The sequence below is a fragment of the Calonectris borealis genome, chromosome 11 (assembly GCF_964195595.1).
Source record: "Calonectris borealis chromosome 11, bCalBor7.hap1.2, whole genome shotgun sequence".
In the NCBI taxonomy this organism is placed as follows: Eukaryota; Metazoa; Chordata; class Aves; order Procellariiformes; family Procellariidae; genus Calonectris; species Calonectris borealis.
The window spans coordinates 6,604,158-6,892,515 of NC_134322.1; the positions used below are offsets into that span (position 1 = coordinate 6,604,158).

The window sequence follows — 288,358 nt, forward strand, 5'->3', positions numbered from 1 at the left end:
ATCTATAAATAATTCAATGCAGATGGATTCATGGAAAATACCAGCAGGCAGATTTTCAGAGAGAGAGAAAGAGAGGAATGCTCTAAGGTTAGATGGTGAGGAAAACAGAAAGGGGGAAGCGGCAAGAAACTGCAAGAAGTATTAAGAAGAATAGACACAAACAAGAAGGTAACTAATGAGGGGTAACTGAAAATAAAGGTAACTTGGGAAGACAACCCAATCTCTTCAAAAAGTTCATATTCTTTAGTTATGAGCATGGATGCTTCCTGCCACCAAGGAAAAGAAGACGTTTGCTATGTGTCTTGGGAGGGTACCAGAGAGTTGCATTTAATCATGCCTCATACTGATGTGTTACCTTTCCTAACTTTGCCCTTTGGGGACACATGGCAGTTGCCGATAATGTTAAGATGATTATTTAACAACATATCCCTCCATTTAATAATTGTTTTATGTGACAACCCAAACTCAGGTACGCAGCCAAGCTCCTCTCTGAGTGCAGCCCTGCCGCACACAGGAGTGCAGTCCTCTGTTACGACCTTGTTCACAGAAGCCTGTGAGCTCTGAAACCTGTGTGGTTCATGTGGATGGATGATACACTGACAGATGCCTGGAAAATAAGCTCTATCAGTTGGTAAAACTTGTTATTCAATGTTCTGCCTCATCCTAGGAAAATGCCCTTTGCGTTATAATATAACTCTTACTATTGACCTTTTTGGGGGGTGGGGGACAATGACTAGCACTTTGTTGGGAGATGTCCATATGAATGCAATTAGCCAAATCTAGATTCATACAATCTGTAAATATTTCTGTACCTGCTGCTCTCGGAACAAATGACTTTTTCACTATTTGAACCACGGCATGGTGGAACTCATTCTCGTTCTTAAAATTTCAGAGATCTGGGCATCCTCTCCAACAACAGAGCTTGTATATGTGCTATCAGTTCTGGATCATGTGTTTGTAATCATGAGATTTTTAAATTACCCTTAACCTGGAGAAGAAAAAGCTGTCAGTATTGGTATATGAATGAGTATTTCACAACGTTCAGTGTGAATTTGAAGACAAGAAAGTTCTCTAATGGTCACATTCCATTAGTATGGGAGTGAAGACCAAAGGTTTTTAAGGACCAAACAATTACCCTTCCCCCATTTCTGTCCTCTATTGCCTGTCCCCCCACTTACAACTCCCACTATTGTTCCCAGAGTTCCTCAACCCATTTATTTTCTCTCCACTGCTTATCTACCTGAAGCAACGTCAATACACGGCTACTGCAAGTCGCAAGGAACATAAACATACTCAGGAACTCTGAGAATGCAGAGAAGTAAACTCATGTCAGAGAAAAATGAACATGGAGAAAATCTTGTCCCATAGTTAGGAGGAGCTGGTGAGGAAATGAGTGGTGGGAAGGAAGGAGGACATTTGCAGAAGGAATGGAGCAGGTTTGCTTGATTGCAAACAACCATTTCAAAGCCACCAATTTTGCTGACGTTGCACAAGAAAAGTGCAAGGCTTCCTTGAGGTATTGCTTTTGCAATAAAAGCCAGTTAGGAACTTAGCTGGAATCACTGAAGCCAGCATAAAGCAAAAAACCATGGAATATGGAATACCTCCATGCACCGTATACGACATACAAGGCCTGTTTGTGCAGGAAAGGGATTGTATTTTTGCGATGTATTTTGGCTCCTTAATCTGTGCATAACCAAAAGGCAATGGATACTGAAGTGGAAGGCAGAAGAGCTGTACACCAGGTCAGCGAAGACAGCTGAATCGGTCTCTCCTTCTCAAGACTGCTTTTGGAAAAGGTGCTGCAGTAGTGAGCTATCTTCTGTGAACACAAGGCATCAGGAGAGGGAGACGGGAAGGTTTCCAGGGAAGAGAACCACCCACCCAGAGGTGGAAAGAAAGGTTTACTTTGGACCTGTAAACATTTGATAAACAAAAGTAGAAGCACAGGGAGAAATCATCTTCTTGCTATTCTGCTGCTTTGCCACACGCTGGGGGAACAGCACATTGTTCTCCAGCTGAACAATGCCCCGTTCCCACCACATGCAATGGGAAAAGAATGCGAGCTTTACTTTGTTTTATTATCAACTCTGTGCAGTGCGGAGATAACTGCACAGAGTGGTTGGTCCCTGAAAAGCAAAGACAAATTTTGATCAAAATTGGATTACGGGGCATTTCATTTCTACTTAAGAATGGTTCTGAACTGATTTCCCATTTACTCGATATGCAAAAAATTAACAAAATAAAAATTGTCGAGACTGAATAATGCTGCTGAAAAGAAAAATAAAGCCCAAAAAATTGCCGAAAAAGAATTGGACTGAAACAGCTCCAAGTCAGATTAGCTTTAAATCTGCTTAAGAATGATGAAGGCTCTTGCAACCAAAGGCAAGTTATTTCATTAGGCTGATTCTGCATATTTAATTCTCAGTCTGCCAACTTAATGCAATATTTTTTGGTTATCAGGGGCAGTTTTTTCTTGATGTATAATAATGACATTGCATTTGGTTTAAAAGTAGATGTCCACAATCAAGGCAATCACAGACTATTAAGTGCTCAGTCAAGTCCCAATCAAACGGCGTTCAAATGGGTTAAAGGGAGACGGTCAGAGCTGCCAATCCCAAAATACAACCCAGCCCTTCAGCCTATCCTGCGGCCAAAGGAATAGTACTCTTTTGACTTTAGCAGACTGTGATGGAAAATATTTCTGTCCAAAACAAAATTGGCCTGTAATCTGGGTAAGCTATTCAGAGCAAACAGTGGCAAATTTAGCCTTTTCTCCTGTTTGCAAATCATCCATGTACGGACTTTGTTTTTTTAATGCCTTTGCATGTATTTGTCTGACAAATCCTATATATAGAAATAGTTCAGCAGCCTGGCGACATTGATTATGTCTTGTATTATCTACGATAGATTGTGGTATACGACTGGTCCTCTAGGTTACGATGTAATTTAGCCATAGAGCAAATATGCTAAAATACCAGTGTAAAATGTACTAAATCAGATCCTTATGAATTTTAAAGCCTAAGTCTGAAGCTCTTCCTCAATCTGTTTACTAAATTAGTGCGGCTGCTCCCAAATTAAAGTGCTGTGCCCCACAAGCAAGAAGATCAGACTTATGAGCCATCTTAATCCTACTTGCACTTGTAAATCGTAGCTGATTCAGCTGTAAACTGAAAGCAGCTTTTGGGACCACAGTATTAACATTTCCAAAAGTTTCCTGCCGTCGTCAACCTTCTAGCCTTCAGAATAGTCCTGCATGCCAGGCTGTGGGTCCCGAGCTGAGCGAAGTGTCTGTCCAAGCCTATTGGGATGCAACAGAAATATCCCCTTTATTTTAAAACGTTTGTTTAAACAACACATGTTTATAATGTGTGTGTGTTTGTGAGGGGATCTAATTGAAAATAAGGTTATAATACTTAAAAGAGGAAAATCTACATTTTTGCCAAACACTGTAGAAATCCTGCATGTTAAGGTCAGATACGGAAGCAAATTCCATTTAAAGGCTTGAGAGCTCAGCCTGATGGCACAGAAACCTTTGACAACGTTTGCTACCCTGAGCCTAATTCGTTCAAACATTGCCACTCAGGGACCTCAGGTTTCACCTCTCCGATGTACATCTGGCTTACGGATCAATCGAAAACCTCATCTCCCATTCACCCGAGCGCCTGTTTATACCCACACCAGATCACTCCCCTTTCTGTGGGTGCCAAAAGGGCAGAGCCAGGGCTGTACACACCTCCCAGGACCGGACCAGAGAGAGAGGACAGGAGGCTACCCTGTACATATCCATACATTCATTATGTCCTGCATGGACATCCAGGCAAGAGAATAGTTGTTCTATAATTACAAAGAAACTATTTATTACCTGCGAAATATCTAATCCTCGAGTATGTGTCAGGGAAAGGAGAGTATTGCATGGGTCATGTTTACGCCTCTTGTCTTGATGTTTGGTTGTATTTCTCCCCAGGAAGAAAACTTTTCTTGCTGATGTGCCAGTCTCTTGGAAAAAAAAAAAAAAAAAAGAAAAGAAAAAAATTCCCCTTCTGCCGACATTCCCTTCCGAGTCTGGGAACCTCTATTGTCTTTTCTCTAGTAATAAATGATAATAATTAAAGGCAAATACACAATAATTAGTCACACTAGGTTTATCCATCTGGCATACCTGTATCTCATCACTGTGTCTTTGAAACAGATGACAAGCACCATATTGCACAACATCCTGCTAATGGGTCTGAGCAGGGAAAAAGAAGGTAAAAGGGTTACCACAAAAAAAAAAAAAAAAAAGAAAAAAAAAAAAGAAAAAGTAAAAGAAAAAAAAAAGGTCAGCAACAGGGACTAACAACATTATACAGCACTAAAAAAATAGTGGTGGCTGACTGTCAAGTTATAAACCACTTACTGGCAGATGTGCTTTCACGTGGGGGTTAGGAAAACATGGAAATATGCAGCACTCTGCTTAAACTACCTCCTGCTTAAAATACCTGTACCTGACGTACCTAGTGTTGAAATAAGGTTCATTTCCTGGAAGATTTTAGCTGAGTATGAAGACGTATGGGGAAAACGAGTTATTTTAAGAACTTTGCCTGGCTACCTGAAAAGTTTGGGTTTCGTTCCCAGGATAACATGTTATGGACCAAGTAATCAGCTATTTTGGTCCCTCTTCCCTAGGGTGATTGATGCACACCAGGAGTCTCTCCATCTCTATCAGGGCTGCCTGAGAGAAGGCAGAATAAAATTAATACAGCAAAGAATTTTCAACAAATATTTACTCCTTTAAAAAATGATCATACAAGGCTGGCATTTGATTTCTGGGAATTTGTGAGAAGCAGAGATTTACTTGTATAAATAATCACAGAGAGCCAATTTCGGTCACATGTATTCAGATTTCGATTAAACCTCCACAAGTGCTTCAACTCTCTTTCAAACAGACAGCAGAAACTTGCATGCACTGAGAGCTGATTTTCTGGTTGTAACGATTTTCTGGTTGCAGTGCAGTCGTGCCCAAGACAACAGCCATGGAGCTGGGCCCAGTTATGTTACCAAGATGCATAAAAACAAAAAAAGCAAACAAAGGCAGTGCCTGACCAAAAGCCTCTACAACCCTGATATAAGACGAGCATCAAGTGATTTTGTGCTTCCCTAGGTCTAACCTGCCTGAGCCTTGCATAGCTGAAAGCTATCAGTTGGCAGTCTCTAAAGCCATAAAATGTTTAAAAAATAAAAGTAATAATAATTTTTTAAAATCATCTATAATATATTATGAAGTAAAAAAATAAACCATTGGTTATTTATACTCAGTACTTATCCAGGCTTCAAGGCAAAATCATGCTCCAGAAACATCAAACTGATCCTCAAACTGCTCTGTTACCTGCGCTCGGTGAAGATTTGTATCTGGCTGGGGTTTAGTGAATGTCTCAACTCAGTCTTTGCAATGAAGGTACCTGTTGTGTAGGTGTCACTGAGCTCAAACTCGTCACAAGTCATAGGGTGGCTGATGTGAACCCGCCAGCTGAAATTCCTTTGTCGGACATCCCGATCTCAGGCAGAGAATAACGATGAACTTGGCCAAGCTTACCTGCGCTCAAGCAATGCATCCAGGCATTTGGAGAAAGGTTAACGGCAAATTTGTTCATTTTCATGCAGTACTTCCAGCACATTAGGAACTCTGACCATACAGGAAGATAAAGAAAATAATGGGAAATTTATTTTGAGTGAAGAGAAGTTTTACAGGTGATGCTTTCCTAGCATCTCCTCCTGAACTCTGTACCTGACCATGTTAACATAAGGAATGCATCATGAACTTTGTTGGAAGAACAGGTTTTTTTCCTTATACACCTGGAGCTTATCTTGCACAAGAGTTTCCAGCCCAGAAGCAATTGCATTTCAGCCCAGCTAAGCCCACTGGTGTACATCACACACAATACACTACGATGCTCTAGCAATTAGTCTGCAAATGAATTGTGTCTCTCTCAGTCTGGTAAGCACCATGAGACTCTGGGATATGGAGCTTGTATAAAAACAGAGCAAAAGACTGGACTTCGTTATTAATTCTTCTTAGGTAAATTAACTGGGAACAGCTTTTCAAAATACTTCCTGTACATATTTTCTATACAAAGAGACCTTCTCTTGTTTGTTTCTCTCTTCCTCTGGACAGTCCCTAGTGATGATTTTCACAGCTCTTATGGAAGCAGCTCATTGTTCTGCAGAGACTTAATTAAAGTGTACTTCCATGTGAAATTAGGCTATTGTATTTATTTAATCTTTATGGTAATTGCTGTACAAGGGCTGTGACTGTCTGCATCCTACTCCACACACCCACATCTCTCCCCACTCCACCCCACGGTCACCACTCCCCGAAGGAAATGGCTAGTCATTCTGCCCTGGTTGAACTCCTCATCTACTCCAGTGATGCATTTGAACTTTAACCCACGGACAGCAATATTTGTTCGCCATGCCAGCATCTTTCATGGATGAAAAGCATGCTGGAACAGCTCTGGAGAGAGAAATATGCGTGGCTTGTGGTTTTCTTCTCCCAAGCATTAGGTGATACTGTATTGAGTTCCTTACAGAGCTCATGTGGTATTTCACACTTTCTGTGCCAGTCCGTAGGTCTTTCCTAGGCTGGTTTTTGTCTTGAGACTGAGTGCTCTATTGCCGTGGGAAAGTTTTTTCTTAAAATTAAAAATTAAAAGTCTATGAGCTCCCGCTGAATCGCCTGCAATGTTAAAGCTATCATTTCCATGAAAGCACAATTGCCAGGTATCATTTATGTCCAAATATTATCCAAGCAAAGCGTAAAATAAAGCTTGATTATTCTTGGAGGGGAGAAAGAATGGCTGCAATTTGTTTTCAGAACATTTCCACAATGAGATGAGTCTGTTTCTCAAAGAGATGTTAGTAAATCGAAAACAACATCAGGTTTCATTGACTCCACTGTGCCTGGAAATGGCTGAGTAGAGTTGCAGTGAGGAATAAAAATCAAATAAATGTAATTAAAGCCTCCAAATGGTCTGATGCCAATGTGATTGGCATTTATTATTTCGCCCTCAAAGAATGAGTTCCCAAAAACAGTCTGTCCTGAGCTGCACCAGCAGACAGGCGATCTGCCCCTCTTGAGACCATACCTAAAGTTCAAGGCTGACTCAAGAGAGCCCAGTCACACCGCAGGAAGAGGAAAGTTGAGGTTTCTGGCCCATTGCTGTAAGGATGGAATTGCATTTTCTGTCATACTGTAACATCCTGTTTAAATTAATGTTGCTGCAATCCTCTCACACAGAGGGGCTTCATATTTAACCTAATTTTTCAGATTGGTTGATTAAAACACAAGAGTCCAGCAGTTCATAAATCAGTTGTCTGAAGCACAGATTATAATCCAAGGCCTTTCCAGAAGTTATCTTGTCTGTTTTCTGCCAGGTCTGTATTTTATGCAATTGATAACCTACACTTTCTTTCCAGATGAACTGATTATTCTCTTTCATACTGTCCCACAGGGCTCTGTGCTGGCCCTTGTGCTTGTGAAACTCTGAATTGGCTTCCTCTTCTAAATCAGCATGAGGAGTGAATTATTATTGCAACATCATATCACTATCGCTCAGATTTACTTTGATTTATCTGCAGGCTGATCCCAATAGCCCAGCTCTGCTTTCTTGCGGGGTGGATGTGTTGATGCAGCTATTGTTTCAAATCTGGTGGTAGACAGACCATAGCTGTGCTCTTTCTTTGCAGTTTGCCTTTCTGGATGATGGGCTGCGTAGCTCCATACTGACATAAGGGACATGTCCACCACTTTGGAAGAAGATATGAGAAATCCTCACTAGGCAAAAATGGAAGAATTCATCCCCACTGCAAAAGCTGTAACCTAATCCTTTGGGCATGGAGAACAGCTTCAACTCGAGATTTTATAGCCATTCAAAACCTTTTTAGTGTTAACTCTGACCATTCCTCTTCTCCACATAACTATCTGATGGCTGTATATATCTCACTAAAGTCTGACTCTGGCAAAATCTTCCAGCAAAATTAACTTTGCTGACACGCTAATACCTGATTTAGTATTTCTTGTTCTGTTTCATTTTTTGTTGCAACCACAACAAGGTAAGAAAGGATGTTGCAAAACTTCTGAAGAGGCATAACGTTCAAAGGACAACATCTAGAAGCTCTAGGTGGAGTTTGAGGACAACCTTTTTACATGCTACATTTGCACACCAACAGAGATGTATTCCAGTCTGAGAAGGCTTCCCATCTTAGGGAAATACAAGATTTAGTATGTACCTGGAATAAACAGAGATGTTAGAAAAATGAGTAATCTGCTCTTTTGCTTGTTTTTTCCCTGGACTAGGCTCTGTTTCCAGGTAGAAGATAATTTCAGGGATTGTTTGTGTGACTTCAATTTGACTTGGTTTTGCTCAATAGCTGTAACCTCAGCTATCTGCAATCTGTTCTTACACATTCCTTCTTGTGCAGGTCTAGGAAACTAGGGCATGAGCTCAGCATCTCAAATAAGCTTCCACTTCCACCTGCAACCCCTCCTGAGTATATCTCCTTAGACCCCCACCCCATTTTGGATTTCTTCATTTGTACAATGCTTCCTCTCCTCAGAGAATGGCTGTTTTATTGAGCTTATTTTTGGACTCCAAAAGGGCTGTCAGAAGAGGAGAGATGACAGCTCCCTTTGATGCAGACCTGATAATATGACTGCACTTGCTGCTGTATTGTACCTGCAGTAGTGTAGGCAATGCATCTGAGGTGACATGTGATCTTCCATGACTAGCTCTTATGATCCTTACTAGCTTTTTTATATGGTTTAATATAGACCCTTTGTGCGTTCAGGCAGTGCTACACCAAGGACTGATCTCAGAGTACGGCAGTGTTTTAAACTGGCCAGTGTTATCCTTCAGCCCCTGAAAAATGCATGGGGCCACACCTTACAGGGCCTAAAGAAAAGAAACAGGAGAAAACAAAACAAAAAGCCCAGCGACTACAAGAACGGGCAGAAACTTCAGCTCCATTATCACTCCCCTTCATCTGCTCAAAAACCCTCGCTGCAGGGGTTGTCATGGTGATGCAGGTTTGACCTCTCACTTTTTACTCTTCCAGGAGCTAAAAAGGTAAAAATGAGCCATTCTGTCTTGAATAAAAATCAACCTCCCTCTGTCAAAGAACGCCGAATCCCTTTTTCCCTTTGTCAAACCTGAATGTTTCCATAGGCGACACAGAAATTAATAAATAACCAGTACCGGGCACTGAGGAGCATCCGTGGGTTCAGCAGGATGTGGCAGTGGCCATGGTGGATGGGGCTCGGCAGGAGCGGTCCATGCCCAAGTTTCCTAGAAGTCACAAGGCACCACGTCCCGCATTTCCCCTTCTCCGACTCCGGCTGTCTCTGCGGCCAGCTCCTTGCTCGGCCGGTTTTGCGTGGGGTTTGTGATTGTGGCAGCTCTAGGGCAGAAAAATCAAACTATTGATTGAACTGTGTAGCAGCCTCATAAGGCATTATTAGCAGCCTGCTATAAGCAAGACCAGAAAGGGTAAAGTCATTTATTTTTATTAATATTCTTGAGAGCTGGGCTTTAGCAAACCTGCTGTTTGGCCAGGTTGGCAGCAAAGTGATGGCATCGTCTCCTTGTCCCTGGATGAACCTGGTAACGCACATGGAGGTGCTTGCGTTCGTATGAGGGGGTGGCCTAATTTATCGGGATAGAGACCTTGTCTGGACTATGAGCCGAAGTAATCTCCTTCTGTCGATTACTTTTGAATCTAAGTCCTCTGCTTTGATAACCAAATCCTTCCCTACTTGCTCGTTCCCCCCCCTCCAGTCTCTCCTCCCACCACTTTCACACAGTGCCAGCGTAGCGTGACATGTGAAACCAGCCTGACTTCAAATCAAATATTCAGGTTAACGACAAGCTGGCCTTGAATGAAACATCTGAAGAACCTCAATGCTTAGTACAGCTCCATCAAACCTCTTCCTGCAAGAAAGTCTCCCCCAGTTCTAGCTTAAGAGAATTTATCTGACAGAATCGAAAAAAACTAAGGCGTATATATAAATAGACACACACACACACACACATATATATATATTTTTGTATGTGTGTTTATATATGCCTTGTATATATATAAAGCGCCAGCCTTAAAATCCTACTAAACTGCAACTGAAGTCTGGAGTCATATAAAGTTCAAATGTTTCCCATGATTTTGGTATTAAAGTTTCTGAGAACCAGTGTTTCTGGACCTGTGTACCACTGCAGAAGGTCCTCACAGCACCAGACAACAGGACTTCAGTTCATCTCCAAACACCGTTACCCTCGGACCAGGGATCATCTCTCTAGAGACCCTTCATTCACGCATCCCTGCTTCTACTTTTCTCTCCTTACAGATGAGTCTTTAGTGAAACAGATTCAACAGATGGGGTCTGGTGGTCCTTCCCTCCACCCCGTATGCACTCACCAACCCCCAGACACACTCTGGTGCCTGGGCCATCACCCTCAAAGGTTTCGTACGTGAACCCCTGAGCTTTTTCAGTAGAATGAAGGCACTGCTGCCTCCCATGTGCATCAGAAGCATGGCTGTGCTGAACATCAAATTGCTTCGGGCCCAAGACCCAATTGCTCAGTCCCAGCCATGGAACCACACTGACCTTCTAGACCTTCAGTTTTGCTCCTTTGCAAATCAGCAATACTCATTGAGGCACTAGATGCTGCTACTTGACTGCCATCTCAATTAGTAACCTCTAGTTTTTTGAGAGCTGAAGAATATGGGCAAACCCCTGCCATGACCTACCTTTCTCCTTCACCAACCTCCTGGTGCATGCAGATCTTCCTCTCCCCATCACACACAGCAGCAGCCTGGGATGTCCTCGCCATAGGTCTCGCGTTGCACCCTCTTGCTCATTTCTGGACATAACTGCAGATTTTCCCTTCGAAGCCAAAACATCCTCCAACTCCAGCAGTGACCGTTACTACGAAAGTCACCATGACCTCTTAATTCATTCAGCAGAGTCACGTCATGAAGAGACACAGTAGATTGCTTCTTGATCTCAGCTAGTAGGCCACTGTTGCCCTGAGTTATGAAGACAGATGGCATTAGTGCCAATACTTGAAGAGTTATCTTGTGGAAGGGCATTCCACAGGTTAATTATACCTGTAAAGCTTTCTCCTTTACAACATTAGAGCCCAGTGAGTCTGGTTTGCCTCTGTAAAAGATGGTTGTCATATTACATGCAAGCCACTTCTCTAGCACAGACAGGCATTTTCTAAGATTAAGCTTTACAGGGGGAAAAAAATTATGTCAGACGTACCCCTTTGTCTTAATTTCGGCTATACGAGAAGCAAATCCAGCTCTATTTAGACTTACTTTGGGGATTGGGGGTGAGAGGGATTGAAGTATATAGTGCCCTAATCCCATTGTTTTCATATTGTAATGCTCTGGAAATAAAATAGCGGAGGGATGTTAGGAAGGTACTAACTTCTGTATATTTATGATCCTAGGTTCAGCCCTGAAATGCAAATTAAAATGAACTTCCCCCCCACCACCACTTTCTCTCTCTCTCTGTTATCCTGCATTTTGCACAGTCTGAAAGATGTAAGTCATTACATAAATGATTGCCAGTGGAATGCTATAGCTGCAATGTAAACTATGAAGACTAAATCCATTAAAAAAAAAAAATACATCCCCCAGAGAAAAGTTCTGCTTTTCACATTTAAATGTACTAGTTATCAGCTATTCCTGTTCACAGGGCATTAAAATACATGCTGTTTCCTAAGCCCTGATGCAGCTTTAACTGGACTCAAGCTTGGAGCTAAAATAGAACATATTTTACAAAGTGGTGTAATGTAAAACTGTCGTCTAAACATCTCTCTCCTCCTTACTAGGTCTCTCTAGGGCTTTCTCCAGAGAATCCTGCTTCTTCTTTATAGCGTCATCATTTATGACTTTGTTTATTAGTGGAATGAACTTGTCAGTAATTGTCTTCCCACCAGCCAACCCTTGTCCCAGCTCCCTACATGCTCATCTCTCCAGCTTGGGTCGGACACAATGGGGAGTGCTCCTGCCAAAGTCATTTCAACATCAGCCGTTCAGCGTGCTGCAGGGCGAGGAGGTCACTCCTGGAGCCTCGCCGGCGGCCTCCCGAGCCCAGAGCTCGCTGCCGGGACCAGGGAACAGCGACCAGGGTCGCGGTGGTCGTGTCCACTGGTTCTGCTCTCCAGAAGCGGCACTGCCGAGATGGAAGGAAACTTGGCAAGCAGGTTACCGTGCAGGCAGGGTGCCCTGCAGACACAGGCAGAGACCCGACCCAGCCGTGGGGCTGGAGGAGGTGTCTGATGGCATTCCCAGGACAGACGGACGCCGTGTGGCTTTGCAGAGCAAACTCCTGCAGGTTTGCTGGGCTGGGCTGTAAGGCGCTGCCACAATGCTGGAAGCAGCTTTAATGCCAAAAAACCCTGAGATATTAGGGTGGTTCTCAAATGCAAAGAGTCACCTTCTGATTCCACCACTCTAATTCACCAGTTTAACCCATACACTGCCTGGACATGTCCAGCAGATGCTCCGTCCTTCAAAAAGGACAAAGTTTATTTCCTCCTGATATTTTGCTTTTGACTCACAGCTTCTGGTTTCAAAGCTGCGAGGATCCTCAAGTCTGACTTTGAGTTCTGCCAGAGATTTCCTTCTGTGATTTTTAGGTAAACCTCTTAAGATCTGGCCAGCTGGGGAAATCAGTGGCTAATAAACTCTTGCATAAAGTTGCAGCGGATTAGCTACTCAGCACAGCGCCCCGTGAATCTGCTCCTCTCCTCCGAGGGGATTCGCTGTGCGAACGACTCGCTGCGGGTTAAGAAGTTGCTGCATGTCAGCTGATCCATGGTAACTGTCTGTCCATGGCAAATGTGAGATAATTTAAGGGAGTTTAATCCTTTTTCTTTGCCAGTCCACATGATGAGTTCGTGCAGGGTGGTTAGTACACAGTAAATTCACACCGTAATTTACTGTGTACTAATTTCCCCAAGCTTTTAATTTCACACTGTCTCAGTTTCCTCATCTGTAAAAGAGAGATAATAAATACTTTCCTTTCTGGCAGGAGTGCTCGAGATCCTTCAACAGTAAACATAAAAGCAACCATTTAAAAATAGTTACTTACAGAAACTTAATTTTCGGTGTAAGCAGTTATTTGTGCCTGATCTTATACTACAGCAGCGATGGGAAGCAAATAAAATCTGCAAAGTAAATAAGCCTACTAATGTGAAAAATGACTAGGATGCTGACCATAATAATATTTATATGCAACTGCAATTGCAAACATTTTTAAAGCCTTCTGTTTCAATCCACCTGTGATTCCTTTTAAAGGGAATGAAACGAAAATGATGTATTTGCAATAAAGACGCACTAGACTGTTTTCTTTAAAAAGAAACAACATGTGTCAGGAAGGCCTAAACTTTGTATTTCTTGAGAGGCCCTAAACTTTTTTTTTGACCAAGCGATGCATGATCAGACCCAGAAAACAGTGTGGTTTTTATTTCAGATTTTTCTAGACTGTAATAGCCCAAGGGTACACGCTATAAACTGGAGGAGTTGGAGGAGACCCGTTTTTAAGAGGAACATGGTTAGGTTTCTGTTTCTGATTGGAATGTTTGTTTTAAACTTTTCTTTTAGGGGAACATTTCAAAACTAGTCACAGTTTCAATGATGGCTATATTTACATTGTAATCCCAGTCCCTGAGAATTGTCTTATTCTTTCTGGTACAGCTGAGACATCAAGAAAGGAAAATTTGCCATTAAAAATTATTCTTCATGCTGAAATTATGAGTATAGTATTAAAACCTGAAGACTGTTGAGGTCAGGAAGCAAAAGGAAAATCAGGAACTTTTTTCATTAGCATCCATATACTGGAAATTCTGATTAACATATAAAAAGGAAATATTTGAAACTTGTGCATATGGATATAAGACTCTTTTTTTCCCTCAGCTGCTGAAGAAACTTTTAGAGCTGCTCCTGCTCTACTAACAAAGCAGTTTAAAAAGCAGTTTAAATTGAAAAGCTTTCCATTCCTTCCTTTTTTTTTTAATTCTTCAGGTATTTCTAAGTGATATTTCACATAGGCGAAGAACAGTTAATTTCAATCATCGGTTGCCTCCTTGAGCGTGTTACACCGCGCTGCAAGTCAGCTTCGCTCTGTACCGTGGTACTTAACTGCCCTCCACTGGATGCGAAAGGCAAAGGCAGGGTTTCTTTCCAACTCTAAAAATCACCGTAAAAATAAAAAGAAAGTATGAACTTGGGGTGTATTTTGCTTATTTTATCTGTTCTCTTGCGTCTCCCCAACAGAGTCCCTGAGGTTAGCATGACTGGACTTAATAATTCTGAGAAAATACAACTGCCAAGGAAATAATTTTCACTGTCTCTTGGCCAAGCGACTGTAATAATGACTATCCTTTAGCCACAGTCTTTAAATCCAATAATTCTTAATAGCAATATGAAGAGAAAGAAAGAGGGAAAGAAGAGAAGGAAAACTATGTTTTTAGGATAAGTAGCATGGTTTAATCCAGTTTCAGACAAGTTAGGATCCTTAGAGCATGGGCTCTTACACTAGAAAGCACACAGGAATCTCACACAGGCTAATTTCTTAAAAACTCACTGATTTTAAAAAAAAAATTAAAAAGAAAATTCTCTAAGTGTTGACTGCAATAGCCCTAGCAGCAGCAGAAAATAGGCTGGCTCCAGCCAAGGATCTTGTCCATCTGCCCGACATTTTGATGCCTCAGCTGACTTGAATTAGGAGAGAATAACTTGGAAGATTTTTCAGTCCATCCAGCCCCAAGTTAACAGAGACCTCTGAAGCAGTGACTTATATTGCTTAAGCCCATGCAGGGAGCTCCTGGTTATGCTCTTGATGGCTTTATTAGAAACACAGTGGTGGATCTGTGCGATATAAAAACCATCCAGGGGAGAGCTGCCACACCTGACCTCCTTTTGCAAGTAACAGAAATATTTGGGTGCGGGGGGGGGGGGGGAAGGCTGAGAGCGCTTCACCGTTCCTCGTACCTCACGTCACCGTGCCCTTTCCCCCCAAAGACGCACGCCTCCCATGCAACACATGTTGGAGTGAACTTTTGCTCCTCGGAAAATGGGACGACACACTTTCCCATGCAGGCGGATGAGGATGTTTCCCTCCGATTCCTGAGGCTCGGAGCTGAAGGCTGCCGTGTTCGATAAGGTTTAAGATCTCCGGTGCCTTGAGACTTAGCTTTTCGCTTCTGGTGAGGCCCTTGACGGCTGAGACGCATGGCTCTCGTTTGACTGTCGCTCTCCATCACACTCAGGGAAAACAGGGCTGGAAAGTTGGGTAGAAATATCTTTCACTGCCTTCCCTTCTGCAGGAGCCTGACTTCTGCTTTTCCAGTTTTCTGCAAACGCCGCAGCCCTTGTGTGGACAAAACCCTACCAACTTAGAGGTTTAGCTTCAGCCTGGCTAAAGACTGCAGGATTTGACCTCTGGAAGCTCGTGCTAAGTCCTTGCAGTTCTGATTTTGAGTTTAAGCTTTGGCCTGGAATAACAATGACGGTGAGGGAAGCAATAGGTTATGAGCTGGGTGAAATGATACCTGCTTCTTGCCAGAAAGACTAACTGTATTCAAGCCACTTCTGTCCTCGTTTTCCTTTAAATAAATATATAAAGATGTTCAAACTTCTCATCTGAGCTGCAATAATGAAAATAATGTGCACATTAATTTGTACGGGGGTCAGTGAGTCTCCCCAGCTCAACGGTTTTCAAACAGAGTGCGTAGTAAGCCCATAAAACATTTATTTTTCATAATTTATGAAGCATTACATATTGTGAGTCCACAATGCCAGCTGACGTAATATGCAATAAATTTGAAATAACAAAACATTTCTCATGTATTTTCCTCCTGATGTGACAATGTGGGACATAAATTTAAAAGAAAGTTGCCTTAGAAGACAAAAGCAAGGCAAAAGAAAAGAATGCTCTTAAATCAATAAATACTTATATTCCACTAATCATTTATTGAGCCATTCCCCCACTCATGGCTGCGGCTCTCATCTTTTTGAAGCCTCTTGCTACCCCTGCTTCAAAGCCGGAACGAAAGGCTGCTAGGGTGGGTCACTCGCCCCCCTCCCCGAGTCGCGGGGCTGGCAGCGGCAACGATGCCGGCAGCTGCCGGTGCGAGAGCCCTGCCTGCTGCCTGCCCTCCCCAGCCGGCCGAGAGCCGCACAGTGTGGGCTGCCGGCAGAGCTGCTCGCGGTCCTGCGCTGGGAAAAACCTACCCAGTAATGACAGGCGGTGGGGCAAAACATCAATACCGTGTAAAGGTAATTTTCCTTCGTAACTATTATCATTCCCATATTCCCAGGAAGAGTAGCAGTGACAGTCTTTGCACTTTTGAAGATAACTTTCTGGTGCTAATTTAGTAGGCATGCAAATATGTAATTGCAGGATTATAATACAGAGCACAGAGCATTGCGGAAAACACTAAAAACTCACCTACATGGCTATGAAAGCCAGCTGATAAATTTTCATATTACAGAAAACTCCTTACGGGCGAAGGTTGAGACTCTCAGCATCTGTAAAATTGCCAAGTGACTTCTACCAAGCAGCGAGGACCCAGTGCTCAGCATTATTTGGTTTCATTTGGTCTTGTTTTGTTCAATTCAGTGCACCAAAGCAACGTCTACTTCAAGAAAACGCTGCAATCCAAGGAAGGGAAAAAATATGGAAGTTATCTGAATGCATGATGCAGAACAGGAGTGAAGGGCAGAACAGGGTAAAGCAGTTCAGGGTTTTTGTCTAGTGTCAGTACACTGGTTGCCCTGTAGTTTATAAATAAACACAAAAATATTTATAGATAGTGGAAAGAGTGCTGTGCAATGAAAAAACTACCTTTCTTTTTAATCTCAGTTTTTGTATTTATGGGGCTTGATTAAACTTTACACCAGAAGCCCAAATGGGAGGCAAAAAGAAAAGAAAATCCCTATGAACAATTCCCATCAGGAATGATGTGAAGTTCAGTGTGCTGGAAGTCAGCGTTCCCAGGGCAGGCCCAGCGCGTCCAGCGCAGCTGTGCGTGCAGGGACATCTACCGGCAGAACAGCCGGAGCTGGCCCTTCCCCTTGCTGAGCGCATAGAAGTCTGGCTTTGCACAAAACCCCATCGGTTTCAGCGACAGCAGAAGGTTTTGGCTGGATCTAGTAAGAGGAATGTGTATGGAAAAGGGAGAAAAAGACACTGGCTTGTCCCAAGGGTAAAATTAAGCTTCTACACAACACATCCCGGGTGGGGTGTCCTTAGGTGAGCTACCCTGGCTGCAAAACCATTCCAGGCGTGCGAGGACTATTGCCTCTGGAGGCAATGGTGGGGGATGCTGGGCACATTATGAATCTCTGCGTTTCCAACACTATTCCTGCACCCCTCTCCTGCCTATTTGGCCCTGTGCGTGGAGGAAGCAAACCTCAGGTATGGACCCAGCCTCACCACAAAGTTCTCCTGCATTAGCCTTGGGTACAGCAATGAGATGTAGCTGTTCTTCCCTCCTTCTCCCCCAGCAGTAGATACCTCAGGCAACCAGACGAAAGCTTGTTAGAAGTAAAAGGCTCCTTGCCTCCTCTCTGCCCTTTAATAAAACCACAGGAGACAAGACATATTTAATCCCTACTGGAAAGATATGTACACCAAACTGATTAGATAGAGCAGGAACCAGCCTGACCCTAACATTTGAAACATTGTCTACCCTTCTTAAGGGAGGATGAGGATCACAAGCCAGGCAGTCTTACTGTGAAAAGCGACTCAGAAGTGTTTGTTTTTCTCATCTCCAAATCAAGACAAATTTCTCAACTCCTTGTATAGAACCTTGTAGGTTCTATAACTCATAAATGGAAATAAGTAAGTGTCTTTCCCCCCACCCCCACCCGTGTCTTCTTCTCCACATACTGTTTTCTGCCTTCAGGGTATCTGTTCTATACTTCCAAAAAATCCATCTGGTTATTTTACTGTAACACACTTACCAGAACTGTAAGATCATAGAAAAAACTTTTGAAAAGGACCTCTGGAGGTTTCTAGGCCAACCTCCCGCTTCTTGAAGCTGCATTGACATCAACACCAGATCAGATTGCGCATGGTTTTGTGTAGATGATCCCTGAAAGTCACCAAGGAGAGAAATCCCAGCACTTCCCTGAATGACATGTCCTAGTGTTGTACTGCACTCCAGGTAAAGAAGTTTAGTTCTAGTCTTAAATGTAAGACATGAAAGTAGCCTTAAAGTGAAACAGTCATCCTTAGCAGCAAAACATGGTACAGCAACAGACTTGGAGGAATGGTCTGGCAGGTCTTTTATATCTTACTATACTCCTATCTAATGATACATGTTGGACACTGTCTCAACCAGGACAGACATTGCTCCACAGACTAATCTTCAGTGCATTTTAATGCACAGATCCTCAAAGGCTTCCTTTGTGAGCAGTGCTTTGGTAATTGAATTTCTACTTGAAGACATGTAAAAATAAATTATGATCATTTGAAAGTCAACTCTGATTTTATATGACACATATGAGACAAATCCCTTCCTAACCTGTCCATTTTGTCAACTAGAGATGCTACTTAAGTTAAAAACAGCTGGCAGAGCTGGGGTAAAATAGGTTAGACCTGCCTCAGAAGAGGCTGTATCTGCCCTGAGCAGTGACTAACCAGGGCTTTCTGTTTGAATAGTCAAGTTGCTGGGAGAACAGAAATAGGACTAAGCAGCAATATTCAAAGTCCAGTTTGACCTGGATTTCAAAACCATCCATTGGATCACTTACATTTGAGCTTCAGTTCAAACCATCTTTTCTTCCAGCACTCCCCCACAGAAAGGCCACAACTGGGTTAAATCCAGACTTCTAGCACTGCTCCACCAAGCAATGGGGGAGTAAAAAGGTTGAGAGGGGATGACAGATCAGGCAGCAGAGTTGGGAAGCAAGGGAACGTAGTGATGTTTTGATGGGTACGTTGACAATGAGATATAGTCCTAATCGGGACTCCTATAAATACCATGGTCATATGCTGTCTTTAAGTCCCATTTCAGTGTCATCCACCCTAAATATACTCGCCTTCCCTTTGATTACACAGGGGTTTCAGCATTTTTGCAGGCTCTTCCCAAAGGCAGCTGCTGAAATCCAGGCAAGTGATTCTTTAGAAGTAAAGCACCTCCGAAGTCTTTCACTCAGCCGACATTATGAAGATCAGAAAATGTACATATGAACTTATTCCTTACAGTTCTATACTTCATTTAAAACATTTTACCTGCTTTTATTTTTTCCTTTCTTTTTTTTCTCCAGCATTACACAATATCTGAAAGATAAAAGAGGGAAATCGTTTTGTTACTTTAAATACTTATCTCAAGCTCTCATTTTGACTACATCAAATACATGAAGTGTGCTAAAAAATGCACAAGGGAAAAAATCCCAAGGATATAGCGAAGAGATTGTGAGAAGAAAAAACAGAAAACAACAACAGCAGATCATAGAAGAAGTAGTGTCTAAAAAATGAGAAACAACAAAAAAAAGCACAGAGCTATAGCATGGTAGAAGAAAAAATAAATATACCACATAATTTATTGCAGGGAGAGCTCTGAAGAAAATGTCTTGTGAAATAAATGTAATGCTCATGAGGACAAGAGATCTCATTCATATCCAATCTGTCTTGTGTAAAGAACTAGGCAATAATGTTCAAGTAAGTGAGTCACTGCAAGATCTCCCAGTTCGGCTGAAGATTGCTCAATAGAAATAATAACAAGCCACAGAAAAAAGACAGTGTAAGTACAGGTGGGAAAGGAATACAAACTCAGAGCAATAAGTACATACAAAATACCGAGATTGCTGTACAAAGTAAAGGCATGGTATGTGTCTTTCTCTATCTTACAGACTACTTTTCCTTCCGTGCCTCTTTGTGACAGTGAAGATCTGCTGGATTGCCCAGGCTGACAGCCTCCCTCTGTCTGCGCTCGAGATGGCACAGATGTAGACAAGCTGGAGCAAGGGTGACTTATTTATGGATCCGGAGTCAGGGCTTTCTCAGTGAAGGACCTTCGACTCCATAATCTGTTCCTCATAGCGAGCCATGAAGGTCCAAGTCCCAAGAAATGTCAGGTGCCCTTTGATGCCACCACCAACCTGCTGGCGGAGGAGCAGAGGATCTGATGCCAAGCAGATGAAGGGGGTGGTAGCTCAGTACTCAGGTGCTTGGGTAAATGAGAATGATATATATTTGCCATTCAGTAACTACATCTAACTTGGGGGATAATCTTTAGTGTGTGTCCACATGGTCTTCCATAGGCAGGCTGAGGGAGTTTGAAGTTGTGGCCAAACAAGGCTGGGGCAACCCTTGCAGTGCAAAGGGCTGTTAGCCACGTTAGGAGAGCTTTCCATCTGGACCGACGCATCCTTGGGAAAGACTAGCTTGGGCAGTGCAAGAACAGCATCGCCCAGAACCGAGACTGTCCAAGCATAGCGTGCTTGCACAGGGACCTGGGGTTGCCTACCAAAGACGGTGCAGACCTGCCCTTGGCGAGAACCAAGAGCACGGTAACACCCTCCGCTTGCAAACCGGCACTAAGGGCCCGGCGGCGGGGCCGGGTTCAGCCTGCCTACACGCTGGGGCTCTCGCACAGTGCCTGCAGACGTTGTCTGGCCACCTTGTGCAGTCAGAGGAGAAAAACAGACATCTTCAATGAGTGATTCACCGCTCTCGAAAATCTGAGCCTTGTGGGAGCATTTCGAAATACACAAGTCCGTTTCCTCCCAAGATGCAGCAAAACTTGCTTTTGTTTTTTTTTTTTCCTTAACCGCTTCTCTCCTTGCAGGTCCCTCAAAAATATGTGAAGGTAAAAAAGAAGGAGGAATTGAATATTTTTGGTGTAAAGCTGCTCCGGCCATAGGTTTCCAGCTTTGGCAAGGGTGAGGTGGGAAAGGAGAGGGGATTAACAGGATAGCAGAAAGATCTGCTGATGACTGCATCTGAACAGAGCTCTTTCCAGTCCAGGATTACAGGTCTAGAGCAGGAATCTCCTTGTGACTGCTGTTTTTAGCTGCTACAAATGTTAGCAGGCTAAAATGCAGTAAGAAGACTGTTTTGTCTGTTCTTGCTTCCTCCTCTTCCTCATTGCTGGAGGTGAGGCAGCAAGGAGACAGCGGCAGAAGTAATGTGAAAACCAGCTGTGGGGAGAGGGCAGGGAGGATGGGACAGGATCGAGAGGGACAGGCCACCAGCCTGCAGCTATCTGACATCTGCGGGGAAACCATCCTCAGCCTTGGCAAAGCAAAAATACTGCTGAAGTATGTCTCCCAGCTCTGGCTGCTGGGTGGTCCAGCACGTCTAGGAGCTCCCAGTAGGAGACCGAGTTGTAAACTTAAAGACTAAGAATTTCTGATAACCCAAATTGTTTTGAGAGAAAAAGGCTATCGAGTCACATTTGAAAAAAAAATGCCCTCTTGTCTACAGAGCTCTACATTTTTCTGTCTAAATTTGGAGTTTTAGCTACTGTGATTTTTTCAGGCTATGAGGTGTGGGTGGGTATTTTTGTACAGGATAATGTATATCTAAAATGATACAGATTGTTGCTAGAGCCAGAAAGATGTTACGATGTCAGAATTGTGAGGAGGACAAAACATGCATTTTAAAGACTAAGAAATAGAGAACAGCAGCAACACCTAAGTGACCTGACCAAGGTTAGAGCGTGAGTCAGTCATGGAGGCTGCAAGTCACAGCGCCTGTGCCTTGAGTTTCACTAGCTGCAAAATACCTCACCAAAAAGGATCCCGGGGAAAAAAAAAAAGAAAAAGCAACAAGTGTTCCCTTTTCCTGAACAACATCTATTGCAGCAGTTCAAACTGCTACCATGGAAAATTTTACCATGGTCTATAGGTGCAAACAGTACAGTGGATGATAAAAAACAGGCAAAGAAAATGTTGGCTGTAAGTGTGACTGTATCTGTTTTAATCGCTGGGATGCTCTTTAGTGGGACTCCCATGGCCAGCTGAAGGAGTCAGCTTGGGCTGTGCCTGCACGGTGGCACAGGCTGCTGTGGCCAGGGTGAGTATAGCAAGTTAATGTGGTGATGGCAATTAAATTTCCACATTGCAGTGTATTGTTAACTGAAATGACTTAAGTTTGTAGCTAGGCACCACTTTGAGGTGTTGAAGTGTTCAAGGTCAGGTTGGATGGGGCAACCTGATCTAGTGGAAGCTGTCCCTGCCCATGGCAGGCGGGTTGGACTAGATGATCTTTAAGGTCCTTTCCAACCCAAAGCATTCTGTGATTCTGTGAAATGGGCACACCAATGTCTCTGAAGCACTTGCTAGCAAGGGAATGCATTTACAGCTGTGCATCCACATACACAAAACTACCTAAGCACTGGATTTTTTAAATGCAATTAATGGATCATTTTTCATTTCATAACTCTGTAAGATCTCCCATCCCATTCTTCAGCCATTACAAAGGTTTCCCTGGCAGGGGATACATTGCTGTGCTCTGTAAACTTTGGCTGGTCTTATTCTTTCAGACTCTCAGTATTAAGGGACATACCTTCAGTTGATATAAATTGTAACATCTCAGCTGAAGTCAATGGAACTGTGAAAGCCTACGCGATAATTAAGGAATTACCTCAAGACATTAAACTTATCAGCCTGACTCCTGAAATCATGGAATTAAATGAGAGAGAAAATAAGCATTTGTGAGGTCTTGTTATAAAAGAGGTGTTTCTGACTTGTACTCATACAAAAAAACCTAAGACCACCTTACACAAGTGACGTGAACATGGACTGAAGAACCAAAAACCACAGCAGAAAATGAAAAAAAAGATAGCATTCATTTTTAACATCCTGAATTTTTCAGACTGACTTCATGCTTTTAGAGAGCTCTGTGATGACAATACAAACAGTAGCTCATTTCTCAATCAAATTCCACCCACATCAGTGTGTCACACTTGTGCCTGATGAGCAGGAAAGGGGTGGTGATGGGGTGTTATATACCCAGGGGCATGCAGACATACAAAAACACAGGTACTGCAAACTCCTTTTCGAGCTTTCTTGTCTCTGCTCTTGCCCTAGATATAGGGCTGGACCGGCAGAAAAGCAGGTTACCAAGTTCTTTGTACCAATACCACAATCTTTTAAAACTTCAGAGGCAAAGATTTATACACTTGCATATTTATTTATACTTTCTGATATGTCTCTGAAATAAATCCAGTAACTGTGATGATTTCTGTCTTGACAGTAGGTAAACTGAGGCTGACTGACCTGATCTGCCCCCAGCCACCCACTGCGACCGCTGGGACTGAGCTCCGAGACCCTCTCCCCTTGCACAGCCACCCCACTGCTCTTTTTCAGGACATAATTATCACATCAGCAACGATAAGAAGGTTTTATTTGACTGAGAGACTGCTGTAAGTGCCCAGCTTGCAGGTTACGTCTCACCTGCAGGAACTTAGAGGCTATATGGACATTTGATTCCGTGATTCCTTTAAAGTGATACAAAATGCTGCTTTGAAGCTCCCCCCTTCACATCCGATGAGTGCACAGTGAGTGGAATTATACTCAGCATGTCACACTCCAGCAGACAGAGGAGGTTTGTAAAAGCTGATAAGCCTCGTTAGGGTTTGCAACTTTGTATGAACTTCAGTGATAAATACTGCATTTGTGAAATGCCAAATACTGCTGGAATGTTGGCGTGAGCACGACAGAGATTACAGCTAATGTGGGAGGGCGTAGGTACACTGTGCAGTAAATTACAGTCATCATATGCATCCACTTTCCGTGAAAAATGTTGGGGTTTGAGCCAGCAGTATTTCCTATAGCACAGTACACAGGGATCTAATAGAGCTAATGACTTGGATTTAAATTAATGAAGCAAGAATGATGTGACGAGGACCCTGCATGACTACGGAGGGAAGTGATTGTCAATATTTGTTCATGACTCTTACTCACGCTTTACCTGCTCTGGTGAGGATGTGTGTTTACGGACACACCCAGCCAAGGGCTAATGACTGGAGAGACTCCTTTTCCCATGATTTTAACAAAGAGATGACAACCCCAGTCACTACTGAGCTTTCAAATTGTCTTCCTTTCTTTTTTTGCTAGTTGATCAAAAGGAATTTCAGAATGATGTCCTGCATGCAGATGAAAGCAAAGTTTGATGTTGTGAAGTGCTAAACTTCTCCGCTTTGACCTGCATGGTTGAGATGAAGGAGAATTTTGTCTTTAGTAATTAACATGACAAATAACTGTGAATGGGAACTTGCTGTTCTGAATGACAGCGTTGTCTTCTGCTTCAGGGTGAGAAACCCAGGGCCAGGATCCTGTGGATCTATCCCTTGCTTCGGTCTGACTTTTCACAGGTTCGAAAATCTCTGTCTCTCACCTGATGGAGAGGAGAACGGAGGTTGGTCTCGTGCAAGAGCAGAGCACCTTTGAATGCATCCTTGCTACATCCTGTAAGATATCACGGGGGGGAAGAGTTGGTTGCCCAGAAAAAGAATAATCACCGGTGGCTAGATTAAAGGTATTTCATGAGCACTGCCTTTCATGCTGACAGTTCTGCTATAATCATTCCCAGCATACTACTCTGCCTCTGTCGGTATTCATCTGTTGCCAATTGCCTTGTAGTTACTTTGTGAGCGTGTTAGTTGGGGACTCTTCTTTTGTTCTTTGTTTTTACAGCCCTCAAACACAAGGGATCCTATGACTGGCATCCTGCATGCTTTGAGACACCTAATAAATAATTGTTAGCATTCAAATACCCAAACTATGCTTTGCAGTAACGGGAAGACTGCATAGCAAGAAGGTAACTGATATTAGTTAATTGCTATTGAGTGGCTTTCATGCAATAGACCACAGAGGTTTTGCTTTGTTTTCTTGTGGGCTGGTTCTTTTTTTTTTTTAATTACAGAATGGAAATGCATTTAATCACCAACTTGATACTAGATGGCTCCAGCAGATAGTCCTAAAACTTACCAAGCCATAGAAATAGACTGAATTGGGTTAAACTGTGTTATCAGTGCATAGGGGGACTTGTTGCATTCTGTGCAAGGCATTTGTATCTTCAGACATATAATTTTGGCTTTGCTCACCAGATCAGCGTTATCTACAGGAGATACTCCACATGAATGCAGCAATCCCCACCTCGTTCCTCTTTCTTTCTGCTGGCTCGTGCCTGGTGGAAAGCAAGCAGCTCCTGAAATCCTGCCCCGAGTTGCTGCTAGCAGCAGCATCTGTATGGCTGTGTAGGACAAGAGTGGAATCCTTCTCCTTGCCCTTCCCCAATTAAAACCTCATCACCAGTACCAAGATAACAATGCAATAGAAAAATGCAATAGAAAAACACTGAAAGCTGTTCTCGTTGGTAACCGACATGACCTCCGAGCTCAAAAAACCCAGCACCCTGTTCTTCTTCCGCTATTCCCCTATAGCCTCACCCACGGTGCCCATCAAACAATCAGTCACAAACCCCATCTGTCAACACGGGGTCTGCAGTTCATGGAATCTGCCCGACCGTGGTGTTGTATTACTGAGACTCTCTGTAAACAGAGGTATTTTGAATGACTTGCCGTCTCTTACAAATTGCAGAGGGAGAACGAAGGCTACAGGACTGAGTGACATAATTGTAAGACAAAAATGACAAAGGCTCTTCTTTCACTTACCCTGGCAGTCTTGGAACTAAGCTGGACTTTCACACGCAGTGCCAGGGCAGATCAAAGCTGCCTTGTGAAGTTTTTTTTCTTGCTTATTTGCTAGGCATCCTTGATGCTAAGCAAATTTATGTCAGGGTTGCTTTATGCGTCACAGTCCTGTATACTGTGATCTCCAAGTATTCCCCCTCCGATGGAAGTTACCAATCTTGAAATTTAGTGTGAAGCCTGACAAAATACAAACTCTTAACATTGTATTTTGTGGTTTGGTTTTGGTTTGTTTTGGTTTTACATCATCTCACTTACATGTCCTCCACCCCTTTCTTCATCCTACTCTTTAAACAAAATTAACAGTACCTTGAGGTCCACATGTCTGAAGATCTTGGAGAAAATCTCCCCTTTCACTTTCAGTCTAGCCAGTCATGTTCACTTGAAGTAGCTCTTCTGTATCTCAGTCCTGTCCCTGGGAAGCAAAGGTCACTGTTAAACTAAGTGTCCAGATGCCAGAATAAAGGGACCACATTTGTTTAATGGAGTATGGAGTCCAGAGAGATATTTGGGATCTACTGATACTTCCAATGGGTCATATGTTCCATGTATTTGTTATGTTTTCCATCTAAACAACATAGAGTCTAGCTAGATGCCACGGTGATGGGAGGCTGATAGCTGTGTGTAACAAATAATACAAGAAAGCAGAACACAGTAACATTACCAAGAAATTACATTGACTTCAAGGGTGCTTTTTGTGTCCCCCACGTGTAATGCCATAACAACTTTTTTTGCTCACATGAAAAAGATACGAGACTTTTGTAAAGTAGAAATCAGCACCACCAAGGGCTTAGTTATATAATGAAACATTCTCGAAGCCCTCACATTAGCTCACTGATGCTTAGTGGAAAAGGCATTACTTAGCAACAGTTACTAACAAATCACAGGAAAAATAATAGAGATTATATGCTACGTCACACTACAGAGTCAAAATTGGTAGCAGGATATGCTTGCCCTTTTATTTCATGCGGAAAAATCTATTGTTTACAGGTGTGAGGGTGTAAGGGATGAATTTTGGGGGAAAAATGGGCCCGTTGATCTTTCATTAAAAAGTAACCTTTAAAAGAAGCCCAAAGGTAGAGTGAGACATATTAATCTGGCCAGAGATAGCAGTCTACAGCGCAGGCATGAGAAAAATGACCTCTGTTTTTTTTTTTTTCCCCTCAAAGAAATTGCTTCTCATATGTCATTCATTCTCAAGTGCTTCATTAGCTGGATGAATCCAGTTTTTAAGCGCTGACCAAGAGTCCTGGCTTGAGTTCCCCAACACTAATGTCCTGCGTGCGACTCGGGTGAGTTACTCACATCAAGGTGTCCAGCAGTATCTTGAGCACCAAGCTTTGGTGGATGTTGCCTCTGTATTTGGTTTCCATTCTAGTTCTGCGCATTAGAGTGGCAAAAACTCCTAGAAACTGCAGTAGAAAAGACCGCATCGGTATTTAAGAGACAGAGTTATTAGAACCAGCCCCATATTGCAAATGCAGCTAGCAAAGAGAGAGCTGGGTTTTATTCCGAATTATGCTTTGTTAACAAGTTGTTAACTAAGTTCTCACTCCGGAATATTTAGAGCCAGCTAAATAATATGTGTCAAATCATTGATCTGACAAGTTTCACAACTTTTTTTTTTCTACTTTAAATTTCAAATATCTATTCAAAAAATAGCATGTTCAGTTTTTTTACTCAGTTTTAATTACTGGCGACAGCAGGGGAGGGAGAAAGAACAAAGCTGAATGTACAGATCCCAGAGAGAGTTTGCCATCTCTGACCATTAGGGGAAAAGAGAAAAAAAAACAGCATCTTTTCACTTGGAAACTGAGCCCACTTAGCGTGGAGGTCCTGGGAAGATAGGACTTATGGAATCCTGCCAGCAGAGGAGTCCTCCTTTGCTGTCCCTTTGCTGATCACACCTGTAACTGGCTGCTGTGGTGGAAAACCTTGTACAACAGGATTATTAGACTGAGGCAGAAGCTCTGCAAGGGTGCAATGTTTGTTGGGCTGGGCATAATATGGCTGGTACTGGGGACAAAGGGAAAAGCTGCAGCATAGAGCTCTGCTCTTTATACAGAAAACTGTTCAGAGACAGGTGGCTTAAATGTACAGGATTGTGATTTTGAGGGATGAGACTGACTTTTGCATGTGTGTGTATATATACAGACACATATGCACACATCTATCAAGATTTGTGTTAAAAAGTAATTAAAGTGTTTCTGATTTCCCCATGCAATACTCAAGCAGTCAGCTGTAGCTCAGAGCTGGCACGTACAAACAGATTCCCCCCATCTCCCCCATTTCTACTCATCTTACTCATCAGCCCCAGACTCTGATGATGATGTTAAAAGCCACGTCCGTGAGACTGCACTTAAAACTGTGCTTTGGGAGTCCTCCCGTATCAAAGAGGGAGTCACAGGATTTCTATATGGAGCTGAGAAATAAAGGTGTATTTTCTAAGTGAAATACCTTAATCCAGCTTGCTTAATACACCTGAAAACCCCAAGGTAGGCAGAGACCTTTAGCAGGTCCAGTTATAGTGAAGTTTAGGTAAGGCCATAACCTGCTATTAGTAAAGACTTGTGCTCTGTGACAATCTTCTTTCCCTCTTTCGGAGATCTCAGACCGAACAGGGCTGCTGTGAATACGATGCTGCTCAGTGCATGTTCAAGTAGCACAACTGGATTCCTACCAGCTCCCTAGTAATTACCAGGTATACACGAAAGAGCCAATCAAGCACCCAAAAGGACAGGCTGCCCTCTGCTCCCCCCCGGGTGCAGCTGGCTCCTTATTTCAAGCACAATCTTAAATTACAAGGAAAAAGGATTTGCTGCAGAAGCAATGTTGTTTGGTATCAAAAAAGATTCCTCCTTCCTTCTGCCACCTCCCCCCATCTGCTTTTCATGTTTTATACAAAACTTGCTGCTCTGAACACTCCTGGATTTTCTCCCCTTCTAATAATAAAGAAGCGAATCTGATGTCTCCCACTGATGGCTTTCTAACCTTCAAAAGCATGTGTTTATCATGAGTTTCAGCTATCCAAAATAGTTTTGACCTGAGGTTACAATGCAGGCTCAGACTGCTTCGAAGCGGGTTAAATGGATGATAAGCAAACATTTCATTACAGACCCTCAGTTGTTGTAAGGATGTGCAAATCCCTGAGAAAGATTTTCAGCATATCCTCCAGAGCAGCGTGGTGCTTTGGACCTGGGAGGTTCACTCAATCAGAGCCCTGCTGTCACTTTGCAAATATCTCTGCCGACTGTGCCCTGCATCATCACTTTGCGAGGCCCTGGGCGAGCCGCCGGACTGGGGAGCGATTCCTCCCACCTGATGGACTGTGAGGGCTGAGATTTTTAAGTCTCAATTGAAAACACTCACCTTTTTGCTGCCCTGCCCCTTCTCTGGTTTCTGCCCGAGCGGAGGAACGTGGAGAGGTGCTGATGGAGAGCTGGGTGGCCCTGGGGGAGATCAGTTCTCCTCCCAGCCCCAGCCCACTGCATCACGAGTGGCTCCGAGCCACATGCATCCAGCAGTCAGCAGTTTCAAAGCTCCTACCAGCTACACCCTAAAATTAGTTTAAGCGGCACGTGCCAAATCCACCGATTTATTGCTGGGCTACCTGTGTCTTGAGGGCAAATGGTCCAGTGTGGACTAGCACACAGCCTTGCCCCACGGAGGTATGGGGCAAATAGGCACTGCTGTAAAAGCAATGTTCGTTTTGCATCTTGCTTACAAAAAAAAGACAAGAGATGACAGTCCTAGTGGCTAAATACACCCCCGTGCCAGATAGGCACATATACAAAGCAGCAGGTACTCTCTCGGTCTCTCTCAGCTCAGTGTCTCCTTCCTAATTTAATCCAAACAGCAGCAGCGCTTTATGGACCACCGCTCGCACTAATCCCGAGCAGGATGCCCAAACCCAGCTGTCCAGCCAAGGACCATGCCCCATTTTCTTCATTCCCACTTCTCTTCTACACCCAACCCAACAGAAATGTTCTCAGGGCGAGGGCCTGAGCTAATTAATGATAGAGAAAGGTGAAATCTGAGAATTTACAGTTAAGTCTGAGATGGGCACCTCCCGTGACTCTGATTCCAGCAGCGCAGGGGATGGATGAGTGCAGACCGCCGTGTGCTGGGTCCATGTGCTTGCTGAGACATCCGCTGCATCCCATCTCCAGTCAAGTCGGGAGGTGGGTGCTGGCCCAATGCAGCATCAATGCAGTTGTGCGGGTTCGGCTGCACTGGGCAGCTCGGTGTTCAGGCAGACACATAGATAGACTGGGTCTTTCCTTCCCTTGGCGATGTTAAAGTTGCTGCCTGAAAATGTTAACATCCCCACTGGAATGGAGAGAACAGCGTGAAGATTTTCTTTCCTTCTCCAAGTCAGCTGGCAATTTAAGGACTTTTAGCTTTAGCTTCCAGGTTCGTTATTCAGCCCGTGGATAGTTGTTCTAAGACAAGTCTCAGATAAATGCATGAAGAATATTTCACTGCTGTCAGCGAAGTTTCCCAAATCCCTAATTCCAGCCTAACTGCACCAAGGCGAGCAGTACCTCTGTTCTGCAACTGCATGAATGACATGCTGATACAGCTGTGTCATCTTGCTTCGTTTTATCTGTCCTCCACAATTACTGGCCTCCACAATTATTCTTCTTCATCCCAAATCATTCCTGGTGTAGGGCTATACATAGCAGTGTCGAGTACAGCCCTTTATTTCTGTGGTACCACTGGAATTAGCATGGATTTACCTATTTTTCACAAGAAAAGTGTGCAGGAATACGTCTAATTATGCTTTGCTAAGTATGAAATGTCCTTCTATTTAGCAGATGCTTGGGCCCTACTTTGACCTAACACTGAGTGTTTCAAGTAAACTGCCAGCAGCCCCGTCAAACTGTTGTGGGTAATTTGGAGTATGAAATGTGTTAAATTATTCAAAGAGCTGAATAAGCATAAACAGGCAGTACAACAGGAGAGATATGCATACCCAGCGATGCTGGTGTGACATTTAATACATCATATTAGCACTCCTGTTAGTACAAAGAGCTGGATGCCTAGCACAGCAGCCTGCAAATTCACAGGCAGAACACAATGTAACTGCATTTTGCCCCCCACATAGCCTTCCTCCAACTGTTTCCCTTTGCAAAGCTAGATACGGCTTGCCTATAACCAAAGGTGAAAGTTGGGAAGCAAAATTTGATTCCTCCCTGAAATGCAAAGTGCGTGAGGTCAGTCTCACCCACCTTTGCTTCACGCTGGCATCAATCATCCTGCTGATAGCAACCGTCTGATTGAGAGCAGTGGTGTAAAGCAAATCAGAATCTGGCTCAAAACCGTCTGATACTGGAAAGTGGACCCCGAGACAGACAGACTCTGCTTAGTAATAGAGCTAACGCGGCAGAGAACACACGCAGGATCGTAACACATGTCTAGTTCAGAAATACATATAAGCACCCGTGTCCTAGTAAAAGCTGACACTAATTCAAGACAAAACCCTGCATTTTACCTACTGTGGAAACAGTCCATTATTTCTCATCCTTCAAAACAAAGAGCGTTTTCAGGTTATGGAGTATTTCTGAGTTCTCAAGGGATTACACTTCAGGGGATGAATGAGACGCTTCTGTAGTCAGGGTTTCGTGATGGTGAGCAGCAAGGGGGAGGTGATACTCTCTACTTTGAAAGCTTTTTCCCATTCTGAGGAAAAAAAAAAAAACAACAACCTGTACTGTGGAGAAGTTTGGGACTGGCAACCCAATCTTTATTGCTTGGTTTGTCAATGAAAATAAAAATAAAACTTAAAAAAAAAAATCCATACAGCCAACTCATAACAAATAAATGGAATGATCCCTCCTGAGAGCAGATGGAAGCCCTAGCGATGGAGTTAAAGTAGCCTGGACAAAGCACTCATGGATGTGAAAATACTGTCAGCAGCATGCCTGGATCAGCAAGGGATGGACTAGCTGACCTAAAAGGCTTTTCCTTGTCTTTTTATTTTTCTCCCTTTTCTTTTTCTCTCTTTTTTTTTTCCTCCCTACAGTTTTAAGCAAGGGGGTGTGGGGAGGCAGGATTACTTTGTGCTGGGGCGAAGTCTGATTTTAAATGGTTCTGAAGCTAGTTTGCTGGCTGCTATATTCCCTTATCTTAGAGTCACTATTTTCTTTCTGTAGTTTTGTCCTGTTTCATTTAGCTAAAAAAGTTATTTTCTTTTAACATTCTCTTAGAAGGCTAGAAGAGACATTGGTACATTTTGCCCATTTCTTTGGGACAAATACATTGCAGTGTGTCTCTTGGCTCTCCTTTTGCTTGCTTCTGAACTCCATTTAGCGATAACATGGGATTGATGAGGCTAACTCCATGAAAAATGTTTACTGGCTTTGTTATCACGAGTGCGTAATGATAGCATAAGGACCAAAAAGTAGATAGCTCAGTTTTCAAATGGTGAATGGGAACTTGTAATATAGGCACTTGGAAAATCTCCATTTGAATTTGCAATCGGAGACAATTTTTGTTCCTTTTGGAGTGAACCATAGAAAAAATATTAAATGTCAACTTGCCAAAAACATAACCTCTGCCTATAAACACAATGCAGACAGAGAAACATTGTGCAGGGAAATGTCAATTCAAATTTAAATCTTAATACAAATTTGGGTTTTGCAAATATTTTAAGACATACATTTTCCCAGGGAAATAGCCAACTTGTATCAATTATTTAAGAGTGTTTGTGGGAAGCCGGCTTAAATTCATAACAAGAATATCAGTTCAAGAAATGTGAATCTAAACATCAAGTCCATTTAGTCAGGGAACAAAAACAAACCACGTGACTTCTCGATCCAAATTAAACCAGATAGGCAACATCCAGAACCGCCTACAGAAATTATGTGATAACCGTTTGAAATTAGGAGTTGATACAAAGAACTTTTTGCCTTCTCATATATGTCTCAAAAACAGAAAGGGAAAAAAGCCTCTATTCTCCATTTCCCCTGCTGCTTACACCAGTCTTTCTGATTTAGGGACGATCACTTCTCTGAGCCAGCTCCTCTTCCTCATAAGGCAGCTGGCAAGAGGGAAATGTAGGCTTTGTCTATATTTGTGTGTGTGTTTGGATTAGAAATGTGCTTTTATCTCCCAGCCACCCCCACAGTCTGCACTGTGGTGCACGTTACACATGGTCAGATAAAAATAACAAAACTTGTGCCCAAACTGTTAACAGAAATTCATTTTATGGGACCATAGTAGAGGAAGACAAAAGCAAATCCTTCCCCAAATATCCACAGCATAGAAATCGGGCCCACAGCATCAACTACTGCCCTCCGTGGGGTAGCTCATAAGGTGCTGCACTGCTTGTCGATACAGATGCGGTCATGCTGTAGGCAAAGAAGTCTAGGGAAAGACTGGGAAAGGCAGGGAGACCATTGAGGACAAGCTGCCATAGCTTGGAAGCCAACATGAACTCAAAGGTTCGTCCACTTCCCAGCGATAAAAATAAATCCTATTAACTTCCATCACAATTGAATTCCTGTTCAACTCTGCCACAGTAGCCAACTCCTATTAGGGAGAGGGCACATCAAGAGTGTACGCTTGATCTCTACTCCAAACTTTACACGGCATCGGTAGACACGCTCAGGTAGCGAGAGTCTCAACAGGCTTGTGAGATTCTGGAAATTAGTTCAAAAAGATTGGAGAACACCTATGAATCTAGCTGGCTGCACACAGAAGCTGAGTCCCTTTTCCTTGCTGACTTTGCATGCAACAAATACGTTGTATAAAATGCAGTGGATTTATTAAAAAATAAATAAGTGCAGATTAGTTCCTTTTAAACTTTTAAAACTACCAGCTAAACCAGACCAACTAATGAAAGCTAAAGCTGACAAACTTGCAAAACTTCTTTAACAGAGAAAAGTAGCTTTAATGATCACTGCTATGGTTTAAAGCAGAAGAATTGGGAGGATGAGAGATTGTTTTGAAGTGCCTTTATCCTCCAAGGAATGTGACTAGTGCTACATTTTTTTTACTGATGCTCATTCTCACAAGACCAACTATTTTGTAAGTCACCTGGAACTGGTTTCAAATGTTAAATATTACAATATTTGTCTTATTGGGTCTGGCCTCACTGCAGCTCCATCTTAGTTCTCCTTAGTGGGTTCTACAGGTCTGCAGGACTTTGTTTTGGGCTGGGTTTTTTCTTTTTTTTTGGGGGGATGAGGCGGTGTTATTTATTAAACAAGTTCTTAGTTTGTCTTGCAAAGAACTCCCCAATGCAAAAGACCCACCCATTTTTTTTTTTCTCATCAAACTATTTGTGGCATTTTTAGGCATGCTACATGAAATAAGAGCACAAAGAAGTCCCACAGCTGAAAAAAAATCATTAACTTTCTCTTTTCTTCCTGCTTTACTTGTGCAGTAGATTTTGCACAGTTAGTTTCTCCGCAATAGCCAAGCTGCACTTATGTTTTCTTTAATTTACCGATAGTTGATCTCAGTAATGCCTATATACCCACTTCATCTTGACTAGAAGAGTGCAAGAAGAGCCAAAGCTGGACAAAAATTATTGAAAGCTTTCATAACAGCTTATATTCAGCAAGTTTCAAAGAGGGCTCATTTTGCACTTTTCTTGTATTTAACGAAGACAATTTCAAAGTTGAATTGTCCTCAAGCACTTTCGGTTTTGTTTTCTTCTTCTCACTCTCCTTTCTTGCTCCCCATCAGTGAATGGTTACAATAGCAGTAGGAAGCCAAAATACTCAATCATTGTGCCCTTTCAATGGAGTGTAATGATACTGAGGGCTGCATGCAGTATTAGGCAATACAGTGTAAATAAACCTCTCCTTTTATATAATAACCTAGATTTTATGGGTTATTCCTGGGAAAACTGTACACGTCTGTGCAAGTTTTCCATAGGAGCATACAGAGTTGTTATCATTTGGCAGAACTTTCTCATTTTAGTCCTAGAACTGTCATCGTCAAACAAATCCTGTGTTTCTTATGGACTGAGAAGTAGTACGAATCCATACTGAAAGCTCTCCAGGGGCTTTACAAGGTTTTTGTGTCTGTAACAGCACATCTATCTAATCTGCAATGGTCTGCTCACCTAACAACACTAACTGGTAGAGATAAGCACGGTTTTCCAGTTTCTTACCTGCAGGGCAGTGGTTAGGCTGTTTATAGGCAAGATGACCTCAGGTTGTTGCCAACTTTATCCTCTTATTCTGGATGCTCGCATAAATGTCTGAAGTTGTACACGTCATATTAGCAGCCACTTGAAATGCCGGCCGTGCTATCCATTCGCCTCCTTCACAGGGGCGGGGTGGAAAGCAATGGGAATGTATTCAGTGCTTTCAGCAAGTGCTAGGGGGAATGAAAAGAATAAGGTGAGCAGTAACTTCATTAACAGATTTTAGTGCACAAGTTCAGTTTGCTCTTCAGAATCAAGAATAGGAAATCTGAGTCCATGAGTATCATGCAGAAAAGGACAGAGTCCAGCTCAACTGAAGGATTTCCTGATCATTTTAAAGGTATTTCATATGGTCTACTTAAATTATTTAAGAGTTTTCATCAAAGCAAATAAACTACCATACCTGATGTGTGGGGTCTCCAGATTCTTCACTGTTCCTTTGCCCATCAGTCCCATCTGCCATGGTAGTGTGGCTGGCTCAGATCGCTTCTACACCCAATGAAAAATTGCTGGATGTGGACATGGAAAAAATACACTATCGGGATAATCAGGGTAAACTGGGACCTCTGAATCCAGCAGCTGGAGGACTCTGCATTGCTGTTAAGCCCAGGGCACAGTTATATTTTTCTCAGTAAGAATCTGGCCTGGGTCACACCAAGCTCTGATGGCATTTCAGCAGCATCACACCAGAAATGGGTGAACATGAGGTGACACAGTCTCGTGCCTGGGCGCGAGGAAGAGTGGATCTGACCGTCAGGTACAGGTTTTGTGGTTTTGACTCCAGACACTTCGATGAACCCCTGCTCCATTAATAAATGAAAGTTCATCTACAACAAAACATACCATGAAATCAGCTTAGTATACCGAGCCTCTGCTTTGCTAATCTAAATAAATAAATAAATAAATAAGCAAATAAAGCTTGTGTTTAGTTTGGAAAAGTAACAGCAGGCAGGTGAATATGGCATGTGCTTGACTTTTTTCCCATTCCTTCTCTATCACATGATGAAGGCTCTCCGTACTAGTAAAGGAAGGTATTGTAAATTAAATATCCAAATTTTCCACCATGCCAGCAATTGTTTTAAGCCTGCTTCTTGTGCCTTTTGTCTCTCTTACAAATCTTGAAGGGAATAGGATTCATCAGTACACAAATGGCCTTTATTTCTGGCTGTTAAAAACCTGATGATGAGCAACATTTCCAAGGAAGAAAAAGCAGTCAATTTCCGAAGCATGTGCAGAGTTAATGTCTGCAGTAATTGCGACTAAGTACGGTAGAGCAGAGATGCGCTGCCAGCTGGAGCCAGGGATTAAAAAGGAAACATCTGTGCTGAGATTATAGGAACAGAGGAAGCTGTGGGAAGGAAGGAAGTGAGAATGCCCATGTAGGTCCACCTACCTCATTTGAACTTCTCCTTTTCCCCATGGTTTTGTTTTCCTCTAGCTAAATTCTATGTATTTACCATCCTGAGTGTAAAGAAAAGCCTGTCTGATTTCTCTGCTGATTGACCTTTCCCTTGGACTAACCTCATGACCACACGTTACCAAAATGAATCCTAAGCAGTGGGATTCAGGCACATGCTTAAAATTGAGCAGGCTTTTAAGTGATTTGCTGAGTAAGGATACCTTTGAGTGTAATGACTTGAGATGAAACTTTGGGCCTCAACCAACAAACTACTTACAGTGAGTCTAACTTTAGGCAGACAAGAAATTTCCTTATTCTCAATGGGACTATATGCAAACTTAAATTTACACGTGTTTAATTATTCAGTTAGACTGGGAGGCTAAACAAACAGGAAGACTGCAGTCCAATAACATAGTATTGCCCATTATATCAGAACCTGAACGCATTATTATAGACATTGAATACAGACTGTATTCTTTATTCTGCATTCAATAAAACATGCTGAATCTAATGAAAATTGTATATTTTTCAAGTATCAGAATCCTAAAATCTGTCCTGCCTTTAGGAATTTGTTTCCCTTCATTCCTACAGAAATAATGAAAGAAACCTACAGGAGATGCATTCTAATAAAATAATAAAACCTGTGGTGGCTAAGTAACATATTAAGGAACATAAGACACACATAAAACAACTTTAAAAACATAGCTAGCAAAAAATGCATATACACACACACACACAGACATTTAGCTAGTCAGCTTAAATTCTAATGAAACATCGTGTGTTGCTTTTATCCCTCCCAGTCTCCCAGTACTGAAGATTTACAAGTTTGTGTTAGATTTGCAGAAATTGCCTGTTGTACAGGACAGGTCAAAAAGAGATTAGAGAGCTCTTTGCATTTGCAATTTTTTTTTTCTTCTACTCCAATTGCCTTTGAACTCCTGTTCCTCAGGAGCTCTGGTGAGGTGAAAATGCAGGGATGAAGGAATTGAAGGTGGGGAGAAGGAGGGAGGAGAGGAGAAAGAAAAGCTAGAAGGGAATTACTCCTTTCAAAAATAAATCAATCAATAGAAAAAGCACAGAAGTATTACTTTAAAAAAAAAAATTCCCAGAGCCAGCAGACACACTCCATTTCTACTAATCGGATTGTGATGTGTTTGCCTTTAATATGTGCAGCCAGCCCCTATGCCCTGCCTTGCGCACATGTCATGTCCTTTTAACATCAGCAGCCACTGGCCTGATTCTCAGTCCTTGATAACATGTTCCCAAGTAGTATCGTGTAACGAGGGGGAAAGGAGGGGGAGAGGTGGGGGAGAGTAGCCAACGCCGGCAACAAGCGATCAGTGGCTTTGTTGAAATGCTACAGACAATTCTCTTCTAATCTCCGACCCTTTCATTTGATTTCAATTCTTTGTTTCTTGTTGATATGTCAAAGAGAGGCTACATCGGCCATAAAACAAAAGGATGGATTTAAAGCAGGATTTTTCCTTAATCCTCTCTTCTCCTTTCTCTTTCGCCCTGCTTTCGGCAGATTTTCAATATCATTAGTTTCTCTGAATGTGCGCAGTTTTCTGTTCTTGTTTAGAAAGGGAAGAGCTGTCAGACACCACAAAAACTTTAATGGGTTCAATCCAGAGAATTCTGAAATGCTGCAATAACATTGATTGAATCCTAAAAGAAGATGGTGAAGCTAGGGAAGACCGCCATCAGCAAGGAGAGGACACCTGCTTGCTCCGTCCTCTCTCAGGCCAAGTTCCCATTTGCTACTACACTTTTGGACTAAGTATTTTATCTATTTATTTTAAACAGTTTTTTAAAATAACTTGCAAGGATCCCCTTTGCCTACCCAGGAGGACAATGCATTCTCCATAGAGGAACCCCCTGTGTTACGTGGCTGCCAGGAAAATCCGAAGAAATTTTGAGCTGCACCTCCATAATATTTTCCTTTCTCTTCATGCACTACCTCTGTAAAAGGCACCATATAAAGTTTTAGATGCAAGAAGTATTTTGCCCGATACTTGAGGAAACAGGTTAGCCATTTAACTCTGCTGCTTGTTAGGGCAATTATCCAAACAGAACATTTAAAAGAAAGGATTTTGAAAATGACTCGTTTACAACATCGTTAAAAATTAAATACACTTGAATAATATCTACCTTCTTTTTAAGAATGTAGATGTTTCTGCACAGGTTAAATGTCAAATTAAAACCTAAACTGACTTCTTGAGTGGCATATGAGCAGAAATCAGACAAGACCCAGACACGGAGCAGACTATGCACTTATTCTGGAGCCACATCTGAACGCCTGATCATTTTGCCTGATTTTTTCCATTTGATTTGTAGAAAGAGAGCAGTGAAGTTTGACTGGGATACATCAGACCACAAATTACACTGGACTTTGAGGTCTCACTGGCTGACTCTCTGGGGTTTATCTGAATTAAGTGCACATTGGGTTTGCTCAATGGAACCTTCTCCTAAATGTAGTTTCTTACGGGGTTCCTGGTGTGTCCATATTGGTGTGAATAAGAGATACCTTCTGGTTCAGTGAAGATACAAGTTTGCCTGCAAAGTTACTCAGTCAACATCTCCAACGTTTACTTTCTGCTTTAAAATGAATGTGAGGACTTGCTGGACTTTCATATGACAGAACCATTGAACTCACCTATAGCGGCTTTTCTTGAAATCTGAGATCCCAAGTGATGTTTTGCTTAGAGAGCAGTCCTTGAATATCCTGAAAAAACAGTTAGCAAAAGCACAATTTCATCCAACGGGGACCAAAAGAGAGATCAGATTCACAAATCCAAACTAGAAAAGTGAGCCTATGGCCTTCCTTATTTAAGTCATAACAGGTACCAAAGTCTATATATTCTGTCTCCTTAAAAAAGTCTTCATGGCACTTTTCTTTGTAACACAGGTGGTGGTGGTGGTGTGGGGTGGTAACATGTATAGGGACTAGCCTACCTTTTCTGTTTTGGGTCCTCAAGGATCCCAGATAACTAGCTAGGTGTCAGGTACCTGTCTTTAGCATGTCTCATGGTGTTGCTGGTTAAAGACAATGCTGCAGAAGCAGCAGCTTTAAAGTTGTGTGAAGAGACATCCTATGGCTGCCCCTATAAATATGGGTCCAGCATTTTAGCCTGCACAGCTTTTATCACTTTACACAGCCGAACCATCTGGTTTTTTTAAACTGCTCTGACCATCTCTGTGGGCAAGACAAGGTAATCCAAAGCTTGCAACTAATGACAGACACTACCGAGAATAGAAGTGCACCAGCATGGACCATTTCAAAGAAAACCCACAAATGTAAACTTATAAATAACCTTGGGAGGGGGGAAATACGCTAGCACATGGGAGCTGAGCACTCAACTCCCTTTCCTCAAGGAAATACTAATAGCGATAAAAATATCAAACCACTGGGAACTACTGAAGAAAAAAAAAAAAATCAAAATCCTTAAAACAGTAAGGATCCAGGCTGATGCAGCTTGAAACATCAAGTAGGTCCACCTTTGACCTGCGTTTGATTGGCGGATGTGCACATCTTGAACTCTTAAACCTCTCCTGTATCCTAATTGCGTGGCACTCAGTGCTGTACAAGTTCTGCTACAGCGGGTTTAAGCGGCATTGGCACAAGCTGCTGATAATCACCGTACCTGCAAGCTGAGCCTTTGCCGTGCCATGCACCAGTCAGAAGTGCAGCTACCAGCGTGCTACTGCGAGCAAAGTCCTGTAATGTAGCAGCTTGGCAAGGGAATAGTTTCCTTTTTATCTCTTATTAAAGGGGATCAGGTGTTTGCCCATGAGAACTGCGCTCTAAGCTACATGATTTTTTTTTTTTTTTCCCCTGGAATATGCCCATAAACTAGATATGTGTCTGTTTAAATAAGCATAAAATTATGAGTATCCTGCAGCAAAATGAGACAGCAGCGTTCAGGAATAATGTTGATGAAAAAGCCCATTCTTTTCCCCTTCCATGACTTTGGTGGCGAACTTTGAGCCTATGGAGAGTTTTCAAGGACACAGAAGAAGGGTCCCTACAGTTAGCAAAGCCTTTTTAGAATAACCTTTTCGATGTATTTGATCGGAAAATAGCAGTATAAATGATGCGATTTGTATTTACGTGCACATACAACCTCCCCAGTATGCTGGCAGCTTGCTGTGTTAAGGAGCAGCACCTCTCCCCAGGTTTTTGACAGTACATCCTCTGCTTTTCCAGATGACAGAGGGGACTTTGCTATTCCCTGAGTCAAGACCGAATAGCGTTATTAGTTGCACTGGCTGCAGGATTCTCCTCTTCTCGAGTCTTCTTATTTTAAAGCCTTTCATTTCCCGAGACAGCTGCAAGGTGTCCCTTCAAGGATTTTGCTTTTTTGATTTATACTTTTATACACTCGCATCTCAATTGAGATATCCCAGCCTCATTCCATTTCTGACCTCGCACTATCAAACCGGACTGACCCTCCATCTCTCAGGGCTGGGCTGGATTCCAACCCAGGTTATGGAAGCGCCGGGGCAGAGCTGCAAAGCAACCCATCAACCGAATCCCAAGGAGACACTTCACGGAAAGTCGCTGCCGGCCACGCGAGCCCTCTCAACTCTCCACCCTTTGAACTTCTGACTCCGCTCTTGTTTTTAACCGAGGGTTCGCTTTGTTTTTCTGAGAAAATCCTGTCCGCGCCGAGCACGGCGACCCCGCAGATGGCATGGAAGTGCATGACACGGGACTGAGATCTGCAGAGAGTACTGAAAGTTTTCATCATTGTTTGAAAAAACCCAGCAATTTCGGCTAGGAGCGAGCTTGTTGGCAGCGAGTCGGAGTTCCTGAGGGCCAGGCACCTGCTTCTGGTCATTGTTCTCCCTCTACCACACCTGTAAGCGTGAGGATATCCAGGTATTCGATACCCTCCAACCTCAGCCAAGAAAATCCAGTCCGCAGCAAGGCAACACCCAGGAGTTGACAATTTTGTGTCATGAATCTGCAAGTGAAACGCCCAAATGAAATAAATACCTTCTCATTACATCATCACTCTTTTTTTAACTTTAAAAGAAAGGGGGGGAAAAAAAAGATAAGAAAAAGAGATGCTTTACTGTAATAGCCTTACTGTCAGACTGGAACTGGAAAAATGCAGCTACCATGTAAACTTCCTACCAAAAATCCTTTCACTGTCAGAAAGCTCCTGTTCTGCTCTGCACAAGATACTTCTCTCAAATGAACACCTTTAAAAAAAAATCAGTGGAGAGAGAAAAGCAACTCTTATTGAGAAGAAACTGAGGTAATTTGAGCCAGTATAGGCTGGATTAATTTCTAGCTTGGAAGCCAGTTAAATAAACCGCTAAACAGTCCTTAGTACTTGCTTAAATAATAAAGGAAAAAAGAATAGAGGTTTTAAAGCTGGAGGTCTATAAAATCTCTATTCCTGTCCTATTCAAGAGTCACCCTTAGCCGCTGCTGATGAGAGCAAAATTGGGAGCAAATAATACTACATCCTCCTTCCTCAATAATGCCTTTAAAACATATAAGTGCCCGTTGAATTAGCCTATTTATAAGACTTCTTTTTTCCCCCAACTGTAAACTCCTAATGACTCTCCGTTACACAATGCAATTCAATATGACTCAAGCTTCCAGGGGTCTTGATCCCCTCTAGATAGTGTACCACAAAAGTGATTTATAAACTACAGTCTGAGAAAGTCACAGAGACTGAAGTGATTTGAGAAAATAGTTCAGGCTTGTAAGTGAATACAAGTGCTATGAATTCCAATGACAGAATAATACCCCCTCCCCAAATCTTTTCGCAGCCTCATTTCATACAAGAGAGAGAAAGGTAGCGTTGAAGGAAAGGGGGGGGGGAATAAAAAAGCCCAAAGGGGGATAAGAACATTGAGAGCTGTATGGTGAGGGCTAATCAGTCATACACCAAAGTAGGCTTTTTTTTTTTAAGTATGAAAAAGTGTAATGAGAGCCTGTTTGCATTGCAGATCATATCTGTGAAACTGAGCAATTTTGAATGGAGCACTCTGGCTGAAGGAGGAAGGGAAAGAGGTAATAAAAGCAGAGACCACTGATAAGCTGAACTCAGATATCAGGTGTATCATTGGAGGAGAAAAATACATATTTGTCATCCTTCCTTCCCCCCTAAACAAGTGGGCAGTAAATCTAGATTCTTGTATTTTCTTTCCTTGAGAAGGACTCTATATCTCAAAAGTTATTGTGGATCAAATGGGGGGGAGGAGGAAGAAAGAATCCCAAAGCACACAGTTCCTTGTTGCAACACAGATTTTCCTATCCAAATTTCAAAAAGGGGCTGTTATTTTGGAGTCTGTTCCCTTCCCCCTCCCCTTATTGCCTCTCCCTGTCTTTCATACTGAGGCGTTTGGTCTAAAGACAGCCAGGGAGCTAAATATATATTAATTAGAACTCTTGAGGCTGCCATCAATGAGATACAATTATCCCAAACTGTTGCTATTACAGGCTCTGATAGCTTCATTTAAATTCCTGAATAAAACATGAAATATCTTTAATGAGAAATGAATATAGTTGTCAGGAGGGAGTAGTTGTGATATTGTTACTAGTTGAGATATAGAAGACGAAGACATAATATGAATACCTTCGACTTTATATAAAAATGATGGCTGTTAGCAAAAGACAGATCCTCCTTCAGAGACTTCATTTAGGCTGCATATCAAAACCCATATAAAATAGCAAGATATCTCTTGCAAGGAAACTCCGCTATCCAAAAGGCAGCTGGGACTACCGTCTCGGTGCAAACCGTATCTGTTACAAGGTGTAACGCTGGCATAAAATACTCCTTGCCATTAGGGTGAACGTAAACAAATCATGTGAAGCACAGGGAAATATTCCTGTTGTCTTGTTACTCAATGGCTGACCAGGGCATTCAGTGTGGAAAACTCCCTCCCACACTCAACTGCACACTCCCTTGTTTTTCTTTCTTTCTTTTTTTTATTATTTTTAAGACAAATGCCAATGAAGGAGCAGAGACACAGTTCTCTCTCCCTTTCAAGGCAACTGAAAGACACAAGGCCAGGCCAGCAAAGAACAGTTCTTTAAATCACACTGTCAGGGAACGGGAGCTGCAGCACCTCTTCATTCCTCTGCAGCTGCTTAATGGACTGCACTAGTCTTGCTAAAAATTCACCCTTGAGCTGCAGCGGAGGTCTCCTCACCTGCTGTTATTTTACTGAATTTACAATGACTCCCCCCTTCTTTCCGTACAACTCATTTTTTTGTCCCTCTTTTGCTTAATGTGAGCTCTTCCACATGTTTTAGGCTTCTTTTCATCCAGAAGTGTTTCCGAAGCAGCTCACAGAGAAGGGGCAGCCCTGACCCCACCATGGTCCATGAGTCCCATGCCTTCCTGGTCCCATCAGCAGATACATGCCAGATGACAAAGCTCTCCACTCCAGCATCACCGCTGAAAAGCGGCTGATTCTGGGGTGGAGCATGGCAGCTATTTAACAGCATGTACCGTCACTTATACTTCAGTGTAGGTCGCAAAGTGAAGATGATTATCATACTAATTGAAAGGGCATGGGAAACATTAAGGAGGCAGAACATAATTATCCAAACTGGAAATTGCCAGGTCGTTCCCATTCTTGTGGGATCCTCTAGTGACCACAGAGAATGGTCAGGACCTCAATTTAAAGTCTCAGCACAAGTTTGCATCAAGCATTTTTACATTAAATCAATTAATATGTATGTCCTGAATATTATTTTTGAGATACTTGGAGTGTAGCGGCTCAGTTCCTTCCACAAGCATTGGTTTGCCTATATTCTCTAGATACAGAGACAGAAAATTATCTCAGGGATACAATTCAATTTCTCTTAATCAACACTTCTTTGCTTCATCGACTAAAGCATGTTTAATCCATTTAGGGTTAGTTGTCAAGGAATACACACTCTAATTAATATTTTCCTGAAGATGTTTATACATGACAGTATAATAAATTAAACAAAGAAAGCGAAGGAGTGAAGAGTTCCTAAGCGCCTCTGCCAGACTGGACCAGAAGAGATACCTCCGTGGATTCTGTTTCTCTTCCACCCGACCATCCAGGGAGATGTCAGCTTCAAGACCTTATAAGAGGTAAAGGAAATTCATATATCTAATGTGTCTTCTATTCTTGGCAGCTCACGGTGCTGTCTAAGGATGCTGCAGTTATGGCAATGAATTGCTGGGTCTCAAAACTTGCCCTTCCAGAAATGGATCAAAACTTACTGGCAGGTTCCTAAGATGAGAGAAGAGTTGTCTAATGTACATAAAGCTTATTCTGTCCTGGCGTTTGCCATATTTGTGAGCTTGAAGGCTCACAAGTTAAAATAGATGTATTCTCACCCTAGGATGTGAAATCGGTTACAATTCAACCCTAACCCTCCAAAACCAGCCGCAAAAAACCTTGGAAGTAGAGATGTGCAGTCACAGGACCAAGAGTACAATACAACCTCAACCACAATATAACCAAGAGTAAAATACAAATACCTGAATGTCAACCTAAATATTTATGCCACAATCACATGCCTTAGATTTATATGAATGATAACCATTCCTGGGATCAGAAGCCAACTTTAAGGTGAAATATTGCAGCCCAAAAGCAAAGAGGTTGTATTAACAAGTGAGTCCTTTTCTTTTATAGCAATTTTGGGATCCCCTTGACGTAGTCAAACTTGCTAAAGCAAACACTCACCCCTCACTGCATAAGTCATCCTTAAGGAACAGAATTAAAGACCTCGGAGCTTGACACCACGAACGCCAAGTGCAATTTACAGCCCTAGAATCAATGGAACCAGAGTGATATCCAATTATACTCATTTTATTTATGTCGTTTATTTCCTCCAAAAATTAACTTTATGTTCCTAAAAAATGCTGGATTAATAGCCCTAGTAACTGAACCCATCCATCAACACAAAATATACAACACAAACAGTGACTCCGCAGATATTTTTTTTTTCCTCTCTACCATTTGTTTTAACACAGGACTCAGAGAGAGCACGTCTGGAGAGTGACAAGATTCTCCAGAGACCTGTTCAATATTTTTACCCTTTTCTGAGACGACGTCTTCGGCATCAGCCGGCTATGACCAGCTGCGGTGGGGATATTTCTGATGGGAGCAGGCGTTTTTTCCACTAGGCAGTTGACAGCAATGACTTTTTGACTGGCCCCTTCCAGTCGCTCAAATCTTAAGCTGTAGTTAAAGGGCAAAAAAAGGAAGAAAAAAAATATAGTATTACCCAAAAGATGGATGTTTACTTCAAAAATCACAAGTTGTTTTCTCCCTTCACTAGTTGGACTCAAACTCTCCCTGTTTTTCCTCATTCCAGTTGCTCCCCCCAGAAGGATAGCCTCACAGCACTGCTGTGTTTAAACCCTGGCAGGTTTGGGGTATATTCCTATTTTACCCTGGCAAGGCAGGAAAGTTTTTTGGGAGAAAGCTGCAACCATGCACATGAGAAAAAAAAGAGTAGCCAGGGCAGCTGGGCTGGGCTGTGGCACTGAGAGCTCAAGGGAGGTAATGGAAAATAAAAGCTAAGATGAGCTAACTGGACAGTATCGTATCTGAGAGCTTACCATTGGGCTTGGTAGAAATTATTAATTCACGTGTGTCATTTGTACCAAAATCTTGCCTCCAGACATCCTCCAAACTCAAACTTCCCCTCCTTCTTTTACTCCCCTTGCAACTTTTCCCAAATTTGCCCCTTGCTCCTGGGGCGCGCGGGCACCAGAGGGAGAGGGCAGAGCAGCCGGCTTGTGCTCAGATAAGACACCCACCTTTGGCCTCATCTCAGCAAGATGTTGCTTTTCTTCCATTGTTCTCTTAATTTTTAAAATAAAAGCCCTTCTGACTGAAGGTACCTGTTTGGTACTACATCCCAAGAAACCTAACAACAAAGCACTTAGAATTACTTATTGTTATGGCTTGGGGACAAGATTACATCTCTAAGTTTATAAAGCAGCGGCAACATTTGCCACTAAATACAAATGATTTTAATAATCAGCATTATATTTGCTTCTTTCAGCAGGGTGCCTTGTCATTACTTTAACGATAATAATACCCGCTTTTCATTTGCTAAATGTTATTATGATTATTATTCAGAAGCTTTACTATAATTAACTAACTGAGCCTCACAACACCCCTGTGAGTCAGGTAAAAAAAGAATTACGACTCCCTCATTTTTTACCTGGAATCGCAGCCATGGGGAACCTAGGTATTGTAACAGAGAGGAGGCTTGGATTAAAACCAGCAGTTCTTGCCTCAAAATCCCATACACAAACACACCTTGAATTGTCTGCCTCCAGTTCACCATCTAGCGCTGTTGCCAATTCAAATGCACCAAAATGACATTTTGGAGAGTCAAGACAAAAAAAAAAAAAAGAGAAGGAAGAAAAGAGACGTGGCAATCCCTAACAACGCCGAGCCACCTTGCTCTCTGCAGTTTAACAACCTCCTTTGGCAGCTCCTGCTCCCGGCTGGTGTCGGTTCCTGAATTCTGAGTGTTCATGTTCAGTGCGTGCATCACACACATCTGTATCTATACAGGCGACAGCTTCTGTCTATAATAGCCACCTGTGAGACCAGGGGAGAGGCATTAAAAATTAAAGAACTGCAGAGTAGATTGGAAGCCAATCTTGGGTTTATAGACAGGGAAGCATTTGACAGGTGGTCTCTGCGAAAGAAGTGGCCTTAGAGACACATTTCTCTTGATTTTATTTTTTAATTAACTTTTATTCTCAGTATTATCATGTCCTCCCCCCACACACTTCCTTTCCTCCTCTTTTCCAGCCTGGAACGCTGTTTAACACACCAGACTCTCACCACAGTGCAATTATAGGTACCTTCAGCATTGCAGTCCAGCAGGGACGTTTTAAAGCTCTTTTCTTCCATCTACAACCTAATGCTAGCCATCCACCCAACAAGCCCATAGACCTTGACGTATACACATAGTCAAACTGCAGTGCTTATTGTCAAATTAAGGCAAGTGGGTTATCCTGTAACTTACTATATTGACGTGTCCAGCAAAACCTGTAATTACGGGGGCCGCTCAGTGATGAGCAGCAATCCAAGCCCTGGGTCAAGCATGCGCCTGTTAAGCTCTTCCACATGTGCCATTGAGGCCCTTCCTGTTTGGGTTTCACGTACCGGTTTTACACCTCTCGCCTCACATAAAACCAGATGACCTTAGAGAGACCAGGAGGGCCATCTCCATCACTGTCTACGGCACAGACTTCACCTCCTGCCATAAAAACGCTTCCTCACCTTCCCTCCCGCTCACCCCTCGCATTCCCACTTTCAAGTTAATTGGAATAACACATCTGCAGCCAAACAACAGAAACCAGTGCATCCCCTCCAGGCCCCCCCTGCCCGCTTCCCGTCCCCCCCGGCTTTGCTTCATTGACTCCTCCAAACCCACCGCATTTAGACAGGAGCACTTAACCTTCTGCAGAATATCTTTATGCTCCATTTTCCTTTCCATTAGGAAGGAGATGAAAGCAAGCAGAGGATGCTTTTGTACAGCTGCTGTTGCTGCCAGCAGATGTGCTCTCCCAAGTCTATATGTGTTTTAAGCACAGACTTGAATACTTCTGTGTGTGAGGGGGTTTGGTGTGGAAGGGATGTATGGAGGAAGCTTAAGCAATGCTGAGTTTAAGGCAAATGCAATGGTTTACACCCAAATCAGAGTAATTTCTACTTGTGCTGGCCTTCACGTTCTTACCGGAGACTCTGCTAACCAAACCTGCTCCACTTGCAGTACTTTGAGTCTGATTTTCCAATTTTTGTGTAAACGTAACAAGGCAAGACTCAAACTGGGACTAACTGCAGGCCTTTACCACCTGAGGAAAAGATCCCTTATGAACCTGCTAAACTTTGTCATGGTACTCACTGCTTTACTCCCAGATTGAAAAACACTTCCTTTTTTTTTTTTTCTAAGAAGGATTCATTCATGACAACAATGGGAAAATACATATATTTTGAAATCCACTTTCTACATACATAATAATAATTTTTAAAAAGGTAAAAACAATAACTAGAAGCTTCTATGTGGAGAGCAGAAGATACTGCCCATGCCACGGATGAGCACCAGGAGTTTGTCTGTTCATGTGTATTCCTTGAAGACCACGTTGCATCCCACTGATAGTCAGTGCTGAGTCAAAGCTTGGGAAGCTCCAAGCGCAGGAAAACTGGCTCTAATAAAAGCCGTCTAGATTGTGTCCTCCCAGGAGGCACTTCACCCACCACAAAGATGCAGGCACATCTGGGGCAGGCAGCAGCTAAGCACAAGTATAATAGAGAGGGAAGAGTCTTTTCTGCAGCTGAACTGCCGGATGTATTTTAGGTAGGAAGATCCTGTTTGGAAGCCGTTCAGTCCCGTGTCTACTCTTGCTTATATGCCGTGCTTTAAAGCATGCCTGGTCATGACCTCTGTTTTCCATCTCAGCTTGGAGGAAGGAAGATGGTGTCAGGATGGGTTGGTTCAGGGCCTAAGTTTCCCCAGTTCAGCACCTCGCTCTGCACAGACTTTGTGTACGGCTTGGGGCAAGTCACTTAAACTCAACTTCCCATCCGTAAACTCAGAGTATTATTGCAAGTGCAAGTGCTGCCAGGGCAGGGAAGAACCTGAAAGGGGCCGAGTCCCCACAGTAGCAGCAAACACCACCATTTATGATGGGTTGGGAGGAAAAAAGTGCCGCGTTCCCTGGTACCCAACCCAAATCACTTCAAGATGGTGTTAATGAAGCCATAGCATCCAGGCTTTGCAAAGGGCACATTCTGGTTAAATATTTCCAGTTAAATATTTCAGGGGGGCACTGCTCTGCGCGGGGGGACCTCTGTGAGCAGGGCAGTCAGAGGGGACCCGTCTCTGCCCGAGGCTCAGTCCACGAGCAAACCGCTTTGGTGGTTTGCCCAGCTATAACCACAACAACGATCACTCTTCCCTCCTTAGTGCCATCAGGACCAAATCAAAGCTACATGAATCTCTGTCTTTCTGTCCCTTCCCTTATTGCACCAGAGGCTCAGAGAGGCTGGCTCCGGCTTACCAGTCTCATTGGATTATCTTGATAAACCACCCGGTTACCTATAATTCAACAGACTGTAAAAATCCTTGTGGCTATTGCACAATAAGGAAAATAAATAATAATATGCCTTAACAAGCATCAGTCGAAATACCCAGGATTTGATGAACCCGGCGATAAACAGCAGATTTACTTTCCCGGGAACGCAGACAAACTAATCAGATTTAGTTGGCAGCTATGAAAACACAACCGATGGGAGGCTCAGCGCCGGCTCGCGCAATCCCCCCTGTCCCTGCTAACGCAGAGGGGCATGAAAGGAAAAGACATTAAAAAGATATCATATCCTCGTGTCCCCACGCTGGATGCAATGCCCTGGCACGCTGACAGCTGGCTGGCAGCTTTCCATCCCTGGGAAGGGGGATACTGGTCCGCGCAGCCCAGACAGCAGTTTAACCCCAAGGTCAGAGGCCAGTCAGGCGTTATCTACCGACTGGGCGCATTTCCTCCGCATCTGTGGCTTCAATATTCCCGAAAAGACACTGACAGGAGGATGAGAGCTAATGGGAGCTCCTCTGGTATTTAGAAATTTAAAGGCCCGCATTCATTTTTAATGACCTTGGAAACTCACTTTAAAAAAAGAATAAATACCTAAACAAAAACAAACAGTCAAAAGCAACGTACATTGTCTGAAGAAAAGAAAAATGCTTTTAAGCCTTCTTGCCTGATTTTTTGAGACTTCTAGCTATTGGACAAGGAGAGGATTGCTGTGTGCTTTGTTAACTAAAGTGTAATTTTCAGGATAACATTCTGACTATGAGATGAATTGTGCAGTTGTGCCTTGGATGTACACTATTAAACTTTTATTGCACAGGATGGAAATAATTCCTACCTTAGTAAGGTAAAAACCATCATTATCTCCTGCCTGTTCTTCAGCACAGGTAGAGTTTGACAGACCCTTGTCAGTCTGCATGAGACGTAGGGCTAGCTTTTGAGCTAAGCACTTATTTGGTGCATCCCTGAGATGTTTTAAAGCCACTCTTGGTTCCCAACTGTCTCGGAGGTGCCAATGCTGTATAAATTGGAGCAGCCCTAAATCTGGTCGCATTTATGTCCCCTGCAAAACCAGCAGGGAGCTGCTCCAATATCTCACAGCCAGGCAGGCAGACGGGGTCTTTGATTATGTCCCATCTGCCAGATAGCAGGATGGAGAGGGTAGAGATGTCAGTAGAGCCCTCCTTCACTGCCAGCGATGCTCTGCCGGTGGGTGCCCCAGGTAACCAACCCTCCCACCGGGATGGCTGCTTTGCTTCGGCAAGGGCTACCAAGCAGCCGTTGCCGCTACAGACCACGGGGCCAAGGTCTGTCATAGGAGATAAAATAAAGCCAGGTGCAATTACCCTGGTGTAGCTGAGCTCCTTTTATTGATTACGCTACAGCATTAATTCTAGAGTAATGCAGCCGAGGATGGAGCCAAGACGACTGTCTCCAGCATAGGAGGCTCCAACCTTTTTAGGTGTACTGCAATTTGATCTTTTTTCTTTTGTTATCTTTTGCTTAAGATGATGAAATGCAAACATTAGCAATCCAAACACTAACTGATTGGGCACTATTAATGGACCAAAGAGTTTTTCCCATGTGCTTAGCTAATTATCATACAGACCTCACCAAAAAATAGCGACCAGGAGACACGTCATAAGGACTTTTTTGCCAGTTCTTATGAGTCACTGATATTTACTGACTCCTTCCCACCCATATCACAAAACCATTCCTACGATTAACATCTTTACTGGCATCCTCTGTGGAGGGGTAGCCAACACCAACATAGCCTCTGCATTTTAAAGGTGACAGAGATAGATGAGGTCATTTTCCCATCCCTCATGTCATTTCCCTCCCCATCTACAAGGGTGGTCCTTAGGAGAATATCCTAATGGGGGGGTTGTCTAGACTACCCTTTAATTGACTTTAGTGACAGGACTTCCTCCATTTCTCCAGGGAGATCATTCCACCACCCGACAGACCTCGCTGCCAGGAAATGCTTCCTGGTATTCACCCTGCCTCCTCCTTCGTCAGTGTCATCCCAGGAGCTGGGCTCAGATAATGTCGTGTACAACCAGAGCCGTGCATCCCATCCATCTCACCAATGTACTTGCACATGGACCTCACTTCCACCAGTCCTGTTAACTTCCACTTGTCAAATTGTAAACTTTTTTTCCTTTCAAAGCCCTTGGTGGACATAATTATTTTCATTTACTCCCTTGCCTGCACATTAACTTGAGTAGTTTAAGGAACAGAGTTTTGATAGCGGTGGCAGGGCGAATACAACCTTTTGGGAAGCCACAAAAAGCAATTAATCATGTTTTTAATTTACTACAGGGACAAAAAATGCTTATGTGTTTTCTTCAACAAATTCAAAATTCAGAATCTAGAAGAATGAGTTTTCCAAATGATTGCTTCAAAAGAAATCAGTTTAGATTCCTTAGTCGGGGTAATCACATAAATAGTGAACAACAGGTTAATAAGGTAGTAACAGATATATTAATAATGAGTAAATCAATTGTTATGGACTGTTCAATACTGTGCTTATTAGCCAGGTTTATATTCATCTACGCTGCTAGAACTGATGCGTTTTAAATAATCTATAACATGTTATTCATTACTTGAGTATTCTTCTCTATTAATAATTTACTAGCACTCTATAAACTATTTATAATTGCATTCTTCATATAAAAATATGATCTTTGATCCAAAAGTGAATGATAACTTGAGACAGTCTCCACTGGTCTAAACTGGTGACACACGGGAAACCACCATGGAGCTGCTAAAGCACCATCCACAGTCCCTATAATTTACTGCAACTGATCTTGTGGCTCTTGGGAAACCTGATAGGCAACATGAATTGATTTGCAATTTTGCAAAACTTGGTAGCAAAAGATGCTTAGAGCACGACTAACACTCTCATTGTGTTTGAAAATCCCTTTTCATCTGCTAATTTGGAACCACATTAGAAACACAGGCTAAGAGGGGATTACCTAGACTATCATTATGCAGGTATTATTATTATTATTATTATAGAATTGTGACTTCTTTTCATCTTACCAGTTCCGTCCAGGCACAGAAACAAGCCCTGCTCTGCTTCGAGCACAAGTCGTACTGAAAATGGCTGAAGAGATGCTGAGAAGAAATGGAGTAATAAGATTTCTTCAGACACCAAAAGTCAATGGTACTCTGGCTCCCTCAAACTGGAATTGCCACAGCTGTACTCTTCCAAAGATCCACCAAGTCCTGGAAAAAGGGATGTCAAAGCTTTGGAAAAAAGTAATCCATTAAGTGCCGCAGGGGAAAGAAAGAATCTGGTTTATTGGTCAGCCAAGGAATGACTAGATGGCGTTAGGAGAGGTGGTTTTGGTAAAACCAAAAATAATGGCATCAATGTTCAAAGCACTGATAAAAACTTGTGGAAAAGTTTAATCTAGTTTTGGTACCTGTATTTAAGAACAAAAACCTTACTGAGACAAGTGCAGAGAAGGGTATAAATATGTGACAGGAATGCAATGCCTCCCTCATGAAGAGGTTAAGGGACTTTGCCTTATTTAAACAGCTAAAGATTAAAAGAGGTTATGATGACACTTCTTAAATAAATTCAGGGTTCAGGATGGTGCGGCCAGGGGAACAGTAAAGAAAGAGATTATTTAAGTTGAAGGACACTATTGGAACTAGATCAGTTTATTATAGATCGACCATGAATAATCCTACCATGAAAATTAATATACAAGTATTGATTATTTGAGTATTGAAACTGTTACGGTTTTCTAAAATCAAGCAGCTACAGGAAGGAATCTGAACTGGAATTTGATAAGCCTTTGAAAGGGATTGTATTGCCAAGGAGACATGAATCCTGCATGCCAGTATATCCCCAAAGGGTTGAAAGGAGACTGGATTGCTCTTTATTTGCATTGTATTTATCTTATGCATCAGGTTTCTGTGGTTACTTCTGGAGAGCAAGAAGGATTTATCCCCCCCTCACCCTTTTTGTCTTCTGGCAGGCTTATGGGGTTTGTCTGGGTTCAGTTTTGGCCTTTCTTTGAAGTATTGCTCATCGGCCATCATGAGGAACAGGGTGTAGAAAGATGCAGTGATATACTTACAGATCCACACGTCCCCAGCTTAGATGGAGACTGGAACTGATGGATGAACTCTTGGGAGAGGAATAAAGTTTGCTGAATATACCTAGATAACATAAACATGCTTTATTTCTTTAGATAACTCAATAGTACAATATATGAGTGATGGGGCAAAATAGAAAATGGAAAGAAAATTCTTCTGGGTATTTGTACTACCTAGATTTAATTTTGAACTCAATCCCCACATGCTTGCTAGATGGTCTGTCTTAGTTTGTGTCTGAATGACCTTTGGAGGCTTGAATATCCTGGACCCTGCTGAATCAAGTTTGGGGCTGCAATTCTCCCTCTCTGGAGGAAAAATAACTTCAGAAAGAGCTGGAACAGAAGAAGGATTTGTTATGGCTTGTAGATTGGGTGATTTATCCAATTTGGAAACAGTGACAAAAATGCTATCTCCTGTTTCCCCAGAATAAGTCTGAATGGTGGAGAAAATTAGCCAACTTTTTTCAATAAAGTTTTTTTTTTTTCCTTAATTATTATTATTGCTAGCTCAGCCCCATCATTTGACTACACTTAGGAAATCAACTTTTTTTTACCCCTGCAAAGTACTTTCTAACAATACTTATTAATTTTGCTGGAGGAGTGGCCCAAGTAACTGGAGTGTTCTCCTGTTCTGTCCTCCCACGCACAACTCAATCTTCCTCCGTGCTCGCTGAGGAACAGCAGCCTCCTCTTTCGTGCGTCTGTGCTATAAGTGGAAAGAGAATTTGACTTAAAGGGACACTGACAACTGGTTTAAAATCTTGAGTTAATTTGTTGTCAAAGTAATTTTTTAATATAATTTGGGGGTTTCTTTCAAGTGATGAGAGAGCGAGGGATCTGTTAAATGAAGGAGAATTAATTATTCCCAGCCATTACTGAAAATACAAACACAACCAGGTTGTGTTAGAGCAAATGAAATTGATTTTAAATAAAAGTGAACCTGACCATTCGCGTTTCGTCGCCTCCTCCGTGGCGCTGACAGCAGCCCTTCTCCGAGGCAGGCTGGCTTCTCCCGACTTCATCGCTCGTTCGACAGAATTAGGTATTAATCTGGCCACATTTAGAGAAAGCTGAAAGATAACCCTCTTTGCTCAGACCGTCTCAACTGATTAAGTCATGTTTCCCAACTGATTGGGAAGATATATGAGGGTGACAAGCTTTTGTCTTGCAGAGATCTTCACGTTTGAAGTCTGTAAATTCTCAGATCTCTCTTACCACCCTTGTTTCTCCCTTTAAGTAGACACAAACTTAAACACCAAATCTGAAATTTAGGAGCTGAACAGGAAGCTCCAACTTTTCTTTTCCCAAAAGCCTTTCTAAAATATTTTTGGCATCTCTTTCTTAACCTGTCACTTGACATTATTCCTTTCCTGCTAAAAGATATTAGGGTACAAGTTTTGTTGTTGTTTGCTTTTAATAAAAAACATACTATTAGATCTATTTGCATAGAAAACCAACACAGCAGTAAAGACAGGGTAGGGGGTTGCTAAATGCTGATGAGAGCTGAGGCATATTAACCAGGTATAAATGTGCTGCTCCACTCTCTGGCTTTGAAATGGTTGCTAAAAGGCTTCAAACCATTTCTCTCACGGCCTATAACGTACACAGAGTGGTGCAGAGGAACGTAATTAACTCCACCTCGGCTCTTCCCTGCCTCCGTAGCTGCATTAGGAAGGATTGTGTGAGACTGATTCAGAGTTATTCTGTTAACAGCAAAAAAAAGATGATGAACTGAAACCTCTCCTGGCACATGTTTCCAGCCCCAGGGTGTCTCTTCAGACCACCCAGAGACAAAACTCCTGTGCCGGGGGATGCTGTGGTCATGGCTGCAAAGTGGCCGACGGAGCAGCTGGGGAAGTGGAGGGGTGTGAGCCAGCAGCGGGGTGGGATGCGTGGGGTATATGGGACAAACCCCCAGCCCAGTAACCCTAGTAACACATTAGCCATCTCTCCCTAGCCTCCTCCTGCCTAAAAATATTTAGGAGAGAACACAGAATGGTCAAGAGATGTTATCCATGGCCACTGAAAGAGCAGGCAGAGCAATTTAGAAGAACCCATTAGGGGTTCTTAGAAGCATCCCATTAGGGGATGGCCTCATTTGAGCTCATGGCATATTGCTGGCATAACACCAAATTCGGTGGCCATCACGTTGAAACAGTTAAAAGACTTCTTGGAACCTGCATCAAGGCCAGGCTTGCCCCGTAGACAGAAGTGACAGCTAAGCTACCCACGTATGACACTACTCACAAACAGAAACAATCAGCCTTGATGGAGTATTTCACAAAACGGTCTCCATCAGGCGCCAGCAGCTTTTTAAATATTAACCAGCAAGACCTGCTGGCTGCCTCTCTGGGATTACCGTCTCTGACACTGGTGATCCCAGTGTGTCAGCATAATTTAGCAGCCAAACCCTGGCTCCCAGTGAGCGGCTTGCAGATGTGGATTTTAATTAAAAATATTTAATTTTCAGCTCCAAGTTCCATGTGCTCTACCTGGCATTACTGTCTCTGGTGCTCATCACACAGTCCGCTGCAATGCTGCTCCGAGGAAACCTCAAACAGCTCCTCTGCTTATGGCAGCTCCACCAAATGGCCCCGTTGAGTCCTGTTTTGTGTTCAGTCGTAACAACCAAAATAGAAAGCTACAAAAAAACCCCAAAACAGAATCATTTGTGGCTCAGAACCTAACTTATACCAGAGCAATTCACTCGGAGGTTGGCAATATGGAAAATGTACCTTTCTAGCCCCACCAAGACGCATCCCTGGAGAACCTGTTTATTTTTTTTCATCCACAGGAGACTGAAAACTCTGGTTGCTCAAATCTAGGGGGAAAAAAAGTTAAGTTTAAATTAGCACCTCAGGGTTGTAGAATACACTGTTTGACAACTAGCTCCAGAGCCCAGCTGATACTGTGGCCCCTTCGCTTGAGATGAGGAGATGTTGCATTCCCAGAGCTCCTGCAGCCTCAAGCTGGACCTTACATGGTCCAGTGGGACCTTACATAGATCTTTCACTGTGCTATTTTCCTTGCAAAAAAAGTTAAGACAGTTCTTCAGTGAAAAGTTGCTGTTTCACTTTTTACTCATCACCACTTAATTTACCCTGTTTCAGTTTATTTAGTGTATCTTTATATAAAATTTTTACTAATAGGTTTCTACACCTGCAGACATATACTTAGTGAATCCCTAATCAAACCTGGTTGGAATAACCTTTAATGCAGGTCTTACTCATAAAAAAAGTTCTACCTTTGTCCTCTGATTGCACACTGCAAACAGCATACACAACATTCTTCCAGAGACAGACACCACTTTTGAATTTAGCAGAGAATTTGATAATGGTTGATAAATATCTGAAAAGATATTTTGAGATTACCATTTAGGTCCCAGGTTTTTAGGCAGTGTGGAAGAAGTTCATTTTCCTTATTTGGCAAAATGGAGCAGAAATCAAGAAAAGAACCCAAGGACCAATAGGTTTCACTCTACTAAATATCCAAATCATTCAATTTTGAGGTGTTGCTAATTATTATGAATAGCTGAAAATTTTGATTATGGAAAATATTTTGAAATTTTATTGGGCTTTTTATGTCCTGTTCTGTTTCCAATGAGGAGATTCATACCTCTTCATTGCTTTTGGGAGGAGAAAGGAGTCCTACATCCTCTAAAGAAACTCCTGTTAAAGGGCATGTACAACTCAGTGACTGCAGTGCCAGTGAGAACCCGTCCACAGAGGAAGACTTTGTGAACTGTTTGGAGGAAGGACAGTACATGGTTGTACAGCACCTGATGCAAGGGAGGCATGACATATGACCCATATCACAAATGGAAAAATAAACATCAACAAGACAGATTGAAGAACACATCAGAAACAGTAAAAATAAAGTTAAAAATAATCACTGATAACATTTAGCCTGGAGTGCTTTTTGCTTTGTTATTCTATATTGACAACCCCACCTAGAAATTGGCCTCTAAGACTTTTTGACTTGTAGACAACCCAGTTTGCTCTACAGACCCCAGTGTATCCATTGTCACCCGTGGGAGAGCCCCAGGGCCTTTGCTATGCTGCATCTTTGGGGATGGATCAAATGGCTCTCAGACGAGAACAAAACCAGACATTTTCCAACCAAATACCTCTCAGGTCACTGAGCAATGCTCTGGTGGCTCTGCCTCGCCAGCGAATGCCCATGCTGAGGCACATCAGTAAGTAGCTTTGCCTGAGGAACCTTCCCCCTCTAGGATTTCTGTGCTGATGGCAGGAGGAGATGCGTGACCCTGCCTCGGCCAGCACCATGCATGGTCCAGCGAGCTGGCTGAAACCACTCACACAGGCTGGGTGTGTGCTGAGATCCCAACCTGCGAACTGGGGCATTCACAGCTTGCACATAGGCTTTGATCCACCAGCACTGCTAGTGAGGAAGGTAGAGAGGGCAGAGGTGGAGCTGGCTGGGGGAGAGCAAATGAGGAAGGGCAGAAGCCCCTCTAACTGCCACAGCTCCACAGTCATTGCTGATGATCATTGCTATCAGCTGCTGCAGAGCAGGGACACAGGAGGACCCCGACTGAAGGAGTTTCAAACTGGACTTTGGGTGAATTGCATCAGGCTGTTGCTGCACTGAAGTCCCAGAAAACCCAGAGCCCCCGTGCCAAATGCTATAAAGCCAAAACAAAGCCTAGTCCCCAATTATAACAACTTACAGCCTTGGGATATATAATTATTAATTCAGATGAGGCTTTATGTCAAGAGCTACTGCTTTACAAGACAATGCCTCAGATGATTGCCACAGCAAGGACTTTTGGGGAATCTCTCAAGATCATCTGCTGAGTGCTGCCATAGGATCCAGAGCACAGCTGCTTCATCACTCTGTTCCTGGCTTTCATGTCGTAGGATAGTAAAATAATATCTCGTAGTTGTTTCTACTCCACAGAAATAAGCTGTATTACCTCTACAGGGGGACAAATCTCTTCTACAGCTAAATCACGCTGCATGAATACGTGTGGAGTGACTCCTAGAGCTCCTCAGGAAAGAGCAGCCAGGTTTTACAGGGCACCAAACCCTCGTCCCCAGCCATCTCACCTGACAGACTGGGCAGTGGAAATCGTACCATGCCCGTGCTCCGCACTGCGGGATCCCAGGCAGACCCTCTAATAACCACTGCTGGCTTTTCTTTCCTGGTGTCCTGGAGAATCCACCAACAATGACTGATGGATTGGACACTTTGAACATCGGGCAGCTTTCCCATCCGTTCTAAGCAGCTCCGGGACATGAACTGCCCGAGTCCCTCAACAGGAACTCTCCAGGCTGATTTTCGAAGCTTTTTGAAGCAGTGAAAGAGAAGTATACTGAGGTGCCAGATGCTGAAAAACATCTCAGAGCAAGAACATTCCCTTTCCCCTTCATCTCTTGCCTGCCCCACCACAGCCAGTGGTTTCAACATCTCTCCTTCCTCACCACCCATGGTATGAGTAGCAGACCATGTACCCAGCAAACCCAGAAAGGAACAGCTCCAAATCTTTGTCCAAAGTCAGGCAGTTTCTCCTTTCTCAGTCAGAAACAGCATGACTTTAATATCGCAATGATGTTCTGCATTAACTTGTTCTCCAAACAAGGACCAGTTTGTCATTAGACAGAAATGGAAAAGGGTCAACCTTTCCTGCCCCTTCTACACATAACAATTCCTCCTTTCAGGGGGGAATGGCTTGAAAGATCCAGAAGTCGTCTGTTTTCCACAAAAAGAGACACCTCCAGAACCAGACTCCTCCTCTCCCTTTTTTAGGCTATGAACAAGTCCTTGGTGTTTTGGCCAGGCCACTTCTCCAGTACAGCTTCTGTCATTTGGAAAAGAAAAAAAGAAAAGAAAAAAAAAAAGGGGGGGGGGGGAATCGGCTTTTTTAGAAAGTTCTGCAAATATTTTATGTCCCTTCTTTCTTTTTTCTTTCTTTTTTTTTTTTTTTTATTTTTTTCCCCTTCTTACATTCACACAAGCAAAACAACAAGAGGGTCCTCTGATGAATGTGTCGGATCGCCATGGTTACGGTTCAGAGATGCGGCAAAAAGCAATTATGGTGGGACATAGTGGAGGGAAAAAAAAAAAAAAGAAGAGAGAAATGCACCTCTTTGTCAGAATTTCAGAACAGCTGTAATAACAATTCTGCACCCCAACTAGCGCAAAGTAACTGAAATATTGTGGCATGTTAAATGCCAACGCATTAAATACTGGGATTTCAATGTCACATTATTTAAAAAGACAGGAAGCATTAATTTCCAGCTGCACTTTCAGCTTGTTAAGTCATCTAGGGGGAATAGGGAAAAAGGAGCAAGTCCGTGGCACGGGGCCTCACATTTTGAGGTGTGAAATAAAACACTGTTCAGCGAGGCAGTGGAATGCACTTGTAACAGATTTAATCTGACAGCAGCTGCGGTTTCCTATTTAAGCTTTGTGTGATTTATTTTTCCCCTTGGTGTTGGAGCTCCTGAAAGAGACGGCGACGCTCTCCTGACCTTTCCCAATCTGAGGATCTCAAAGCGTTTTACCCCTTGCATTCGTTTTCACAGCCTGCGATGGGCGAGGGAGGTGGGTCGTCACTCTTCTCACACATAGGTGAGACTGGCTCAGGTCTGATCTTCTTAGCCCAAGGGTCACAGATGGGATGTCTTGGTTTGGGCCTCTGCAAGGACTGAGAGAAGCAGGAAATTCTCATTTTACATGTTGTTATTTTAAGATTATATTGAAAATAAAAGCTGCATATCACAGGCTGGGATTATCTGTAAAGCGCATGTATGTGCGTAACATTTTTTGCTAGCCACAGACAAAGAAAGTAAGATTCACCTCTGCTCTTTCTTATTTATATTTAATCTTGAGGGTTTCTATCATCGGTCTTAGATCTATTTTTGGTGACAACAGCAACATAAAGTATCTCCCTTCCTCCTCATACCTGTTGCATACTGCAGCCCCCAGCTGTGTTCTTGTCTTCCAGGCGATGAATCATACCAGGGACGAGATCCTGTTGAATTTTAACCCACAGAAAGAGGTAGAAAGTGAGAAATGACTGAAATGGATCTGTCTCTCATCCTGTTCACCAAGTGGTTCTGCAAATTGGAGTGCCGAAGGCCAGAGGTAGCGGAAACTGTGAAAGGTATAAACGGCGATGTGCATGGTACACCTTGGTTCCAACAAAAAAGAAGGATGGGCAGAGCAATACAGTGATGAATAGACAAAACAGCCCAAACAGAACAAAGATTAACCACTTCACAGATTATTTACCTCTTTTCTGCACGCTTCCCTCCAGTTATGTTTCCTGTCTCTCCATGGAAAAGAGCTCTCAGATTACACATCCCAGTTCCAGCTTTCCTCCATCTGGTCACAAGAGCAAGCTCCTCCATCCATCCAACATTGACTCACTGATGGACTGGGATAAAAATCAGGTTTCCCGATCGTAGTAATGGCCCACTGTTCCTCTCTTCTTTTCTCTATATTATTCCCAGCAAAATCAAAGCTCCAGGCTGCTTCCTCAAGCAAAAGAAATCTGAGAAAACCTGTGTATGAAAAGAAGACGTAAATTTGAAAAAAAATGAAGTATTGCCAAGTCTTGTGGTTATATCAGAAGTCTTATGATATTTTGATTTTTTAAAAACTTTTTTAGCACTGGCTTCTAAAAGCAAGAAACAGTATGAACATCTTAGTATGAGAACAGTGGAGAAATCATGAAAAATAGAAAGAAGGGACTGCTAAAGGTTCAGCAGTGAGAGGGAGCCTAAAAAAAGCCCCACAGAGCTTTAAATTCTTTTGCTTTTTTAAAGCAATCCAGGATTTAGACAAGCCTGTTGCAACTTCTGAACACTGGGGATACGCCATGTTAGATTATGTATTTGAGAACGACTGAGTAGTGGGGTTTTAGAAAAATTTGTCATAGGAGAAAAGCTCTGTGGAGTGAAACCATAATCTAATGTTGCAGGTTGTGCCTTTATTGACAACGACAGCAGAAGTTTCAAGAGCTAAACCAAACCCCCAAATGAACTCTTCCCTAAATCCAACGGATGAATGCACAGGGAGGTTGTGGTGTCTCAGAGTACTCTGCCAATGCACCTTCAAGGCTTGTATTCTCTCAGCACTGGAAATGTAAATCTGAAAAGAAACAATAAAATTTCCCTCCAGTTTACATTTGTATAGCAAAAAAACATCAAAAGACAGCCTCAGTTTTCCTAGGCAACTTGATGAAATGTGGTGTAGAAACCCATTACAACATTTTCCTGTATGGCTATATATTGAAAATTGGAAAGATAAATAAAATGCCATTGGAGACTGTTTTCCAATTAAATTAAATTTTGGCCCAGAGCAGCTTCTTTTGATAAACTCTCAGAGGAATTATCAGCAACCCACACCTGAGGGAGGTGGGTTTAACCTTTCCTTGATAATTCATACCTTTGGAGATTTGATTTCCACTCCATTTTCTCCCATCTTCGAAGCAGTTCCCAAATTAGAGGTAACCAGCCTAATCCGTTGGGCAGCCTGGAGGACTCACCCAGCCTGGGGCTTCACCGAGGGCATGGTACCTTGTCAGTAAACAGCAGAGTCGAAGTCAACTGCCGAGGTACTAAGCCAGAAGGGTGGCAAGGTGGGCGAAAGAAGCTCAGCTTCCAAGCGAGGCTCAAGCTGGGTGAAAGCAGAGGGTGTTTGCAAAATGTATCAAGTGATCAGAAGAAAGGTTGAAAGCATAAGCTGTTTCAGAAGTTTCAAAATCCATCTCTCCTTCCAAAACAGGTAAGAGATACCAAAGACTGGAAACCTCACAAGTGAGCAATTTAGGAAGTTCTAGTTTTGAACATGGTTGTGCTTCAGCGCAGCCCCTGAACCAACCATGGAGGGCTCCAAGAGGAAAGGATCATTAAGCTGAATGAAAGCCAAGTTGCAGCAGCAGACCCAGCCCTGCAGGGTGCTGAACTACCCCAAATCAACAGGATCTAGAAGCACACAGAGCCATTTCTAATCAAACGCCTGGTGTCCAAATGGGTAACTCCCTAGAGATGGAGTCTGGAGATGGAAAGCAGATCAGAACAACCAAAAATGCCACAACCCTCTGCAGCAGCGAGTACCATTGTCAAGGCAACCTTTGTGCTATCTGCAGTTGGCATTTATATGAGAGAGAGATAAAAGAAGGAATTTTAAAACAAAGGTTTCATTGCAGATTGCTATTTTCTCATTGCTTTATTATTTGCTCTTTGCACATGCCAGATAAGTGGACTTGCGAATAGCCTTAATTAGAAATGCAGATTACACTGGGCCAGAATACAGTGGACACTGTTTCACTCCAGCAATCCTGCTGGGAATACACATGGCCAATTTGCTAAGAAACAAACTGAAAGTCAAAGTTAGCTTCATTTTTAGGCTATACAGTGCATGCGGTTGCTGTGCCCAGTTCATAAATCCAGCAGCTGTGAATAATTTCTCATTCTTAAAGCGTTTAATGGAAGAAAAGAACTACGTTTCCAGTAGAAAGGCCCATTAAGAGAGATGTGCAGCTTCTGGTAGTGGTTTTATCCCCTGAGGTAGGATCAGACATGATCGGTGCTGAACTGGAGAGCTGCAACCAGAAAATCAGTGTGCTGTCTCAGACCTGACAACGGGCTTGAATACCTGAAAGCTTGTCTCCCTGCCCACAATTGAGATTAGTTTGTCAAAGAAAAGATATTAGCTTTCTCAACACCGCTTGGCTTACTTGGTTTACTAACACTCCTCCTATGAGTGGGACTTTTCCCTCTGAGCATGACAATATGCATAAGCATGATTATACACAAGCAGGGCTGCAAGTTGTTGGAAGAAATGGCCATTTTAATTCCTACTGGCTATTTGAAGTTTTGCAGGGGAGTTCTTTGAGATTGGCTCGTAGCTTCTTTTGATTTTAGCAATGCTTAAAATCCTCCTCGTACTACTCAAGAGATGCGCCTCTTTCCCCAGCTGCTGCTTTACAATCATTATCAAGTTCTGACGCAAGCAAAAATGGACAAAAGGGATGAAAATAAGATGTTTCACTCCGGCGTACGCACATCATTATACAGGGCACTCACCTGCAGAATAAAAATTGCTCCAGTCAAAGCGAGGTCCACATGCTTCCAGGCAGAAGCTGTTCGCTGTTGCACTCCCATGCATCATGTGGCAGAGCTGCAAGATGGGACCACAACAGAGTGGAGTCCCAGCTAAATCTGAAGACTGGATCTGGGTAAAAAAGCCCTAACAAAGAGGGTGTAGAAATGGTATGTCTAAAAGAAAAGGTTGCTTGGAATGACTGGCTACGGATGCGGATTTTGGGGATATTTTTGCTTTTGTTAAGTGTTTATTAGTTGTTGTGGCTTTGTTGTGTTCACTGAAGAAAGGTAAACATTTCCTTAAAGACAAAGATAAAAAGTTTGCAACGGGTTTCAAATAAATCATTGAACATTTCAAGCTGAAAGGAGCTATGGATGCACATCCAAAAAGTCTGCAAAGGTTGCTGTGAAGATTAAGCCCAGGCTCACATTTATACAGGAATCCTCATCTCCACTGGTAATGTTTTATGTTTTATGGGTCCATAAATGGAAAAAAGATCAGCAATCTGCTCAAAAGGATGGCATCATGGTTACAGCACTGGACTGACTGTATAGGAGACCACAACTCGATCACTAGACATGTTACAGCCCTCTTGTGTGACCACGGGCAAGTCATCAGACCCAGTTCAGGAGGAGTTAACCCTCCTACATACATCCCGCTCCTCAGATGTTGCAGCCTACACTGAGCCCCCACGGCAGAAGTGCAGATAACGGCTCGATGCTTTCAGGTAAGGCTGAAATTCAGATGAGAACTGGTGTCCTGAGTTTATCTAATTTGCACCTGAGTTGATAGAATTTTGCAGGCACAAATCAGAGCACAATTCTTAGATTTTTTAAATGCAGTGGACTAAATTTCAGCCCTAAACCTGGTCAATCACACCTTGTAAATGCTTCATTTTAAGCAACATCTGTGAGAAGAACTGGCAGGTACACAGAGAACGAGAAGGGCATTAGCAAATCATTTCAGAAAAAGGAAAGGTACAAACCTTTCAGAGTAGAAAGGAATGCTGCTCAAGAGAGCTCGATGGTCCAGAGTGGTCTTCATGCTCTAAAATATATCTCCTTCCGTAAGGTTTTGAAGGAGGTTTCTGACTTTGAAACTTCCCTCATTTATTTACTTACTACACTTTTTGTCCAGGAAGGTCTGTTGAGAGGATGCATTTGCTCCAGAGGGATATGGAAAGGAAAGAACAGACCACGAGAAGGGAATGAACAGACACGTTATTGAAATTCCGACCTTTCTGACAGCTCCAGGCTTCCCGTCAGCATCGTGTCAGGGCCATGACTATGGCGTTTCAGCCTGTGCATTGCCTGCAGCAGAGTGTAGCAATTTCTTTATAATCAGTGGATTTTTTGTTTTCGTTGCACCATGATGGCTCCTAAGCAGAGATTTTTAGGGATGGGTGCAAGCAGAGGATGAAAACCTCAACTGAGGTGAACTGGGAGCGGCTCAATTCAGGTTAAATGGAATTGGGCTCATTTATAACAACTACATTTCTGTCCAAAATCCACAAACGACTGAACTACTCCTCTCTGTTAATGCAAAAATTAAAGGATTAAACATTGTTTCCCTTCAAGTCAATGATAAAACTCTCTTTGGCAATAGTGGGAGTAAAATACCATTAAAAGTTTCTAATACTGATTCTAAGAAAAGGTTTGGGTGGGAAGGATAATGGTTGAGAATTTTTTTTTTTTGATATCTTAGTTTACTTATTATCAGAACTATTGCACTGCTACAAAATATTTTCCAAAGTCTTGCAATGAAACATAGCTGGAGATTTAAATAAAACATACAAAATGTGATTAAACATTTTAACTGACAGTTTGCCACTTGGAAATGGCAAAAAGGTCTTGGCATTTCAGAGCAATGTATAAATTGTATTTGTGTCACAGTACTTAATATTAGGTTATGAACTGATTTGCTCCTCACACGTAACTGGCTGGACACCTGGCAAATTTAGGACTAAAAGAGAAAAAAAACTAGAAACATTACTGGCAAAATTATGTGATATTAAGTCAAGTCCTGTAAGTATAAAGACACAGATAACTTCTAGCACCATGTACCTGTATGTCACCGCTGCATTACTAGGAGGTTCTTAAAAGAAATTATTTATTGAGTAGCGAGATATGAGATTTCTTGGTAATGTTTGTTCTCCATTAAATTTCACAAAGTATTAGACCTAAGTAAGTTTTAAACAATGTTTAAACAATGTTTTGCAGATATTTGAATTCACTTGAATTGCTTCAGTGGTGCTGATGCTCTTTGGTGTTTTGTAGGGTCAATGTTACAGGGAAAGAATTTTATGTGAAAGAAATTTAAGATACTTGGAAAATACGAGCAGCCACAAGTGAACATCGGTATCAGAAACATGACTTGAAAAATATGCTCACCCAGTCAAGAAGCCAAAAAGCTCCACAGGTAAGAGTCCACTGGAAATGATGTGAAATGCAAGTGGAACTGGCTATGAACTTCTAAAGAACTTCATTACCTCAGAGTCCAGGACCATGACCCTTCTCTTGGGCTGCTAGAGACAATCCACCAGGACCAAGATCTCCATGTAGCATCATTCAGCATTTTCAAATGTTCATTTGAAAAAGTTCTGGACAATATTTTCCAAGCTTTACGAACAGAAAATGTAGAAGAAAAAATGTAAATTATATTCTAAGAACTATTCATTTCTATGGACCATGCCAGCAAAACTTCATCATTCTCTCTCTCTAGAGTGTAACACAACCTTTGCCCTGGCTGATGCTCAATAATTCTCTTGTTCTTCTACCTGTGAGCATCCAGACCCATTTCCTTTCAAGGAGCTGTTCTGGTCTGTGAAGTCTACCTCTGCCACCACCCTCTGCTCCCAACATGACCTCGTAGTGAGGCCCAGCAAAGTACTCAAGTGTATACAACTAAGGAAGGCAGATGACACCCAGCCATGGAGAAACTCTCTAATCCCAAGGGACTGCTGGATTTCTCGCAGCAAGAGATGCAAAACTCTTCCATCTCTCAGCTACCAGAAACATTAATTCCCTTGCACTAGAAAATCATCCATTAGCTTCTATAAATAAGAATTAGCCAGCACCAAACAATCAAATCCCATTCTTGGGATTAACCCATTCTTTGGTATTAACCCATGCTTTAAAAATCACATTATTTTGGACATCTTCCTGTCTCTAACCTTTCATTTTCTTCTATTCTGTGATTTCAGTGTTTTAATATTTCAGGAAGCAACACACAGTAAATAAGAGGCAAATGGGGTTTTTTAGCAAGACAAAAAACAAACAGACATTTTTCCCCAGGTCTTCTCTGTAAAGTAGGAAAGTGAGTTTATAATAATGAAACATTTCTATTTTAGTGGTGTTTTTGTCACTTTTCCAAAACTCCAATGCCTAATATAAGGCGCATGGCCATGGATTGCCAAAAGCATTAAAGTTTCACTTCTAAAAACTGGCATTAAACTTCAAAGCAGCTTTCATTAAACTTCGGGCAGCTTTCTCAAATTTTCAGTTTAATCTATAACTGTAGGATTAAGAAGGTCAACTTGGTCCCTAATAAATTTGGTCCCTAAATGTTAGGACCATAACAAGCATCCAGTTCTGTTTTCGGAAAGGTGGCCTCACTTGGGTGAGTGTTCATCAGTGTGTACATACAAGCCGGTAATTCAAATATTCATGGACTTGCTCTTGTGGTTGAAGTAGGAGAAATAGCCCTTAAAAAGTAAAGGCAAGTGAATCCCCCCCACAAAACAAAAAACAAACCCCAAACACACAAGATTCAAACTCCAGGCTCTGTAAAGGAGCAGAAAATATTTTTCTTACCGTTTCCTACGAGGCCAGATGTGAACGTGTTTCGCGTAAGGGGTATTGGGTGACCACCTTCCTTGAATATCTTGGACTTGCAAAATTGGGGCAAATAAATGGGCTGAATCGATTTTGGCAGCTACTTGGGACTCTGGTTCTCTAAAGTTTTCCATCCCCAGCTCTGACCTTTTCAGAGGTTTCCATCATTTGGAAAGGACAGCTAAAGCAAGTGCTGCAACGCTGTGGTTTGTAGTCCAGAATGTTGGTGATGTTTTAATGCAACTTTGGTGGCAGCGGTGGTCGGGGAGGGAACCGTTGCAGCCCTCCAAAGGTAAGTCACCCCCACTCACAGGTCCTTTGATCCCCCAGCTCCAAAGGACGCAAATTCATCTCTCAGCAGTATTGCTTGAGACAAAGTTTTGCCCCATGAAGTCAGTTACTGGATTTCCAGACAACAGACTCCCACCATGGGGTCAGCTGCTCTCAGCGCTGGTATTTTACCTTGTGGAGGATGGAAAACACACTAGCAGAGAGTTTGTTTTGGCCCCACAATACAGGGCCGGTTGTGCTCTGCATCCAGCAGAAGATTGTTGTTCCAACAATGGAAAACGGAAGGGGGGAAGAGATGAACTCAGAGCACGCAGTGCACCAAAGCCAAAACACACATTGCAGACATTTCTGCTACAGTAGGATACGCAGGTTAAGCCAAGTCAATGCTCTGCAAGTCTAAAAACTCACACTCCGGCAAGCACCAGCCCTCAGCAGACCCTGACAGAGCAAAGGCATATTACTCTGGCAAAGCAACCAGTAGAGGGGAAGCTTGAGGTTTTTAATAAGTTGCTCCTAAGAAGACTTAATATTACATCTCCTCCTCTGATGCATTCTCTTCCTACAGCCTAGCTCTCTCAGGAGGTTGCACGGAGTTAAGTCGTTTGGCTGCGAGACAAAGGAAGAGGGTAAAGAGCAACTGAGGGAGCAAAAGATGGAAGAGGTGGGAAGGCAACGCAGCTGCAAAGGAGAGCGCTCTCCCAGCTATGCGAGGGAGCTGCTGAGGGCAAAGACGGGAGGGAGAGAGATCACGCAGGAGAAGCCACTGGCATAAGCAGGTTGTCCTCCCCTGACTCTGCTGACATCGATTACAATGCGAGGATGTCTGGAGCGAGTCCCTCCGGATAACACAGGCATTCAGATTCACTCGTGGCAAAACCAGAGGAGCTACTCGATTGCGGCTTACCCAGCCTTGTCAGTGCGAGGAAAATATAGCAGTGTGTAGCCCCGGCTCATCGCAGGGAGACGTAAACGGCCAGAGGCTGCGGCCAGTGCTGGCTCAGCCGCGGGCAGCGGGAGGTTTGCCAAAGCATCCTCACCGAGCAGCACACCCACACCAAGAGGCGGCATTTGCACACCCAGGTACACACCTGAAGCCCTGAACCAGCAGTACGCTTTGACTGGGTGTCCTGGCCTCTCCCTTCCCTAGCTGAAGCTCGAGAGAGATCATTAAAGCAGAACAGGGTTTTATCCTTCTTCGACTTCTGGGCAAAGGGTGTGAGCTGAGCTGTGGAGGTATAAACTTCATCCCAAACCCTGAGGACAGGCCTGTATGTGTGCTTTAGCACTGCACATACCCTGCATTTTACACACACCTCTTTCTTTGCTTTTGCTCCCTCTCCCTTTCCCCCTCCCTCCCCTTTCCTCCAGCTGAAATCAGCTCTCCTTCTACCCCACTCTTTTCTTCGGGCTGTGATCACTCCTCTTTATCCACTGGCTTTGTCCTCCATGCTCTCCCCAAGCCCGATGCAACATCCCAGTGTCAGCTCAGTTCAAATAAAAAGCATTCATATATACCATTTGGAATTGGACGCAAACTCAAGCTTGGGAATTTTGCATATCCTCCACGTATTCAGCTTGTTCAAACAGCAGTAGATATTTCTGAATCTTCTACACAGGCGTGCACACGCGCTCCTGCTGCTCCCATCCCTCCAGGCATTCCCCAAAAGCCATCTAAAAATTATTGTAAAGGCAACACCACATTATGTCTTCTAAAAAATAAAATAAAATAGTCAAACCCTGGTGTATCTCCAGAGCGGGAAGCGTCAGATCTCAGCTGGTAAATAAGATGTTACTGTGAAGCTTGTAAAGCCAACGTTATTTCTCCTTTGTAAAGGCTCTACCTGCATAACATGAAGGGGGCTCAGTGACAGACACATTAAAACACCATTAAACTGTGAAATAGAACACAGTGTGAAAATAGATTTAACCTTCACAGCATATTGATCTCTACCCCGCGCCGTGCCTAAGTTCTTGGACAACTGTTTTATAATAGGTTTTACTTATTTTCCTGTTGCTATTCTGACTTCCTCAGAGGAGGGTGTTATTTCTAAAAGCTCCTGACAGCTAAGGGAAAAGTGGGCTTGTTTCTTAGTCATCGCTCAGTGCTCGAGCGTTGCTGCTGCCAGCTGCTCCATAAACAGAAATCAGTTTTGTGCGAGTGAAGGATGGGTCTGGGCAGCAGTGATTGCGGTGGGATGGGAGGAGGAGGAAGGGGAAGCGGAAAGGGAAGAGGAGACGGGCTGTTTGCAAGGACTCTGCTGAACAAAACTATGCAGGATGCAGGCAACCAGGCTGAACCTGAAATGCCTTCTGAAAGGGACAGCGCCAAGATTTATTTAAGCGTGCAGGGACGTGGACTGTGTTTGCGAAGATAGGTAAAATAATTGTGCACACATCTGCATATTCAGACGGGAAATCCTTCTGATGAATTGACTGCTACGGGTCACACCGTTGCCAACCAGTTCTTGTACTTTCACTGTGAGATAGGGACTTCTCACAGCGATGAGTTATGCCGTAGGACCTTTGACCCTCCGTCACCTCCTCTCTGACCATTCATCCATCTCCCGGAGCCTTATGCTAAGAGTTCAAACCCTTCCAAATAGCCAGGTATTTTTCTTTTTCACATCAGTTCAACAAAAATGTTCCACCCGCCTCTACACTGGGATTTCCTTTCTGACTACCCCAAAATAAACCCAGCCGGAACACGGGACAGATAATGTCCAGCCACGTCCTGTAGCCATGAACGAGGGTTTTGTAACACCCATGCATGAACTAGATACATTTTTGGGGGTGTGGAGAGGTTATTTTTATGGAAATATTTCTGATGCCTTCCCCACCGTGGTCATCTGGCAAATCCTGGCCTGGCTGGAGATCTCTAAACACACGTGAAGGGGAGGCTGAGCCCGTCCGTCAGCTATCCCCAACATGCTGCATAGAAATCAAACCTCTAAACCGGCTGCCGGGCAGGGCTGAAGCTCCCCCTGTGCAGCGTGTCGGATTTGTGTACCCAGACCTTGCCAGTAAATTAGCACCATCCCAGACACGTTTGTACACATGGTTCACGGACAGTTTGCCATTTATCTATGAGGCAACCATGCAACCGCAAAGGGCATATAGGCCATGGAGGTGACTAGCCAGCAATGCTGTCCAGGGCTAATTGCAGAGCAATGGGAGAGTTGCATTGATTTCAGCAGGACTGAGGTGGTGCCCAATGAATTTAAGGCAACTGCCCACTGAAAATCTCAGTATACTTCCCCTTTGGTTAGGTATTCCAGTTTTCCATAACATTGCACATTTTGACACAGCATGAATGCTAACCACTCCCCCAAAACTGCAGGCCATCAAAATGTATAACAAGGTTAAATTTAATCTCATACACACTTGAACTATAATGATAACAATAATTAAAAAAACGGGAAGGTTGATGGCAAGCAAACTGACCTTAAGAGCTGGCAATGGGAAGAATTATTTCTGGCAAAAATTCCTGGGGCAAGCATGTATTTTATAGAAGGAGTCTCCTGTTCTGAATTACCTTAATCCAAGTCACACTGTGATGATGGAAAAGACTGAACGCATGAGAAAACAGAAAATAATTATTTGGAAAGAAATCCCCTGTAAAAAAGACTAACGCTGTGCATGTGCAAGAGAAAAGCTGCAGAAACCCCACTCGTGCCCCCAGACTCCTCACTTTCTGAGCGTGTTTGTACACTGCACCCCTGGGCGCTGGCTCCGGTGAGCAGCAGCTCTGCAGAGCTTCAGGGGACAAACGAAATCCCTCAGAGCCCCTTCCCAGGAAGGAGGGAGGTGACAACTGGAAAAGCAGCAAGCTTGAATTTTCTGTCGTACAGAGGTAAGGCAGGACCAAGTGCTGAAATCCCCAGGGCTCTGCTGGCACAAGCAAGAAAGATGCAGTCCTCTCTACTAATAGCGCACAACGCTGCAGCGGGGGAGAAACCATGTCACATTTGCAGACTTTGAGCTATGCAGCAGCTCCCTCCTAGCTGATCCTAGGAGAAGAGCCTCATTCAGAGGGTTCACAGCAAGCTTTTAACCCAGAGATGTTCAGGGGCTGCCAGCTCTTCTCCTGTGCTACCACATGCAAACACTGGGCAGATCGGGTTTGGCTGGCTGCATCGTATCATGGCTCTGGCCATGGTCAGCTTCTGGCAGGAGCTGAACAGCTACTGCTTCTGCATGGGCATGGTCGCATGCATGCACCATGCAAAGCTTGCTTTCATAACTCCAGGCTACCTGAGGCGGCAGGGGGATTTGCTGAGTTTTGTGCTCCCCAAAACCCCACCACCTATAGAGAGGTTATGTTCTGCTGGTTTGCAATGCAAGCAGAAGGCAGGCAGTAAGTTCACGTGGCCTTTGGATCCCCATGGGTCCAAATTAAAGTATTTAATCTCTTGGCCGTAGCAGGTTCTACCACTGCCTTTGGGTGAAGCTACACCCAAATTAGCATCTTTGCACCAGCTTGGAGCTCTTGAGGATCCCTGTGCTTTTTGAAGAACAGCTGCTGCCCAATGCTTTGCCACTGAATCAAGGCAAAGTTTTTCTGCTCTTCAGAAAATGGGAACATCCTGGCATAATGTCAGCAGGGCTGGCCACTAACTGAGGGCCAATTAATCTTCACCCCCATGAAGCAATAAGGTGGACAGAACGACTGAGAGCAGAGCACAAACTCCAGCCCTCTCCTCCAAGCTGACACAAACACGGAGCATGCACAATCGGGCGAGAGCTGCTTACAGCAACGTTTGCTGCTCGTCCCTCACTTGGCAGTGGGCATGACCCAACTAGAAGAATCATTTCCAAGGAGCACCATGTTGCATTTAGGAAAGCTCTTCCAGAGCACCACCATCCTCTCTGCATTAGGTGCACCTAGTTTATCAGCAGCAAATTTGGCCACTATTTATCCCTTTCATAGAGGTAGCCAGACTGATCCAAAGCCTTTGAGCTCAGCAGGCATTTGACTTCAGTGTCAGGTGCAGCTCATGAAGAACGACACTTTAGTACAGCAATGCAAGTGCAAAACACTCAACCGTTAATTTCTTTTTCATGTAGAGAAGTGCCTATATTTCCCTACAGGAATCCTGACACTGCTTCTATTCCCTAAAAGGAATTTACCTTTTCCCTGAGCCTTCGACAGAGCAAACATTCCCTCCCCAGCACCGCTGAAGAAGCCATTTCCATTTTTGATGATGCTGGATGAGAAGGACATGGCACTCAGCCGTTTGACTGAAGGGCAGTGAAAATGAAGACCTTCACCTTCCCTATGCCTCCTCCATTTGCGGACACAACCACTCTGTTTTTAGAAACTCTCCAGAAAGTTCTCTCTCACTGTAGTGTCCTACACAGACTGTCCGCGGCCTCTATTCGCATACCCAGTCAATACTATATAATTTCAGCACTGTGTTTCTGGTTTACCCAGCTCCCAAACAGACGCCTTAATTGACTTTGTTCCAGTTAGCCTCTTTTTAAAGAGCTCTTTTGAATAATCCTATCCTTCGTGATCTGTTGGAACTTTTACCTGCTCTTACCTCTACAGCAGACGATGGGACTCGGGGGGCTTTCCTGGGGTCTGCACACACTTCTCTCAGCAGGACTCCGACACGGGGCTGTTGCTAATTCTGGACTTGCCTGTGGGTAGGAGAGGTCAGCAGGCAGGGAGGAGCAGCAGGTCCTGATGTTGGATCAATGCCCCATGGAGGATGATAAAACCGCTTTGGCACATAAGTAGGAGAAAACTTAAAGACAAGGCAAAGGGAAGTGGACAGCTGAGAACAGGAAAGTATAAACCACGATAATCCAGGGCATTAGTCCTTTTTTTGCCACAGACGTGCTCTGCGACCTTGGGCAAATACTTCCTCAGTAAATGGCTCCACTTGCCATCTGGTTTTCTGATCAAAATGCCAAAATCTTCAGGATAGCACCTGAAGGTTATGCATTGTATTTGGATCTCCAAGTTCAACCACTTAATAAACCCATTTAACCGTAATCTCAAGTGCAGAGCCTGAGATGCAAATATCTCATTCACAAACATATTTTGAAGCAACAGTCGCACATGACTATGGAAAGATGATGATAATAGTGACTGCTTACAGCAAATGGTATTGCCCAAATTGATATCATATCGTACTCAAAAGGTCTGAACAGAAGCATCTGCACCATCATGGCAGAGTTAAAAACAACCCCATCGAAAATGGATAAACAATTAAAAATGTATTGAAAGAAGAAAGAAAAAGAGAAATCATTCCTAATTAATTCTAGTGCCCTGTACAACCCCAGACTATTTGTAATCCTACAGGGAACATCTTTATTGATCTGAGGGACGCTGCAGCAGACTTCTGATGCTTATCTCAGCATAAAAATAGGCTCTTGTGATGAGCAGTGATTTAATTACATGACAATCACTGCTAACAATGCATGGCGAATACCAAAAATATGCAGAGCAAGAGTGGCAGTGATAAATGCAAGGGAATGGCATTGACTTTCAGTAAAATCCTCTATTGCCAGAGACGGAGGGAGACTCCCCCGCTCCTGCCCCTTCTTCTAAGGTTGTAGTTGCTGTGCTGCTCCAGACACTCACTCTGTGGAGTGAGCCGACCACAGGCAGACAGAAGGTGGAGGGAGAAATCAGACAGCCATGATTAAGGCAAAATTTAGCACACAAGTCAATGAAACTAACAGTCTTTTTTTGTCTGTAGGAACATATGCTCTTTCCACTGTGCATCTCCACTTAAAAATGAAGACAAGATATTTACTCTACTTTGGGAGGTGGCGGTACTGAGCAAGTGAATAATATATGGTTTTGCTATGCACAGACTCAGGACTTAGAAGCAGCCAAATCCCATCTTCCACATACAGTAGCTAGAATAGAAGTAGCAGCAAGTATTTGCTCAAGAAATAAAAATAATGCATTTTGTTTTGCTTCTTTTCAGGTGACCTCCTTAAAAAAAAAAATCCCGCAGTAGGAATAAAGGGTAGTGTCACTAAGACAAACTCCTTTTTATTCACTTACCCCTACTGAGGATGCAACTGAAGTATTTGCCAGCATCTTTGAAATCACCGTAACAATACTGGTGAGCAGACCTTGCACTTCTCGGAAGGAGTTTGGACCCAGCACCATTTTATCCCCGCATGCCTTTGGGACTGAAGGAGAATCTAGGCAGACCATGCATTTGGAAGCGTAAGTCCCAAGTCTTTAGGTTTTATCATCTCCAGTTGGTAGATGACAGTTAAACATTTAATATTCTTCCCAGTCATAAAAGAAACTTACCAAACATGCAGAGATCAAGAGCAGAAAAATTCTTCGTTCATCTGCTAGAAATTTGATCACAATAAATCAGGTGTAGAGGAGAAATCCCTAGCTAAGCAGTCCCAGATTCCCTGGGGAAGCAGTCCCCAGCTCAGGTTCCCTACTCATACCCATCCATCCACCCCTCAAATCATTGAAGCCCAGTGCCTTACCCTTCCTTCATGGGCTGAAGGCCACTCTTTAAATGCACTAGCTGTGAGCACACGGCTTCATGGAGCCATTCTAGCAGCCAATGAGCACTAGTGCAAGGTGCAATCTGTTGACCATCTAAATCTGACCATGGTTAGCCCTGGAAGACCCAGAACCAGAGGTATGTGCCCAGTCTATGAGCCTTCCTTCTGCAAGGAAGTCCTCAAGAGGTTAGAAGGCTGTTGGCACTAGGACATCAGCGCAAATGAAGTTTACACCAGCATGTCTTCTAGTTCTTACTTTCTTCCCCTGTAAGAGGCATATCATCTTGTTCAGCCAACAGGGAAATTGCAGGTGTTCAATCCAACACGCAGGAACCGATTGGCAACGTTCCTTCACGTAAAATTTAACAAGAATCACCAGCCCTCAGGTTAAAGCCACGCTGAGAACTTGAACTCATGCCCGCCCAGGTGCTGCTGCTGTGGCAAACAGCGAGACCTGAATGCCACCTCCTGCTTTCCCATGCTCGGTTTCCTGATTCACGTCAGAAGAGCACGTCTTTTATTCGAAACAAAATGACCTTCTAGATTCTCTTGAAATGCTGCACTGTTTTAAGTCAAAGCATCAGAGAAAAGTAGATGAAAAATGCTATAATCTCAAGAGGCTGTTTTTTCACTCCGACATTATTTCTAAATGCTTGTGAATATTTACATTAAGCATAAACATATCTTTTGATCACAAGTTCCTTGAACTGTGCAATTACTGTTGCTGCTCACTGATAAACTGTCAGGCAGATACTTTGTCCCAAAACGATGGAATTTCACCTGGCTTAACTTACCCTAATTTGAGAACGATTAAAACACTCCATCTGCAATACAGCAGATTAACAATCAATCATTTGTGGTATCTCAGCTTCCTTCCGAGTTGCTAACTTTGAGGACACTAAAAAGCAGATATTCTTATCATGTCCCGGTGTGATTTGAAGGGGTAGATCCACCAGGGCCCTGACACATGTAGCTTTACAGATAAAATACACGTACAATATTAAATCAGAACAGGATTCACTTCTAACACATGCCATAGTCTCTAAAGTCAAAGCTAACATTTCCCAAACAGTCCATCAGCTTAGTTTAAAGGACGGAGAATCTAAAGGTTAAGGTTTGATTAGAATGTATTTTGTCGATTTTTTCTTAACACACCAGAGCCACCAAATTCCTTCCTTGTGTGAACCTGCCGATCCGATGGGAAAATAACTCCAGTTCCACTTGTGGTAATGCCTGCAGGATCAGGCCCTCCAAATTAAAAAAAAATAAAATAAAACTTAGTCCCATGTAGAGTACAGGAAATTAAATGGCAAGTCTCCGTTTTCTAGTGGGACAGCCCAGTTCAGGAGTTGTTAGTACTCTTACCCCAGGCAGAGAATTAGCAGCAGCCCATCTAATTTCTAGGGGACAAGCGCTCTCCCTTCCCCACGAACGGTGCGGGGCGGCTGCTCTGCTGCGGGGCACGGCTCCGGGCGGGAGCCCCGCTCAGCCGGGCAGAGCCCGCGCTCCCCTCCGCCGGCCGGGTGGCTCGGGAGAGGACCGAGGGGGAAGCAGAGGGAGGAACAGCTATGGCTGAAAGTTAAAAGCGGAGCTTGGCAAGCAGAAAAAAAAAAGAAAAGGTGCGTGACATTTCCACCGGCTTTGCTTTATTCGGTCGTTGCCTTGCTTTCCACAAGGTGCGTTTCAGTGACTGAGTTTTACTGACAGTGATCCATAGGGGAACCGAGTCCTCAGTCCTATTCATGATTATTCAAGAAACCAACCTGCAGCAGCAGCTGATGTTTGGGCAAAACATGAGTACATATTTCATTTGCACATATATATCAAATCCAGTTATTTACACAATGTACAGGTAGTGGACATTTTTAGTCACATTCTGGTATCTCCATGATTCTGTAATCCACAGTCATCCAAAAGACCCATAGTTAGATTTAAATTTCTGAATGCCTTCTGGTCTTAGAGACTTTAGACTGCAAATGTACATATTGCTGCACTGAAATGATTACCTTAAATTAAAAAGATAAGTTTATAATTTCCATGCTATACACTGAATAGTTTAACAATGTAAAAAACAATAATTGTGTAGGCAAACAGATACACAGAGATACGTATCAACTAATATTCTTGCTTTAAGAATCAAATGAAAAGTGTGAATAAAGAGTTTGATTACTGGAGCGTGCAGTAAATGCACATAACCCTCCTTTCCTCCAGGTAGGGGCTAGGAAACCCTGGTAAAGGGTCGTAAGCAGGTGGGGTAAGGCGTCACCTCCTCTCCTGCCGCAGCCTCCATTACAAGTAACCTCCAGCGCTAGTCGTTACACCGCGCTGTCAAGCGATGTACTTGCTTACCTAGTCAGACACTAAACATTAGAGCACAGTAAGCATTTTGCAAAGAATGGGAAACGTATCTCCTAATCCAGATAAATTAAAAGCATCAGCTTAACCTCAAATGTTTATTGCATTTCAAACAGCATTTATCAAAACAAAGAGCTCATTACAACATATATAGGTACTGGACCATCCAAACCCCTTCATTTGGTATGTCTCCAGCATAACAATCTAATACAAATTATTCTGAAACACAACATATCTACATTTAAAAAAAAAAAAAGACATCACCCTGCCTCCTGAACAGAAATCAGTTCCATGTGGAAAAATCTACAGAAAAAAAAAACCCAAAACTCTTTAAGTATCAATCCCAACTTCTGAATAAATAAACACTTTTTCCTGCAGTTGAATGTTTTCACTCAAATCAATGATCAGATCTCATATGCCTGCTTAAATATGCCTGACTTTGGTCCTTACAAAATGACAAGACTACAGTATGATAAACCAGATGATACTTTAAAGCGAGACAATGAGGCATTGTTTAAACAGAAGATTGAGAAACTGGTTTAACAAAAGGGGTCCGTGGACATCTATTGTATGTACAAGAAGGAGATTTACTGGAGATTTTATAATTTCTACAAGGCTCTTTCCAACCAGCTTCATTAACTTGAAGTAAATCAAATCATGCAGAGATCTGGCTCAGCCAGAGAGACATGCCGGGAAAGATACAAAATGAAGAAGAACAGACGCAAGATGATAAGCTTTAGAATCTTTGGCGTTTTTCATAAACATTTTCAAGGTTTTTAAATCTGTATATTCACCCATTTTCCCCCCCACACTTGCCTATAAATACTTTATACATGTACTCTCCTTTATACACAACTCTCTATACACAGGGGCACACGAGCACATGTGCACACAAAGAGGCATTTTTGTGGCTTTTTAAACCAGGATAATCTTTTTTCTATCTTTCCATTTGCAGCTACACACAGCTTTGCATGAGCAAAATACATTCTTTATCCAATCAAGTCTATGAAAATTTGCCTCTCCTTATTCAAAGGCACAGTGGGGCTTGTTACTCTGAAAAAGAAACTTCTTGAAAAATCACTGGATCTGGCTAATAATCCAGTGGAAGATACTCTGGTGTCAGTTTTCCTTCTTCAAATTCATGCAACAGCCGACAAGATCGCATTAATGAACTACACGGCGCGACTCCATTTGGATCACTGATCCATAAGCAAGGTTTTACCTTTGATTAGATGACTTCCAAAGTCGTCTTTTGTTAAAAAGAAACCTGTCTCTCAGGATTCTCTATTCCTTTGTACTGTGAACTACCCCAGGGGATGCTGGTGGTAGCCCCTGCCTGGGAATCACAAGAAGCAACTCCAGCTCTCGTGCTACCAATGACTTGTGATGGCAAGTCGCTCCCACAATGTCCTACAGCACCTAAAGGACCGAGGGCTACGCTCTCACTGAGATTAAGCAGGTTTACATATGATTCTGTGTTTCAGTGTCCCCAGTCAAACAACACGGATAATGCTGGTCATCTGAATTTTATAAAGCAAAAGCACAATAGCTAAAGATTGGTAAGCAAGCAAGAAATCACATTCTCCTCAGAATAGAAAATGGGGTCCTGTCTCTTCATTGCTCGGTTTCCACATGACTTCACTTTCTCATCCTCTCCTTGTGAACCACCAGGAAAGACTCCAGTGAGACATCAGTGGTGGACAAAGCCTGCACACTATTGCACAACCACGTCTCTGGGCACCGTGCTCTCTTTCTGCACAAGCACGTTGTTTCTTTTAGGCTATAAAGTGTTTTTTCTCTTGGATCTGTAGTGTTGACCCCTCTGGATTTAGACAGGAAAACAACAGCTATGCTGAAAATATCTGATGAGATGGAATTATAAAAGGCAAGTCAACAGAGTCTTTTCAGGTCAGCGAGTTAGGCTTTTCTACAGTCTCTTAATCCTTTCACGGCAGAAGGTTCTCATGCATCCATTGCCAGCAATGGATCTCCAATGATTCCGGTATCCAAAGAGTTAACCACAGGGTGGGCTTTAAAAACAGAAGGGGGGAGAAAAAAAAAAAAAAGAGATAAAAAGAGAAAAAAAGAAAAAAAAAGAGATAAAGAAAAACCCACAAGTGCTGGATGAAATATTGAGATACTGTTGGAGCTCCTAGCTCTTTCTGCTAATTATGATAAAAAACTTTTTAAAATGTACACTGCTTGAACAGAAGATGGGTATCAAAGACTCGTTAATTCAGAGCTTAAACCTTTCCAGGCACAGTGATTTAACTCAGAAAAGAATAGCTTTCATATCTTAATGTAAATCTGTTGGATATGTTAAAAACTGGTTCAGAGCATCTCCTCACATCAGCTCAGCTGATCTGCTACACTAAGAGGAATTATCTCTTCCTACATAAAACAGGGAGTGCTGCCACATCCAGTCTTGCCTCTGCAATTGAAGGGAAAAAAAAAGAAAGGAAAAAAAAAAAAAGGTGCAGTTGCACCATCCTCTCCCATTCTCCTCCCCACCCCACAAACTAGTTCATATGTTCCACCTTGCTCTTTTTTTGGGCTACGACTCCATGCCAAAAAGATAACCCAAAAAAGACAACCCAAGATAGGTGTTTATCAAAAACCACGTCTTCAAAAAAAAAAAAGAAAAAAGTCTGTGGCAGCGATTATAGTGTTGTTCTGAAGCAAGACGACGGGGATGGGGGAAGCGCGTGTGCACGCGTGGGGGGTACGGAGGGAGATGCTGCATTCCGAAATCTCGCTGCATCCTATAGCGCACTCCGCTTCTTCCTAACGGGACTGGAGCTGCTGTATGGTTTCAATTCAGCATGCTGCACCTGTAAAAACAAATAGACATGACGTTTGCAGTTAGGTAACTCTAGCTCACTACAGTGTGTGTTAATGGCTCCCTGAGGACAAACCAAGGGAAACTAAGGAAGGTTCAAAAGTAATGAATCATTTTCTAAACACAGGAACATGGGGGATTAATTGCAGGAAGGATTTGAGAAGTCATGCATCATTTCTTGAAACGAAAATATTAAAAGCAGATTTTTCTAATGAGATACATGGGGTTCTACCTGATTTCAGCAATGTAGGCTAGATCTTTTGGGTTTGTTTTGGTTTGGGAGTTGTTTTTCTTATCTTTCTGGCATTAACCTGTAAGTTTAATAAACTTCTCTCAGGAGTTTCAATTCAAGTGGATCCCAATACGCAGTAAGATGACAGTCGTCAAAACCATACACAGACCCTGGGATGCTGACATATTTAATCATTTCAAAAAAGGAAAATATTCTCCCAAATAGAACCTGGACAAAGCTGCCTCCACTTTTCAAAACAATTTCACATACAATATAATGGTTAAAACATGTGTGATAAACTGACAAGGATGGTGTAATCTCCAAATTGTCTGTTGTGCTACAGAAAAGTATTCCCATTGAAATCACGGGAAACTTTTGCTGAACGTGCCATCTTTTTTCTCCTCCACTGTCTTTTGTCCAACACATGTGGGTTGTAAATGGCTAATGCACAGACAGAGGTAATTTCTAACTCCTCGCGGTACCACAGTGAAATGACGGTGCATTGATAGCACATCAAATGAAGCAGGCAGAGGGGCTTTGGACCTGCCATGGATGACTTTGCACTCGAGCGTGTGGCTGTCACACAGGCTCGCTATATTTAGCACTAGTGGAAAACTCTGAGGTTTGCCCCCTCCTAGGAACTTTTATCACTCCTCCCTCATAGAAAATGGTTACCATTTTCCTCGGAGAGCTCAAAGGATCCCAAAATGATAGAAACCACTCAAGGAAATGTTATAAATGTAAATGTTAAATAAAGCATAAATAGAAAAGCAGCTTATCTTTAAACATAAACACTAAAAGGGCATATGCAAACCATCACTGCAAATCCAGCGCGCTCTGCTCTGCAAGAGCAATGACAAAAAATACAAAACACAGCGTCTCTATGATCATTTCTGTTTAGCTTTTTTCCTCCCACCAGTCTATGGCGAGATTTCTCTCAAGTTATTACTGCTGCTACCAACCAATCTGGTGGCCTCTTGAAATAAATGTCACCAGAAGCCTTTTCCAACCTTGTTTCTACCAGATGCCTCGACACTGCATGTAGGCAATTATTTTTCTGTCTCCAACAGAGTAAAATCACTATAGGCGAGATCGTGATCCCCTTATTCACAGCGAGCAGCACCTCACTGTGAAAGTACCACGATTCACCGAGGAAGGTACGATGTCGGTGGCATCCAGGGCATCGGGATCAGGGCCCGAGGACACAGATTCCAGTTGATTAAAACAAAAGAATCCTTTATATCATGTGGCTTCGTTACCCAGCAAGACTATTTTCCTTCCTCCAAGAGAAATAAACAGATCTTGACATTCTAAAGGACTTATTGTTCAAATAATTTCCAGGAAGATAGGCGAGATTACGGAAGACAGTGTTGCTGTTTAAAAGAAATATGAAAAGAGACGGGACTTGACTGAAATTGAGGGAGGACAGATTCTGGTTAGATTAAAAGTTGTAATTCCATAATGGTAGAAGATTGATCTGATCAACCGCAGAGTATTTGATACACATCTCAAGGCTTTCTCTAAAGAAAAAGATGAGCGGAGCATTGTACAAGGGAGGCCTGGAGTTCAAGGTGGGTGGGGAGGAAGAATTTTGAGGGACAGCTGATGTGAAAAAGAACACAGCAAGCACAAAGTCACAGAAATAATGCCCCCCGCCCCGCATCTTGAAAAAAGGGAGAATTCAGCAAATCCTTTTGGATGGTTATCTCTATCAAAAAGACTATTTTTCTCTTCCCTCCGTACAAATACTGGAGCAGAAAGGTGACAGAAACCATAGTTCAGTAGTCATGCCAGGTGATTTTCCAGATCATTTTTAAGTAGGTCTTTTCAGGATAATTTTTGTGCAATCATTCTATCCTTCTGACAAAGGATTTTGGCTCCCCTCTCTTCTAACACCCTCCCCCTCCTCCTTTTGTGGATTTTCCTGATTCCTTATCTCCGTTATTCAAAAGTGCACTGGCATCGTGTTCCCCACGCAGAGCACCACGCTCTCAGTGCCGCTTGTTGCCTCTGTTGGCGGTGGCCATTCATTACCTACCTTTTGAACATCAGATGGTACCCTGGAGAGGAAATCTAGTAGCTCATTATTGTCAATGGCGTAGGGATTTCTAAGCTTCTTAGTAAATTTATTTATGCCTAGGAAAAAAAAAAGCAAACAAAATAATACAACCCCTTTCTATTCCCTCCCTCCTAAATTGTTCCGACAAGGTGAAAAAGGGAAGAGGAATTCACAAGTGAAAGTTAGTGTGGAAACAGTGCCTCAGACTTAAAGCCATGCACACGTTCCCTGTCACGGGGAATCATTCACAAGTGCCTCCTGGAGGAAGTAGAGGGCATTATTTATAAAGGTATTTCTCTACTTCGGGGATCATTCGTTGTCAACAACATGGCAAAAAAAAGACTGCAGCATGCATTCATTCTGGGGGATATCGTGGGGAGAATATACAAATTTGCAGCTGAGACTACCGTTAAATCTGCTATTCTACGTGACCAAAGACATTCCCCTCTCCTCATGCCCAGGGAACTGCAAGGCTCTGAAAAGAATTGGGCAGGATAAAGGCTTTTTCCCTTCCATTTCTTCTGAAAATGAAAGCTTCCCTTCCCCATCATATCTTAGAGTTTGTCCTCCCTTTGCAGAACCAGATTTGACAAGTTGGTCATATTATGATGCTGTGGGAAATTAAAAACTTATCATAAGTTTTACTTTATTTTTATCTTAGGGTGAATAATTTGGCTTATTAACTGCAGCAACAGCGCTACCAGTGTTCTCCATGGACTTAGTTATGCTTCAGCTATCAGAGGTGGTCCCTGGTGGGAGAAGATCCATAGGAGTGTATTGTTCATGTTGTTGTGGAGATCACGAGGTCTTCTCTTCTCCTGCCGTTGAGGAAAGGGAGTGATGAGCAGCCCTCAGCCAGCACCATCTCTATTGCATGGGCCGGGATGAGAAAGCGAGAGGCCTGAGCACCCTTCCCAGCTCTCTCCTTGTGCCAATGCAGCCGCTCAACACCCTACTGCCACCACTTCCCCACTGAGAAACAGCAACTAGTAGTGTGGCTACGTAAAGATGTGGTAGAAGAGCAAAGAATCATTAGGCGAAGAAGATCAGCTAACCCGTTTTACGGAATATTTTAAAAAAAATTCAAATGTTGGTTGCCTCTGAGGATCATAACACAGCATTCAATTCCATCATGCCCCTGTCCAAAATCTCATAGTAGTTTCCCTGAAAGTGATTTCAAACGCGATGGCTGCTCCAGCCTTCTCCTCTCTCTGAAATGTACCTGCTTCGCATCTGAGATTCAGCTTTTAAGCCATATACTTGTAGCAAAATGCCAACACAATTTTCTGTGTACCTGATTTTTTAAAAACAGAAAATGCCATAAGGTCTTTTGAGGCCTTGCCACAGGGTAGTTGTTTAACATGTATCATGTTTGAAGGCCCTGTCAGTCTAGATGATGTTGAATGGATGTATGGTTTTCATGTACTCACCATGTCTTCCACACCAGAACAGCAATATTTTGTTACAGAACTTTTTACTCCTAGCAATTTCTCTCCTTCCCTTTTGCCCTTTCTTTTGTTTGATTTAATCCTTTATTTCGTTTATTTTTTGCCCAAGAATGGCTTTTTGTACTGCCACCTTCTCATTCCCTCCCTTTTCTGCATTCAGGAGAGCCAAGACAGCAGCAGATGGCTCAGCCCTGGAAGGGTGACGGGGGGTCCCTACAGTCCAGAGCCACACCGGGGCTGAGCTTCAGTGGTTCGGTGAGGGGTGACCTGCACTGTGTTCTCAGCCATGGAACCTCAAGGCTGAGATAAAAGCTATCACCCTAAATAAGACAGGAGGCCGTTTTGAGATGAAGAAAGTCTTCAGCAGCTGGAATCCCATCTCCTTTTGTGAAAGACCATCTTACTCTTCTTCATAACACCACCAGGAAAGTTTTCATTTTTAAAAACTCCTTTTTTACTTCATGATGCACCTTCATACAAATACCTGTGACACAAAGAGATGCCCAGTGCCTCCCGTTGGACCATGGGGTACTGGGCACACTGCTCCTCCTGCCTGCAGGGGAGTTAAGACCCAAAAGGCTCCCGGGGTCCAGGCCTCCATGGTCCAGCTCTTCAAACACATCTTGTCCACTCCCTACCATTTCCCAACTGGGGGGCTCCAGAACCAGGAAGCTAATTACTCTCCTGCAGAATAATAATAATATTGAAAGTAGCTTATCTAGACTAATGCTGCTCCTGTGGTGCTGTTGGAAGCTTATGAAGAACCCTAAGAAAAGCAGATCATTGGATCACCCAGGAGGGAAAAAAAATGGTAATTTTAAGAAGTTCATAGCATATTTATTCACCTCTAAGCAACAGCACTTGATTATCCTGTGTAACACGACCTGTGTAACAGGTCGTTTAAAGCTTGTTTGATTTCATTCTGTAGATATATATTGTATTTATGGCATGCAAATGAGACACGGTGGAGTACTCACCCCAGATTAAAACGATGTACCTCAGTGGTATAAAATACAAAATGACTGTTGCTGCTGCCAGGACCAAGCAGGCCAGGACAGAGAGGAAAGGCACCGTCCAGTTGAATGTGCTGTAAAGGAAAACAATAATCCTTCTCAACGTTTCTGCTCTTGGACACTGCTTCTATTCTGCTACCTAATAATAATTTAATGACCTCTTTGCAGCGCTCGGCTCTTTCAAATGCACTGTAAATTGCAGACCATTTGGAAGGTGGATAAGCAGATTCCTGCATCTGGACGTTATAACGGATTAAGGGAGATATCTGAGAGACAGATATCATGATAAGGAGGGCGAAGATAGTCTCTAGGGAGGTCAGTGAAGTTGTTAGGCGTGTAGTGAGTTGTTTTTGTTTCTTCTTATACATGTTGCACTTGTTACACGTCTCTGCTCACCAGTCAGCTCTCCATTACTCATGGGCAGATTATCTGATCTGGAGATGAGGCCATGCCGCAGGTGTGAGCCATCTGAGCTGGCTCCACTGGGCCACAGTGGAGATGACATGGGATGTGTGGCAGTGCGTGACTCCAATGTGACAGGTAGCCAGATTCAACCCTGCCAATAACTTGGAATGGATTGATTATGACTGATGCTAAATATTAAAAGAGCATTTAAAGTCATTTCTCTGTATACTATCAGGGAATAATATTCTATATAAATCTCTATTAATATTTATATATTTGCTTCTATTTCCTTAAGTTTTCAACAATTCCTTACTACACTGTATATAGGAGGCTGTCTTGGGTAAGCTACAGTATGCTAGCAGCTGTCCAAGCTTCTGCACAGCACCAACCCGCTTCAGATTTTTCCCAAGGGGAGCACTCTCAAGAGGCTCAGTTACTACAGTCACTCAGACTTTTGCAGCATTGCAGCACAAAACAGGACTTCCTTTCACTCAGACCGCTCATCTGTAAGCCCACAAGGAACTGAAGGTGAGCAGCTATTGCTAACACATCGCTGAAGTTATTTTGTCCCCCTGTGCCCTGGTAAGATACATCTCTACAGCATGCACCAAACATGGAGATACCTGGACTACATGAATGGCAGTTAGTCCATAGGTGGATTTACGGATCTGGGCGTCTCTGTTTCATACAATCTGCCTGCTAACTTCATCACATCGTGATGACGGGGTGTAGGAAGAAGAGAGAATGAACGTGGACCACTTATCAGGCTATAAAATAAGACGAACTTCCCTTGACAGATAAAATTAATAGGACGCTAAAATAATTACTTTTAAGCTTCAATAGATGTATTAAATATTAAGTAAAGATAGGTGGGAGAGGACCCATCATTATCAATCAACGTAGCTTAAGTTAAAGTAAAAAAGATAGCAAAACAGCTCAATTCAGTTAAACTATTAAGACTCCCTATGATTGTATAACTAGAGTGACAGACGGAAACTGTAGCACAATTCAGTCTGTCACTTACAGAAAAACTTTGGTGGCAATTTTTTAATGGTACATTACTGTTGAGCTACAATGGAATTCTTCCGAAATTACATCGGGCATCCACATTAATACCCAATGTGTTCTTTAAGACCATTGTTACCAAAATGAATACAAGAATTAATAGTGCTTAAGCACTCTGAGTCTTCCTGCCATGCAGCTGGGCAGAACAGTGCCCTGTTCATAGACTGGAATACATCTTTGGGCCACTTCCACCCCAGCTGGGGTGTCCGGCGTGAAACCACAGCACATGCGTTTGCTGTATTTTTAGCTTGAACCCAGCTCCTCATTAAAGTGTGGCTCGATCACAAACCATCACTGTGTTCGAAACAGAAAACAATATGGGTCAATTAAGCTCCAATAAAGATTGGGTCATAAAAGTTTGTGTGTGTTTGTGCGTGGGATTTTTTTTTTTTAGGCTTTTCACCTCCCTCCTTTGTAAGGTCAGGAATACCCCATGTGCCACCCCTTGCAACGAGACCCAGAAAACCCCCTTTAGGCTCCCCTCATGGCACCAGCAGGAAGCAGACAGCTCAAAATGGTAAAGAGAAAAGAACATCAATGCGTTGGGGTAGGGAAATGAGTGACTGGTAACCCCTGTAACCAGGCCAGGGCAGGGAGGGCGTGGGAAAGGCAACATCAACCATCAATTCCTACCTACTTTCTGCGAAGGAAATAAAAAGAAACACCTGATACTTCTGCACCCACATCTTCAAGCAATATTTTCCCTTGTGTGGCATCATGACTCCCCACCCCATCACAAACAGACGAACCCAGAAATCTGGGCAAATGTGAGAGCTACACCAATAGAGCACATGGCTTCTCCTCTTCTCTGTGCTTTGGAAAGGTTTTTGGAGTAAAAGACTCCAAGAGAAGAAGCAGCAGCGGGACCGACCAGGTTCTCCTGTGCATCTTGCAGTCATTTTTGGAGCAAAACATTCACTCCACCTTAATCCTCCTGGCTCTGCTTCATTGCAAATCACGGCTAATCAAGAAAAACTTTATCACTTACTTTTTAATCCTCTCTCCAAATGATGCTATTTCTTCTAGGATGCTTTGAACAGCTATGATGATCTCTTGGACCATGTGGATTCTGTCAATTAACCCCTTTTTCTCAGATTCCTGACAAAAAAAAGGAAAACCAAAACTTTTTATAAATTCAGTATTTTTTAATGTGTTCACGTGAAGAAAGTAAGATTCCCAGTACTGCTGATGCATCCATGAACTCAAGTGTATCACTGAAGGAAGGAGAGAACACACACGCTGTGTTTATCACACACAATTAACATGAAGACGTACAGTTCCCTATATTTTCTTCCCCTTCCTCAGCACATGGGCAGGGGTCTCTACATCTTCTAACACAAATCGACTGCAGGATCTCAAACCAGGCTTTCACCGAAGAACCCAGTTGCATGCCAAACCAGAAGAGATGCTGAGCACCCCCTGAGTCCAGTTGACCTGTAGGGGAGTGCTGGGTGCTCAGTGCTTCTCAAGAACAAGAATATTTTCTGAGCTTTGTAGGCTCCCATCCGCCATGCTGTTTTCTGTATATAAATTAGCAGCAAGATAGTGAATACAACTTTTTTTTTTGAACATTCTGTATACAGAGACCTATTCTTTTACTGAAAAAAAAAAAAAAGAATCAAAGGAAAAAATGTCATTTTCCTTTTACAGCAGCCATCTCACAACTTCATTTCTTACTGCTTATTTTAGGCAACAACATTACAGGACATTACTACACATGTGCAGAAATAAAAAGGAAGCACAGAATGAATTAAAAATCAAAATGACTTAAATCAGCCTTGGAAATCAGTATACAATTATCAGCATTCAGCATTTCTTTGCCAGCAATCTAACACACATATAGGCATGCAAATTGGTGTGGTTGCAGATATTCTAGCAAGAAATCAGCAAAACATTCACTTATTACAAAATGCAGAGGCCTGGACACTGATTTTACATCACATTTAGACTCTCCAAAATCAGCCCAATTTAGAAAAAAAGACATTTTAAGTTGTGTTTTAACCAGTCAGTGCCCAGAGGGAGAAGATACTGGTAAAGCACAAGTTGCATCCATGTTCTCCGTGGTTCTCAGCAGCCGGGGTGGGTGGGAGTAAGCAATGGCCAGGGATGCTCGGATCAACACCGCTGCGATTCTGCTTCTGTGTTGTGAACCCACGTTATTTCTCCGTGCGGGGGCGAGGGTCAGAGGCTACTTAAAGTCACACTGGGCCAGAGAGGTGAAGGCTCATTGCTACAGCCTTTTGGCACCACTGTGCTGAGAGGGTTTGTGTGCCTCAGGGAGGGCAGCGCAGTACATCGTTGTGTGCTGGAATAACACACGAACCATCCTTGGACGCTGAGAGGCAGAGATGAGAGTCCAGCCCTTGTAACCCTTCGGATTACTTACTGCCCATTTCTCTTCACAGTAATTTTTGAGTTTAAAAAGCCAGCCAAAACCACCACGGAATTATCAAGCTCCAGACATTTGAATATTTGCCTTTAGGTTGCAAGTGAGCGCACAATGAATAGAAGCAGCATTTTAAATAATCACACATTTGGGTGTGAAAATGAGTATTTTTACATTAATAAAACAACCAACAAAAATGAAACCCTTGGGGTGTGAAATAACCCCAGAACAAAATAAATAAATAAATAGTCAGTTTATGTGAAAATAGCACCAAAAAGTCATTTTCACACAACTCCAGTTATAACCTTGTTAGGCTCAAATGTAAATGACACATTAAGATTATATTTAACTATTCACTCACTAGAATGGTACAACGGCCCCTTAGCCATAGTTGGCTTTTTCGCACCAAACTTGGAAGTAGAAGTTGGGGAGTAGTTCATAGAGAACCAGCCAGTGGGAATTTCATTCTGTCCAAATTCAGACAGAGGGGTAAAGAAACCACTTTAGATAAAGTGATATTCCAGGGCAAGCCTACTCTTGCTACCCAGAGCTGCAAGGAAGATCATCTGTCAGCTCTATCTGCATCATGCTGACTTCATTTACACGTCTTCGATTGAGCTTAGAAATGTGGTGATAATGCAGTTTAACCAACACAACATAACTTCTGCTGCAGCCACCAAGCAGACTAAGAAAATAAAACAGAAACTACCAGTTCCTAGGATCTAGTGACAATTGCATGCATATTCTTACCGAGCGTGCATGCTAAAATCACCCCTAGACAATGGTGTTTTCAATTTATAATACAAAATATGCCCAACCAAGGAAAAGGCAGAGACAGACTGGTTTTAGAAAGCCTCGTAAATTAAATCAGTTATTAGAGAGTAAAATAGGCTAGCAACTGCCCTTGCCGTATGCACTGCAATATGTGTGCAGAATCATTTGAAAATCCTGGAAATTTGTCAATGTCTTTTCTTTCTTATTATTGTTTTGTTCTGGAAACCTACAGTCTAAACACATCTACAGGATGATTAGGTCACTGGTTAAGCAAGAGAGAAGCAGACAAATGAAGTACGACAAACGGGATTTTCCAAATTATTTAGGTTTTGGAGTGCTGTTTATGCTTTCTGAAGTCAGCACCTCACAAAACACTGTTGGAAGCAGGAAAAGAGTTCATAGTCCATCGAGATGACAGTCACTGGTCCGTATTTATTAGTAAATGGCAACTGTCATACAGAAAGCTGTATTTGAACATTACCCTATTTGTGGAAGATGTAAAAAATGATCCTAAATACATCTTCCACTAAACACACATCTGTGCAAGGTCCCACCACCCGGATAATTTTTCTCCATCCTCCTCAGGTAGCATTCCTTTCTGATTTCTTTTGGACTTGCTGCTTGAAAACAGGATTTGGATACCCATGGTTCAAAATCACAGCTCAGAAGCTTTTGCTTGTATTAAAAATAAAATATCCTGCCTGTTTCTGGCACTTTTTTCCTAAAACCGGTCATGAAACTTCCATTCCTTCAAGGCTTTTTACTTCTTTATTTCTTAGCTGATTACAGCACTGTGGGTGGATCAAAACTAGTCTTCAGCCTCTGGGAAAGAATTAGCTCCATCAAAATGAATTTACAACTGAGAATTAATTATATAATCAGTGTGTTACTTCAAATCTTCCTTGCATATCCTGATTTAAGAAACCTTCATTTCTACATTAATTGCCTGAACAAAAACACAGAAGGGGTCTTACAAAAGATTAAGCATGTCAGAGGAAGAAAAAAAAAAACCAACAGCCAGCAAATTCAGAAATTAAGTCTTTTGTGTCCAGCTAATGTACATCAACTTAAACTTGTAAATGAAGACACCAAATCTCTGCCGTACGGAAAGAAAGGTGCTTCTAGATTTTTCTATTTTTGAAATATGTAACAGTTAATAAACAGGACATGTAAACACACTCAGAGGGTTACTACAGCTCTGCGATCTTCCTTCCCTACAATGTTATGCTGCTCCCAGACATTCAGGGACAATTGCAAAAGAAACGGCCACACGACCATGAAATTGAGGCACTTCCAACGATGAAGACTTTGAAAGTGTGTGAAATATGGGGCAGGCCAGGAGAGAACATCTCCAGCATTAACACGGCAGTTCACAACGGGTGAGATACAATGGTCAGAGCTGGGCTTGCAAGGGGAAATCATAAGACCTACGGAGGAAGGCAAAAATTATCAATCATCTGGTCTGCCCTGCCACAAAGACCAACTAACACTAGTTACTGCTTCTGCTCTAGCAAAGCATCCGTTACTGAATTGAAAACTTGGATGGTGGAGCTCTTCTACTTCTTGTGATCATTTGTTTCAGTGATTAATAGCTTTCATCTTTACAAAAGGCTGTTCCCTATTTTTCATATTTATCCTTCAGATATTTTTCCTCTGGATACATCCAATCCAGTAAGCAACACTCCAAACGCATAGACAATTTTTAATGTTGTTCTCTAAGTGTATTTCTGATGTATACTGCAAATATCGTATGCACAAAACTAAAAACTTAGGCTTGAAATCACAAGCAAGTTCTAAATACTTGCTCGCTTGGATTTCATATAAAACACTTGCACAAAAAGAAATCTTGCATGCGACTTTCAAACAAGTGGTATTCATCAGCAGATTTTTGGCATGCCAAGGGAAACTCAATATATAAAGCTGAGGAACACTCTGGGGGGCAAGGATGAGGAAAAGGGGAGGAGAAAAAATAAATAGGGATTAATGCAAAAGAAGGAAGAAAACAGGATACAAGCAACTAAGTCAGGAATGAAAATCTTGAATATCTTCAGGAATTCGAAGAGTTAGTCTGCCCAGCCCTGGGCTGGCCTAACTTTCAGGATTCGCTTTTTTACAGAAGCTATCTCATTATGCCACTGCTGCTACAAGCACATTAGGGCAATGTTTTACCAGGATTTATCCCATGTACCAGGTATGAATTCCCCAGTGTATTAGCAACAAACAAGATTGATGGAAAGGGGAAAGAAAGCAAAAAAGTTCAGGCGTGCATGCCTTTTTGCTCCACTATTATTCTGGGGTTTTTTAAAAAAACACATGCTGTAGTTATTTAGAGAAAAGCAGACGTAGCCAAAGTTGGATTTCACTTGCAACTTGCTCTGTACTAGACTGCAAAACACCAACCTTCGCGGTGTCCAGCAAAACCTGTGCCAAACAACATCTTAAGGCCAAAATACTCATAGATGAAGAACTTCTGAAACCAAAAAGATTTTATTGGGTATAAACAACAGACCACTGGCCTCTATTGTCTGCAGGGAACACTTCACTAACAGCTTCAGTCTAGCAGCAGAACGAAGCTCTTGTGGGAGGTGGTAGCCATGGAGTGACAGACAGTCTCTTGGTAGCTAAAATGAATTCCAGGCAGAGCTTTGAAAATAGTCACCACAGCAACCTTGAACTGGATCCTGCCTTCGGTGGGAGCCAAAGGCGGCTGAAACGAACCCAGCAATCTGCCTTGCTGAGTCACTGTCTTGCCCTCTGCTGCAATGTCTGCTGCGTGTCGAGGAGGGCTTCTCGGCACTGCCAGGAGGACGGTACCCGGAGAGGATGGCTGCCAAACTCTGAGCGATTGCCTCGTGCAGTCCCGAAACTGTGCATCACAGGATCTTTGTGTTTATTAACACCATGCTGCAAATGTGCCTGCCTGGGCTGTGGAAATTTAGCGAATCTGAGTGTACTTGAAATAATTACCAAATAGAGGAAATGCAACACATACAGGTCAATTTATGCTCTCAGTTAAAAAGGTGTGAAATCTGGAATAATTCCACCAGAGCCAATAGAATTACTTCAGACTGATACGAAGGAGAGTACCATCAGCCTTAAAAGGACACATTTTAACAGCAGGGTACATCACCCTACAGCTAAGGCTGGGAGACCACTGGCTAAAAGGCAGAAGATGATCACCTCATGCCTTGTTAAGTAATGCTTACATTTTCTTTGCTTACATTAGGCAAATTTCAGCTATGTACAGAGAACCATCAAAAGCCTCCTAAGCCCAACCCAAGAAAAATCTTACGTGGAGAGGCTTAGGTCATAACTCTGTTGCTTTCCCTCTGCACAGGCGTGAAATGCAGGGGGTTTAAGAGGCATTTTCTGTACATGTTCACGTTTTCATAGGGATGTAAAGTAGCCCGAAGTCTGGTGGTATTGCTACAAGTCTTAAAGTAATACCAACAGTCACAACAGAATAAAACACCATTCAGGTGAGGAACACATGTATAAGAAGCAACAAGAAAGAAGCCTGCATGGAGATAAAGAGTCATCAGTCATCTTTGACTTAAAAAAGGGAAGGGGAAGGAAAACAACTTTGGCCAAAATAAGTGCTTTCTCCTGGAAATACACCAGACCTAAGAACAATCACATGGTGATTAGACTTAAACTACCGGATCATCATCTATAATCCCGGTAATGATCTTTGAATCGGGGTACAGGAAAAGATAGACCTATTCATACATTTGCCCAATTCAAAAGAAATTTTAACAACATTTTAAATAGTTGGAATTTTTAAGGGACAAGGACTCCCTGAGGTTTATGTGCTCGGTCCAGTGGCCTGCCTAGTGCTCCTTAATATTTCTCCAGAGATTTAGAGAAGTTACCGTGTTAGTTTACCTACCTCCAGGGCAAGAGGGAGAATCTTAGACTGCCATAGGGCTGCTAAGGTTTATACATGAGAAAAGCCACACCACCATCCCCAGGATACCTAAAAGTCCTCTGCAAGTCCCTCCTTTCAACTCCTCTCTCCTATCGCTCCTAAACCTATGAATGGGTGGGTCATGATGCTGGGACAAGGATTGTGCCAATTTATGGAATGCCTGTGGATAAGAGCAGTCCTAAACAATGCTGCAGCATAAATAAGAAATAACAACAGACCATTTATCTTCCAGTTTCTTGTACACAGAAGGCTCCCAAGCAAAAAGCAAAGCACAACCAGAGCAACACCTGCACTCTGTCTTAACCAGAAGTTGATTGGGTTAATAAGAAGCTTGGAGAAAACTTACAGAAGCTATAATTCTGTCTAAAGTGATACTTGGAAACTCGTATTACACTTTAGTCAAGACAGTTGCAAGACCAGATGATTATGTGTGCTTAGAAGCGTCTCATCCTCCAGCTTTGCACTGAACATAGCTCAGGCAAGTAGCAGAATCTGTCCCTTAGGCTTCTCCAGCACTAATGTACTCATGATCTGTGCATAGACTCATTAGGAAGCAGCGAGAGAGGAGCCACGAAGAGCCAACTGAAGAAAGAGCAGAAATTTAAGGGAGTCCATGCCTACACAAAAACACACCTTGTGGGTTTTTTTAGGACATGATCTTGCCCATAATTTTGTGGAGGAAGGTGGGTGCTCCTTGTTAGTCAGAACATACCCTGTGTATCATGGGGTATTTTCAAGCATTTACCATCATTTCTCTTCAACAATCTTAAGGGGAAATGTTGAAATATTATATTGCAATTGTTGTATTGAAGAGAAAAGAGGAAAACTAATGAAATTATTTATACTTTCAGGGAAGAAAACAATGAGATGATATTGTCTTGAATGACCTTTCCTAAGTATGGGGATATAGCATCTTACACAATAGACTCTTGGTTCATGTTTCAATTACTGACCTTTACTGTGGAGAAAATTAATGCAATTTTCATCGTAATCCACCCGTACAAATAAGATCCATACGGAAGGTTTCCACATGCTGAATCTAACTCAAATGGAAAATGTCAGCTGTTTGCTACTGGATGAATTTGACTTTAATTTGTTCGGCTGGAGTCTTTTTGAACTGTGCTCATAAAACTTTGTATGTTTTTGGTACCTATTTTTGACAGAGAATTCCCTACGTTAGAAACATTGGATTTTTTCTCCTCTGGGGATTTTTTCCCAATTCTCTATTTTCCAATACATGAGATACTAAACATTTCTTGGAAGTTGCCAAATAACTTGGCTTAAAGCCACAGTGTCATCTGATCCTTCCCTACTACATCCCCCCCTAGCCAAGCAGGGCTACATTGGCTCACCACTGGATAGAAATCCTCCAAGAAAAAAAAAAAAAAAACAACAGGAATTGTTGTTCATTTAGTTTTGTCTCCGATTTTCTTTTGACTCAATTATCAGACCTGGAATTAGTAATAATTTAAGTTTTGTCTGTTTTGGAGGAGATGCAAACTTTTATCCAGACAACTTAAGATCATAAGACTCCAAGACTCTTTCCAGTCGGGTGCTATGATACGCTCATTCAACAAGGTAACTGTCTTCTTGTGAAGCTCTACAGTCATTGTTAAAAAAGGAAAAAAAAAAAGTAAAATAAATATAAATGGTCAACAATCAGACAACTTACATTCTGAGCTGCATGTAACTTGTCTATACCTTTCTACTGGTGGGAAAAAGATGTTTCAGTGATGTAATTTTAAAACAATCCTTACTCAGACAGCCTGACAGACCCCAGAGCTGACACAACGCAGCCTGAACTTGATGTCCAAGATGGCACGAATCCGAGAAGGCATTCATTCACCGAACAGCTTGTGCCAAAGGGACAGAGCTCTCTTATCTTTTACAGTCCTCCATGCTGGTATTTGGGGAGAGGAGAGGGGGAAAGAAAGGGGGAGTTGGCAATTAAGCCCTGTCATTTAAGACAGATAGTTTAGGTGGAGGGAGTTAATCTGCTCTTGGGTTTTTGAACTAAGCATCTGTGTATTTATAATTTGTAAACAGTTCATCTCTTAGAGGGTGTGTTACAATTCCCAGAAGCATGGTCTGTTATGTCTAACATGCAGCAGAACCCAGAAAGGCTATGTGTGCGAGTATTTTGATACAGCACGATGATAGGAAACAGAAACAGTGACCTCGTATACTACAACCCAACTAGCAGATTTCAACTTTAAGGAGCTCTTGTATTAGGGAGGAAAAAAAAATACACAGACTTCTTTTTAAAGTATAATTGTCTGTTTAAATGTTGACATTGCCATGAGATAATGTCATAAAATTACATTTTTCTTACACTCCCTAGAGAACATTGGCCACCCTCAGACTTGGAAAAGTCACTTAGAATAACCTAATGTACTTAAAGATGCAAGTCATCAGAGTGCAAGCATGGTCCATCGGTGATGCAAAGGGGATACACCCAGGACAGGACGAAGACATTAAGGCAATGCTGCACAGCACCTGACATGGGACACACGTAGCGGCTGACAATTCTCTCTCCTGGTAATTCTGTGTCAGAATTCCATAGACCCATAACACTAGTATATCAATTAATAGAAGTTATGAATTATTATTGCTGTAATGTTGGGATATAAAGTGTTATCTTGATGAGAAAGCCTGCTGGAGGTGTCTACTGTGAGTAGCTTTAGCCAGTGCTACCAGCTCTCCATTTCAAAGAGTCACCGTGCATGCGTGAAATGGAGATAGAGGCGACGCTGATTACAAAATGGTAGGGCCAAATCATCAGCAGCTCAGCATTGACTCTCAGGAGTTTCCCCAAACCTGCATACGTAAGTTAAAAGAAACCAAGAAAGAGAATGACAGTGAAGTAGTTTAGCGGGGAGCGAGGGGACGGGACAAAAACACAAAGTGATTAGATCCATATTTAAGTGACCCAGTTGTATTTAGAGAGAGAACCAAAGTCACTGGAGTTAAGTCTAGGGTAAATGTAACCTAGAGTATTTTGGCCTTGCAGCCATGAATCTGTTGCACAGCACAGGAAACAGGATTAAATACCTATTTAATACATTTTTACTTCTTTCTTTTTTCCACCTCAGCACTTGCAAATGAAAAAGAGGAATATTAAAAAAGAAGAAAGTAAATGGGATTGGTTCCAGCGAATAACTTAACACCTTTAGGCATCACACAAAAAAGATGTAGGCTCAACATTTAGAGGTTTCTAGTTTTGGGTACCCACAAAATAGAAATTATAGACTTTCAGGGATACACAGTATTCCTTTGAAAAAGATGCAACTTTCATTTAGAAACTTCTGATGAGTTCCAGCTATTGGTCCATTTAGTTGACTGATTTTAAGATGCAAAGAGTGAATTATAAATGAGAACATTTAAACAATTATTGCGTGTTACAAGAGATCTGTAATTCAACTAGATTGTCTAAAGTTCACTTTATAACTTTGATGGATTTCTGGTTGCTCATTAAAATATAACCACCACAGAAGAGCAGGTTAAATTTAAGTAACTACTCCCATCAATTAGTCTGCTGAGCTTCAATTCTAGTGTCTGTGACCAAGAAGAGTTAACATGCACTTGCTAACTGTGGTATTGATTTACGTCTCAATGATCAACAGTTTCACTGTAACACTTAAAATATAGAATATTCAAGAAGAGTCTTACTAACTTAGTACGCAATTTGAAAGTTTCACATCGCCCTGTGAACATTTTCTTCCTAACAGCTAATGTTCCTTTGCATGCTGTCGCTTGTTAAATAATTCTTCACCTTTTAGCTTTAAAGTATTTATAGATTATCAGATCCTCCTTCACTTACTTATGTTTTTTCAAGCTGTATACATTAAGTTCTCTTAATCTTTCTTCATATGTCATGCTCTCTAATCCTTTTATCATTTGTCACTGTGGTCTGATAAACTTGAAAAAAAATCCAATGAATTTTTCACAGTGAGAAGAATGAGTAAGTACGCTCCAATAAAATAAGAAACAGGCCTTGCCAATTCCAATTCTTTCTACATTTCAGCCGATGAACTAAAACCATTTTTTTCCCAGGCTCTGAAAGAAATGTTGAGAAAATTCTAACCAGTCCTCCACAAATCACACCAATTCTGGCCTACAGAAATGGAAACACCAATTCATTTGGGAAAAACCAATCGCACAGAATGTCATCCAACACTCGAAACGGAAGTGATGGGGGATTTTACACACTCATGCATGTCTGCACCTCGTCCACCCATCCACATACCTGTAAGGGCACACACATGAACATGTGCCTGTTATGATTTCAAGCCCAAAATGGGGACTGCTCAGATTCAATTAATGTTCAGAGGTCTCGCGTAGGTAACGCCGCTGTTGAATGTTATACAAAGCAATCTTTCCACACTTTCAAATTTGCCAGTCAGCAAACTGGTAACAATTGTTTTCCCAGTTCATACAGATAATAAATGAAGATCTCATGGAGATAGGATGGTGGGTTTGTGCTCTCCCACGTCCCTTCTGATTCTAGCTAACACAATCGTGAGATATGCTTACCTTATCATCTTCATCCTCATCTTCATCCAAGCCCATAATCTCCTGCAAAAGCAGATGTCCATATTACAAAACATTACACTTACTTGTCAGTGACAGGCGATGTTCAAAAAGCTTATGATACTCCCACAACATTTCATTACGCAGTTTTCTCCCACTTCTATTGCAAGTCATCAAAAAACCCCACCACTTTCACCTTTCAGAAATAACATTTTGTATTCAAGGACTTCTTTTTTTTGTGATATCCTGAGCAAAGCATGCAATACCCTATACAAATTTTAAGTCTAAATAAAGCATTAGTGGCTGTGTCCAGTAGTTTGAAGGTTTTCAAATTCGTTGCTAACTTCTGCTGTCTGTAAACAGCTTTGTTCTTAGTTTGACAAACGAACCAACCGGTATGTCAAGGCTGAGGACTCTATACCCAACTTGTTCCATCCTCACTGCTACAATGACTGCTCCCTCCCTTTAGGGCCATTACTGACACATTAGACTTTAGAAAATATATTAGTATGAACATAATCAATCTCACAAATCACAGTCAGATTTCTATGCAGCATTATTTTCTCCCTTTAACTTCTATGCTGACAGGTAGGGGAGAAAACAAAAGACTTGCCTAAGCCTTGAAATTAGGAGCACTTGGCTTTCAATTCAGGTATTTAATAAGCTGAGCCTTTAACAGGGTCTTCCGAGTTTTTCTTGGTTATTTAATAACCAGTAATAACATTTGAATCGGTGTACTACATGTTTAAATACAGCAAACATGCAAAGAATGTGAAGAATCACAATAAAAGATGTTTTGGATTTGGAAGTTTGGGGGCTTTTTTTCGGTTGTTTGGTTGTTTTTTTTTTCTTTTGTTCCCTCCAGAAAAGCAGTTGCATCTAGTATGTAGAAGGTACTGAGAGCTCAGATACCATATCTACTCTTTGACTCTCTGGACTACCCTGAACAGCTGAATTAACGCTGATCATGGTTTACATTTCCATAGAAGCTCCCCATCTGTAAATCATAAGCCATTTTACCAATATTCAGAATTTAGCCTCCTGGCAACTGGATCATGAGTACAAGGTTAATACTGTTATTCCCATTTTATAACACAGAAATCAGAGAGAATTTGAGGTCCGCTTTTGCAAAGACTCTTGCTTGCATTCCTCTATAAACATGAAATGTGCATGTTGGCACACAAAAACCAAAGGTAGTGCACATGCAGCCAAGGTCTGAAGAAGCGAAAAATAAATAAATGACTGTGTAAAAAGCATCGGTATTTTGAAGAAAACCTTTTCTCATCTGCAGGACAGATGTTACTAGGGGTAGCACCTGATTGTCTATTTTTGACCTACAGATGGTTAGAATCATAGACACACATAAAAAAGAAATCAGGTAATATTAAAGGCACTTTGACTACTTGTTCCATATGATCTCAATCCTGCAAAGCACTTAGGCAGATGTGTAACTTTACTTAAGCAAAACGCACCCCTGAATTTCACGGCATCGCATTGCTCGCAGGATGTGTGACAGGAAAAGGGCCAACTTTCTGACGGACCTTTCTTCAGTATTACTACAATTAACCTGTATTTTCAGATATAGCCTTTTTGTAGCATCCACCTAAATGATGTACTGCTCAGTTTTGCTGACTTATGTGAGACTCTCCTCACTTGAACATGCAACAAACTCACCACAGGATGAGTGGTGGGTGCTGGAAGGTATTCTCTGTGTATTTTCCTGGGTAAGTTATTATTCTTTTATATCATCTTTTGCATTAAAAACAAAACCACCTGTTTGCCTGGGATTCTCCCACATGGGAAGTCCTCATTTTCTTGATGAAATAAAGTAGTCACTGAAGACACACAATATCTTTCTACGTTATTCTGGACTTGGCTGAAATTGGAGAAAAGCATTTCTTTCACCATTTGTTTTCAAATCAAGCCTATGTCCTGGTCTGGATAATGCAACTTTCCCTGTTTTCTACCAATCTTTCCACTTGGGAATGGATGAAAACTGAACTAGGAGCAACTTTTCTCACTAAAACTAATAAACCAGCTATTGATCTTTTTAATTCTAGGACATTATTTCTTTGTAGAAAATCCACTTGATTCATTTGGGTAAAGGTATTCTTCATGGGTACAAATGTCAATCATGTTTTTATCAAAAGTTAGAAGGAAGCTATTATTCGGCCTGTATTTCATTACTGTACTTATTACACATTTAAAAAACAGAATATTATGGACATCCATGAATTTACTGTCACTTCTAACTGTAATTACCATTCTTATGTAAGTAAAGACAGCGGTCAACATCAAACAGCATTTCATACCCCAGCAGTAGCACTTTGCCACACATGTTGTAATTACTTTTGTATTTAAATCTTCTTTTCTCCCAGATCAAGTTAAAAAACTGAAGGCTAAATTTCTGGGGGAAAAAAGCATTTGTCATTTAAAAGTGGGGGGTGGGGAGGAGGAATAAGGGCTTCTTAAAGTCTCAGATCACAGGACAAGGTTTAAAAACAACTAACTTCTCTTTCGGCTTCTATTGTCTTTCCTCTTCTGTGAATCATGAATCACCAGTGTGATGCAAAGTGTAACAGCAGCAGGGGCATGGGTTTTAGGGACTTGTCGCTTTGTAAGTCTTTCTTAATTTGACTTAGTTAAAAACGTTTGTAGTTATTTAGTAAGTGAAATCCCCCTCCTACACACTCTTGTCGTCTTCTCCTACTACTCTGAATGGTTTATTGCTTGAACTGAATCATGAAAATTGAGAGGGTTAAGGTTTCTTTTCAGTAACTTTGAAATAAAAATGCTGTTTAGCTATACAACTAGTTTAATACCATTAAAATGCATGACATTTTGCTCAAGGGCAAATTCAAGCTGGGGCTGCCAGAACTGTTACTGCCACTTTACTTGCCTGGGCATCTTGGGTGTTGTTGATCTTCCCCGTCGTGACGAGGGAGAAGTTGTATGCAAAGAGCACCAGCAGAGCCAGGGGCACCATGTACAGTTCCACGCTCCATACAGTGACCACAAATACCTGGGAGAAACAAAGCAGCAGAAGGGAATACATACAAGGGTTTAAAGAGAAAAACACATAAGAAAGCCTTTCAGCCATTTTCCCTATGTACATTCATCCCTGAATCTATATTAACCTCATTCATATTATTATTTTGGCGAAGAAAATCTGCTCGTAAAGTGTGCTCTCTTTCTATTCTGTTTGAAACCATTAGGCTGCCATTTGTTAGCTTCTCCTCCCCTGTATCTGGTGAAGCACAAGGCCATGAACATAAGGTTAGTGTGAAGGCTTTATTCACTCCTTCCTGGGACCCCCTCAAGCCTGAAAGCCCTTTGTCCTTAGTGCTAGTGAATAAAAACCCCACTTATAGAGGTAAACCTGCTCCACTTCATCAAACCCTAATTGCCAGGGGGTCTTTCACAAGCTAGAGGAGCGTTTCTTCCTCTTGTGCAACAGGAGCCATCCAGCTCCCTTGTCACTCCACAGGGGATGATCAGCAAATGCATCTTCACCATTAATCCACCTATGTTCTTGGCATAGTAGCACAGAGAAAGGACCATCACCTCCCAGGAGGCAAGGGTCAAGGTTGCATGTGATGCATTATGTTGGAAAAGGATCCAGTAAGCTTAGTCTCCATTCCCATACCCTTGCTATTTTTCAGCACAGCATATTCTGATTTCACTGGTTGCTTGGAGTCTCTCTGCCCAGAAACGGTATGAGTTTGTGCGTTGGGAGTGGTATCTGACAAAAGCCACTAATAGCAAAACCAGAAGCCAAATTGTGAAGTTCTGTTCTGCAAATCGGATCAGCAAAACATGTAACTAACATCATGGGCATTTAAATAGCACTTAGGATTTTTCAAAAAAAAAATGATGCCAAGCCAAACTGCAATCCTATCTTACAAGTACCAACGATACCTGAACGGACTCCAAGCTTGGAGTCGCTGGCAAAGTTAATAAACTAAATCCAGAACTGCCATAAAATGCATGTTGTGATCCCATTTCCTTTACTACTCGTACATAGTGTTTCCAGAAGAACTGCCTAATGCTGGTAGTAACTTGAAGCTATTTTAAACAATCTCCTTCAAAGACAAGGCACAAACACATTTATCTGATATTTCTTTCCCCAAAGGAACCTGGAATGATCAGAAACAAAAATCACATTTTTAGAATAATACACTAGGTGAAAAAGCGTCAGATCCAGTTAATGTACCTCAAACTGCAACGAAGGGAAAACTCTATGGGTGATCAGAAAGTTAAATCTCTACCTCCCTTCATCCTTGGCCCGTCAGACATGACATATAAAGGCAACGCTAGCACTTGCAGAATGGGATATTTATGGCAATGTATTTTGTGTTATGGACCTGAAAGTCTAACCACACTGTACCAAAAGAAGCACTTTCCACTGCATTCAGTGGGGTGAGAATTTATACCCCTACAAAACAGCAGCTGTTGTAACTTTTAAACAAAAAGACTTGTCTGACATCAGACAAATGGCCACTTAATATCTACCAGGGGCCAAACATAAACCAAGAAACAATGACTGTATCCGTAACCCTGCCCAAACAGCAGTTGCATTTTCTAGAGTGAACCTGATTTTATGTTAGCTGTTGCTATGCAAGGAATTAGACTGTCATCCTGTTCTTGGCATTTGTAGGCCAGTAAAACAATCTTTGAGATATATTCATGTATAAAATGGGCTGACATCCAGACACTATATCCCCATACTATTGATTTGCAGCATAGGAACGTAGAAGAGGATTTGGTTTTGATTTTTTTTTCTTTTTGATCCTGCTTTTCAACATACTAAAAAATTAGAAGTGATAATGATTCGAACAGCCACATTTCATATGTAAGCAAGGGAACAGAAACACAAGAATCCTGGCCAAGAAGGCACGGTACTTGATCTGTCTTACAGGAGTCTTGCATGGCTTTAGTTAATAAAGACTTCAAAAACTGTGATATTCCAAGCTAAAAAGTCTTCCATAAATGAAAAGTTATAACCTGAACAAGTTCCTCTGAAGCTATTCCAACTCCCTTGGATGAATCTCTACTTGCTTTGTAAGACAAAGTGAAGGTGATATCAGCTCCTGTCCTACCTCAAATGTCACTCTAAAGAGCAAGGACCTGTTATTGTACATATCTATACAGATATCTATCTCGGGTATATATAGACAGATAAAAATAGACACACACATATAAATCTATATCTGATCCTTATGTAAACTCCTTCATGGAAATTCGTATTGCCAGGTAATAATTCAAAACATTTGTTTCAGCCTGTTGGAGGAGGTTGCATTTACATCATCTCCCTGGGGTATTAGCAAACTCAGTCTTCTCCTAACGCAGCAAAAAGACTCCACCGGCAGTCAGCTAGGCAAAGTCCTACAGGAGTCAATGAAGCTCTTGAAGAACCTCTCTTCATTCATTCAATTGCAGGACTTGAACCAATTTTAGTGCATCTGTCACCATCCTATATGAACATCACTCTGCTCAGTTGCAAGTATAATACAACCTTGCAATCACAGGTCATTTAGGCAAGATACAAAATCAAGACCTTGGTGATTTTAGATCCAACAGTACATTTTGTGTATTATTAAGTTGCAGACCTTAAATAAAACTTAAAACTTAATTACAAAATCTCACTGTAGTCTCAATTGATAGCTGAGGCATACTGTCGCTTCCTTTCTAATGCTGACGGGTTAATCAGTTGCTGAGTTATAACTCAGACAGCGATGCTTTGATAGAGCTCCCGCATCCCCTTAAGAAGAGTTGCTTTACTGCTACCGCCGCAGTAGAGGGAACTTTCATTACTGTGACACAACACAGACACAAGACAAATTGATTTAGCTATTCAGAAATTATTTCGCCTCGGAGGTATGGGAAATGATTGCTGTGAACATACAGTACATAATAAAAGTTCTGAGGGTGTTTATAAAGCGAATAGAAATCTTTCTGCATTCTAACAGCCTTTTGAGTAGTTCTGCAGCATCAGCTTTCAAAGCAGTTCCCAAACAGGCCCATGTCCTATTTTATCAATTCTCATGCAGCTCCCTGACACTGACTACAGCATCAGCAGCCCCGTGACAGACACCCACTCCTCAAATTATAAGGTTCTCAATCACGCATGTTTTTATTTTCTCCCCAGCGATACTTTATGCCTGGGAGAAGCTCCTGCATTATCCTCCCTAAATTATTTTCTTAGCAATACCTTTTGCCAAAACTCGAGAATGGTTCAGCTGCTGATGTATACAATGGCTATTGCAAGGAACAGCATCTTCTTGATTTCTTGTAATCCCTACTCTGTCTTTTGCCTAATACATAGGCTGGTAAGGGAAGACATTAACAGGTTCAGATCACTTGCTCAATACCACAGAAGTCAGGGACAGAATCCAAGCCCCCGTTTCAAATGATCTGGTTTTAACAAATCATACTTTTCTCACAATATTTCACATCATCGTTAGACCAAGTTCTGTCAGACACAATCCATTACATCATTGACACCTTTTCTGCTGGGCTTCATACTGTGCATGAGAGAAGTTAAAAGGATAGTAGCCAATTTCTAAAAAAAAAAAAAAACCACAACCTCAAACTAGCTTTCTGTGTTACTTCTTTTAATGCAATTTGAGAGTATAAAAGCCTATTATAAAACAATGATCAAAAGAGAAATGAGATAGACATATCTAGAGGGCAGGAAAAAAAAAAAAGGAGCTCTTGAAACTAATGTTTAGACTAGAGTTCTACCTAGAAGAGAACAGCAATATCACAGCCTTGGAGGAAGGACCACTTGATTTCAGCTGATTAATGTGTTGCTATTTCAAAGGGGCTAATAACTACAAGTTAAAGCTCTGGAGGTTTGGAAGCAGTTTCATCTGAAAATCATTGAAGAGGGGTCCAACTCTTCCTGTCAAGAAGCATGGAGTTTGAACAACCATGAGAGTGGCCCTTTTGACAGCAGTACAAAAGATGAGAGAAGGCAGTCTCAACTGAAAGTAAAAACAAACCCTTAGAAACACGTTTCAAATCTGGTTTTTCTGCCCCTCTGGTTCCAATTTAGGATCTGACTATTAAGAACAGATTTTAGACGGGTGTCTACTAAAGTATGCCCATAAAACATTTGTCACCAGCAAACCCACGGTCATGGGATAGAACAGTTTTAAGGGGTTTAGAAAACCAGCATTAGATAGGATTTTCTGTGTAATTTTTCTACACAATAATTATAAATTTTTTTAACTCTAAAAAACAGGCTCCTTTTGACCTGGTAAGTCTTTGTGGAGAAGGAAAAGATGCTGTGTTGTGGGACAGAATAATTCTTGGAAAACAACAGTGATGGGAGAAGGAGAGAGATGCATTCCATCAGATGGAAAAAATAAAAGTGAAAGGAGATTAAACGCATGCAAGGAACCTATGGTAAAAGGTTATTTTCTCAGCCAGCGTAGGCTCCAATGCTAATGAAATGCCTCATCAGCAGAGCTGTGAAAAATATTATTCGAAACTCCAAGTTTCAAAACCACACACAATTTAATTCAACTCTAAACTACTAACAGCTTCGTCAAAAGTTTCTTCGCAATTTATAAACACAGTCTATGCAATTCATGAAGTCAGGAGAAAAACTTGAGCTGATACTGCTGTGAATGTCCAAGTTATGTTTTGAACTAAACCAAAACACTGATTTTGATCTGAGACACAAAGACGTACTCCCCTTTATTTACAGGGGAGAGGAATTACATATTTTTAACTTATCTCTGGGTTATGTAGTCACAAGTTGCCATGTACGCACAAATAGACTCTATGAAAGAGGAAAAAATTCTGCAGCTGAATATTCAGGGACAAACTCTCCAGCATTTTTTTTTTTTAAGCTTTCAGTCCCTCTGCCCCAAACAAAATACAGGATATTAGCCAATAACGTAAGATACTGGCTCCCCAAAAGGGCATTCGAATCCCTTGGAGGCAATAAGCCTGTCGACAACAAATTATTTCTGACAGATACTTATTCCTGCCCTCAGAAAGGGAGAGTAAAAGAGTAGAGGAGAGAACGAACACACTCGCTCAGAGCAGGACATCTGTGCCTATGTGTGTATCTATCGGTATATAAAGAGGTATCTCTTCCAGATACGGGCAATATGGATGCATGAACACAGCGGCGTTGAGCCCGCGCTAACAGAAATCAGGGTACACGGTGTGGGCTCAGCAGTAACGAGGCTTGTGCTCTTGGGCTGGCTCGTGCATTGGACTACTGAGAATATTAAAAAAAGCAGCCTATAACAATCATGGAAATTAGTCTAATATAGCCCCACCTCAGGGCATGGCAAATAAAGGTTGAGGCAGTCACGTAGCATGTATTTCCCACTAAAGTCTCTCTCCCAAAGATTTTTTTTTTTCTTTTTTAAGAACAGATCCTCTTCCAAAGATGCGTTCCAGAATCGCTCCTACTAATAGTCTCCTTCCCACCTCCGTACAACGCCCTCTCACCGTGCCATGCTCAGCTGAGAGCGCCCTATGCCACCAAGCTGGAGCTCAAGGAGGGGTCGGTTATGAGCAGAGTCGCTTCCTCATTGCGATGCAATAACGAAGAACGTGGCAGGAAGAGAAATTATACTTAAACAAACTGGCACTGTCAGAAGAAACCTATTTACTTTAGATTCAATTTGCTTTTTGTGTCTCCAGCAAAAGAACGCAGAGCATCTCAACAGCGGTATGAAACGTGCGCTGTATTGAACAGCGATGACCAAAATCAAAAATGACCTGAAGGAACAGAGGTCTTTAAATATTTATGCCACATTACAAATTATCTCTGCGTTGCTCCACACATCAGCGTACAAGTTACTAATTTTTTAAGGGTGTATCACAGGCAAAAAAGCTTAGGTCTTCTACACAAGCTCTCTGTTGCAAGCGCAAACACAGTTGGAATCTTAAAACAAAGACAGACACACAAAAAAAATCCACCTAAACAACCCAAAGCCAAACCAAAACATGAAATTTTGCCCCAAAATAACTCAGTCTATAACATGCATGACTGTACAGAATTGAGAAGTAGGAATAAAGGATACGTTTGTACAATTTGCTACCATGTAGATCTTCCTGATTTTTTTTCAGAAGAGGGTTTGGATAACAGAAACAACGTGGCCACGTTTGCCCACCTCAGTCGTCTGCGTAGGCTAAATGACACAGCTCCAAAGCCACGTCCTGCTGCCACACCCACTGTCCCGTCCCTGCTTGTCCCAGCTGCGGCTTGCCGAGAAAGTGGCCCAGGATGAGGTTAAGGGGGGGAAATCTATAGTGCAAGGATGCAACAAGGAACAGGAGTGACAGAATAAAGCCTTCGAAGGAAGGAGGCAGGAGGATAGGAACTATACTCATCAGGGTCACAATTTTAACACCGGTTTGAACATTCAAAAAGAAAAGGAAAAAAAAACCAATGTCCCCCACTCCCAACAAAATAAAACATAAAACAACCAACAAAAAAAATCCCTGAAGAACATCTGAAAAATCTCATACTGTTTAAGGGCCTTTTTTATCACTGTCTGGTTTAGACTCTTCAGGGGGATCTCATTTTCTTTGCTGCTGCTAGGAAGCAGAAACTTATTTGTGTTTTAAATGAAAGCTGTGATTCATGTGCAATCACAGGACTCTAAGAAATGGCGCTTTAAGAAAAAGCATGTTATCCTGCAAAAGTCACAGCGAAATCAGAAGAGTTGACAATATTACAATCTGTTCTCCACCATCCTCTTGGGACACTGCTGTTGGTACCTTCATCAGGGAAGGTTGGGATGCTACGCTTAAGACTGCAAACCCTTACAAAATGTCCACACTCTGAGCCTGAATTATTTTTGTCATTAACATGTTCAATGGATTTATTCGTTACTCATAACAATGCCTGGAATCAGAAAGAGATAAACAACAAGAAAATAAAATCAAACCAACTCAAAGGTGAGGGTTTTCCTTTATTTTGATTATTTTGATTACATTAATGAGATTAGCCAGCCTAGGAAATTAAAAAGAAGATCCTTAGAGATCTTTCTTTAATGAGGGGTCAGGGCAGAGCCGCTTGGTTCAAGTTTATTTCACTGAACTTATCACCTGTTAAGTTTATAAGTTAAGATTTATATATTGCATCCCAGATATTTGAAGGTTATCTGTCAAATTGGTCTGGATGACAATTTTCAACACAAAAAGGTGTGTGTCTGTGGGTGTCGTCTTTGTCCTTTGAGACACGTACATTTAAACCCCAAAGTCTAACAGCCCACCCCAAGTCTAACGGGGAGCCTCCATGCAGCTTGCTTGTGGCTGCTACTTTCTCTTCATCCCTAACCCCAAAGGGGTTAATCAAAACAACACCAACTACAACACCACAAGTTTTGGGTTCTATATTCATGTACGTACAACAGCTTTAGAGTAAAAGACTTCAAATCCTTTTAGGCTGCAGACACTGAAGAAATAGCTGTTTGCTAGCTTGCTGACTGGTCTAATTTTTCCCTCATGCTTTTATCTAACATATTTTACATTTCCTGTGCCAAGTAAAATACAGTTAAGACCCTCAAGCAATAAAGTTTAAAATTGAAAAAACAGGGAAAAAAATATTACAACAGTCTTCTATCTTTTGGGGTAATCCGCTGGGAGTGGGTCAGGGGAATAAATCTGCATGTTATTTCTAAAGGGGTAACTATCACAGACAAAGGCAATGGGGGAAGATCCTAAAACAAAGCAGGGGTGGCATGCCAAAAAAAAAAACCTCTGTTGTTTTATATTGTAGCTAAATTAAATGATCATTTTTATCTCTAATGTTTTGCTTTGTTTATCAGCAGGGTCATAGTTTTGGAATTACTCTCATACAGAAAGTTATGATCTATTTGCAAGGAAGACAGGCATTAGGCAAGTTAAAAGCCTGATCTTATAGTAAATAATTCTTCCAAAAAGTGTCAGAAAAAAAATCTGTGCTATTTAAAAGGAGGCAAAAATGTAGGTTAATTTTATTTATTCTGGATAAGGTGAACACCTTAAAAGGGTCACGAAAAAATTCATCATTAGCTGAGCTGATAAATGTCCACTTAGTTTGGAGACATATTTGTTCACACTGTGAGGAACATTAGCAGTGAGGGTCAGATGGTGACGTAATTGTACAGCGCGTGGAAAGAGTATTTGGTCGAAGTGTTCTTTAACTTTAGGCTCTCAACATTGGGTTACAATTGGTAGCAAACGGGAGGCTTAACCGATATTTTTAAACTACTTTAATGACTTCCTCCTTCACGTTCGTACTGTGTATTAGGGCTGAATGAGCAAAGGAAAAAGGGCTCTCTAATAAAGCAAATATGTTTAATTAGACTTCACTCAGTGTTCAGAGGCAGGAGGATCGCACATAAGGTTACTTCCCTGGCAGTCTCCAACTATGGCATTAAAACAAACACAAACAAAAATAATCAGATTTCAGTAAACTCACATAAATGAGAAATAGATGCTTGTACACACTAATGCTGCAAAACTGTCTGGAACCTTCTTTTCTGAAACCTCCAGTCCTAAAGAAATGTTTCCAGAGTGAAGCAGAGCAGAAGGAGCAAAAAAAATTAAATTAAAAAAAAAAAAAAAGAAAAATCCCAGTCAACCCAGGTCACAAAACCAGAAATCTAAAAACACCTATAAAGCACATATAAAGCAGCAAGATGACATCCTTTCAGGCAAAAAATTGCAGATTATTCTCTTTCCTTATGCTGTACATGGGATTCTCCACCACAGCCCCACGCTGGAGCCCCGAAGGTCTCTTCACCTACCTGAGACCCCTTTCCCACAGTAAGAGGAGAGCAAAAATCGTAACTGAACCCCAGCCCTCCCCACACCTGACACACACACCAGACACCGAGAACAGGGAGAGGGATTACCACACACTTAAACAATTTCAGCAGGTTCATAATCTGCAGAGTGACAAAATTGCTGCATTACAGAACAAATGCATGAAGACGTCTGGGAGACTTACTGCAATTATACCCTAAATACGTTACTATTGTAAGTTAGCAACAACAGCAGCGACACAAAAAAATCCTAAGCATTGACAGCATGACTATGTAATAGAGGTTTTCCACCAGCAGACCTCTAGCATCTTGCTTTCCAAAATACAGAACAACCTAACAAAAAAAAAAAAGTTGCAAGACTCTTGCAATTTCAGGCAGCTGTTCAGGTAAAACTAAAGCCAGAAGATTGTTTATTTTAATAAAGCTATTATATGTGCAGCTCCAAATTAGGAATGGCAGGAGACTAGGGGATGCCTAAACCATCACCACCTGTTTGCCCTGAAAATCAATTAAAGTCACACTATCACAGCAATCCCTTCTTAGCTAATAAAAGTTATACAGCTTCAACGTGCGACTTCAGGTGCTTCGTGGGAATGTGCCTGAAATTTAAATCCTTAGTCTCACATTACTTCGATACTAAACACAACTCTGAACTAACCACTGTAAAATTTGCCTTTTTGGGGTTAGAGAAGGTGTTAAGGGAAAAGAGATCCCGAACTGCTGTTCTGATGCAGTGGATTGAACCAATATTCAGTAAATTCTAACAATCCAGCCAAGAACATTATATAGAGTTTTAAGTAGGAGAAAACTGAAGTCCTTTATGACACATGCCTGTTCAACATATTCTGTGCTGCAGAACAGATCCAACTTTACAAGTTGAAAGCAAGGGCAGTAGAGACATCCCAAGTGTTTTAGTAATTAAACGAATATGCATAATGAACCATATGCCCAAAGGGCCTGTTCTTCATGTGGGCCAGATTTTTGTTTGAATTTTTAATTTTTATATACAGATGAAACATTTCATGTAATATAGCAACAGTGCAAAGGAACATGCTATGCAGGAAGGGAAGGAGGAACTACCCACGTGAGAACGATCAGAATACACTTGATGAATTCTGCTCCTCAATTTCCGATTCAGAGCCAAGAGGGCTTTTTTTTTTTTAAAAAAAAAAAAGAAAAGAAAAAAATCCTTTTCTCCTTTGAACAGCTGTATTAGTCATCTGCTCAGAGTCTAGAAAAGAGGCATTAAATGTATGTATCTTTATATAGGTCATATTTATACATTTATATGTGTGAAATGGATTATATACACTAACATATTTAGATGCTGCAAGACTAGCAAAAACACAGACAGTATCTCAAATTAAAAAGCTTCTGATCCACCAGAAAAAATAACTACGGAATGACTCTCTGCTCGGCAGGACCTGTCGTGTTGTGTGAGCTGCGCTGAAACAGGACACACTCACATCTGTCTGTGAAACAGGAACGGACATTTTTAAAAAGATGGGTCAAATTCCACTCGCGTTACAATAACGTTACCCTACTGTCAACGTGAGGATACCGTGGCCTTGTTGCAGAAATATTAAATCTTCCCAATTCTCCGGGGGTTGAGCCGTGCTTCTCCTTTCTCACATTCACCTTTTTTCATCCCTTGCTCTTAAAGTGCTTTTCCAAGCACAAGCAGCATCCTTTGCAAACATAAGCCGTTATAATAGGTTAGTCCTCTAAACCAGCAGCAAAACTATTTGGCGCTGATTTTCAAATAGCTAGACTGCAAAATAATAATCTGGTTCTTTTAAGTGGTTCTGACACTGGACAAATTTCTATTTTGCTTTGTAAAAACCAGTGATGGGGGTCAAGCACCTGTCAGTGTGGACATGCTGGCTAAGCAGCAGAAAAGCTTTCCTGCATGAGCTTTACCATGTTTTTGATGGTTTTTTTATACATGATTTAGGGTCTGTGAACCAAGGGAAACCCAAGTACTTACCAGACTTAGTGAGGGAAAGGCAAATTTTGGGGTAAATAGCAAAGAGTGCCTCACAGTAACTCCGATTTAGCGCTGCGGTTGGATAAATAAGCAGCACTGCATACAGCAGCAGTGGCTGTTACACCCACGGACTCGGTACCGTCGGGATGCGGTGGGGAAGCACCAGCCATGCCCTAAGGGATGCAGACAATAATCTGATCCACTTCAGAATTGAAAGGGTGACTTTTCATCGAACTCGGTGAGTTAAACTTTTCGTGGGACTTTGGGAGTTCTCATCACCAAATGTAAATGGAATGGCACGTAAGAGCGATCTGGTCCCCAACCCTTAAAAGTATTTAAAAGCTGAAATAACGAAGTTGTAAATAACGGCATTCGTTGCTCTCAGTCCTAATTCAGGGTTCGTGCTTTTGACATTGCCTGGTTTACGTGATCTAGTGGTCTCCGTGGAAAGACAGATAAACTTCAACGGCTGTCAGAAGACAAAAATTGACAAGGAGCATCACCTTTCCCGACTGTTTAAATCCTTTAAGGAAGTGTTGGAGCAATTAGAGAGGGAGTCTAATCTTTGCAGAGTGCATTAACACTCTCCGACCTCCCAGACAATAGATCAGACCTCAGACACATAATGCTTCCCTAAGGCTTTTTAACCAGAGCATTTGATCTCATAGTCACTCTGTATGCGTTACTATAGGTATCAGTGTGTAAGACAGCATTCATTGCCCACTAAAGGACTACTATCTCTGCTAGCATTCATACAACCTTTAAAATAGAAAGCAGGAAAGCCATCACAATGCATGCCGTTACAGAAGTACTACTTCCCAGAAAAAAAGAAAACAAAGAAAAGAAAAAAAAAGATTAAAACAATCCAGAGTAACTCTGCAAAACGTCTTCATTTTTATTAATCTCATAGTTCCTTTCTACCGCCACTGCTTATTTCCCAGCTTTGGAAGATAAATCTGTTTTTTTTTTTAAAAAAGCATAGATTAGGTTTTTATTCATAGAAACAGTTATCTAATCATAATTTCAAAATACTTCATTTCTTAACCCCCATGGAGGGACTTGAGGGGAAGGGAATTAGGAAGACAGGTCTAGTTTATTAAGGAAATTGAAATACATCATTGCAAATAATTTTCCCAAATGTGTACACAGAAGTATCTGGGGAAGTTTTCTTAACTGCTAGAACAAGTCATCATCTAATTCCTGATGGGCATGTTCGGTGTTAAAAAAAAAAAAGCTAATATCACTGTATCCATTATGCATTTCCCATTTAATATTCTAAACATTTTAAGAAAATTTGCTTAGTGCTTTTTTTTTTTAATGGAATTAGACTTCCTTGCCATCATGTTTTGACAGAGGCCATGTCTGAACAGTTCTCGTATGGACAATACATAATGGGGTTTTAAGACCAGCTAACTGGATTCCCACCCACTGCTAAATAACGGTGCTGCAGTCTCACTAAGCAGTGGGGATTTTCCCCCCACGCAATGTATTTGAGGTACAGTGCTAGCTAACAATACTTTATATGAATCTATTAATACTTTGTATCAGCTGCAGGATTTTGTTTTACTTTTCTAGACCCACAAAAAGTGCCTTCTGTGAAGTACCTGCATTACAAATAGTTTTTGCTGCTGTTTAAATGGGTATCTCAAATTTGTCAAGCCAAGTGCATCACAAATAACAAAAAGGTCACATATACCTAGTATATTTAAAAACAAACAAGCCTTCAAAGTCAAAGCGTAATGCAGTTATTTCTAATCTGAACAAACAATAGAATACATCTAATGAAAGCTGACAATTGGCTTTGATACAGAGCTGTGCAGCTCCTCTGTTCCATTAAAAGGTGAAAGCTGAAGGAAAGTACAGAAGACAGCGACTTCTCCCGAAAAGCAAGTAGAAAGTTCTGAACCTGAGCTAGTAGAGTAAATAAAGGCTGTTTTAGTGGAGACTTTTGCTCACATATGACACTTATCTTTCAGTAAACGTGCTGACTTTACACGGGTAATGTTAAGGCTAAAATAAATCAGCATATTAGAATAGGACAAAACACTCCGTGTTTTACATATTTATTAACACTTCTCAAAATCACAACACTGCCTTTAAAACAAAAAACCACCTGAAACAAAGCTAAGCTTGACTGCAGTGTGGATGTCACAATTAAGATTAATAGAGTTAATTTTCATGAAGTGGTGGGGGAAGTGATCAAAACTCTGTTGATGCTACTGGTACCAGTATAATCTTTTACTGTGGCAGTAGTCAAATTTATTAATAATTAATAGTACAGATTTTTTTAAAAATCAGAGTTCTGGGATTTTGCAGTTATCCCATTGCTCCAGCTTTATTTTCCAATGAATGCTGAAAAAAATGGAAGGGACATATTCTTATTTAGGGTATTTTTCTTTTTATTGCTATCCTTAAACAACCTGAGAACTTCCTGGTTGCTTAAGACTAACCACTAAGTCAAAGCACGTCTTAGTTGTGAGTGGAGAAGAGTAAAACTAAAAGAGAACAGGCTTTTAAAAAAAATATATTTGCTCTGTAGCTTCTATACTAATTCCCTTTTATTTCAGATCTTGTAAAGGATTCAACTCTTTCTTATTTTTTAAAAAAAAAAAAACAGGAAAAAAAAAAAGCCCCACAAGAAGTAGAATACTTTAAGAGAAACCCCTCAAGGTGCATCTGTCTCCATCATAAAACCAAAATGTTGCATTACCTTCAAATAGGAAATTTCTTCCAGTTGTCAAGATTTCTGCAACTGGTGTTAGATTAGCGCTGAGAGAACGGGTGAATTAAATTAAAAAGAAAATAGTTCAAGCAAGAGAAAGAAAACCTGCCAGAAAAATGCGAGTCAAGCCTGAGTGCCAGAGCTGGCTCATTCGTGAGGGCCCATCGCCACCTACAGGATTTTCCTCCTCTTCAGGAAACCTGCTACTCCTATTCACACAGGATTTGCCCCAAAATGAGGATGGAGATTTTGAACCGATGTTAAATAACACCGGTTTGCCGAAGTTAATGGAGTTAGAGTGATTTAAACCACCTACAGACATGTCTCTACTTATTCCCTCGTTTTAGAAGAATAAAAACTGCCTACATGTTTCAAGGGAATGCGCTGTTCTAAGCTTACATCTGTGTTAAAAATAAAGGATGTGCCTTTTTAAAAATTTAAAAAAAAAAAAAAGAACAAAAAAAATCACAAAATACTGATAGGTTTTCTCCACCAATGACAAGGGAGATAATAGTCAACATCTACAATCTTTCTGTAAAACTAAGTGCTTTAAAGCACTTTCTAAGAGGTGCCAGGTCAAAGTAATGTGAATAATGAGACAAAACCAAGCAGATCCTGACTGAAAGAAAATCAATACACCTGGGTTCTGGGGGAAAAAAAGCACATACTAAGTAAAGGAATTTTAACTTTTAATGACAATTTCACTTCCTAATACATACCCTTTTCATAATAGATACCATGGGTTTCCTACCTCCCCCCCCCAGTTTGGGTTGAGCTGTATATACCTTTTTCCATACAGCTTGCATAGTGCAAATCCATGCCAGACTTTGGGAACTTTACACATAAGCTTCTCAAATTCTGGTATTTCCTATAGTGGTGGGTTAGTAGCTTCTCTCTCACGCTCCTCTTTAATGAGTCTCACACCGATGCAGCATTCATTAAACTTAGAATACTAATTTCACTTTTGTTTATGCCATTTCTAATCTATGAATAAAGTGAACTTTCAGGAAAGGCAACAAGCAAATTGGGAAAAGACAAGTGACTGGATCCTGATATGGAATATTGTCTCTTTAGGACCAGATAAGCTAGCAAATGGTTACAAATAAATTCCTGTTGTTTTTCAATCTACCAGTCAATTGATAAGAATTACAAATTACTGCTTTCTCACAAATTCAGAAGATGCTCAAGACATTTAATCTGAAGTTCCTCTAAAGAATCTAAAACTGCAGAAAGAAATACACCACAAGAGAAAAGCCAGCTTTCAGGCAACGTACACTTCAGTCTTTCCCACATTTTTTGTAGCAAATTCCTAACATTGGGATGTAGATTTATAAGGTAACAGTAAGAATCATGAGCTAAATTCACCTTTGGCATATGCAAGTTTTGCAATTCCATCAAGAGTAAAGGAACCAGTGCTGCCTTCATGGATATTGAATTTGTTTTTTTATAAAACAGTTAAATAATAGTCAAAGACAAAACCCCCCATAATTAAATGCTCATCTGTGATTAGTCTCACAGCTAGGAGAACACAGCACATCTACTAATGTGTGGTTAGAAAGAGGAGTTCAGCAATGTTAAATATACAAATAAAACCAGCAACAAGCAAGAGTACAATTTTACCCTGCCAGACAAAGCAAAATAAATACAAGATACCCAAAAATAAACAGAAAATGTACAAAACAGCATAAGATCAACAATAATCTCTTACAAAACTTCAGAACTTCAAAAGACACAAGACGTTAGATATTAGGGAAGAAAAAAAAAATGGGCTTCATAAATCAAACAGTTAAAGTACGAAACAATATAGCAAACTCCAGCCAGACCACAAAGAGGGTTCGCTCTTCATAAACATCAGATCAGGCAGCTAAAATTATTACCAAAGCTCTCTTGTAACTGTCACCTGTGGTGGGTATAATTACAGGCTACTGCTGCAAGCACGCCCACGTCATATGGCAATAAAAAGACCTACAGCTTGCCAAGACCCGGCAGACAATGGAGAACACACACCACCTGACGAGAGCCCAAAAAGATCAGCCAGGGAGACTAATAAAAATGACAGCTTCGAAACAAATGACAAAGCTTCAACCACAAAAAAAAAAAAAAAAAAAAAAGGCAATATCAAATTAGCTGGAAAGGCAAGCGCCGAGCAGAGTTCTCCAACAGGTCACAACTCGAGCAGAAAGCCAGTCAGAACTGTTTGCGGATGCCTTTAGTTCGGGTTTTAGCTATAAAGAGCCCTTTTTCAGTAGTTTGGGTTTTTTTTTTTTATTAGATAAAATTTTTTGCACATTTGGGCTTGGCTTTGTGGGCTGTCATTAGATAGCCAAACAGATGAAAACTACGTATTTCTAATCCAGTTCTGGAGACAGACAGCGAGGTAGATACCTGTATCTTCGCGCAGGCACCTTCTAAGGATACATCTATATACTATAACAAAGCTGAATTTCTTTCTCATCGCCTTAATTCTTCACTGGATGCCTGCATACACATTCCTGCTGACCAGCTGTATGGAGCTTTATCCTCCAGCAGATCTGGACCTTCCGCTGCATACGCTGACTATAAAGTTTAACACACACAACCAAGGTATTAAAAGGTTTTATCATCAAGTAAAAACAACGTAATGCAATTAAAGAGGGAGAGGCAGGGATTTGGGTCTCTCTCATTACAACGTGCGAGGGAATCGTGTGATGCATGCAAGTTTTGAGTACACAACACAGAAAGCACTACTGTTGCTCAAAAATATGAGCACAGCACAGACTTAATTTAAGAGGAAGCCCCCCAACCCCGAAAGCAAGGGACTCTCTATACAGGGTAAGTGCCTTGTTAAGCAGGCCCATAGGAAATGAATATTACCCCTCAGATGCAAAATATGGGTTTGTTTTTATTTTTATTTTGGAACATTTCACTGGTAAAAAGCAAATCCCCAAAAGCCCTGAGCTGGAAACATAAGAACATGTATCCTTTTTAAAGTTAAAAAGGATATTTGTACTGGTCTCTGCTCAGCTCCATCTCACCCCGACTCCAAAGCGTCAAACTTTGCTTTTTAAATCTTGTTTATCGTGTTGTCAAGCTTCTAAGTGGTTATTTCCCTATTAACTTTGTCCTTGTTTGTTCTTGCATTTTTGAAAGAGCTGGAAATAACATGTGTTTACTTTGCTGTGTGTCTCTCAGCATCATCAATATCACTGTTGCTATTCCAGGAATTTTAACTGCTGCAGCAAAGCAAAGCCTGGGATCTCAAACTTAAATTGTATTCCCCTCAACCACAGAAGAATAATACTGGAAATGTAAAAATTGCTGGGAGAAGGGTAAAACCATCTCCTTTAATTGTCTGGAGGAGCCTTTTTCTCCGCTCAGCAGTTACTCGCATGTGTCAGGTAACGTGCTCCTAACGGCTCTGCACGCACAAATGGTGAGTTTTCACAGGCGCTGCCATGAGCGGCGTGGAGGAAGCGGGATGTAAACGTTTCCTCCGTCATTAGGAAAATGCTTTTACTGGGATATAATAGCTCACAATAAAAACATACTTCTGATCCCGCCTTTTCACTGGAGTTCAAGACAATAATTTTAAAGATGTGCCTTTGCCAGGGATTTACAGAGGGAAAAAAGGGAGGAAATATTAGGGGCTCTGAAGAATTACTTGCTAGTTCAAATTCTTGAAACCCTGCCTTTCACTGCTCCTCCAGCACTAGCTCTAGCCTTAAATATGAACAAATTTTTTTACCAGAGTGTTACTTTACAGCTCCTCTATGCAAATAGGAACTGCATTCGTCCCTTTGCCGACTGCTTCTTTAAAACTGTAGCAAAACACAAGCTGCAAATGGACTGAGAAAAGCCCTTAGCAAAAGCTCCACAGTAAAGCGGAAGTAAAGACCATCTCTTTTGCATTAATACTTTTTTTCTTTTTTCTAAGCTTTTTCTTTTTCCAAGTTCCCTATTCAGTGTTTGAAGAATACTCATTCTTCTCTCTTTAGGATTACATCTATTCATTTTATTTAGCTTTTTAATGTGGAGACATTTTAATCTACCATTACTTTAATGCTGTTCCCGAATAGTTTGGGAACAATGATTTATATTTCGTCTTCAGTTATGAGGATGAAAAAAAAAAAAAAGGGAGGAAAAAAAAAAGGGAGGAAAAAAAAAAGGGAGGAAAAAAAAAAGGGAGGAAAAAAAAAGGGAGGAAAAAAAAAGGGAGGAAAAAAAAAGGGAGGAAAAAAAAAGGGAGGAAAAAAAAAGGGAGGAAAAAAAAGGGAGGAAAAAAAAGGGAGGAAAAAAAAGGGAGGGAAAAAAAGGGAGGAAAAAAAAGGGAGGAAAAAAAAGGGAGGAAAAAAAAAAGGGAGGAAAAAAGACGATACCCTTCTCATCAGCTGCACATGCAGTTATGGCGGGGTGGTTTGTGCTTTGTATCAGGGAACGGCTCATTCAAAATCAGTGGACAACTCATGGGGAAAATAAGAAAGTCTTAGGGAAGCTCATGTGAGAGTACATCTTCCTTCCCCACTCTATAGAAAAGTGAATTATTACCATCTACCAGTAAATGATGAGCAAAGTCTCAATGAAAATTATCCTCTATCCTCTGCTTGGTATCCAGAGGTCCAAGAGATGCTTGGTGACTCGGTCTCTATCCTAAGTTGTTTGGATTTCATAGCTGTTACTGGTCTCCCTTCTCCATAGATTCCTCATGTTCCCTGTTAATCTTTTGTCCCAAGAATTTCCCTTATTGATCTATAACTCCCCTCCCATCAAGGGGAAAAAAAATAAAAAAAAAAATCCCTGTGTTGCAAAACAATGCACAAGTTAAACTGGATGTTTTACCCGTATATTGTTGTCATGTCCAGGGTTGAATTATGCTTAGAACAAACAGGACTGGAACATTTTGTGTTTTGCTTGGGAAAGTCTAACTATAACATGCAAGAGACACTTGTCCACATGCAGAATGAAAGATTTACCCCAAGTAAACTCCAGAGGGCTTAGATTTTGAGTTAACAAACATCCTTCCTGAGAGAAAAGAACATTTCTCTTTTACTGATAGGCAATTAGCAATTTTAGAGGACACTGTCAACAAGCTAATGGCCTTTTGCCTGTAGGTCATCGGTATAAATATAGCCCAGCTCAACAGGGATTAAAAATTGTTCATGTCTAATAAGAGGGTTGGTGTCTCCTCTATGAGATAAGTTTAACTGGGCTCAGATCCAGCTCCCATATCGCAAGCTTAAGTGGCAGCATGTTAAATGGCACACTCAGCAGAGACGCCCAGAAGTTCATGGGCTGCAGAGTCTAACTTATCTCACTGCTGCTGTCCCAGATTAGGACTGAAGCAAACCGGGACAGTAATGCACATACGCGCAGCCTCCCCCAGCTTGCCCTGTGACTCCTCAGGCTTCCAGTTCCCACAGCCCAAGAGGCCAGCGCCAAAAAACAGGGCATCCTCCAGCTCTCTCTGGATTGAAAAAGCTTTGGAGATCTTAATGGAGAAGGGTGCCAAAATCTCACCTCTGCAGCAAGGAGCTCAAAATCTTAAGTTTGGGTTTCCTCCTGCATCCACAACCCCCACCAGCTCTGCTGGGCATCCAGAAGTCCCAGGGCTTCCCTACTCTTCCATCAGCTGGCTTTTTGGGAAGCCCAAACTCCTCCAAAATGATCCCACGCCTGTCATTGTCCCAGCTGCCCACCATTAAATACCTGCAGTCAGTTTGACCAGAAACTCCACATTTCCAACACATTACGTTGCATCACCACATATTCCTTCCTTTCCTCCCGGTACTAACCCATCATAAAATAATTACCAGACACACTGCAATGTCACTGCAAAATAAATAAATACTACCTGTGCGTGCTGCATTCCTTGTCCGGCTGACCCAGGCTGCCAGCTAGGGCTGAGCCTGAAAAATAGCTCCCACCTGTACCCACCCTGGCAGCAGCCTTGATTAGCAAGAAGCCTAAATCTGATACAGCGGGACATGCTGCCAGTAAAAATGAAGTATGCTGGCATGGGTGAGCGTGCAGGGACCCTGAAGCAAATCAGCAGCGAGCACTGCCAGTCACACCAGCGGTGCTATGGTGGCTGGTTTCCCATCATTTGCCTGATCCCGTCAGCGTCTCTCGCAACTATCATGCAAACTTTAAAAAAAATGTATGATAGTAAAAATTCCAGTCAATATATCCTTTTAATTTGCACCAGATTATAGTTTTTTTTAATGCAATTACTGTAATTTCATTAAATGACATAATTACCATTAATGCAGAGAAAACTGTCAATAGAAGGTGTAATTACGTTGTATAAAATCACAAGCACAATGTGCAATGATGCATAATTCCTCCTGAAAATCATTCTGTGACTAAAATTAACTTTTAAAATATTTTTAAAATACATATTGTACAGTAAGAATGATTCAGTTATTATGGACCTACTTCCACAACCACGGAAGAAGGGGGAGGAGAGCAGGCAGGGAGTGTTTGCATGTGGAAGGACCAGGAATTCAGTTTAAAAGTGCATCAGAAAGGTAAGAACACAAGTTTTCATATGCACGAGTGGGAAAAACAAACAGCTTATAACCACAGAGATATACAACGTGACTTGGGAGCAGATACTCCCCTAGGCACATTTCACTACGCAGCTCCAGCATTTTGAACACCAGTAACGCAGCGTGGAAGCGATGTCTCAATGGAGAAAGGTGTGACAAGAGGAAGCAGTGATGAGGACCAGGCTAAAAAACCCACAACATTCACCCTGGAAATTGGGAACGAATTGTCCAGGGTAGGTTATGGAGAGTGTCAGGCACACGAGCAGAACCATACAGGGATGCGCTAGACTACGTCTCTGGGTATCTTCAAAGTAAAGACCTTTTTGAGAGGCAAGTTTCAGTCAAAATGTAACATATCACAGAGATGACTATATCAAAATTAAATAAACAGAGTAGAATGCCTGAAAAGCTTTTTAATCTTAAAAATCTGCAAATCCCCCCAAATCCTGAATTGATGCAGGAGAACAGACGGACAAAGTCTTTTAAGATCTCTCCTGGTATATGAACACTATTAACTCTACAGGCAACATTTTCCACATGTGGGAATATTCCTGATATTCCCAGGCAGGCACAAACATGTGTGTCCATTTTTCACACCAGACCAACAATGAAATGTACACTATAAAGAACGCAGAAAACCCACATGTAACTCTTTCCTCTGACCCAGGATGTTTTTTCTAGAATTTGTGCAACACAATTTGCACCAAACCCTTTGTGCACAGGGCAAATATCACCAAAAGTGAAATTTTGCTTTTCACCTCACACCTCCCTTTCAACTGTCTTTCCAAAACCTCTAAACCTGAAAAATTTCTGATTTTACTTGTGCCTGAGCAGGCCCGATCAGCGTCCTCTGTGCCTATACAATCAGATTAAAATCGCAGAATGCTGATGAAAAATATGATTTCATTTTTATAGCACAAAAAAGTTAATCTACTCACATGTTCTTGGATCATCTCCTCTCACCATTACAAACTAATAAAGAAATTTAGCTTGGGATGATGTATCTTATAAACGCAAAAACATGGTGATAGCATTTTTCTCATTCACTTGTGCCCTGCCAGTGCTGTCCTCTTTCCTCCCTCTTTATCTGTCCCTCTTTCTCTCTTGCGCACCCAGAAGCAGCAGCTAATGTCCTTGTCACACACGCGAGCTGTCAGCACTAATGGGGAGGGAGGTGCACTGTAATGAAGACTAAAACAGGAAGGCGTAAGATACCACGTCCTCGCCTATTGCCATGCCCTGATGATCTCACAAATATTTCCTTCTGTCTGGCAGTGTTTTTTGACTGATTGCTTAAGAAAACAGGGTTCACATGATTATGCTGTCTGCTTGTCTTCCTCCTCCTCCCTCCCTTTACTCCCCCTTGGAGGAAGGGGCATGGGCTACCTGTAGAGGGAAACCAAGGGCGATACAAGAGGGGAGGGGGTCCTAAGGACCACCCAATCTCTGGGATTATCACAATGAAGATATGTGGAATATGTAGAATATGGTCACAAGGGTTATTGCCAGTGGCCCAAGGGACAACATCTAAGAAAAAAAAAAGGGCATTTTATGGTTTGAGGGCCCGGCTGGCACTTAAGCTACCAACCGTGGTTTCACGAACCCAGCTGAGAAATGGGTGAGAAGCTTTGTGCATCTTCCTCGCCTCTGGTGTCCAGTAGCAGCCAGAAGCGGGTCATCAGTAAGGACAAATATGGTACAGGCTAAGCTGATACAAAGCCAGGTACTAAAGGTATAGAGATGTTGCTTGCTGGGGAATGATGAGTTTAAAAACGCGGTATTTGGTACACCTTTTATTTAACCTGTTAAGAGTGGATTTTACATACAGATTGGGGCAGGGAGGAACACTTCCAAACTGTTCCTAAGTCTAGAAAACTGAACTTCACAGCTGTAAGTTCACAAGTATTTTGGTGCAAAATCTCTTACGAGCAAATCTCTTAAATACATGCTTAGATTCTTGCTGTAGGGTGATGGTAAGACATATGTCCCTCCCTTTCTTCCGGATTTGACATATGTCCCTCCCTTTCATCCAGTTCCCTCGTGCACAACCATAGAGCTCCCTTGCACAGCAAGGTACTAGCCACTCTGCTCTCCACCAGCTCTTGAACCATTAACTTTAGATAGGATCTAAATAAGCTTCGAGCAACAGGAAGAAAAAAAAAATACAGAGAAAAGACCCTCTCATCCTACCTACTCTTATGTGCCAGTCATCCCTCTAACCCGCAGGGTGAAAGACAGCTCCTCCGTCTTTGCTCTGAGCTTCTTTCAATCAGGGATGGTCCAACTTTACTCAACTGTAGCAAATACACTGTGTTTTCCTCAAAAGAACCTTTAAGAGACTTATAATTCACAGACAGTAAAAGGGGGAGAAATCTTGGAGATGTGGCTGTTATTTTGCTTAATAAACACTCAACTCAAAAACTTTCTTTCTGCATGCTGGACCACCACAAAACGATTTTGCAACCTTTAATGACATGCCAAACATTTCAAGCATGAAGAAAATGTCACACCGCAGAATAAAAAGCAGGCAAAACCTTTTTGTGCTTGAGTGGATTATGAGAAAACTGCAAATGGGGTGTTTACTACCAAAAGGAAAAAGGAGAGAGCTGAAAAGTGGGACAGGCAGGTGGAGAACTTGGCTTTTTGCAGAGCGCAGCAGAACTCACTGACCAGCCTTTTTCTTTTCTCTTTTTTTTTTTTTTTTTTTAAAGCAAGGTATTATTACCGTCAAGAGAACAGATTTGCAACAGGCGATGTCAGCAGAGCTGCTTGCGTGCCACAGGGACATGGGCATAGCAGGCATTGACAACCTGCAGCAAAGTGCCGCCTCATTGCAATGGAAGATGGATCACCCAAACCAAAGGCATCTCCCTGCATCACCCTCTTGGCCACCACCTCCCTGCTTTCCTACCATCCACTTGCCATATTTTAATTAAAAAAAAAAAAGGAAGAAAAAAATCCAGAGTCATCACACGGTCACAGCCTTTACAGGGTGGCATCACCCACCGCGGACACGGGCATCCTCAGCGCTCGGGGCAGGCTGGTGAACACCTCTGCACCGAGCAAGGAAAGGCTGTTCCCGAAGGTCTAATTTCCATGCCCATCAGGCCCAACGTGGCCCAAGCTGCCTTGAAACCTGCAGCCCTGCAGCCATGTAGCTACAAAATACCAATAACAGCAAGCGATAAAGGGCTTTATGCCGGTGGAGAGGAACGAACGGTAACACTCAAGGTCTTACATCATTTAGCCTCATGCAATAAAAGAAGAAATCCACTTACCACAAATGCTATCACGCTCTTTACCGTGGACTCCCAGAGAAAGCAGCTCCGAAGGAATTGTATTGTATTCCATATTGCCATGGTGATTTTTTTCACGCGATCAACATTTCTTGATAAGATCTGATAAATATTGAGTGGGAGGAGGGGAGGAGAAGAGGAGTTTAATCAAACACTCTAATATCCTACTATTGCTTCAGAAACAGGGATAATTTAAGCTACAAAAGCATGTCAGGGCACATATTACAAATAAAGCCTCTATTCCAGAGACACACTCCACTCCTGTCTACTTTCTAATTACACCCAAACCCTCCAGATTTTCCTCATCCCTTAGAAAAAAAGAAAAAGAAAAGAAAAAGCACGTCTTGATGTCAAAACTAAATAAAACAGTAACACAAACCTACCTTCATTCCCCTTCAATTCTCAAAATACAGCAAGCTCTCAGGAAAAGGGCCAGAGAGAACGTAATCAAAACACTGAACCTCTTCTCTACGTGTTTTAGATTAGTCCGGAGAAATAAATAGGGAATTTCAGTCTTATTATAGGGCACCTTTATTTAAAAAAAGGATAATGGCCATTGTTCTAAAATCCTATGGACTTCTTAAATAACTAATTCAGACCTGGTTTCTTCCTTCCCAAAGAAAGGAATAAGGCTCTCGTTGAGCTTTAGGTGCTGCAAACTGTGCAACATCCACAGCTATAATTTTCCCCACTCTGAAGCATGAAGCAGAACTACTGATGCAAACTAGATCAGAAAGCAATTTCATGTTAACACAAACAAACCTTTTAATATATACAGAAATACACCGAATTTACATGTGTTCGGCATTTTATGCATAAAGAGCTTTTGTTCTTACAACTGTGCTACAGCAACTCAAATCTTTCCGAAACAAATGTGAGAGCTTAGCCCAGAGACTAGCTTCACCTTTTTAGAAAATTTGCGGTTCTCCTCAGTGAAGCGCTTTTCTCGGGGCCTGAATGTTCTAATACTTGCTTTTACCTAAGGAAAAAAAAAAAATATTAAAAAAAGATGTCAAGATGTCATGTAGTTTTAAGTGCATTATTTCAGCTTTGTATCACCAGTGTTGATTAGGAATTTCAGGATCTTTCACTCTTTTCAGCCTCTACGCGACTTAGAAGGAGCTGCTAGGAAAAAAGTGGACGAATTAAATCGGGCAAGGCTGGACTCACTTCAGCAAAAGCAGAGCTGCGGCACAGCCCACGATGCCCTTAATAAATAGGATTTAACTCGGTAAAAGGCTGTAGGGCATAAACAATTGAGACTGACTCAGCCACCTAAAAACTAAGTGCACCATGTCCATGCCTCATTAATTTTCCTGTCAACACCCTGGGAAGAGAACATCGTGGGTCAGCTTTTTGGGGAAGAAGTAGGTGTTAAAAGTAATGTATAATAATCTAAACATTAAGCCTTTTTTTGACGGTTGCAAATGAAGCCTTGGCGTGCGGTAATCGTCCCCTCCTTCCTAAGGGGGCTTGTGGTCACTGTCAGTCCAAAAATGCCCCTGCGTTGTCCCATCCACCCGGAGGGGCCACCACAGAGCTCTGATGTCCCAACACTTCTCCACCCATGGGGTGAAACACCCCTCCACCACCAGATGCAATCAGGTCGGGGCTTTTCCTGCTTGGCTCCTGGTTGTTAAAGCATCATCCCCCACCCTCGTCCTTGCAGATTCACACGTTTCTTACACCAGCGATAAGCAAAGAGAAAATATTTCAACTTACAGGATTAAATAGGACATCCAGCTCCAAGTAAATTACTCCTTTTGAAGCACGTTCCAAGTCTTTATTCTTCAGCGTGTAACAACTTTGTTTACCGTTTCTAATCTATAGTTTGGGGGGGGGGGGGGGGGGGGGGAGAAAAAGCATCAATATTTTCCTGGCTGTAATTCACAATATAATTTAAAGACACTACAAACAAATAGATAAATAAATCGCAAGCACAAAAAACCCCCTCCCCAAACCCTGATAATATACTTGGAGCCTGAAATACAAAATGACCGTTGGATTAGAGACCTATAAAATTGCAGATTAAATCTCTTATGGTTCAACTTTAATTTACAGACCTTGTACTTTATAGTAGAGCAGCGCACGCAATAACCAGTCTGAAAATTCTGCCCTGGAAGCCAGTGAGTTGATGGGAAGTAATCAGCCTCCGTTATTACAGGTTTAAAATGGGATTTTCCTTCCAAAGTTCAGGAAAAGAGCCACAAACAACAACTTACCTACCTATTACACACTCCAGTACACGAACCCACTTCTTAACGCTTAGTTTATTGCAAGGTTGTCAAATTATCATCCAGGAAACAACCACAATCCAAAGAAATTAATCAGCTTAAGTGGAGCGAATGCTAATGTAACAAATGTTCAAAATTAACTAATTCGTGTAAAAGACTTCTCCCCCCGCTCCACCTCTGAATTTCAATACCATTTCTATGCTCTAATCTGCCGGTTGGCCCTATCGTGTTAAACGTCTATTAAAAAAAAAAAAAACAACAACAAAAAAAACCTCCCTCACCATTTTGTAAATTATTTGGCTCAAATCAAAAGCATTCTCTCTTCAAAAAGTGATGGCAGAAATGTATTTATTATACACAGTAGGATATGTATTGATTAAACATTTGGCTTTTTAGGAAGCAGACCAGTTAATTCTAAACAGCAGTAACATAAAAAACTGCAGCTTACCAAAAAGCTACATTCAGGGACTGTAATGATCAAAGATTAAAGATAACGGAGGAAATTTGGGGGCATGAAATTGCAACCATATTTAAAACGGCTATTGCTGCTCTGGCATTTAGAAGAGGCACTCATATAAACCATAGCAGAAATGAGTAAGGGGAGGGGGGAAAGGGCATAATGGGAACCAAGTGATTTCACGAGACAAGGGAAAGGTCACTTCCCTTCCCAATGTTGCTCCACCCTTTCTGCACCAAATAGCTCATCAAAGGGTAGATGGGTTTTCTTGCTAACGGTTGAGAGGGAAGAGGGCTCTCATAAGGACCAACTTTGCATCCTCTGTAGTGTCCAACCAGGAACTCCAGCTTTTACTATGTTCTCATCCAAAGCTTTGCTTAACAGGATGCTGAGAGTTATGCAGACATATGTGGAATTATTTAATAAAAATAAATAATAACAATAACAGGCACTGCACTAAAACTGATTACAAAGCACCTCTGCCTTCACCGCAAGAGAGCACACGCAGGGCTGGAGTGGGTGGCAAAGGATGCTGCCGCTACTAAGAAAGGGGCAGGCAGAAAACTATTTTGCAGAACAGCAAGCTCGGATAATCTGCAGGCCCAAAACAGAAGAGCTGCTGAAGTGACTAGCCCCTCTTCTAGGGCCAAATGGACTGGCATCAGAAGGTCCTCAGGCCAAGTGCCACATACAGTATTGTCGGCCCATAATAAAGGATTCTGCTATTTCAACAGTTTGTTTTTCCTGCCCTCAAGCAACGGCAAAAAATAATTTTAAAAGCTACCGAATGAAAACAAAACAAAATTTATTTGGAAATTAAAGATTTTGTTCAATTTCCCAAATTAACTGAAAAATGGATTTACTGATGGTAGAGATACAGGGCCAGAAGGACTTGGTTTGCGGTTGTTATCTCTTTGGTCCAAGGGGATGCCACCAGCAGCAGGTTTAGACTGAGCTTTAGTTCACGGACTCTCCTGCAACAGGATAGAAGGTATGTTGTTCCCAGTGTGTCTGCAGAGACGTAGGTGTCCAATACACATCACAACATCGTAATTCTGGGTTCTCCATAGTTATTAATTTCTGGGCTGAATTTCCATGTATTTCAGTTACACATATTTCTCATAACATTTCATCCTATTACCTTGGAGCAACAACTAGTGGGAAGTTCTCTTTACGTTCCTTGGGATATACTTCTTTCTTACATCTTCCAAGAGCATAATCAACAAGGAAAAAAAATGTCACATGCTGCTAAATTAATAGAAAAAGGGAAAGAAATGTCACCACTGGGAAGGTCCAAGTCTGATATCATGGCATTCTGCACACAAAAAATGCTTCTGACTTTGGGGAAAAGACTCTTCAGTTTAAGAGCTGGAGCTGAATCAAACATTTGGGTGCGTCTGCAGGTGTGTTCGCACAAGTACGTTTCAAATCAGCAACAAATAACTTCCACCTCTGTCTGTCTTTGGAAATAGAGGTTGTTTGTCACTCGGGAAACTTTTTCAAATGGTATCATTATTGTTGTTGCTGCTGTTTTAAAATTGAACAGGGCAAAAAGTAATGCAGTGCAAATACAGTTTTACAGTCAGCTTCATTTGGCATCTTTAATTCTAAGTGTTTGACTTGTCTGGTAAAAGATGTGCAATTATAACTCAGCCTAAGACTAAACATTCATACAGGTATCCTAGCATTTGACCTTCTTCAGCGGAAAAAAAAGCACAAGAGAGAAGAACAATTGGCTACGAAATGGCATGTCTCCATTGGATTTTCATTCGGATAAAAAGAAAAAAAACCCTGCAAAAAAATCAAAGAAAAAAACCATCTCTTGCAGTTTTGGCAACGTGCTAAGCCAGTGCGGTTCAGCAAAAGGTGTAGGGTAATGCTAACACCCATGACTGCATGGAGATTAGATCGGTGGCATGCCTCAACTGTGCCCAGAAGAAAACATCCAAAATAGCTTTTAATACTCTGCATTTTCATTGCATGCTGTTCTTGGGCCGGAGTTCAGATTCTGTTCAACGTCTCCCTCAATCTCGAGAGACAGCCAGTCATATTAATTTCATTTTGGATCTATTTCTTTCTCCTCTCTGGGTACTTTTCCCTAGTCTCTGCTGTTCGCAAAGACTGCTTAAACGCTTTCTCCAGCCGTGGAAAAGGTGAGCAGCCAGGGCTAGGGTCCTAGGATGAACCTAAATGGCAGAAATATCAGATTTCTTCTATCACCCAAACACCTTTTGCTACATAGCTGATGATCTCACGGGGATTTCACTCAACCAATATTCCTGATAGTTGTGTCTAAAATGGGTTATCTTTCCTACGAATGTTTACATCTACTTATGAGAAAAAGGAAGGAAAGGAATATTCAGTTGAAATGTGAAAATATCTGCAGGTGACATCCTTAAAGAGACATAATCAATATTATTCTTTTATTGATGATGTTTTATATCCTCACTGAATACTAATGCCTGCATTCTCTGAAAGCTTCTTAGTAGCATACAACATACTGGGGCTCAATCGCCAACCAAGACTGCCCATAACCATGTGATTAACATGGTTAATAGGACAGTAGTGCCTACCCCACCGGCATGCTTCATTTTGCAAGGTCACCATCAGAAAACCCCTGAAAAAGTCTCAGGATTTTCATCCTATGGGAATTGCTGATGTTTGGGGTATTTCCCTGTTCTGAATTGAAAGAAAGACAAAATATCAGTATCAATATTTTCACAGAACAAATCACATATTCTATATCACAATCCCTTCTCCATACAGGACCATGCAAAGGAAATTATCAGTTGGAAGAAAAGCTAAAATTCTTTGTGCATTAAGTATTTGGACCTACAGAGGCACTTCAGACAGAGGCAACTTCTGGCAGTGCTTTAGCTGAAGGAAACGTTCAGGTACACGAGACCACCGCACAGTCAAGGCCCAAAGTGCACCGGGTTCCTTTCAAATGAATGAATATATTTGCTAAACTCTTCCCACTGATGTCCCCAGTAAAACAAATGTGACTAAACACAGTATTGATGTAGCCAGCCAATGCTAAATCTATTAAGCAACAACCTTCTGACCGCTTGGGAATTTTAATGAAATAGCGAAAGCCGAGATTGATATGACACGAAACACGGAGAAGACAGGACCCTTACGCAGCAAAGGGTGTTTTTTCATTGCTCTTGTCTCAAAGAAATATGGTTTAGTGGCTTTTTTTTTTTTAACATCGATTTTAAGAAAACTTCACTCTGTATCCAGCTTTGATGCAGATTCAATGTCATATATTGATGACCTGACAGAAGAACGCTGGGTTAAACCTCTGTACATCAACACCCGTGACGTGTGGAAAGGGTAATGGCTACTCTCCAAGGGTAATTCATCTAAAGCATTTGGGACCTCTGATATTCCTGCTTGAGCTCATTGCTGATGCACAATGTCACACCATTTGCCCTGAATAACATAAAGCTGTCTTGTAATAGACACACACCTACCCTTATCAAAGGACATTTTCCCCAGGAAAAGATGAAAGCAAGCCACACATTTGATCCACCTGGACACGGATAAAGAGTTTTTTGTTTTCTCCCCAGTCTTGTAATATATGTTGATTCGATTTTGTACGAAATGCCCATTCATTCATTCCAAAACTCTTTGCCCCAAATATTTCACTTTTGACAACCAAAGTGGGATCAAAATCAAATGGAAATTTGGGTTCTTGGCAGAGGACTGATATCCAAAGACCAAATAGATATGGAGCTGATGGTCTGAAAGAAAGCAGGCAGCCACACGAGGGCTTCCATGCAGTCTGAGGAGGAGCTGAAAATCCTGGGAGCACAAGGATCCTAGGTGGTACTCAAGAAAAACATTCCCGTTGATACCATTTGAGTGAGTAGTGCATAGATCGGGGAGAATTTAATTTCAGAAAGAGGGTGTCATTTTTTCTGGAAGAGATGTGGGTTTTTTTCCCCATTCCAAAATTTCTGGTTCATGATAGCGATAAAAGTCAGAATAGACTATCCACTTCACAGCTGCCTCTATTGAATAAATGCAACATTTTCACTTTTCTCAAACTCTAAAGCTTTCTCCTGGAAAAGGCTGTGCACTTATGGTCAAGTGCCAAGTAATTGCAATTGTCAGGTGCCTGCTCTCTGAATCCAGGCCACGTTTTAGATAATTAAGCTTGCAAAAGTCATACTACTTGTTTTCACTGTATCGTTGGCTACCGACCTTGCTTGGCACTTGAAAATATTTCATAGACCTCTTCCTGTTTGCTGAAAAAAGGGTGCAGCTGAAGACTACTCTGAGCTGATAATTCAGCAGATAAAAAACATTCCATTCTGTGATACAACTCTTCACTCAAAGGTCTTTCTACACGAGGATATTTGATATACTCTGCTTTCAAATTCATTGAAGCACACTATATGCTCCCATGTCTCTAATAACTTGCAGCCTTCTAGGAGATAGGAGTCTCTTGAAGCAAAACAAAAAAGACAGACCCTCACAAAGAGAAATACGATTGCTTTTACTAAGATCTAGGGCACAAAGGAACACAGAGATGGAAAGGACTACTTTGATAATTAGTTCAAGTGCCCCAAAACATACAAAACTTCTAAACCTATCAAATCCCTTTCTTGAAGCAATGAAGTTTTTGCCCTACTTCTCCGTTCCCCAGGATCATCTTCAGTTTCTAGCACAAAAGCCTGCTCTGTTCAGTGGTGTAAATTGTCTTCTCTTCCATTCCCCAGGCTCTGAGAAAGCAATCTCCCTCTCAGCCCAAAGGTTAGGCAAGCCAGACCTAGGTCACTCTGGCAAGAGAGGGCTCCATTTTGCTGAGTATCCTGGTAGCACTGATCTGAGTCTTTTCCAGTTTAAATTCAGCTTCTGTGAATGTGGCTGGCCAGAGCTGTATTTGAGATGAGGTCTCTTACACTGTCCTTCTCTAAAGGTAGTTTGACGTAAAGAGGGACAGGAGGAAAAAAAAAAAACAATAGGTTGATTAACATGGAAGAGCTAAAGATAAAATGCAAGCAAATAGCCACTTCTCTCCCTCTGTCCCCCTCCTACCTACAAATAGAGAAAATTTCAAATTCAGTGTAATGCTATCAAAATCAATGTCTCTACAGTGCGTTATTAATAGAGCTGCATGAGAAACAAAGCAAATTGTGTATTCATCCAATATTGCTTCATCATGCCTATCAAAAGAACATGAAGTTTTCAGCTTTATTCATCATCTGACACTTTAAAACTTCTCATGCTGCCCAATTTTTTATGTTTCTTATTTGGTGCCTGCAATAAGCCTAGCTCACAGTCAAGGATGAATGGAAAGCATAAATAATTTCACTATCTCTGAATTTTTGTGCAGTAAGGTTATTCACATGTTAATGTGATGATGAAGGTGTACACGTTTGCAAAACGCCAGCGTAAGACTCCTGAACACATTTAACCCAAAATTCGTTGTCAAATTAATTAAACAGTTCATATCCCTCCAACTTTATTCAAGGCAATTTTTCATTAAGAAAAGAATCCAGTCATCCATGAACAATTCCTGAAGTAAACTTACTTCATGTGCTGACAGCTCACTAGTCAAACTTGTGCATTTTTAACAGAGAAAAAAAATGGCAAATCCACTTCTGTTTTTGAAAGGAAATTTAATGCAAGGCAAATACTAGGCCTGATTACCTAGAGAAATTAAACCTATACTATTTCTGAGGCTTCCTTGAGTTTTTAACTATTGCTATCTTTCAGTATATTTATCTAAATGGTTCAAAGGATACATTCAAATTTATAGTCAAAATGACAACATACATCGAAATTCCCCTTTCAAGAAAAAGAGCTTAGAAAATTGCAGTTCTCTGTCTGAGCAGACTAAGTTAATAGGTGCAAAATGTTTTTTAATCAGAAGCAGAGACGAATATATTTACACTAGATTTGACTGAAATAGGAGACAGAGAAGTTTGGATGGGAAGGAAGAAGATCAGTTGGCAAGGGAAAGCATAAACAATTTTTATTTTATTTTTTTTGTCTCAAACCTTGGACAAAAAACCTACGCTGAATAGTTTGGACGTTACCACACACATGCACTCCCCTCCTCTGCCTTGTTACATGCTTCCTAAGGGATACTTGACAAATGCCTATAAAATCAACAGAAAATCCAAATCTAACATCTTCTCACTGTGAGCCCACACAGCCTGCTGCCGATCATGCAGACCATTTGGCAAGCACTGGGTCTGCAGGAGAGCAGCTGCTCCAGCCACTCTCTTCCAGTAACATCAGAGATACGAGGACTTGGGGAAAAATTAACAAAGTGATCAAAAATGGAATAAAAGATGTTAAGAGGTTTTTTCCTCCCTGTAAACATCAAACCATCCTCCATGCCCAACTGACTCTAATATTGTTATAAAACTGGAGATATTGACAATCCGAGCCACTAAAATAGACAAACAATCTAAAATATCCCCAGCCTCAAAAAGAACGTGCAGTCCGAGCCACGGAGGGAAGAGGATTGCAAAGCACACGACGCTCTGTGAGGCACCAAAAGCCCAGAATTTACTCCTCAGCTTCTACAGCTTAGGCTCTTCCTACCCCCAAATTGCAGGGGTCCCCCTGTTCCGGACTCCAGCATAACTTGGGAAGAGCACACAGCGGATGAAAACAAACACACTTTCGTGAAGAGATTCAGAAGCCACATTGCTTTTAATTCGCATACACAAGAAATACATTTATTTAGACAAAATAATAACAAAACTGGAGCACATTGGCCTATTTCTTTACCACTATAAAGCATTCCTTAGGTTGGGATCATATCCTCCAAGCCAGTTCAAGAGTTTTCTGGGCAGTTCATTATTTATTTGGAAACATCAAACATTTGCAGTTCCCCCCTCTGATCTTGATTGGTCCCTTACCTAAACTATGCTGACTCTGTGGGGCTTATACGGCCCGCTTGGAGCAGATGGGACCTTTGCTTTCCCTCTAGAAACCTCCCATTTCTCCCGTCTCTGCTAGGACAGAGCCCCACTAAGCCGTTATCGCAATACTGCCTTTCCTGCAGCAGCCCACCCCTCAAACTCAGAGACAAACTCTTGCCTTAACCACGAGACACGTGCCAGCCTTTCCGCAGAGGTGAATATGCTTTCACAGAGATGTTTCAAAACAATACTGCAATTTTGTACTCTATAATTTCAATCAGGATTCACCGTCTGCCTATTCAAGAGTGCTATTACCCACAGCATCACACTGTGCATTACCGAAAGCATCTCACTACTGCATGTATCACTTGAATCATGTTATATATTGCAAGCATGAATGTTTGTACAGGGCTCAATGCAGTGCTGTCGCATCCTCTCCTCTGCATAGGGAACCTGCTGCAAAACATCAGTGCCTCAAAACTCAAGGAAACCCCCCTGCTTACACTTAAACGTGTTTACACGACTTGACCGATACGAGCACAAGACTCCCGCGATGTTTCAAGCCTCATCTACTAATTGACTTAATAAAAGCCACAGCATGAAAGTTCTTCCCAAACGTTACTGCAAAAGTTACCAGAATCTTCTGTGATGCTGCACATACACATGGAGCTGTTCACATCCTCTTGACCTGGTTACTCACTCTGTTATTACCAGCCTTGTTCCAAAATTAAATCAGTCTTACCAAACATAAAGCTGCTTTTTCCCCATTTCTCTATTAACGTCCTTTAATGACCCTTTTATGTTCCCCTCTCTTTAGCTTGGCCTTTTTAGGCCATTTCTGAAAAAGCTTCAACTCTCCTTAATCTCCAGAGCAACCACTTTCCCCTGAGCTCGCTTTGTTTCCAGTTTTGATTTTATACTCCCATGGTAGCGTTCACTCTTCACATATTTGTTTACAGAGCAAAAACCACCAGTCTTTAAAAGCACTACGGAGTAGAAAACACCCCTTTTAGGTAATTTTATTCAGCTGTGCCAATAACAACAGCTATCTCTAGTCAATCCTACTGTGATGTGCAATTACTTTCTTGGAGTAAAAAGAAGCAAGACAGAACAAAGACATGCTTAAAATGTTACCTTCAGAAAATGATGTGGAAACATACAGAACAACTCAATTATGTTTTCAGACCTACATGGCATATAGTACTGATGAAGTACAGACATTTCTGCAATTTTCTTTCCAATCAACCAAATTTGTACCAAAAAGGGGTTGGCAATGCTCGTTACACTAAGGAGAACTATAAATACTGCCAACTAAGGCGTATATAGATCACAAAACCTGTTTATCTCTAAATCTGTGTTGCTTTGTGCTACAGGGAAAAGAAATGCAACTCGTTCCCAGCAAAACCGTCAATGTTTGAATGATATATGTGGCAAAGGTAACTTACAGACAGCAAAGGGATGGCAACTTTTCCAAGAAAATCAGGGGGTTTATCTCCATCTTCATCAAACACTGTCACTTCCAGAACATCGTGAATATCTTTAATAGGGCTGGAACAAGAAGTGCAGACACATAAAAAATAATATTCGATACACATGCACACAGTCTCCTCCACAAAGGTCTGAGAATACTGTTTTACTAATTAAGTTTGTATTACCTTGGAGTATAAAACTAGCATTTAATTAAATTCCCCCCAAAAATGAATCAAATGATGGGTATTCCCCAAGCTTTCCCCTCATGTTTCAGTCCCATAACTAGGTGAAGAAAATAACTACCAGACAGTGACATTTTCTGTGCATCGATATTGATGCTAACGGTGTAGAACTCAGCTCTCCAACAGACAAAGCTGGTGACTGGGAGAGGTCAAGGGCTGAATTCAAAACCAGGCTTCAGGCCATTAAAGAAATAACCCAGGAAACAAAACTTACGTAACTTCATTTGGCTTGAACAATTATTGAACAATTATCTCCCTTTTAAGGTACCAACAAAACCAATTACTTTAAAAAAACCCCTAACAACCCTAATTAAAGGCCAAATGTACGATATTTTTCTTCCATTCAGTGCAAATGCTCTATTGATGTGGCAGCAGGCACTTGATCCCCTAAGTATTTTTCAGATCATTAATAAACCAGAGTCTCATTTGAGAAAAGATGTATCTGTGTGCCTGCAAAAGCACGGGTAACTGGAGACGACTTATGAGTTGCATTCATTATCTCCACGTTTCCTTTTTCCATTTAACAAGAGTTAAAGAAAAGGTACGTGGTACAGCGTGTGTTTGTCATTCTGCCCAAAAGAAGGCTGTTTCAGAGCAGTGCTGCTCCCGGGACCTCTGCCTGTGACACAGCGGAGTTGCTCCTCGCAGAGCAGAGCCCCAACCTAAAAGCCACCTGGTTGTCCCTCCAGCCAGCGGGCGTTGTGTGATGTGACCCAGGCACCAGTGGCAGCCAAACCACCATGAAATGCACTGTTTTCAAGACATTATGCCTTTAAAATACATTGAAACCTGCCACTTCTGCAACCATACTTCCGTATTCCTCTCCAAGCCATTATCATTTTCCATATGATATAGCTACCGGTGGTATAAAATATTAAAACTCCACAGTGACGCAGGTGGATAAGTGTCTTGCAGAAAATCTGAATATGATGGGAAGGGCTCTCTGGTGGTATTGAAAGCTCCAGCAGAAATGGATTCATCCACTCAAAACAATCCACTCTGCTTCAAAATAAATCTAAATCATCAATAGCTTTTAAGCTGTTTTAATTGAAATTTTTAAAAATGACCAGAAAAATCTAAGGAGAGATGCGAGAGCCTGACCGGCAGATTTGGTGCTTGGACTAGCCATGCAACAGCAGTAAGAAAGTCAGAGATAGCCCGCAGCCAACATTTCTGAGACCCACAGGAAGTATAGACACAAACTTTCTTTTTAAATGAAATAATTTTGGATTCTTATTAGATCTATTTTGTTGGCTGAACATCCGACAAGACTCATCTGCTGGCACAATCTCAGAATAAACGGTAATGAGTGGAAGCTTCTTGAGAACAAAGTAAGAGGAAGGACTCCAAGAGACATGCATTCAGCTGTAGACATGAATTAAACAGAAATCTGGCAAGGTACTTCTATCAAAGAGATCAGACACTTTTTCTTGTGTTCGCATCCAGTCCAGTCTTTACGAATATTGCTTTTGCAAGAAGTCCATCATTCTCAAACTGTTCTTCCAGTGGACAGGTGCGAATGTCATAAATGCTCCATTGCCAGCCCTCGCGGTTGCCTTCCTTGCCACAGACTACTACAGTCTTGGAGACATTTATCTCACTCAGTTATTCACAAAAACCTTTGTCAGCATAAAGCAAGGTTAAAAAATTGTGCTGCCTAAAAGCAATACCTAAATTATCACTTTTGTTATTAATAAAGTCACCAGAAAAAAAAGAATACTTTGATTTCCATAAAAATTTAAGCTTCTAATTTGGGGTAAGCTATGTTTGACTAGTTTAAATTCAGAAGCTATACCAGGAACAACATGAGCTCTAATTTTCTGCTTACTTACAAATTAAACGAGGATTCTACCATGGTTCAATGAAACATATTTTATTTTAAATTACGGAAAATGTAGGCGTGAGTATCTGGTCTCTACTTTCTGTTATATTATCTCTTGGATCCCGCTATGACTCCATTATGTCTAGTCATGATTCCTTCTATAAATATCACAGTAATTTTTCTTTTAATGACTTCCATTAATAAACTCCATGCAAGAAACAGTAAAAGGCAAAAGGCTTTAATTGAGTTATATTTGATATTTCTCCAACATCCTCTCTGACTGTGGAAAAATGACATGTCTTAAAATTGACCTTTGCATTTTCCCAAAGTCGATAGCTTTTATAGTTAAGCTGCTAACTGTTTGGTGTTTCATGTTTTCAAAAGCAATCCACTTACAATGTGAAAACTTTGTTCCACTCTGGATTGAGGTTCTTGTAAACAGTGTGTGTTTGAAGACTGTCGTTTCCCAGCTCTAATACACAGAAAGGATCACTTTTACCTAAGGAAAGATCAGAGAGAAAAAAAGGGGAAAAAAAAAAAGAAAAAAAATGAAGTGGATCAGTTACTGTATTTAGCATGCACAGTCTTTCTTTGCAGTAGGGCTGGGGAAGTGACTGGCCAAATAAAAATAAGAACCATTAAGACAACTGCAAATTGCCTTGTTCTGTTGGAGTGACTTGCTAAATAAACAGTATCTCCAATGCACCCTCAGTGCTGGAGATACTTACCTTAAACTCATTCAGGTGGCTTCACTCTAATACCTGAAGTCTGAGACTTACAGTGAATCATCTCTAAGTCTTTATTGCAAGAAAAATCTGCTCACCTTGACAATTATTCAGACATTACAAAAGCAGTACCATCATTCTGACCCAGGCGAGCATCAGTGCTGCAGTTACAGCTCTCTATTTTATCCTCTGCTTAGAGTTTGTGGTCGTCTTCAGTTGATTACAGTACCCACACCAAGAGAAGCACAGCACTGTGTTTGTATCAGTAGCATTTCTTCAATCAGTTCCACGTGAGCAAGTCCTTGAAGCTATCAAGACTCTATACAGCGCTGCAGTTTAAACAAACCCCAACACCAACTGGAGAATCCATGCGTGAACCAGGTATCGTACTCAAAGCAAACGAACGCCTAAAACCCAAAAAGACCCAACCTGCTCTCGAAAGAAGGATGTCAAAGTGGAATCTATTATGGTGAAGACACGTTTGTCAATGTATTTTTTTGCTAACTCACATTACATGAATTTGTAGCTTTCACAACTTACTGCAGCTCAGCATTTTCCATTGTGAACAGAGTACCCTTTATCAGCACGTCTGGCTCCATATCTGAATTAATCTCATCTTCAGTGTTCATGTATAACTCGGCCACAGACACTCCAGCCTAACTTTTATGTAGGCAACTAAATATGTCAACAATGCAGGGATTTAGATAGCAGACAAAAAGATATTTAAGCAAAAGCTGTCTTTTTCTTAATCCTTATTTTTGGTATTATTAATGCAGAGTTCTTAAGGTTCTTACTCTGAGAAATTTATAAAATAAACAGGAATCTTTTCAGCATGTAAACAATGGGTATTAACTAGTCAATATTGGTAAAGTTTAAAGACCATGTGTGTTACTGGAATCTATTTGTCTTCTCGTTTTCAGCTTATGTGCCCATTCCCTGGTAAGTGTGGAAAACGTATGTAGCCTTTCAGAGAAACTGCTTGAAATGCAAACTGGTATATGCCAAAACCAATCCCACTGCATAATTTGGTATTCTGAATGCTATTTTTTGGTCAGTGAGCAAATGCAGTGTTTGAGAAGAACTCTCATGCGTACACACAAAACATCCAACAAAGCAGAAAAAGTCATTTTCACATCAACAAAACTATTATCTAGGAATATAAAAGTATGGAAGGCTCAAACTGAGCTAGCTGTGGCTGAAGAGCTTCTACATATTTGACATAGCTGTGCGGAAACTAGCCTAAAATTTATATCAAATGGTAGAATATGGATTTTCAAAACACTATTCAAAACCAAAGCAGATACTATGTTGTTTTCTGATAGCTGTTATTATAGTAGGCTAAAAACTTGCAATTAAAATCTAGAATGCCAACATATAATCAACTGACAACAGAAATCCCAATGGCACAAAATCCAATCTTTACTATGGGAATAAGGTGTAAGGTGGCATTACACTTGTCATCAGATGACTGCTCTGCAGAAGTTCACCCACCCAAGACTCATGACTGCTATGACACAGGACAGGGAGGGAATGCTACTGCTCACACTGCTCCTCTATTAACCCTTGGAAATCTTTGTACCTCTTATTGTCTCTGTGATTATCCCTTTATCATTTTTTAGCTGGACTTTGAATTTACTTTTATCAATAACAATAAATCTGAGCAGTCTCCCTGGCAATGCAGGAAATATGGCACTGCTCTAGGAGGGCTCTATTATGGAAGCCCATAATTGCTGCACTAATCATTTATGAATGGCTCAGAACAGATAATTAATCTTTATGTCTCTCATTTCACGATCAGAAATTATGCTATTTTTACCTAAAATGGCTGCATCCTTTTGCAATTTGGTGGGTCTATTACAGCATAATACTAGGATATTTTCAGCACTGCCATTGAAAAACAATTTGTCATTTGCTTCATGAATCAGGCTCAAAGCCTGGGTTATTTTGAATATAATGACAGACTGAGTAACCTTTTACTTAAGCAGAATTTCATTCTGTGCTATGCACAAGGAATGTGTGTCACACACTCTGTATGAAAAGTCTTTGAATTGCAGAATCAAGAACCTGCGTGTCTCTTCCAACGTTCATTATCCACCCACATGCTCCTGTTTAAGTATTGAGGGAAAGGAGGCCAAATCCATCACTGATGCAACTGCATTAGCATCGGTGAAGTTTTCCAAAGGGTAAATAACCTTCCGGGCTCAGCTCTTTCCCTGGTCACTGTCTACGTTAAAAGCTCAGATATTTCTAGATAGCCCTAGCCTTGCCGTTTGCCAAAGGTTCTGCTTTGCTGTGGTACACTTCCTATTAAATTTGTTAAGTACGGTGCAGTTACACTCCTAATTCCATATAGATGTATACATTATGTCAATTTAGAAATGCATTTCTGTACAAGCTACTTTTCGTTATTGGCAGGTTTTTTCTTTGTTTTCAAATTAAGTTCTTCAGGTTTTTTAAGTAAAAAACTTACTGTTTACTGCTGTCTGCAGTAACTTTTTTTTCCACTGCAGGGTTAAGCAGTGAATTGAAACTCAAATAGTATTGTGATTAATGTTGGGCTCTCTCCTTTGGTCCTTATTTCAGGAGCAACGTTCTCATATGTTACAATGTCGGCACGAATACCAGAGAATGGGGCAAGAGTGTTTTCTCTCTAGTATCTTTCCTGCCTTTATCAACAAGTTATCTTAAAAAAAAGACTATGTCAGCAAATATACAACACACAATGCTCTGTCTGTGAATTACGAGCTGCTGCAAGATACAGAGGGGAATTAAAAGGTCTCCAGAATTCTGGAGAAGTTGATAATAAAAATAATAATATCCAGGCAGTCGCTACAGATAAGCATCAATTTCCTAGACCTTCCTTGGAGAAACAATATGAAGTTGTATTTTTAAAAGGTGTTAGTGTCCATTGCTGTCAGGACCAAGCACAATTTGAGATACAGCTCAGTGGAAAATCCACCCTTTTCTGGGAGTAAGAGTGCCAAAAAGATCATACCAAATCGACGCCTCAAACGCGCTGTAAGAGAAACCACCGCACTCACTTCCCCATCGCCGGCAAGCTTTCTTTTTCGGGTGGCAGCCTGCGGCACCACCCAAACCCACAGACTCAGCACCGCGTCAGACGCCCCCAAAATCCTTCAGTCTCATTCACGAACTCAGAAGGCACCCGATAAAAGATGGAGAGGCTGCTTTGCAGGTACATTACTTTATATCGACTCTTACTTTACATATTCCTGCTGGAAAATAAAACAGCATGCTAAGTGCTAAGTTATTGGTCACGCCGCTCAGATCTAAAGGGGAAATCAGATCTCCATCCACTGGACCTTCCCACGTACTTTTGGGAGTCAAAACCATTTGGTATCCCAGTTCACCACTGGGGAAATGATGAGAAGATCTACTTTTCCTTGATCAACTGACAGTACTGCACAAAGTCGAAGTAGCACTCACAATACGGTATGGCACTCACAATATATTATAGCATCATACGCTGGAAAATAGAAATAAAATACCTGCAAAATCTGCTGCCAACAGGTCCACCGCCTTTAAAACTTTGACTTGTAAGAAGCCAACATCCTTTATGTCCCGAAAGGAATTCTTTATACACTGCACGGAGGAAAGCATAAAAATATATTTTGTTTGTAATTCAGTAAGAAACAGAAAATATTGTACTAAATGACTTACAATTTTATATCCATTGCTATTTCTGCGGTGTCTCAGTTCAGCAGCTGATATACCCATGAACACACTATCCCAGTCTCACTGCATCAAGACCCTGTGGGTCACAACTTCACAGGCTACCCGCTTCTAAGGAAATTCTCCATTCACGTAAGTTACACGTTAACTTTATGGTGGAGACTGAAAGGAGCCCTGTGTGTTTATGCAAGTATCATCCGCCAATTAAAACAGAAAATGGGACATAGGTAGACCTGGAGAAGCAGCATGGATCAGGAAGGCAGCACAGTCAGTCAGGAAGAAGGAATCTGTCCTCAAAAGTAACTTTGACCTGTGTTGTTCAAATTCCTCGTGCCTCAGATACTCGCACAGTATCTCACTTTTAGAGAGATACACGCTTATTCCTTCTTGCCCAGCTTTTGAGGATTGAGGCGTGGAAGCCACCATATGGCTTTATCTTCCAACAGTTGAAAGTCCAGAACATATCCTCCCCAAAGGAGGAAAAAAAGCTAAGTATACTGTGATCTCTCTGTGATATTCAGCGTGTCTCATTCCCCATGATAATCTCTTAATACTATTCAAGTTTGCAAATAAAAGTACTAGTTTAAAACTCAACAAATACAAGCAGCCAGATTGCTTGGGTCTATCTGCCCGGTCAGTCTCCTTGTCATTCTAACCATAATAACTATTCCGTGTAACAGTTTTCTCTGGTACGAGATGTGTTATTATGACTGGACAAATTTTTTTTTTTTTTTTCACCCTGGAATTTTGACTACTTTCATAACTAGAGGAGAAAAAAAAAAAGCAAACTCACATAACGCTGGGAAATCTGTTGCCTTTCACCGGGGTCTGCCAAAGGGCAGACACACAGATCAGAGATAGACACTCCTGTACACGGGGCAACAGCAATCAACATTAGCAGGGACCCCGGATGCTTTTCCAGAGGCAGCTCTAAGCAATTGGTCTGCTTCGTCGGCAGGGCAGTAATGTCAACCTGGCACCTAGAACGACATTACCAAGGGTTAATGAGAAAAAGGAGCTGGGGAAAAAAAAAAAAATAAAGCAACATTTATATTGATTTCAGTAGCAAGCAGGCACCAAAACTTATTGCTTGTTCAGGATGGAAAGAATGCAAAAAAAAGCATCTCAGAATTAAACATGGGAAACCAATTAGCCAGTTTCTATTGCACTTACTGCTAGTTTTGCTTTCTGGTTCACCTACTGGTAAGCAGAGGTAAAAGGTTTGGGCTGCAAGTACAGTAGGAAAACTTAACTCTGGCCTGCCTCACTTCCCCTCTAAAATCCCCTAGTGCTTTGCGATGGATTTGAAACACAATTTTATTTCACCTGGGGGAAAAGAAAAGGGGCGAACGCAAAATTTAAAACATTAGCCTAAAATAGATTAGTTTCTTTAAAGTCACATACTCCATTTTATGCTACATTATACTGTATGCCCCAATCTCTTTTACAAGCCTTACTAGAGCTACATTTTCAGTGTACTGTTATATTTCCCAAAGGGAAGGATTGCCTTAAAAGTCCCCCCCAACCCCTGCACATAATATGTATCATTAACCTGAAACTTCCCCCAAAAAATAAAAATGAGGAGGAAAAAAAGAGAAACATTCATAAAGAGACAACAATAAAAGATGAGTATGGGCTAAAGCAGAGAGAGATCACTAGACAGCCAGTTATACATGAAGGGAGCGGTTAAATGCAACAGAAAGCCTAATCACTTGGCGCGGCTAAATGCCTTCTATTTAGAAGTCCAGTAAATGGAGTGGAACTTTTTTGAACCTCCGTGGAGCTTGGCTTTTAAGAACAGGCTGAACAAAAGTTACAGATGAAAAAAGAAAAAAAAAAAAAAAAGGGAAGGAGAAGCTTTGTTGCCACGGTGCAAGGGGAGTCACATTTCTCAAAGGGACGGCGAGCGGGTGATGGAGAGCGAGAGCTTTCGCTCCACTTAATGCCTGCCGACAAGTTTTTATTTAAACTAAACTTGTTAAGGTGTTGTCTTAATAGGCTAAAATTCCACAGGGTTCCCCCAGGTGGGTTTCTTCTGGGTAAATGGTGCATGTAGTGTTCCTGATTGATCCCATTCCAGTAGTAGAGCTGGAGCAGTTTATACCCATCTGCTATAAATTGCATGCTTTCCGCTTCTTAACAGCCTATTTTCTGCGAATGCTAAGGGGGGGTTGAAAAAAAAAATCCCAAAACATTTCAGCCTGAAAACCCAACAAACTATGCTATGAAGTAAAAGTCATTGCTCTGATGAGTTTGTAAGTCATCCAGTAGCTCCGTGTATTAAAACACAGCTCTTTGCGTAAGCTGCTTCTGACCAGAATCAACGGGGATGACTTTGCCGTAAGTGTGCTCTTTGCTATTCACTGCGCTGAACGTACAACAGGTTGCAAGTTTACTCTTATTAACTGCTTTCAAGTGCTTTGAAAGAGGAAGAAAATAAACCAGGAAGAGTACCAACACTGTTCGGCGCGTAGGCTGCCTCTCAACACAATTTCCAAATGTGAGAGGTTGCATTTAAAGCTCATTGCTACGCCTAGGCTCTTCAGAAAGATACAACAAGAGAAGATACAGCAGAAAGGAAAACAAAACAACAACAAAAAAGGCAAACATTTGAGAAAAAGACATTATAGCTTCCACACTGGAGGTCAACATCACCTTGGCTGCATTAGCACAGTTGCTTCTCGGACTGCAGCGGTTTTACCAATACTTTAGGTATCGGTGCAAAAGGGGAATGTCTCGTTATCTTGGGTTGGTTTTGCTTTTTTTTTTTTTTTTTTGAACAGATGAAGAAACTGAAGCAAGGGGAGGGGAAAACTCAGGGTCACCCAGCTGGTCTGTGGTTCAGCTGGCAACACAGGCCAGTCTCCCACATCAGCGTTTCATCCACCACCCACTCACCACAGGCCGTAACTGGGAAAAGCTGCATTTGCTTTTCATATTAAGAACTTTCCATGGGGCAAAGAGAGAGAAAAGACAACTCGTTCAGACAACGGTGCATCTCCCACCGACAGATAACCTCAGAAATCTCTCGTATCTCAAAGGCAAAGTTAAATATAATTCTAGCTAGCTTTGGCAAATTGGAGTTCCCTTAATTAAAAGAATTTGATTAGCCAAAGGTCAAAGAAAAGAACGAGTATAAGGGCGTGGGGGTAGGAGGGATGCACATGCGGAGGGGAAAACAGCAGGAGGCGGACTATGAGCATTTCTTCCTCAAATCATGTCTGATTTCCGTGCAAACTAACTTCCTTAAAACATCTGTGTTCACTCAAGGTGATGGTATGCCTCTGTATTTTCTTTTGAGGAACTGAAAAGAAAATCCACATTTGCACTTGCAAATGGCAAAAGGCTTAAGAAAAAAAAAAAAAAGACAATCTGTTTCATTTAGGTTATACAACATAATTGATCAGACTGCAAAGAACGCAGCTTGGTAAAACAATTAGACATTCAATTTACTATATAAATTCAGCAGTTTCCACACAAACACTTCCACACTATTAAAAGGAGTCTAATGATTTCCAAACTACTTCCCCCATCCTCCTGAAACAGAAACTCTTGCCTTTCCTTCTTTCTCAGCTTTCTGTCTGCAAGACCTTATTACAGATAATTATTTCACAGGAAAGTGGAAAGAGACTACAGCAATGGGCACAGTATAAAACTAACATAGGCAATCCACTTTTTGCTCAAAAGTTGCCTGATCTGAATTGCAAAGGGCAAAACTCTCAGATTATTTGTATTTTAGGTGATGCAAATGATCTCCTGAGTTAAATTCTCAACATAGTAATCCTATCTCAGAATAGGATAGCTCTCCTCGTTGTCATCTTTTCCTGCATTACATATTAAATTCAGGTATGATTTTTCACACATATCGCTATATGCATGATCTATAGGGGATACAGTTCTGTAAGTTAAGAGTGCATTGTGCTCACAAATGTATCACTTTTTTTTTTAACCACAATTAATTAAATGCTTTCCTTCCTCCTCCTGATCAATATTTAGGTCTACACCTCTATATTGACCTCTAGTCCCGTAGAGGATTACACCACAGCTTTAGTTTTCATTTAAGACTGTTCTTTTGACTTACAGCCCTCATCTTGAGCTGCCAAACTTTTTTTTTTCCCTTTTTTATTCATTTTGCAGAGAAATATTACTTGACAACACTACACAGAAAATTCAGGGTTAAATTATTTGTTTAACTTTATCAGGGAATCAAATGTTAAAATTTCACTAAAAGGTGCTGGGCTTAGCCTCTCACCAGTAATTATAGAGTTGTATTTTATCACTCAATCCACAGTTCATCAAATTATGATGAGTAAGTATCCTTAAATATATATAAATACATATGAAAAACTCTGCACAAAACATTGCCACTTTTTTCCTCTGCAAAATTCTTGAAAGCCCTTTACAAAAGGGTCAGAATCATTATCACAGTATACAGGAAGATGCACTATGATTAATATTTGGAAAGGAATTTCAAATGCCACAGGTGTCAGGGAGACAATTAATCCGGTCTTATTCTGACTTATTCTACAGATAAGTTTTGGTTGTCTGATTCTTCCTACAGCTTCGTGAAATTTAAATAAAATGAAAAGGTTTGGACGCAGCCACAGTAGATTTTACTGCTCCATCCCAACAGCATGGCCTTTAAAATAAGGATTGTTTCTTGTTGCAAAGACACTGTTTCCTGGAGGCATTCATCATAAAGATGTTGGATGCACTCCAATCTCATAGCTCACGGTCTTAGTCTAGCAGCTTTTGTAAAACCTCTTTCTTGAGGTAAATATGTGAAGAAAAAAAAACCAACATTTTGCAGCATCTCTTTTTCAAAACATATCCCTTAACGCAGAAACACTCTCGAACAACTTGGCATAAACAATTTAACTCTGCCTGGACAAATTCTGCACACGTTAACACCTTTGTTTATTAATATACATTAACATCATCTCCTGTTTATAGCATGCCTCTCATCCCAAAGGACACAAAAAGCACTCAATACACGTTACTAACAGTTCTGTGCAGACTAAATAGAGGGATTATTTCATCCAGCACCAAAACACAGCCGCCCCTCGGCGCTGGACCCTGGCAGCTGAACCCCCCTCTGCTGCCGTATTTTAAGCGAGGAAGAGAAACTGGATCCCGTTGAAAATCTAAGGAGAACGCAGGTAGGCTGGATGTAATCATTTAGCTCGCGATGTGCACTGACAGCGAGGGTTCATTTCATGAGAAGGGTGACATGAAATCGCACCGAACGTTTCTTCACTAATTCAGAAGCAGACAAAGGCCCCAGGTGTTAGTGTTTAGTACCGGAGGTCCAACACATTTCTTATTCTACATGTTCCATAGTCTCCACAGACGCTTCAGGTCCTATTTCAAGACCAATATTTCACCTCGAAACCAAATTATGCCTGGGAGAAGAGCCATGTTCCAGGGGCCTGAGGCATCCATCCTACATGAAATCCTGGTCTAAAGGAATTAACAGAAGTCTTTATTCCACAAAAGAACAGCAGTCTGGATTATCAGACCTGACTCCACCTTGTGCATCTCCTCAACTTCATTTAAATATTAAAAAAAAAAGATTTTTTTTTTATATATATATATTTAAGAGTCTAACCAGCACAGCTGAACCTACATGGCCCTGAGGCTCTATCCTAACTCTATCCACAAACTGACCACAGAATTATTAATTAAGATCCAGCAAATTTTGCTTTTTCCTTAAAACCATGCAAATTATTTGAGGGCAGCTGGGTTGTACTGCTGTATGTAATGACCGAATGTAACCCGCAAATATTTTACTAAAGAATCTTTCCTACAATGATGTTGTGAAATCCAGAAATCTCAAAACTCAACTTGGAAGTCATGGAGACAATAAACGTGGCACCTCATAATGCTGTTTTGTCTACAGAATCCTTTTCCAGATTAGACTGCACTTGAACCCTTCATAAAATATTATTTATTGGGTGTCAAAAGTTTCCACACTGTACAAACAAGGCTTGTTATTATGCATTTGGCGTTTACCTATTCTTGCAATTGCTCTTTAAAATCTAGTATAATTTTTTCCTGTTTTGATGCTCCAGAGAATTTGCTGTGCTTAAGGCAACAACAGTAATATTTTCTCTCCCCATAGACAGCAAAAATAACTTGAAGGTAAATCTAACACACGCAGGCTTTCCCAGTGCTGAAATCTTTAATAATACAATAAGCACTTTGCTGATAATTTTTTTCCACACTGAACACCACCTGCCAGAAATCAATAGAGAAGGAAAAAAAAAAAGTAGGGGGGAAAAACCTAAGGAAGAATTGCTCCAGCATCAGGGAGACTGAACAGAGGCAAGCCGCAAACACTGCGACATTTCCTAACTCTAAACAGAATATCAGAAGTAATAAAAGTAACTGCGAGAATGGAAGGAACAGATTCATCTTCAGCCGCTTCTCCATGTGATGAGCAATAGCATTCAGCCAGAAAGCATTTCCTGCTCTGCAAAACCACAAACATTTGTAGAGCCAAAGGGCATTGTTCTTTTCAGTGAATAGTTTCAAACTATTTGAATGCTTAAAGTAAGAGAATGTTCTTATGAGTTACTGTTATTTAGTCAGCAAGTTGTGAACCCCTCGCCAGGTGAGAACAGCAAACAACTGCAGACAGGATCCCTGCCCCTAAGAATTTAGAGGTCGCGGCACTGATCCTGCAAGCAGACAAGCACGGGCAGACCCGAGAGGGGCTCCGGGAAATTAAATGGTTCTTGGTGCTGCTGCATTAGCCAACTGTGCAGATGCAGTCTGGGGAGATGGGTCTAGGTGACAACGCTGCAAGCCAAAAGAAGGAAGACGACACAGTTACTGTGAGGAAACCGAGACTGTACTAATTCTATACAAAATAAGATGGAGTTAGAGTGGAAGGGAAAGAGCAGGACATAAGGGTAGGAACCATATTCTATTCCCATTAAAAAATGAAAATAAAGGCTTGACTGCTACCCCACAAAGTCTCATCTGCTAACGTGACATAAGATCATTACTTGAGAATTTGATGCCAGAATGGAATAATGCAGTAGGACAAAATCCAGTATTGGTCAGGAGATGGGTAAGGATCAGGAGATTGGTCAGGATGCGAGGCTGCCCCTGAAAATGATGCTTTTAAACAACAAGAGCTTGTGCAATGGCATGGGGCACCAAAGCCACAGAGATCAGTCTTTGGGGCAACGGGGAAGAGCTCACCCAAGTAAAGCACACCCAGGTAACAGGACCCAAGGCTACAAGAACACACCACCAAGGTGCAGAGGAAAGGGACACCAATGCCACTCTCAAACGGAGCACAAAGATCCCCGAGCTGCCGCCAGCCTGAAGCAGCAAATCAGCCCTGCAGAGCCCGGGGGGTCCGGAGCAATACCACCGTGCAAATGCAGCCTCCTTGCTGCCACCGGCTCTCCCAGAAACAGCTGCCTCTGAGCTCCTACGGTATTTTGGGTTTTATAGTCAGCACATGCAGAGACAGCTTGGGTGTCTCTGCATTCAGGTCGTGGTTAATCAGTTACCCAGTAATAGGTTTTAATAAACATACCCTTACAGAGGCATCTGGACATGACTGGAATAAGGAGAGAAACATACAGTATGATGCTGGTAATGAAAATAAATCGATCAATTTTAAAAACAATAATAAAAATCACATTATCTTTTGTACTTACCCCTCCTCCCCCAAAAAAAACAAACCAAACAAAACTTACGTTCCCAAAAGCTCTTCGTGCTTTTTGTTATCCTTTCTCCAGACCTCAATGTCCAACATATCCTTCCTGTCAGAGAAGTAGTGAAAATCAAACTGTTCCCTCCACTGAGGATTTGCACTCTTACACAGTGTCTAGAAAACATGCAGTTATAATATTTACTTTTCTTAAACGGTACTTATTTCCACAGTAAAGCACATATCAATTCTTCTATAAGAACAAGGCTGGATGTTAGGGCATCAAGTACTATGGCCATTCCAACCACAGCTCCCAGCCCATCATGCAGAGCCTCCTCTTTCTTAAAAAAATCTCTTTCCTCTGTCCCAATAATGATAAATATGCAAGCGTGATGTGAATGAATGGCTGGAGAAATTCTGAAATGCAAGATGGATCCACCAGCTCCACTTTCAGTGGACCATGGTCATCATTCGACCCTACTCACACACTGGAAGAAATCAAGAACAAACCTTTTGAGGACAACCACCTGAAAACAGGTTTGAATGAACTCAGGAACCCAAACCAGCATTTTTTTTACCCCTCTGTGTTAAGATATAGGCAAAGAAGGAGCAGCCTTGAAATTATTAACATGCAGTTAATTTGCTATCTGTAAACTGTCCCTCTGAGTTCAGTGAGATTGTTCATGTGTTCAGGTCACTCTGAGTATTCACCGGATTGGGACTTTAATCACTTGCAATTCATATCACACTACACTACCCACCATCAACATCAGCGTGGCCACCGAGAGAACAGGAGATAGGATTAGCTGGACCATGACTGAGATTTCTCCCACCTTGTCCACTTTTCTAGACCATGAGAGATCGTACTTCATAAGTTGAATAAACTCCAGGAAAGAACGTGAAGTACTGCCAATTTGAAGTCTTATTAGGGTGTAAAGGCAGCAGTCCCCAGCTTCTGCTGGACCCCAGACAGAAATACTAAGCAATTAACTCACTGCAAACAACGTTGACTTGACTCCCCATTTTAAACTTTTTAATTTTCTGTGACTGCAAACAGTGCAGTCTTGCAGATTCATGACACAGGCTGTGGACCATTAAAGAGACACATAAAAAGGGATTTTAACGGGAATAACGTATATTTATTCTAAAATAACTAGCCCATTTGTTATTTTTCAAAGCTGCTTTTCTAAATAAAAACATTGTATCATGACCTTGGGTTTGAGGTCCGATGTGGGGGACAGAGTGCAGGTTTCAGATGCGCCTACATCTGAACGTTATGTTCTGTGAACTTGCTCTGTACAGTTTGTACAGGAGGGGGTTTGTTTGTTTCCTCCTCCTCCTCCTCCTCCCTCCGCACTTCCAGTTCATGACATGCGGAGCTCTTGCTTTCTCAACACAATATTATTTTAATTATAGCCCCTCTCCTTACTAGACTTTGGAGATTAAATGTATATCTTTGGGAACCCCATTCCTTTCTTAGATTCCTATGAAACGGTACTGGATACAAGTAAACACAGCATAGAAGAATAAAAATTCAAATCAAAACCATGGAACATTCTGTGTGGTTGGGGGGGGTGTCTGCTATATGTAACATATTTTTCAAGAAAGGTGCTTTAAAAAAAAAAAAAAAATTGCCCTGCACTGGGAACCATTTCAGGTCTGCTTTTGCAGCATACCTAATATTGCAAACCTGACTTCTGTATTGGCAGAGAACAAAACGCATGTGTGATACATGTAGCTTTATTTCATTTCATATTAATGTCAAACATCCATCAACATGATGAGTATGTTAAATGCACAAAAACAGATACACACAATATTCCTAACTTCCTATTTCTATATTGGCATGTAAAACATATTACTAAAATGTTAATGTCCCTGATCTGGTCTCCTGGTTTTGATCTCACTTATATATAAGACATTCAAGAATAGTTCCATCTGAGTTAGCAACACCGGTAAAAGAAACACCAAGTACCTTATTGGCTTCAGCAAATTTAAGGAAATCCTTAATACTTACCTTACTCTTGTATCTTTGATCTCCCAGTTTGAGGAGAATAAAAATCTCTGCCAAGCCCCCTCCAGGGATGTTCTTCCCCTCCAAGAGCGTGATGGTGACCAGCCTGTTCCACAACTGGTTCTTGCGCAAAGAGTCGGAGAGTCGCACGCTCCGCATGAAACTCGACTGAAAAGCAAGTCAGTGACATGAAACATTTATACACCCAAACCCACATTTTTATGCTCAAACTGACTGTGATATGAAAGCATCAGAAGTGAGAGGGGTACCACAATCCCCTAGGAATAAGGAGGGAATGGAGGGCAGAAAGGTGCTACGGATTTTCTGCGCGTACTACGGCTGGCCCTGTGAAGGGACGATGCTCAGCATCAAGGCAGAATCAGCAGGGTGAGCTTAAACCCCCGGAGAAGTTGACTTCAGCTAACCCGGCTGAGCTTCGGCAAGAGCAGACCCTGAGCGCCGAGAGCAATCTGTTACCTTGGCTCGACACAGGAGAGTGACAGGGAGGAGAGGTGGAAAAGGGGAGAAACTAAACTCTTAAATATCTCCAGCTACGTCCCTTCTGGGGAGACAGCCCACAACCATAAAGTCTATGGCCAGGTGAAAGGCTCGGCACGCATCTTCCACCTCCTCAATCACTCAACCGCCTGTCGCCCGCGTTAGCTCTTCGCCTGCTGCCTTTGCAGCTCCTGCTTCCAGAAACCGAGCCCACGAATCAAAAATACCGATGCCTGCTAAAAAAACACTGACACCATCGGGCTCTTCATCTGGAGTTATGGTTACCTGGTAGCCACATTTTTTACCTCCGCAGCTTCATCCTACATAGCATGGTTGCGCTAACAGTTTGCTAACTGGCAATATTTTATTGGACACAGGATGATTAAATAGGCCTTTATTTGGGGGGAGTGAGCTAGAAACATTAAAACTCAAGGCTATACTTTTCTTCTCGCCGTAAAAACCCTGCCATATTTTATTCTCGTGAAGCAACTTTTAACTCGCCACACTTCGGCGCTTCAATCATGTCATATACAGGTGGGAGCAAGACGGAGGAGAAGATTTCACAAGTCACTTAAAAAGAGGACGTGTTAGCTTTAAAAGCAAGGAAGAAATGTTGTTGCTAAATAAAACGATTGCAAAAGCACCTGATGTCTGAAGATTACTTTTTATGGATCAATTACCCAGCAACAAAATTCTTAAATCACGGGTGGTGAACTCACAAATTTTTTACTCGCTTTTTACTGGTTAAAATACCCAACTCTTTGAATCCCACAAGCATATTAATATACTTCTATTTAAACACCCCGTTTGGCTTTCCTGGCACGCTGATTAAAAATTCCTACCTTTAAAAAGAAAACGAGATTTTGATTCATAAATCCAGCTGCAATGTAATTTCTTTTTTACTTTTTTTTTTTTTTTTAAAGTTCGTCTTTTAGGCCAAAAAGCTAAAGCATGACTGTTCCCATGGACATACTTCAAAGTCCCGGCAGATATATTCCTCCCTAAACACTGAACTATTTCAAAATCCTTTTTATAAAAAAGGGAGTAATGTCCACAAGGGATCAAAGGGCATTCTACAGTCTGGCAATCGCCTTAGAAAAATGGCAGTGCTTCCATGAAATATGCCCTAAAATAATTTTGCAGCTTGGTATGTCCTAATTTCGAATTGGATGTTTATCTTGGAAAGGCTTCTATCTAACTTGTCCATAAAACAGCTCCACTTAGCTCTATGAGCCCTGTGAAAATGGAATCCAAAGCTGGCTATTAAAGGGGCCTGGAGATTGCTTCCATATGGCGTAACAGCATGGGAGTGGAGGGCTAAGGCCTACAGCAGGCGCTGCTTGGCTGGAGCTCCCCATCTATCCATGGACACTCGTTGCATTACACCATAACATCTGGATTATTGCTTGTAATGTCCCTGGGAAATATCCACTTCCCATCAAAGCCTTTATCTATCTCGGTTGTACTTTGAACATTCTAGTCTAACATAGTCATGTTTGATGTGATGTACTTGCTGCTTTAGGACCAAGGATTTTCCCTCCCCCCGGCTCCTTCCTCAGAGGAGGAAGAGGTATTTGATGTTACTTCACAAAAAAAACAGACAAAGTTTATTATCCGCGTTACAATTTATTTTAAAAACAAAGCATCCTGTTCTTTTCAAAGCTTCCAGGCTGAACACGAAAGACAGTTGTTATCACTCGGTTTCCAAATCAAATTTGGATTCTTTTCGTTTTTCAACCAGGCCAGTATTTTAGGGAGTCACTCAGCGTTGGGGGTCTTCCTACCCAAATTCTGTAGCGTACATAACCCCACCCTTTTAGCCACGGACTTGACAGTTCAAAGGACTGTTGGGAGGTACCCAAACCAGCCCAGATTCCACGCGGTCCCGGGAAAAATCAGCGCCTGCAGCTCGGTATTACTAGAGCACATTGCAATGCATCAGCTCTGACCTTGCAAAACAGGTGGCCCCTAGCAAACGGCCTTGTGCACCCCAGTTCTGGATGGCTGCGCAGCTGCAAAAGTGCTCTGTGCCCATCTCAGAAGAGAGGTCTCCAGCTAACAGGACCTGGACAAGATCTAGCATCACTGGATAGAGAAGCCAAGATGTTTGCAACTGGCTTAGGGCATAGGGCTGATCTGCAGCACCTCCACACAGGCTCGATGACAGCAGTCTGCTTCCTACCTCCCCCAACCCAGCTCTGCCACCACCACGAGCCTCCCTCCAAACGGAGCAGCACGGAGCCCGGGATGGCTGCTTGCCTCACGCCCCTGCGAGACAGCCCATCACGTTAGGAATGCTTTGGATTTCCTGGACGTGCCCAGGTCATTCCCACACAGCATGTGCTCAGCAGGTCTGGCACGTCTCCTGTGCCTCGTATCGTCTACGCGCGCGCCAAAGACCCGCTCTGTGCATGCTCTGTGGCCACCTCTCCAGCCTCCCCGGGTACTTGGCAGGCTGTTGCTCTGACCACCCTGATGGAAATCCCAGCCAAACAGGCAGTGTCTCAGGTTCCGCTCGCAGTTTCTGGAAGGAAACATGTCTGGGGAAACCCAGATGTGTGGTAGACCCATGGACCTGGACCATCAATGAGTCAACTTTAGTGTTGCCTGGGGAAGTCTGCACTACGGAAAATGCCTCCCAAGTGACAAGAAAATGTTATTGCATTATTTATTTTAAAAGTCTTACCTCCTCTCTGATACTCCACACCTACTCATTTCAAACTGATTTACACAGAGTTAATTGATTAAACTTCACAGCCTCCCTCTGAGTTGGCAAAACTATTACAGAGAAGTGCGCTCATCAGTCCAACAAGGCTACTCGGGGCAAAACAAGCACTGAAAAAACCCACCCCAAGCACCACACTAACCTGCCTTCACAATGAGACACCAGAAAAGTCAAAGCCCCTCTCTACACTGGCCAGAAAAGGAGGACATAACTGCTTAATCAGTGACAATTTTAAAGTGGTTTTATCTTTCCAGCTCTTCCCTTTCCCTGTTACCTCCCAGGCTACCGACGCCTCCGCACTTGGGCACTTCAGCTCCTCCTGCTGCCGAACCCCCGCTCCTTCCAGCTGTGCTCCCAGACGGGATGCCAGGTCCTTCAGACCTCTCCTGCTGCATTTTCCTGTAAACTCTCTGCAGTCAGCCAGCTCACACTCTGGCTACGTCCCAGATCAAAGTAAAGGTGCCTTGCAGAGGTACAGAAAAGTTGGCTAGGATCGGGCTATAGGGCTGGAAATTAGGAAACATGTGCTTTATGATGGAAGTTGGCACATGTCCCGAGCACAAGACATTGGACAAGTTTGCTTATTCCTTCCTGCCCCCCCCCGCCATTACTTCTGAAATCAAGATAGTCTTAAGACCAGAATTTGAGGGGTTGTCTCCAGATAGAGCTCCGATTTTGGCTGAGCTCTGGGTGCAAATAACCAGTGATACCATAAAGGTCACCTTTATGAGCAGTTCACTGCTGTAAAATGGATAGCAACTTGAACAAAAAGCATCCCTCAAACAAGCCAGACGGAAAGAAAATAGTAAGCACAAGAATATCCAGATTTACTCTTAAAAAACAAACTAGATGTTTTTAAAGTCTAAGAGCCCAGGTTTACTGCAGATTTAGGGACTGTGCAACATCAGGTAAGTAACGAGTAATCTTTCCTGAAGCAAAAGTATGGGCTGGTCATAGGGCAGGACCCTGCCACATGAGGAACAGAGGATGGCTCTTCTCCCTGCTGCTTAGAAAGAACATTTCCCCAGAAAACATCCCACGTCTCTGAACAGAAAAATTAAAAATCAGTGCTCACAATACCATATTCAGAATCTGGTTTCTGTTTTCAAAATGAATATAAAAGCTTCACACACCAACTTTCAATTTTTTGTTACTTTCTGGTTCTGGTTTAAAGAAGGGAGCTGGACAAGAATGAGCAGGTGGGCCATATTCTGCCTTCACAGAGGCAAATACAGGAGACGAGCAAGAACGCCAGAGCTTTGCAGGGGAAAGAACCGGCTCCCTGACCCAGCTTCACAAAATCCTTTGGGAACTCAAGTCTCCCTGCTAACACCATTTGTATATAATCTCCCTCTATAGGCACCCAGCGAATCCCCTCTGGTGCATCGGGGCTGTTTTCAAATCTGTCTCTTTTCCTGACACACACATACATGCCCCAAGTTCAAACTTGTTTTTGAAGCAATAAAGAGATGCAGAAAAATTGTACATTTAAATGACACGGCGAGGTGGCCAAGTGTGAAGCGAACCCATCTCTCACATCTTTCATTTTAAAGGATGAGACAGGACAACAGAAAGGCAGCTGCAATCCCTATGAAGAGGTCAACGTCGAAACTGGGCCACGTAATTTGCCATTTGAGAAAACAACAACACAGAAATAGGAAGAATCTTTGGACCTCTCCTCATTAAGCAGGGAAACCATTTTGCAGAGGCAGTCTCCCCCGGGACAGAGGAGAGGGCAGCGAGAAAGGCAAGTGAACCGACACGAGATTGCCGCCACGATGCGTGACCCTGTGGCAAGCGAGTCCCCCCGCTCCGCGAAACGCTCGGAGAGCGCCGCTGCCCACGGGGTATTGTGGGAGAAAGCCAAATACAACGAGGCAGGCAAAAATGAAACCTAACAGCCCACGCAGAAAAAAAAAGGAGAGCGAGGGATTTTCCCCTGCGATGAGACGCTGAGGAGCACTTGGGTCCGGCCAGCCTTTCAGCCAATTTATTCAATCAGCTTAGGCTATCAAGGTGGCAACTGCGTCGCTTTTGTTTCGGGACTGAACTGCTGCGGGTCAATCCACCCCAAGCAAACCTGCTTATTTGCTTCATAGATGTTCAACACTTAAAGGTTAGTCAGCTGTACAAATGCTGGAAATAGCGCGTGGGGCACTCGGGGCGAGACTCAAGCCACCCGGGACAAAGAAGGCTACTGAGCATCAGCGTGGTGGGCTCCAGCAGAGACAGCTACCGACTCCCTCTGCGCCCCAGATAGCCCCAGAATGAAAAACAGAAAAGAGGGGAGAGCTTGCCAATACACAGATATGAGTGCATATATTAATACTGCCTGATAATACCCTCTTCCCTTTGCAATGCCACCCTCCATGAGAAAAAGAATAAAGCTGCACTCTTGGAGACAGCTCCCACAGAGGACAATGCTGTTCTCAGCTCCCATGAAAAATGAGGGATCTGGATGTGCTGCCCATGTCTTGGGAGTCCGCCCAAATGTGTGATGATTCCCTTCTAGCAGCAGTGAAAAATATATACTGCGTAATCAACAGATAGCTAAATCATCCAGTTCAACAGCTCTTGCAGCAAAATGATTTAAAAGACAATATTCAGTTGCTGAAATCCTTCCTGCATACTATCTGTAATGACTGTGAGACAACCACAGCTAGACTGGAGATCTTGTACTGCTGCTGTTTTCGTTGTTGTCTGAAATGTAGCTTTTTCTTCAAAAAGCAAGCGAGCTCAGAACACACATGAAGAGTACACGGTATCCACAACCACCCACGTGAACCCCTTTCGCCAGTTCGCCAGCTTGCATCAGGTATTAATGCCATCAACAGGGGTACTAACCATTTGGGGTGGATTCGGGAAGCCAGCAAGAATCCCGTGACTGATGTGACAAGACTTGTTTAGGACACTGATGTGCCAAATCTGCACTAAGATAACATAAAATGGTCAAACTGGAGTATAACCAGTTTTCTTTCATATAAGCAATACAGACTAAAAAAAGCTGTGAAAGTTATATTCATTTTGTCCATCCTTAAAATAAGTAATTTTCCCTGTATTTGTAGAAGAAGAAAAGCTAAATATTACAATACAGGTCAGTTATAGTTCAGCACAAAAAAAAACAGGAAAACCACTTCAAATAGAAAACTTTTATTTGCCTAAACCTACAGAGATGAAATTTAGACCTGTCTCCGTTCGGCTGCTCAAATGGAAGGTATATGGCCTTTTTCTCCTGCAACAACCAACCAGAGTCAGCTCAGTAGCCAAAAGAGAGATGAGTTTCTGCATCCCTTACAGAGCTCTCTCCATTTCCCCTGCCCCCCTTATTCCCATAGCTTTATCTCGTCCAGCGGCATTGTTTTCTACCCCATCATACTCTCTGGCTATTCTTCCATAACCTCTCGTGCCTTCCCTAGACACCTATATTCCCCATGCACACAATTTTTCTTTCTAGCCTTTATGTTCTGCCACAAACTGCTAGTACTGCTTCCACAGACCAGAGTTTCCTAACTAAAGCTGGTTATTGATGTACAGTACTAGTGTTTTAGTGCAGTAGCAGAATCAATAAACTAGGAAATACTGCTTTGTCAGATTTTTCCAGCGCATGCTGGGAAATATTTTTACTGCCTTTGGATGGTCACAGAGCTTTTCTTTAGAGATCACACTGGAGCATGAACTGTGTCTTCCCTGGGAAGAACTGAAGCTCTCCTACCCTCTAGTGACTGGAACAGAACAGAGCACAGGGTTGCAGCGCGCTCTTTTTTCCTTTTCCCCTCCTCTTTTAAACAAGACTTTCACTTCTCCTAACTCAGTACCATGCTTCAGCGTCTCTTAATTTTATTTCAGAAGATGCTGAGGCACAAGCCAGAGTCTTGAGAACGACTTGAACGACCTGCCAGTATGGCTTACAGCTAAAGGTCCAAAAACCTGTATGTAAAAAAAATTCAAAATGCAATGAGATATAGAGTATAACAAAAAAAAAAAAAATTTCCAGTGACAGCAACCAAGACAGAAGTTTGGCTATTCTGGACAAAAGGGACCAGAGTTTAAAAACCTGGCTCCCTTTCCCAGGACCCAAAGCCAACCAGCGTCAAGAGACAGCTGTGTGTGCATGCGTGAGGAAAAGGGGGATCAGGCTACACTGTTTGAGTGAGGGCACAGTAATTTCCAGAGCTTTAGTTAAAAACTAAAGTGCTGAGCTCTTCAATTATTCCATCGCTTTCTGTCATAGGGCATTCAGGGATGCCTGGTGGCTCCCCGCGCCGAGCGCCGCGGGAAGGGCTGCGTCATCCCTGGAACCAGGGCTCGCCAAGCTGCCCCCCAGCTCCAAGGGCTGTACTTTGCATTACTTCTGTTGACAAAAATATACGTGCTGGCACACTACCTGAGGGGGTGGGCTCTTCTACATTGCACATCGCAGCTGTGAGGAATAAAACAAGAGGAGGTTAATTATTCAATTTATTTAGGCACAAACCACTAGTTATATAGGGAAAATATCAAGATGCATATGTGTTCTCGTAAGAGCCAAATTCTGCTTTTCAGAAAGTTAGACTGTATAGCTCTCAAGCTGGGTACTGGGGCCTGCCGTTTCTATATCATTGTTATTTACTCAATAGCAAATTAAAGCTTTACAGAACAAATAAAAAGCCACAGTCTGTTTCCCGAACAAGTCAAAATCTAATGCAAGAATGGGGTAGTACAGGAATATAAATGTAATGGAAGCCTGCAGGGATACTACAGAAGACCAAGGAAAGCAAGTTATGTAGATATGTAGCCACACACAGATCTTGGAAATCCTGTTACATTGCTGGTAATTAAAACTGCCTGCTCAGTCTCCATCCCAAGAACAAAAGGAATTTCAAAACCCACAGGAGCAACTAGAAGAAATACTGCCTCACAAAATTCCTCCCGTGCCGAGAGGCGACCCAAACGATTAGCCTGGGATCCAGGAGACCCGCGTTCAACTCCAGTACCAACTACCGGCTGCCTTTCGGGTATCCTTAAACAATTCAAATCCTCCATAGCTCCTTTCTTTGGTTGAATTTACACCCATTTCCTTAGTACAGACAGTTTTTCTCTCTTTCTACAACTCTTTGCTGAATGAGGTCTTACTCTCGCTTGCCACTAGACGCTACCATAGCACCTACAATAAGAAAATAGCAGCAATTTCTCATCACATTGAAGAAAGGGGGGAAAAAAAAAAAGTCAAAAAAGCCAAGGGTATCACAGCCACCACATTAAGACGGGTTGCATGTATACCTCAGAGTTTTCTTATGTTTACTCTTTCTGTTTCAGAGGAGGGCAGATATTTTGGGAGGGGACTTTTTTTTTTTAAAAGAGAAAAAAGTATGGATTACCTTGGATGAAGTTCGCTTCTTCCGACTTGACCATCTCTATTCATGGGTCCCCACCATTGTACCAAAGAGAACCCAGAGAGAGGAAGCAGTGAAGGAATAAAATGGAGAAAGTGTTTAGTAAAATAATTCAAACAGCAGCTTGTCAAATGTGTTAGAAAAGCTTATTACTAAGTAGGGGGTTGGATCTACGACTGCATTCATCCACCTCCCCTCCCTCATGGAACATAACAATCAAACTCAAAATACCTGCATTGCACCAAAAAAAAGAAGAAATAAAAAAAGTAATCAAGAATAAAAAGTGGAGGGATTAGAGCCATTAGTAAGAAACATGGCTTATACTTTTGGTGCCATCTGGTTCTACAGTAAGCTAATTTAAAAAGGAAAAAAAAAATCATCTTGCTGTTAAGTGCTAATGTGGACAGAGCCATTTCACTATTCTGATTCCACTGGAAATGGCTGAGCAATTTGCATTTGAAATATGAGGGCTTAAAACATTGTCTTTAAAAAAAATTACAGTGTGCACCAACTCTTCTATCATCTGCACTCTGAATGTTAACTAAGCACCCAAGAGTACCAAAAGCTGCTACTTTAAACCAATGTATTTTCTGTCTCACTGGCTAGGTGCAATTTAGCCCATGCCTTCCTAAAAATCCCAGAAGAATTCCTGAGGTTCTTTTGGCTAAACTGCTTTTTTGCTAAAGTAAATTTATGTCTTTGCTTCACCCCTTCTTCCAATCCAGTGACATGTGTGCCAACACCACTCTCTTGTTCAAGTTAGAGGGCGAATTCACATCCCAGATCAAAGCCATCTCATAATACAGATATATAAATACAACAACAGTGTTTTGAATGTTGTCATTAAGCTTTTAAATAACCACACATTGAGGTAGAAATAACTCTACAATTATCTTAATATTAATTGAGATTTTACAATTCTCCAAAAAGGCAACTATTTGAAAAATAAAGAATGAACAGTAGACGTCCCACATTAGCTTTTTCTTATTTTGGTTTCCAACCCCTTGAAACGTTTACGTTTCTATAAATAATCCCATTCAGACTGGAATTCCATACCTATAATTCAATAATGTGCTGTAAACAGCAACTTTCATACTAGACTACATAGAAGACTTGTAGGAATATTTTCTCTTTACATATGTATTACGCATATTTAAAATTAGCTCTGGTTTTCAAGTCAGTCCAAGTAAATGCCTGATCTTGGCTTTTCCCCATCCCTTGCTGGCCAGGAGCAGGACGAATTCACCAACACAGATAAGCTCCACACTGTGTAAAACACTAGTAGGAATCTTAAAAGATGAAAACAAAAGCAAAAAAACACGTGCAGGACCTGAAATTTAAAAACTATCAGCTTCAGTTGTGGTGTTCACAGTCTCTGCCCAGGTTCTTCTGGGTTTCTAGCATCACTAAATGCACGATATTTCAGCATCAGGAGCCAAAATCAGATGGACTCAGTCAAAAAACTGTCAGTGGCAAAATCAGAGTTTTTACAAGCAATCTCTTCCTCTCAGCCAGTGTGCTCCTCCGCAGGATTGGTGTGGTTTAAATCCTAACATCAAATCCCTGCTTTTAGGTTTCAGAGAGAGATATTTTTTCATTGACAAGGGAAGGAAAAAAAAAAAAAAAAAAAAAAAGAATAACTTTTTTTTTTTTTTTTTAAATGCCAAAATCTAAACTCCTAGGTGGAAACCAGAAAATAGTATGCTCTGGAACAGCAGTCACACAGGTACGGTTCATACCTTCACTTCAGCAACCTGCATGGTGCAGCGATGGGTACCGCACCCCGACGCACGGGGAGCACTGCCACAGCGCGCGTCACAGCTACGGACGTCTAAGCACCTTTCACCCAGTTAAATACGTGGCTTTTTTTAAAGTTATGATCTACCTCGATTCCAATATTGAGTCTCAGAGGATGAAAATAAAGGTGGCATTTCCAAGCAAATGAGATGAGACCAGCTCTTCCCCCCACTACATATTCCAGCTATAAATTTGATTTCCTAAGCCACTTACATTTCTCTTGAAGTCTTCTTGCTTGACTGCTAGACTCAAGTTTAATACAATCACTCCCATGTCATCTTCTAAACTGTTGGGATCTTCCAGTTTTAAAACCTGTTCAGTAGTTCTACAAGCAAAAAAAAAAGAAAAAAGACGTGCATTTATTGACTCCAGTTATCTCAAGGTCATTATTAAAGGTCACGCTGAGCTGTGCAAATTTCAGCTTCTTGTCTGAAATTCCCAATATTGAGTTTAAATGTTAAAACAGGAAATCTGGAGGGTTCCTCCTTAGTTCTGACAAAATATACCCCCCTTTTAATAACGCAGGGTGGTGTTTATATAGCATTGCTTAACACTCATAACTCTCCATATGCAGATACACACCAAATTAAGTTACCACTACCTCCACTTCACAGGGAAGAAGAGTGACAGAGAAACTCATCCAAGTGAATTTTCTAACAGCAATGGCTGGGATTCGACTCCAGAGATATTTATTCTGCCTTATCTCTGCCTGGATTTAATCTCCCTCCGTGACTCAGTTCCCTCTCTAAAAACGGGAATGCTGGTATTTACCTGGTGGCACTGTCTCACGGATATATTCATTAATGTTTCTAGAAATTCAGATACCACAGCCGTGGGAGCTATAATACGGGAGCAGAGGGAGAACTCATTTTGCCCAAGGAAAAAAGTCGCGCAGCAAGGGAGTATAGACGAGAGAACTAAAACTTGAATTCCTGGCTTCCAGCTCCACATTGAGCCCGAGCAGCAGCAGCAGCAGACAAAAGGCGCAGGGCTTGCCTCCGCACTAAATCAGGGCCAGATGAGCTGCCGCGGGGACGGATGGCTGCGGGGGGAGGCTGGAAACGGGGCGCTCGCGGCCAGCCAGGCAAACCGCTCCCCAGCCCAATTATACACAAAAAGGCACCCCGCGCTACGTGGGGCTAAGGAAGGGTCTCAGTCTTCTCCCCCCTTTCTTCTTCCACCTCCATAAATTATTCTGGTGTAGCTCTCCCTAAACAATGCCGCATATAGAAACTCTTACTCTTACTCCTAGACGTGAAAAGGAAAGGGCGTCTGCTGCTGAACAGGGCTCATCCAGGTTGGATCTGAATCCTGTACGTAACGCTGGATAAAAACATGTGCGTACAGGATTTATCTCATGCCATTTCTTTTTTTTTCCAAAATGTGCTCCCCACCCTTCTATCAAAATAAGTTTTCACAAAGAGCCAAATTCCAAGCTAGGGCAAAAGCATTTCATTATTTTCCTACATTTCTCAATTAAGCTGCATTAACAACCTTTAACTAAAGAAATGTATTACCTATTGAGTTCAAGTTCAGCGAGTGCTACAAATGCCGAACCCATGAAGTCCGAAGAGGTTAAATCTCGATCGTACACCTGGTAGCAAAATAAAATAAATATTTATAATTTTCACATCATAAGCCAGCTTTATCCTGGCCGATAAAAGAACAGATATTTTAAGCCCTTTCAGTTCAATTCCGTATTTGAAAGATCAAAGCTTAGACATAATTCAGGGATAATTTTCCATCTCCCTGCTTTAATTTGTATTTTTAACTAAATATTTAAACAGCATTTTGAAAGTATCTTCTTAATATTATGTAAACAGAGACATGTGTTCTGCTACGGTTTGTGGCTGTTCCTTTATGCTCTGCGCAATAGCATAATGAAACGCTGCACAAAAATCAGGTACTTCTGGCTACAGATGTTTTAGCAATTAGTGCTCGCAACTGGTAGCTTGCAGTTCTGGTAACTGTAACGTTACTCATAATGAGAAAAGGCTTTGCTACTTGTCACGGCTGCATCCCAGGTAATAATTCTGTTCAACCCAGCCAAATTACACTCTTAAAACGTGCTTATGAAACCGCTATTGGTTTCAGTGAGTTTGCACAAGCACGGTAAGAGCGAGCAGAATTTAGCTCCACAGCTTTAAAACGTAGCCAGTCAAGGAGTTTTATTTCAACTTGGGTTTTTGCAGACGGAAAGCAAAACATGCGAGTAAAATCTGGAAAAGACATATGTGCATTTTAATTTGAAATTGCTGAAACTCTTAAACCGGATTGTGTTTTATGTTACGCTGCTACAGTGAATAAAAATCAATACGCTTCTAAAGTTGCAAATAACTGCTTAAAAAAATATTGACCCATCTTTCAAAAATCTAAACCTAAAACTTACCTTGATCCAGAGCTTTTGATCGAGGGTCTGTACAGGCAGCACAACAGTTTCATCCCAAACTGGGTTGAGGTTCTTGTAGACTACCTTACTTTTGTACAGAGTTTTCCCATTCAGTTTAAACTTCACATACGGGTCACTTGTACCTGTGATAATTAATGAAAAATAGATTAGCATGCCCCCACCTAATCCCACAATCTTAAATTATATTTTCGTAAAACAATAAGTAACAATAATAAATAATAATGACTTATTTAATATATACATGCATATACTTAATTAACTATATAAAAATTGCTAGTTCATACAGGAAATCTATAGAACAGAACCAGAAGGTTGTTTGAAAGCAGGCAACAAAAATTCTTCATAGTTTGCTTGATCTCTGCTGTGTTGTTCTTAAAGAACGTTAATTATTCTTTAGTAACTTAGTTAACATTTTAGTTTGGGAAAAGAGCAAACAAAAGCAGGGATGAAGGACTATTTACAGGCCAACAACACAGACAGTGGAAGAGAGAAAATATGATCCTGTGACTATGAATATCTAAAAAGACCAAAACTCAAAAACATCGTAACTTGGATAGGAGCTCCAAGGAAACAAGTAACAATAGCTAAAATACCCGTCAGGATTTCATCACTGGTGTCACTTGCCAATTTAGTTAAAACCAAATTTAAAGTTTCAGTGAAAAAATACTGACATTATTCACCAGCTCAGGATAAAAAACACACACAGAATAGACTCTCTAAAGACAACAAACAATATTCAGGTAACACATTTTTTAATCCAAGTGGCACAATTTGCCATGGCAATAACGTCCCACATTTTTATGGAGCAGATGTCCATGGACAGAGCGCGAGGCTCATGCCACTCGGCAGCAATAGACAGACTTGCAGCTGTCAAAGGAAAACAGAAGAGGGAATCAACTTTTTATTATTGTTTTTAAACCAGTGGCATCTGCACTAACACCAACCACCGTGCAGGACACCGTAACAAAAGGGGGAGCAAGGTACATGAAGGATTTAACTAGATGGTTGATTTAGCAAATGCATACAGGCTTTGCAAAAAAATCTCACAAGCTGCAAATAACGGAAAGAATAAAACTGAGGTGTAGCAGCATATACGATTAACTGATCCCAGGTGCCGTTCATTTGTCATATTCAATATTGTCTGTATTATATTTGGAATTAAACAGTTTAATTTCATTAGAGGAGTAACAGCTAACGCGATGGTCCTGGCTGCCGGTGGGCAAAGACCGACTCCTACACCAGGCTTCACGTTTAGAAATAATCTCACCCTGTCCTCCCTGGTTCCCACGGAGATACTGGCCGACAAACACATGGCAGTTCGGGATAACCCAGCCTAAGACCGATACTCAGTCTTGTCAGTAGTTTGGTGAAACGGTGAGAATGTGAAAAATCCACATTTAAACATCCAAAGCTCTGATCAGTGCTATGTGAAGACAGACTTAGACTCAAGCAAAAGTAGCTATGTGTTAGCATCTATTTGGAATTACGTAGTACTGTAAAGAACTGTGCTCCTGGGACATACAGACTTCTTTTTAAGAATTATAGAAAGTTTTTATTCTGTTTTAATTTCACAAGGGAAGAGTTGTAGAGCCCTGGCCAATTCTGCACACAAAGGGTGTTTCAGTCACAGAAGGAAAATATCAGTTGGTTTTCAAATACTACCTGCCGCTGATCCTTTTCCTAAATAGTAATTGTTGAAATCAAACCCTTTTTGTCAAAAATGCTGCAAACTTAAAAAGAAGTTTCTTTTCCTTCTCCTCTAAGAGAGAACAATAATAAGGGCCTGATGCAAAGCACGGAAGTCAGAGGGCAGCTTCCCATTGTTTTCAGTGGGTTGGGACTAGACCTAGAACACTTCTCAGAACTACGATTATACTCTTACATAAAATGTACAGCTTAAAATCAGCACACTTTCCACAACGAGCGTGAGCACACAGATAAATCATAGCCCCACAGCATGGGCAGTAGCCCTCAGAGGATGCAGAAGTTGAGAAACAACAACACTGAGTTCTTTGGTGTTAGTTTCCTCCAGCTCCTTTAAAAAGAAAAACAAACAAACAAACCCCCCCAAAACCAACAATAATAGTAATAATAATGTCCACAACCTATTCTGTGCATGAAATAGCAACTGGCCGAGACAAGGAAAGCAACTGATGAAATGAAAGCATGAAGAGGGCGATGGAGGCAGGTGGTCTATGGCCATAACTCATCTGGTTTTGGCACAGAAAACCCCCGAACGAGGGCAAAACCTGGAAAGAGAGACAGAAAGAGGAGAAAGAGAAAGCAAAGAGCAGCAAGTTCAATACCTGCAAGTATAAAACTCCAAAGCCCTTTCTCCGAGGATGGGAAGCAAGAAGACTATAGCTAAGTAAGCATCCCAACTGCATTATTGCTCTGAAAGCCTTCCAGGTTGTTATACTGTAAAGGAAAATAAAAGAGGGGGAAGGGCTGCCCAGCATCGCTCATGGGAGCCAGGCTTTAGAAATCATTCTCATATATATATATAAATAAAAGAAAGAATGTCTTCCTTTATATTTACATGTATTTCTATAAGCATATATATATATATTAAAGGAATATATATATTTATACAAACATATATTTTTATAAAGTGTATATATAAATATATATTTATATAAATATATCTAAAAAACAGCGAGGGAAAAAAGCTATAATAAAAAGAGGCCTTTAATTAAATAAGATTGCCATTCTGGGATCAGGCCTTCATGCTTGTCAGCTTACTCTCAAAATAAACATCTCAAACCGGGGCCTCAGCGGTGTCACCTACTCCGGCAAGGCACACTGGGTAATCCCTCGCTATCTTGACAGCTACATAATGTTCAAACCGTTTCACGGGTGAACGGCGGCACTTGCGCGAAAGAAAATATTAATGCCGGGAATTAATAGAAAAAGGGATGATGGTTTACAAAAGCCAAACAAGGAAAAGGTGTCAAGTTAGTACCGGCGTTAATTGTTAGGGAAAATAATTGCGGAGGGGCAGGGGTTTCGGCGGCGCTCGCCTGTCTGGCTGTCAGAGGGGGAACATCTCAACTAGGCAGGCGGGGAGAGGGGTCGGCGGCGCGGGATCGTACAAACGACGGGCTGACACCGCCGCGCCGGCAAACAGACGGACTGTCACCTCCGCGGCGGGAGCTGCCGCGCGGGGCTCGGTGGCCTTGGAGCGGGTCGACCTGGATGGCCAGGAGGGAAATGATGGGTGTGGGTAAGGCACCACAGCCCCTTCTGGGGCTTTCAAGGCTTCCCCCAAGTTGCTCCTGGGATGGTGATGAAGCTGCTGCACCTCCCCTGGCTCAATGTGCCCATTTCTGTCTTTCTTTAAGATGCCCCAGATTGCGTCCAGGTGATGAAAACAGGTTAAAAAGGAGACAGGGAATGAGAAATAAGCCAGGTGGACAAGCCCCGGCTGACAGAACAAACAGCACAGACTGCAAATTATTAACTGCATTTGAATTCAAGGCTTGAAGCCCTCTGGACTCAAGATCAGAAAGATGTCTGGATCTATTAAAAGCTATTTATTAGAGACAATCTACAATCTAGCGAGAAAAGCGTAACTTTTCAAAAAAGTACCGAGTGATTTTTGAGATGAACCGGTCTAAAAAAGGATATGTTTTTTATAATTTTCCTTTAAACATGACAGGCACTCGCTAATTTTCTGAAGAAGCCAGGCCATTAAAAAAATAAAAAATACAAAGCTTTTCAGCAGCCATTTCCTAGTGAAGGCGACCAAGTCAACTTTTAAGCACATGCACCCAGGCTTTTCTGCAATGGAAGGCCTGAACCCGTTCATCTCGGTCACATCAGCTGTAACCACGTGTCAATGGGGTAACGCGAGGAGATGATTCTTCTTGAAATCAGTTGAGAATTTAGCCCGAGAAAAATACTTCTCTGGTGGGAAAAGCAAGGTGTGATGCTTTGACGTTAATTTAAATGTTACGCAATGACAAGAAGGTTCTCACACAGTAAAATATATGGACAAAACATATAAAACAAACAGGATCATCTGCTTCTCAGTCTAAAACAAACCCCGTAAGAGTAAAAAGAAAGGATGACCTCTAAAAAAAAAAATCATTCCATCAGCTGGACCAGTTTTCTCATTAGAGAAAGAACATGCATCTCAATAGTGATGCTCCCTTGAATTCATTTCCGCAATACCTATTTTACTTCTGTTTTCTTTCACTAACACGAAGAAGCAACAAGTGCAGGCAGACCAAACATCAGCTAAAATCTGAGCAAGCTTTAGTGAGCAGAAGTTGCTGGGACACAGCAGCAGGACAGGCTTTAGTAGCCCAAGAAACTGTTAATGGTGTTTTTAAATGGATACTGCTGCCCTCTAGCAGCGACCGAGAGATGTATCACATCAACTGTGTTTAATACTACTACACACTTGCTTCATAATTAGGGAAAAAAAAAAAAAAAAACAACAAAATCAGCAGACACGATATAATTTCAAGCCACACACTATTTTATAGGAGTAAACTTACTGGAAATGTAGCATATGAAACAAGTCTTGTATAAATAAATAAAAAAAATTACCACCAAGTTGCCTTAAAATCTTGAGAAATCAAAGAACAGTGTGAAATATAACCTAGACCATCTTAAGTTTTGGTTAAAAACCTAAATTTTAATCTGAAGAAGGAAATGAAGGATTTATTTTATATGCATGTAAAGAATAAATTTCTTAAAATCTTCCTAGAAATAGAATTACTGAAGTTATTTACGACAAGGAGTAAAAGACACTTTAAAATGGAACACACACTTTTCTTTTTAAGTGGAAAACCACTACATTCTTGTAGTGAAATAGCTGAGATCAAGGTTTAAAGGGGAAATCGGAAAAAAGTATTCTGCTGGCAGGAAAATCAGGTAATTTTGGAAAGTTTTGTGCCCAGCTAGTTTTACATGGCCAGATGGAAGTGAAACATTGCTTGGAAACAAGCATCACCAATAGGTTCCAAGGGAAAATAAATCAACAAACAAGCAACAACAACAAAAAAAACCCACTACAACAAAAACCAATAAACCAAAAAGACCAGAGAAGTGTGAAGAATGCATACAAACTCACAGTTGATGGGGGGGGGGGGGGGAAAGAGGGGAAAAAAGCCTGAACTGAACATTAATAGAATGAAAGAAGCAGACGTAGGATTTTCTATGCAAGACACTTCAGAAAGAGTGTTTAAAAAAACCAAACTAAAATAAACAAACCAGGAAAAATCCCAAGACCCTACCAAAACACCATTAGTCCAATGGAACATCATATTCCCAGTCGGAGCTCAGGTATGAACGCACAGGAGGGCACGAGGATAGGGCAGAAGCCACTTTTACATGATTAGCCAGCACTGAGGACCTTTGGTGTAAATAGGTGCATCTTCTTGTATTCTCAGCCTTTGGCCTAATAAAATCTCCTGACAGGGGGCCCAGAAAGACGCGGTGTGAGCTGTCAACGCAGGCAGCTGCCCCCGCAAGAGCCAACTCTGACAACTGATAGAGCTTGATCAGTTTAAGGAACCTGTTATCTAAATTACAACTACCTACAAAAGAAGAGTCACAGGGTATTCTCTGGGCCCTACGTATTCTCTTCCAGTGCTGCCATCCCTATGTTTCTTAATCTGACATTAATTTACCAAAGATGGCTAGACACATATTGGATTAATTGCTTTCGGTTTAACTTAATTGTGCATTCACGTCCCACGGCCAGTCCAGGAGGGAGCCTTGCAGGGATCGCTGTGTAGAAGGGCAAAGTTTCAGCCGCACAGGTTGCACTTCCAGAAACTGGACTTGGGGCACACAAACACGAGCCGCTGTACGCGGAGCTACACGGGATCCTGAAAACATCAAAATAAGTGCCCAGCACCATTCAAATTCTTAGCATTTGTAAATTAGCCATGATTACGCCTTTCAAAAAGAAGTGTGAAAAGTTGCCTAACACATCTCAATAATTAATAAATCTGAAAGGCTAATGATCTAATTGCACATACCCTGAAAACAGAGAAAGTCTAAATTAATCAGCATGTTTGCAGGGAGCGATTCAGCCTAATTGCTCTGAGCATTTGCTTTCCAAACAATGGACTTGCTCTACGCTGAGGAACGCCCAGCACAGCACAAACACATCCCTTCCTCCAGCACCCTGGTATCAGCGTGAACCCAGGCAGCGGATAGCCCAGGGCTATGAGTGGTGGGCTACTGCAGGTTCATCACCGCTTAAAGTTAAAAGGACATGCTATTCTGTCCTCTTTCATTTTATTTTGCCCTTGGGAGACTGAGCTTTGGCACAGCTCGCGCCGATTCCCATGCAGCAGAGCAGCACGGCCTCTCTGCCAGCTCCAGGGGCTCACCGGGACCCCCTGGCAGCGGGTGGTGTTAGATGTGAGAGCAGATGATGATGTGCTCTGGACGGGGGAGGTGGGATGCACCCGGAAAGGTGACAGCACTTTCTGTACTCCTGCAACCCACCCTGCTCCTTTCGCACGTTCAGCTGTATCACGAGAGGAAAGAAATGAGAGCAAAACCAAAGTGCAGCAACAAGAAGCAAGAAGGGAAACCTGCAAAGGTGACTCGTACGGGCAGCAAAGTACACAGAGCATCTCAGAGCCGTAAGGGAGCAGGACATTTCAGATTTCATTAGACTGACTCAAATGAACATCAGGCATCACCCCGCTCTGTGAGAGTGAACCAGCAAGTAGAAATGGGCTCCAGCCCTTCCCAGTTCAAAGCACGTGGAGCTGGAAGTTGCGAGCTTCACAAAAAAAGGCTCAAAGCAGCCATAAAACCACTAAGGGTGCAACAAAATGACAACAGTTAGAGCACTGGTGATTAAGATTGCTTAATATTTTTTTAAGCCAAACAAGATATAATTATCTCTATTTTCTGCAGAACTACCAGTACTCCACAGATATTTGTTTAATTAATAGAATGCATTTCTGCTTTCTTACTACTTACAGTATTAAAACTACATAGATCACAAACTCCTCACCATCACTGTGATATATCAGGTCATCTACAAACAGTAATAGAAAACAAAGTACACAAAACCCAAACTTTTGGTACTGTGTAGGTACACACACAGATCCATAACCTTCAGTGTTTGGATCATCAATTACAAGAACTACAAATATGGGAGGACCCATGCACCATCTAACATCAGCTACCAAAGGTACGTGCAGGTGATGTGAATGCCGCTTGCCAAGCACATCTTACCATCTGCTTAGGCAGTTTCTAACGTATGACTGAGTTAGACTGTATCCCAAGAAGCAGTGAGAAGCAAGTAAAACAGACTCCAAGGAAGCTGATGACCAATGGGTAACACCTCTCTCATCCTGAATCCCCAAGAGGGGACACTGCAATTTTGACCCGAAGAGGAATTTTTCAGAGTCTCTCCCCTTTCTACCAGAACCAAGATCCTGCTATAACAGCATTCTGCTTCCTTGGCTGGGGTACATATATTGGGTGTTGCTGTACGGAGGCTTTTTCTTTCCCTTACCCTTCAAAAAAAAAAAAAAAGATAAGAGAGAAGAAGAAAACACTGCAACTCTGATTTTTTTCCTGCATTGCTTATGCACTTTACAGGAAGCAACAGGGAGCACGTGCAGCTGAACCAGACTTATGGGCTGATGTGCTGCACCCTCTCTATAGAGAGCAGGTACGAGGAGAGGAGGTACAGAAAGTCAGGGACTGGAGAGACAACAGACAGACAAAAAACAATGCAAGAGGCAAAAGGTGAAGAGAAAAGCAGAAACGAACAGATGTTAACAGGGATAATATTATGAAGGAAAAAAAAAAAGAGTAATAAAAATCTCGTAAAGTGAAGGAAGAATTTAAATCACACCAAAGGGAACGTATCCTGGAAAAAGCAGTACACAGCGAGTCAAAAAGTCTGGAAAAATACCCAAAAAGTGGGGAAAAAGTAAAGTCACATGTTGGTCTTACAGCCTGCAGTTATCAGCAGAACTACTGCTCACCTTTACTCAGCCAAGTGTGATTAATTCCTACTTAATAATTGTTAAGCATATAATGAGTAAATTCAGGGAGAGCCCTGTGAATTTGCTGAGCAGAACCAGGAACTTCCAGCAACAGCTGTTTCCGATGGCAAAAATATTTCTCCTTTGTCACAGACCTTAGATTTATTTTTATATACACGCACAGGGACAAAACAGCGGCAGAAACAAAAACTGAACGCCAGTACAAGAGACTTTACCCTGCCCGCTCGAATCTCAAGGACATCTTGTTCACCGCTTCTCGCACTAAAAACCGCTATCTTTTTTTTGCAGGGATGCAACTAACTGCATCCCTGCCCGGCTCTGCAGTCATGGCACCTACGGCAGCAGATGAAGCCGGCAGCGGGGCGGGGGGGCCGTGGAGCCCCCGGCAGCAGATGGGGGGGCCCGCGGGCGGACGGGGGTGCCCGCGGGCGGAGCGGGGCGCTCCCCGGCCCGGGGCTCCGCCGGCTGCGGCAGCGCCGGGACCGGCCGCGAGAGGGCACGGAGAACACGCGTTGCGGGGTCGCTTCCCTTCGCTTCAGCGACTTACCCAGTCCTAACTCAAAATTCAGGGGGAAAGCACATGCCTGAGAAGAGGGTAGGACACCGCACTTAAGTGCCATTTTCTTTATCTTTCCGCAGATACAGAACCTCCCCAAAACAATGTCAACTGAGAGGTTTGATGACTGCTTTGAGGCTTTTTTTTCAGAGCAATTGCTGATATCATAACTGAAAACTAAAAATTTAGGAAATTTACAAAACTCATGTTAAACCTGTGGTTCTCATATGAACATTTTGTTATTTAATGTATAGCATACTCCACACAGTATTTGGAGTTAGTTTCCATCAATGACCAAGCAAGAAGTTACTGCTAGGTATGACCACTTTATTTGAATAAAAGGGTGACATTGCTACTCCTACAAACTCTGACACTCTGCCACCACTCCTACCTAACCACAGCATTTTTGCAGTTGCTCACACAAGGCTGACCAGAGGAGGTTTCAAACTCCAACACACACGTAAAACACAGGACCAGCAACTCAGCATTACCCACTGGAGAGCTCCAGCACCCTCGTTGCACACACAAAATCATGGGGAAGAGAGACTGAAACCCTCTCCCAGCTATGCCAGGCAGCATTGCTTGGTTAGCTCTAGAGGTTTGCTGTTCCCAAAACATGAATGAGGACGACTTGGCCTTCAGCCCAAGCCGCAGTCTGACTCGCAGAACACGCCAACTGCGGACAGCATGTTCCTATATTCAGATTATTCGGAGCAGGCTGGTATTCCCCAGTGCAGCAGCTGTATCCGGCATCCTGGTGGGGGGAGAAGAGGGAAGTCGCATTCTCCTGGCCCACAAATTTTCTCTGAGGTTTTCTCACATTGGAGAGATGAGCAAAGCTGACAACTTCCCGCTCTTAAAAGCACATTGCAAGAAGCACAGTGGTTGCAGGTCAGGCCTGAGTGTCACGCAAAGATCCTAAGTAACCAGTATGGCAGCAGAGACTTATAAAGATGTGCATCAGGGTACCAGCAGCATGCTTTTTTTTTTTTAAGGAGCCTGCAACATGATGGTGACTGAAGAATAATCATTAAGTCACTATTTTCTCCCCTCCCCTCCCACACTATTTCTCCCAGTATCCCAGTGTACAAAAAAAAGTATGAATTTTATTGAATGATGCACTGCCTCACATACTTAGTTTACTAAATGAGTGGTCATTTGCCACAAAGCAACAGAGACCCATCAAAATGCTTTTTTTCCCCCCTTGCTTATGTTGCTTCACTGTGTTGTCCAACGCTTCACTAAGACAAGCATTTGCTTTCTTACACAACAAAACACAGCCTAGAGCAAACTATGCTTTGCCTTCTTTAGAAATACTACTCTGCTGGAATTGCTCATCGAGCCAGTCAACGGCTTGATGTCCAAGTGGAGACCAGTGACAAGTGGCGTTCCTCAGGGGTCGGTATTGGGACCGGTGCTGTTCAACATCTTTGTCGGCAACGTAGGCAGTGGGCTTGAGCACACCCTCAGCAAGTTGGCCGATGACACCAAGCCGTGTGGTGCAGTCGACACGCTGGAGGGAAGGGATGCCATCCAGAGGGACCTTGACAGGCTTGAGAGGTGGGCCTATACGAACCTCATGAAGTTCAACAAGGCCAAGTGCAAGGTCCTGCACATGGGTCGGGGCAATCCCAAGCACAAATACAGGCTGGGCAGAGAATGGATTGAGAGCAGCTCTGAGGAGAAGGACTTGGGGATGTTGGTTGATGAGAAGCTCAACATTAGGCGGCAATGTGCACTTGCAGCCCAGAAGGCCAACCGTGTCCTGGGCTGCATCAAAAGAAGCGTGGCCAGCAAGTCGAGGGAGGTGATTCTGCCCTTCTACTCTGGTGAGACCCCACTGGGAGTACTGCGTTCAGCTCTGGGGCTCCCAACATAAGAAGGACATGGACCTGTTGGAGCGAGTCCAGAGGAGGGCCATGAAGATTATCAGAAGGCTGGAGCACCTCTCCTATGAAGACAGGCTGAGAGACTTTGGGTTGTTCAGCCTGGAGAAGAGAAGGCTCCGGGGAGACCTTATAGCAGCCTTCCAGTACCTGAAGGGGGCCGACAAGAAAGCTGGTGAGGGACATTTTACAAGGGCATGTAGTGATAGGACAAGGGGTAATGGCTTTAAACTGAAGGAGAGTAGATTTAGATTAGATATAAGGAAGAAACTTTTCACTATGAGGGTGGTGAGGCACTGGAACAGGTTGCCCAGAGAAGTTATGGATGCCCCATCCCTGGAAGTGTTCAAGGCCAGGTTGGATGGGGCTTTGAGCAACCTGGTCTAGTGGAAGGTGTCCCTGACCTTGGCAGGGGGGTTGGAACTAGATGATCTTTAAGGTCTCTTCCAACCCAAACCATTCTATTCTATGATTCTATGGTCTACAGCATCTTTTCCATACAAGCAGCTGGATGAGTCCTGGCTTGTGCAGCTTGCTAGTAAAACTGATGAACTGCTACACTGTTAAGAAATACATGCTTCTGTTTAAAGAGTAAAGATCTTAATCTAAGTATTCATTCACTCCTTCCAAAAGCTGGGCGCTGGGAGGAAAAAAACGAGTATACACTTGGCCAAGAGTTACTGTTTGGTGCAGACATGAAAAACCAGCATGGAAAAAGTTAACTGAGATAATAGATAAGGGAAATCCCAAAAACAAGCGAGAAGGTTTCTAAATCCATACAGGTCCCTCCGGATGCAAACCTTCACATGCCTTCAAGCTGTGCAAGCTTATTTTCTTTAAAACTGTATGAATAAACCCTATTGCTTCATCTCAAAAGAGAGGAATTGCTCATACATTTTGCAATGCAAAAGTATTAGAACTGTTTCCACATGCAGAAAAAAATATGAAACAAAGAATAAATCTAAAATGCAGAAAGACTGCACATATGGAAGAGCTCTCTGACAGGTTCCGATCAAAGGTCCTGAAGCAGCTGCTGCCGCAGAGCCCTACAAGCCTCCGTAGAGCCTCCGGCAGGAGAGCTCTTCCCTCCGCAGCAAGCAGAGGAACAACCAACTGGCTGCTTATAAGCACTTTTACTCCCTGTTGCAACAGTCTGAAGAAGAGACAGGCTAACAGCAGGCACTTTCACACAGTTTTTCCAGGAATTCCCCAAATCTTTTCTAATTTGTTTGGTAACTTTTTTTTTTTATGTTGTCCTCCTTAGGTTGCATCCCAGGTTAGAGAGAGGATTGTTGTCTCACTGCCCTGCTCCCACAGTTTCCCTTTTATTAAAATCTTTGCAGATAATCTGAAAAGCACTCCTAGAGCAGCTCCATCATTTAATAAATTTCAAAATATTCTTCGTTTTTTGTTTTTTTTTTTTTTTTTTTTTTTTTTTAATGGTCAAATAGAATTTCTCAAGATTAATCACTTTGCAGTTCCTGAATAGGTACAGATGCTAAGTCCAGCCAGGGAGGTGCTTCAGCTGCGCAGCCAGCCAGGAGAGCAGCAAGCTCCCTCCCTCCCCTGTGTACCTAAGGTGGATAAACCCAATTGTTGAGTGCTCTGACCCAGGCAAGGGACAAGCCAATGACTTGTTGCATCAGAGAGAAGAAAGGAAGCCAACTGCTGCCAAACTGAAGTCAGTGAAAGGAGAACCGTGTGAATTTTAAAGGAAATCAGCTGGAAGGAGGGGCTCACCACAGCGATCTCTGATAACCAGGTTCCGGCCTTCCTTCAGGTGGATGGTCAGCAGGTAGGCAAAGGGGCTGGGCAGGTCACTCAAGGAATCGTTTGCTTCCTCTAGAGCCTAAGGAGAACAAAGACATCAGTCACCGCTGCACACCTCCTGAAGCGCACCGTGAATGAAGCGGGTGTTCTCTCGGTTTTGCAGAGACAAAGTTCTCGTCTTTCCTTAGGGCAATCTTTTACAGAAAGAAGAAAAAAAAAAGATTTCTTTCCCAGGCTTTGTTTCATTACGCAAATTGCTAATTATCAGCACCAGGTACGTTCAACAAAGCAAGGGGTAACACAAGGAGGGTTATACCCGAAAATGAGTGGTAATATTAACAATCATAAATGCACGCACAGGTTTTCCAAATCCTACCAGCTTACTGCATGGTTTTTTTTCCTAGCTGTTTCTTGTGCATTCATAGAATATCTCAAGTTGGAAGGGACCCATAAGGATCATGGAGTTCATTCGTACTCATCTGATGCCCTCATGAGGAAGTACAGGTTTCACATAGCTACTGAGAGGACAGCATTTCTGTATACAGGTCTAAAAGAGAGAAACGCAGCAGTGGGTTTTGCAGTAGCAAACTCCAGAGGATTCTTGTTCATCAGAGGTGCTGCCAGGGTTACACACCTCAGCATCACCGGCACGTTCAGTGAAAATAGCCTCTGGACAGCACTTGAGAGGTTACCAGAGGACAAAGGTAGAGAAGTTCATCCGGAATAGGCAAATATGCTTTACATGAGAAGAGCACGTGTCAAAGCTGCCAATGCCTTTTTGCGCTGCCCTAAAACTGTTTTTGTGGTCCGTCAAACCCTACAGCCGTGTTAAGGTATTTGCTGCCTTTATTTTAATCCAGTTTGTTCCTGGGCTGCTAGTTGAGTATTTATGCTGATGCTTTCATCAGTTACCAATACAACATAGATATTATAGAATACTTTAAAAAAATCCAGAAGGTTTGGGTCTATTGAAAACATTAGCAACTGCTTTGCACTACTTAAAAAAAAAAAAAACACCACACACAACCACAACCAAACACAACAACACAAAACCACCACTAAACAAACAAAAAACCCAACAAAAAAAAAAACCACACACTGGAGAAGTCTATAGAAGGCTTCTTCACCTGCTGGGTTTTTAAATTTGTAAGAAGCAAAGAATCTAAACCTAAAATAAATTGTGCTTCTGATCAAGTTTCAAAATGCTTTAAAATTAAAGGACTTACCATCTGATCATCAAAAATTTGAGACGACATGGAAGAGTCTAGATCCATTTCTCCACATGGGTACTATTAAAAAAAGATATAATGAATTATACAATAATACAGGGAGTAAGAAAATACTCCTAGTATCAGTCAAGAAAGTACTCCTACATATGTGTAGCCAGTGAAATTCTTCTACTTCTGCTTATAAACCTTCCCCTCCATAATTTAGATATACATTTCTTTTTCCTGTTTTACAGTAACTGCACTTAGTCTCTTGAGTTTAATCTAAAAGAAGTAAGTGCCTGCTTCCAGCTACTAGAAAAAATTCTTCTCCTCCCCAGTAGAGACCTGTGCTTTCAGTGCCGAAGGGCCTTACCACAAACGCTCCTGACGCCTGACGGTTATTGCACCTGGTGACTTATCAGTCAGCGTTGCAATGCTGACCCCTGTTCCTGAGCAGAATTTTATTTGTTGAATCTCCAAGTGTCCTCGCTAAGATGAAATAAAAAAAAATGCCAGAAGTGGTGGCAGCAGCAGCAACATCCTGGGGTTGCAGAGCCAGCTGCTCTCTCACTTGACTACGATTTCTCCATCACCCAAAAGGCAAGGTCCAGGAGAAGTTTTTTTGAAAAACAAAAAGATCAGGGGAAAAGTTAGAAGGAAATGGTCAAAGGGAAAGGGAAAGAAGATGTTGGACATGTACTTTCCCCCCACTTTCTGCAGTAACTGGAAGATCCAAAGTGCCCGGCACAGGAGAGGAAGTCAAACATTTCTTCCTAAATAGACTCATCCAAAAACCTGAGGCTACAGTGGCACAGCGTCTAGACTGTCAGGACGCACAGAAGGGATTCATCGGTCAAGCCACCTCTGATGCTATTTTGACTGCTAGAACAGTCTATGATCATCATTTTATCTGGGCAACTCTTTTAGTCTAACGCAGGGCAATCACAGTCCATTTAAATACAAAGATTTATGCTAAGAATAACCTCAGTCTACAGAAATGCACACAAGGTGGAATTCGATCCTCATGTGAAAATGTTATTATGTGCAGTGTGGTAACACCCAAACCTCTGAGACGAGAGCTGCATTGCATGGAGCGCTACACAAACAAAAAACCAAACCAGCTCCTGCACAAAAGATCATAAATCTGAGAGATATTGATATGCTGAAATAAATATAAATATGCTTTTGTGTAATAGTCCTCCTCCCCTCAAATACATACATTACATATATGGAAGTACAGTAATCCAGCATTGCAAGCAAAATTTCACTTGCATGACAGACGTAATTTAACGTTATGGTTCCCACAGTAATCGTAACTTGGCCACCTTGCAAAAACACATTAAAAGTAGAAAAATTATCATCATAAAGAGCAGCAGAAGAGTATTCTCGCACAACAGAGCTGAGTTACAGCTGCTAGGGGAACCCTAACTTTGAATTTCCTGACTAGTATGCATAAAATCTCACTTGCGTGCATTAAACCTAGTATTTCTCGTCGTTTCTGGCTTCACAGGAATCTCCTTCAGGCACCATCATTGGCACTGATAATGGTTTCTCTTTACAGGTTGTGTTCATGGCATAAACACAGAACCAAAGAACTGTATTGAAATGATAATAATAAAGAAGGTCCCTCTCTGCTAGCTTGATATCATTCATAATAAGAAATTACCCTCTAAGTTACGTTTTTGACTTTATTCTGCTTTTTGTTTACTTGCATTACATCAACAGATGTTGAACAAAGATGATGATTTTAAATAAAAAAGTCTGTTTTTTCATTTTAGCTCCATATAATGTAAATTGCTATTATTCTAGGTAGCTAATTGCAATGAGATCACTGAATATAGACAAAAGCCTCGCTGAAAACATGGTCCCGAAATCTTGATTTTTATCTAACTACAGTGGCGTTTCTGAACTTTAAAGTATAAACAAATGTGGCCACATCCACCAAGCAGGTCATAGTCCCAAATGTATCTGTGTAAAAACAAATCAAACGAGTATATATGGATATGTATATATAAATCAATCAAATGTTCCTCCTGACAAGATTTACAACCTCTATCTCATCTTGTTTTCTGTGCAAAAATGATTCAAAATACAAGGGCACTGAGTGCATCAGCAGCGGGACGAGGCTTTGGGTTGCCAGTGACTCACTGCAAGGTATTAGTAAGACGAGGAAGAAGTGGTGTTAGAGCACTTCAGCAATGACGCGTGACCACGGACAAAAACCAACTGCAAAAAGTGGCATTAACGGTGCCCTTTGCAACCTGAATCAATCAGAGAGGGGTTCCATGCAACTTCAGTTGCTTCTTCACCTTTCAAATTTGCCTAGCTGGGCTGCAAGAGAGAACAGATAGAGTAAATCTCTTAGTAAATGGAAATACGGTACTCGCGGCAAGAGCCTCTACAGAAGATGGCACGCTCCGAGCACCGAGAGCTCTGTACTGAGAGTTTAGACAAGTGTAAAAACCACAAGCCCACACCGAGCTCATGCATGAGGCTCGGAAAGTATCTGATGATATTGGGTGACCAAAGACAACCAGGAAATGAGTAGGTGGCACGTGACAAGCAATTCAGGGGGGGAAAAAGCTCAACCTACATTTTTGCTTTTTTTAGTTTGTTTTGTTCCAGGGATCTGCCTTCCTGCTGATTTACCTCAGTGATCAGTGAACGATGCTCACAAAAGAACTATGTGAGCTATTGTCATGCTCCTCACAGCAACCCCACCCAGTATTAGGAGACCAATAACCTCTGCAATAAACTGTCCCCACCCGAGGCACACAGAGTACAAATCTTGAAGCTGTTCAATGAAGTACATGAAAAGCTGAATATTGAGGTTTTTACCAAATTCAACTTAAAAATAATTAAATTTATTCAATATTCCTTCTCTATTTCTACTTTTCTTTGCTTCACTCTCTGCTATACATTCTTTAGGGAAAAAAACCAACTTCTTTTTGCATTTAGAAGTTGTAATTGGAGGCAGATAATAGGAAGGAAGGTAGGATATTCACATAGCAAGATGATTTGGTCTAAAAGTAAATATTAAATTATTTACGCACACAAGCACATATAACAAATACACAATTTGGGAAAGATTTAAATGCTGCAGAGAATAAGCCAGACTCAGACTGTGCATCTGGAGGAAACTTTAAGTTAAGCTATTCCATCACTATACAGGTACCTCTTTCTCCTAAAACACTTAGTTCGCCCAAAGTCAAAGCAGGATTTAGGATTAACTTTGGTGCTGCTGCAGTAAATTTTAGGTTAGAGTTTCTGGTCTACCACAGCAGGAAAGAACTGCTGCTATCATTAAAAAAACCTGGAAAATCTCATAAAATGATGACTTCTTCATAATGTTCAATCTACCATATACTGAGTGAGCTGCTACAACTTTTGAGTAAAGTTTAAGCACGGAAACAAAATGATATACTATTTTAGCTATTTTTCTTATGCAGACCTCTGAATAATGGTACACTCCAGTGAGCTGAAGCCAATGTGTTAACAATTTAGGAACGCTAAACGGGAAGTGATGGTCAGTAACTACCAGTCTGATATTCTGCATCACCACAGACTAGGAGCTAACACCGATTTGATAAGAATATACAGACCATCGAGATGCAGAACAAGCAGTTTTATAATCAGAAAGGACCATTCTCCCCATAGCAACACTAACCATCATTTTGAACATGCAGTTAAAAAATGTTAATTAGCCTGTGTAATCACCACTCCCAAAGGACAACTTTAAACCGAAGCGTATGTTTTCCATTTTTGCATCTCAGATGACTAAGGAAAGCAGCTACCATAACTGCAACGCCTAGGTTATGGGATAAAAGGCCTCAAAACAAAGTTCAAAATCTAACCTTCCCAGTAAAAACCCAACAGGAGGAGATACACTTCCACAAAACATAAATAAAACAAATTTTGCCTAAAATGTTTCATGCAGCCACAATGTTCACCTGCTCTCTATTTTACAAAGCCATCGTGCAACTCCACAGGATTCCCCAACTTTGCTCAGGCCAGGCAGGAATTACTCTTTCATGTCAGATTTGAAGCACATTGGACTCGGATCCTCCTGTTCATGGGACAGTCCAGCCACAGAAATACTGACCGAAAGCTGGGGGGAAGGGAAGGAGGAGGACAAGACAGGGAATGCAGAGGAAACGTTTTGATTTTGCACCTCCTCTAATTTATCACAATGGAAACCCAAAGGACAGCCCCGAGCATGATGCTACATGTTCGCTGTACTCCACCACGTGCTTGTTTTGGCTAATTCCAGGTACAGGCAGAGTTCACCTCGCTCACCCATCATCTTTCGTCTCTTGCCTTCAGCTGCATCTTGAGTTGGGCAGATGGTAAGTTGATTCTGCTATACAGCAATCCTGGTAAAGCTGTATTAACTAAAAAAGAATACTACGGCAAATGTATCAGCAGCACATTTCAGAGCTCAGAGGGCTTAAACAACTTTTGACTTAAGCAAGCAATTCCAACAGCTCTGAAAAATCTGAAGTATCATAACCGTGTCAAAATAAAAAAAAAAAAATAATGGAATGGGGTTATATTGCAGCTCCAGATTGACAGAAAGGATATCTGAACTAGTCTCCAATAATTTATATATCATGTATGGTTTATGCTTTTTTTTTTATCCACCATTCATCCCTTGAATAGGGCCTCCTCCTCCATCCCTTCATAACCCGGACAATTAAGGAGAAGCACGACGAGCCCAAGGTGGCCGCTGAGCCCGGCTGATGCCCAAGCACCTACCTCTGCCCCCTCGTCCGACAGAGCAGCGCTCAGGCGGGCGCTCTGCAGCAGCTCGAGGAGGTCGTCGCTGGATTTCCTCTTCGCCTTGGACGCGGGGCTGCCCGCGACTTGCGTGTCCGGGTGGGTGACCGTCACCTCCGTGCGTGTCGCCTGCGGCGGCGCCCACCGCCAGTCCTCTGCCGCCGGCCTCACCGAAGCGCTTCTGCTTTTCAGGGACACCACAGACCTGGAGAAGCTCTTGGGGGAGCAGCTCGACAACACCTGAGTACTCAAATAAGTCGTTTCTTCTTCCGTAAGAGTCTCCACCTCCAGCATGTCAGGCACCGACACGCTGAGGCGTCGGTCCAAGGAGTGGACCTTCCTCTCCACCATTTTGCTAGACCTCTTCTTTGTCTTCTTCACGCTTAGGTTTTGCAGGAACGGTCTAGTTTTCTGCTTCAGGGATCCCCAGACGGATGGTTTATCCAAGTCCATTGCTGCAAGGGGAATCTCAGCAATGCCCCCTGCACAAAAAGGCTTCAGCGATTCCCAGCGTGACTAAAAGGAACGTGGGAAGAAGGCAAGTCAATCACGAAAGTGAACAGCCGCTGAAGATTATGATTCATGTTGTCTCATCTTGAAACTTTCAGTCATTTTTCCAAACAGTTAAAACAAAGCATGCCACATTAGCAAGTGCTTCCAAATACAATCTGGTGGGTAGATTTGATTATTTAGGAGGAAAACAGCCAGAACAAGTATTTAATCCTACACTAAAATGCAATGTCTGCCCACTACTTTATGATTGCTGAGAAGAGATGTTATATTTCTTCCTCTGCCAAGTCCCAATTTGCAAAAATCCAATTTGAAACTGTTTCTGTACAAAACTTACTGATGGGAGTTAAATCGCGATAACGCTAGCACATGAAAAATGCTGGCAAAGCTGGCACCATAATTTCTGCTGATGCTTTTCCAGCCTGTGTAGGGTTTTTTTGGCTACTTCCTAGCTACATGGGTTCTTACACAACACGTTACCGGGCAAGCACAACACGAAAAACAGCTCCAGAAACTAAGTGGCTGAGGCTGAAGGGGACACATAGGACATGAGAAATCCCAGCTGAGACCCCAAAACACTCCCTTACGTTAACCCTCTGCCAGCGAAATTAATTCACCACTGCTGCATTAATTTTCCTCATAAAGAAGGCAATCGAGAGAAAATGAGGACAAAAATGGACGGATGGATCACTTACAGATTTTGAAAACCTACTGGTGGTTTTTGAGTTTGTCTTTGAGCTGATTCATACCAAGCGTTTATACGGTAGGGAGGGACAAGAAGAAAAGAGCCAAGCCAAAATCACCTACTGTATCTGCATCGTACGGGAGCGGTCAAATGGACACCTCTGTGCACGGGAATGTCCTCACGGACGGCGTCTTTCGTGGTTAACAGCTGAGCAACCATCCTTATTCTGTGAAGCAGAGAGAGTCAAATCATCACCAAAACTCATTACGAAAAAAGCTGATGAAACCTGCAGATTTACTCCTTTACAGTCCCAAAGACACGCACACAGAGGTTACAGTATATACCTTAGAAATGTATACCCATTAACTACATGACTGCCGCTTCCAAAACTCACAGCGTATTTACCTTCTAACAATTGCATAGTTGACCAAGAGTGACTTATCCCACTGTTTTCCTGATCACTGGGGAAAACGTCAGAACGGGCAATAGAAATACAGCTGCTGGATGGATCCAGACAGAGAAATCACTGTCTGCTTTCAAAGAAATCTACTCTTACATTCATTAATTTGAATGAGGTTGTATAGCCAGTTACTTAATAACTTATTTAAATAATTTTACGACTAACCCCACCATACTTGTAGAGTACTCAGGCATCTACAAAAAATGCTTTAACTGTATTACTACGTAACTAAAGCTGCACAATCCTCTCCCCATTTATATTGGTAGATGAATGATTAGTATCAGCATTGTTATATTCCATATAAAAAATAATAAGCTTTAATGGCATTACATGCATTCAACAAGGCAGTAACAAATTTTGCCCCAATAGGAAGGTGTGCTAGTATAGATATATCAGCTTAACCCAGTATTTTCACCTCTATCTCCAGAAGTCAGACCCAGTATCAAAGTGCACATGGATGAACTGAAATTATTTTTTTCCACAGCATCACCGAGAAGCAAAAACAATTTTCTGCACCTCACAGAAGGAGATTTGAGGCACACAATGGCATAGCAGGGCTTTCTTTTCTCACTGAACTCGGAGTGAAGTGCAAGATGATCAGATTTACAGGGGGAGGAGAAAAGAAATAAATGCCAACCCTAACACATTTGACCAGAGAGGCGGGAATGCCCATGTTGGAGCAGCACCTCGTGCCCTGCACAAGCTCACCAGAGACGTGGCTGAATTTGCTCTCATCAGCTGATAGCTTTCACTTAGGCTCTTCCTCTTTAAATTAAAACTTGACAGAGCAGCTGCAGCCTCCTTGGTACATCACATGCCAATAACAGAAATTATTAGGCTAAACACATTTGCACAAATCATTACAAAACACCACTGTTGGGACTCATTTAAACAACTCATCTACTGCCAGTGCTCTCTGCTCTGCTCGCCTACGCGCATCGAAGCCTGCTGAAGTAAAGACACTGTAAATAAAGGCAGGACCCAGCTCACAACATCCACTTCCCAAGGCCCTTACTGCTTCCTATTCCCTTCCTGTTATTCTCCACCCCTTTCATTTTGACAACCCACTGCTGTCGTTTTTATTTTGTTTGCTTTGAGATTTTGTTTCCTAGCAGCGGACTAGTTCCTGTAGGTTTTTCCAGTTACTTTCCCCCAGTTGAGTGTTTTTTCCAGTTACATTCCTTCAGTTGCTGAATAGAAATACCCATTCAGCAAGGATGGTGCAGGGACCATTCTGTATCTCTGAGTCCCACTTGCATTTAACCCAGAATGAGCAGAGTCCTCAAATCAGGCAGAATCACAGTGGAAGGAAAAAAAAAACCCCACCAAAAAAAAAAAAATGGGAGAAAAGTTTCTGGGTTTTGGTCAAGACAGCAGGGATGGCTGCAGCTACCCGCCACCTAGCAGCTCCCACTCCAGCTCCCACGCTGGGGCAACACTGGTGGTGATATTTGCTGCGTAGGGAGCACCAGGTTGCCTGAACTGAGGCCACAGAAGAAACAAGCCCATCCCTGGACTGCCAAGGAGTTTGGCCATACTCCGCCTCTGAACCTTTACACCCACACTCCTGCTGCAGCTATAACTTTTCTTTTATAAATATTGTATTTACAAACAAATTAATGCAAATGATGGTTATAATACACAAATAAAAATAAATACACAATCTGTTCTAATCTGAGAAAAGGATAAATACAACCTGAAGGACAAACACACTCTGGCATCAGTCATCCACAGACCAGCACTTTTTTCACTTCCCCAGTTCAAGCAGAAAAAACCCATCACCTCCATGACCAGAAACCTGTTCCCCAGAGAGGTCAGCGAAGATCAGGGATAGGGACCACCCTCCCTCCCCAGCACGGTGCTGGAGCCAGGGGTGCCAGGCTTCCTGGGGTACCCCCGTGCCACACCAGCACGTATTCAACATGCACAACTGTTCTTTCTTCCTACATCAATTTTTCTCTGCTTTTCTTTTCCATACATAGCAACATCAATAGAAAAACATAATTTTAAAGAGAGAGAAGTTCTCCCTTCTCTCGGTGTGTTCTCGGTACCAACATGTTGTTCACATACTCCTTATCCTCCACAGGCCAGAAGTTTTCCCTCTTCCTTCCACAGCCTCAGAAGTTCGGTGCCAACCGTATTGCCAAATATTCCCTAAGCAACCACAGGCAAAAGGGTACTTGGCCAAATTCTTGGTCTAAGCTTCGCCTCTTTATTCTTTCCTTGCATCAATGGCACATTGTAGCAAAAAGCTGCAAACAGTAATTATTCCAAGACAAACATTTCCTGTTATCAATTTTAACTTTGTTGTTTTTAATTTAATTGAATGGCTCCTTGTTCTTATGTAATAAAAATACCTTTTTAGCCCATCTTCTTCAGCCTACTCTTTAATATGCGGCTAAATCTCAAATGCTCAGAAGAATCCATATAGTTTAATCTCTTCCTTCAGAGAGACCACTTTTGATTGCACCTGCCGTTTCTATTATATCCTTTTCTTTTGCTGTGTCTCCTCCTCTTTTGGGGGCAATAGGGGCTAGAAGGAAAGGATTAGAGACAAACAGGTTCATAACAGCTCACCGTCTGACTGATGTAACAAGTATTTCTAGCATTTTATCCTCCCTTAAGTATTTTCTAATTATGGTCCTTGGGATTTTTTTTTTTTTAATGTGCTTTAGTTTCTCTCACTGTAACAGTCCTTACTTACTCCCTTAAATTGTTATAATACTCAGAGCGAAATGATTTTTTAGATGTTCTAACAGGTGGCTATAAGAGATATTTCAAATGCCATTGAAAGCCTAGAGAAATCATTCTGCAATTCTACTTCACTTACTGACTTGTCAGAAAGCCAGAAAAGCCACAAGTGAGAAATACTGCAAGACACTCTGAAAACATTATAAAAACGTACAATATAACTAAACTGGCAAACAAACCCAAATTGATTTACATATTGGAAATTATGGAATATATTGTCTTTCTTCACTAAGCCATCATTCCCTGGACACCCAGAAGTGCACAATGCTCGCTGAAGCACCCTGAAACGCTCCCTGCTAATGCTTTTAAGAAGTGTCCTCAAAGCCAGCAAGAAGACAAAAATGCAACTGAGCACACCACCACTGCTATTACAACTTTCATAAATCTACTAATCATTGTACTCAAATTGCTTATCCACTTAAGGTGAAAACATTGCATGCCATCCATCTTCGTGATGTCTGATTCAGTCAGTATGTTTTCAGCTACAACTAAACGCTAGCCAACATTTAAACCCATCGTAGCTGAAAATATTAACATGCATTAGAGGCTGTTTGGAAGATGTTCCTCACCTGCATGCATCTTAACACAGGTTCAAACTGGAAGGAGCTAACGAGGCTCCCTCATCGTAAAAACCTCTATTGATTCTGGCTGTTCTGGCATAGGATATTCACCCCAATCTCTGCCTGCCTGGCACAGATTCCCCAGCTTAAAACCTAACGCACGAGACATTGTACAAGTTACAAGCAAAGCTAATTACACTTCTGCTACGCAGCATAGTATTTGGCTATTGAAAGTTATAATAAGAGTGTAACCCCTTTAGATTTAGAATTTCTGAATTCAGTGCGCTGAGAAACGAGGCTGACATCAAGGAGGAGATAAGGGAGCAGGGGGGAAAGGGACTGGGATCCTCTTTTCACACCTTTCTTTTAGCTTTTTGATATAAATTCCACCCACCGGCCCTAGGAACCATGAATTAAATCACTCCTCCCTGGGAAAAAAAGGAAAATATCAGGAAAATAGCTCTCAGCTGGCTAAACAACTGTATGTGCTGGGTGGTTATTTCTATAACAGATCATACTCAGTACTCCAGGTTTTTCTCATCACTGTCTAGAACACAGTCAAATGCGAATCATTACTCAGAGTGGAATTACTTTAGAAAAAGAAACCTACAATTCCTTCTTTGCAATGGCTGATTTCAGTACCCTATCTAGAAATGCAGTAGCTTTATGATAAGCATCAACAGCCACAGAGATAAGGAATATCATCCAAATAAAGTAACCCTTTGTTCAGTTACCAGTTTCTCCTGGAGCATTCCAAACCCAGCACCCATTACACTCACATATGATATTTAAAACATTTAAAGGCAAAGGGAATACCTCACCAGGGGCAGGATGTCCCTTGGATTATCAACACCTTCAAGCGTTGTGCTTCCTTGGCAGAAAAAACGAGTCCAAAACGAAAGGCTGACCTAGATGGGCCTGAGGCCATTCCTCTCTGGGTATGACCACAGAAGCTAACACGGGACACGGAATTAGATACACACATCACAATACTGAGAAACTGAGACAGCCTTTTCTTCCTGCAGCTGTGTCTTACAGCATGTGGCAAATACCTGAACTTAAATTTGATAAGGCACCAGAAAAAGTCTGATCTCAGTCTGACTCTGCACAGGCTAATTACCCTGGGGAAATCAGCGTTGGAATTATTTTTAGTACTAACAAGCATCAAAGGGAGCGCACTGCTGAAGTGTAGCTAACGTCTTCACTGCATAGGCGACTTGCTGCTAAAGCAGGGTCATGTCTTGGCCAGCTTCCAAATCTTGCCATTGCATTTGAGCTAAAGCTTCCCTGTAGGGCTTCAAATGGTGCCAGTCTGTTGGTACAGATCCTGCTCTTCTGTTGCTCTTTTGTTACAGGCTCGTTTGCAAAGCATAGTGGGATGCTAAACTTAAATATAAAATAAAATAAAAACTTGGCCTGTTCCTGTCAACCAAATTAGTACAAGTGCTTCATAAAAGACAATTTTATAGGCTTCAATGCTTGAATGGAAATAAGATGACCAAAAGAAACCAGCCTTATTTTCTTGATGTAAGCTGAAAGAAGTCTATAGTTCTAGCAGAAGATCACAAATACTACCTAGGGTAAATAAAAAGCTTAAGAAAACCATGTTTATTATATGCGGATAATACAGGCATCTTAAGAAAGACTTTTTTTTTTATGTTTTGGGTTTGTTGTTTTGAGGGGTTTTTTTTACAGATCCCTGGGTTTTTAGACTCTGGGCTTTTAGATCCCATGCCTGGCTTTTCATTTTTTAACTGGCTCAAATACGATAAGCTCCATCTTTCACAAACACATGAAACGAGCACACGTCTTCCTGCACTTACCACACAAGAGAGGAACAGGGATGCTCTAACTCCTTAGAGACTCTTTTGCACAATCTGGAGAGCTTTTTTCTCAACGTTTATGAGCAGACAGTAACTATGAGAAGTAACAGAACAACCAGCTGCTACAAACATCTTAAAATAGCATCTGATAGTGAAAGTTACTGAAAAAAAACCTGCACCTGCCTCCAACTTATAAAAGTATTGCTTTTGGTTTGTTTCTGTCTATTCTAAAACAGAAGAAAAATGATGAGTATGTATGGGGGAAATGAAGGAGGAAGTGTTTGGGTGTATTTTTACAAAAATATTTCACAAGTTCCTTCCACTCTTTCAGCTTCCTTCACAATATTGTAGTTGTACCTGTGCAAGCCAGAAGGCCCCTTCAATCTTTTCAGTCTAATTCATGGGACTGTACCAAGCTGGTACAATCAAATATGATCTTTCGAGTGCAATCACAACTGCCGAGCATCAGACCTCTCCGGGGACACCTATGCATGAAGATCTGCTTCCTGCAGCCCTGTACCGCAGGGGATGATGTGCACGTCAAAGACTCCAAAAAAGATCCTGGAGTGGCCGATCCTGCCCTTGGAAGGCACCGAGACATGTACTGAGATCACGTCAGCAATAAGGGTATTTCTTTACCATCGACTATATCTGTTTTATAATTTGCCTCCTTGCTCCCAATCACGTCAGGTGATGCCTGGGAAAGGTGGTACCGAGAGCAGGGCACCTCTAGGAGCAGGGGAAGAGGGAAAGCTGATGAGCAGCAAAGGGAAGGAGAGATGTAGGTACAAGCAGAGTAAGAGTGCGATAAGGAGAGCTCTAAAATAAATAGGAAAAGGCGAGATTTATGAGGGCTGACATGAGAAGCAACACAAGATCAGGAGAGAGGCAGGGACCCAGGTGTCGGAGGAGCTGGTGCCCGTCCGGAGGAGCTCCGGTGGGAGTCCAGCCCTGCAGCCTCCTTCCTCCTCACTCTCTCCTTCAAGCCCTTGTCCGTCCCTCTCATAACAAAAGGTATATTTTTATAACAAGAGGTGCACAGAAATAGATTTTCCCTTTTCATAACTCGGGGAAAACAAACCTAGGAAGGAAATTGGAGACTCATTTCCACTGGAGGCCAAATCAGCCAGTGCCTTTTACTAGCACTTAAGTCACATATTTAAATAAAAGAAGTTTGTGTTTATATGCAAATTACTCGTGCGCGTGCCAGCATTGCTCCCTAAATAACTACTATTACTGTCACCCTACTTATCAAAACTCAGTGACTACAGAGGAAAGATCTATTAAAAGCTCTGCGTGATTCTTTATTTAACAACAGTTTACCAAAGTGGCCTAAACAGAACACTTTTGATCCTTAGAAATGGCTGCTGCTGACTTGGAACAGGACAAAAGCCAGCGCTAAGCAGCCTGTTACAGCTTGCCCTCTTTTCTTCCTTACCACCACATGTTCCTCTTCCCAACAGCAACGTGGCACGTGCCAGGGCCAGAGCTCACGATGAACGTTGGGTACACAGGAGAGCTGAGATTGCTTTGAATCTGTATTGACCTGTGTGATTAAACGTCCTTTCACATTTAACATCTCCACACGGTTTGGGTACATCTGTAGATAAAATGACCCAGTGTTTTTACAGTCACAAAGGCAGGAGGCTGCAGGCAACTGCCCCTACAGAAAATAGCGTGTTGTCGCCTATCACTGAATGAGGGAATTGCACCAGTAATAGCCATCATTTTCTGCAGGAACCACAAGTCTCCTGACAGAAAATCACTGCACTTAGATATCTGGTGTTGTGCATTGCCACCGAGAAAGCTGAAAGGGAGACTGGAAAACCCACGTGCAAATAAAGCCCTTAGGAAGCTCTCGGTGAAGCCAGATGTTTGAGGGTTTCAGTGCCATCTCCTGCACCATCAGTAGAACTAACTTGTACCTAGTTAACAGCACAGAGACTGACGACGGACAGAGACCACAACCACAAGTGAAATGGAGAGCCTGGGAGAAGCACAGGGGAGTTCAAATGAAGAATAAAACAAATATTTAGCATTCAAAGCAGTCATCAGATCCTCAGCCTCAGAATTCATACACAATGAATCTGTGTCTGACCTCCAGGCTGCAACTGGTAAACGAGTGTTTATTTGGGGTGAGACAAAAACCCCTCCTTGTCACTGGTGTGTTTTTCTAGCGAAGTATTGCTGGAAGACACAGAGAGTATTTCTTAAATCTCCAAGAAATCAACTGTGAGCATGCAGAACTATTGCACACTTATACCCATGTTACAAGCACAATGACTTAAGCACAAAGCTCCCCCACATAATTGTTTTTTCAAACTACACGAACGTTTTAGTGGGCTTCATGAATCCTCTGCTATTCCAAAATCCAGTTACAAAGGATCCTGAGAGAAGACACTCAGAAAAATACTGAAGCAGAAGCAGATAATTACTAGGGAACAATTCCTGAAAATAAAGATCTTTGAAAGCCATGGTTTCGTATTGGCTAAATGGCAATAAGGGTATAGTATACCTGCTACAGAAAGGGGGAAAAAGGCCATTTTAGGAGAAATTTTAATAATCAGCAATAAGCGATGCTTTTACAGATGACAGTAGTTTAGATAATAAGAATAAGCCATAAATTATATGGCTAACTTCATAAAGTTAAGCAGCAAAACACTTAGTCTGATGACAAACAATGTAGAAAGATACATACAAACCAGTCACTAATGCCAAGAAAACTTCTCTTGCTTAAGTCTGACTTCTGGGTAAAACTTGCAATAGCAAGATTCTGTTATACATGGAAAAGCAAGCAAATGCATCAATATATCTTTCTCCTGGACTAAAGGAGCTTCATCCTCCTTATTCATAGATGCAATTCTGGTGAATAAATTTCATCCTGGACAGTAATTTAGTACTTTAAATACAAAGAAGCCAACGCATGCAACTAAAACCAGGCACATTGCTCCCCTGAAGTCATGACAGTAAAATGTTCAGTACACAAATGGCAGCGTAAACCTAAAGACTTCTTTAAACTTTTTTTTTCCCCACTTGTAGAGACTAAATGTATGCCAGCACGTGTCTCTAAATGCCAGTCATTTCTCATAGGATAGAACCAGCTTTGAGGTTTATCTTTCCATATACCGTTTGAGTTTTCAGCCTCCTGGCACTAGAAATATTCACCTTGTCTCCAGGTTCTGTTACAGCATTATTTTCCCATTGAGAAGATCGGATAAAGTTGGTAAATTTAACTCATGTTCATTGGCAATTACACTTTGGCACTTCCCAAGTCTTAACACTGTGGTGTCGGTTTGCTAAAGCTGAAGCCCCTAAATACTGACATCATTATCAAGGAAAGCACAAACTATGATTCTAGTATCTATTTTAAGTTTGAATAAAAGAGTCAAAAATTAAAATATAAGAATTTGCTACAGTCCCATGCAGGGATGAATATTAAGTGACTCGTTCAGGATTTTATCTGCAGAAGTTCAGAGAACCTCAACTCTATAGTAAAGCCTAGTTTTGTTAATTCTGGTGCATTCCTGGAACTTCAGCTCTTCTAAGATATTTGGTTTATATGACAAACCTGCTCTGTAGCTTTCATTTTGCACTTCTTTGTCCTCACTGTAGTTACAGGTAGCATTTATGTAGGAATTAGGCTCATCGCCGTTACACTGGCGTTCTCGTCATGGACAATTTTTTTTCAGTGCTTTCTGTTTCTAACTCAGAATTTTCCAAAATATTCTGTCCTCTCTGGGCCCCAGTAAGGGCTGTTCTGACTGCATGCCCTGTCAGTGACTGTCAGAGATCAGGTTCTGGGGACATGGACCTTTCATCTCACCCAGTATGGCCATCATCACGTTGCACAGATCCCGTTGATGGAGCTGTCGTCCCAAAGTCAGGGCTAACGCGGGTATCACACAGCAGTGCTCGATCCCAAAGCCTGCCTCACTTCAGCATCTTCAGCACAACACGTTACTTATTCACACCTCCCTTAAATGCCTTTTGGGAGAAGAGGGAAGAAGGAAACACCCCACGCTTTGAGGAACGCTGTTATGGAGCAGTGATTCATGGCAGAACTTGCACGCACCTTTAAAAGCCTTATTCATTCCCACTGTACACCATCAAATGACAGGGTCATTACCTTTTCTGTTGGCATGAGACACCCAAACCTCAACATAGAAGTATTTTAAATGGAATTCAAGAGATTCTCCGTTTAGAGCCAGGGTTTGCTGGGTTTTATTCCATTTCAGTTGCATCACACTGAAGAACACAAGTCCTAGGTCCAAACAGAGCTCCTGGCAGCCCCATGCTACACCCAGGTGGCGGACCCACGAAGATGTTAACATCTGTCCAAATCAAACGACTTTTATTGTGAAGAACTGCAGACACACTACACAGTCCTTAAAAAAACACTTTAGTCCTGATTCATCCAGGGTAAATTTGCCATAGGCAGGGTGGGGTAAAGTTCGCTAAACTTTAAATACCTTCCCTGAAGCGTATCTACAGCTCCTTGCACACGCTGCCCAACCGCACTGGCTGCTCATTTGTACGCCGTTACCACAGTGGGGTTTTTTTTGTTTTTAGTTCTCCTTTCATGCATACATAGCTCCAGGCAGGATAGCTTAGAACAGACCAGGCTGACCACTAGACTTGTCTTTATCATGCCCCATTCACAATATTCTCAAACTAAATGTGGAGTGCATAAATTATGACCACTTAGCCTATAATTAACAAACAACATGCAGAGTTTATTAATCATGGATGTTTAGTTCTGGTGAATACTAACTAAAAGGCATTTTAATTCAGCTATCATAATTATACAATCTCCTGGTTTTGTTCATGGATTAAAACCACAGAGCTCAAACCCAAAACTTCCGCAACACGTGTCAATAAAAACCTTTCAAGATCTAGTAATGTTTTTTAATGGATTTAAGAGCTATCCACATTCCAGTTACCTGTGCCTAGCAGATTGGGTAAGAGTCACTAATTTGGCAAGTGTCCTGAAACACAAACTGCTCGCAGTCAGCTAAATAGATTAGGAGGTTTTCTGGTTCAAACAACTTTTGCACCTAAGTAGAGGAATGCTTGATCTTCTTCAGCTTTCATTTGCTTAGTGTCAAAGGCCAGAGATTTTTTGCTAAATGTTACTATGAGGCACACAAGGCTGTTTGATGGATGTTAGGAACCAGAAACCTTCCTGAACTGGAGGAAACAGGCTGCATTTCAAAACACAAATGACTTCCCCTAGCTTATGGGATTCATGTCCTAAATTATAGTTTTAGAAAGTTGAACAAAATTCAGCCACTTACACATTAAAAAAAATAAAACCACACCCAAACCACAAAGGTACTATTCACAATCGCCACTATCTGAGTTTGGGTAGGGAGCGTATATTCTGCAATAACTACAAGTAATCCCAAATAGCAGGACTTCTACAAAATCCACTAGAATATATAACTGGAATTAGATGTTTACATTCAAAAAGAAAAACAAGACAAAATAAAACTCTACAGTTAATTGTTTCCAAGTACAAGGAACTGGGAACAAAGCCTGCTTTTGAATGAGCATTAATGATTTGCCATTTGGTTCTGCAGATGTTTCCCATGAGGGAAGAGACCAAAACAACATTCCACTTGAAACCCAGGGAAGCAGCAACAAGGAGCTGAGTTATGTTACTTCATTCATTTGGATATTTTTATTTGAAATTGTCAAAACCATTAGGTTCAATAGGATTTTACTTTAAGGGGAACTTGTATGTAATAAAATTTCAAAGAACAGGGCTCCATAATCCCTTTCCACTTAAACCCAAATGACCCAAGCTTTCAAAAAAATTTGACAGCCATGGTAATATGAGCTAAGAGAGTCTGCCCCATCCTCGCCGTCAGCTCCAGATCATCGCCACCTCCTCATCAATAGCAACAGAGACAAATGCCTGCTCAAATAAATTACTATGGCCATCTCCTTTCCATTCATCTCCATTAAGAGATTATCAAACAAGAAATATTATATACCCTGTCCTGGCCAAAACTTACTTCCAGAGTAAGTCTTATGTATTTAGGAGCAAAGAGGAAGGAAAGCGTACACTCATAAATCCTGAAAAGACAACCGAGCTGCTTCTGTGTCTTAATTTATAGTGTTACATGGAGTTGGAAATCTTTTATTTCCAAATTAGCTCTTATCTCTAATCTTAAGGCAGCATAATTATACAATTCCAAGAATTTCCAAAACAATGAAGTCTGCCCAAACCTAAAGTTTCCCGTAAAGCAGAATTTACTTTGCAGACTACAAATGTAGTTCTTGGGAGTGGGCAACAGGAAGAATTGTCAAGGGTACAAGTACTTCCCAGAAAGGAAGGATGTGAATAAGATATCCCTTTTTTTTCTCCTCATTCCAAAAGGCCAACAAAACAAAACAAAGATCTGAAAACCTATTATTATTTTGCTTGTATTGTAGCAAATTGTTTTTGTGGGAAAGTGAAAACAAGCTAGCGAAGGAGCATCTGTGTAAATACATATGAAACAGGCACCCACCACGGCAGGCAGAAAAGTCACCCTCCGGGTCACTTAGCTCCAACTCTCACCATACACTAACCAAGAAACCAGAAGCAAGTAATCAAGCTAACTAGTTTTAATTAGGGACCACCAGAAAGTGTTACCAAGATGCTCTCCTGTGAGAGCAACGGTGGTCACACTGTGCATCCTACCTACCCACGTGAGGGTCCTCTCTGGTGGCAGGGGAGGCTGGACACCTTCGTGACCAAACTGGAAGTGTTCCAGACGCGAGGGTCCTTCTGGTGGCAGGGGAGGCTGGACACCTTCGTGACCAAACTGGAAGTGTTCCAGCTCTAATTTCACAAGACTTGTGGAATTGTGCCTTGAAGGCTTCCAGCTCAAGGGTCTGTTTTCCTTAGACAAGCAGCAGCTGAAGTCGACGGAAAGTCGACATAATTTGTCACCATCAGCCCTGATGCAGGGTTTAACAGGACGCGGTGTAAGTGTCAAAAACAAAGATTAAATAAGAAAATGCCTAAAGGTCAGCAGATTGCTTATCTGAAGATAACCAAAAAAATAAGCCTCCTTCAAAAAAAAAAAAGCAGTATACATTTAAGAAAATAGAAATCAAAACCGAAATCATAACATCCTCCAGATTTTCACACAATAATCCAATTACTTCACGAGTGATAAAACAATGAAGCTTTGCAGCAGTAGTGTAACCTTGCAAAATGTCAGATCAATCTGCGTTCTTAACAGATGGTTAGGAATAGCCAGTTAATCAAAACTTAAGAAAACACAGCATTGAGCACACTACTTACTGCAGGTTTTTCCACAAGAGTGAAAATTGAAGTTACATCTAACATTTACCTGCTTGGAACTGTTTTGGACAAAGTAGTAGTGATCTGAGAAAAACCCACCCAAATTTTCATCACATGTAGCATGTAAATGGACTGCATGACTCCAAATATCCATTCAGCCCAATAAACTGCCTCTAACTCTGACCAAAAGCAGATGCTCAGGGAAAGAAAATAAGGTCAGGAAACTATATAGTGATTCTGCCGGCAAAATAATCTCCTGGTTTCCAGGAATCTGTGATTTATGGGCTGCTTCAGCTAGAAATTGTATCTGCGTCTTTGTGAGTAACAGTCCTAGCATACTTTTGCTCTATTAATTTGCCTAACAACTTTTAAAATTCATCTATATCTTAGGCAACAGGAACATCCTGCGGTAATGAGTTCCACAGATGAATTATGCTTGTGTGAAACAGTATCTCCTTTTATTGAACAGTACCTCAGGAAAAAGAAAAATCATTGAATTTTGCTCATTTATTCGCACCTCTTTAAAATCTTCAGTTATGTGAAATGATGAGTAATTGTTCTCCGTTTACTCCGTATCACTCAGATTTTACCCACTTCTAGCATTATCCTCTCTAATGATCTCTCTTAATTGAAAAGCACAGATCATTCAAAGTTAATGTTATACCATCCAAACATCTTAACTGGCACACACAACAGGCATACATTTTTTTTTTTCCCCCAAGATAATTGATTTGTCTAAATTAGTAATGTAGTGCAAACCAAACAAAGTCCAAAACCATTCTATGAAAGTTTCAAGAGAAGTTAATTAACATCGTATTTCCCGCAGTCTTATCATTATCATATCATTAGGTGTAACTAACCAAGTATTTTTTAAGTTGAAAGAATAGATTAAAGAGTTTTACAATCACCTATAATTAGTTGTGTAGCTTTTTTTTAAAGGACTGCATTTTTTGATAAATAAGAGAACTGATAATTCCTAAATACTTTAAAAAATTATAGCAAGAGCCTCCTTTGTATCAGTGCAGAGCAGCTACCTGATGAATAGTGCGAATAAAGTTATACTCGTGCAGACAATGACCCCAGCACAGCGAGGCGTGCTGCAACGAGGGTGGCAAAAGCTGAGGTTGCTTTAGGAGGTGGCATCTTCGGGGCAGGACAGACAGACTGCACATCCGTAGTGCCTTCCTACTCACATCATAGCCAAAAATCAGGGCAGATGGAGCACGTCTAACAAAAACAAAGTCTCCATTGACCACGCTTCCTTCTTACTGATCCCTAAATTGGACCAAAACTGCCTGCCCACACAGCCATCACCCTACTCCGTGGCAATGCTGGTAAACCTGTAGTTACACCCAAACCATTTTTTTCAAGCAAGAAATTGCCAAGCATATCAATCATTTGATCAAACACGGGAGACTTGGCCCAGTTTCTCTTATCATTCTCTGCCTTTGTCAGGACCCTCACACAGAAGGCAATGGGGAGTTAATCCTTACGTGGAATAGAGAAAGAAAGCCTTGCTATTGAGACACGCAAATTGCCTAAATATGAATACCCCCTCTGCTTCTATAATTTGGTTTTATAGCATCGGCAGCTTAGAAAATAGAGGTGCGCTGAGGTACAGCTGTTATGCTGATACTCAAGTTGAAATCAGAGTGTGAGGCGCTCGTGCTTCCGACAGCCTCATGATCCTGCAAAGACCAACTTAGTCTTGAGAAACAGCCCACCGGGACCCAGGGAACGTTTATCTGCTTAACTTCGGTAGGAACAGATTGAGGCAAAACATTCCTTTTGCTTATAAACAAGCTTCTATGCAAGTGTGTTATCTAATAAATACAACTGGAAATAAAATGGGAATGTGGGAAGGGTGCCAATGTAAATCCTCCAAAGCTGAGGAAATCAGGAGCAATTTTCCACTCAAGGATGAAAATGGCGCGGAGGAAATGCAGAGCATATTTAGCATGCTTTGCTCTCCTCTGCTAAGGTAAAGCTTCCCTCTCTTCCATACCAGCAGGCTGCTGCCCGGGCAGAGGGACCTCAACCAGCATGGAGAAGATGAGACCCCATCTCTCTGTACCTTGGGAGACTGAAATTCAAAGCCCCATACTAAAATTAGTTCATGGTCTAGGAGTGAGTGACCAAAACAGATAAAACCCAAGATTCTTGTAACAAAATGACAGTGCAAGCTGTTACATGTGTCCTGCATGAATTTCAAGGCTACTGGTGGAGACCTCATGGCAACCTTCAGCTATCAATAACAAATTTGTTTTAGAGATGAGATGGGCAAATCAGCACAATGTAGACTAAAGCAGCAGAAGCAGACACTCAATATTGCCCGGAAATCTCAGTGGGAGGAACTGAGAAGCTTCTGGGGTGAGGCTTATCCCCTGTCTCAAGCCCGCCCCGGCCACACACACGGCCCGACCCCAGCTTCATCACAGGCAGCCCCAAGTCCCACTGAACTTCAACATTCAAAGCACAATCACTATTCTCCTCAGGAGCATTTCTTGCCCGAGCAGGTACATTTTTGACTAATCATCTATTCAAGTAAGAAGAATTTAATCAGTACAGTTAGTCGGAAAGCAGCTGCTTCTATTACTAAATGCAAAAGCCACTGGGAAAAAAAACTTGCAGTGAAGTTGAGCCAGTTATGGTACTAATTACTTCGGATGTCATGATACGCAATGCTTCTAGCCCTCTGTTAGGGTTTTATGCCCTGGCCAAAGAGCAGGTGATTACAGGAACCCACGTGCTGTTTAGACACCCACCTTCTACCGGCTGTCAATGACAGTGGTACCCCTCCTCATGTCCGCGTTTCTTAACCGACAACTTAAATACACACATCTACAAACACATCTACAGCTTCTTTAATATAATTAAAGTTAAACATTTCTTAACAGCACAAAATTTACCATCCCTATGAAAAAAAATGAAAAGTGTCAAAAATTTTTAAGAAATAAAATGAAAATTTCCTCTCTGCACCATTTTCTTCAAGTTGTTCTTCCCACAGCTACTGCAATTTGAAACTACACATACTGAATCCATCTTCAGACTACACCATATGAAAATCTATTTACTTTATGATAAGCTATTTTATGACGGTATTGAACAGCAGCAAGAAATCAAACAAACAAGACTGTTACCCATTCATCCTGACAGCTAAATCTATCCACTCAACAGTATCATCTTCTGAGGATGAATCAAAATCACAGTAAAATACATGACAAATTCTACAGCTTAATCATGGAAATTAATACAAAAATATCCAGGTGAGAATTTCTATTTTTTTAACACCACGTAGTAGTAATCCAGCTTCCAGTGTGCTTTGAGCAACTGACTGTCATAAAACTAAAGGCACCAACTGGTTTCTTGCCAAGTTGCCATAGTTGTGCTATGCTAACATCACTGAAAAATTACACTATTTCTCATTACAAGCAGATGAACAGATTTTTTTTTTTTTAACTATACCTTACATCTTAAATTTCCCTCAAAGGTACCCTTAAAGCAACTTTGCTACATTAATGTACTTGTGTGAATGTTTTTCTTTGTTGTTTGTTTGTTTTTATTTTAGGGATTGTTTTATTATTATTAAGTAGCTTATTTCTTTAACTAAAGTCAATAACCAACCAACTCAATTTCAGTAAGCAAGTACACATAGGGATGAATCAGCTCAGTGAAAGTTAGCTGGGAAAGGAGAGGATTTCTGCAGCATCATTTTCTCACATAAACAAACAAACAAAATATTCACACAAGGTCCAAGTATCTCCTGCAGCATCTCTAAAGCAATACACAGCAAACCAAAGCGCAGAGTAACCTCAAGTCTCCCCCTACAAAGTTAGTTCTCTTGTACGAACAATGATATAGCAATTTGGCTGGCACAAAACAGGCAAAATCCACCAAGTCTCCACGAAAAAAAAAAAAACAAAACCATAAAAACTATAAAACCCCCCACACTCCTGCAACCAGCTAAGATTTTTCTTTACGGTGAATTCACCCTGTATTTAACGCAAGGCGACAGGACGTGCCGAGCACCAAAGCAGACGGCGATGGGAACAGCAGCCCCCCGAGCAAGGGGAGGTGAAACCCGGCGGGGTTACCTGTGCGCCGGGCAGAGCCCGCGGAGATCCCGCAGCCCCCATCTCCGCCCGCCGCCGGACTCGCTCGGCGACCGCGGTCCCGGGGCGGGCACGTGCCGCTGTCACCGCCACCGCCCGCCCCCGGCTCGCGCCTCCCGGGGCGGGGCCGCCGCCGGCGCCTCCCCGCGCGCTTCCCGCCCGCCTCCGCCGCTGCCCGGAACCCTCCCGGGTTACCGCAACCCGGCCCCGCCAGCATCCCCCCGCCTCGCAGCACCCCCTCCGGGTCATTTCCCCCGGACAGCCCACCCTGGAGCATCGCCCCCCCCCTCCCCGGACCCTTTCCCTCGGAGCGCCCCAGAACATCCCCTCCCAGACCTTTACCCTGCCCCACCTCCCGCGCTACCTCGCCCAAAGCATCCCCCGACCAAATGCAAAACCGCGTGGTTTTGTCCCAAAGGCCCAGGGGCAGAGGGGAAGGGGGTGGCAGGGGGGCTGGCAGCACGCCCCTGGAGAGCCCCGGGTGAGGGTGGAGCTGAAAAGGAAACTACGTGAATGACTACAGGCAAAGGGAAATTAAATCAACAGCAGCACTGCCACGTAAGGCTTTCTTGGCTGCATCTCCCAACACTTTTTCTTGGCTGCATCTCCTGGTGCCTAACGAGGCGAGCCAAGTATCACAGCTGTGTGTTTCAGGCAAGGAAACTGAGGCAAGATTGGGTAAGATGACTGGCTTACCTGGCACGTCTGCAGCTGAAACAAGGTCCCACATGTGTTTCTTCATGAGTTTGCCACAGCATGGAAAGGCAAATGCTGCCCAGCAGCCCCTTCGATGCCAGCTTGTTTCTGGAGCAGTCTGGGTCTCACACTCCACCACATACCTTTGCAGAGATCTCATGCACGTCACCGCTCCCACCTGTGATGTTTAACCTCCAGAGTGTGGTATCACTACATGAGGTGCAGAGCAATGGGGGGGAAGCTTAGTGATGGTATTTATTTACATTCCATGCCTATCATTCTGATCAACAGAAATTGCACGTTATCTAAGAGCATAGCTGACGTAGTGACACTCACCTCGTATCATCTACTGAAACTTGGTGATGCAATCACGTTATGCCATTGCAAAATAGAAATTGTCATGCACATGTGGTGACGGTTTGTCATAGTGCAAAGAATCACTCCACTAACCACTGAATAAAAACGTGGGGAAAACATTATAAAAGCCATTACTCCAATTCTTTTAACCACATCTGGAGAGGAGGAACTCACACATATGCACAGTCCCACATGGATCCACAAAATCAGGAGCAAGGAGCTACACATCAGTAAGATTATTTCCTGGACACGTGAGCAATCTTACAGGATCAGGGCAAAAAAAAAAAAAAAAAAATGGCAAAGCTTTATTTTGCCTCCTGACTTAAAGATCATGTTTGAATGGCCAGATCCTAATATTCCAGCACAGCTGCGACAACAACATCACTTACTGTGGTCAATATTATAATCAAGAAGCATGCAGCAACTCCAAAGTGCATATAACTTTCCAAAGTTTTGCTAAATGCTGAGCAGGCCAGTTTTACTCAGCTCATGCAATCAAAAATTTAAGGGGAAGTTGCCTGAGAACAGAAAACTAATCAACCGCCTAAACTGAAAAACAGAGAAGAAAGAAAACTTGTGCCACTAATATGTTTGTCATCCTTTCATCTAAACCAAGAAAGGTATCAGATTCAGATAATTAGATAAGTTTGGAACAAGAACAACGTAGTGTTTAAAATACTTTTCTGTTAGTTCTGTGATCCCACAAAACGTGTATCAAAAATAGTTCTGTGCATGTTTTGTCAAAGACTCCAGCCAAGGGAGAAAAAACTGTAAACAAGCCCAAGGGCAATCTAATAAAGAAGGCTGCTGACTTTTGGACTAGCAAAAAAAGTAGCTTGCGTGTGTCTTTGCCAAAATAAAAATGTAACAGTGCTCCTCCTTGGATGCAACAGGAAGAAGACAGAGATACAAAAATTAAATTCTTGTACCCACATCCACCAAAATGAGAAGAGCTTGCCGTGAGTTAGTGGCAAGAAAAAGAGAAATCAATTATCCATTACAAGACTACCCAAATATGGACTCTTAAAAAGATTAGCTTGAGAAATTTTCTTTCCTTGGGCATCATGTAACTGTATTAAGTTCTGAGTAAATATTGAGGTGTCTTTGGTGATAACTGCAGCTGCCTCGGGACATGCCAGTTACCAGGACTATGCGTGGCCTTTGTGCTTTCTCCCATCAGGACCATGTCACTGCTTATATTTGTCCTTCGACAGTGCATATGCACCAGGTGGGAAACCAGCATGTGTTCACTGTGTGCCATGTTGGGAAAATATGACGGGACTAGAGTAAAAAGATTATTAAGGAGGTGCCGACAGAGCTGGGAAAAAAAAAAAAAACTTGTTCTGTAACAGTTTTGGTTTTGCTTGTTCACTGAAGACATGCCCCTGCAAAGAGATATTCAGAGTGAGAAGTCACATCTGGTTTCTAGTTCCTGTGAAGACCGGTGGATGTGGTGACTCATTACTACTCTTCAGCCCCTGTAGATGCTTTCCTTGTTTGATCTGTTCATGGTCCTCTTTCCTCTATTTGATATATTCATAGTAATCTAAAACTTTTTTTCTAGAACACCCAATTATAGCAAATAGACAAGAAACCAGAACTATTGAGAACTTGTCCCATCTTTATTTTATACTTGAAACAATACACCTATTTACTGGTATTTGTGTTAACTCTTCATATTTTTAACAAATGCTAGTGCTTATTTTACTTATTCCAAAAAAATAGCCTTTAACAATTCCTGTAGACAGTTTACTACACTATATGGGTGTAGTACATCTGAAAAAAAAACATATAAAATGGAGAGGTATCATGTGCTATGGTCAGACCTCCACTTTGACAGCTTATTGAAGATATTTCTCAGCTAACTAAACTTCCCCTGCTGTGTGCTAACTTTTTGCAGAAGGGAGTGTGCCTCACACTTTCTGAAGTGGAGTTGCAAGGAAAATCCTCACCGCATGAATGGAAAGGAAGTGATGGGAGAAATCAGGCCAAGCCTGGTGAGAGCCGCTGCGAGGACAGTGGTGGGATGCTGTCTGAGGCCACAGCAAGCTGAACGTCCAAGCTCTTTGCTACTTCACTGCTGACCAAGAAAGGAAAGGGAGGGCGATACTGGGCAGATCCTCTGGGGAATAACTTTACATTACTGGCAGGCTGAGGGGAAGAGAGGAGGGGACGTGACATTTTGGAAATATCACCAAAACCCTAGTGAAGCCGGCAAAATATCCATGTAAAATGTGAGGGGAGCCAATGTGAGGATATCTTATGAGTGTATCCAATGCACTCTGAAACCATCAAGAGGCAAGATATTAATTATTATAACATTAACTCATTAAGTATAGGACTTAGAGATAAACACTACTTAAATCCCACTGTAGAACACACCATCAAAAAAACAAATGCACAGCTGAAAACACAGCAAACAAACATTTCAACAGGAGAAATTTAAGTGTGTATATCCAAACAAGATTCCTTATTACCTTTCCAGGAATACGCACAAGGAACCATTGTACACCTTCCCTTCATGCACACAAATGTTTTTCTTCTAGATTTTATTAAGGATGGCTTTATCAATTCCTTTGAGGGAAGAAAAGAGAAAAATACATAATTGAGAACCACAGTTGGCATCATCAAATCCTGCTCTTCTTTTGTGTGAATGTCTCATTTTCTCCTAAGAGAAGGAAAAGCTCTCTTCTCAGCAAAGAAAAAATGCAACTTTTCTCCTTTGCCCTGGTTTTTTTTTTTCACTGTAGTCTGACTGCTGAAAGAAAAAAATGGCCTCATCAGCCTTTATCAAAACCTGGCCAATACGGGTCAGTGTGAGGCTGCCTAAGATATTGCTTTCAGCTGCATTCCTAATCACAGGTTCAGCTGCAACCCTTCAGAGATGCAACAAGTGAAGCACTGGTACCCAGCCCACCCCACTGCATAGCCTGTTTCCAGCAGCACATCTTCAGGGTTGTGAGGAAGAGACTTGAGGGTACAGGGGCACAAGGAGATCAAATCACAGAAGAAACCATGCATGTTAAAACACCCTTTCTCCTGACCTCATAGGTAGTGTATCTAGTAACACAAGTCTTTGGAGCTCAAATAAAAAGCATTTGAGTGATTCCTCCTCATGTCTCCTATCGCATCTATAGGTAGGTGTTCACTGGAAACCACCAGAAGCTTATCCCCTTACCTTAATTCTGAGCAATTCTGTTTGCACCCACCTATTCACCACCAACTTTACTGACTTGTTTACAGAAGTTTGCTTAATAGATTGTTTTTGACATCTGTTAGCCCAGGGCACAAACCCTCAGGTATGCAACTGATAAAGGCTTTTCAAAAACCCAAGGTGAACTCTCATGCAAGAGTTAAGCGTTGTGTTTTATTTCTTTTATTCCAAAGTCGGACAATTGGGTCCCAGGAGTCCCGATGACCCCAACACAGAGAATTACAAGTCTAAGATGCAGCTCATTTTCCTTGCAGCTGAGCACCTGGTTTACAGGCAGAATTTGGAGCAGGACCAAGGGTGTGCTTGCTCTCCAAGTCTGTGAGCATTAAGCCATTCCCAGAATGCAACCCAAGCTAGCTGCAAGGTTTAAATCATTCTGTGCAACTACACAAATAAACGTTCTGAAGACCTTAGGAGACTTAAGCATGTCAGTACTCTGGGATTAAGACATGAATGATGATAATTAGTTATGGTTTGACTACTCACTTTCAACTCCAGCAGATTACGCTGAAAAAAAACTTTTTTTTTCCCCCCATTTAACGTCATTATGACTCACCTTATAGGCTAAATGTGTTCTATATTTTTTAGAGTTGGAGTCTCTGCTCTGAAATGTCACTGACCATTTTTTGTCTGAACAGCGGAAATGCTGCATGGTGAAACCTGAGCTTAAACTTCAAAGAAATGAAACCATCACAACCTCACATTTCCTCTTCTCTCTTTTTCAATCACATGCCCATGTTTGTGTGCAACTCAACCATTTCAAGCCATTCAGTGCTGGAGGTCCCAGCTCCTGCTGAGCTCCAAACACAGGAGGAGTCCCGAGCCAGAAGTTTGCACCTCAGCTAAACTGCTTTGCACATATTGCTCATTCCTCTGCCAGCTTTAAATATTAAGCCAAGAGGTAACTACAGCTTAAAACATACCACTGACACAATATTAATTGTATTGTGACAGATAGAGAATACCAAGGGCTCTGGTCAGTGACATGTTAAGATTTTTTTTACCCCACAGCAATCTCTTGCCTAGCTAATTTCTCTTCAAATCTTCAAACTGACTTCTCCTGTAGCCTATGGCACTGAGAAACATCACCAGCGTGATGATTTGAACACATCTACTGAAGTCAGAGGATCTTTGCTCTTTGGAGCCACGCTTTTCTTCACATTCTTCCCTTTCTGTTCTTTTAAAGTGTTTGAAGATGAACTCCAGCAACAGAAAACACAAGCTATAGAGTCTCTGAACAATGCAAATAAGTTAAGAAACACAGTGTTGGAAAAATAAAAAAGTCTTTCAATATTTTTGTAAAATTTCCCCTGAATATCCTCTCCCCGTTCCTTCATGTACAGAGTTATTAAAAGCAGATTATTGGTGTACATTATCCCTGCTTTCTCAAAGCAATCCTCATGGGAAGAGCATCCAAACACAAACTAGAAGAGTAATACAGTGTGCTCCAGACAAGTCCTGGATCTAGAGAACAGGGACATGAATTTAAGAGTTGTACTCTGTTCCAGACTCTACCAAGTAAGGTATTTTTCCTTCATGCCTATTTTCAGAAAAGTGCATGTTCAAGACAGTATTCTACCTTGCACCACCTCTGTGGGAATTGGCATTTGCTCAAAAATTGTGATCTGAGATAGCTAAAGGAAGGAAAAGTTACACATGAAGAGTTTTAACACAGGAGAGTCTTCAACTCTGTTTATTAATAATTGATAGCTAAGCAGCAAGCTTTACATTCCTCAAAACTGACTTGAATGAGGAACGTTAGCTACTTGCTTTTAGTTCTGCTACTGTTAATGTTTTTCTATCACAGCACTTATGACTTCATTATAGTACAAAATCTCATTAAGCCCAAATCCAAACTCTAAGACCAGGAGCACAGCAGACTCCATCCATGTTTTAGTAATACATATTTCCAGTAAATTGTTTAATCAGACTCACTAGAATTGTTGACTCTGAAGGATATTAGTTTTGCACATACTTCTAGATGTTGAATAAACTATGCAGTATTAAGGGTCCTGGACCAGAACAAGTGTTTACATGTAGATATGGCCACAAGTCTACTTAGAGCATCACTAAGTGAGGCTCTCCAAGTGTTATCCCATAGGCAAATAGAAAGACTTATTTCTAAAAAAACCACTGACCTATGGACTCTTTAGTCTTGTCATTTAAATTACTTTTTAATATTTAAGACCCAGAAATGACCAAAGGTGAGCTGAGAACTACCATAACTGAGCTTAACAAGGTTTGATGATGACAACTAAAGGTGACCAGTCTGCAAAGTCAGGCCAACTGTCACATACACCCTTAGAGCCATTAGTACATAGATCTCTAAAGGTCTCGATGGGAGTATTAAAGGCTGTCATGCTGCCTATGCCAAGGACAGCTGTACTTGCCAAAGAGGTTACCGGTTCCATCTGCTCACTACCACCCCATGCCAGACATTATCACACAGAGATCTGTCAGCAGAGCTGCAGCTGTGAGATCTCATTAATCCTCTTCTGTCAAAAGAAACTGCACTAGCAGAACCCTATTCAATGAGTTCACCCTCCTCCCTCGCCTGCTGCAGTCATGTCCTAACTAGCTCTTATAGGTGTATCCCTGTGGTCCCCACCTCCCTCTCCTGTTCTGAGCTGCTCCAAGAAGGCTGGAGATCACTATATCTGTAGGAGGTACAATAAAACCCATCAAGCCAAGCACAGTTCCTATGCTTTAGCACGATATGATCAGAAATGTTAAAAACAAGCAATGCCCACAGCAGGCATTAGCTGGATGCATGCCAAACGTGATCAAAGGCTGTTAACATCGGCAGGGCTTCTCACCCTGCTCCCAGCCCTTGTTCTTCAGGACAACTGTTTTTAACAGGAGAGGTACTTTGCAGAGGGGTTCGACAGTCTTCAAAGCAGATCTGTCATCCAGGCAATCTTCAGAACAGCCTAACGGGAGGGCAGGAAATTGTGTTAGAACAAGGAAATGATAACAATAACTACTTATTTTTGTGACTATGGATTTGTTGGTACTTGATCATTCCACTGATCCATCAATTTCCCTGCCCTGCCTCTGGCAGGGACCGGTATTTGTCAGAGCTGAGGAAACTGGAAACTCCAGAGAAGGCATACGGTCGGATTGCACAATGCTGGAAGTTCAGGGAAATTGTCCTCAGCAACTTCAGGAACGGTTACGTTTGCATCTGAAAGCACAATACCCAGGAGCAATTATTCTAGCAGTGTTTTTCCTACTTCGTCAGTCTACGCGCTTCAGAATGTAAGTGGTAATGCTGAGTTACAGTAACTGGTGAATGCCCGTTTCCCAGCAAAGCTGGTGGGCTCCCTTTCTCATTCTCTTTGCTTATTGTAAAGCAAATATGACGATTTTCCAGCCTAGGAAAACCTACCAGTGATGCAAAGCAAGGAGTTTTCTCTGTGAAAAGGTGAAGATCTGAGGTTATTGTAGAGTGCGTTCGTGGAAGAGGCACAGGGTGGAGCATGAAGTGCTGGGGTAAGGCCTCAGCTGCTATGATTTAAAACAGCCCCCGAGGCTGCTCTAATTTACTTTGGAGCCTTTCCTAGAACAAGGTTGAACATTTTGCAGACAGGACATGAAACACAAAGGTCTTTTGCACAGGCAAAAGTGAATGAAACAATCCCTGAACACATGCTAATCCCTCCTCTTTAAAAGCCCAGGTGTTTTGACCAAGAGCTTAAACCCTTGCTTAAGTGAGGCCAGGTGAAAATCCCACCTCTGTGTACACAGCTATGTTCCCTTTCCTCTGGGTTTGTCAGAATCCAGCTTGAGTGTAGATAATCAGGAAAAAAAAAGCACAGAGCAGTCTCTGATATAACATAAAAATAAAAAAATGGGTGAATTTGAGGTGTAGAAGCAAGAGGTAGCGCTTAGCTTTCAGAGCACTCATTAAAATTCATCTTCCACATGTCCGAGTTGTTTATGGAGGATCACCACAGCCACTCAGCCCCTATAAACTACAAGTGCCAGTCTAGAGATTTCTGGTACTGCAGCCTTAAAAAAAATGCCTAATCCTTGTCTCAGCAGTTTGAGGCTGATATAAAATGAGTAAGTATACACAGAAGTATTTTGAGCTTTCTTTTCTCCCCCCCTCCCTGATAAACCCAACAGGTTACTGTTAAGGCTCTTAATATAAATGATTTACTTAAGGACTAGGTGGGTGAAAGGGGAGAAAGAGCACTAAAAGTTGAGAGTGATGTTTCTAGGTAACAGCTGGAGATGACAGCCAGGTGCTTTATATATCCGCCTTCAGCACTGCTGATAAGAGATATGCAAGCATCAATAAGTTGGGAATAAAAGCGTATTCTGCTTTACATAGGGATATGAATAGAGGTTATGGTACAGAATTACCAAAACAGATTCTTATGTCTGTACATTTACCATCCTTGGTATCTAGAGCTAAGATAAAGCAAAAGAAAACAGGAAGAGAAAAACAACCTGTTGAGTGTGGGTGTTTTAAAGGGCTTTCTAATGCTTAGCATAATACATGCACTTTTATGGCATTTCTATAAATCACATGGCAAGATGTTCCAACATTATGTATCATTTAAGCATCTTGTTGTTCATTTTCTTTATGAATCTCAAACTGATGCAAATAATTTAGTATCTGAAAAATATTAGACAGACAAATTAGAAGAGATTTGGTTCTTCAAAAAAACCGGATTTTCACCACTATAGAAAAACATTTGCTCCTTAACTCCTCTGAACATTTGTAGGTACCTAAACATTTTCCAAATTTGGTAAAAGAAATTTGCCAGGAATCCTTTCACAAAAGCTGTGCTGCTGCTTAGGCGAGTGCAAATTCTCAACTCACTCCATGACTATTTAGAGGACAAACTACCGAAGTTTCAACACTGTACTACAAGTGTGCTGTTGTACTGTTTGCTTTATAAAGCATATTAACTCCCTGCAATGCAGACTATCGCAGTGCAGCCTTAGCACCGACGTGTCTTATTTTCACTAAATCCTGCAGACAACTGAAGGCGATTCCATTGTTTGTCTGGTTCAGTAGACACCAGAGCCCCAAATCTCCCATGGTTCTGGGGAAAAGTATTCCCCCATGTTAACTTTTAAAATTTTCTTTCAACACAACATGTCCATGTTGCAAGCTGTGATCTAGCAGCTGGTGAAGGAAGTTGTGACATGACATCTTCTATACCAGGAGGATAAGACCAGAGCGTTCTTGCTTTTCTTTTAACCCTCACGTACAATTTTTAAAGCCACTTGCAGGGTGGTGGGAGAGGAGAAGGATAGAAAGAGGGAGAGTTGTCCAGCAGTAACACAAGAGGTTAAGAGCTGACAGCAGGGAGGCAACTCACACCACATCTCCTCCTCGCTGGAATCGCGCTGCAATCAAGGCATTTCTGGCAGCCAGCTGCTGCTACAGACTGTCTCCACCTATGTTTTATAAGAAGAGGACCAAAGAGAGCAATTCTGTGGGATCAAGAAAGAGAGGAACCAACCTAGACCATTTGCTGGCAAAAAGAGAAGAGATCAAGTATCTAGAGGAAAGTTCATGAGAGCTTAAACATCTTTTTCCACATGGCAAGACAGAAACTACACTACCATATATATGTCCGTATATAGTGCTAGAAAGGGTCAAATGGTGCCAGTCAAACATTCACATAAATGCCAATCAAGCAAGTACTATACTCAATATCCTTGAACTTCGAACAGTATAATTCACCAGGCACCAGCTGGTAAATGCTTTTATTTGTTTTCCTATTCATATTCCTTTCCAAGAGATGAGGCGCTCAATTCTGCTGAAGGCCAAGTGTGAAATTATAATTACAATGGTGTCTAAGTGGAGCAAACTGGGAATCCTTCCAGACTCTGACCTTGAAAACATGCAAGTAACCTGGAAAGTTAGATAGGGGACTGTGGGGAGAAAGGGGATATGTATTGGGTAAAGGAAACACGTATTTATTTTCTGAAAAAGTACAAGTTCTTCTCCCCATCACCAGTAAACACCTTAAAATTTAGTTTAGGAAAGAAGGTAGATCATCATGACCCAGCTTTGCAGTCACAGGCAACCTTACTACAGTTGATCAACCCAGAGGTACGTCCACAACTTTTACTTGCTATTTCAGATGCCACAAAACACCCTCATGGTACCTTAGGGCCAATCTAGATCTATTTCATAGGAGACCACAAGCTATAGAAAACAGGGTTTCTCAGAAAAATATCAGATAAGAGCATCAAGAACATTTTCTCTTCTTCTAGATTCCTTTAACAGGAAGATAGCAGCTTTGTAAAAATAGCAGATAGTCCCTGAAAGCAGACCTTTGTGCCACATTAGAATAGACTCTAAAGGTCCATGCCAATATTGGCACCAAACCTAGCAACCACCCAAAGGCAAGCAATATTCTCCAGTCAGTACCTGAATTATTTTCCATGCCCAGCGTGGCTCGCTTTACACCGTTTCTCTGCCTGTGGCCAACGCTCCAGGATGTTCCAGAACTAGATGAGGAAGAAAAAAATCCAAGACTGATATAATCCTGACGAAAAAAGCAAAGATACTCTAGCAGCAAAACTGAAATGAGCAGGGGATTCAGCATCCCAACACTTACCGGCTCCACCTGGAAGAGGGGGGAGGACACAGCTCCTACCATCCGATGCCCTGGTCCAGGGCATGGGGACACGCAGGGACAGGCAGCTCCGCTGCTCACTGGTCTGGGACAGCACAAGGTGAGTTACTGCAATACACTACACTTCCTTTTCATACTGATGCAGCTCAACTTAGTTAATTAAAAGATGCCTTCAGGTTACCCTCCCATCCCCTCTAATTCTGTACTCGAGCACCCAACATGTATCTTCCTCCCCCCTTCACTGCATTTGGCAGTAATTTTGCTAAACAATTACATTCTGGGGAGACAAAAAACTATTCTAGAGCCTTTGCTTCTCCCAGCATTCATACAAAACTCTTCCCAAATAGCCTGACCTTTGAGTTCTGCTCTTTATTCATGTCTAGAAACCCTGTCAGTGAGGCTGTCCCACTTTGCCTAGTTTTGCATCACTTGGAAAAACCTGAACTGATTGCATAAATTTGAGTGGCTATTTTGGCTGATGCAAGCTGAGAATCAGGTTTGCCTGAACCCATCTCCCCTGTAGCTATGAAAGAGAAGCTGAGGTTCAACAGCCTTTTAAACACTGGTGTCAACAGAAGGGGACTCTGCCTCCTCCCCAGACCCCTTCAGATGCTCCTGCAACCTGCTGCTCACCCAACTCAGTCCACCTGGGGAGCAGATCACTCTGCCAGAGCCTCCAATGAAGTAGCCACTTCCAGCAGTGAGATGTGACATGGATAAACTGGGGAACAGTAATATTTTCCAGCATCTCAGCTATATGCAAGAGGACCCCACTGGCCACACCATAGGGTCCATTATGGTTTCTTCAAATCACACCTCCTCAGTTGAATTACTGTTCCTGTCCTGGTTCCCAAAGACAGAGCAGATTAACTAGGTCAGACATGGAATCTTACAAAGCAAGTCACTTCCCACCTGAAGTAAGTTTCCTTTCTAAAGATTATTTATTAATACTTGGATTGAATTTGTCTGTCTGAAAAAAGTGCAAGATTAAAATATTTCCCCTTTTTGGTTCATAGTGCATGGGAAACAAAAAGAAAGTGTGGGCTACTGCTTCATTTGCCTTTATGAATATTTCGTAGCTGTATTTTACATAGCTTTAAGTCTTAGTGTGAAGGAGTGGGAATGCTGAGAAAGTCTGATACAGCATAAACGTTCTTAATGCTTGCAAACTGACTCTAATTTGTGGCCTATCCAAAGAGCAACCATTTCCCCATCACCACCACCTTTTGTACTTTTAGGAAAAAAGTGAAAATTTGCATGGGTATCAAATTTAGTACTACAGTTTTTGCAGAGAAATGAAATCTAAGACTGTATTTTTACTTTCTTTTTTTTAAAGGATCAAAATGTTACATTTCCAGAACAAAATAACCTTTCTTTAAAAGTCTAGAACCTCAAAAACTAGAAAAAACCATGAACAAGGAATGAAGTCTAATCTAAAAGTGAAGCTGACTGCACTGATTTTCACAAATACAGCACTAAATGTGAAGGAAAGTGCTGCTTCTTTACAAGTCTTTCACTTCTAACAGCTGTTATAGTAGTGATGTACATTGAGAATCTTGTTTATAACACAGGTAGTTAAATAGACATCATTAGGAATTTGCTAAATTTCATTACATAAACCCAAGATTATCTTTAACTGAAACTGGGAAAGTTATTTTTATACCACTAGAAGCATTACAAACATCCTGTACAGACTACAACATTAATTTCCTCCGATAGCTGTAGTAAGTCAGGGACTTCAAGGATAAACCTTAAGAGCAGGGAAAACAGTTTCAGGAATAGTACGTGCACACAGTTTAACCCTGCTTTCAAGTAAGACGGATCACCTTTTGAGTCAATCTTTTCCTCCGTGCTATTCTTTATTCAGAGTCTGATGTTCCCGTATGATTTAGTAAAGTTATAAAAAAGCGTGAAATATTTCTCTCCAGTGTTGGCAATACAAGACAAACTTGATGGAAGTCTCTCCTTCTCCTCCCCCCGAAATGAATATTTTCTCTCTCTTCCTTTGCTTCTCACTGACAGGAAAACACCACAGCATAGTCTTGCTGTAGCATATTAATTTGTCCTAGTTATAGAAGACCATGGGTTCTGTTGCACGTATAAGTTCCACTGTTAACTGGCTTTCCATTTTAGGTGACCACAGCATCTGAACTCTGCAGAAAAATAGCTGCAGTTATTGAAAAGAAAGCTCAGATTCTTCCCTTGTTTGTCTTGAATAGGAATTGCTTTATACCCAATTAAATAAGATCAGAAAAGTTTGTTAGCCTATATTAATTAACATCACCTGATTTCTTTCACTTTCTTTACCACTTAGCTTCATGCCCATAGTACTCAGGAAAGCAGCACCACTCTTCCACGAGGCAACTAAATAGAAACACATCTGGAACATCTTCTGGCATGAGGTTCCACAGCTGTTGGCATGGGCTGGTTTCTAGGTACCTCTACATTTTTGGCAGATTTGTGTCTGTGGTTTGCTGTTCATACTGGGAGATGGCTATTTCTGCAGTGTGCATCAAGCAAATGGGCTTAGGCTGTCCTTGTCTCAGCATCAAGCAAACACTTCTCCCTTGTGGTTCAACTGTAGTTTTTAGCCTCAGATGAGCTGGAAGGTCCAAAAACCAGAGAGAGCAGGTCTGACAATAAAAGAGACAAAAGGTACAGTGGATGAGGAAAATGCAATTGTGCAGCTGTGGTACTGAATGGCCATTAAGTGTCAACAAAAGAAATAGCAAGCACGGGAGGGAAAAGCAGAAAAATACTATCTTCTGAGTTGCCTGAGACACTAAAGATGATCAGTAGACACTCAATGGATAGATGACTTGAGAGGAAGAATTGTAGTCTGCAAGAAATCCACACTGAATCTGAAATTAAGATAAGGAGGAAAACTGTGCTAACAAATGGACGTACAGAAATATCAAAAGCTTGAGCTCAAAGTGCAGCTAAGGCATCATTAGTGTTCAGATTCCATAAATGATCCCATCTTCGGGAAAGCTGGCTTTCAAGACACTCTCAGTTTACAGTTGCATGGCGAGAAGGCGGATAACCTTTAGACATTGTTGAGAGGAACTGAACAAGGCAACGTGGTACCAGTCACTTTTTCCCCCTCAGACCACCAGGATCAAATCTGGGAGTCTTATATTTGCGTAAGCTCCAAATACACCGATATTTGGGGTGGGGGACAGGGCAGAAATTAAATCGAGTCACAAGCTGGCTTTAAGTGAGACTAGGAGTTAAACCCCTGGGAGACTCTGCAGAGCACGTGAAGCACGAGCCTACAGCTCTGAACACCAGCTCACCCCCATCCAAGACTACTGCTAATAAATAGATCCCAGGGCCGTACGCCAACCAGGAAATACGCTCCTGGTTATGCAAACAGCCAGCAAAAGTTCAGAGAACATGTGCAAGCAGGAATGACACCAAATAACAGGATCTGGGCACATTCAGGGCAAAAGCCCAACCGCAGACTTATTGAGCTGAGTGAACCGGACCCTGGAGAAAGGGAGGTGCATCAGCAGCTCACCCGAACCCTTCCTGCTCCAAACTTGGCATTGCACTGAGGGGGCTGAAAGTCTGACTGCCAAAGGAGGGAGGGAAATAAAAGATTTATCATGGAAGTTAAGAGTACGCATATAAGAGGAAGGAAAACAGTGAGACTCATGAAAACGTATCGGATAAGGTCCAGAGTATTTGTGCTGTCTACTGTCCAAGCATTTGTACCTTCCCAAGAACAGCAAGAGGATGGTCAGAGGATTCATGAGGCTTGCTGAGGAATAGGGTTGTAAGGTTTATCTCTAATTCCTTTCTCCAGAAAGAAGGCATCACATGCAAGCAGCTGGATAAAAGAGAACAAAGATGTCTGAAAAATGCAAATTGACCAAAAAGAAAGGTACCACCACCTCTGCTGCTGCAAAGATTGTTAAATCTTCGATTGATGTCTAAAAAAAAATGAGCAATGGGGGGTGCATGTGGGGAACCAGCCACTGCTCATATTATCCTGAAAGGAAAAATCACCAGAAAGTTTGACTTACCTTCACCATACGAGTTGAATGCCCACTGAAGGCCAATTTGTCAGACACCACAGCTCAGAGCAGGCTGGGGGCAGTGGCCAGAAAAACAGTGAGAAAGGCAAGAGGAGCACAGAGGCCCAGATAACCATGAGATGGCGACTGGGTACCCAGTAATTTTTCAGGAACTAAGTGATACATGCTGGCATGCATCAGCCTTCCTCCCTTCCATGTAGGGGAGAAGAGGCTGCTTCTGAGAGGGATTTTTACTCATCCTTAACAAAGGCTTTGGCTTCCCTCTGCAGCATTGAGTCCCAGGGCACCGAGACAGGACACTGGGCTGCACCAGCCATACATCTCACCGGTTTGCCCATCCATGTGCTCCTCCTGTTCACATTAATGATGACCCTGCTTGAACACAAGCCTTTCAGAAGGCATTTCCAAGCACTCCTCCATGCCCCAGTGCCTATGTCCTCCTGCCAGCTAGCTCTGGAGAATCCTGGGATTAGCAGACAAGCACACACATAGGAGTCAGGTGAGCACATCTGCACCCAGCAGTCTGAAAATCTGAACTTTAAGCCTTCATTACCTAACCATCCAGGATTATCTTCACGGTCAGACTAGCCCTTGCCGTGAAATAATGACAAACTTCATGCTAGAACATGTCATTTGCAAAGTACAGTGAAAATCATAAGGAGTCTGCAGAGGCTTTGCCAGCGTTCAGCCTTGGACACAGATATGCATTAATCTTGATCTATAGCACCTTGCAAAGAAATTCCCGTCCTTCTAGACAAGGAGAGAAACCATGAAGATTTATGGACCAGGAGGTAAAAATCCGTTTTGGGTTGCACTATTTTTCTTTTATAATACATGATTAGTGAGAAAAAGAAAAGTTTAAAATTGGCAAGAGGCTCTTTATTCCATCCAACTGTTGTTAGCTGCAAGATAAATACATCTCAACTATAATACATCATTTCTGATGAACCTGAAAAAACAAGAGAACAAAAGTATTAAACAGGCCTGTGCTGATATGCAAGAGCTACAGCCAAAAGTTACAGCCTCTGCTCTATGGGTACAGCACATCTGTATGACTATAGCTTCAGATACCCCTTCCTACAGGGCAGGCATAAAACAGTGGGCTGAATCAGTCTTACTCCACTTGATGAGTCATTTAAATAAATCGTACTATATTATTTCCTATTTAAACTAGTAAATTACTCCATATATAGGAAATGGTGGTAATTAAAGAAGATATTCAGATTGTCTCCTTTAATCCACTTACAAGGAAGGCAAAAAAAATGCTTCAGAGTTCACACACCCCATGGTGTTTTGCCCTGTTTTCCTGTATGACCACATTCCTTCATGCAAGTGCTCTGCCCATGCTGCTCCTCACTGCTCCCAAAGCCTCATATCTCGCTTGGTGATTGCTTAGCAAACAGCTCCTCCTTTAATTAGTGTCCTAAACTAATTATGGCTGCACATAATTGAAGAGACTTTTCCCTTCTGCTGAGCTGGGCGCACTACAGACACAACCAATATCTTTTTCTGGTTGCAAAGAAATTCCCGTCCTTCTAGACAAGGAGAGAAACTATGAAGATTTATGGACCATTTATGGACCTAAAAATCCATTTTAGGTTGCACTACTTTTCTTTTATAATAAATGATTAGTTGTCTTTCAGCCTTGTCTTCATTTGTTGGTTATGGCTCAGGCCATGGGCCAGCAAGTGGGTCTTGAGACCAGGGCTGATGTGGTGCCAGAGGGCTGTGATAAAAATTTGCTTTCCAATCCCCACCCGGGATTGGAAGTGTAGTTCTAGTCAAGAAGCATTCAAGTGCTGGAAGACTTAATTCCAAAGGAATTAAGTTATTTAAAAAGAGATTCAGCTCCTTCATTGTCTCCAGATAAATCATTAGCCACAAAAAGGAAGTAATCCTTTGCCTCCGTGCTTTGGTACCTTGTCTGTAATGAAAGTGTCCTTTCCTTATTGCTTTTTATTTAGACCTCAAGGATTAGTTAGGGGATGGTTTCGTACTGTGTTTGTAGAGTACACAGGCTAACAGGATCCTGAAGCTGTAAATGACAATATGACCAGACTGAAGTAAAGTATATATGCTCCCAAACCAGCCTGATTTCCACTATGCCTTTAATTCATCCTCAGGGAGATGCTAAAACCATGTTTACTCATTTCCTTGAAAACCCATGCACCTCGACCAAAACTTATTACAAGTATCTAGCAAAGTTTGTGTCACTCCCAGCCGGTCTGATTCCTCCAGGAGCAGAGCACAAAAGGACACAAGTACTGCTGGAAGTGAACCCCATCAGTCCTTCCCTGCAGCAGGATTCAGCTCAATCAAGTATTACACTAGCCAGCGTGGGCTCAAGTTCTCCCCTCCGTTTTTTTTTACTTCCATACACCTTTTCATACCGTATCAGCACGAACTGGATCTTGTACAGCCACGGACTCGTTCCTCCTCCTCACCGCACTGGCTTCGGATGGGGAAACCTGTTTGGTTTTTGCTGCCACTGTGTGGCCATTGGGAGCAAGGATCTTAAATTAAGATGCTATAGGCTGCCACACAACTCCATAGCTATGATCACAGATTCCAGCCCCTGCATTTTCTTATACAGGTGACTTATGTAGCTTATTCGCAGGCAAAACGAGAAATTACCAAAGAAATACACATTTTTCTGAGGGGAAAGCTGAGAAATTAGGGCCTGAGCATGACTCTCCTGGTGAGAATAAAGCAAAGTCTGATATTGATGGAAGCTCTCAGCATCCCCAAGGAATAGAGTTTTCTGCAGGGTTCAGCTTCACAGGTGAAAGTGGTGCTTGAGGGACTCAAAATGAGCACAAAAAACCCCCATGTCTGCCCACTCCAGTATAGTTGTTAAATCAGACTCCTCAGTCTTCCTGTAGCACTTCCTATGGTGTATCCATTAACCAGTTCAACATTTTTATAATTCAAATAGAGGTAAATCCTCTCCCACCACGAAGTATAGCCATCTCTGGGGTAAGCCACATGAAAATTTTGAGCAAGCCCAAAAAAACAAATTAGTTGAGTGCAAAACAGCGCAAAGAGGCAAAATGAAAACATGAAATGCAAAAACTCTCATGTCTTTTTCCAGTGAATATTAGCATCAATGCATGGAAGCACATAAAAACTTGCTTCCAGATCCCATTTTGGCTCTGGCAGAGGCTTATTCCCCTGTGAACTTGAAGGCTCAGTGCAACCAAACCTCCACGAAGCACCTGAGAAGCAGTCACTCACCAGTTCACAGATAACTGCTGACTACAGAGGACCAGCGTGAAGCAAAGGGCAGCATCTCAAAGCCATCCAGTTCCCAGGTCCTGGGGCCGTACATGGGGTCAACAGAAATGTAGAAAATTGCAGGCAATAAGAACAGACAACATAAGAGTTTCCAAGGGCAGCTGCTTCCATTTGACTTCTGAACTTGTTTCTATTTTAATAGCAAAGCGAACCTGTGCATTTTATACAGCTGTAAGCAGCCAGAGCATCCCTCCAGCTTTGTCAAGCTCCCCCCAGCTCATTAGTTGTAGTGCAACAGAAGTGGGTGTAAGATGCCATTTCAAATCCTCAAAGTTTAGGGTCAACGGAGCCCCCCCCGTCCTTCCCATGATTTAGAGCAGTCTGAAATGTGCTTTAAATTACACTGTCTGTACCTGACAGGCCAACCAGAGCGAGCTACAGGAGCACTTCCACCAGCCCCACCGATCACTGCCATCCATGGTTTGCTGCTCTGGTGAGGCAAAGTTCTTTGGAAGCCCCATATCTGAGCACATGGGCTTATGTGAGAGATCCATTCCTTATCCTGGCTTCTGGGGTGTCAGCTCCTGTTTGTTTAGGAAACAAGCTGAGGCTTGAAATCCTTTCATACAGCTGTGGCGCTCCCTCATTTAATCCTGCCTGTTAAATAGCTTCTGAAGACGCTACCCATTGCAAGGTCTGATCACTTGCTCAAGTATTTTCTCTATTTTTTTTTTATTGCATGGCCTAGAAGAATTGACAACACCCCTATATCACTGACTGCAAGACCCAGGATACATACATATACATCCTTGTAGGTATTAAAGTTACAAATTGCCTCTAAGATGGAACCAAAAAAGTTCTGTCTTAAAGCAATCTTCTCCCATTAATGCACACAACTTGCTGGCAGTTTATCATTTTCCCTGAAAGCTAAAGCTTACTGTTACAATCAGGCTGTTCCTGTCAAAACAATGTTTTGTACGCAACCTGCAAGCAAATTTTAGGAAGAAAGGAGGAAGAACGAAAAGCTTAGTTTGCAGAAACCTTTTATGCAGCAATTCTGTGCATCATCTCCCATCTGGCCAGCGTTAAAACCTTGAAAGTGATGTGCCTGAAATACTGCAGAACCCAAAGTGCTTGATCATTACTTTTTTTAGGGTTAAATATTGGCTCAAATTCAAAATGCAGGCAAATGTCAGCTACCGCTGTGTTTTTACACTCCATTATTCAGAGAAAAACAATTTAGGTTACTTTGTAGAAAGCCCACACCTGCAGCTCTGCTATGAACTTGCTCAGCTCCTTTCATCCTACAGGGATGTCAGAATATCTGAGGTTCCTGTATCCAGTAAGAGTTTGTAAGCAAAGGGACACCCCCACTCAATAGTGGGAGGGCAATATTTTTTGTGTCCAGCCATCTCAATTAGAAAAAATACATACAGTCCATTATAATTTATTGTCTATGAACACTTTTTATAGTGTTCTACATTTTCTAAATATTCTAAATTCTAAGATTTCCTAAATATTCTAAAATATTCTATATTTAATTGCAGCATTTTGATAAATATGACAGCGGGCACAAATACCAATTTCCCCCTGCACAAAATCAGGTGTTGGAACTCAGGAAAAAAATGGTTTATATATGTGCAAGATAGAGAAAATTTCTCTCAAATTTAACCACTTATTGGCAAATGAAGGGAAAAATTAATCCCTTTTTTCCTACTCCAACATTATGCTTCTGCTTTGGCATTATCTGTACTAGTAATGGTCTGAAGAGGGAGAATTTGTTTACAATATTTCCCCCAGTTAAGAGGAAGGAGCCTCTGGAAGATCTGTCCAGCAGGATTACTAGACTTGCTTGGTAAAACTAAATTACGTCATTGATCCTCACAGACATCCTCCTTCCCTTTAAAGTCCATGCGAAGAGGGAGGCATAAGGACTGAAAAATTGGAGCTTAAATGTATCTGGAAAACAGACTAGGAGGCTTGATTACATTTTCCATCAAGTTACCCTGTTTTATTGCATTGCAGTCCTTGAGAATTTGATTAGCAATTTCTCCTCTTCATTCATCCTCATGACATCTGGATTTCAAACCTCTGATCCCTATCTGCAAGCATGCTAATACAGATTCCAGCTAGGTCTTGCTGCTACCCACTCCTGACATACTAGAATTTAAGCGTCAGAAACTCCACTTTATTTGTGGTTAACTAGTGCAAGTTCCCCACAGGCAGAAATAAAGGAAGCCCAGAGCAAACCTGGTCAAAGTCAAAGCGAGGTGCATGAAGCAAGTCTTTTTATATGTGGTGTTTACACAAAATGAAATAGTACCCCTAAAAACCTGAAGATTTAAACGTGAATTTCATGAGTTCTGCTACTAGGCTCGTGCTTTGACACAGATCCTGTCTTTAGGCTCGTGCAGTGCACGTGGGCACAGCCAGGTCCTTGGCACCTGCCAAGGAGTGCTTGCAAGGAGCCGAGTTGTTCTTGCTTGGAGTCGGAGGAAGATTCAGAGATCAATTCCCCTGCATCACCCCAGAGCAGATGCCATGCTGGAGAGACTGATGCTAGTTTAGGGCATAAAACCAGCTCTGCCAGGATATCAAGAGAGCTAACACCAAAAGCCAAGGAACATCAACTAGTGCTGTTATCACAGTGCATCTTCGCTCGCAAGGGCCCTTTTTGCAAGACTGCAAGACAGAAAAAGAACAAACTTCCCTACATCCTCTACTACCTGAATATTCATTTTGGTTTTTTCAGGCTATTTCAGAGACTTATATAAAGATCAAACTTCCATTGCTCCCAAAGCTTTCTAGCAGTATCTTTACAACCTTGCCCTCATGCAGTATTACTGGTACCACTACCACACCAAAGACAAACCTGCTCCCTCAAAACCACATGGATTTGGAGGTTTAGCCTGGTAGGTTATTAAAAAAAAAAAAATCCAGCTGCAGATCCCGTTGGATCTGGGGCTGCTCCCATGGAGCATCACAGCAGGCAAAAAGGGAGGTGTGGAAAGCCTACAGGGCACCCAGCTGAAGAACAGCTCCAGGAGGGACCATGAGCAGAGTGGTTTTACAGGTGCTTGGCTGCAGGGAGCATTTGCTTTGTAAAGTTCAAGAAATCATCGAGAAAGCGTGGTTTGGGGTTACACCACCTGCAAAGACATGGGGAGCTGCAGCATCTGCTTGTGGGAGAGAGAAGCTGGAGGGCTTCACTGCTCAGTGCACAACCAAGGCCCATGCCAGCAGATGGCACCGGGAAACCATAAATCCATCTGCAGGGCGCAGGATCTCAGCTCTGCAGCAATGCTTCGCTCACCTAGACAGCGCAGCCTTAGATGCAATACACTGATAAGTATAATTATTCTGCATTAACTTGTGCACAGGGTTTTCTGCTGCGGCATAAAAATGCTTCAGCTCCATTTATTTACATCCTGCCCCTGCTGTGCAAAGGCTGATAATAGCTATCTGCAGAGAAGGAAGAAAGTAAGTGGAAATTTGAAGGGCTGCCTGTTGATAGATAGAAAAAGTGGCATGGCAAGAGCAAATATTATTCTCCTCAGCCAGCCCAGCACTCTGCTCACTTGTCTCAGCTGCAGGAAACTCATGATGTGAATTCAGTCTCAGCATAGCTGCATATATGGGCAGGTGGAGAGGCTTGTAAATATTGTGGTTGAATTTTAATCCAATTATTTTTCTTTATTTGCACTGTGTTTAGGCACTCCTTCATGAAAATTCCTCTCCCATTTATCATATCACAGAGCACCTGAAATTCAGCTCACATTTCCACAACCTTCTCGGAAAAGTGACACCAGTTACTGACAAAAGGTGAGAGGGAATCACTTTGCAAAGCATAAGGAATATTTTGTTTCCAACTGTTGTCCCACAGCAAGAGGCCAGCATCGTTTGGTCAGCAAAGTCCCTAAAAACTGTTCCCAGCAACTGCTTCAGAGGCTGAGGTATGGGGAAATGCTGCCTTAGTGTCAGCAAAGGGTAACACCGGGGAACAGAAGAGAGCAACTGCAGTTGCAGGGCTAAGCCTTGGCCAAGAGAAGTTGTATTTACAATATCACTGAATTTCTGAATTTTATCCATTCCAGGTACTGTTCTGTAGTCTTCGCCTCCAAATCTTATAAAGTCACCTCCAAATCTTATAAAGTCTTTTCCTCACATTACTATTTCCTTCTATAGATTACTCGGAAGGCTTCCAGTTTTAAGGACAGCAATATTTACATTTGTTGCTGCATACCTCCTTCCAGAGCCATGTCTTGGGGCTTTTAGGAGTATGCCTGAGCAAACATGACTCTTTATATAGACTTCAAGAAGAGGTAACTCGAGTAAACACTGTGTGACTTAAAACCTTGAAAGCTAATATTTGGCAAGCTCTTGTGTTCACAACTTTGGAAAGGTTTGCCTCTGGAAATAAAGCAAGAATATCTTCTTGAAAAAAGTCAGAGTGGCAAATCCACGCCCAGTACTAACACTGGAATTCCTGACTTCATACGTTATCTTATGCTGGGAACAACCATACCCAAATGCTAGTTTTGGAGAGCCAGGTTTTACAGATGCAGACCCCCAGGACAAGGCTTTCAAGAGCAGTCTTTGTACCTGCCTGATCTGTATGGGCAAGTTGCCCCACGGCTTGTGAAAAAGCTGAGTCTCAGCACAGCAAAAGCAGGAGGACTGGAGGCAGCCAGGGACTGATGAAAGAAAACTGAGACTCAACATGGTGGGGAAGTAGCTGTAAATGTATTGCGGGCCATAAAGGGTGCCCCAGCCCTAACACCCTTGTTCCCAATAAGCCAGCACAGGTCCCCCACAGCTTTAGCAGATGCTCTATGAAAGGCCACATTTGTAAAGGTGGTCCTGAACTTTTTTGCAAATACATAGGATTTCATAGCACTTCATATGATAGCCCACTATTGCAACAAAGCTTTCAATTCTGTACCTTAGCGATAAGGAGGGAGAAACCACAACAAATAGGTCCCATCACCTAAGCAATGCTCAAACAGTGACTTCCTCTTCCAGACACCAGTAGCTTACAAAGTAATTCAAAGACCAGTAGCATCATCCCACTTTTCAAACATGAAAACTAAGGCACAGGGAAGGAGATGTGCTGTGCCCAGCAGGCTGGCTGACAATCTGATTAGAGCAGATCTTTCCAGATTATGTTAGCTGTGCATTTGCTTGGCCCCACTGTATCTTTCAGAAGGGGCAAAGCCCAGTTACCTTTCTTCTGCCTCTGCTTCCAAACTCCTCAGCAGGAAAGGAACACGAAGATTGTTTTCCCAGGAGGATACTAGAAATACACAGTAAACACAATTCTCTTGAGCTATCTGGCTCGATGTACATGGCAAAGGGGTCATAATTTGCAAAGCAGCTGCACTCAGTTCCATAGAGGTCTTGGGGATTAATTTTTCATGCTGGTGTGGATATTTATCTGAATTTTTCTTGCAATTCAATGGGCTTTGGACTCAGTTCCAGCTTTCCCAGTGTCCATTTAGGAATTGCTTTCAAATTGCAGGTGGTCCTACTCTACAGTGAATGTCACTTCCACAGGGACGCTGGCTGTGTGTTACCATAGCCAAGAGCACAGAGCACGCTTTTGAGGTCTATACCAGGGCAACACAAACTATTGCAACATCACATCTCTGGCAGGCTCTCCAGGGACCTTCACAGATGTTTTGGAAGCTATTTTGCAGCAGTAGCTTCATTAGGAGAACTCGGCAGGAACTCTGCACTCTCATCGCCTCGCAACCCCTTCCTGCCACATGAAGAATTATCATTGCTGTAATTTTGTTCGTTGATTGTGTGACAGGAAGAGAGAAGAGTTGATCATATTGAGGCACTACTAAAAACCCCATGTGCAGATAGCTTTATGCAGCACTCGCTTTCATTCCCCAGAGCCACCAGCATTTGAAAATGAGAAGTGATCTCCAACATCACAAGCAGCCCCACACGACCATTCTCGTTCAGGCACTGGAGATAATGGTAGTACAACCTTACTCATGAACAAAGGTTTTAATCTTTCCAACATGCAATAAGGGAGTACTAGCAGCAATACAAAAAATCTCAGTGCATGCAGGTATTTGGATAAGCACAGAAAGCTCCTGGCATCTATCCAACCCAGACTGCTCTCTCCTTTGATGTTGAATTCCATCTACCTCATGTAATGGCCCATTGGCTTGGCTGTCAGCAAGAACTGGACCTGAGGCACATACCTTTGGAGGTAGATGACTAATCCAATTAAGTGGAAGCAAGAGAAAGTTGAGATCCCTCTTGTATTCTGGACATGAGAGGGAAAGAGGCATAAAACAAGGGAATTTTATTTACTGAAAAAAGTTATTTCAAGAGTCTAGTTTGGCAAACTTGCCACAATCATGGAAGTGATTTTACTAGTATAATTAATAACTTTCCGTCAGCTTATCTCTACATGTTTTCATGGTAGCTGGTATCACTGCTTTGATTTTACAGAAAATCAAAGACAGATGAAATATCTTCTCCAAATACCTTCTTCTTTCCAGGCCAGTAGCAGGGCCTGGAACAAAACACGGGTCTCGAGTAATACCTGTATGTTTAGATCATGCCAGGCTCACCTTCTGATCTACTTTGAAGTTTGTGTTCAGACAAGCTCTTTAGAAGCTGCTAAATAAACCCAAAGAGGTAGTTTCTGGATTACTTCACTTATCCACACCTGTTTCGATGCAATTCTTTTTTGCAGATCAATTTGGTATCCCTTTTTCCCCTTTCTGTAAGTATTGCCAAGTCACCCACACGGTGCCCGTTTCATGGTGAACTAGATTTTCTTAGGTGGCCCCGCTTCTTCACTAAGCAAGAGCAGCCTAGCTGCAAGTACACTCTCAAGCTCTTACATATAAATCCTGGGAACCTCATTTGCTCTTTATCCTCCTTGAATTATTGATATTCAGAGCATCAATAAAACCTCTTCCCTGGACAACCTTCTCATCAGACAAAGCTGTTTCTCTTTGTTAACCACTCAGTGATCCTTCCACCAAAATTGCAACCTAGACACACGAGAAAACTTTCCACCCTGTTCCCCGTTCCCTCAGCCACGGGAGGATGCTGTCAGGGGTACAAGTCAAAAGCAGCAGCTGCTTGGCGGCGATCACTTGTAGGTCTGGACAGACTGACAAGAGTAGAGTCCTTGGGGCAGTTACAAGGTTCCCTCTAGGAAGACGGTACCTGAATATCAGAGGCAAAACTGCAGCGTTGAAGTATCATGGTACCAAGGCAAGACCCTGTACACTTACATCACGAGTCCAGAGCTGTTAAGAGCAGTGATTGTTTGGCTCTGAAAGAACACATAAGGGAAGAAGAATACCAGTATCTGCTTTCTTGGACGTATCTTTTTACCTTTCCGTTGAATGCAAGCTGTTATTGACACACTTTAATTTTCGCCTGCCCAGTCCCTCTGGCAACTCTAGGTCTGATCTCCCTCCTCCTCCTGGCACTGGAAGGGCTTATAGGAACTCCTTGAAGACCAGAGCAAGGTGCATTGCTTAGAAGGTACCCAGACGATGTCCTAACGCAAATTGCAGTGAGAGCTGACCTCTGCACTGCATGCTAATGCAAAACGCTAGCAGCACCAAGAAACACCAAAACAGTCCTTGAATTGCCACATTTTTTCTGAACACTTCTTTATAGGTCCATAGGAAACCAGTGTCCTAAAATACCACACAGCCTCACTGCCCCCTTGGAGGCAACAGGATTTCAACAAACAGCTATTTCACCTCACACACAGTCACTCATCTCAGCTGGGCTGTCACAGCCTACCCCAAATGCTCTCATGTTAGCGTTCACAGTCATCACTGCTTTTCAACAAGTTGAATTTCTTTTACCTCTCAAAAAAGACACCCCAGCAACTTTGGGCCCTGACAATTCACACACTCTTTATAAGATAAGGAATAAAGCTACTGTGTGTTTGCAGGCTTGGGTAGATGCTCCGTTAAAAGACTTATCAAGCTTAAAGTGGAGCATTATCATAGGAAAAAAAAAACCTTCATATCAGTAGCAACTTCATATCAAATAAAGAAACAGCGACATGAACGGGAAGTCACTTTCAGTAGGGACTTTTAATACGTAACTCAAGTTCACATAAATCAGTCGGCATTTTTATGCCCCCACACTTCTGACTGCCAGGGGAATCCATAACCGTCACTGCAAATATTAGCCTTTAACAACCTGCTCCAATGGATGGGAAGATAAGCAGCAACCACAACCATCTGCTAACAACTACAGGTAATTGAGAGCTAAACTGCCAGCTGCACCTGCAAATCAAACTTTTATATTTCCCTGTGACCTACATTTTGAGATACAATCCAGAAATTTTGGGAGGATTCTTCCAGAGTGTTTCTGCAAAAGTTCTTTAACTGATTAATCAGTCAGCTCTGGCCGTCATCCTGCCATTTCTGTTCAGAGTTTATGCACATATAGAAGAGCTGCACACAGGGCAAATTTTAATTTCACATTTTGGACCCTGGGACAAAAGATTCCCAGAAGGAATATCAAGATTTTCACACCACCAGCCTTTCTCTCAATATTTATAACAGCAGAAAAACTGGGCAGAGGGTTGGGAATTCGAAATGAGTCCTCTGTAGCCCCATCTTGTACTTACATTTCCAAATAGACCCACGTTCTCTGCCTCAAAGCAATTAAAAATATAAGCCTTAGCTTGAGCAGAAGATTCTCTATGCTTTTGTCTTGCTTTGACTTGGTTAGAATTTCTGGGGTCTAAAAAAATCATTTCCCAATTGAAGCTCTTCCAGTACATAGGGAATCCTTGACATTTCTGCACGAGTGTCCAAGTGCAACCTCATACAGCAGCTATCACTTCATGGGAGCACTAGGCTTCTTGGGCACCTGAATTTTCAAAAATGCTCAAAGCTCCCTGAAAAGATATACCAGATAACTCCTAGCCATATCTCTGAGCTCACCTTTCACTCTCAAAATTGTGCTCTCCAGCAATCCCAGCTCCCTGAGAATGACTGGCTTCTGGGTCGGGATTATCCTCTTTGGCCAAAACAGCTAGTTACCTTTTTGCTCAGCCTATTTTGGGGATATTGCTCATTAAGGAATTTATTTAAAGAGATGGGAAAGAATCTCCCTTTCCTTTGTTTTTAAAAGGATCAAATGCAACATAACCCCAAGCTCTTTCTGTGGCTAAACCCAGTAAGTACAGGTAACCAAGATGTGCTGGCAAGCAGCAGATCACCACTCAGTAAACACAAGTTACTCACCTCACAGCAACCAAGCAGCCCAACCCTTCATTTCAACTTTCAAACAGCAAGCAATGACAACAGCATGAAAAATGGAATCTAATGATCCTTCCATAAATTGTCACATTTACAGAGGGGAAAAAGGAAAGTTCTAACAGAACTGGGCAAATGCAGTCCCCACTCTACACCCACATTTCTGCTTCTGCCTCCCCCAAATCTGCTTTTATTTCATTTTTGTCATCACCGTGTGTTTACACCAGAAATGCCTAGGCGGGAAACAAAGGTCAAAGACAGTAATGTATTTTGGCAATATAACGGGCCACAAAGCTATCAGAACTGAATCAAGCTCCAGTTTCTAGCTACCCTTTGATAGTTTACTATCATCTACTCTGTATTCAGATTCAGAATTGCACCCAGTCACTGCTGGGTTTGTAAAACCTACATATCAGGGCCTGAATGCAGATTTTCTGCACGCTTGCCAACATCAGAGACTAATCAAAGCACATTTCCAATTCATCAGGTCTTTCTTGGGTGTTCATTTTTCCTATCCTTATGCTTGGACTCAGGTTGCACATTTCAGAGGTTCCATCCTAGTTCCTTACAAAATAAGAAAATACTCCCTAACCACCTTCCTTTTTTGTAGCAAATGCTCATATGTGAATTGAAGTCAAGAGCAGAGGGGACCAGAAGTCCCACAGCTGAGAGAACTACAATCAGGACATGAGAAACAACAACTTCAGAAAATCCCTCCTACTTTTTTTTTTATTTTTATATTATTCATTATTATTATTATTAATATTATTGCTGGCACTTGTAGAAGCTTGACTTGAATACTGGCATGGATGCTACTAAAGGACGCTCTCAGTCTCATACATCAGATGAAGGAGCAGCAGCTGGAAGAGAGCTGCCTGGGGACCAGCTAAACAGCAGCTCTTCCAGCAAGGTTCACTGATAAACCCTGGCCAGCATTACCAGCAAATGACAACTGTCAGGCTCAGGACTTCAGAGTCTGGCCATGAACCAAAAGAAAAATGTGATGAAAGCAAGAAAATCCAGACCAGGGATCCCCTCCTTTGGGTGAGCCAGCTTAGTGCCTTTGTTTCTTCTCCCTACACAGCCTGAAGGGGGAAAGTCATTGCAAATTCAAGAGAGAAGGAAAAAGCAGTTCTGGCTTTGCCTTTCCCACAAACAGCTGTGCCAATGCACCAGCGCCTGCTCCAATTCTCAGCAGACATGAGTTTGCAGCAGACAAATCTCCTCCACGCTGGCACTTCATTGGCAGCCTCACCAGGACTCGCAGCCCAAAGGCTGTAACAAGCCATCTCACCCCTAGAGAGCTTTCTTTTCCTGAAGGAAGAAAACGGGCTCCAATTTCACTGGCAGGAAAGCTGGCATCTTTGCCATGAATAGGCAGCCAGCCTTCTTCTCTGCAGGTGCCAGCTTTGCCCCCACATACACAAAATTCAGCTCTTTTTTTTTTTTGCTCTTGTTCTGTCATCACAACTCACTGCCAGTAGCACTTTGTTTCATCCCATTTTATGCCTCACATGTGCAGCATTGTCTTGTTCAAATTATGAAGGCACAAACACCACCTGCCACTGGTTTGTGGGTTTTTAATCTGCCTTTTCTGCGTGTTCAGGTAATCCACACTGCCATTTCCTAAGGCATGAACAACTCCATGATTTCTGGGTGTTTTACCCGAAGCTCCATATCCTGAAGTCTTGTGGTTATGAGATCCTAGGTTTGATTTAAAAGAGTAGAATCAGCAAGTTACAGAAATTACTTGTAGTAAACAAGATTGACCCTGTACTAAAACCAAAAATAATTAAAGGGAAAGCAAGAGGCAAAAGGAAGGGACAGGGAGAACAAACGGCATCACCAGAAGGATATATCCTGCAGTCCAGACTGCAAGGGCAAAAATAAAAAGCCCAGATACAAAGTACGGCAAAAATAAAAAGCCCAGATACAAGGTACTTCAACCTAAGCTTCATTCCCAGGGATTTCCCAAGCCCTACAAAGGGTACGTTTGCCTCTTACAAGTACACTCGTATCAGCACAACTCCTCTCGAGGTTGGAATAGCATCACATCGCTAAAGGCCACAGGATCAGGCCCTACAGGAGACATGAATAGCATTTAACTGTTCACAATTCCTCTTTCTCCTCTGCCTGGATTTCCTTATCTGGCATTAGTGCAATATGCCCCGATTTCCAGAAACGTGCATTGGACACCTGATAAGAGCATTTTCTTCAAGGACGTGTTAATAGTGGCAGCCTTGCCAGAAGTACACTCCGCTAGAAAGTGTTGGGCTCAAACCTTTTCCCGCAGAAACATTCCCTATCCGTGCTTCCTCTCCCACCCCCTGCGTGCGCTTCCCTAAAAGCATGCCTGCAGTACTTTCAGATAACTTTACAGGAACCAATCCTGCAGCTGAACATGTTTCCAAAAAGGAACAAAGACACATTTACCCAAGCAAAAGAAATATTTGAAAATTCAGATGATTAAATGCAGCCTGCTGTTCATTTTACCTCTGATCTCCAGTAAGTACCATAAATCCTGGTTTCATTTCGAGACAAATTGTCACATTATAGCCCTGCTATACAGGCATACACACATTCCTTGCTATAAAGAGAAAGAGAGAAATCCATGCCAGATTAGGACATATGGAATCTCTGTTTATGGATAAATCATTTTTAAAACCTCTCTCTCTCTCTCCATGAGTCATATGTGAATTGCTGAAAGTGTCCTGTCAACAATAGTTTATTTACATACAGAACTAATTAGCATTATTATGGCAGACTGGAGAAGCAGGATTATAGCTAGGAGACATCATAAAACGAGCGATGCCATTTTAGGAAGGTTGTGGAACAGAGGTTTGCAGATCTCTAGCCCAGAAGTATATAAATTGGCCACCTTCCAAGGATGTCAAGATGAAACTCATTTTTAACATATCTTCCATTACCAATAATATTACTTCAAAATTAAAAGCCCGAGTCCTAATTTGTATTAGCATGATATTTGCTTGCAATATGCATTTCAGAGTAGAGCCTGGTCAGCTTCTTTTGCTTGCAGTCCACTTTCTCAGTTTCATATGTTAGCACCACGATGTTAAGTTTAGATTTGCAGTACTACATATCCATTTATAATTTTGAAAAGTTTTAAATGCCCCAAAATATTTATATTCCATATTTGAAGATTATTTAAAGTCAGCAACTAAATTTTAAACTAAATTAAATTTATGCAGCCTCTTTAAACTACTGAGCGTAGTACATATAGCTACTCTGGGACTTGCATAGACCTTTCATCATTAATAAGTGGAACGAGATAATTACATGCTCCAGTAGCTCATAGGGGTCTAGAAGTTATCACCACATAACCTGCTTTATAATGGAAGAAGAAATCATCTCTGCTAGAGCTGGGAGTACAATTCAAAGACATTTCCATAAATATATAAACACTGTGAAATGAATTCATGTGATGTGTAGGCATTTCATTTTCAGAGCTGCTAATGTGTTTGCTTATTAATTTGTCAGGAATGTTCACTTTGATTTGCTCCATTTACCCTAGGAGGGTGTTCCACAGCATAACAGTCAAAACTGCAAAATCAGACTGGGCAAAATAAGGGCATCTTAGATAAGCGTTGCTAACATCGCTCTAAATAGTCTTTGCACAGATGTCTTCCCACCTAGAACAGCCAACTGCAGAAAGACCACGGACGAGAAGCTGCTTTGAACGCTGGAGAGGATCCCCCTCCCCATGCACACTTGACCGATGGAGGTGCCGCCTCCTTTGCGGCATAGAGAGAAGATCCCCTTACTTTTTGACAAGATCGCTCCCCAAGTAAACACCCTGCTCCTCACTTACTGCCAACCTCCTGGGGCTGAGCCTCATTTGCTGTGACAAAGCATATAAGCACACAGAGGGCTCTGGAAAAGCTCTCAAATTCTTTGCAATTTTAGTTAATAAATGTTTTCAGGCAGGTTCCAGATTTCCCTGAAATTATTTCCAGCAATTTCAGACTGTAAAGGCAAGTTTTCCTTGCAGAGCTTCCCAAAGCTGGCTCCTCATGCGGAGTGCCTCCTTTAGAGGGCACTGCGTCCCCAGCGCCGGGACGGAGCCCGGCGGCTCCCGGGGGGCGCGGCCCCGGGCAGGATGGAGCCCTTTGCTGGGAGATGGAAAGGCACCTTGTGCTCACTGCTCTGCCTGGCAGCCCCGCAGGGGAGAGAACACCGATGCCTCAAGCCTACCACACCCTTTGGGAAAGATAGAGCCAGCTACAAGGCACACGAGCTCTTTCACTTCTGCAGATGTCAGTACAGCTGCGACAGTCACGACATAACAGGCTGGCTTTGCTTTCTGCCACCCTTTAATCACCTCCGGCTTTCGCACACCCGCTGGCACATCTGGCTACGTGGGTCTGCAGGTGGGCCTGCCCCGTTCCCACATGCCCAGCCTGTGTGGGCAGGTCAGCACCGCTGGCTTGGGAGCACGCACCGAACCCTGGCACGGGAGCGAGGGCTGGCAAGGAGAAAGCGTGGCCAAGCTTATGAGCAAGCAAGTGAAAACTTGCCCAGCCTTGGGTGTCTAGAAATGGTCTGAAGAGGTATTAGATAAGCTCAGAGTATTTTTGCCATCTGAACAACTTTTCTGTTTGGTGCAGCTGTATACAGTTTGGAGTGTTTTCTTTGGTGGTTTGGGGTTTTTTTGCAAGCATGTTCCTAATATTTCCCCTTGTCTAGAGTTTTCCAGTTTCTGACCAGTTTTAATGGTCAACAACAGCTGAGTAATAAAAATATTTGGACCTGGAGAAGTTACATTACTCAGAAGCCAAAGAATGAAGTTTTACCCTTGCTGAGAACTGAACATGACAGAAGCGAGGGGCAGAGCCTGCACCAGCACCACGAGCCTTTCTGTGGGCATTACAGGAATTACACTGGTTTTTCCTCGGTGAAAGAGGACGGACACACAAGCCCTGGGCTGGAGGCAAGAGGAGTGAATACTGCCAAGAGCACTGGCAGCCTTTGCTCACCAGCTTTGAGATCTACAGAGCAATCCTGCCACTGGGGACAGGAATGGGTGGGAGGAGAATGGAAACAAATACTGGGAACCTCAAAAAAGGATTTTTATTTCCTAAGTGAGGCTTGGCAAAGCCTGTCAGGTGAGATAAGCATCTCCACACAAGCTAACAGAAACAGATGATCTTGAGGTACTTCCTTCCCAGCTCCACTTGGGATGGCAACTCCCCCAGATTCTCCCTCCGATGCCAGCACCCCCCAGCTCTGCAGCACTGCCCTGGAGTCAGAAGATCTGTCCTGCAGGTATACAGCACGTGTGCTGGGCTGTGCTTCCAGCAAGCACCACAACTGTTTGCCTTGCACACTCCCCAAACTGATATTTGAAACTCCAGCTTCCACTTATTCACATCTTGAGAGAGATATTTTTGTTCCTTTCCTCTTGGCGTTTTGATCTCTAAACACTTGAATAAGCAGAGTTTTGACTGTATGACGATGGGGGCAGCAGGGATATTCTTCTGTCACTACAGCACATGCACTTAATACACAAGAGGCTCTCAGTGAGTCAGGTTTCACTCCTGACATTGGTTTTTCTGTGTGAACCATTTATTTTGCTGAGTTGGCATTTATGCACTCTCTCCCTCCCCCTTTCACCATTTGAAATCTGAGGCAAATATAAGCTTGAAGTTGTAATTTTTTTTTTTTTTTTTTTGCCCAGAAAGCTAAGCTCGCTGGTGTTTACATGTGGCCACCCAAATTCCAGACCAAGCTGCTGAAACCTCGTTTCACTGTTCATAAAGCACGTAAGGCCTGGCTGGTGCTGGTTCCCACATTCCTGATCTGGGTAAGCCGGATTAAAGCTCCTCACTCATAGCCTGCACCTCTCCCCCATGCATCTAAACTTACAGGGATGGATTGACACAAAGGAAAGACTGAACAAGTGCAAACTAATTTTTCCACAAATATAAGTGCAGTACAGCCTCCCCTTCCTGCCTTCTCTCACCATCATCCAGCTGCGCCCATAAACCGGAGTCTGACAAACCAATGCAGGAGTTGAAGGGAGCTATTAAATCCGTTCCCTGGAGCTTTAACACTTGCAGCAATTTGTAGTGGAATTATTCTCCCAGCTCGGTTTGCAGCCTACCTCCACGCAGGGTTCGGCGTTGGGGTTGAGCAACCTGCTATCTGCAAATCCTTCCACTCCAACTAAGGTCAGATACGGGGGGCCATGCATGGCATTCCAGCTGGGGAGCAAAAGCCAAGTTCAACCTCTTCTCCTTCTTGAAATGCATTATTGTTAGTGTTAGCTAATCTGTGAGATATGCCAACTGTCTGGCAAGCGATTCCAGGCAGCACTGTTTGTTTAGGATAGGATCGGGCTCTGCGAATCCAAATTAGACATGTTTTTTTATATCTACCACAGCCAGGAATGTCTGAAGGTGTGCTGGGCTTTAGGAAGCAGGGAAACGGCAGAACAGGACACTTTATAAGGGTTTGTGTGTGTTTCTTTTTTTAGTTATTTCCTTGCCTCTTCTTTAGATTCTTTGGGAAGCCAGAAACCAAAGTGTATTTGTGTACTAAATCCTCCTTATCGTCACAGAACAGACGCACTGATTTGTTTTTCAGCAATGGACTATAGAAACCAGTTTGCTTTTTCCCTCCCCCCCTCCCCTCCTTTGGAGGCACCCTCAAACACTTTACTGGTGAGCACTGGAAAAGTGAAAAGAGGATCTCTATCAGTACTCCAGCCCTCCTTCATTGCCACCACTGCTCCAGAGGAAAAGCAGACCCTCAAATCTCAGCAAAGATCAGAGGATGAACTGGCTGGTTCCTCAGCAGAGCATCAAATTGTTCTAGAGCCCTGGACCCACCCCCCACCCCACAATGCTGCTTCCACAGCTTTCAGATGTTCACAGTCAGATACCTACACCAAGCACCCAACAGCTTGACCTCAACACATGGAAGCTCACAAAAAACCCCAGCAGCTGAAGAGCTGTTGCTATTTCTCTTTTGCCCTGATATTGCCAAGGAAGGGGAATAAGTGAGGACCAGCCCAAGCATCTGTTGTGCCCTCCCTGCCCCGAAGTAGCCAACTTAGACAATCTCAAACAGCCAAATAAACACAGACCAGGCCTCAGCTCAAGGACTAGAAAGCAGCTCTGTCATAGCTATAGAAGGTGAACATTGTATTTAAGCCTCATAATTACTCACTGTTAAAAAAACAGCCATTCTCAGCTCCTTTCCAGAGCAGCTACCCTTGGGATGGAACAGGACAGCTGATGGTCCCAGCCCGGCAGTCCTCCAAGCCTTCATCCAGGGAGCACAGACTTCCCCCTCCAGGCAAACTGAAGCTACCTTGCCACGGCCCTTATGGCCTAATCAATCTGGCTAATTATGCCTCTCAGCTGCTTGATTGCAGATTAACTGGTGCTCTTTAACCCTTTCCAGTCTGGTGGCATGGGGGTCATCATCACATCTCTCCTGCCCACAAGTGGGCAGGTCCAACCATTCGCAGTCAGGATCATGTGTCCCTCCCTGCATATCAGCGAAATGCTTTAATCAATTCATGGATATAATTTCCATCTTGGCTAATTGAACTTCAGCCTGTTTACATTCACATCGTTCCCAGACATGTACCGAGGCAGTAGAAACACATGTCCATGGGCTTCTTTCACAGTCCACAAGAATCACTGAAGGTCTTTCTGTCGACTTAAAGAAATCTCTTTACAAGAAGCCTACGTGGAATTGTTACAAAGAGCTTTGTTCACCAAAAGTAGTAACATGAAGTGCAAAGCACCGGCCAGTCTCCGAACAGCCCGATGCTGTATCTTGAAGAGGTGAAGCAGAACCCCACATAAACCTGCAGCAAACAGTCACCAGGGAAAACTGCCCTGAAATTATCCTCTAGGATCTGCCTGTTGACACAAGGTGAAGGTTTTGTGCATAATAAACTTGCATTTATTTGGAAATAAATGACAATTATCTCCATTTGTCTTTTATTCTCCTGTTAATGCTTGAACCTGGGGATTATTATCCATGCAATGCCTAAGGCTTGCAGATGAAGTGACCTCTTCATCTGGACATGATTTCCCTCATTTGGGGGATATCTTTCATCAGCCCATTCAACCTTTTTACCTACAACTTTGACCGCATACTTAGTTTTCAAGCAATTGTTTAAAATGTCTGCCATTTTAGCTCCATAACTGCAATTTTGCCTGAAAGTGCACCTGGGCAGCTCTGGGGTGGTGAGGACTCCTGTGAACGGTCCTTGACAAACAATATTCACAATATAATAATTAACTCCATAAAAGTGAGCTGTAGCACTGGCAAAGCATAAAGCAAAGAGGCAGTCTGAGCTATCGTTATTTTTGCACTAGCCATTTCTAGCCACTGCTAGCCATTTATCTGATGTCCCTGTTTACCCTGCCTCAGAGTACCTCAAAGAGGAAATGATTGGCAGGATGAAAAAAACCAACCCAACCTCATAAGAGCATGAAAACATGATTTTATTATTTTGTACGTCATCAGTGATATTTGCTATGGATTTGGAGTTTTCATTCAATTTTTATAAAATCTAGGTATTTTAGCTCTCATCCCACACATCTGGGGGCAGGGCAGGGAACGAAGATTCCCTAGGATGTAGATTATGTGAAATATTGAGATTTCAAGTAAAAAGTGATATTTTTGGAGAAAGAAATGATGGTGAATAAAAATTCCAGGTTCCTGTCAACAAGAACATTTTCAAAGAGCCCAAGTTCATACTTTTCTCCTTGTTACCTCTACAGCAAACGTGGTTATGTGTATTTTTCCATTTCATTTCCTCCCACTTCTCTCTTTTTGCTACCTACTCCAGCTGTTCCTTTTCTCTCGCCCCTCTTGCCTCCAGTTTGTGCTTATAATTAATTGCTTCTGTAGTAGTAAAAAAAATTGAGACTGCTTTCAAACATTTGACCCTCGATAGTGAATATCACATATCAGTGGAACAATTAATATGCTTAATCCTAAAAATATTGTTCTCATGTTTAAAGCAAAAGGTTAAGATATTGATCAGTCCAGTTTTTAATAATACATTCACAGCTTTATTTTCCAATGAGGAGCAATAGATTCCTATACTCAGGCTGGGGAAAGAAGAAAAGCTTCTCCTTGGAAGGGATTCTTGTTTGTGATTTTATTTGTTTCCCTTCTTTTCATTGTCCTGGCCATTAAGTCCAAAGTCTAGCCCTTTCACCTAAAAAGTTGCTGTGTTTCTTATAGATTTTTCAACATGTGCTACTTATTCCCAGCCTGCAGTCTCTGTAGTGATCTGGAGACACGTAACACTCAGTAAGTGATGTGTCTCTGCTCAGCCCAGTTTCATACCAGCGTTTCTCCGGTACTGGACCTCCAATGCACCTACACCTGATTTATCCTAGAGTCAGCAAGAGGAAAAATAAGCCTACAGCTTCAGGTACAGCAGAGAAAGAAGTGAGAGGCACGAATAAGCTCAGCTCCATGAGCGTTCACAGAAACACCCCTTGTAATGAAAAAAAAAAAAAAAAAAAAGCTAGGAAACATGCTGAATCATCCAAAATGTTGCAGATAATGATTCAGACCTTGCTGAAACAAGATACTCATTTCTCTGTGTCGCTTTCATTCTTTCCTACAGATTGCCTTCACCTTGGACACAGACGAAAGAATTTCTTTCTTTTACTGCAGTTTCTCTTCTGTCAGAGAAGGCGGCATAAAGCAGTGAATGCTCTCTGTTAGAGTAATCGGAATAAATGGACAAGACATTTATAGTAGCTCTGCTTTAATATATGTGGCTGCCTACTAAGAGGTTTGCTCTACCCAGAAAATACCCTCGCATGCTGGCAGTTTGATGTTTTGTTTTCTTGACCCAAAGAAAGGGTGAAGGTTTTGGAGGACGTGGCTTCCAACACAACTCCAGGAGAGGCACACCTTTCCAGAGTAGCACTTGTCAAAAGGGGGCTGGTATTGCAATAAATAATAGTATCAATGTTTAATTGGTTTTGGGAAAGACATTGTGGTGGTTTTTTTCCGAATGAAAATAACCACAAGCACCAGGATCTACTTTGTTTTCTTCCGTTTTGAGTCCTCGGTTTTTGTTTTCCTTTTTCTTTCTGTTGAGAAAGCAAAGAGCATAGACGCAGGGACCCTGTATGGATTGAGAAAACTTTAAAAACTACACCTGAGATCAGTCATTTTTCTGAAGTTCAATTTTGATTTTCACTGGGCTTTTTTGCTGGAACATCAAAATATATGGGGAAAGAAAGTTAATAATGTTTGGACTATAATAGAATATTGACTTATTTTACCTCTGAGAGAGGGGAGGAATAAAACTAGGAATAAATCTAACTCATAGTACATCCTGTTGCAGTCAGCTCTTTTCCTGCAGCAAACAGTGGGAAGCAGCGGCCATCATTATTATCATCATCATCATCATCATTATCACACTTAGAAATGTTGGTTGTAGTTATAGTGCATGCCAGAGAGAGCTGTGAAGTGCATTTTAATTTCTCACAAAATATCCTAGAGGTGCAGATTAGACAAAAACATGATTAAGTCTCTTTTGTCTGTATATTTCCATGCTGATTTTAGCCATTTTTTAATTTAATTTTTAGAGAAAACTCATCAGTGATAGCAAGATATGTTTGTGACACAAAAATGATTTTTTAAATGAAGTCACTTACAGGAATGCCTTTCCTGCTTGATCTAAAGGATGTTCTTGGTGCTCCGGAAGGACTCTGGACCAAAGGTGTGCTCTGCAAGGCTTTGTGCTGCGAGATACAAACATTTAACCAAGATAAACTGATTCTTTTATGAACAAACATGTCTGTTAATTGTTTTCTGTGATATAAGGATAATGGATGTATTAGCAAACTCCAGATTCAATAAAGGAGAAGAGATAAGCTCCTCTTGTTGATAAGAGTTTAATTCATGCACACAGGGGATGCAGGGGAACAACATGTGAATTAAATACCATGTACTAGAGACAATTTAGGAAAGGATGTGACTGAGGGAAAGAAGCAAACTACTGGGAGTAGAAATGGAAGCAGACTGGAGGTAGGGACTGACGTCAACGTGTTGCTTATAAAGAACTGGTATCAGAAATTATCCTCCTTAACCACCATATTAAATTAGTAGCTCATTCATTGCATGTGTTCATCTGTGCCACAGATGGGTCCCTTACCCTACCAGGCAGTCATCAAAATGCATCCAGAAAGGCGAGACTGTTGCAAAGACAGGGAGAAATGAAGCTGCCTTGCCAGAAGCCTTGGGACCACACTGCCAGATGGGCCAGAAGATCTATAGAGGAAAGACGGGAATAGATCTAGGTTTGTCCCGGCCTGGATGGTCTTGCTTTGCCTTGCTCATTTTCAGGTAGGTTGTTGGCTGGTTGGTTGCTTGGTTTGGATATGTAGGACACCTATACAAGAACCTTCACCACCTGTGAGTGGCCAGCACATGAGTTACCCTGTACTTCTCATCTGCTGCAAACACAGAGATTGAAGAGGCTTTGCCAACCCACCAGGAATAAAACCATGGACAGCAGGGAGGGAGGAAAGATTTTAAAAGATGAGATGTTATTACAACTTGCCATGGTCATGTATATACGTAACGTATCGCTGTTACACAAATATTTTACGTCATTGCAGGTGATGAAGGGGTTTCTTGGGAAAATGGACAGAGAGGAGACTGGTACAGAAAGGAGTCTGAAAACAAAGATGCTTCCATGGTCTAGCAGTAGACTAAGAGAAGAGGAACCAAGTATCCAGGATTTTGTCATGAACAGAGTCTATAAGGGCAGAATTGCTCAAAGTGCTGCTTGAGGAGAGATGCTCTACTGAGCTGCGGTTAAGATGTTTGTGTCCAACCTCTCCCTCCATTTAGCTCTCTAGAATCAACATTAACATCTCCTAACATGAAGAGACATGAAGATCTTAACGTATGGCCCATAGGATACGGTCAGCACATCTGTCACAGCAAATACCTTGGCTACTTTGCTATTCTGTACTGTGAGCAAATAATCTTTTCTTTTCCCCCTCTCTGAACCTGTTTCCCAGATTTTCTTGGCATTCTTTTTCCTTTGCTGAAACTTTGAATTCAAACCTGGGGAAGTTCACACCATATCTTGAACTTTTAATCCAGTATCATCACATTATGGGTTTTCTTGTACACTGGGGTGTTTGTGATAATTGAATGAACTTAACCTCAGTCAGTTTTGATTTCATGTCAGCAAAAAGACTCGGCAGGCCTTCGTGAATCAGGCTTCCTTCTCCTCCTCCACTTTTTTCAAAGTCCCTTCTGACAAAACCAAGGACCCTTGGGCAATATTTCCTATTTATTTCACTGTCTGAAGCTAATTTGAACAGATGCACTAAGAATGACAAAAGTTAAACAGCCTCAAAAATAGGTTTCCAGCCCTTGAGGCAAAAGTTTAAACTACTTTTTTTTTTTTTTAACTTTTTCTTTTCTTCTCTCAAAACAGCCCGAGAGAACCCTGCTGCTGAGCTAATGGTTAATTTAGAAGTTGCTGCATTCTCTTGTTTTATTCTTTAACCAGGTTTAAAGTGAAGGCTTTGTGTTTCAGATACAACAAAACAACTAGGACATGAAGTAATTGTATATCACTTCAGGTATCAACAGTCAAAGATGGTGAAACCATTTGTAAAATGCTTCTATTTTCCAGGGCTGATGTACCCTGTAAGCCATTTTATTCTTTCTTTTCTGCTCTCCTTAAAGCTCACTCATGCAGTTCAGGCAATTCCCATGCAATGAGAGCTCTGATCCCGCTCTTTTCTTGAAGATCTCATGGTACTTTCTGAAAAGTTCCCTCCCAGGTCAAATTCTTCCTCTCCATCCAATTCTCTTTTCATGATTTTGCTTCTCTGTCTAAGGCACAGATGTGGTTTGCTTCTGTGCTGGAGTTAACTAGAAGTGCTTCACCCCAGAGACAGTTGCATTACAGCAAGGGGCTACTTTGTTCCTATGAAAATCATCAGAACAAGAAATGAGTAAGGGTAAAATATCTTTGAACATGCATTATGCCATTAAAAATGAACTGAAACCTCATCATAATTTGGAAAAAAAAACATTTATGAGGGATTAAACCCACCCATTCCTTTTACTAAAACAACACTGGGTCATACTGTCCACTCTTGCATCCTTGCAACAATTTAGGCAAGTGCCTATGTGATCACCTAAAAATCCCTGATTTTTTCACCCTCTGTTTTATGGTGTTTTCAGCTATCCAAGTATAAGCATATATGGCACCACATGATTTACAAGACCTACTGAATGTCACACAAATACTGCTAACAGCCCTGAATACAGCTACAAACTACTTTACTGCCAGTGTGTTGAAACACGTTTATACAAAATATGTATCAAAAAATTCAAAGAATATAAATATGTACAAAAAATAAAGCCTGTTTGAAGGATACTGAGAAAAGTTAGACAAGTCTAAAATCATGAAATGTTCGCAATGACTAACCTACCCAGTCCTACTCCTAACCACCAGCAAGTGGGTAGCGAGACTCCATCAACCACTTTGTTTTCTTTTGGTTGTTTTGTTTGGCTTTTATTCTAATTAAAGACATCCAGAAATGTTTGGAGGTTTATTGGTCTTCAGAATATAATTAGAGATCAGATCTAATAGTGTTATTCATTTGTGGAGATAAAGGGATAACGCTATTAAAAACCCACAGCCATTCAGGAAATGCACTTATAAACGAACACATTCATGCTATATGTGTGTTGTATCCACGCACCCGTACGTAAGTGTGTGTGTGCATAAGAACGTTTGAATATTGCATATTAAAACGAATATATTTCATTTAGCTTTGTAAAGGGCTTCAGAGCTGAGCCAAAAGCAAAGCAGCAGCCAGCGGCAGTAGCTAGCTCGCGTTTCTGTTTATGCCAAGGCTACGGCTTCTCCCCATGCCCACTGCGAGCAGTCCCTGGGGGAGCTGCGTGTGACACACTCGTGAGTCATTGCGGTCAGCATCTCTGAACGATCGGCCAGTAAAGACCACAATGCATGGCACAGATCAAGTGTCAGTGACTGCCGAGGTACCCGGGTAACACCACTGCAATTATTCCTGTATTTGGTCCTTTCCAGCCACTCAGAACTCAGACGACTTGTTCAAACTCTCTGGAGGTTAAAAGAGACTGGACACAACCTGCTGTGCTCAAAGGCAGACCTTCCCCCAGGGATGCTGAAGTCCTGCTCCCATCATCGTCAGAGAAGAGGATGCAGAACAGCTTGGGTTGGCTCCTGCTCTGAACCAGCCTTTGAAGCTCCACTGATGACAGAGCTTTCATTTTCAATCTCTCTCCAGCTGTGGGCCTCTTGGGCCCCTGCAATGGTCTGATAGAGCAACAGAAGTCTATCAATAATAGACTTGTTTTTCTTAGTTGCCTTCCATGTGCTTTGTCTGAGTAGCTCCTGGATTCTGAGCACAAGCAATGTGAAAAACACTGCTGTGGAGGCTCCGGTTGACCTTTGTAAATCCTCCTCTAGAGAGTAAGCCCTGTGCCTCACTGCTGGATCAGCAACTGTCAACTCAACAGGCTTGATTAGACCTGACAGGAGATCCTGTATTATTCTTATCAGTAAATGCTAGAGACAAGTCCATACAGCCTTCATGCAATTTGCTCCGTTTCTTATTTTCTTCATCCCTTATGTTGTTCTGCTCTCACTTCATTTGTATTGTAGCTGCACTCCTCTTTCACTGCAAGTGAAGGAAACACATGTTCAGTAGAAAAGAGACCTGTTCTGCTAGTTAGGTACTATCTGTTACAGGATAGTTTTGTTCCTTCCTCATGCCTGAGGTAGTGCTCCTATAGCTAAATATCTGACAACAGCATCACAGGAGAAATACTGAGGCCACCAAGCTTCAAGTCACCCCTGCTGCTTCAGCAACAAGCTGTGCCTAAGCCAGATGGCTGGAGCTGGTGGAGTGAAATTTGGGGCCTCAGAACGAATCCTGAAGCGTTATCTCATCTGAACGCAGCACGCCTGGTAGTCCCGATGACTGGGTAAATGCCCTTCAAGCCAAAGCAGCGTAGCAAATTTGAACACTTCACTTCTCTGATAGGAAATCAATGCCTACCTTTAGTATTCAGCTTCCAGACTAGATTTTCCCTTTCCCTTTTTTCCATGCCAAGTCCCTGTTCTTCAGGCAGCTGCCTTCTGCCTTCCCAGAAGAGTTCAGGAAAGGGCTGGAGTGGAGGGGAGGTGGGGAAGAAAATGATCATCGATGTTTATGTCACCGTGAGCAGATGCAGGTTAATGACAGATTGGTGACAGCCCTCACATGGCAGGTTCGGGCCTGCACCGTCAACTTGTAGCATATGAAGGAGATGCTGTTTATGGCACTCACAGGTCAGCTTTGCAATTTAAAACACTTTGCAATACTGTTTTCAAAATCTTCACGCTCAGTGCCAAGTGAAAAGAAAGCAGGGAATCAAACATTAAACGTCTGCAAGGCTCATGACAGCAATGTCTGCGCCAAATAAATCTGGCGTGTCTGAACTCCTCATCCTGAGAAGGTTTTTTTTTTCCCCTTTCTCCCCCACTCTCTATCTTTCTTTTCTTCTCGGCTTCCTACCACATCCTGAGGTTTGAGTCACTGTGGGTTGTACTTTTATCAACAATGAAACACAGAGACACCTTTCACAGCTGCTGAGCTGGTTTCTTGCTTGGAATTTGGCTTTATAAAGGCTAGTTGTTTGCTTTTGGAGAGTTCACGCACATGTGTACACAGCCTCAGACTTGCACACAAAGAATCCTCCGTTTGCTCATGCTGTAGCAAAACAGCACAGCTGTACACTGCTGAATCCACCCTCAGGCGATTGCTGCTGTCCTGTCACCCGGGAGCAATGAGGTGATGCCAGATAGGCTAGCAGGTAGCCCAGTGCTTAATTAGAGCCCTGCAAAATAAAAAATAATAAAAAAAACAATGGATGATGATCCTTTTCAGGATGCCAGATACACTGCAAAGCGACAACAGCATCAAGATTAATGTTACTGAATTGAGATCTTTACAAGGAAAATTCTTTCTAGAGCCGCGAAGTGCTCTGCAGCCTCTCATTTCAACAAAATTTCTCATTCCGCTGCATTCCCCGGTCACAGGGAAATGTTATTACCTGGGCTGGACCAACGGGTGGGGCGAGCGGCTCTTCCAGAAGCACATCCCGCTACCGCCCGGCACAGCAGCCCGTTCCCACGTGTGCTGCTGCCTCTCAAAACTAGCCTGTTTCTGTGGCATTAGAAAACTTGATTGACTCTCCTTCTTGATATCCCTTCTCCCCCCCCCACCCCAACCCCAGCGCGCTGTTTTTCATTTTCGCGCTGCCTCTGCGCTTCCTGATCCCCCCTCGTACTGAAAATTATGAACTCCAGCGAGAAAGGCTCTTCCGATGGTATTTCCTGCCTGTCAAACAACAGGAAGCATCAGAAACCTTGCGAGAAAACCATTTCTCATGACACTGCTAGGTTCATAAGCTGGGCCCAGATGGCTTAGATAGGTTTCGAGAGCATTCACGCGAGTATCTGAGCGTTCAGATGTTTATCTGAACTTTTGATCCTGTTGAGGTTTGGCTATCTCTTTCAGGTTCCACGTAAACTTTGACGCTGTCTACCATGCTTTTACCGTTTCACGAGGAGGGTTATTTATACCCCCCGATCAGCTCAGGGTGCGCACGGTGCTTCGAGCTGCTCTAGTTGCATAAGGGTACTCTCTCATGGCATTGCTTCTTGTAGTTTGCTCTGATTTGTGGGGTTTTAGCTCCCGCATATCCTGACAAGTGGAGATCTGTGCGAGTATGTTGATAAATCCCTTCGCTAATCCCTTTGACATGAGCAACCGTTCATTCAAAACTCTTCCAAGTAAACAAAGTGAAAATTTTCTCCTTCAGTGTGTTTCAGTCATCTAAAACTGGGAAGAGGAATTATATCGCGTGGCTTAGTTCACCCGTCACGTAAATTGAATAAGAAACAGTTGAATCAAAGAGTGTACGTCAGCCAAACTTGTTAATGAATATTGGAAGGAAAGACTTGAAAGAGTCTTGAAGTTCACTTCCCAAATAATTCACGAATCAGAAAAGGAGCTATGGTCCTGCTTGGAAAAGCAATGGGTTCCTGTGGAATTTAGCATCTACCCTTAACAATAAACACATGCTTAAATCCACGTAAGATGAGCGAGACTAAAGAGTGCTGAGCTGGGACACTATCATGGAACTTTTTCAGCTGTTTTCAACCCTGGAATTTTTTCCCCGCATCCTGCAGACGCTGCCGGAAATCCCCGAGGCAGCCGAGGGCATTTGGGTATTCTATTCTGCATGTCAAAATTTCCCCGTAGGCTTTGCAAAACTTGAACCAGCTCTGCTTTGTATTTGTCTGAATGACAATGTTAGCTACTGATTTCTCTTGGAGACGGTATAGTTCCAAAAATCAAAGGTTCAATTTTGCTGTAATGGTGAATGGAAATAAAAGACAGGCAAACTACCAATTTCCTGCCTGAAATGAAAGTAGCTACTGAGATGCAATAAAAAAAAGTCAAAGATTCAAACTGCGTTATTCGGCAGAGCTTCTCAGGACATACCTGAAAGTGTCTCTTCACTTTATTTTTCTCATCTATTCCCAGGTAGACCAGACTTTCTTCACTGTGATGTGTTGGCAGCAAATAACATTTCATGAGACAGATACAGTCTGCAATGTCCTGTCTGCCGTTCTTATTAACAATTTTTCCCCCTCATCTATGTCTGCTTCGTCTGAAACAAACAGTCTACATGTCAGATGTTCATTATATTGATGATGTCCCAATGACAACCAATTTATTTTCCTGCCTGCACCTCCAAGAATTGTATTAGTAATGATGTCTATCTGTGCTAGAGATGCTTTGTAAAAACTGATGGTCTGCCATGAGGATACTTAATTACATCTTCTTAAAGGAACACAATTAAGTTTGCAGGTAAAAGATTGCTCTGGGGTTAAAAATGTATTTTCAAATTAGTTTTCCTGGTGGGTAGGATGTTTAATTTTCATTTCAGTAGCCAAACTGGAGAATTGATCTGAGAGATCTGGTAAGATGAATGCTCTCAAAAGCCGAGATGACACCCATCAGAGCTGTCTGTCAACCTTTAGCCAATGTGATATTTGGTGGTAAAACAACATAGACGTACGGCAGTGCGTCTAGTCATGAGGGACCCCCCGCGGTACAGATCCTGTGTGCTGGTGGGGCCAGGGCAGGCATCCCCCAGGACTGTCAGCCAGTTATAGAGGCCACTGCTGAAACTGCAACTCTTGATTTGCATTTCTGTCAAGGCTTCCTGAGATGACAATAAGGAAACTTCAGTCCCTACAGAGATGTCCAATACTTCTAAAGCCTGTAGAGAAGATCACACAAAATGCCCGTCCTGGACACAGGTGTGTGTTTGCCACTGAATGCCACAAGTACATGGCATTCCCAGCATACACAAGCCTCCGTGGAACACTTGGCCATCCCATAATGGGGGTGCAGGTCTTGGGGCACAACCAACATTTCACCACAACCTTCACCCAGAAAGGGACAGCGTGAGGATACGTTGGCCAGGCAATGACTGGCTCATTCACTCAAGCCAGCAGAAAGTCTCTTGGTTCTCCTGAATCCTCCACGGGAAGCAAGGGTCTTTCATCTGTGGTTTCCAAACTGTCCTGACTCTGGTAAAATTTGGACTTTCTGCAACAGCTTCATTTGACTCCTTCTTGGGATCGTTTATCCTTTCAACTCAGTCTGCTCCTATGTTTTCCACATCACCTCTGACATATTTAGTTTCCACATTAGCTATAACATACTTATTATTTTTAGCTGAGCAATTCCTTTCTGAAAGCAAATCACTTTTTCATAGCATTTTGGAAACGAACTCAAAAAGATGCCTGAAAGGAATGTCATGAAAATGCATGTAGCAATACTTCCCTGCAACGCAAAACATAACCCATTTAACATGCAGATCTCTTCAAACGCTGGAAGCCACCTGCTTCCCAAAGCACACAATTCTGTAGTCCAAACTGGAAAATAAATAAATAAAAGCGGCTACATGCATACATACACACACACACACATAAATCCTTATCCAAGTCTATTTTAGCACGTCAGAAACCAGAAACTGTTGATGTGAAAAAGGACATAAAGAAGAAACTCCTTTGTGTACTACTAATTTAAAAATAGTCTATCATAGTTATTTCCAGAATATGTCAGCATATAATTTAAAACAAATGTTTTGGATGAAAACAGAGCTTTTCAAATTACTTGTGGCAAATAATATTTATAATAATATTGATTTTATTTGTGGTCTTTTCTCTCCTGTTTTCTGCTAAGCCACTCATTACTGGAACGTATTTACCACACAGTTTGGACAAGCAATTGCCAATCTGTTGTCTTTTTGCAAATTGTACAGTATGATATTTTGTTAGTTGATTTTAATAATAATGATTATACCGTTGGCTCAATTGCACACTAATATTTCTGTTTCTTGACTGGAGAGACTGAAGAGCTTAAAACTAAAAAAAAACAACAAATAGCAAATGATAATAAATGCACTTCCAGGTGCAAACATTTGGTTGAAAACAATGAGTTTAATGAGTTGCAACTCATTAAAAAAAAATACTGCAGAAATTTGGCAAGTATTAATCACAGCGTGACCAAAATCTTCATGCAGACTAAAGTTTCCAGCCTATTCATGGGAGCATTTGTGAATCAGGTTTTAAGTACTATACCTCCTCCAGCTGACCGAACAACCAAAAAAAAAAGACTGGAAAAGAAGCTAGATGAGACATTCAAGCTGGGCCATGTTTGGGAACGCTGGGAATATTCTTTGCCTTCCTGGTTCCCATGGCTGGAGACCCCTCTCCCCTGCAGATGCTGCTGCTGCTGCTGCTTAGGCCACTCTCTTCCCAGGTTAAAAGTTTCCTCCCCAAGCCGGTCACCCCAGAGCACCAGATCCGATAGATCTTATCCAGTAAGAAAAAGCCGTACTCCAGCACTATGGATTTTCCCTACACATAGAAGAGATTAAATCAAATCTCCAGATACAAAAAAAACTCCTGTTCTTTAGCAAAGTTTGGATCGGGGTTTAGATCCAAACTCCCCGGCCTAGGATCGTTGCCAATTCTGTCGTGTCTTTCCATTCCTCTTTCTGGACACGATCAATAGCGACCGTGCCAGTAGAAATGAGCTTTAGAAGCTGTTTTTAGAACTCTGCTAATTTGTGTGAAAGCAAAAAGGAGCAAGAATACTCAAACTGAAGCCTCGCTTCACGAAATTTCCATCTCCATTCTGCAGACTTGGGGTTTGGACGAGGTTCAGTTTTAAGGTGCTTAGCACACAACTCACCACCTAACGACTGCCGCGCCGGCCAAGACCTGGTTCTGCTCCGTTTCAGCACAGTTTAAACCTGTCACTGACATCAATGGATGAGCTTGAGATTTCACCATAGTAACACGTAAGAAAAATTTAAGGGCCCTGGGAATTTGCTCCTTTTGCTAGATTTTGAATGCTTTAGTCTAATTCTTTACTACATTGTATTGACCCTAGCACTAAACCTCTTGAAAACAATGGATGGACCAGCTTTAGTGAGCTCTGCATTCAGTCTATTCTGAGAAAAGCATCAATCCTTCATATTACAAGAGGAATGAAAGTGTGTGGGTAGGTACGCTTGTGAGAAAAATGTTTAAAATTATTCTTGTTCTCTTACTCATTTCAAACATTAACCACAGAATTCATGGACTCTTTATAAGCAAACTGTCTATGAGACTTTCCTATGCATGACCCATAAATATTGCATTCAGTCAGGTTCCTGCCACATTATTAATAGGTATTCTGTTTACACCCACCAGATTTGATAGAAAATGTTGCCTGCTCTGTCAGGAATACACAAGAACTAGTTGGCACCCATGAAATAAATGCTGCTTGAAATTTTAAATTGCTCCAGACCTAGACTTACAAAATGTTTATTCAAGGCCGTGCAACAATCTGTTTGGATACACCGCAGCTAGGGAACATGTCACCTACAATGCTGCTGAGCAGAGGTTCCAGTTAAATCATTTTAATGGTAATATAAGCCATGCTGCAAAGAACCCCTTGCAGAGACTGCAAGCCATGCCATGTTTAAGAAAAGTTGATTTGTTATTTATTTTTCTTTGAGGTGGGTTGATAAACTGAGGCATTTGCTGGATACCCTCAGCAGAGCCACATGGGGCCTTTTGGTGACAGTGTGTCTCTTGGAGTGAAAAGCTGGGTGCAAATGGCTGGAGACAGCCGCCAACCACCTCCCCACCATAGTGCCTGCACCTGCATTCAGGACCTTAACAGTTTGTCTACAAATTAATTTTAAATATCTTTTGGGATTAAAAGAAAAAAAAAATCACTATATGATACTAAATTATCTGTTTATCTTGGGGTTAGCAAATCACAAGCTTTCGTGGGGGACCAGGAATGAAAAGTCACCTTCCTGTATACAAACCAGTAACAGGCGTTGCCATCTGAGCATCATACAAGGAATGTCACATGTGAATGACAACCGACAGGTAAGCTTTCTATTCTCCAGCAGCAGCAACATCGAGGGCACAGCCTAATTATTGTCATGTGTTTGCTCGCAGGCAGTCTCCCAAGGATCTAACCCAAATAGCCCATTAGAAAGTCTGCACACAGTGAAGAGATCCCAACTCAAGGTACTCGCAGGTGGGTGCTGCCCAGGAGACAACCAGGTGACGCAAAGCAGTGGTGACAGGAACCCGATGTCCCCACCAGACCGTGATGAGTGGTGTCATTGGTGTGTGACTGGTGTCGTGGCACACTGGTTGCCAGTCACAGCTAGAGCGAGCTGTTGGTGAGGTGCAAAGGGAAAAAGCACTGATCCGTAATGAGCCCTGACCACACCGTGGGAGAGATCATAGGGTTTTTTTCTTTGTTTCTAAGCTTGACTCAGCTCGCAGCAGGTGCAGAGCTGGCAGCCAGGAGCAGCAAAGCCTAGAAAATGTTGAGCTGAGCAAGGAGAAAATGATGGTGACCCACCATATAACTGCGCTGTGGATAATCTTTCCTCCCCCAAGGCCCTGCAGCGCTGTCTGCAGGCGAGCTCTCTCTTCAGTCACTCACAAACCGAGTTCCTAGGATTGGAGAGGTTCATGGAAATCAGTGCAGCCAGTTTTAGGTAACAGTATTAGCTATGATGGCCCTACCCCATTCTGTGCAGCTGTCACACCTATGGTTGCTACAGGGCTAGAGCCACATCTGTCTCCTCACCTGGTTTTGTTCTGATCTCCTGATTTTTCTATTCCCTACCGCTTTTAACTCATTGTCTCCTGTTAAACTGCTGGACAGGCTTGGCAACCATGCCCTCTTAAAAAAGAGTAAAAAAAAAAAAAAGCAATGTCTTGCCAGGCAGATTTTAGAGACGATTCTCCATGCATCTGGAACCTAGCAAACCATGAAACGCCTGCGTCCCCTTAAAGCTCCACTTTAACCAGCCTGAGGGCGCATAAAGACAGTGCTGTAAAGGACCAACCCAATTGGCCTGTAGGTAATGCACCAATGTTGAAGGAAGAACATTTTTAAAAGGCTAGATCACTCTGCTCCTTAAGCTCCCTTGTATTCTCCCTGTAAATCTGGCCACACTCACCATGACTGATCTAAAATATTCCATTTTTAATTAGTTCCAGGCTCGCAAATGTGATTGCTACATCTGCACGACATAGCAGTGCCAAATCAAAGTCTGAGGCTGATGAACGAGTACTGCACAGTTTAAAGACCTGTTGAAGGAGAAAATAGGGCTACTCTACTATTGGAAATGCCTTTCGGAAAGTTTGGAACAGCCAGGTCTCCACCTCGATCTCGCAGCCCCATTAAAAATGAGCGACTGGGGGATATTCTTCAACTTCTCTCAGATTAAAAAACCAGCTCTCAGAAGTAATCCAAATTCATAAATGCTGTGCTGTTCCAAAGATGTCTCTCTGCAGAGATACTACCAGTAATTGTATCTGGAGGCTGGGGAATACCTTGATTCACTGAAATCATGTTCTGAGGCTGTCACAGTCTGCGTCGGGGTCTGGGTTACTGGGGGCATCCCACCACACAGGGATGGAACAACCGTCCCATTTACTCCCAGGTGACATGCCGAATTTCCTTTGCTCTCTTTGGCACAGTAAATCTCTACTTTCAGTGTCCTCTTTTGGTAGTATTGAACTTGACGCTGTTTCTTTTTCTCTGTCAGAGGCATAAAGACGGATGAGACCTAAACGCTGATAAGAGGCACGTTGTCCTGATACCCGGGTGCAAACTTTTCTCCATAAATGCAAGTCCCTTTACCGTGGAGCTCTATTAAGCAGCCACTTGAAATGCAAGGCACTTAAGAGGGAAGTTAAAGAACGCCTTGAGAAATTATCTTATAAGGAAGACAATAACATGAGAGGAATGCATCACTAATAATAAAGCATACGAGCGCGACGGATAAACAGAGAGACAGATAGACTGAGCGATAGTCGCGAGTATTATTCTGTGGAATTTTATGCCAACTGAAACTAACGTTTTTGTGGTTCACAGAAATCATTGCTGTCCCTAATTAGATGTCATGACTAAGCCATCATAAGTCTGTGCATATGCTATTCTTTTTTTTTTTTTTAACTTTTGTAAATGTTCTGTGTTACTCTTTTACTCTCTTGAGAGCAAGGCTGAAACTCTCTCACAAGGACTAGGAGGTTAAATCTAAACCATTACAAACTGCGGCTTACATAAATCTAACCATATGCACTTTTGGAATGTCTCTTATATTTTAAACTACAGGTCTGTGTGTAGCTGTTCTGTAATCTGTTCAACTCTCAAATCCAAGAAAACACAACTCTGGATGTCTCTCTGCTCTAACAAGATCTCTTGTGCAAGGATACTAGCACCTGGCTTCCCATTGCATCAAAGCTGATCACAAAATCATTTTGCTTGCAACAGCTTACAGCTCCCGTGGCTGTGGGCTGCCTACGAAGAGGTGCTGAGGTGGAGTATGAGACCCGAGGTTGAGTTCCTGAGGGTGAATTGTCTAGAGGTAAAGTGCCTTTGCTTTCCCGAAGACTGAGTCTCTGGCTAGCTGGAATACAAACCTCCTGTCTGTTCCTGCCTTGCCTTGTCCGGATTAGCAGTACCTACCTGGGATCTGCAGTGTTGACCATAGCTGTCAATTAAAACTAAACACATTTCAGCGTGGCTGCCAGCCAAAAACACAGAACCTGCCAAATAGTAAACACAGAAGATCTGCCTAGTTTCAAAACAATTGTGCCACCGCTGCGAGAAGAGTGTGCTTATAATTCCACTGTAATCCAAAGGCTGCCTGTGCCAATTCCTAGTTGATAGACGAGGTCTTCAAAAGGAGCCATCCAGACCTCAGTCTGCCTGCTATCAGATCCTCTTTCTTCAACTTGAGGATCTGCAGAATTTTTTATTTTGTAATAACCTTTCCCAACATGCACCTGATTCATAGCAGAGTCTTTGCTCAGTAGGCAATGAGGACACTAAAATGCATCAGACACGAATAAAACCAAAGGGCTCGGTCAAAGACCACAGCAAGTGGATTTAGATTTCTGGAATGGGTATCTGGTTTTGACATTCCATTAAAGAATCAATTAAGCTTGTGCAATTAATTAATAAGGGAAATTCTTTTTGGTAAAACTATTACTGAGGGCAAAACTTTCCCATAAATTATATTCTGAAGTGCACATGACAATCATCACTTGGTGGGTCAAACTAACAAAAAGGAGTATCGACTACAAAAAAAGTCCTTTGCAATTTCTAAACTGGAAATGGATACTCACCGAAAGAAATCCGTCTGAAATAACCGTGATGATTGAAAAAGATCTCAGAAGATAGAAATAGATGAGTTTTGCCTGAAAGTTTTGGGACATTTTGACCTTCCAAAGAGAATGTCTCAAAGCTACTTGTGCTTGTGGCAGCAGTGAAGAAATGGGGCTCAAGGAAAATCCTCTCATCCCACCTCCATGGACCTCCAATCCAAAACTCAGCTATAATCCTCTGCAACTTGGATGCAAACAGTTTCTATTTCCTGAACTATTCAAGAGCAATAGAAAATACATAAGAAGAGGTCACAGGTGCAATGAGGAATGGTGACAACTATACAAGCTGTCCATAAGGTGGTATGTAAGCAGGCTCGCACAAACTGTTGTGGAGATGATATTAAGACGAGCGGAGACTTATTTTCTGGCATCACAAGGGCCAGACCTTGGAGTGCTGTAGAGTTCTTTTTTTGGTTTGTAAATCGTCCTTAAAACCTACAACAGAGGAAATGTGTCTTTAATTTTATATTTAAAATGGAAACCAAAGAAAGATGCCAGAGCACATTCTACTGTGTTAAACTGAACTTGGTAAAGCCTATGAAAGCCATGTTTTCTTTTGCCAGAGATATCCACTTGCCATTTCAATTAGGCTTAGATTCAGTCCAGAAATATGATGGTGCTGGGCCTAAATAGGGCTCACATGTTCCAGCTTTCACCATTATTGCCTCAAATCTCAACTGTGAAGATCTGACAACACAATGGGACAGGTAGATGAAGGCAAAGAAATATGGAGACACTAATATCTAAATACTCTACTTCAATCCCTGCCTTTCATTCTGAAAGCCCCTAAAGCACATTACAAATTAGGTTCTTTAATTCATTTAATTCACCCATGAAATAAAACCATCTTGGGAGGTGGGATAGGGAGGAGGGCAGAGAAAGAGGCAGATGTTTAACATCAGCCCAACAAAGTAATTTTAAATCGGGAAAAAGAAAAGAAAACAAACCCAAAGACTTATTTATGTAAACACCAGATACTAGGACTCTCACCTCTTTACTTTGAGTTTTCTATAATGCAGGTAACAGTTCCAAGATTCATAATTTTCAAAGTGTTTTGGCAGCCCATAGGGAATAAAATATAACATATGACTGGCAGGTCTTCACTGAATGCTCCTCTGCCCGTCCAGGAAATATCAGGACTGCCTTGCTGCAACAGCTTTTCTTCAGGGAAGTACTGTAATATAAACTCTCAATCTAGGCATCATCAAAGTATAGCAGGATGCCATAGTCACCCTGACTTCTCTAATTTTCTGAGTGGGAATAACATTAAGGAGAGAATATTATCAGAATGAGTAGTGTAAGATATTTTCCTATCTGTACATACCTGTATAGCAAAAATTTCTTTACCATGAAGGTGCTTACCATCTGTTCTTCCATTTGAGCATGATGGGCAGCAGTGGCATGGTATTTTTGGCAACAAACAGAAAAACAGGTTGGCTGTGTCTGGACTTGCCCACCTTCTCTCAGCAGCAGCCTCGAATCCTGTTTTGTTTTGACACGTGTTTCCAATAAAAACACAAGGTTCGTATTGACAAGAGGAATGCTGGACCAGACCGCTGGCATTTCAGAGCAGCCACAAATCCTGCTTTCTCTGAGCCCCCAAGGGTCAATTCCATGCAGCAAGGATCCCCACTCTCTAATTATTCACGGTCTTCCACAACCAGCCTCATTATCTAGTGAGCTACTGTCAGCTGAGGCTGATTTTTTCAATTATTTAAAGACACATTGTCAACTCAACTATGCTCTATTCCTATACATAAAATCAATAATCTTTTTCCCATTACCTCTGATACGTCTCTTTAAATACTGCTCTGAAGTTTAGATATGGGCAGTGGAGGTTTTCTTCTTTAGAGTAAAAACTCCAGAGAGATGCTCTGGTGACCCATGTAAGGGCTGGGCTACTAAGACATGTGAATGAAAAGAAAGTGTTGCCACTGGGATGCATTGCTGGAATGTCCTTACTTTCATGGCTTAGCTAGAAGTTCAAAGATTTTTTTTTTTTTTTTCCCCTCAGTGCTGCCTTCTAAGAGTTTGAGATCTAGAAAGTGTTTTGCTCCCGACTTAGAAAAGGGCTCTTCCTGTAACCTAGCAAGGGACAGAAGATAGTCTAAGTGAGGGAAATTTTTCCTAAGAACCGTGGTTCCTGGCTCCCTGTTACAATGCCAAGTGATGAGGGTATTAAAGAATCAAGGTCCTAGTCTGTGTTTCTCCCCCACCTCCTCTACAAACCAGCGAGGACCAGGAAAGGCTATGAGGCTACCTCGTCCATTTGGAGGAGGTATGTGCAAGGTCCACATGGTCTGAGAAGGCATCATGGCCTTTTGCACCCTCAGGTTGGGTAGAGGGGAGTCCCAGCTTGCTCCATCTATGCATCTCTTCAGGTACACAAAAATGCCCCTTGCAAACCCTCCAGCAGGAATTACAACACCATGAGCTGGATTTTCCTCCACGTGTCCGGAGACCATCATCAAAGGGATTAAGAAGAAATGCAGCCCATGTGAGCTAAATGTCTCCAACAATCCCACAAAATCCTAGCAGAATAACTGGGAAAAGGGCATTGACTCCTACTCATCTCCTGCAGGGGCAAGAGACACATTTGTAGCGAGTCTCCTTTATTCATCAATCTCAAAGAAATGATCCATGTGTTAAGAATCATGTCTACATAGGGAACAAGGAGTATAGCCAAGATGACTGATACCATGGGCCTTTTCCTCTCGTCTTCCAGACAAGTAAAATAAGTATGTAGTGGAGTTTTTTTTTTTAAATAAATTCTACTCAGATTCCCAAAAACAACCAAAGGAAAACAATCATAAAGAACACAGAAAAAAACACTCCCGAGACACATTGGTATTACATGCCATGAATTGCCATGTCTTCACATTTCATCTCACGCTGGCACAGCGATAATGGAAGCTCAAACAAATTTCTTGAACCAGCAAGTCAGGCTCTCAGGAGAACACTTCAGATCATTTGTTGTCCTTCTGCTTTGATGTACTCTAAAATCTCACATGAAATCAGGCTTCAGTGGGAACGGCCAGGCTCAACGTAGCAAAGGCAACGGGCTCCCCTCCTAGGAAGCTAATCAAAACCATCCAGTGTCAGCAGAGGGAAGGCAAAAGCAAAGAACCAGCAAATAACTAAATAAATACAATTGCTACCCCTTAAATAACCTTGTCACCGAAACACAGAAGTACACAGACAACTCGATCCTTCTTCTGAGCAAACGCACTGTGCGTATTTAACTTGACAGGTTTCTCAAGACTCATATTCCATAGCTTTCCATATTGTCCTCAGCAGGACACAGCCAACAGTCTGGAAAATAATATCTTCTCTAACTTCACTGCTCCCTCCCCCACTTTTTTTTTTCTTGTAATCATCCATATTATTAATAGGAGGCAGCTGGTTCCCATTAATGTTGGGAAAAGTGGTCTATCTCAGGAATTATGGTTTAAATTGGCTTGTAGTCTGGGGGAATTAGCCATCTGCACCTGGCCTAACATGGATATTTTCAGCCATACTAATCATAAACAGGGCTTTGTTCTAGTTGTGTCCACTTGGGTCTCTCACTCTGTCTTTTTTCCCCCCCTTAGAGAGTGGGGGGAAAAAAAAAAAAGGAAGAAAAAAAAAAAAAAGGAAGAAAAAAAAAAAAGAAGAAAAAAAAGAATCCCATTAACCCTTTCACAGAATTAATCAAAACCTAACTGCTTTGTTAGTGTCCTGCATTTTATTTTGTGTTTGTAACTGAGCACATCATTTAAGTTTGAACCAGGCCCAGCACAAGTCCTGTAGCTTTTCAGAGGCTGAACAAAATTGGCAAGAGGAAGGGCCAGTTGTTTGGCAGGACAGCTGTGATTTAGCAATATCTTCATGACGTCCGCATGAAGCGTAATACCATGTGGGCAGGAAGGGCTGCAAACCAGAATAAAGCTGGAGAGAGGGAGGGTTGCAGGACGTAAAGCAAGAACACCAGGACATTGCAAATTGCCCTGAAGAACATGCTATCATGTAAAGGGAACGTAGGGGTTTGGAGTGGGTTTTTTTCCCTCCCATTTAACGTCCATGTTTGGCAAAATGATCGTGTTTATCCAGCGCTTTTGGGCTGAGATAAGAAAAATGGATTCAAAGGTGAGTGAAAATAAATTACATCATCAGGTCAGACGACTGCTTGCTTTGTCTCACAGACTTGGCAGTGCAGGTATAAGCTCTATCCCATCCCCAAACTCTGTAGGGAATCCATCCACAACTGCAGTTACAGGAATGAGTGGTTTATTCGACAGAAGAACCTATCCAAATCTTTGACCACTTTTTTTTTTCTTTTTTTTTTTTTAAACAGCTGGATCTTTGTAGAGATTTGTAAAAGACAGGACCTTTCTCTCCCTCCACATCAATCTTCCTGCCTTAGTAATTACAAATCGCCAGTGTTAATGTGTTTAGAAACTGTATAGACAAAGTCTGGGAGGATAGGTTCATTGGTGGCTGTTAAATACAATGATCTGGACAAGATTTTTGGCTTGAAAGTCACTGAACTACTGCACACTGTGAGGCTCTGCCAAGGGACTGCTCAGTCTGCTCATGTCCGAATCTCCTACTCTGCCTACAGACAGGATATTGCGTTAGCCGTGATACTATAGATGTTCGTACATGCAGAGTTATGAGGGGTTGTATTGCAAGCAAAAATACACACTTTAATCTGACAGTCACAACTTCATCTATTATTGGGGTTTTTTTTCCAAACAAAGCCAGCTCCGTTGGCCACTTTTTGTGGTGCAGCATCCCTCCTCCAACTTACCCCTGGACTAGTGCACTGAGGTGCCAAAGCCAGTTTTGGGCCAACAGACAGTCTCTCCATCCCTTCTCTATCAAATGCCAACCTACAGGTGCTGGCAAGGCACACCTCAAGCACAAGGAGCCAGATAGCTCCTTACAGCCCCCTCATGCTCCCACCTGGCTGAGTAGCTGGGTCTAATGGGCTTGTTTGATTGCTCACTTGTTTTGCAGGATCCAGCTGAGACAAGAAGCAGACATGCTGACCTCTCATGCAAGAGCCTGTTGCCATGCTATTTGCAGCTTCTCTGGGATCAGGAAGTGCCAAAATCTCAGAAAGCAGCCTGGATCTTCCAAGCCAATTTAGAGTCTCAAGAGTCCCAGGTAGTTTGGATAACCTACAGTCAAGCGTTACAATTTATGGGAGCTTATCCAAACCAAACTCCGAATCAAGTCACTCACCCATCAGTAACCAAAACACCTCTCAGAACAAGGTGTGCTGCCAAGTGCTAGCAACCAGCTATGAGGTGGGGCCAGGCAGCATGGAGATGGGGTAGAGTCAGCTGGAAATGGACTCCTGGAGCCAGGGCTTGGAGGGCAGGGAAGGTGCAATCACCCCTGTATTCAAACATGAGCAAACGGGTGGCAGCAGGAGGGAACGGAGCATAACTCAGGTAGTTTTTAATAAGCAACTCTGTGAAACCAATTTAGCTGCCCCCACCCAGATGTAAATCAGAAGGAACTGGTTCATGAAAGCAGGCAAGAGTGCTGAAGCCGCAAAAGGGAAAGATGTAAACTACATCCACAGTGAAAGCAGTGTAGATCCCAGGGGGTTGCAGCTGAACGTCTGTGTCCCATCCTCTGCTGAATGGCTCTACGTGAGCACCTTGTCTGCCTGAATGTGGGGTTTAGTAAAAGGGAATGAAAGGGAGGAGGTGGGGGCAGAAAGTCATCCTTAATCTTGGTGAGCTCTTAAGAGTTTACTGAGACAGCCACAAATTCCTGGAAATGAGATTTCCCACCTCTTCAGGGAGAAGGATTTAGGTATAGAAGCCAGAATAATGAATCTTGCACAAGAAATGTATATTAAAAACAAAAGAATAGCAATGACACAACTTCAATAACTGGCAGAAAAGGCACCTGCAGTCCCCAGATGTGCCTGTATTGGAGCTGTGTACAGTGTCCGTGATTCACAATATCTCAAGGCAAATACAAACCGAAAGCAAAGACTCCTCTGTGACTTGCTCCTTTGCCTGACTTCACCCACAACAAACCAGTCCATGACTTCCACCTGCTCTTAGTCTGCTTCTCTTCCTAACTGAGGTCCTCAGAGCTAATCTTCAGAGTAATTAGTACAGTGCCTGGTACACAGCAAACCTCCTCTCCAGCTGTACACTGGCTGGACAGTTATACTTACTTCTTCTCCACGGCAGTGCAGATCACAAAGTCCAGAACAAAAAGTGCAAAAGCCAGAGACAATGTCTCCTGGCTGAAGAGATGCAGCTGTGGAACGAACTTGCAGAGGAAATGAGACAAATCCAGTTAGAGCACCTTTGGGAAACAATGAAAACCATTCCCCTTTTCCATCATAAGCAGGATGACATTCACAGCATCACCGTTCCTCCACGTCTGAAGGAAAGAGATCTTTTTAACCATAAAGAAGACAAGAACCAGAGATATCCCAACCTTGCTTTTGCTGACCTTTTTTTTTTTTTTCTCATGAGAAACACTCAGATATTATATCGCTGTGATAACCAGAAGGATAAACCATCAGGAAGCTCAGCATAAGAACAAGGAAAATACTGACGGGAAATATTTCAGGAGATTGTGGAGCTGCACAGTTCCTTAAACCTGTACGGGAGATGAAGTGAGACTGGGGAGCTTACAGACAAAGGAACTATTTGCAAAGATTAATTTCTATATTACAGCTGTGTAAAGAGCCCATGGGTTTAATGCAGTACATGAGGATTCACGGAAAGGCAGAACAGCAACCCGCACTACGGGCAGCACTAACACGGTGTGATCTGGAGTGTACCACAGGTCCTTGCTACTGGCCTTTTTCTGCCTGAGCCCTGCCTCTGATCTCGGCGCTGCGCCCCAGGTTTTTTCCAAGCATGATATCTCCCCTCTGGGCCCAAAGGAACTCAAACCTAGCCCCTTAGGCTTGTTTCTTCTCAAGAGTAAAAACCCTAAGACTCCTGTTCATAACTCTCCTTCCCTTCCCATCCTCCCCAATTCAAAAGATGCATATCTTTCTAGGCATCTAGAAATCACCACTACTTTTGGCTATTTTTTTCCCCAAAGTTTTACCGGCTGTCTTGGCACTGTTTGCAATCGTTTATATAGCTGTAACCAAATTAAAATCCTGTCTAGCAATCCTGTCTAGTTCCTTATGTACCCCTTCTTCTACGACACCAGCACTGCAGTGCTTTCCTTCTTTTCCCCTGTGAGGTTACCTCTCGGGAACACGCTTTCTCAAATAAGGTTTCCAATCTTGCAGGCACTAAAAGAGGTTCCAGACTCATGGATATCCACCACGCCAGGGTTCCTGTGTGAGGCTAATTTGACCATGGGACACGTAGTTATTTCTATTCTTCCTTCTTGATCCTGTCTTTATAGGGAAACTGAGCTGATAAATTCAGTCTTCCTCCAGATGCTGTAGCTAGCTGAAGGGCTCTCTGCAGCCACCGAGCTTGGGCAGGGCTATCACTCTGGTGAAGAAACCCTGAAGAAGAACTTGCTCTGTAAGAGTGAAAGCAGAAAAGATGGATAGGTGCTGAGCAGCACCCGGAATTGAGAAGCCTATGAAATCTGTTAGCTGCATACGTGTAGGGTCAGGAGACCTGTGCAAACCCAGGGAAAGGCATTCCTGAGCTGATGGGAGCAAACCACAAAGCCTTAAATGTCAGACTGGTAAGAGGGGGATAAAATGTGGCAGGGATTTGACTGGGGCAAGTGCTCTAAGGAAATAGGAAATAAACAGCTGACCTTGAGATGGAGTGTGTATGGTATAGCCCAGATGACAAAGTAGAGATTCTAAATGAGTTTTCGTGGAAATGGAGGTGCAGAAAGGATGAAAGAGAGATGAAAGAAAGGAAATCCACATACAGATGGGCTAGCAGGGTTTTTACTTTTGGTTGGGGTTTTTCATTTTGCTCCCTCTGTTCAGGAAAAGCTTGAAACAAATGGGTAATAAGCTGATGAATTCATGAAGCCCAACGTTTATTCTCCGTTGTGACAAGAATATCTCAGCTTCAAAGCAAAAGACAGATGGGCCACAGCTCAGCAGCTATCAGAGACTGCCACAGAGAAATTAACCCACTGAAATTAAGGTGGAGAAATCAAGAGCCCAGAGGGTCATTGACTCCTTAAGGTCATGGAAGACCTGCTAAAACTTATTTCTCTGTGTTGTGATGAACAAACAGAAGAGAGAAAGCTCTTATGTGCATGTTGAATTAAGGATAGGGAAAAAAAATAGCTAAAGGGGTTGGGAACACAATTGATAGCTTTTGAGTGCTACGTCTCCTTCCAGTTTTCCCTATGTGTTGCTCTCAGAGAGTCACCGTCACCCAACAGCTATTTAATGATCTATCTGTAATGAATGCATTTGTTCCCATCTTATTCCTGAATTGCTGTGCACATCCCCATCACAAATAGCCTTTACTGGTGCATTTCAAAATAAAACATGCTGGAACACCCTGGATCTTGGAGAGTGAGCTTACCCTCTGATCATAGTTGGTGCTTCAAAAAGAGGGCTTCGTGTTGCCAGCCTCATCACGCAAGGGCCTCTGAAGTTTAACATGCTGCTTGGCTCCAGCAAAAATGCAATCTTGTAGCAAAATAAACAGAAGGAAAAGCTCCTGATAGCACAAAGACCTAATTCAGGGAGTAGATTTCATTATGGGAATAGCCCATGTCTGTCTTACAGATCTTAAAGTATCCCACACGCTTTGCTTATTTCAGAACCTGATTCCATGAAATGAAACACTGCAGGATAATCATATTTATTTGTTTGGGTTTCCACTTTGTTCAGTTATCCCAGCTTAAATCTAAGCCAAATGTTACACTAAAAAAACCCCATGGATATACATGTTTTTTGATTTACTAACAGGAGTAAGAAAATAGGTTACAACAGCCAAGACCAGAGGTCCTCATTTGTAACCATTTATCCTCATGTAGTTAAAGGTCACCCACAAATTATAGACTGTGGGTTCTAGCACCGTTTTATATGTATAAATATATGTGTATATTTACAACTGCTACATACTTGTTTTCCACAGTGTGGTGCCCAATGTTTCTGCTACAGCCTGAAATGGAGCTGCCGCACAGGAGGGCTGACTGGTACTATATTTAACACAGAGAAACTTTTTTCATTGGGTGGAAGTGGGATGGGAGGGGGAGGAGAGGTGACATGGTAAAATCAGTTGTGCCTGAGACGGCCAAAGTAACTATTGTGGTTTGTGAGCTAAATGGCTGCTGGTGTCCCAGATGAAATAGAGAAACAAACCTAGAAAGCCAGCCCATTAAGAAACCACTCACCAAAACCGAAAAAAAAACCCTGATTTGCAACTATTCCTATCCTTTTTTTAAATGAAGGAGAAATTGGAATTACAAGCTGAAGCTTTAAACATCAGAATGTCTAAATAACAATGAGATTTGTGAAAAATTATAAATTTGAGGGGATATTACTTACATTCTCATTTATGATGCTTTAGGCATGAGCCTTTCAACATTTCTTTGTAGCTCCTGCCATTTGAAAAACTGGAAACCTGCATTCTCAGGAAAATACATGACTCCAGGAATCAACATTTTAAGAAAAACTGCAAATACTGTGGGACTAGCAATAGAACTGTGAAAGTGGGCAATAAGCCTGTATAAATTGATTACCCAGCAAGTTTATATGGTTGGTGAAATTATTAAGGAATAATTTGTAGTCACCTGCAAAAAAAAGAGATATCAGGTTAAGCAGATGGTGTGTTACTGTGCAGAGAACACTTATGCAAGTGAGATGTAACCTCTCGATTATTTATAACTTGCCATTTGAAATTAAACTTCAAAGCTGACCATGCTTTGAGCAAGGATTGGTCTAGATGACCTCTAGAAGTCTCTTCCAACCTGAAATATTCTGTGATTTTAGGATTTTGGCATATATTTCTCTTCAAGGGGGGGAAAAATAAAATATGTTTTCCAAAATGCACAAAGGCGGCAATCCTGGTTGAAAAGTGAGAGGTGAGAAAAAAAAAAAATGCTTTTGTGTTTGGGGTTTGAATGGTATCCTTCCCTGCAAAATATTTTTTTGAAGTTTTGACATTTTCTAAGCAGTCCTTCACTGAAATGATATAGCCCCTTCAGTTCTACGCTGCGAGGTGAGGTTTATTGCAGGGTTGCTCGCTATTGTAAGGGACTGCACGTATTCAGCACTGTTAGAGCCTACTGCAGTCAGTACAGTCTGCGCTGTCTCGCTTTGAACTCCTCCAGCTCCTTCTCTCATCTGCCGGTTTTATTTCTGGTCAGACTTTCCATGAAAAGTCACAGCACACTTCCTAAGTCCCTAAGGGTAATTTAGGTTTTCCTGCGGACCCAACTGCCCTGCATACTCTCCTCAGGAAGAATAACTGGAGAAAATACCAAACCTTGTGTTTCTTACAAAACAAGCAGATTTGACTTATTTAAAAACCATCCTTCATATTCCAGCTTTAAATGGACATTTCTCACTTTGCTTTTTCCTTGCTCTCACCCTCCACCCTTGTGGAAGCACAACAGCCCCAAGAGAGCTGAGAGGAGAAGGTCAGAGAGCAGCTCAGCAGTTGGGTGGGAGCATGGACAGTCCCACGCCGCGGTCGCTGCCTGTGCCGCTGCCTGTGCTGCCCGTGGACGGAGCTGGCAGCCTCGCGCGGGCAGCCCGAGTGCTGTGTGAATCCAGAAGGTAAAGAGGTAAATATATGGCACTCCACCCCAAAGGTGGGAAATCAAAGCACGGCACGCACAGGGCAAATAGAGAAGAAACCAAGCCCCGCTTCCCCTAGCTTTCTGCTCCCTTAGAGAATCACACAAGTACAAAACCATGAAAACAATAACCCCAGCTGCAAAGGCAATGAAGCAATTTGTTAGGGAGATGACATTTTTAATGGGAAACACTTGCTGGAGGAGAACAAAAGGCCCTGTTTGGTCAGAGAGATGCTCTTGATACTCTTCTGAAGTGCATGAAAAAGTAATTTCATTTAAGCGTCATACACAGCTGAATTTCCTGAGGCTCCAGATGTTGTCCTGTGCAGATGCTGAACAAATGTAACTCTGTCCTGATGAAATGAAATGAAAAAAGCAAGCCTTCCTAAACCAAAACCCATGCACCAGACCATTTCACATCTTAAAAGAAGAAAAAGAAAAAAAAAAGAGAGAAAACTTTGCAAATTGGAGAGAAAGGAAGTTCTTGAAAGTGGCAATGTTTTATTGGACATAGGATAAACTGTTCTTAATTGCCCTATAGATAATTGAAGGAGACAAGAATCTGGATTTGCAAAATACCAAGTTCTGGCTCTGTTGCCTCTTTTTCTTGGCTTTGCACTGTTTCTCTTTGACAGTTATCTGGCTGGGATTACACTGATTTTGTTCCCTAAGAAGGGGCAGATTCTGCAAACTTTTATTGGGCCAGAAGTTACTGGAACTTTCCTGGGGTGAGTGACAGATTCAGAATCAACAACTGAAAAACTATAATCAATATTTCACTGTATTGCTCATATGGTAAAAGCGCAAGCTTACTTCCTAACTTGAGATTACACCAGTTTATTTCCTGAATTTTGGGGAGGATGAGGGCTTTAGTGCCTCAGTGGTAAAAGCTTTTGAAATAGGAGATCAGACCAAGATCAGTTCTCGTGTTAATGAAGACTAATGAAATATAATGACCTTGATACTCAGATACTTCATTCCTGAACTTTGGGATGGGTGACAGAAGTAGCTGTAGATGATTACTAGTCTTTGTAAGCCATACAGGGCCTATACAGATTCTGATGTAAATCAGAATAGCCTTAGGCCTGCTGGCTTACGCACTAATTTTTTTCTGCCCTTTTAGGCTCTGAAAAATGAAGACTATTCACTCTTTCTTCTAAAGTGCAACTCTCCTTCTGACACAGCATTATCCTTTTGCTAAGTGGTAGCAGATGACAGACTCTAAAGCGCTGCACGAACACGAGAGCATTCCTACCTCTCACATAGGGCCCCTTCCTAAGAAACCAGGCTGTCACAGGCAACCCTGCCTTTGAAAAAAGCAGTAATAAAAGCCAGGTTTGTGATGCCGGTCCATCAGCAGGTGGTACTGTGTAGTCAGTTTATAGTGAACAAAGTGAGAACGATATTGTTTTAAAGTGGAATTTGGAATAGGCGGTTAGCATCACATCTGACACGAACCCGACGGGCAAAGATAAACGACTGACACACCAGCGTACACACTGAACCAGAAGGAAGCAAGCCAATGGGTGTGTTAAGTAGATCTGAATAAGAATAGAGCTAAAACTTTTTAAAAGAAAACAACTTAGTGCATGCAAGTTATGAGAAACTGGGGACTGAGCTTTTGTTTCTCTCTGTTGAGAGGTAGATGTAACAGCAGGCTGAGAGCAGCTGCCTTCCAGCACAGAGGGAAGAAGATGCTTCCAGTATAGTCTCACCAGTCAGAGAGAAGCGGTCTCAGAGTTTAGACAAGAAAGCAGATGCAAGGACTGAGAAAGAGCATTCCTTGACTAGTTTCTTTTAAAAGAAATTCAACATAGGTCAAATGAGCTAGTTTTGTCCAAACTCAGGTAAACCTGATTCTTAGATGACCTAATGTAAGCATCAGCAAACCAGGTAACAGCCAGGCTGCTGGTGGCTCACAGAGGAGCATTGTGCTTTGGAGAAACCTGCTTGAAGCAATTCAATAAAAGTGAATTGACCTTAGGATGGAAAAATCAACTTTTACAGAATTATTGGGTGTGATCTAATGACTGTACTGAATAACCCAAATTCCAACAATAGGTAATGCTTTTAAGCATGTTACCAGGTTTTGTTTCATGCATACGTTGCCAAAATAATCCCTTTGCATACATAGAAAGTAGTCAGTGAAACTTAACTTCTGGTAAGCACTTATGAGAGACTTCTACAGGCAAGTAATCTTTTATTTTATATTTTAAAGAGGTTTGCATTAAGGCCTGCCCCTACCAGCAATCATCAGTATACTGACAATCTCCAAGTCTCGACTGCTAATGAGGAGGAAAATCACTGGGGTAGAGAGAAACTAAGTATAAATAACATTTTTTGCGCTCATTTTCCTCTGAGGACATACTACAGCAGAGCGTGCTTGAGCCATGTGGGATACAGGAGGTTTAATCCCACAGAATTCCTGCTACTAGAGCTTTGGTGGAGAAAGCACTTTTGCATTTCCACACCAACAGCAAAAACTGCCGCATGAGCCACCATAAAGGAGGCAAAGAGGGAGCGGTGCTGAGGGACTGAGGACTTCAGGGCAATAAAAGAGACAGGTGAACAAGGCAGCATAGTTTTAAGGATGCGCATATTTTTAAGGATAACACCGTTCCAGAGCAAGCGCTGTTAATGAAGTCCTGCTCCTGGGACTAAGTAACACAGAATCTCACTGCAACCCCATGTTGTCTCTCTCCTGCGTCATTTTCCCCAGCAATCCAAGGATCATCTGCATGGCAGATGCTAAGTCTTCTTCACCCGACAGAGAAGCCAGTGGAGGTGGGCTATGTTGAAGCACACCAATTGCCGAGCACCATTTGATGCTTAGGCAGTAGTGCTGCAAGGGGGAGCTGGCGTAGGGCACAGAGAGGTCAGGCATCCTCTCCTTGTGCATCTCCAAGCAACGGGGAGCCAGATAAACCTTTGGTAGTGTAGCAGCATCCAGGGTAACATTAGAAACAACCTGGGTTCAAAATCAATCCGTATCTGTCTTTTCAGGGACTTCTTGGACTTCTCAGTATTTGATTTGACATTTTAGAACAATTTAAAAAAAAATCTCCTGGGCATAAATATAAAATAATTCCTTAAAATTATCTGGAATATCTAGCTTCCTCATGGATTGCTAAGTGAACACACTTATCCCCTTGAAAACGCCAGGGAACGGTGATTTCTTCATTCAAGAATCGAATGTTCATTTTCATGGGTCATTAGAGATGGATAGCTCTAAAGGTAGTCTAAACCTTTAAACTCCCCTGTCTTTTAGCAAGGGGAGAAAACCGGGAGAAAGACAAAGCAAAAGGAAATAATGAACGTTTGCAAGGCCACTAATGAGCTATTGCGGGTCATTACTTTTATTTCCAATAAGAATTTAAATTACAAACTGTTTTGAGAAACACTTGCATTAGGCTTTTACTTTATAATGAATGTGACTGCAATTTTAAAAAGCTGGTGTACAGGATGGTAGAGAGGCTATAAAAAACCCAAGTTACATACTGAATTGTGTGTACACATAATGACTGTATTATTTCTAGGGAATTAACTTTTTTTTTCCCCCCTAACTTTCCAGACTCTGAATCATTTTCTAATAGGATCTCAACAGGCAATAGTATTAAAAATGTGTTAGATGTTAGCATCTGGGCCAGGAAAAGCATGACAATCTCATATAGAGAATCTAACCAGGGCATTCATCCAAGCCTGCCATCCATCTTTCCATTCTCTGCGGTGTCTCTCCCACTTCAGGGTACATAGATTGAGCAAGTCCTTGGAATAATGGCATTTAAATGAGGTAAAGCCTACCTGAAAAGGTTTCCTTGCCAGGCAGGTTGCAGGGAGCTGATACCCAAACTACAGTCATCTTCCTCTCAGTAATGGCAGTTTGAATTGAGAAGTCTTTCAGTACATGGAGGCAGACTAAAAACAGAAATCTCATTCCATTAAAGGGAAAAGAGAACCCCAAAGCCCCAGGCGTCATGAGTTTGACACTTGATTTTCGTTCCACAGTGGAACAAAAATGAAACCTTTCAACAATTCTTATGAAAACTTTCAGGAGAGAGAGACAAGCCAGAGTAGTGAACTTGCTGGGTGGGTAAGATCAGCAAACTGCAACAGCAACACTGGGAGAATTTGAAAAAGAATCTGACTCCACGTCTTTGTATTTGATACAGCAGATTCAAGATCCTCCTTAAATTAAACAAATCTTATTATAGCTATAAGCAGTCTGATTAGCAAAACTTACCCTCTTCCAGTTTTTGATAAAATGGATAGAAAGATTTTTAGCTATGATTTTTTTTGTCTCATTCTAATCCTTGGGACTGTGGAAAAAAATGAAATCTTGTTTTGACCAGCATGAAATTCACTGTCTAGATTTAGGATGTCCATTTACCCTCTTCCTATTTATCACAGTAGAACAGATGAGGTCACATTGGGAAAAGAAAAGTAGAGACCTAAATGAAAAAGACCTGTGTATTTCCAGTATGTATACTTTTCCTGAGGTATCCAGGTTAAAAATTAATCAGTCAGCTGCACAAGGTATCATATTTGGATGCTAGTCTGCTCAATTAAAGTCTTACTTTGGTAGTGCAGACTGTCAGGGAAAATTTTAAGAAACTGTAGCTGTCTTTGAAGGTTTAAAATTGCCAAAGGCAATATAAAGAGATGTTGTGGTTTAACCCCAGCCGGCAACTAAGCCCCACCCAGCCGCTCGCTCACTCCCCTGCAATGGGATGGGGAGAGAGTTGGAAGGGTAAAAGTGAGAAAACTCATGGGGTGAGATAAAGACAGTTTAATAGGTAAAGCAAAAGCCGCACATGCAAGCAAAGCAAAACAAGGAATTCATTCACCACTTCCCATCGGCAGGCAGGTGTTCAGCCATCGCCAGGAAAGCAGGGCTCCATCACGCGTAACGGTGACTTGGGAAGACAAACGCCATCACTCCAAACGTCCCCCCCTTCCTTCTTTTTCTCCCAGCTTTATATGCTGAGCATGACGTCATATGGTATGGGATATCCCTTTGGTCATTGGGGTCAGCTGTCCTGGCCGTGTCCCCTCCCAACTCCTTGTGCACCCCCAGCCTCCTCGCTGGTGGGGTGGAGTGAGGAGCAGAAAAGGCCTTGACTCTGTGTCAGCCCTGCTCAGCAGGAACGAAACATCCCTGTGTTATCAACCCTGTTTTCAGCACAAATCCAAAACACAGCCCCCTACCAGCTGCTGTAAAGAGAATTAGCCTATCCCACCAAAACCAGCACAAGAGAGAAGGAAGAAAAGGCATTTTAAAGAAATTATCCTATTCATTTGTTTTAACTTAGAAATCTTCGTCTGCAGAGAATGAAAGGAAACAAATTACACTGCTATAGCACATTTCCAGCAGGTTCAGTATGTAACAGTCAAGCTCCCTCTGTTTGGGATAGATTTGAATAAAGGAGCTGAACTCGAGTTTTGTTCAAAACTTAAACTAGAGCTTTAGTGCTTAGAAATATTTTGTTTTCCTACTCAGATATGCAGAATGTGGTAAGAACAATGGACAGGACAAGACCTCTTTGGACACTGTGCCCAGTCCTTTATACTGCAGGTACATTACACCTCATCTTATCATAGTCTGAAAAAAACTTTACCTTAAAACAAGGCTGTGTGCTTCAGTGAATCCTAGTAAGAGGCTCTTCCAGAAGCTCATCTCACTGATGGTTAAAAGTTTTCTCATTTCCAGCCCTACTGAGTTCACAGACAGGTTCTGTCTTTGCTGCAAGTGACATTTCATAAGGCAGACTCCAACAAGGCTTGCAGCAACTTGGCTAATAGCCAACCTGGATGATAACTTCATCTGATGCTTGTTGATGCCCTCCCCAGCCTAATGTCTTCCTTTTCACTTTTAGTCTCTTCTTGCAATAACATGGACCAAATGTTGCTTTACTTGCGTTACAGTGGTCCTTGGAATTTCCAGCAAACCTGGGAACACGCAAGACACTTCCTGCTCAGGAGGGTTTGTGGTCTAAATACAGGAAAAAAAAAAAAAAGGAGGGGAAAAGAGAGACAGAAAAGAATGAAAGTATTGAACAAACAGAAAACCTACCCTCCAACTTTTCCAGTCCAATCTTATGCCTCCATAGGCCTCACTATCCCTTCCAGGGAAAGGTCATTGTCCTGTTTTCTAAAAAAGTCAATGATGCTCTCTTAGGACTTGTCTATGTTCAGTTACTTAGAGAATACTGTAATTATTTTATTGTCTAATCCTTTCTCTTAGTAAATAGACAAATGGTTGCCAAAATGGAACATTTCATGAAGTATTGCTGGTAAATCTACTCTATCAAAAAGGCCAAAAATTTCCAGCTCTAGTTTCCCTATCTTATTCCTTATCCTATGCTTATCCCATGCTTATCCCTACAGGACTGTGCAGAATTGTTTGCCTGTCAGCCAAGCTGTACACAATTTCCACCAACTGTTTTAAAAAAATACTCGTTTCTTTGAAAAGCCACTTAAGAAGTCAATATAACATCAAGATGCCGTTTCTTTTTCTAACGTGGCCATTCCACTTATGCCAATCAACTCACCCTATGTCAATCAGGAAATCTCTTGCAATCATTCAATCTGTAGGAAGACATGATGAAACGTTTGAATTTGGAAAACATATCCCTTCCAGTTGCTGGGCTTCACTTATAATTTGTATGTCTGTTCGGATGACCCCGTGAGTACATTAATCCTTCTGGCAACCATACAGCCAGTGCACCTCAGCATCACAGTTCTACCTCAAAGCGGCAAAATAACAGTTTGACCTGCAATGAAAATTTGGTCTAGTTGTAATGCTTGCAGCAAAGTGTAGATCAATCTATCTCAAATAATCACCAACCAGCAAATTCTAACCAGGACATCAGGATGAGGAGGGATAGACAAAAGATTAATAAAAACGTGAGTAGCGGGGTTCTTGTAGAATATTGTCAAAAATCAGTATAGATACCCACTGGAGAAGAAAGTCAGTCTTGTACGGTGAGATGAGCTCTTGGCCAAGCAGAAGCTTTAGACGTGACTGTACCGCGTGGCCCACACAAAATCATCCGCTGACAATATTAATACAGCTCTCGCTTCCTGTAAACTGCGCAACCATCAAAGCCTAGATGGTCTTTGAATTACCCTGCTGAATGAACCTGGCATGATGTGGAAATCTGATACAGAAGTGCAGTCGCGGTTTTATCGCCGATCAAATTATAAACATCTCTCTCAAGTCCTGTCGAGTGTATGTGCTTCCAGTCCGGCCGGGAGTGCTCTAAAGACAATCTGCATTTAACTGAGTACGTTTTGCACCTAGCATAGGGACACCTCTGTGTTTCTAATAACTCCGGCTGCCTACAGAAAGTCATTTCTGGGTTTAGTTTAGTACTGACTTGGGAAACACCTAACCAAGATAGTATGTTTTTCATTATTATTACTGTTTTAACCAAGAGACAAAACAAAAGGGAACAAAAGTTAAAGCTGTTGTGACTGAATGGTGTTTATTTTAATTCCAAAGAAAAGAGCTTTTCTTCCAAGGCTTGAGTATTTGCAATGTCCTTATTAGTTAGAGTGCATAAAACCACAAGGGATAGGAAACAGCATCTGCAACGGACAATGGGGCTACCCAGATGTTACAGGACTTTCACAGAATTGCTATCTGAATATGATTATTAAAGCCACTAAGGTATGAACCAGAGCAGTGCTCATTATTTTTATTACATGAGAGACTATGTGTAAGCACGCCTGTGTATCATGCTATTGCATGTTGCATCCATTATTCACTGGTATTTTTGACCTACAACTTTGCTTTTGGCCATGATAATTGGTGAAGAATCTGCTATATAAATTACTCAAATTACTGAGAATCACAGGAAACATCAAACATTTGGTTCTGCAATTTGTTTAGAATATTTTCAGAAAAACTCCAATTTTGGCTTGGTATTCTCATCTGAAATCATTCAGTCTCATAATATTTCATAAGAACATTTACACAGAGATGCTTTGAGAAAAAGAGGCTTGAAAATGAACACTAGAAACTTCAATTTGGCTTTAATTAAACATATTATTGCAGATCCAGGGATATTAAAAATAGTCCACTGCAGATGGACTGGTGCTTATATATTGAATGACAGGTTCTCTCAAAGTGAAATATTTCATTGGCAAGTTGCTCCTAACTACTTATTGCTGCACCACAGGGCAAGGCAGTCAGTAAGACAAAAATCTATTAAAAACACTTTCTAAAGTTTTCACTCTGGGAATAATGTACAGTACTAATTTTCTTATAGTAGTTTTACATAAATACAAAGACTGGAAACTTCTCCCCAGACATGTCTGAAGGTGAGAGTGAGACTTTTTGCAGAACCTCTTAGGAGTGCAATGCCATGTTCGCGCTGTTGTCAAGGAGGGGAGGAAAGGAAAAAAATGGTTTTGAACAACTTCTTGCAGCATCCTGAATGTAGACGGTGCAGGACTTGTACTGGTTTTGTTTGTTGGGATTGTTTTTTGGTTGGTTGGTTGGTTCTTGGGTTTTTTTATTTTCTTTTTAAATATTGATAGCTTAGGAAAGTAGGACAAAACTCTATGGTAGAGTAGTAAAGATCATCTCACTGGGAGCTCTCTGCTAGCCATCTGTTATGGGAAGAAAATATTCATTCTCACAGGTTTTTGGGCGGTTATTTATGCGGCTTATCTCCCAGCTGAGAAATCCCATAACATAACAAAGCATTGCTTAATAAAATAAGTGGTAGATCTGGCTCTTAGAACACCTCTCGAATTTTAATTTTCATTACCAGTGTGGAAAACTGGAGACTGCAACCGTGGGCCTTGTTCACAGATTTTTCTATAATTAAGTTACCTGCTTTCACGAAGAGGTCTGTGAACATTTGTGCAAAGGCACGGATGAGCAATGGAAACCACTGCCACACCTCTGCTCCTGGAGAACGGCATATTTCACTTTAAATTGTCCCTTACAAACTTGGGAAATTGGCCCAAAGAGAAATAAATAGCTGTTATTCCAAACTTCAACAGAGGAGCAGTGGATGAGGGTGAGTAGGTAAGACTGGGGTAACAGAATGGATTGAACATGCTGAGGTATATGAGGCTTTAGAGGAAAACAATTTTGCTGTGATTGAGAGGATTGCTCCACAGGGAGGGTCCAAAGACAGGGTCCAGAACAAAAAGTCTGGAAGGTTATTTTAGCAGCAGTAATTTCAGCAGTTTGAAGTGGCCAAACCAAGTCCTTCAGCCAGAAGGAACCGTTGGATGGAGCAGTCGGAGAAGTAACTGTGGATTTGTGAAACAAAGGGGTTACGTTCTCTCTCCTTCTGTGACTGGCCTGCTGATGTGATTTTGCATGTTCACTGCCATGCCCAAGTGCATCTGGAGTGCAGAGGCAAAGAGGAGAGGGGAGAGGCAGTGGGAAGTTGAACAAAAGTCCTATGAAAAGAAAGTCTGGAGTAAAAATAGCATGAAAGCCCCATTCTGCTAGCATGGAGCCAGATGTGGCAATGCAACATATCTAGAGATAATATGGGTCTCAGATGGTGTTTATGTGTCCATCTCTGTTTATATTGATGCTATATTACCGTTATTACTGCGCACTAATGAATGCACTGCACATGTAGAGGGGACACCTCTGAGCTATAGTGCAAAGCTGAGTAATTACATTAATTTCTCACGCACCTTTGGCTGCTTCACCAACTCCTCCCTCCTGAATAATCTTAGCCTTCCAAACAACCCTTTATGGTAGAAAATCTTAAAGTGTTTAAGAGTGAGGAAACCAGTAGGGTTCTATAAAACCTGAACAAGGTATTACAGAAAATATCCTGAAACTACGTTGGCTCCATCCTTCTTTTCCAGCAGCGCAAATCACTGCACCCCCACTTTGTCATTGGTTACACTGCTGCTCTACTAGAAGACACCACCACAGATCAGATCCAAGATCTATATCATGAAATGGTCTCCAACGCTAATCAGGCTTGATATCTCTTGTGAAGCTGTTAACCCTAATTAAGGTCACTATAGATCCTTGGCACTAGTATCTCACTCATTTATCCATTTATGTCTTAAAAGAAGTTCAGTTTTTGTCACCACTATTGGTGTTCAGAGGGTACTCCAGAACATCTCTTCTCTGTCAGTGAAGAACCCTGTTATTTTTCCAACCTAAATGAACCATTGGTTTGTCTGTTCCCCACAATGAGATGAAAAAGTGAGCTAACCTCTCTCGCAAAAAAAAAAACCACCCCAAGCAGAGCAGGCCCTAGACTAGATCAGGACAGATCCCAACCCCCTCCTTCCCCAACAAAGCCATTCCGCCAGGTGGTAGGGACCTGAGGAGGGAACAGGAGATGAAACTTGGCTGAGGCTGGTTCCCCTGGTGACAAGGATCATAATAATCCTCGTGTGCTTCATCACAGCCACTCACACAAGTCCTTTGTGTCAGATGGATACTTGGATTCACGACTCTACAAACTAAAGCAACACTTTCTGTCAAAGAATTGCAGGGTTTCAAAACCATAAGCCATTTTAAAAACAAAAACCAAACCAGAATAACAACAAATAGCAGTGCTGTGCTTTTACTTTGATGGGGTTTAGGCGGTGGGATCCACACGTAACTACCATGCTGCACCAGGACAGATAGATAATGTTTGTTATCTTCAAGAGTCTCCCCTCCCTGGCCCCCCACGAGCTCTTTTGTGTGGTTGCTGATACTCATAGCTTCTTCATGGGACAGGACCGTGAAATAGGTTTTGCTATTGCTGTCACATCTGCACCACAGAGACTTCCTGGATACTAAGAGCAAGAAGGCAGCTTGTTTCTGGTGGGATGTCCTCATCTCCCGTGGCTTCCCTTCCACATCCATCAGGTGAATGAGGTTTGAAAATTACCCCCCCATCTCATCCAAACCCAGGCATGCCTGCAATGAATAAGAGTCATGGCTATTTATTACCTTCATAAATAACTGATTGCTGTTGAAGGTTTCAGGTTGTTCAAAGCAATTCTGGGAATAAGCAGCATTGAGTGAATACACCTACACACACAGACCCAAAAGGGTTTTTTGGGTGCATGGGGGAACGTTCAATTGATCTATTTCTTTGACTGAATGCAAAATTACCTACAGACTCTTAGATCTGCTTTAAACATTCAAGCCTCCTTCCATACAGATGCTTCCTAAATATAAACTCCCCAGAATCCATAATTCTGCCTATCCCATTCCCTCACTGACCAGCTTCATATTTTACACTTCAAAAACCAAATAAAAAGCATCTTCAGATATCATTATCACTGCATTTTCCCCATATGACATCTCTCCTTCATCCCCTTTTGAAAAAATCCTTTTATCTGCTTTTAACAGACGTGAATGCAAACACAGAGAGTATGATTCAGGTCTCTGTACTCATGCCAGTCTGACTCATGCCAGTTTTAAATAAGTTTACTTCCACTGGTCGCTATCTGCTTTGAGGTTACGTGGCTGAAATCCTGTGATCAGAACCAGCCCTAGCAGTAGCTTAGTCAGCAAAGCAAGCAAACAAAAAACCCTTGCATGCTCAAATATGCAGTGATGAATGAATTTGGCTTTTCTCTAGTTTTATATCAGCATATGAACATCTATATATCTCCACTGATTTAATTCACAAGCGTATATAGCAGCAGTAGCAGAGCACTAAGATAAGCCCACTATTTTAATAAAAAGCAAATCTAACAGAGAATGCAATTAGGTATCTAGTGTTATGTCGCACAGCAGGAAAGAAGATTGAATAGTAAGAATTTTACATCTGAAATATATTGGTAATTTAAAAGTCTTTGGGATTTGATGTCTCGACATGTTTGTGTATAATTCACCTCAGTTTGGCAGTTCCAGTATAGTCTGAAATTAAAGAAGTCATCCTATAAGAAACTAAGATTTTGTGATTTCCATCAGTTTAAAGGGAAACTAAGGGCTCTTCAAGCTACCAGTGACAACTTGGCAGCTCAGGAGAACCTGGTGCTTGGTTCAACATCAGTGCAGAGAGGTCTGCCGCCACTGATGCTGCAGAGTCACCTGCAGAGCACGGCCCCATCCAGGAGTTTCCTCCTGTTTGAAAGCCCTTTGGGGATATCCAAAAGATGGGTGCTGGTGCCAGCTCAGCTCTCAGTGGGAAAATACCCACATGGCAGAACCAGACATGCCAGAGCTGTCAACCCAACGACCCCATGCAGCGAGAGAGGCTACAGACAACGACAGAGAGACTGAATTATCCTTTGGGTACCACATGGAAATACAGGTGCAACATGAAAACAGGAGGGTTGTTTCAACGGTGGCAGGACAGAATGTGCTAACTATAATAGATCTCTTAAAAACATAAGCTTTGAGTATCTGAAAATGTTTAATCTTAAATAGCAATTTTCAAAGCTGATCAGACAGAACCAGGGAGTTGTTTGATGCCTGAAATACCTGGCAGAAATCACTGCACCCCCACTTTGTCATTGGTTACTCAAGATGTTTCTCCCCATTTCTGACTCTGTTTAGATATTAAGCAAGTGAAATGCCCTCCAGTGATGCCATCCTACACTTAAACCATGCTGCTTACCTGCAATGCCATGTGAATAAAACCTGGTTTCACAAGTTCTAATCAATCAGTTTTATACAGATAAATCCTGTCCCCCATCCCTTTGATATGCAGAATTTGTACATAGCAGAGGGGAAGTCTGGCAGTGAATTTCTATTGCTCAAGGTCTGATCTCAATGCACAAAGCAAAGTCTTGAGATTAGAAAAATGCATTTGCTTTTGGGAAATATTCTACATGCATGAACATGTTAGGAAGACGGCTTCTTCTAACGCTGGATTGTGATCTCTATCTGTGGCCCTTTGTTCAGAAGCAGGAAAAGGAGGGAGAGACTGGAGATGATCTGGGTAAGAGGCTTAGGGCTTACTGATACAGCTCCAAAGCAAAGGTACTAAACTCCACCTGTTTGCCCAAACTCTGAAAGGCTCTGCCCAACAAACTGAGCAGTCAACGGCAAGAACTGGCTAAAATATCAGGCATGGAGAAATCTGCGATAACAGATACCTTGCTTGTTGATGCTTTTGCTGATGCAGCAGAGAATTACATGGTGGGGAGGATAATCTGTGCTTTACAGTTGTTGCTACGTTTGCAAAGTTTTCGAAATAGCCACATGACCTTAGTCTGGCTTTTATGGAAAACTGAAATCTCATCCGACTTACTGGCAAAGCTGGCTGGCTCTGGAGAGCAGAAAGCAGAGCTTCCTCCAGCTCTCAAGGCTACACATCAGCCAGGTCTCATCTTTGCCCTTTGTCACTGGCATCTCCACGCTGCTTTCCCCTCTTTCTGGCCTGTGCCCCTAGGCTGGCTGCAGCGTGCCTTGAGAGCAGCCACGCTCTCCCCTCTCCACCCCAAGGTCCTCATGTCCCCACCCAAGCTCCCTGGCCCCAGCCAGCTCAAACCTCTTGCCATCCCCCTGCTTTCATAGCTTGCTCCCACTCCTGCATAGGCAAGAGACCCACAGAAACCATTCTCCAAATAATCCCTCAGAAATCCCTTCATCGTCTAATAACATCTCTTATGACCCACTGAACTGAAGGACAGCAGATGACAGAGCGTTACTGTCTGCTTGTTTTATTATATAAGTGAAACTGGAGCAGAAGACAGCTCAAATGAAGATTTCCAAATACAAGTTCATGCCAGGGTTCTACCAGATGATTCCTAAAGGTTGATTTAATCAGGGCTGACAACCTTTTAAGGATCCAGTCAACCTTTTTTAAGTGATACAAAATAAACAGGGGCAAAACTTTCACATTAATCTGAAACAGAACCCACAGGCTTTATGAAAGTTGACATCTGCATATGAGAAAATTACACATGGGTGATCAAAGTTTCTCTCTGACAGGATCTACTTCCATCCATATAGATCTGGGGATTTTATGTTTGCCAACAGACACACATACTTCATACATACTGGGCAGACTTCTCAAGGGTCATCCTGAAAACGCGCCCGTATCTCCAGCCGTTGCACGAATTGGGAACCAGGATTTGGTAAGGGGAGCTCTCACCGTTGCTTCACGACAGTGTCCCTCAAAGTGTCCATGAAGGTCAGAGCTATGTTGAGGGTTGCAAAAGGGCTCAAGGTGCAAATGCAGCAGTCCCCAGCAGTTCACCTCCTCCAGGGTAATAGAATAGCAGCAAACTCTAACTGTTGCCTGCAGAGGTTTATATTCACCAAACAGTGGCTAACTACCTTTAATTGCTGTCAGACTCCCAATGCCAATGATGATATCTAAGAGACTAAACCCCTGCAGCCAGGAATTATAGCTGATTTCCTTACCCTGGAGATAATTAACTCCCATTAGCTTAGGAGGATCCCAGGGAACAGGCAAGTTGAAAAGGAGGTTAAGAAAGGTTGCCCCATGATGATAGGATTCATCTGCTTCTTAGGGCATGATGCCCCACCAGTCCGATACAGAGCTCATCCCAAGTTCCTGAGTGGCAGAAAGATAAATGAAGGAAAGCACCTGTACCTATCCAGCTCCTCCTGAGCAGAAACCATATGTCCTTCTGGCATCTTGACCCTATATTCTGAACAGCCCTAGGAAGCACACACATTATCTGAGATGTCCCAATACCTGGCCATCCACAGGCACAAGATGGAAGCAACCACGAAGCACGCTGAAACTGGTCTTTCCAAAGGGTTCACAAGCATAAATGTTTTGATAAGTATGTGCTGTGACTGACAAAGTTGTCTCATCTGCCTTCAGTATCACTAGATCCAGAATTACTTCCATATTATTCTCTTAGTTGTTAAACCGAGATCTTGAGGGAGAAATAGAAGGGGAGAAGCGGGGGGAGCATAACAGTCTCTTATGCTAAATCCACCTCATGTGTGAGCACATAAAGCCGGAGAAGTTTGCTGCCTCATACTGTGAGTCTACGTCTCAGCTTTTGGCAGTGGGACAAAACCCTGGAAGCAGTCTGGAGGCATTCACGTGTTCTGCTGCTTGCTTGGGCTACTGTCGAGCATCCTAAGCCCTGTGTGCTCTTTATAGAAATACGTTTGCAAGACATTTTTCTGAACGTGGTCACAATGAAAATAACTGCAATTTAGATTCCTCCACCCCCTCCTTTAAAAAAAAGTTATTAAAAAAGCTGATTTTCAAATTGTTCAAATAACAACGGCAACCTTATCCATAAGAAAATCAAAACAACCGGCTAAAATGGGTCTTTTAGACTACCCTCTATATGCCTCATTTTGTATTCATAACAGCACATATTCTCGCCTGTGTGATCTCGCTAGGATATAAAATATATTCAGACCCTGACCCCTATCTAAGGACCACTCCTGAGGCATTTGACACTGCGTTCCCCAGGAGGAGTGCAGCGCTGTGCAGCACACCTGAACCAGCATGAAGGTGACGGTTCTTCTTCCAAAAGTTACAAGGCAGCTGCAGATGACTATGGGGCATCAACCCAACACTCACTCTGCTTCTGAAGTTAATTTAGCAGCCTATATTGATTTCTCTGCTTCCTTGGTTAAGTAGCTTTTGGTGTATTTTGAAGTTTTGTGTTCCCTTTGGTGCTATGCAGAATACATTTTATTCTGGCTTTCTGAAGTGCCTGTATCGCAAATGGAGCTGTGATCAGCTGCTTACCTGACACTGCAACTCCATATTTTTCCTTGGCAATTCAGGGTTAGGAATTGTCTCCAGTTATCTGCGTTAAATTCCCTTTGGAAAGAGCACTGAGGACAGTGAGAGCTCATGGGAGAGGGAGGGCTTTAATCATGAACCAAATTACAACCTGAAGAGCAATTGCTCTAATTAGCTGTCCTGAGGGGGGCAGAAAGAAGGACGCAAACCAAGAGTACCTCACTTTGAAGACTTCCATCATCGCTAAAATCACTTTACACCTGAAGTGACAGGAATGAAATTATCCTGATGATATTCCCCCAGTAGATGGATCAGAAAGAGCTGTTGAAATTTGCCCGTGAGTCTAAGTCCAGTTACTCTCAATCCTACTCATTGCTGCAACGCTGCAAGTTTGCTCCGGTTTCCATTGGCTCCAACTCTCCCCTGGTGCTGCAAGATGTGAAGTATGGCATAATGGGCAAAGGAGCTGAATTTGATTGTTCTGGGTCCTTGCTCATGGTCTGATTGAAATATGAGGTATTATCTACTTTTCCTTCACATCAGAACAGCCTCAAACCGCTAGCTCTGAAATGAAACCCCTTTGAGGCTCCCTGATAATGCGCTTCAGCAAGTATTTCACAATCCAAATGAGTCTTGGTATTTCTGAAAGACGCCAGAATCATGCCAGCACATCTGTTTAGGCTGAGTGACTGACTCATTTGGGCAAGTCCTTCTGCCTCTGTTTCCCCTTCCTAATAAAATAAGGATAAAAATTAAACCCTCAGTAGACTGAAGTTCTCATCCCAGTTCCAAATATTTTTCCCCAATTTTTTTCCACGTCCTTCAAGATAGAAGGAGAATGCTTCATGTTTTTTTTTCACTGCTGTCATTCTCATCTGTTGTTCATCACAAAACAGACTGAGGGATTTTTTTTTTGATACTGATATATGTCTTATCTTTACATGTCAAAAACCAAGGCAGAAAAATATTTTGGAATGTGAAAAATATGGAAAATATAAGGAGGGAATGGAATGGAATAGAAAAGGGAAAATGCTACATGAAGTACACGTTATTAAGAAAAATGCTCAGAAAACTTATCCCAACCTTGGGATAACAATATATATTAACCAAAATAAAGTGGCCTCTGCAAGTGGAATACAATAAGGAATGCTCTAGGACCTTTTCTAATGTATCAGCTATTTAGAAAAAGGACCAGAAGATATCACTGAATGAAACGGATAGGAGACTATTAAAGGGACATGTAACAGTCAGAGTTTTAATTTAATTAGATCATGAGCTGATGATGGCCACTGGAACTTCAGCTACACACTGTCTTGGTTTTAACTCTCTCTGGAAGGCAGAGAGTAGGCCAGCAAGGGAGAATGGATCAGGTAGGTGGTCTTTAAAGCATGCAACAGAAAGAAAGAGCAACATCACGTGTAAAAAAAATCAGAAGTGCAACAACCGCAAGACTGTCTTTGTTTTCCCCAACCCTGTTGAAGCTGTGGTATGTTTTACACATTAACCTCTTGGTGCCATGAGCAGCACAGGGCCAGACAATACTGAGGTGGTAGGTCACTGAAGCAATAAAGCAACGCTTTATTAATGTCTGTGCTCCCAAAAATGCAACCCCAAATTCCTTCCAGATATTCAACTGGATGATGGAAGTTTTATTTGTGGGTTAAACCATAGAGCAAACTGCAACCCTTATGCCCTCTTAAATCATGCAGTCTCCTTGGAATGACTAAAATTCCCTCTGAGTTGCATTACCCAGAGTTTGTAAATGTCTGGAAGGCACAAACCACTAATGCATGTAATTTTTCTTTCCCCTCCCGCCATTTCTCCAGCTTTCCCACACAGATCGCTGCTTTCTCCCAACCACTTCAAGAACAGGATATAATTCTGTCTCAAAAACCATGCACTATCTCTCCTGATCCAGGGAGTCGGATTACACTGAGATTCAAAACATACTTCCTTGCTGAACAAATTAGACATTCATTTTTTCCCTACAAGAAGATATTTGCTTGCAAACCAGGTGTGACTTGGAGTGGTCACCTCCAGGGTTTCCTTCGGGGAGAATTTGAAGGCCTTTGGAGAGAAATTATTGATCGTCACAGCCTGACTGTAGCCAAGGGCAAACAATACACCTCGATGCACACGCAGTGCACAGTACTGAGCTCTGCTGGAGACAGAGCTGGACCCACTTACCATGTTTCTTTGGATCATATCCTTGGACAAGGCGTTCCTACGCAAAGCCGGCTCTGCCTCTTCCTGCAGTCCTCTGCAGGCTCCCATTTGCCCAGCACGGGTGGTTTCCTCCAGCAGGAGACACGTGTTAAGCCACAACAAACCTGCTTAGCAGTTCTGTCCTGCTCCCCATCATTTCTGCCAGATTCACTTTGCATGACGCCTAGCCCCGGTTCTCAAGGATATTTTCCACATACAACAAGTTTCTCTCACCTTCAAATACCCTCCAGTCAATAGCATATTCAGAAGGCACTTATTTCCGTACCTTCTTTTCAAAGTAAGGCACTCAAAAGCTCCAAATGCCAAAGCCAATGATCTGGGCCACTTCACCTTTAATTTTCTGTCTCTCCAGCTCGCTAATATGATGCACGCTGTATCAAAAGTAGATTGCTTGAGTTTGAGTACTTGGATTAATTTTTTGCATAAGCTATACCTGGAGCTCACTCAAAAACATTTTTAGTCATCCTGCGGAGGGGCTTAGCATGAGCTCAGTCATTGCTTCTCATCCTCGCTTAATGCAAACACCGCTACATCTCAGACGTGTGCATCCAAGGCCTTCCCTATTAGTCACCAAATCCGTGCTTCCGTGCAAGAGTTTTTCACAACCACCACACTAAAGTCACTCTCATCTTTGAATACCACACCTAATAATTCTGGTATAAAATACCTGCGGTAAAGAGCAAAGGCAGAAAAAAGTCCCTCTCTGCTCAGTTTTATACTCAGAGTGATGGCAATAATAAACTAACAGTTTTCTTATATATCTGTGTAACACTACAGCTGTCTCAGATACTTATCCTTGCAATTTAAAACTCCACTTATATTCTGTTCCAAGCTTAACCTCCAGAAACCTTTGTAAAAAGAAATGGACTTTTCTCGACTTCTCATTGTGTTTACCTCTGCAAGGCTGATGACTGTAAGGCTCGCAGCATCTCCAAGAGTTAAAAACAGAGTAATCACTTAACATACACAGGCAGAATTCAGATAAGGATATGAAAATCAATGTGCTTTTCAAAACACACATTGACTAGCTGTAACTTCTTCCATTTATGAAACTGATTCAGAAATGTTAAAACAACAGGGATGTTCAGACTGCTTCGGTTGGGACAGAAATACACAATTTTGTCACTGTCTTCTGAAAAAAACCAAAGATGATATTGAAGGTGGCTGAGGGAGGAAAGCAAATGTGACCCAAGATTTCTGATGCTGAAGCAGTTTGATAAAAACGTAGCTCTATGAAGCTTGCAGGAGGTTGTTTTCAGCCTATGTGTGTTTGCTCCTGAATCTTTTTGCCTATCTTCCCAAGGCCAGTGACCTGTAACCACGCATTACAGTGTTGGCTTTTGAACCTTTAAAAACCCATCTGTAGGATTTTGATTTTGTTCACTCCAAAGGCAGGAGCTATGTACAGCACTGCAGCTCCTGCCTGGGATTTCACGTGCCTCTACTGCCAGACAAGGAATGTTTGCGTGCCAATGAATTTCTGTGTCTGTTTTCATACCTGGGACTCTTGTAGTGGATAAATAAACAGTGAAGTGGCACAACTAGTTCTGCATGAAATCGGTGAATAGGTCTGAACTGGTGTTTGCTAACAAATCCCCACTCCATTCATTTCCTCCTTCTCTTAGGAGGATTCCTCACTCCTTGGGCTCTTTTTTTTTTTTTTTTAACTGTTATCCTTACTTTTAAAACAAGCTGGAATATTTCTTGATGCTGTTTATTTCTTTGAACCTCCGATCATTGCAACTAATCGCTTAATTGTGGGTTGGTTGGAGATACCAGGCATTCCAAATGAACTTTTCCAGGTAGCAGGCAATCAAACCCTGCCAGATTTCCCAACTACGCTCAGCTCAGTGGAGTGAATCCAAGTGGGTTTGGCAAGTCAGCTGCTCCCACCACCCACGCACGCACACCTACCGGTATTTTATTCGCTGAGCAACTCTTTCTTCTCCCCCTCGTCCCACCCACCGCGGTTGCTTGGCCAGGAGGGGAATTTGTAGTTCAGCAGTTCAAAAGAAAGCTCATTCATCCTGCACTGAAAACTGTGGCAGGGGCACGGCTGCCCTGTTCTGACTTGTCTGGAGCGATCAAGATGCTCCAGCACTTAGCTTCCATCTGAAAAGACATATGGAAGTCCTCCTGCTGTCACACCAAGCAGAGTCTGGCATTGCGGGGTTCCAGCTCGCTCTTAAGCCTGGAGATGAGCGGGATTCTCTGCCAACATCTGAAGGAGCTTCTTGCTGCCAGGCAGCTGGGAGCCAAGGCATCAAAAAATCCACCCTCTCAGCTTTTCCAAAGCAACACAATAATACCATGCAAGCTCCATGACTACATAAAGCTCCAGTGAATAAGATATAAGAAGCTAAATAAAGGCAAAGGCCTTCAGCATTATAAGCACCTCAAACAATGTAAGGACTTATTTCTCATGTTTTATTACTTCCATCACTGTTTTTATTCTCCTTGCAAAATGCTCAGCATTCAGGCAATATTAAAAGCACCTGAACAGTAAACTTTCAAAAGGACACAGCCAACGCTCAAAACTGTTTTCTTCCCTTTTATCTACACCTCTAAAAAAAACTGAATGAAAACACAAGTTAATGTTTCTGGAGAACCAACAAAAACGCCTTTCTGCCTCCAGACTCCCAGCTGCCTTTCCACAGGAATCAGCTACAAAATGTGCTCCCTGAAGTCCTGCTGACACTGTTTGCTGATTATGGTGCACAGGGATTATCGGACCTGATAAAGCCTTTTTTTTTGCCTCTTAACAGGGCAGTGCTCGTTTCAGGAGGCAAATGGTGTTTCTCAAAAGAAGCAGGGCAAAGGTAGGAAGAAATATTGAATGCTGTATTTCTTCACTTACCATGGAAAATAAAAAGGATATGTAAGTGGAAACTCTATTCTTCCTTCTGCCCCTTGCAAATCATCTGTATCTGAACAAACTCAACATTTCAGTTGGTAGGTAGTCAAAATGCTGCTCAAGGAAAGGTGATGCCCTGGTCCCAAAGTCACTTGCACCATTTCTCCCAGGAGGTTCAGAAGTTACTCTAAGATCAGACACGTCCTGTGTGAAACAAGTACAGGAAGGCTGGAGCCCTGCAGTCTTCCACCTCACTCACCCTGGCTTGGAAATAAATGCAACTGAAACTAAAGGAAGGAGCTAATTCAACTTTGTTGTTAAATGTGATGCCTGTTTAGTGCTCGGCATTGTGCTGATCCATTGCTGCTCCCGGCAAAGGGCACTCTCCCACAGCTTCTTTATGAGCCCATGGGATAAACAGAGGCCCAGGGACAGTGACAAATCTGACTGAAGCAAGCTTGTGTTTCTTACATCCTCATCTTACCTCCTGCCTTATCTGTAATTAATATCTGTAAAATGCTTTGAACTTTCTTTTTCTCTTATCTCAGCCGTGGCGCAGCCCCTGGATGCAATGAGTTGAAACAGTCTCCTGGAGGGATCTAGGCTGGCAAATGGGAGGAATCTCCACCTGATTATCATTTGTGTTTTGCAGTATTAAACATGATTGTCCTCAAGCACTTCTTGCAGATTTTAATATTAATGTGGTTTATTTTGGTCAGCAGGCTGAGTCTATTCAGTTCTGGTTCAGATCAAGCTGTGATTTTCCGAAGTGACTGACCAAGTTTCTCTCAACAGCTTGCTTCTGCAATACTCGGGTGATAAGTACATGCCTGTGTAACACGAGAAACTTCAGGGAGGTATAAGGAAGGGTTTATGAACCAAACCAATCTGAGGCAGTGGTGTTCTTAGCGGTGTCAAAATATGACCCATGTGGCTAGTTTGATTCCCCTGTATGTCTACAAATTTCCTTCCATTAGGAGTATAAAGTACAAACCAAGGTTTTCATTTGTGACAAACAGTTGCACAAAGTAATTTACTATGGAAAGAGCCAAAGTAATTCAGCACCAACCCCCTTCTTAATTTTTTTTATTTCTACTATCTCTAATTACAGGCATGAAATCCAGGTAATAAATGGGTTACATTTTCTGCTACGAAAATGATGTCTATAATTATAGGCACATGTTCAACTGAGATATTGTGGCATCCAGTGCTTCCACAAAGATGATAATTGTCAACCTTTGCACTGTAATTAAGCCTAAATGGGAATCCTAATCGTTTTCCAAATGAGCAAACAGTAAGCCTATCTTGATTGGCTCTGTTGTGGCAATGAATGAAACTGATTTACTCTATGAGTTAATTAAGTTTTATGAAAGCCCATGCCCCCCTCTCCTCAAAACCTACATTGTCAGCAAATATTTGAGCTAATTAGTTCTGTATTGTTTTAATGCTGTGTGATAGTATTACCTGCTTTATCCTATTAGGAGCCCTGGTTTTCTGCAACCTTGATTTCAAGTTTCCCCCCTCGGAGCAACTACTTTGCCTTTGATTCACCTGTTTCTTGGGTTCACGGCCTTCTTTTCCCTTTGAGGCTTATGATTTCAGCAAGGCTCACGAACAAAAGAGGATGCTATGCAGTTTGGTGCTCAGCTTTCCTTACAAATGCTCTTTATGCCTAACCGTGACCTAACAGGCTCAGTGTAAGTGATCTCGTCTCACGGGCTTTCTTTTCACTGCTATTCATGTGGGATACTTTTTCCTATCAAATGCCAGTGCAGCCAGCCCAGCAGGACTCTGCTAAGCACGGACCACACCGGGAGGTCCTGTGGATTGCTGGATGCCACGTATCATCCCGGGTGAACAGTTACACTACACGAGCCAACCAGAACCAATGTGACTTGCTCTTGCCTTCTGTTCCCACATTCAACACAACATAATCGTCCACTACAGTTAAAGAGATCATTGGAACTCTCAGCTGGATGTGCTCCATTCCTACAAAGATAGCAATTGCGTATAACTATGCAGGAGAAGAGTCAGGAAACTCTTCCACATCACTTCACAGCCTGGTCTCCCAAGGAAGCCACACACGTGTCCAGAAGACCCAGACATGGGTTCAGGTAGTGGCTGCTAGGAGCTGCCACAGCTGGGGATGGAGAAGGGGAGCAATTTTGGATCCACTCATCAGCCGATATCAATCAGCACAGGTACACTAAGTCAGTGCAGATACCCTGATTTGTTCTATGTGAAGACCCGGTTTTGTTTCCCCACTATCTCTGCTCTCTCTCTGCTTTCTCACCTCAGTTGTTTGCCTAGAAGAACATATTTATTCTTCCTTTCATGAAGGACTTGAGCTGCAAAATAAATGCAGAGTAAAATGTTTCCAATGCACTTGCCCAAATATAATGATTTGTGCAATTTAGTGGAAAAAATCACAGAGCTGAAAAAATATATATGCTTCCTGTGGCGAGAGCACCTGAAAGGCAATGAAATTCCATTACCTGAAACAAGCCCATAAACAGCATTACAGAGCAGCCACTTGTCAGTGCTAGATGCTATTTGTGGGAAGCCACTAATTGCAGCTTTCATAAAACGGTTTGACTCCCTTCCAGGCTGATGCACAGTGCATTCCAAGGGGGTGATTTAGAAGCTGCAGAAAGCCAAATGCCCCAGCCACAGGGGAAAGCTGCTGCTTTTGGACTCCCTAAGGAGAGCTCCCCAGCTGGGCAAGATGTTGGCCACTTCTTGTCAACTGCCTTCCATGCTGTCAATGTCTCCTCCTCCATCAGAGCAACCATGAAAATCAGGGACCTATGGGAGCAGGAATGGTAGCACACATTGTAAGGGGCAGCCTCTGTCTCCAGCAGATTCCTGGGATTTAATATTATAGGAAAACTAGGCAGAAAAACTAAGATTGCAATCCATTTGCCTAAACAGAGACAGTTAATGTCACCTGAGATGTAATACTCAAGGCCTCACGGTACTAGCAGACACAATGCTGGACCTACAGGAGACCTCTTCCCTCCTGGAAGGACAGCTGGAGGTCAGGTGGGGCAGAGTGAGCATCCCAAGTAGTTTGTGAAGACTACGGTTAGGCAAGAGAGTCATGGCACAAATGACTTTCTCATGGCCCTACAGTGAGCCCACAGCAGAAGTAGCTCTTTCCAGTCTAATGCTTTAGCAAAAGACCTTTCTTCCTAATTACCTTTCTTCTCACGTAACATGGTCTCCCTTATAGAACAAATAAGGGAAATTAAATTTAAGTCAAACTTTTCATCTTCATTCTGAATCCAAAACACACTTACTTCACCTCTGACCCTAGGATTGCTTCATATCTTGCCCCGTGAATCTATATACAGATGACACAATTGGACATGCTTGATTGGCAGGTGGGAAAACTGGCATGCAGCAGTGTGATTCATCAGTCCTTTCCGAGCACACAGAGAAGACAATCTGCTGATGTTTGGATAGTTTGCATGTTCTTATCTCAGTGGAACTTGTTCACACAAGTAAGGTTTGATTTTATGTTATCCTAAGCCTTGCCCTATACTTGTCCTGGTAGCTGAAAACAAGTTATTTTAGCCAAAGGCTCCAAAGTTCTCACTTCTTTTTTTAATAAAAATACACTGATCAGTGAATTTAAAAAAGGAAAAAAAAAAAAAAAGGAAAAGAAAAAAACAGAACGGTATTTTCAGTGGCTCATGAGCTGGAAAAACAACATTTTTTAATGAGGAAAAAAAAAAGATTAAGGCCACTCAGCAGCTGAAAAAGCAAGCACTTATTAAAACAAAATATTTA

The 288,358-nt window shown here is 42.1% G+C and overlaps 1 protein-coding gene across 1 annotated transcript; it reads right to left on the bottom strand.

Moving 5' to 3' along the window:
- Positions 1 to 77,227: 77,227 nt before the first annotated feature.
- On the bottom strand, positions 77,228 to 183,197 carry MCTP2 (multiple C2 and transmembrane domain containing 2). The gene is made up of 22 exons (XM_075159860.1): positions 182,667 to 183,197; positions 177,930 to 177,992; positions 176,674 to 176,782; positions 164,477 to 164,619; positions 163,605 to 163,681; positions 162,301 to 162,412; positions 160,276 to 160,311; positions 151,699 to 151,863; positions 149,728 to 149,858; positions 142,806 to 142,992; positions 141,829 to 141,922; positions 137,991 to 138,093; positions 135,506 to 135,608; positions 126,205 to 126,306; positions 125,387 to 125,461; positions 124,465 to 124,584; positions 101,070 to 101,192; positions 98,174 to 98,215; positions 87,541 to 87,650; positions 85,047 to 85,156; positions 82,601 to 82,698; positions 77,228 to 80,322 (listed from the first exon to the last, which is right to left on the bottom strand). The coding sequence occupies exons 1-22, from the start codon at positions 183,138 to 183,140 to the stop codon at positions 80,254 to 80,256; spliced, it is 2,646 nt and encodes an 881-aa protein (XP_075015961.1). The 5' UTR covers positions 183,141 to 183,197; the 3' UTR covers positions 77,228 to 80,253.
- Positions 183,198 to 288,358: the final 105,161 nt, after the last annotated feature.

Bases quoted from the DNA above. Each gene is read 5' to 3' on its own strand.
- MCTP2 (XM_075159860.1), bottom strand. From the start codon at position 183,140: ATGGACTTGGATAAACCATCCGTCTGGGGATCCCTGAAGCAGAAAACT. The intron at 87,651-98,173 runs GTAAGCATATCT...TTTTTTTGTCAG, and splicing joins ATGAGGATGAAGATGATAAG to GAATCTGAGAAAAAGGGGTT. The intron at 80,323-82,600 runs GTAGGTAATGAA...TTGTTTTTACAG, and splicing joins TACCATCTGATGTTCAAAAG to GTGCAGCATGCTGAATTGAA.